Source organism: Caretta caretta, chromosome 15, assembly GCF_965140235.1.
Source record: "Caretta caretta isolate rCarCar2 chromosome 15, rCarCar1.hap1, whole genome shotgun sequence".
NCBI lineage: Eukaryota > Metazoa > Chordata > Testudines > Cheloniidae > Caretta > Caretta caretta.
In genome coordinates, this window is record NC_134220.1 from 10,012,501 (window position 1) to 10,237,426 (window position 224,926).

Here is a 224,926-nt window from a genome sequence, read left to right on the forward strand (position 1 = left end):
TGCCACCTGGCCCCACTAGGACATGTCTGCTAACCAGTAGCTCAGGAGCCGGGGGAGAACATAGAGGGTGTCATAAATATAAAGGGAAGGGTAACCACCTTTCTGTATACAGTGCTATAAAATCCCTCTTGGCCAGGGGCAAAACCCTTTCACCTGTAAAGGGTTAAGAAGCTCAGCTAACCTGGCTGGCACTTGACCCAAGGGACCAATAAAGAAACAAGATACTTTCAAATCTTGGCAGGGGGAAGGCTTTTGTTTGTGCTCTTTGTTTACATGGTTATTCTCTCTTGGGACTGAGAGAGGCCAGACAGAAATCCATCTTCCCCAACCCATCCTAATCCAAGTCTCCAATATTGCAACCAGTATAGGTAAGCCAGGGTCTGTGTTCACCTGTACAAATTGGTGAGGATTATTATCAAGCCTTCCCCAGGAAAGGGGGTGTAGGGCTTGGGGAGATATTTTGGGGGAAGACGTCTCCAAGTGGTCTCTTTCCTTGTTCTTTGTTTAAACGCTTGGTGGTGGCAACTTACAGTTCAAGGACAAGGCAAAGTTTGTACCTTGGGGAAGTTTTTAACCTAAGCTGGTAAGAATAAGCTTAGGGGGTCTTTCATGCGGGTCCCCAGATCTGTACCCTAGAGTTCAGAGTGGGGAAGGAACCCTGACAGAGGGTGAGGGAAGGAAGCGGTGGAATAATGGGCTGACGTGAAGCAGAAGAAAATAGAGGTGGGATGTCAGGCAAAGTGGCCGAGCGATGCCATCTGTTAGACGCTGACTAGCCTCTGGAATGGTCTCCACAGGGAAGCGGAGGGAGCCGCATTTAGAGGATATACAGCAGGTGAATCCCGCATTGGCAGGGGAGTGCACTGGGTAACCAAATAGGCCCTGTCTAGCCTCAGTTCCTCTGTAAGGAGCCCTCTGCCTTTTTTTAACTACAGGCTAATTCTGGTTGCGCTGGGCATTCCCCTGTACCCCATCCACTCCCGCTGGGAGACATGCAAGCTCTGGGGGAGTGCAGGGCAACATGAAAGCACTGGTGAAGTCAATCGTTATTAATATGAGCCAATGATCTCACCCGGCCCTGTACCAGCACGCAGACGTCCTCTGCCCCCTGCAGCCTGGCAGCCACGATCCCCGGGCCTCTAGAAGCCCCTCGCTTCATTTCTGAAAGGAAGGGCTTTGAAAGCCAGCGCTGGGTAACTGCATGGGGACGATGTGCCCTTCTGGATGCATGGAGGGGGATGCATGGCGCTACTGAAGTAAAATTCAGCTGCCAAACGGCAGGGAGGGGCAGGTGATTTCCCTGCCCCGGGTGATCACCCCCTCTGCAGCCTGTACGGAGCCACCCCCGCCAGAGAGGCCCGTGCTCAGGATTCTCCTGCACAGAGCCGTCAGACATGCCCACACCCCTGTGCTACTGACAGCCCCAGCTGGGAGCTCACTGGGGCTTTGGCAAGGTCTGTGAAGGTCAAATGCATCCCAGGCCAGTTTCAACAGACGTTAAAGCAGCGCGTTGTGGGCCCAGCCCCTGGAAGCCCTGGGGAGGCTTCCCATGCACTTCAAAGGGAGCTGGGGCTGGGGCAGACCCAGGAACAGAGATATATCTGGCCAGCCTTCAAAGGAGCGAGAAAGAGGAGGATCTAGCGATGCAAGCTGGTCACTGTTCCTGCACCCCATGGGGACGGAGACACAGCTCTGCTTGGCTCAGCCTGCTCCCTACTGTAATTATAGGCCGTCGTGGAGCACAAGCTCTGTAGCTCCACTGGGTGCGGCAGCCGTGGGAGGGCGGGCATGTGAGTGATGCCCAAAGTACCTCCCCGGGTCTGTTAACATTCTGCAGCTGGGGTGAGGCGAGCCCGAAACCTCCCTTGTCTGGCTGGGTGCAGGGCTCGAGAAGCTCCCAGCCCCCTGGTAGGCCTGAGGGAGCAGAGTCCCTGGCTGTCCCGTGCTGCCCTCGGACACACGGCGCGGGCCGGCAGCAGAGCCTGGGCCAGCCCTGAACTGGTACAAGCCTGAACAAAGGATTATCCAGTGCTCAGTTTATCCATGCCCTGCCAGCACCGCCCCAGAGCCCACCCCATGGCTCCCAGCACCCATACGCGGGGCCAGCTGCAGAGACAGCGTTCTGAAGTGGGGCTCAGTTCCCCCCGCCCCCAGCTGTGGGGGGACAAATGACGCTTCCTATGCCAGCAGGGCCTGCTGCAGCCCTGGGAGGAGGATTTGTGCCAAGGGAGAGGGGAGATGCTGTTTGCACCCCAGCTTCCTGCCTTGGGAGTGTCACTGGGAGAGGCCAGCCACCCCAGCCAGTGCTGCCCCATTGTGTGTGTGTGGGGGGGGGGCGCCCCAACACAGGCACCTGCTGGCTGCTGAGGGTACCGTGGGAGAAGCAGACCTAATCCAGGGCCCAATCTAGCTCACAACCACCATGAAGCATGTCCCAGGGGATTGCTCTCCTAACGCTGACTGTAGCGGGGACTGGGTGCCCATGCCAGGGCTGAGTCATCAGGCTGCTCTGGTACACAAGGACCCTCTTTAAAAGTCTGACCCCTTGCGCATAGCCCTAGATCGTCGCTAACCCTGCTACAGGCACCAAGCCCCAACTCGCGCTGAGTGGTACAGAGCCTGGCTCAGCCAGCCCCTGCTAACAGGTGTCCTTACAGTGCGAGGCGAGCGAGGGCTCTGATAAGCTCTTGGGCAAGTGGGTATTTTCAAATGGTGACGGGGGGCGGAGGGGGTGTGCAGTCAGCCCTGAAGCTATTCGCAGCATGTTGGCTGCTGCGGGCTAGGGAGGGAGCAAAGGCGGGGAAGGAGCAGGGCAGAAGGAGGGGCAAGTGAGGAAAGCTGCCTAAACTTGGCAGTCCCACGTAAGTATTCCCGGCCCAGTGGGAGAGGTCAGCTGTCACAGCACAGATTCTCCAAGGGTGTTTCATCCTCTCTAAAATACTCAGCTGACACGGCAAGGATTGCAAAGCACAACCCCCAGCACCGAACGCCATATAAATAGAAGGCTCCCAGCTGGGTGGAATGTTAGAGAAGTTTCTCGACCCTGAGCACAAACGTTTATTTAAGCTCCTGCCAGGGATCGGAAGGGAAAGGGGCAGGTTGACAGAGGAAAGAAGCGTCTTAAGTTTGGGAATTTCTCGCTCCCTCGAAGGGATTTTTCACCAACAAGGTATTTTTTTTCTTTCCTCTCCCACTTTCTCTGGTGTGGAATTTCAAACAAACGGGATACTTTTTCTCTCCTCTCGCTCCCTGCCTCCCGAATCTCTGCTCCCTGCATTTTAAAGTTTTGAATGATTCAGCCCTGTTTTTTTTTTTCTTTTTATCTTGTTGGTTCTGGGGAACGGGTATAAACTAATATAAACTGTCAGAATCCGAGCACAGCAGGTCCCCCCTCTCTGGTTTGGGGGAGTGGATGACTCAATCCAGGGAAACTTCGCACTAAGGAACACAAAAGCAAACACTGACATTTCTTGTGCTCTAGAGCCGGACAACGTTGGGAGTTTTGGCCTCACTCCGTGTTGTTTTTGACTGAGAAGAAAATCATGGCTGACAGCCAGCTGCCCTTTTCCTGCCATTACTCCCCCAGGCACCGAAATGTCCGAGACCGATTCAGAGAGCCTGGCTTGTCCTCTCGACTCCTGGACGATGACTTCGGAATGTGCCCCTTTTCCGGGGACCTGACTGCAGACTTGCTGGACTGGGCTCGCCCACGACTGACCAGTACCTGGCCCGGTCCACTGCGATCGGGAATGGCCCGAGCCTCTGGCATGCCCCCTCCTGGCTACGGCTCCAGGTTCAGCAGTTACCCTGAAGGTCGGAGTCCTGCTCCCTTCTCTGGGGAGCCCTGGAAGGTGTGTGTCAACGTGCAAAGCTTTAAACCCGAGGAGCTGACGGTGAAAACCAAGGACGGCTATGTGGAAGTGTCAGGTGAGTGAGAGACAGGGAGAAGAGGAAGGGAAGCACAGAAAAAAGGAACATAGAGAAATGGAAATAAATCTAGGTCCTGAAAAAAAATCTAAGGTTCAAGAACTATTTCCAGCAGTTTCTGCCACGCCTGTGTAAGCTTTATTTTAACAAAGAAACAGTCCCCTGCAGCATTTGCACCCCAAACACTGCAGCCCGAGGCAGGGAAAGTGAACTTGACAAACAAAAATGTGTGGGACGGGGCTACTCCCAGCATCCAGGCTGAGAGAACGAGAGGAGGTTAACAGGCTTGAGGGCCTGATTCTCCTTCTGCTGACTCCAGTTTCCCAGCAGAGGACGTTGATAGAGTTGTTCCTGATTTACACTAGTGTGAGAGGAGAATCAGGGCCTAGAGGTTTAAATGGTCTGCCAGTTTTGATGAGCGAGGTTGTTATTAGTAAGGACATTCATTTCATTAAACTGGACAGGGTGAAAGTCTAAGCAAAGGGCAAGGGGTGAGACTTTCAAAGCTGCCTAAGGATTGGAAATTGAGCGTCCAAAGCACATAAGTAACTTTGAAAATCTCAGCCCAAAAAAGCATAGAGTGTTCACATCCATAAAGGAAGAACTTGCTGCCTGATTACTGTGCTGGACACAGGATGAAATCCTACACAGCGGGTAGCTCTATCCAGGGCAGAGCCCAGTGAGCCCAGACTGAGACCTGGGCTCTGTTCCTCTTTTTACACTTTGGCAACACTTGTCATGCCAAACAAGTCTCACTGAGTTCAACTGAAGTGATTAGTCCCCATGAAGTCAATAGCACCAATCATGGCAGTAGTGAGCATTTGCAGGGTTGGGCCCCAAGACAATTCTGTTAATTATGGATCATTCCAGAGTTTATGGTATCAACGGGAAATTCCTTTAAAGGGACAGTGTCTCACTACAATGTCCTCAGGCATTCAGCAGCTACTGGCAGTCAGGAATGCTGCAGTAATCCCACTGTCCACCCCTCCCCCAAACAGTAACAAGTCCTAAAGAGGCAGGACAACCGGACAAAAAGAACAGTAGGAGGAAGGGGGCTGGAAACGAAGATGAACCAGAAAGAGTTAAGTGGAGGTTTTAAAATAAGGGAGGATTAACAAGTGGCGGGGGCGGGGGGGAGCACATACATTGTGCAATTGGGTTAGGGAAGGGTGATAGAAACAGAACATAAAGCTGGGAAACAAAGGGAGCGGTTAACAGAGCAGAAATAAAAAAAGAAATAACCTGGGAAGGAAAAAAACCCTGTCTTTATGTTGTGTCTAATCGTTAATTCATTTAGCATCCTCTGCAATAACATTGGGGATGGAGCCAATTCACTGACGCTCAATGAGGAGGCCATAAAAATTCTATTGTGATTCCCCAACAATTAATGTAGCATTAAAAATAATGTTGTACCAGGAAAACATAAAGTGGGCAGAAAAAAAACAAACCCTGATGAGATTCTCTCTGCACAGCCCTGCTAGCAAGCGCCAGGGGGAAGGAAAGGTCTGAACAGAAGAAAAGAAAAGTAAAAGAACCAGGGCTGGCTCTTCAGCTGTTGTAAATCAATTTCACCCCTTTGACTTGAAAAGAGCCCTGCTGCTCTGCTTCACAGAGCTGAGCTGTAAGTGCTCTGGTGAACTGCACCATCCCCTGGGGAAGGAAGTTGGAGGATTATGCTGGGGATAGGGGAGGGAAAGGACCAGGCCGCTCCTGGCATGGCAGGAGTCCAGAAAGATCTGCTTTCAGTCTGAAGTGTCAGGAGGGAGACTGGCCGTGCAGCAAAACAGTGTGAAAACATTGGAGTGCAATGACCCATCAAGCTACAGTGGGCAAAGTATTGGGAAAATCTATCCTGCCAGAGGGATGGACTATGGCAGCCTTCTGGATCTCGTCAGGCTTGGATTTCTATGACTCAAAGGTTTTGGGAAACCATAGCAAAAGTGACCATAACCAGGATTAAGGCTAGGGAGAGCAGGAGAGAGCTGTTGCTTGCTAACTCTTGCCAGAGGAGCAGGGTAACTAAGCGGAAAGGTTTTCCCCCTTCCAGAAGGGACTCCTGCACTAGAGCAGGGAGATTCTGGCTGATGAACTGTCTTTTTAAAGTGACAAATAAGCTTTGGACCAGATGAACCAAACAAAATACCGCCCGTTCTGATCAGCGCCTTGCTCTGGGAGCACCCTGGGGGAGAAGGCTCGTCCTTGTGTTTGGGAACTGATCATGTCTGAGCTGCCTGCTGGTAGTAGCCTCCCTGCAGAACATGGTCTGGTGCTTGATGCCTGCTCTTTGGGCCATGAAATATGATGCTGGTAACTCCTTCCAGCGGGTGAAGTCAATGGGAGTTGTATCCACTCCCGCTACGGTGGAATCTGCCTTGTGAAAGGGAACCGAGAAGCAGCAGCTAGAAACCAGTTTTCTTCCTGCTGGGTTTGACTTGGGGGAGGTTCCTTCTGGGGGGAAGCACGCCACGCCCCATACATAGAGTTAGTGGCTTATGGCAAGTTCGGCCACTGGGTCAGCAGATGCAGCTGGGGGCTGATTCAGGACTAGCTAGAGCTGTGCAGAGAACTGATTATTTTTGGCTCGCCGGCCAAACCGAAAAATTGGGGGTGGAGGGCGGGGGAATCGTTTTGGGCCAAACCAAATGTTTTTTTTTATTTTTGGATTTTTGTACATTTAAAACAATGATCAAAAAAATGTGAAAGAAAAAATCATTTCAAATTTAAAAAAGAATCCAGACATTTGCTGTAGATAATGGCTGAACCAAACATTTTGATTTTTTTCAGAATGGGGGGGAGGAGTGACTGAAACAGTGAATTCTACACAAATTCACAAAATGTTTAGGTCAACTTGAATCTGAATCTTTTAGTGAAGAGAGTTTTTTGTCTGTCTGAAGAATTTCATCCAGCTCCATTCTGGATGCTGGGTGTATGCCACCACCCTAACGTTACTCACGTCACTCCTGATTTATGCAGATGTGAGATCACAATCAGGTCTATCTGATTATTATTCCACATCTATACTGCAGTATATTAATCAGAGGCCTCTGATCTATACATCTGCCATGTAATGAAAACTCTCAGAGCATCCACTTGGATTTTAAACTTGCATTTAAACACAGAAGTAAGGCCCAGGGTTTTCTGCCATTCTGTTGCTTTGCAGACACACCCCAGGCTTAATTGGAGACATTGTCTCAGAACAAGCAGCAATCATGTTTCACCCTTAGCACTGGTCTCTAACACAGAATGTTCCAATTAAGCCATGTGCTACATTCCGGAATTTAACCCTGTAGTTGCTGAATTAGACTATTGAGCATTATGTAGCAGAGGGTGCTTATCTGTCCATTATTAATAGCTCAGGAGCACCGAAAGTGTGCCAGATACTTTCCAGACAAATAAGGGGGCAACAGTGTGGCCACCTCCTGAGATTTTATTGGGAGTTTTATGATACTTAGTGATTTTTCTTAAAGCCCCAGCTCCTGGAGGCATGGGATCAAGTGACACTCTCAGCTTTCATTATACAATAAAGGTAATTGTCTAGCCTTCCTGGCTGTGAAGTGTGAAAATGTGGCCCAAGTGTGACCCTAAAGACTCAGAAGGCATTTTTTTCATGATTGTTAAGCCAATGTCATGATTTGGGGGGACTCATGATTTTTAAACACACAGGCTTGGCAAAACCAGGATGACCAAGTGAGCAGGGAAGTTCAGCTCACCTTGTTAATTCCATGTTTCATTCAATTTTGATGTGAGTATAGCAAACCATGGCCACATACAGATAGATCTCCCATGGTCATTCCATGCCTTCAGCACCCAAAACACAGGTCTTCACCACTTGGTCTGAAAGGGGAGCTCCCCGAGCTAAGAGAGAGTCTGGTCAGGAGGAAGACCTGGAAGAGCATAGAAAGAAGCTGCCTGCTATAGGAGTGACTGAAGAGGCCAGTAGAGGGCGACATAATCACATGTATTGGCATGCACAACTTGCTGGGAGGTTAGGGGACTGGGGTCAAAGGCCTTTTGGGGGAGATTACCCCTCAGGAAGGAGTTGAAATAGAAGAAGGTGGAGGTGTGGACTGTCACAGTCCTCCACAAGCTGTAGCCTCACTTCCTCAGCTACCGCTACGCCTCTAAATCTCCCACACTGTATCACACTTGGATTCATGACCATTTTCCATAACACTGGGTAGGAGACTCTCTCGGGCTGATAATCTGATGGGCATAGGGGTGGTACAGGACATGCTTCAGCTGCTGTGGGATCTGCACCCACTCTTACATGCACTCAGAAGTTCAGGTGCTTCCCCAAAGATAGTCTTGAACTATCCCCATTGTCTGGGGCTCTGTGCTCATTACAGCAATACTAAGCAACCAGCAGTGTCAGCCAACCAGAACCCACCAAGGCCTCACCTGCCAGCGCTTCAAGTTATTTAAACTCTCTTGCCTATGAATTCTAAATAGATTTTTCAAGTTGTTTTATTGATCTGTCCCAACCTCCAGCTGTTCAGACAGTCTCATTCTGCTATGTGAACACCTTGCTACCCTAAGTATCTCATTCTAAGTATCTTCTTTAACACACGGTTTTTGTCACCGTCCACCACCTCCATTCCTTCTCACCACAAAACCTTCTAATGGCTCTGATCAGTTCTAGGACGCTGAGAACTTTGGAGCGGGGACATTTCAGGACTTGTTGAAGCCAATAGCAAAGCTCCCATTGGTTTTACTGGTGCAGGAACAGGGCCTTCGAGAGCACAGCCCAGTTAGCCTATTGCTATTTTGGATCTGTAGTACATAGAGGTGTATTTGACCCATCTAGAACCTGGATGTCCACATGCTTTTGGCTCCAATAAGATTAGGCTTCCAGCAAGGGTAGTCTCAGAGCAGTGCTCCTCAACCTCTTCCATGCCTACCCACCTCCCTGGAACCTCCCTTCCATCTGGCTAGGATCCCCTCCCATTTAGCATTATGAAAAGGGTAGGGCAGTCTTGACCCCATGACACCTGCTTACGACTCGACATTGAGAACCGGGGCCAGAGTATCTTCTCACATTGGTGTAAATCAGGAACTACTCCACTGAAGCCGACATTAGTGTAAGGGAGAGCAGAATTAGGCCCACTAACCTAGATGCAGAAGGCAGGGTTCCTTCTCCCACGGTGCCTGTTTGCTGTTAAATTTTGGGCTTAGTACTGCAGGTTCCTCCACCATCAGCTTCTCCCCATGTTGTTTTTCTTTTAGGCGGCTCTTGCAGAAGCAGGAGCTTTGCTTGGGTCAAAACTGTGAAGGGAGATTTGAACATGGAGTGGGTGTGGGGGGGGATACTGAGTAGAACTTTTTTTGCCTGTTTGTAAAACAGCCCTGTGAGACAATGTTGTTGTGTGTTCCCGTTCCCTCCAGGCAAACATGAAGAGCAACAGGAAGAAGGAGGAATAGTCTCCAAGAACTTCACCAAGAAAATCCAGTATGTATAATATACACCGTGGTTTCTCAGTTCTTTCTTATGGGGCTTGCCCACATGGGGCTCTCACTCCACAGAGGAGAGCAGGACTTAGGAATGATGACCAGTCTCTTATTTTTGAGAGCATGAAATGATTTTCTGAGCAAGCAATCAAGCTACTCTCCCTCAGCTCCCTGTGATCCACTGACGGCCAGGTTCTGCTCTCAGATGACCTGGGTCCCATTGATTGTAATGGGATTGGCCCGTGGGCAGACTGTGCCCCTAATGCACACCCATCCTCCTGACATCCAAATGAGGTTGATATGGATGCTAAAGTCTTGTTACTAGGTGTGTACTCCTGGGGAAACTGGTAACCTCACTAGCTTGAAAGGGTGGCCTGCAAGTGCAGATATTGGAGTCAGTTACTGAACCTGAGTGTAAATACTGAGACCAATGCTGAAATTATTCCCTAATATAGAGGTCAGCCCCGCAAGAAGCCATCAACTGCATCCCCTTCAGTAGGACGCCCCCAGCATTGACTCCATCAACAGATGGGCTGAGATTTTTGAGGCTGCCTAGGTGATTTGGAGTCAGCATTCCCACTGAAATTAATAGTTGTGTATCTAAAGCCCCTGGACAGCTTTGAAAACCTTAGCCATAAAGTCTGGTTTCTTGTGCAGCTAGATGGGAAACATAAACCAGTGAGATGTGTTTGAAGCGTGTGGAATTCCCTGCCCACAAACCACATTCTTTCCGGGTTTGTTATTACAAGCCCAAGTCTGTGTTGGCGCAAGAGATTGCGGGGGCCAAGCTCACCCTTGTGTAATCATATTGACTTCAGCGGAGTCACATCAGGAGTGAATTTGGACCAATGACTCCACAAAATATTTCTGAACTATTTATGAGTACATGAGTAATAATAACAAAAAAACAAAAACCACCTAAGTCCCTGTGGGAATGATTCACACTCCAGAACCCTCTCTGAAATTTAAAGCCACAAGACTGCACAGCTGATGGCGATGCTCTTGCCTCTCATCAGTTCAAATCCAGCCCAGCCTGATAGTGGCAGGGAAAAGTATTTCCACAGGGTGGAATGAGGGAGAGGAGTCGCCATGTCTCCAGCCAACTCCTGCGGAACAGGTGTCCATACAAAAACAGGCTCATTATCGGAAGTCTTAGAAAAGAAGCCAAAGACAACAAATTCCTCTCTTACCCCTGGAGGGATGGAGTCAGGAGTGAGGTGAAATGTGATTCCAAACAAAGCCCCAGGCCCAAACGCTCCTAAAATTCACTGCTGACTTTTAGAGAACAGGTCAAATCAAAACCCAGCTCCAAATTTCCCTCCGCTTCAGGGCAGTTCAAATCTGATTGCAAACTTGTGTCTATTTCAGGGAAATGCATGTTAATGGGGAAACTAAATTTGTGTTACTCTTGGGCGGCAGGAGACCTAGATTCTATTCCCTTCTCTGTCATTGACTTGCTGTGTCACTTAAAAAAAAAAAAACTCTCTGTGCCTCAGTTTCCCCATCTGCAAAACAGGAGTAATGCCTTACCCAGCTTTGAAAAGCACTTTAAGGTCTATAGGCAAAATGCTCTATAGCAGGGCCAAGTGTTGGAAATCAACAAACATCAGACAATTCCAAGTTCTAATTCTACTACCTTACAGTTTCTTTCCCACCACAAAGTCACGTATTGTGGGTGGGATGTCAGTGTTTTACCTTAATCCGTACATTTAACCTTAAGCGTCTGTAGAACATAGACAGGGATAGACCTGGATGTCACAAAATGTTTTGCAAATATCCTTTCCATTGCCAGGAAAGTCAAAGCTGGACAGGGCAGGTTGGAGAGGAACAAGGCTGGACAAATGGGAAGGGTTACAGAGGGTGGGCGTTCCCAGCTCACAGCAGGACTTGACAGATTTATTTCCTGTGATGTTCCTGGCTGTGGTGGTTCTGTAACGCAAGGCGAATGTCTCATTAGCTCATGCTGCTTATAAATATTGCATGACTAAGGCAAAACAGAAGATCTCTTCTTAACACTTACCCAGCCATAATCCTAACTATGATTATTGTGACTATATATTTGGAATTGGCTGGAATGTTCATATTAGGGGAAATAAAGAGAAAGGGGGGGGGGAAAGAAAGGAAACGTCACAACCTCCAAAAACTAGAAAGGGGGAGAAGTCAAAACTATCAGGGAAAAGATACTCAGACTCAAAAAAAAAAAAAAATTGGCATTAGATATTTTTTTTTTAACTCACAAAAATTTCTCACTCTTTACAAGACAATAAAAAGGGCCCAGAATGGAAACGAAGGTCCCAGGCCAGGAAAACACTTAAGAATGTTTATAATTTAAATAGTGGTCAGTGGAGCAGCTTGTGGTTAAAGTTATGCATGTGCTCAGGTGCTCCGCTGGACTGGGACCAAAGCCCTGGATGACTTGCCCTGCACTTTTCAATTGGGCCAGGGCGTTTGTTTAGCAACAAGTGAGAAGTAGCAGGTACATTGACTTTTCCTTTAAGAGGCCCCGCCTTATTGCCTGGGGAAACTATCTGCTAAGAACTGGTAAAGGGAAGGGCTTTTTTAGGATAATGCAAATGGGTCAGGCCGGTCAGTGTGGCCACCAGTGAAATGAGATCCTCTTGTGCTGGGATACTAGTTTCCCCCCTCCACCCCTAAAAACAAAAAAGGTTATTCCTGCCCTCAAATCTCAGAATCACCTTACCAGACCTCCTCCCTGTGTGTGTAGCTGTGATGGAACAGCACCCCCCCGACCCCCCCAACCCTCCTTGCCTGTCTTCTGCAGCATAATGCTAGAGGTGACACCTTGGGTTTGATTCTGCTGTCACTTGCACTGGTGTAAGTCAGGAGTAAAAGCACTGACGTCAGCAGAGTTACCTGCATGAGATCAAACTCAGGCCCCTTGCTTTGTTCGGACTTGCGCCCTGCCCAGCAGTTGGTGTGTTGGTGCATGCAGAGCCAAGTGCTGCCCAGCCAGTGCTAAGCCTGAGTAACCGGACTAGGAGCAAGGCAGCCGAGTGGGGCTCTGGAGGCGGGACTTCCCGCCTCGAATGCAGGAGTGTCGCAGGGAATGGCTGTGTTGCTGTCACTAGCAGTGTCCGTGGGCTGTCACAGCCTCTGGGGGACGTGTGTTCCCCGGTCAGAGCGGATTTAGGTTTGTGGCTCTGTGGCCATTCCCTTGCCAAGCCCCCAAAACTAGACACCCAGGGCCCAGTTACCATTGTCCTGCACCTTGCTACCTCATTTGAACCCAGTGCACAGTGAATGCCAGAGTTTACCCAGTCACAATGAACGCTTGACACCCTCTCTTTGCACTGGCGCAAATGGTGAGCCAAGCTGCAAAGCAAGGGAGGGTCCAATCCGCAAAATTTAGATTGATGGATTTCTTTGGAAATCAAAAGCGGACCGAGCTTTGCACGGAGGCTTCTCTGCCCAGATGCTAAATGCAAGCAGGCCTGCATGCCTGAGCACAAACTGGTTGGGTGAGATGGGAGACAACAGTATGAAAGCAGATTTACCCTGCCCAGCCCAGGCAAGCTACTTAGTAACCAGTCAGAGAGGCTCCTTATTTGGGCATGGGGTTTTTTTTGCCATGACGCAGGCTGTGACATAAAGATGATTTACTTGTGCTTTGCAGAAGCTCAAACTGCATAAGCTGTGAGTGGCATCCAGTCAAACATATCTGCAGATGAGATTAAACTGAGAGCCTTGTAGTGAAAAGAGAGGTCTTTAAACATGCACAGAACATGCACAGTTATAATACTTAATAATACAAGGCATTACCAAGTCTCCGTGCAGGTAAATGAGTTTCTGGATCTGCTTGAGGTTTATTAATGTGATTTAAATAATTCTTTGTACATCTCTATATGTTTTTTCCATGTAGGGTTCTCTTTACAAACATTAACCAATCTAGCCTCATAACAGCCCATGATGTATGTAAATAATATCTCTACCATTTCACATATGGGGAAACTGAGGCACAGAGCGATCTATTTAAAAGACTCAGTCAAGTCTGTGCCAGGGATGGGTAAGGATCCCAAGACTCTTGACTCCCAGTCCTGTGCACTAACCACAGGACCGTTCTTCCTAACCACCTTTCGTCCAATTTATTAGTGACCATATTCTCTGAAAGTGACACTGGCTAGACCCATTCCACGAATGTGGATTTCCACTGGTGTGTGCAATACAGTATAAGGATAGCTTGCCAAGAAAAATATACCGCTCAATAACTTAAATGTGCCCCACAATATTTAATTGCTGTTTATTAGCAAAAAGTGATCCTGCCACAATATTTGTTAACCCTGAGTAATGGAGACATTTTACTTGACTTGATGGTCCCTACAGCTGAACTATCTATCTATGCTTAAGAGTCAATTTATTGAGAGACTTGCATCTGCTTTTCTATGGAGCAGCTGTGTTCTCCAGCAGCCATTTTGGCTATTCCTAAGCAGTGTTTACCAGTGGAAAATACGAAGGATGGACAAGTCAGTAATGATGTAGGAGCATAGCATGCTGTGATGCGAAAATGGAATTGCCACAAAGCCCAGTTTGGAAAATACAACACAGGTAACAACCACAAGTGACAGGTTTCAGAGTAGCAGCCGTGTTAATCTGTATCTGCAAAAAGAACAGGAGTACTTGTGGCACCTTAGAGACTAACAAATTTATTTGAACATAAGCTTTCGTGGGCTACAGCCCACTTCATCGGATGCATAGAATGGAACATATAGTAAGAAGAGATATATATACACATACAGAGAACATGAAAAGGTGGAAGTAGCCATACCAACTGCAAGAGGCTAATTAATTAAGTTGAGCTATTATCAGCAGGAGAAAAAAAACTTTTGTCGTGATAATCAAGATGGCCCATTTAGGCAGTTGACAAGAAGGTGTGAGGATACTTAACAGGGGGAAATAGATGCAATATGTGTAATGACCCAGCCACTCCCAGTCTCTATTCAAACCGAAGTTAATGGTATCTAGTTTGCATATTAACTCAAGCTCAGCAGTTTCTCCTTGGAGTCTGTTTTTGAAGCTTTTCTGTTGCAAAATTGCCACCGTTAAGTCTGTTACTGAGTGGCCAGAGAGGTTCAAGTGTTCTCCTACCACAAGTGCTTGTCTGAAAACTACAGGGGAAAGCAGTGTAGTGGACACTGAAGAAAAGCGATTGGCAGCCCCATTAATTTTCCATTCCTCTTTTTAGACTCCCATATGAGGTGGATCCTGTCACAGTTTTTGCTTCCTTATCGCCAGAGGGTCTGCTGATTATTGAAGCACCACAGATACCACCCTACTGCCAGTACGGAGACAGCAGCTATGGCAACGAGATCCCAATGGACAGCCAAGAAGCAACCTGTGCTTGAAGTGTCTTCCCCGTTCCCTTTCTTCCTGCTCCCTCCCTGAAAAGATTTCTCTCCAATTCCAGATGTGATTGCATTAGCTGAATGGAAGTGTACATTGGATATTTTCTTAAAGGGCCCTGTTTCCTCACATTTTACACACATATATTCTTGTTCTAATCAGATTGATTTTGCGCTGGGAGAAGGTGGTTGACTGTAGGTATCCAGTATCATTACTAACGTTGTTCTTTGTAATACGGTTGCACCTAGATGGCCTAAGAGAGCTCAGAGCCCTGTTGTGCTAGGCACTCGACATACACACAGTAGTAGGCAGTCCCTGTCCCGATGAGCTTACAATCGAAATAGACGAGACAGATGAACGATGGGAGGTGAAACAGAGGCGAAGTGACTTGCCTGAGGTCGTTCTCAAAGTCATTGGCAGAGCCAAGAATAGAACCCAGGTCTCTTGACCTCTAGTTAAGTGCCTTAATTACGAGACCAAACTGCACTTCACTATTATGGGTCACTTATTTTTCTCCATTAGCTGACACTGACCAGCATGGGGCAGAGAATTTACCATAGCGAGGTCCAAGCAGTGGTTGAAATCCCCTTACAAACTACTCATGGGCTCTGATCCTAGCTAGTCTTACTGAAACTGGAGTAGATAACTCCATAGCTCCAACTTCTCTCTTCGATACTTCCCCCTCAGCAATAAGTATCCAATACAGCCCACAGTTTCACCAAGATTTTATAGAGGTCTTACGTGCTCCAATATTGTTTATCTGTATATCAGACAGAACAAAGTGGATGTCTTCTTTATTATTATTATTTTGCTACATGTTAGAGATGGAATATTTATGACCATATCAAAAATCTTTTCTCCTCTTCAATTCAAATGCAACTCTATAGTCATACCAACTGTGCATCTTTGTCCTTATTTGAACTACTGCTCTTTAAACAGCCTCTTGCCAGGATCTGCACTAGTGATGGACAGCTGTTGCTTCGTAGACAGACAAACTGACAGATCTGACATATTTCAAAATGTGTGCATGTTTGGAACCTTTTTCCCAAAGAGGATTTGTGCTTTTATTGGACAAACTTGATGAATAAAACTAGTTCACATTCTTAGCTGTTGTGTTTGTCTTTCCAGAAACCAACTAGGATTTGATTGGTTTGGGGGAATGGCAAAAAGCTAGTCTCCAAAGGGGGAGCAGCAGAGTTTCATGATGGGCGTTGTGGGTTGGGACAGGACGTGAGTTAAGTTGAGCTGGCTGAGAATTTTACAATGATACTCTTTTTTTTGACGGAAAATGCAGTTTTTGCAAAATCAAAATTTTCCATGGGGAACATAGCTGTGTTGCTGACATTTTTTTATACTCTGTCAGGAAAACAAACAAAACATTTCTTTTTGCGTTAGTCTGACATTAATCTGTGTCTGTCTGAGCTGCCACGGTGCCTTGTGGGAATTATAGACTCATGCTTCCCTTTGCTTCTGAACTATACCTCCAGTGACGCACCATAATCTCACCTCTGGTTGAACTGCTGCAGTGCATCATGGAAGTCACATGATCATACTGTATCATGGGAGATGCAGTCCAGCCAGGGAACCCGGCCCATAGAGGAGAAAGGTGGCAGGAGGTGTTCCAACAACTCCCATAGGGCACTGCAGCAGCTCAGAAGACACAGATTCATGTTGAATCGAGTAGAAACAAAACACTTCAGTTTGGTTCCACAAACCATAATGTTTTGACACCTCTGAATTGAAGTGTTTCAGAACTTCCCATTCCATTAAAAATGTTGATATTTTTACTTTTCATCCTGACTCTGGACAAAACCAAATTTCAAATGATCCGACTCTTCCACATGCTGGAAACTCTGATTTTCAACAAGCTCTACAGTTAGGGGGTTTTAATGGTCCCCGTGTCTCCCTCGTGCATCCTACAATGCTGCAAAATGGGAGTGTTACTGGCACAATAGTTTTTCCCATAACAACTATGCTGAATGTTCTTCAGTTCAGACATTCCCATCCGGCACACTTCTTATCAGTACGAGGCCCTGTTCCTACTGGAACTCGTAAACAAATTGCAACCAGTTAGTGGCATGGGTGATGTCCTCACACAATATGGTTAATACTTGCGTGGAAACCATGGCAGCTAACCATGGCAGCAGCCTAGGCTGACATGTGTCTCTCTTCCTGTAACCAGGTCTCACCATTGGGGTTTGCCCGTATGGACAGAACCCCCCACAACCACGTTCCTGAATCCTCTCTATTCTGTGTGCAGCAGGAAATCCCAGCATGCATTGCCCCAGGTGCTGCTGGGGTCTTTCTATGAGCAGGAATCTATCGCCTACTGAGACAGTGTGATGGGGTGTGCAGAGCCTATCCCTCGGCTGGTGAGGAAAGAGTTAACCCCCTTTTCCATAAGCAGGGCCACAGCTGTGCATCCTCAGTGTAAAGATGCTTAGGAGAAGGTAGAAGCAGCTCTGAGGAAGGGAAGGCTCAACTCCTCACACTCTGTATAAGGGACCAGGTGGGTGGGTTGGGTGAAGTGACCAAGAGGATTGTCAGCAGAACCAGAACCAGGCATCCACCTAGCAGGACAGATCCTGTTGTTTATCTTCTCCTGGAAACCAGGGTGAGCCAAGCATTTTCCAGCTTCTGAGGACTTACACACTCAGAAGCTGCCCTGTAAGGAGTGGATCTTTACTTCTCCTTGAGGAGCTGGTACATAAACTATGCTTTGTTTGGAACTAGAGGCTGGGCCTGTAGAGGGGGCAGACGTGGTTAGAACTCAGAGCTCAGATTTTTCCAAAGTGACTTGTTTTTAGGTGCCCAGCGTGAGGTACCTTAAAGGGGCCTGGATTTCAGACAGACCCATCACTCATTCTCTGAACATAAGGCCCTTGCAAGGTGATCAGCCAGAACTACTAGCTCCTTTGGAAAGTCTTGGCCCATAGATTGTGTTAGCCACCAATAAAGCTCATTTCCTGCTGAATCATGGCCAGCTGCCCTCCCTGCATGGGCTCTCATATCGCAGACAGTCGTGGATAGCTTCCTAGAGTTTCCCAGAATGCACTAATATAAACACAGCTCTGCAGATATACGGGGAGGTGCTGGGACAAAAGCTGCCGCATGGACACACCTCCATTGTGTGCTTTGCCCTGGGGTCAGCCAGGAGAGGCATGAGCTGGTTATGAGGCCACGGCTGTACTTGTACCTTAGGCAGGGTCTAACTCGAGGCTCGTTCAGTGATGTTTCTGCAGACCCTCTCCTGCATTCAGTTCCCTCTAGGAGCCATTGCTAGTTTTAATTGGAACTACTGAGCTGGGCAAGGGTGGGGAGCAACAGGACATCTTTCAAAGGGAGTAGCATCATCTCCCTAAGTCCCTTGGAACATGCACCTGCTCTCAGTTTAGGGAGAATCTCCCCTTTAGTTTCCTCGAGATAAAAGGACTTACTGCAACCAGCCACGTATATGTTCAGCGGGACGGTGATATACGGAGATTATTTGACATGACCCTGGAAGCAAAACACAAATGAATACAGCCTTGGATGAATCACGGGATCCAGTACGATTTACCTGGCGAGCTCCCGGTCTCTTCATGCCAGCACACTGAATCCAGTGACGGGGGCCCTTGCAGCCTGCTGCCTTGCTTAGCCAGGGAAGGCAAGCTCCCGCTGATCGAGAGCTAACTCAAAAGACTAGACTGCTGACCCGATGGGTTCCTTTAAAAAAAAAGAAAGAGAAAGAGAGAGAGAAAGAGAGAGCCTGAGTGATGGAACGTTCTGGGTGATATTTACAATGAGAGCTGGGTACAAGGTCATTCCGCAGCAAACAGCCAGCTTAGCTGAACGAAAATATTGATCTCGGCTTCTTTTTGCCTCTAACTCTGCTGGAAAGAATTTTTTTGAGAGGGGAGGGAAGGGGGAGAACAGATGGAAGCAAGGGAATCCTGCCAAGCTTCTCCAGGCCATGTTACTTTTTCCTGACCAAGGGCCGAAGGGAGCTCCCATGGCTGTCAATCACACTGTCATTGACTTTAAAGGGGCTGGGGTTGGCCCTTAGGGCAATGAAAGACAGCACGTTCCAGCAAGACTAGCTGATTAAGAGCTATTGCTGCGGCACCTCCTGTTTTGTGTAGATCATGCAGCTGGTATGAGAGTTAATCCTTTGTATGGCAGTACGGCCAAGAGACCTCAGGCAGGTTGGGGTCCTCACGTGCTAGGCGCTGTACAAATCTGGGAAAGGCCAGTCCCTGCCCAAAAGAGCAGCTTAAAAGACAAAACATGAGGCGGAAGAAGCAGACAGGGGCTGGGGGTGAAGCAGACTGAGGTAATAGAAATAATAGGGTGTTTTAATGCAGACGAGCACGGCCCACAATGCATAGCCAATGAGAAGCAGCAATCATAACTCACCATTGCTGAGCTGTTACCAGAGGGCAGTTTCTGACTGCATTACGGAAGAGGGGATTTTAAGGAAGGGAACAGGAAAAGGCTACGCTGGTGTTGTAATAAGTGGGGCTACATATTTACCCTCAGTGTGAGCTCAGCTGTGAAAAGTGAGGGCAAGTTCATAACATGTCACAAGAACCTACAACAAATATTGATGGGAAAAGGTGCAAAAGGGAGCGAGACTGAATTAGTTCAAACAAAAAGGCCTTCTGATATAATTCTAGGACTGTGATACTATGCAAGTGAGAGTCAATACCAGAGACAGAAGCTGCATTTTCTGTGTTTGCTCTTCTTTTCTCTCCCCTTTCGGGCATATTTGTCTTCCTTTGGCTTCTAGAAAACAGGATCAGACTTTAACAACCCCAACCATAACAACAGCTCCAGCCCATCTCAACTCATGTTTCTTCTCTTCCCCTTTCCCCCTCCCGGCAAAGACAGCAATTATCATCTTTAAGACCATCTGAGAGATTGTCAAACGGGAGGCTCCATCTAAAAACTCGCTACAGCAAAAGGGAAAGGAAACAAGGGATAGCATTAAAATGAAAGATTTATTTAATATTTTACATTGCAAAGGATTTAACTGTTTTTCCTTCTTTTGCTGTATCTTTAATAAAAGGGTGCTGAATGCTGTGTTTGCCATGGTACTTAGCAGGCTGAAGTCTCCGTATACCAACCCCCCAACTTTGGTTAAAACTGCTGGACAGGAACAGGGCCATGTTAACACCTTTGACTGTTTGGGCACATACATTCCATCAACATTCATACAACAGTGGTGGCTTTAAAGTTGGTAGTTTACTTCCCAGTGGCAAAAGTGTCCTTGTCACACACAGACAGAAAAACTTCACCATCTCGAAAGACCACCCTGGTTGGGAGTCTCAGCAGACATCTAGGATTGAATGAATAGTCCATACAAACTGAGCTCCAAGCTGCCAGCTAGAGGACAGTCAGTTTGGGCTGAGGAACGCTCGTGGGCTAGTGTGTCAAACTATTATGACTCAAGGTGACCTTTCCCCACCAAGCTGTAATTCAGGGCAGCAAAGCTATCCAATCCTCAGGCATCTCTTGAATCTGAAGCTCATTTTACAGCTGTCTGATAATGGCTCTCTCCAATCTGTTCCCTCAATCAAGCTGGTTCATCTTTACACCAGAAAAAGGCCTTTTCTGTTGTCCTGATAGCGATACGAAACATTCATAGATTCATAGATATTTAGGTCAGAAGGGACCATTATGATCATCTAGTCTGACCTCCTGCACAACGCAAGCCACAGAATCTCACCCACCCACTACTGTGAAAAACCTCTCACCTATGTCTGAGCTATTGAAGTCCTCAAATCGTGGTTTAAAGACTTCAAGGAGCAGAGAATCCTCCAGCAAGTGACCCAAGCCCCATGCTACAGAGGAAGGCGAAAAACCTTCAGGGCCTCTTCCAATCTGCCCTGGAGGAAAATTCCTTCCCGACCCCAAATATGGTGATCAGCTAAACCCTGAGCATATGGGCAAGATTCACCACCCAGATACTACAGAAAATTCTTTCCTGGGTAACTCAGTTCCCACTCCATCTAATATCCCATCTCAGGCCATTGGGCCTATTTACCATGAATATTTAATTACCATTGCATCCACCCTATCATGCAAAATCAGCCTCTGGATTGTGAGCAGCAGCAACTTGCTGTTACCAGCAGAACAGTCTTCCTCTTGCCAGTTCACAAAATCCTCTAGACTCCTAGCTCTTCTTGCCCTGCAAGTGCCTGACAGAGAGCTCCCGTGCATGAAGCAATTTCAGCTAATTATCTGGCTGTAGTATTGGCAAATGACTTATGCTGGACTCTTGAGAACCTTTATAATAAACTCTAAGGAGATTGAAGCACCATACAAGATTTGTTAATAAGACTTTATAAGGAACTGGCAACCGTCCACAGTGTTCCTTCCCTAGAGTATGCTGCTTCTGGTTGGGAGCCTGTGGATTTATTTTTAATTAAGCTGGAGACCACTGAGAGGAAGACAATTTGGTGAGTTACAAATAGAGGCGTGCTAGAATAGAACCCATTCCTCCCATCACAATAGAGATGGATTGGTTTCCTTGCCTTGAAATCTCTAGGCCGATCCATAGAGTTAGGTTTATTTTCTTACATATTTGATCATTGAAATAGTTTCGTTGAAACCAAACATACTTTTCAGCCACCAAACATTCTCGCCAGACTCGGCAAATGGCAAGTTGCTTCGTTACACATTGCTCCCCCGCCATGCATAGGGAATGGGAACATTTATCACCTGATATGCAGAGAGACTTTCCCCTCAGACACAGCTGAATCACAATGTACTGAGACATATCTTCAGCTGGTGCAAATCATCTTAGCTTCACAGCTGTCAGTGACACTAAGCTGGTGTCTACTGGCTGAGTATCTTCCACTGGCTTACAGAGATGGGTCCTCTTCCATACCTGCGCCAACCCTTGGGGAAAAAACAGATTTGGATGAAAATTTCTCATTGGGGGCCCATCTCTCTGGACCTGAATCAAGGCTCTGGATCTAAACTTTCTCCCTGTGATTCCCCCCCCCCACCTCACAAACGTTTGTATCTGAGCATTACCTCTGGCCGCCACCCCTTTGGTATAATGGGGTGGAACTGGAACTCCAGTTGGCTGGGCTGCCACCAAGGGCAGCAGCATAAGTGAAGGAGACGCCACCCTCAGAGAATCCGTTCCCCGATTTTGCGCTGGGTGCAGTGTGTGACGAGGCAGGGCCTGGGAGTTGAGTCAATGCTGTGTGATAGCCAGGCAGTGCAGATGCGATTAATAAAGCTGATACTTATTTACTTCGGTATCCAGGCTCGATGCTTCAGTTCAAGCTCCCAGCAAGCTGGGAGAAGCTAATCCCCTCCAGCACAGGATCTCTGCCAAGGACAGAGCCACCATGGCCCTCCAGTTACGAGCACTATCCTGACAAATAATGATGCAGTGGATCAGTGGCCCTTCTGAGGCACAGCCCAGTGGCAGCTAGTGCTGGCAAGGCTAGTGATACTGACATACTGAGAATCTGACCGTGTCTGGCCAGCTTCGTTTAGAACAAATGTGACTCTCCCTGCCACAGAATGAGAGAACCGCAGGTGGGGTGTGAATAATGTAGATAGCCCAGCTCACACATGGGCTATGAGACTATACAAAAGAGGGAGTATTGTTCAGTGGATAGAGAGTCAGGCGACCAAGGTTCTAATCCAAGCTCTGCCACTGACTTCCTGCTATGTGACTTGGGCAAGTCACTTTGCCACTCTGTTGCCCCTCCCACCCCATGTCTTGTCTGGTGCACAAGCTGTCTCTTACCACAGCCAGGTACTGTGTAGTGTATTGTAGTCTAGCTATGTGGGCACAGCTGTACCACAATACAAAGAATCAGTAGAAGGCCTCTCTGTGCCTGGCTGGCTTGGCTTGTTCCTGATTTGCTATTGCAACGGTAGCATTAAGCCACTGAATTTACAAGGTACTGTGGTTTGTTCCTCCCAGAGAGCCAGTGTATTTTAAATTGTGGTTAGTGGGGGTAACTTATCTCGTTTTCACCTTTTCAGAAGCTGTGCCAGACCCCCCCCCCCCCACCTCTCTGCTGCAGAAAACAAGGAGATACCCATGGAGCCCTGGCATTTCATTGAATGGCTTAACCTGGGTAGTCAGGATTCATGCTTCGGTTACTAATGCATTGTTTTAATCTCTCTTCCCATCCGTGTTCACGCTTGTCCCGTCATGCAGCATCACCCCCGGCGTCCGGAGAGTCTGGCTCCACTTGTGCCAAGAGGGTTATGTGGGTCACACAGCACAATGCCAGCATTAGGTTACGCTGGAGACGCAATGCCGGTCGCTTAGTGTGTGAGGCAACGCTGGAAACAGGCTCAGCGTTTGCTCCAAATTCATCTGCCTGGCTGTAAATTCTACGTTTGGCATCACCCTAGTACGCCCTTTGGTTGTGACATTGCAACTGGTTGTCAGGGAGATGAGTGTGATGTCCTAAACACAAGATTATGGCTTCAGCGCCTAAGCAACAGCACTCAGCTCCACCCCCTCCTACACCTGTTTCCACACCAGGTGGCTCACCTGAGTGTCTCTTGGGAGATCCCTTTGTCTCTTTCACCCCCCCAGACCTGCAGGCCTCCCACCTTATTGGCTTGGAGAGTGATTAGCAGATGCCTCCCGGGAAGCTGGGGCTCCATCTCTCCACTGCCAAAGAATTTAAGACCCACCTTGCTTCTCGTGGCATGTGAGGGATAAGGCCCACGCCCAACTCTAAGATGCAGTGTTGTATTTATTCTGTTGCGTCATTATGTAGTGTCTCCACCTGGGCCTTTACAGCATCATGTACTTGGAGCAGAGACGCTGATTCTTTCGCATAACAATAGTGTTGTGCAAATAATCAGATTTTCTTTCATTCATTAGGAAAACATGATACAAAAGCCACGTTATTAGCTGCTTCTAAATGCTTCAGAGATTGAAATTCTCCTGAGGCAAGAGTCCTCTCTGTTCAGCGTCTGATATCATTCTTTCCATCTCTTAATGAATGCCTTAGCTGTGCCATGGAGGCCACAAAGCTTGGGATTATCTTTGATCCACCATCTTCTTTTTCTTCAAGTTCCCTATTACCTTCTCTGGAATGCTGCCAGACTTTGCCCTTTCTGTGACGCTGCTGGCTGCCTTTGCTAGCTTCTTTATTCCAGGTCTTCATCTCTTTCTTACCTGTCTATTGCAGTGCCTTTTCTTTTTTTTATGATCCACGCGTAACAGCTCTGCTTTGACAAACCGCGGTGTCTTTTCTTTGCTGATTCAGAATTTTGATTGTATCTTATTCTGCCATGCATTGTTTGGGGGGAAGCTTTAGGCTCGATAAGTATTTTGATGATGTTCCAGAGGAAAGAGCCCAATGCCGTGAGCACATTCTCAGCCAGACTCTACCATGCTGCGGTGACCTTGAGCAACCCTCTTATATCGTTTCTGTGCCTCCATTTCACCCCACCTTGTACATTTGAAAGAGGCTGTGAGAATCAGGAGGTTAACGTTTAGAAAGCACTGTGCTTTAATGGTGTGTTGTAAGCGCTAAGTGATCAGCAATTGTACAGCAGTGTTGCTTAGTGGATAGAACACTTGGCTAGGCCTCCGGAGACCTTGTTTCTATGCCTGGCTCAGCAGCTGGGGCAAGTCAATTAACTTCTTTATGCCTCAGCTTCCCCATCTGTAAAATGAGCCTTTGTAAAGTGCTTTGAGATCTACTGATCAAAACAACCCTGTATAAGAGCAAGGCATTATTAATTATCATTTTTACCATTATTCATTTGTGATTTCATGTAGTTTGGACACCAAGCTAGGTAAAATGAAATTGTTTTGACTGAGTTTCCCTCTGAGACTTGGGGGGCAATTGAGTTTAGAAGGGTGCAATCCTCTTTTATAGCAATGGATTAAAATGCTCCTGGAATCCCCCTGAAGCGAAGCCGATGGGTTTAGCACTGCTTTAACAGTGAAAATTCACAAGGAGGCCACCACTCTGTGAGTGCAGCTGGTAGATTTTGATCATTTGGGGCTGCATTAAAGCTGTAATCATAGCAATTATTAATTAGGTATCATTGTTTACTCTAAGCGCCTGTTTAGCACCCAGCATTATAGCATCCAGGTGTCATTCAAACCTGAGCGATGCTTAGGGGTTGCATGGCCTAGAACTCAGCCGAAGACAATGGGAGTCTTTCCATTTACTTGGATTGGCTTTCAATCTGGCCCAGGGCATTTCATGTCATCAAGAACTCTGAGTTAAAAATACAGCCTCACATGTTCAGCTCCAATGTAGTTTATTATTGGTTACCAACAACAATAAAAATCACACCGTGTAAAGGTAAAGTCCTTAGCAATCAATCTGCAAACAGGCACTCGTTCTAATTCATTCGAGCCACCCCATTGCATTCACTGACAGGACTCTGGTGAGGAACAGCTTGTGGGATTAGACCCTTAATTTTTATTCAAGAGTTCATGCAGATTTTAATCTTCATATAAACTAGGTCCTCAGGGGGCACATACCTGTAGCCAGGCTAATGAGGTTTCATTTATTAAAATGTGGGGGTCTACAACTTTAAAATCAAGATTGGCTGTCTTTCTGAAAGTTCTGCTCTTGGAGTTATTTGGGGGACGTTCTCTCACCTGCATTATACAGGACGTCAGACTATTGATCACAATGGTCCCATCTGGCCTTGGGATCCAGGGACCTATGAGTGTGACATCATGCCTTGTGTTGTTACCAGATGTGACACTAGGGCCCATAAAGATAGATTGTGTCATGCGATGAAATTGCATCATACAGTGAAATATAATGTGAAACCTACTGTTTATCCAGGCCTCTCATTTACAGGTGCATTGTGTAACAATATAATCCACTGTCCTCCGCTGTAAGCTGTTTCTCCTAGCTGTAGGATGTATGACTGCCACATGCATAGTATTTTTGCATAAGAATAACTAGCCTTAATCTTGACATTTAATAACTACAAAAGAGCTGAAAGTGAAAAATAATGAGTAATAGAATGACAGCTCAAGCCGTGTTACCTTGGCATAGACCAGGTCACTGGTCTCCACAGATAGACGTATATCCACTACCAACAACTCGATTTGTTCATCTCTTTAAAATCAAAGAATTTGTTTGCTTCTTCCCCCACTTCCTCAAAATCATACTTTATTCTACAGCACCCTCTGGGATCTGGAGTTTGGGAAAACATAAGCTGATATTTCTGCTGCCTGACTTCTGGGTGTCCTATTCCACCCCAGCTCTCACGTGTGCATCCTCTCTCTGGTCCAACGAATTTAAGTGTTTATCCACAGTGGAACAGTCATTGGGCCAGAGAGAGAGGGAATGATAGTGTAGTCCAGTGCTTAGGGCATCCATCTGGGCTGTGGGAGACCCAGGGTCCAAGCCCCCTGCTCCAATCACTTTTTCATTAGTAAGCTTCGATGGAACAGCTTCAAGTGGTGAGACTGAGGAGCTCCCTGGCAGAATGTCCCATAGCTCAGTGGGTAGACCATCCACCTCAGAGGTAGGCGACCACCTGTTCAAATCTTTTGTCCCTCCCTAACTGAGGGGGGCATTGAACTGGATTTCCCCGCGTCCTAGGTGAGTGCTCTAAGCACTGGCCTAGAAAGTTACGGTGGGCATTCCTCCACTGGCTGGTTTTGTGTGGAGCAAGACAGGCACAGAACTCATTCCTGCAAGAAACAGCTTAGGCGTGGAAGCTGCCTGACTCCAGGAGACAAGTTCCCATTTAGGGATCACTAGGCAAAGATAGGTGCGTCCCTGCAGCCTGGATTTAGGCACCTATTTCCAAGAGAGTGGCAGGGGTGCTTAGCACACACCCCTCTCATTGGCATCTGCCATTGGCTAAATGAGGCAGCTCCCCACCTAACATGCTGGCTTTTCTGGATCACATTCCAAGGTCCCTATTTCCCCCCATTCACTGCACTGGGAGCCTAGGCCCAGAACTTGGGCTTTGTGGTTCACAGGGTTTCCCTGTGATTTTATAAAAAGAAAAGGAGTACTTGTGGCACCTTAGAGACTCACCAATTTATTTGAGCATAAGCTTTTGTGCATCATCGGGTGCACGAAAGCTTATGCTCAAATAAATTGGTTAGTCTCTATGGTGCCACAAGTACTCCTTTTCTTTTTGAGAATACAGACTAACACGGCTGCTATTCTGAAACCTGTGATTTTATAGTTGCCTACAAGTTAAGTTCCCTGGTGGATCTGGGCAAAGCCTTACTGAGGAATGTGAGGGGGGAAACCACCTGCCTGGGTTCTGGGACTATCAAGAAGGAGACCAAAAGCCTGGGGTAATCCAGGGATACAAAGCAAGAATCAGAACCAGCTGGAGCCCGTTAACCTCCCAGCCAGGGCACAGACAAGAAAAAGAAAGGGGCTGGCGGTGGGGAGTGGCTAGAGAATTGAGTACAGATGCTGAGGGAAAGTAACTGTTTGGAGAAGGGTGCTTTCTTTAACACCTGTGAGTTATCTGGAAGAGAAGGAGCTTGAGTTTTGTTTGCCTTGATCCTGAAGAAAGGGAGCTCTGAGACTGGATTTAGAGCAAATCCCGAGGAGACCTTTGATTTGCTGCCTCTTGGTATCCCTGAGGTCCCGCTGGCTGAAGGATTTCTCAAGGTAAGATCATTGTTTCCAATCAACCTTCCTTTGCTGCTGTTGCATGTTGATCATCCACTTTGCTCTGGATGACAAAGGGGCCCCCATCAAGCTAGTGACAGGTTTCAGAGTAGCAGCCGTGTTAGTCTGTATTCGCAAAAAGAAAAGGAGTACTTGTGGCACCTTAGGGACTAACCAATTTATTTGAGCATAAGCTTTCTTGAGCGACAGCTCACTTCATCGGATGCTTCTGCTCAAATAAATTTGTTAGTCTCTAAGGTGCCACAAGTACTCCTTTTCTTTCATCAAGCTAGTGTTTATAGTTGCTATGTTTGTAGTTCTTCTCTTCCTTTTGGGAATCCTTGGCTTCTCCCACCACTTCCTCCTTGCTCTTGATCTAATGGCACGTACATCAGCTTGGCTGGGTTCTGATAGCCCTAATCAATGATGCAGGCCGAGGCCTTACATCAGTAACCCATGCTCCTATAGCTGACTAAGAGTGGGTCAGATCCTGCAGACTTTGGGCGGTGCTAATGTCAGTGGGAACTGAAGGTTTTGGGAACCTCACAGGATTATGCCCTCTGGTGGAGCTATCATTGCAGTAGCAAAACAAACTTTACAATATTGTGAAATACTAGAACAGCTGCTGCTGTTTTGTTAAAATTTGCTGCAACAGAACTGATGAGTTTAGGTTATTTTTATTTTTAGAGAAAGATTTAGGATCAAATTCTGCTTTTGGCTATTCATAAGCAGCTCCCTTGGAAGGGTAACAAATGCTACCAGACAGAGCGTGACCTTTAAAATCCAGAAAACTTTCCTTACGAGACCACAGTTCCAAGGCTGGTGAGCTACTGAGCCTAAACTACTAGGCAATGGCTCTTTACATATTTATTTAATTAAAAAATAAATATATATTTTTTGTTTTTAATCAAAGCTTAATTTTGTATTTGGTCTTACTATCTGATGAATTCCTTGATAACTTCTAATAAAGCATCTTGTAAAATGCATTAGCAACAACTTCTTAACAGCCGAAGATAGCACCAGCAATTAGAAATAATGACCTATTATGTAAGTATTTTTGTATGTGGGCCTCCTTTAGTGTGTGATTTTGAGTTATTATATACCATGCCATGGACTGTTATGTATTTATTTAATTGAAGTCTTTAAACCACGATTTGAGGACTTCAATAGCTCAGACATAGGTGAGAGGTTTTTCACAGGAGTGGGTGGGTGAAATTCTGTGGCCTGCGTTGTGCAGGAGGTCAGACTAGATGATCATAGTGGTCCCTTCTGACCTAAATATCTATGAATCTATGAATAATATATTTATAAATGTAGCTTTGTTTTTAAGTGTTCTCTAATTACGGGACTGATGGAAGCTCTTTAAAATTCCCCTTGGCGTGGCAACAAATGGTAATGAAGGGGGGAAAATAAGTGTTTTGAACAATGTACCATTCCTGCATTCATTTTAACATTTGACATTATTGTCCACTGCCTCTAAACAGGAAGTGAGTCCACTAGGAGGCTGGGAGAGAGGGCTTCATGTTGAGTCATTTCGCCATTCTAATCTCTAGTAACAAAGAATGTGAATCATTTGTTTGTCCTCAACCGTAGTATAAGATAACGGTTTTCAAACCGTTAGAACCATAACACAGAGAGATAATGGTCGCTATGCCAATTACATTACATTTTATGGTTTTATAGCAATTACACTGCATTTTATGGTGTCATAACATATTACATTTTATGGCTTAATATCTGCTTTAATATGGAGACACGGATGCACAGAATTTTAATGAGGGGAGCTTTTCATATTTGGAGAGGAATGGGCTTTCTACATGATGGATCTGCCGAAGATAGCAGTCCAGTGGAACGCAATCGAGAGAGAGCTATTTCCAGTGGTTACACCTTCTTAAAGCCACAATACCCAGTTCAATTGAATTAATGTTCCAGCTGGAATATAGCAGAGGAAGGAAAGAATTGTACTTCACAGGCAGTTACTTTGCATATGGTATGTCAAATGAAGATATCTTCTCTTTCAACTGCTCTAAATTATGCTCCAAGAGGTAAAAATAAATACTAGACTGCCAAGCAACAATCTACACTGGAGTTGCATTGTATTTATCAATATTCATATCACTTGAAGCAAAATAATTTGTACTGCCAAAGGATGCTAAGAAATGATCCTAATTAGATCTTTCAGATCCTGTTGTGTAACAAAATGTTCCCAATAGTGCAAATGTCATATCCTCTGTCCCTGTTGATGCCTGGCTGCATAATTTCAGCCTTCAGATCGAAGACCAGATGTTTGAAAGATTATACACAAAAAAGTCAGCCCTGCTAAAACACCCAATCAAAGCTAGAGACTGACCTAATTATGTAATCGGATACCAGATGATTTGCATTGTGCTGTTTGTTGTTTCTGTTGGCAAATGTGGGCTTTGCTGCCGAGGCATCATCCGTTGTACTGGCTGAAGATCCTTTGCATAAAGAGAACTGCAGAGTCCTAAAAAAACACAGTGGGGAAACGATTCTTGCCACCTGTAAGATGTGAGCCTGCAAACTTGGTTCCGTATGGATCCAAAGCTCTTTTGGACAATTGTAAGGGAAACTTGGCTTCCCGGCGTCCCCCTTCCTCTCACCCTTATGTTTTTTGGAAATGTCAGTGGTTTTTTCCATATGCAGCATAGTTGTAGCTGTGTTGGTTCCAGGCTATTAGAGAGTGCAGGTGGAGGAGGTAATATCTTTATTGTTTTTCTGTTCGTTTCAGGGGGCAGTTCTGAAGATCGTAGGGTGTAGCATATTATCCCGTAGGAGGGGAATCTTGAGTATCTCTCTGTGAGGCACAGGAGCGTCTAAATATGGGTCCACTTTGCTGAGCAACCTCCATGCGCTATTTCTGTATAGGCTTGTCTGAACTCCAAAGCTGCCTAAGAATGTGGCTGGCGGGGAAGTGACCAGTGCTTAATTTGTAATGAAATTACAATATTAATGAATATTGTAATTTCATGAGGCTCAAGCAATTTTTTTTACTTTCATAACTGACATGGCAAGCCTAGAGGTGCCAAGGCTCAGCCCTGGCACAAATTAAGCCCTGGAGATGACATCCAGAAGGCTGCGCTGGGCCAAGGAGCTGCAGCTTGCTTTTAAAATGGATGCTACAGGCAACGTGAGTTGTACATCGCCTCAGATTGCCAGTACTACTGTATGGCTAAGTACAAAGGAGGAAACTTTGGCCTATCACTGGAGATGGAGCCTGTATAGAGTGACCGGCTTCGTGGCTGCTGAGGGGCAGAGAAGCCTACTTTGCACCCATTCAGTCCCATCTCTAGCCTAAAAGGTGGAGTCTGAGTGTTCTGTATATGGTGGTGGGTTGTGGGGAATGCTGTGGTGAGGGGACGGGACTTCCAGGAAGTCCTTCCATGGAGTGTAAGAAATGGGAAGGGTCTCTTGGACCCTCCAGTCCTTCAGTTTCCCTCCATTATCAGGGACTGGAGCCTGGCCTGGCCAACAGCAAGGAGGGCTTTTGGGCCTCAAGATCTGCAAGCAATAGAGGCTGGTAGAGGATCCCTGTGAGCCTCTCCCTCTGTTTTAGGGGATCTGCCATAGCCCCATGGAGCAGCTCAGGGGTTACTGCTGCCCAAGGTACCTGCACTGGGGTGCATTGGGATTGCCTGAGGCTGACAGGATGATTAAGGTCCAGCAGTGTCACAGTGGATCCCAGGGTTGCAGGGGATGATGGAGGGTGGCAACCATGATGGTGAAGCTCACTCCTTCCCCATTCTTCAGTCAGCAGTTGTTGCCCTCGTGCTTGGTTCTCCCCACTTCCCTCTTCCCTCCCAATCAGTTTTCTTTTAAGGACCCCAAAAGGGAGTGATGGGCAGAATGGCCCAGCCTCTCATTATTCTTTCCACTTATTAGGCCTAATTTCTGATGCAGCAATTATGGTCCATTGACGTCTAGTCCCACACTCATCTTACTTAGAGACAAACACAGTCATTGAGTGATACCAGTAGGCCGCCTTGTCTGGACTAATTGAATCTTTCAGTCTCCCTTTTGCACTTTTCCTCATCAACGTTTCATGGTATGATTGGAACATTCCATAAAGTTGTATCCACTTTCCCACAGTTGAGTTCACAATTAGGGTCAATTTGTAGGCCCCGTTATTACAACAGGGTCTCTTTCTCTTCATCTCCTTCAATTCAATACAGGACATCCAACTTGACTGCGTGAACTTCCAGGGCAGCATGGGCCCTGCCCCCGTTAGCCTGGGCTTCTCACAGGGCAGGTAGGGGCAGAGCAGCACACTCTGCAAAATGACGTAGATGCCCCTACGTGACGTGTGCTGCAGAGATGCCCCTGTAGAGCAGGAAGGGGCATCTCTGCAGCACACGTCACTATGGGGATTCTAGTCTGTAGCACAGCCCTGGAGAGGCTGCCACAACGTAGAATAACTCCTGGGGCTGCTCTGACTTACACCAGAGTCTGCGTTGGCCCTCAGCCGAATCTGAGTCCGAGCCGCGCACAGATGGCTTAAAGCCACCTGCCCCCTGCCTCCCCTCTCTGAGGTGCAGCATAAACCACACACTAGGTCTGTTGTTTCCCAGTTTTATGCTAGAACATGAATGCCAACTTTCCTCTCCAAGGGGGGAAAAGAGCTGCCTGATGTCAATGTTAAGCGGCTCTGTGCTTATCCGAGGACAGAACAGAGTCTGTCACCTTTAGTTTTTTGCCAATGTGAAATTGTTAAGCTACACCCCAAAAACACAACTTCTGGGGACTAGGCACTATCTCATGCCCAGCTCTCTTTGGTTGATGAGTGATGTATTTGCTGCTGTGGTTTGCATTGCAAACCTCCCCACTCCGCCAAAGAAGAAAATGCCCTCTAGAGCTAATCCACCCCAACCTCCAAAAAAGCCAGGTTTAGTCTTGATTTGCTTTTTTATTTTTTTTAACATTGCAAAGTGTTTAAAGGGGGTGAGGAGAGATCTTGGAAGTCTTTATTAAGAGCTCTCCTTGAAGCATTCCACAACAGCCAACGAGAACGATGGGTATGAAGTAAATAAAGCCTGCAGAAGAGCTCATTAAAACAATAAATTATGACTAATTGGAATAAATCAAGACTAAACCATTTCCAGCATGAAGGTAAAATGAGGTGCGAGTGAGTGTTTTTTAATAAGGAGGTAGCCTAGGATGGATGAGCTAGTGTGTCCCAAGTAATGGTAAATCGAAGATAATGGGAGTTTTTAATTGTTTCCAAATTTGGGCTGGGCGTCTTTAATTGAAGTGGATGTGAGGTTAGCATAGCAGCTGTACTTGATTAGCTGCTTTGGAAGGAATAGGTAGCAGACTGAGGTACGCTTTTTACTTTTTCTTTTTTTCTTCTTAAATTTGCAAAGCACAAAGTGGTGCTTTTAATCTGTCATATCACTTTATTACATGCGGCAGATGCAAAATTATTTCTGTGCTTAATTAGCAACAAAATAATTGCTGCTAGAATGGCTTTGAGGCTTTCTTGGCTGTCCAAAAGTCGTCTTAGAGTGAGTGAGATGGGGAGGGGGCAATCCAGTGTGGCTCCCACAGTGACTGTTACAGTTCCCTGCCTGTTCCTGAGTCTTCGAGGATATGAGCCTGCTACAGCCCCCACCAGAGAGCTTTGGCTCAAGCTGCTCATGCTGCAAATACCAGAAGGCTTGGGTTCAATCCAAGGTGTCTTGGCCAAGATGGCAGCTGTCGGGTTGAGAGCTAAGGCGTGTTTGCAGGGCTGGTGGTGGGTATATCCATGTCTGCTGCCCCCCCCAAGTGAACAGAATGGGTCCACTTCAATACTTGCTCCCCCTTTCCTATAGTCTCCCTGTCTGTGTTTTTTCCCTCTTGCATCCCAGTACAATTACACCATACACTTCCCCCCTCTCTAGGGGCATGATATGAAGGGTGAGCACCTCCAGTTAAGTGTTGAGTAGCTTCGACTCCTGTTGACTTCAGGTGGAATGGAAGGGGCTCAAGACTTCACGTGCTGCCATGGTTTGTTTTGTGCCCAAGCCAGTCTCCTCTGGCAGTCTGCACTCTGATTTCCCCGCTCCCCCTTCCGGCCCTTGTTCACAGCCCTCCTTGCAAGCCCGAGCATAGGGGGTGTAACCAGAGGTGGAGTTAACTTCGGGCAGGGAGTGTGGGCCTAGAGTATGCACCACGATGGGAATTCTGGGCCATTGCGACAGCCCGTAAGCAGCTTTTGGAAGGCGGCTGTAAATTGGAGCAATTCCTGAGACTGCTCTAACTTATGCTTGGGGGGCCCCCCACGGCTGGGCAGCCAACTCCCAAGGTGGGCTAGGCACAGATGGCATAAAGCGGCTACTTCCCTCTCTCCCTGCGCACCATCACTAAAAGGCACGTCGCAGAATGGGACCCTATATGCAGATAGGCGCGGGCAGTGCAGGATTCTTCTAGATGGATGCTGTCTTCCATTCAGAGGCTTTCTTCCCAGAGTCACAGCATCCATAGACTGTACTACTGTAGGCCTATTCACTCGCTATCTAATGTTCCTTCCTCCCCCGCCCCGGGCTCTTTATAACTCCTCTCCTCCGGAACAGAGTCTGACAACATTTATTTTACTTTTTCTCATGCCTCACAGAGAGGACAAGTCTGAGGCAGCCAGTTATTTATTTTATAGTAGTTGTTTGTCCCCAGAATGCCAAGATGGACATCCTGTGTATTATAGTGTGTGTGTGTTTGTTTGTTTTTTTTTTATAAAAGTCAAAACCTTCCAACTAAAAATGCTCTGGCACTCTGTACTCTGGGATTCATATTGCATTGAGAAGCTGAGCTGCCAATCAACCCTCCTGTGGTTATAACAAACAAGAAAACCCATTATATAGGACAGGAAGGCAGTAGTAGCATTGTATCCGTGCACAACAGGGTTTATAACTGACCGGTCATCCAGTGTAGATTTCTACCTTCCCCGTACTGTGTTAAACACCAAAAAATAATGACGCCCTTAATTCTAAAACTGCTTCAGCACTAGTTTCTCCTTGAACAGAGTGTACTGCTTCTGGATTGTTTCTTACCTATACCTCCATGGAAAGTACCTGGAGATGTATCCTGGAGAGTCTTTTCTTTCCTCTTGTGTTTCTAAAAGCACATTCAAGACAAACCTTTTACTGCTGCCTTTAAGACTCCAACTGCAAAGTGTGTTCATTGTATAGCAACAGAATTCACTGACTTGTTAATAGCAACATATGCGAACCGTGTTTGTGAGAGGCAGAGCTGACTCATGGTTAGAGCTCAGCACTGTCCTGATTTTTCTGGATGTCTTACAGTATCTTTCTGCGTTGGTGTCTGTGTTTCTTAGATGGGGAGCAGGTACATTCATTCACTCAGAGACTGCTGGATGAAGGGAGTTGTTACTGGAAATTAAAGCACTCTTCTTTATGTGGCAGTGACACGGGACTTTCTTCTAAGAGCAAGACCAGGATAAGGCACAAATGGCATGTTCCGATGTAATACGATGGCAGGTCATGTAGAAAATGAAAAGACCCCCAGCTTTCCTATAAGATTTTACTGTTTTACAAAAATGGTGCTATTAATACTAAAATGAGGCACACATTAAGAATTTGAGGCCCCAAATAAAGGACTTGACCAAGGTCACACAGTAAGTCTGTAGCAGAACTGGGCATAGATCCTAGGAACTTGAGTGGTGGTTAGAGCGGGCTGAGAGATACTACTGCTGTGAAAAGTGAAGGCTGAGATGTTCTCAGTCAGGGCTTCCTATGAAACTAGCATACCAACCAGCTAGTACATTACTATAGTTTCAGCCAGTAAAGCATATTTGTAACTGTCCCTGTGAAATGTATTAGTTTCATTAAGTAGAAATGATTATGCATTGATAACTATGCTTAATGGAGCTAATGTCATTCTCCTGTAAACAGCAATGTATATAATTAATAACCTCCTTTAAAACCTTCTTGCTTTGTTACTAATTACATTCAAGCTGCCTTATTCCTAAATCCTATTAGCTACATATTAACAGACTCTACGTCCATGAAAAATCCCTGTGGGGGGCTGGCTCAGATTTATAGATGGGAAAACACAGAAATGGTTGTGACAAAATCTAGTAAATGCCAAATGAAGGCTGCCCTCTGCCTTCCCAACCTCCATCTATTGCTAGGAAACATCCAAACAAAGTGGCCAAACTGGCTCTGTTAAGGATGGGGCACTATCTGGATCCCTAGCATAATGCCACTCGACAGGCATTCAACCATTTACAGAGAAATCCAAAGTAGGCAGCTGAACTATAACACTGAACAGGGTTTCTATTCTAGAGAAGCCATGGAAATTTCTTCCCTGGGTTAATTGCCAGAATTACCTCCTGCTTCACTTCTGTTGCTCCATTGGATTATTGGTTGCACTGGAGTGGGACTCGAGATCTTGGTTCAGTTCCTTCTGCCTCGGCCACAGACTCCAGGTATGAGTTTGGGCAAGTCATGGAAGGGCTGGATTTTTCAGAAGACCTCAGTTTCATTTTAGATACCAAAATTACTGGCTAGTTTTTCAAGAAGGAGAAAGCCTATCCCTTAACGAGGTGCCTGAATGAGAGCCAAATGGCTCTGGAAAATCTAGCTCCAATTGTGGGTGCTGAGCCCTTGAAAACCTAACCTTTGTTCTGCACTTCCATTCCCCACCTGCAAAATGGGGGTGATGATGCTAGTCTACGTAGATGACAAATTAAAAGGCAGTTTGGTTGCACGGCACAAGTACTAAGGCCCAGATCCCCAAAGGTATTTAGGCTCCTAACTTTGTTGATGTCCACGCACATTAGGAGCCTAAATGCTTTTGTAGGTGTGGGCCCAAGACCCTACTATGAGTGGGACAGTATAAACATACATTTTTACAACCCTGTGTCAAAATAACATGATCAAGATGGAACAACTTCCAAGGTCTGTCTTGTCCTGGTGTGGCTGAAACACCAGACACTGTAAAGTCTTAATCAGCCTCCAGAAAGGACTGAATCAACCTGTGTGGCGCGGGGGGCATTTATCTGCAGCTAAGGGTTGAGGGAGAGGAGGAAGGTTAAGCATCCTGCAGCTGCCCAAAGATGAGGAATCGAACTGATACAGTTGTATTATTGGCCTCATGGTTCAGTGCTCTCTGAAAAGGAAGGCCATATTTTCCTCTCTATTTAGTGTCTTTCACATGCACAGAGGCATCAGTGACAGCCCTGCCCCACAATGCTGTAGCTAGGATGCTAATTTCTAAGCATCTCGAGTCACTCGTCGGATTAAACTCAGTCCGATGCAGCAGCCCATTACAAGGCCTATGCACCCTATTTTGAGAGCTGAAATTGCACATATGCCTTGTGCTGGGCTCTGAGTGACGCCAATTCCTGCACTCATGGCTTCTCCCCCCTTCCGTAAATGTGCATCTCCATCAGCTGTTCTCAGTGACTAGCTTTCATTAGCCCGTGCCCCTGTCTGTTACCAAGCACCTACTGACCCCAGCCCCTCTTCCTGCAAATCTCTTTAAACCTCATGTTTCCACATTCCCGCTCCTGGACTATATGCTAGGATCCACCCTTGTTTCACTTATGGCCCAGAGGTGCCGAGTACCCTTAATTCCTTTTGACTTCATTGGCAATTCGGACTGCTCAGCACCTTCCTAGATCGGGCCTTACGCTTTTAAATTACTGAGGTGAGGCCTGATGCACTCTGATTATATTTGTATTTGTGTTTCTGGCTGTTCCTGTTCCAGCACTCATGGGGTCAATGGAAGAAACTGACAAAGTCAGTGTGTGGACGACTTTTTACCATTCTTTTCATCTGGGCCTGACATTTCCATGTGTGTTAAATATAGTTTAAGTGTAGGTGCAATCCTTTTTAGAACGTGGAACCTTAGCTTTTCAGAACTATAGCCGGGGGCCAACTGTTAATGGGCTGACTCCTTCCAGAGAGACCTCTGTCTCCTAAATGGGGGTATTACTGTATGTTTCAAGACCGCTATCATGTGGCCTCTTTCTCCTTGCTCCCCATTAACCTGGGGGAGGCGGAGGAAGAAATAAGATGAGCCCCAAGCTCCTCCTCAAGCTATTCTCCTTGGAAGAAATGACCAAACCAGTTGCTTTTCTCTTATTCCTCCCACGCATCCCGCCTTGCTCTTGCTCTTACTCCTACAATTTGATCAATCCGTGAGGATTAGCTTCCTTTTAACACCTTGTTTAGCAGCATTTTAAAACTGCATTTGTTCCCTCCCCCCCCGCCTTACATCAAAGCATAGGCAAAAAAGAGAGACCAATTGACAGTGACGCTGACTTCCTGCAATTTCTGAAAATCAGTACAAACTCTGGGAAAGCAGGCTTGGAATTTCCGTTCCACCTGGGCTTTCTTGCTCACGCAAGAGACCGCATTGGTGGGTGGAGGACAGGAAGGGAACACAACAGTGAAATATAGGCTATACAGTCACAGCCAGAGAATCCCTGATGCTGCAGTGGCTTAAAAACCACGTGGTAGCCCTCCTTGACTTTTGACTGTAAGGTCTTCTGGCCCAAAGGGGCTTGCATCCAGTCTAATTCCCCAGCTGTCTTCATCGAGCATCAGCTCTGCTATGCCACTACTCAGCTGCTTCTCAAGGGAGAGCTCTCCTGGGGACGGACCAAGAGGCCTGGCTGAGATGAGCAGACCCACTCACCCCCTTCATCCATTTCAGGTGTAGATCCCTGGAGAAATGAGGCAAAGATGTTTCATGTGGGAGTTTGGGTTGCATGCCCCGGATCCAAAGCAGCTCCATTCTCCATGCCCTCTGGGGGGCTGGCCTTGTGAACTGTCCACGCTCTGCCATGGCAATGAAAGAGTGAAGCATACAGTGAGCGAAGCCTCAGACAGCTGTACTGACAAACAGTGATTCTCTATTGATTTGAGGGTTGTTTTATTTAAACCATGAAGCAGTTGATGAAGGTTCATCTCATCCGATTAGTAAAGTATAGATTATTGCCTTGATACACTGGCTGTACCAGAGCTAGAGTCTGTTTATGCAATCATTAAATTTTAAGCCAATTAATACTTAACATTGACTGGGCAAGAGTAACTACTCAATTTATTCTGCAGTCAGCTCCTTGGGAAGTAAGTAAATGTATCTTTGTTCCAGGGGCTTGCAATACCAATTTATATAGCGTGCTCTGGCTGTTTAGGACTTCCTGGACATTAATGACTGCCTTGTGATGACAAAGCTAAAGAGGGAAGGAAATTGCTAGTAGGTTGGAAGACAGGCCGGCATTTCACGTTTCCAGTTGCTGGGATGTTTTCAGAGACTTGGTGCAGGGGTGTGTTTTTATTTTTTTTTATAGCAGGTAAGTACAGATCCTCAATGGCAGATGTAAGCCTGTCGGTCATTTCCAGCAATACTAGTCCCACTAGTTTCTTACAAAGTCTGTAGCTAGTTTTTGATCAGCACTCTCATACTCTTGCTCAAGAAATCCCGAGTAAGAAATAACAGTATGCACTTTACTGGCACCTTCTACCCAAATACTTTCCATGTGTCAAGGTTGCTTCCCCACTCTGAACTCTAGGGTACAGATGTGGGGACCTGCATGAAAACCTCCTAAGCTTACTTTTACCAGCTTAGGTTAAAACTTCCCCAAGGTACAAACTATTATACCCTTTGCCCTTGGACTTTCGCTGCGACCACCAAATGTCTAACATCGGTGGTATTATTATTAGGAAAAAGTTCGTTTGGAGACGTCTCCCCCCCTCCCCCAATCTTCCCAAATCTTACCCCCTTTTTTCTGGGGAAGGTTTGATTAAAAATCCTCACCAATTTGCATAGGTGACCACAGACCCAAACACTTAGATCTTAAGAACAATGAAAAAAGCATTCAGTTTCTTAAAAGAAGAATTTTAATAGAAGAAAAAGTAAAAAAGAATCACCTCTGTAAAATCCGGATGGTAAATACCTTACAGGGTAATTAGATTCAAAACATAGAGAATCCCTCTAGGCAAAACCTTAAGTTACAAAAAGCCACAAAAACAGGAATATCCATTCCATTCAGCACAGCTTATTTTACCAGGTTTCAGAGTAGCAGCCGTGTTAGTCTGTATTCACAAAAAGAAAAGGAATACTAGTGGCACCTTAGAGACTAACCAATTTATTTGAGCATAAGCTTTCATGAGCTACATGCATCCGATGAAGTGAGCTGTAGCTCATGAAAGCTTATGCTCAAATAAATTGGTTAGTCTCTAAGGTGCCACTAGTACTCATTTTCTTTTTGCTTATTTTCTCAGCCATTTAAACAAACAGAATCTAACGCCTATCTAGCTAGATTACTTACTAAGTTCTAAGACTCCATTCCTGTTCTGTCCCTGGCAAAAGCATCACACAGACAGACCCAGACCCTTTGTTTCTCCCCCCCTCCAGCTTTGAAAGTATCTTGTCTCCTCATTGATCATTGTGGTCAGGTGCCAGCGAGGTTATCCTAGCTTCTTAACCCTTTACAGGTGAAAGGGTTTTTCCTCTGGCCAGGAGGGATTTTAAAGGTGTTTACCCTTCCCTTTATATTTATGACACCATGCAATAATGATTACTGATTATTTTGTATTATGGAAGACTCTAGAGGCCCTAACCAAGATCAGGGCCCCATTGTGGTCGGCACTATCTAGAAACCGTGAAAGTGGCAACGTGATTTGCCCAGGGTCACAGAGCTGAACAGTAGCATGGCCAGGAATATGGAGCAAGGTTTTCTTTTGTCCCCCTGTCCAGTACCCAATCCACTAAACCACACTACCTCTTGCTAAGTGAGCCTCCCAATGCCCCTGTGATGTGGGCAAGTATAATTCACCCTGTTTTAGGTTTGGTGAAACTAAGGCACAGAGAAGTTAAATGATTTGCCTAAGGTCACATGGCAGATCAGTGGTGAAGGGAGGGACAGAACTAAATTTCTTGATGCAAACTCCTGCATGTTTTGGCCTCCATTTCCCTACAGGCTGATAGGGAAGCAATTCTAAAAATCCCACTAATAAAAAATTTATGCCCAGAGCTAATGGGACTTCCTCCTAACAACACTGATGTTGGATAACCAATGTAATGGGTAAAAGGGAAATAAATCTGGATTCTGTTCACCAAAACCCTTGAGCTGACCTAACTGGACAGCACCACCATCAATGATTCCTTCCACCTGTGGTGTGAACTAAAATGCAAGAGGGGAAGTCTCTTAAATCTGTGAGAATAAACTGTACAAACATCTCAAAGGCTGAGGTTGAAAAGCCTTCATGTGGGAAAAAAATTTAGGCGGAAAGTGTCTTACTCTTTCATAGCTATACAGGAAGTCTGTCTGAAATTGCCATGACATGAGAGAATGCCTTTTAAAGTGGTGGTGGAAGAGAAACATGCTATCTGAATTCTGTTCAGATAAATTGAAGCTAAAGGAAGTTTAAAAACATAGGGGTCTCCCCAACCAATCCCTGCTACTGAAATGACACCAGATGAGTCGTCAAACAGAACTAGCATGATCCTTGTGGCACTGCCTAAGAAGAGGCTTGGAAAATAGTCTTATCTGAATCCCAGTGTCTGATAGCAATTAACAATGACAATGTAGGGTTTGTATTTCATGGTGACTTCACGACAAAGGCATATGCATCTCTTGCAAGCAGAGGAAGTCTTCTCACAAGTTTCCTTTGGCACTCAGTACCAAGAGCCCTAATGGTGCTTCTCTGTCTGATGGAATAACTACTAGAGTAATACGAATCTTAATCTTCACACCACCTGGGATCAAGCAGGCTGTCTCGGTGCCTCCTGAAAGTTCTCCGAAAACTGGCTTACAGATCTGAGCAAACGAAGACGAGTAAACTCACCAAAAGTCCATCTGAATCTCCAAGAGCATATTGAGTGTGTACAGCCCCTCTGTGTTTGCTTTCAAGAACACTTGAAGGTTTGGGTTTTACTATTAATATTACATTCAAAAACATAAGAGTGGCTGTACTAGGTTAGACCAATGGTCCATCTAGCCCAGTATCTTGTCTTCTGACAGTAGCCAGTGCCAGATGCTTCAGAGGGAATGAACAGAACAGGGGATGAATCGCTCACTAATTGCCCTGTTGTCCAGTTCCAGCTTCTGGCAATCTAGAGATTTAGAGACACCCAGAACATGGGGTTGCATTCCTGACTATCTTGGCTATCTTCCACGAATTTATCTAGGGGGTTTTTTGTTTTGTTTTTGGTTTTGTTTTTTTTTAACCCAGTTATACTTTTGGCATGCACAAACATCCTCTGGGCAATTTACTGACTATATATGTGAAGAAGTGCTTCCTTCTCTTTGTTTTAAACCTGCTGTCTATTTCATTGGGTGACCCATGGTTCTTGTGTCTGTGAAGGAGTAAAGCACACTTCCTTATTCACTTTCTCTCCACCATTCATGATGTAATAGACTTCTCGCATGTCATCCCTCCTTCAAGCTGACAAGGAATCCTTTACTAATTGTATTACTTGCTTTCATACTTAATTTACTACAAATCCTCTTGGTTTTGATTTGGCTTTTTTTTTTTTTTTTAAATCTGCCTGAAGCTGTCAAAGCTTCTCACCGGAGCCCTACAGAAACAAGGCAGCCTTGCAACAGAACTTAGGGCAAGCTTGCTGCAAGGCACATGGCGCTGTCATCTTAGCAAATTCTTTGGCACACTGGCCCTCAGATCTGTTGTTTCATGTGGCCCATGACCTCATTGCAAGCATGTTGCCCCTTACCTACTTATAAACTGAAAGAGGACAGTGGAGAGGAGCCCTTACCAAACACTCAGACGTGGAATTAGACTGGGGCTTATAGCATGGACACTGTATCTGAACATTGATTCCAGACGGCTCGGACATTGGGGATGTTCTGGTTTTGCATCCAGAGATTGAACCCCCTGAATCTGGGGTTCTGCCTGTTACATTGTAGAGACTCGGAGCCAATGTTTGGCACTAAGATTTCAGCAGTAGTTGAAGACTGAAACGGGAGGTACAGCTGAGAGACAGCGGTGCTGCTTAGCAATCAACAGGCAGCCTCGTCTCATTGAGCAGAGAAGGGAGAGCTGGATTTTTTTCCTTACCTTCACCCTGGATTTTGGTTCAGGTCCATTTGCTCTTGGAGACAGAGGAATCTTAAGTTAATTAAAAATACCAAGAGTATGCTTTTCAGAAATGGATACTGGAACAACTTTCTCAGATCTTAGTGCCTTCTCCTCTGTCGTTTATCTGGAACTGGTTTTTTCCTTTCCAATACAGAATTAAGCATGAATGGTGCCCTGAACTTCTGCTTAATGCATTCCTTTCCCCCCCCCCCCCCCAAGAAAAGACCAGTGATGCTGGGCCAAATCCTCAGGTGGCACAAGTCATCCTTGCTCTGTGGAAGTCACTGGACCTGTGCTGATATTACACCAGTCCGGGATCTGGCCTGTTATCTTCAAGACCATTGTAAAGATTCTTCAAAGCCACTCTGTGGGTGTGCATGTTCCCTTTGCATTCTGTTCTTGGCATTTCCTCAGCTAAGCGTGTCAGTTTTGGTCTTGCAATGACTGCCAGCTTATTAAAATCCTGGCAAATTGCAAAAGCACAGAAATGATGACAAATGTCAATGGGTATAAGTCTGTCCCTATGCAAAGAAGAAATGTTTCTTTTAACAGCAAAATGAGTGCAGTTACAATAGAACTTCCTATACTGCCATCTCCCAACTGTAAGCCAATATTTATAGGCTGGTGTTTCTCAAATGCCAAGACTTGCTTCCTAGGGGGTGCACTGAGGTCTTCCAAAGGAGGCTCAGAGAAGCCCATGGAAAAACTATAAATGATATTCATTGTTGCATGACTTCCTCTAAGTGCCCAATAAAAGCCAGGCTCTCTAGGATACAATCCTCAGGGGAGAGACTTGTTTATGGGAGGTGCCCATTTGGGGTGTGGGTGTGTGTGGGGGTAGGTTTTTTCCTTTCTCGCCCTCTCTCTAGCCATGTTTGGGTTAGAGAGCGTAGGCCCTAAGCCAGCATTGCTGGCCTCCCCAGAGGGTGTGCGCTTGTCACCCAGAAGCACTCACTGCAGCAACTAGCTGGGGGAAGGGCAGATTTACTAGTGTCAGAAAAACCCCTTCCAGCACTGTAGCAAGTGTGCTACTGTAGCAGTTGTAGTGTCGATCTAGCCTTTGTGTCATTAAACACAAAGCATAAAAACGACCATATTAGGTCAGACCAGTGGGCGATCTAGCCCAGTATCCTGTCTTCTGACAGAGGCCAGTGCCAAATGCTTCTTGCAGTTGGAGGTTTAGGGACACCTGCAGCATGGGATTGCGTCCCTGACCATCTATGGCTATTAACCATAGATGAACCTATCCTCCATGAGCTTATCTAGTTCCTTTTTTGAACCCAGTTATACTTTCAGCCATCACAACATCCCCTGGCAATGTGTTCCACAGGTTGACTGTGCCTTGGGAGAAGAAATACTTCCTTATGCTTGTGTCAAAGCTGCTGCTTATTAACTTCATTGGGTGATCTCTGGTTCTTGTCTTATGTGAAGGAATAAATAACACTTCACTTTCTCCACACCAGTCATGATTTTATAGACCTCTGTCCTCTTACCCCCCGCTCCCCCTTCTCATCTCTTCTCTAGTCTGAACAGTCCATCTTTTTAATCTCTCTTTGTATGGAAGCTGTTCCATATCCCCAACCACTTTTGTTGCCCTTCTCTGCACTTTTTCCAATTCTAATATCTTTTTTGAGATGGGATGATCAGAACTGCACAAGTATTCAAGGGGTGGGGATCCCATGGATTTATATAGCAGTATTGATATTTTCTGTTTTGTCTATCCCTTTCCCAGTGATTACTAACATTGTTAGCTTTTTTTGACTGCTCCTGCATGCTAAGTTTTCAGTGAACTGTCCACAACGATACCACTGAAGAAAGATCTTGGAAACCGCTAATGTAGACCTCATCATTTTATATGTGTAGTTGCATTTATCAGCATTGAAGTTCATCTGCCATTTTATCGCCCAGTCACCTGATTTAACAAGATGCCTTTGTAATGCTCTGCAGTAAGCTTAGGCCTAAACTATCTTTAGTAATTTTTGTATCATACAAATTTTGCCACCTCACTGACTTCCCCCTCCCTCCCCTTCTCCAGATCCTCTGTGAATGTGCTGAATGGCACAGGTCCCAGTACAGATTCTTCCTGTCCCCATTGTGAAAACGGGCAGTTTATTCCAACCCTTTGTTTCCTGTCTTTTAACCACTGACTGATCCACGACAGGACCGTCCTGCTTATCCCATGACTGCTTAGTTTGCTTAAGAGCCTGTGCTGAAGGACCAAGTCAAAGGCTTTCTGAAAGTCCAAGTACACTAGATCCTCTGGATAACCCTTGTCCCTGTGCTTGTTGAACTCCCTCAGAGAATTCTAGTAGATTGGTGAGGCATGACTTCCCTTTACCAAAGCCATGTTGATGCTTCCTCAGGCCAGGAAACATTTGTCAGGGCAATTCCTCATTCTGTTCTCTTCCTGCAATTAGAAAATGATTCAGTTAAAACTGGTTGCAGTGAAATACATTGCCATTGATCATATGGATATTGCCTCAGATACGTGTGTGTGTACACATAAGAGAGAGGGCAAAAATGATTTTCTAGTTGAATTCAATACCACCTAATATTATCATAGCTTGAAATGTACAGTGAATAATTGGAATCTTTCTCTTGTGACTGTCAGGGCTTTTTAGTAATACTTATCTATTATATGCTTGAAAATAGGTGGTAATACCATGATCTGGGGGAGAATTGTTAATGCAATAAGACTGTAACAGAAGAACATTGTGAAAATAAAACCGTTGGTGAAGACCACACATCTCTATTATTGCTGAAGATCTGCAAGCTCTATAATGTGCCCCCTGCAATGCAGCCAGCCTCCCACGTTTTGCACTTCTCATTTATGCTTGTTTGGCTGGTGCAATCTGTGACAAGGTTTGCAGGGAAGGCAGCAGAGAATAACTACTTACTGACTTGAGTCACTACAACTGGTGAGCTACTGTTGTTCCATAATCCATGGTTGCATGGAAATCTTACTGCTCCACTCTCCAGCTATCTTGCATCCAAGAATCTTCTAGCTTCAGACAGAATTGCTCATGGTGATTATTTAGGATTTAGCACATAGTTGCCTTTTATATAATAGATTTTTCTTTATTGCTCTAACTAAGCAAATTAGCATGCTTATAACTGAACCCATAGGCCACTTGGGGCCAGATCCTACTCCCGCTGACTTTAATGGAGCCAGGATTTCACCTGTAGTGGGTGCATTCCCTCTGCAGGGGAAGTCTAATGGTCATAGGGATGACAGGTTTCAGAGGAACAGCCGTGTTAGTCTGTATTCGCAAAAAGAAAAGGAGTACTTGTGGCACCTTAGAGACTAACCAATTTATTTGAGCATGAGCTTTCGTGAGCCACAGCTCACTTCATCAGATGTTTACCGTGGAAACTGCAGCAGACTTTATATACACACAGAAATCATGAAACAATACCTCCTCCCACCCCACTGTCCTGCTGGTAATAGCTTATCTAAAGTGATCAACAGGTGGGCCATTTCCAGCACAAATCCAGGTTTTCTCACCCTCCACCCCCCCACACAAATTCACTCTCCTGCTGGTGCTAGCCCATCCAAAGTGACAACTCTTTACATAATCAAGTCGGGCTATTTCCTGCATAGATCAAGGTTTTCTCACATCCCCCCCACCCCCATACACACACAAACTCACTCTCCTGCTGGTAATAGCTCATCTAAACTGACCACTCTCCAGGTTTAAATCCAAGTTAAACCAGAACATCTGGGGGGGGGGGGGTAGGAAAAAACAAGAGGAAACAGGCTACCTTGCATAATGACTTAGCCACTCCCAGTCTCTATTTAAGCCTAAATTAATAGTATCCAATTTGCAAATGAATTCCAATTCAGCAGTTTCTCGCTGGAGTCTGGATTTGAAGTTTTTTTGTTTTAAGATAGCGACTTTCATGTCTGTGATTGCGTGACCAGAGAGATTGAAGTGTTCTCCGACTGGTTTATGAATGTTATAATTCTTGACATCTGATTTGTGTCCATTTATTCTTTTACGTAGAGACTGTCCAGTTTGCCCAATGTACATGGCAGAGGGGCATTGCTGGCACATGATGGCATATATCACATTGGTGGATGTGCAGGTGAACGAGCCTCTGATAGTGTGGCTGATGTTATTAGGCCCTGTGATGGTGTCCCCTGAATAGATATGTGGGCACAATTGGCAACGGGCTTTGTTGCAAGGATAAGTTCCTGGGTTAGTGGTTCTGTTGTGTGGTATGTGGTTGTTGGTGAGTATTTGCTTCAGGTTGCGGGGCTGTCTGTAGGCAAGGACTGGCCTGTCTCCCAAGACTTGTGAGAGTGTTGGGTCATCCTTTAGGATAGGTTGTAGATCCTTAATAATGCGTTGGAGGGGTTTTAGTTGGGGGCTGAAGGTGACCGCTAGTGGCGTTCTGTTATTTTCTTTGTTAGGCCTGTCCTGTAGTAGGTAACTTCTGGGAACTCTTCTGGCTCTATCAATCTGTTTCTTTACTTCTGCAGGTGGGTATTGTAGTTGTAAGAAAGCTTGACAGAGATCTTGTAGGTGTTTGTCTCTGTCTGAGGGGTTGGAGCAAATGCGGTTGTATCGCAGAGCTTGGCTGTAGACGATGGATCGTGTGGTGTGGTCAGGGTGAAAGCTGGAGGCATGCAGGTAGGAATAGCGGTCAGTAGGTTTCCGGTATAGGGTGGTGTTTATGTGGCCATTGTTTATTAGCACTGTAGTGTCCAGGAAGTGGATCTCTTGTGTGGACTGGACCAGGCTGAGGTTGGTGGTGGGATGGAAATTGTTTCTACCTGCATTCCTACCTGCATGCCTCCAGCTTTCACCCTGACCACACCACACGATCCATCGTCTACAGCCAAGCTCTGCGATACAACCGCATTTGCTCCAACCCCTCAGACAGAGACAAACACCTACAAGATCTCTGTCAAGCTTTCTTACAACTACAATACCCACCTGCAGAAGTAAAGAAACAGATTGATAGAGCCAGAAGAGTTCCCAGAAGTTACCTACTACAGGACAGGCCTAACAAAGAAAATAACAGAACGCCACTAGCCGTCACCTTCAGCCCCCAACTAAAACCCCTCCAACGCATTATTAAGGATCTACAACCTATCCTAAAGGATGACCCAACACTCTCACAAGTCTTGGGAGACAGGCCAGTCCTTGCCTACAGACAGCCCCGCAACCTGAAGCAAATACTCACCAACAACCACATACCACACAACAGAACCACTAACCCAGGAACTTATCCTTGCAACAAAGCCCGTTGCCAATTGTGCCCACATATCTATTCAGGGGACACCATCACAGGGCCTAATAACATCAGCCACACTATCAGAGGCTCATTCACCTGCACATCCACCAATGTGATATATGCCATCATGTGCCAGCAATGCCCCTCTGCCATGTACATTGGGCAAACTGGACAGTCTCTACGTAAAAGAATAAATGGACACAAATCAGATGTCAAGAATTATAACATTCATAAACCAGTCGGAGAACACTTCAATCTCTCTGGTCACGCAATCACAGACATGAAAGTCGCTATCTTAAAACAAAAAAACTTCAAATCCAGACTCCAGCGAGAAACTGCTGAATTGGAATTCATTTGCAAATTGGATACTATTAATTTAGGCTTAAATAGAGACTGGGAGTGGCTAAGTCATTATGCAAGGTAGCCTGTTTCCTCTTGTTTTTTCCTACCCCCCCCCCCCCCAGATGTTCTGGTTTAACTTGGATTTAAACCTGGAGAGTGGTCAGTTTAGATGAGCTATTACCAGCAGGAGAGTGAGTTTGTGTGTGTATGGGAGTGGGGGGGATGTGAGAAAACCTTGATCTATGCAGGAAATAGCCCGACTTGATTATGTAAAGAGTTGTCACTTTGGATGGGCTAGCACCAGCAGGAGAGTGAATTTGTGTGGGGGGGTGGAGGGTGAGAAAACCTGGATTTGTGCTGGAAATGGCCCACCTGTTGATCACTTTAGATAAGCTATTACCAGCAGGACAGTGGGGTGGGAGGAGGTATTGTTTCATGATTTCTGTGTGTATATAAAGTCTGCTGCAGTTTCCACGGTAAACATCTGATGAAGTGAGCTGTGGCTCACGAAAGCTCATGCTCAAATAAATTGGTTAGTCTCTAAGGTGCCACAAGTACTCCTTTTCTTTTTGGCCATAGGGATGTGCACTGAGATAAGTAGCTCATTATTGTACATAGTGCAGGATATGTGCAGAAGGGTGCCACTGGGTATACTCAGATGGGTGGTGCTGGTGAGTGTACACTCATAAGGACCTACGCACGTGCAGATATAGGAATGTACGCTTGTCCTGTAGAACTAATACACTATAGTTCCTCATTAGCCAGCAGGTGCTTGTTACGTGTACAACTGCTCAGTTTACAGGTGTTGTTCACCGACGAAAATTCAGTGTAAAAGTGCTATGATTGTGAAGACACATAATTGTTCACTGAAGAACTGGGAAACAGGAAAGCTATGGTTAGGGACCTTAACTATGTCTGCTTCTTTGCATGTCTTAAGTTTCTGATAAACAAACCTGACCTCAGTTGAGGTCAATGGAGTCGTTCAGACCTACTTTCGGCAGCAGTGAACCTGGAACTGGATTCTCCATTGCCTTGCACCTTGTGTAGTCACACGAGTGCAAAGCAAGTGACAAATGCTACCAAATCGGAGTGGAAGCATTTTACATTCACATTTCACCAGTATCCATGATGTCAGGCAATGGAGAGTCAGACCTATGATGCAGTAAGGTATTACTGTTTATTATTTGGCAAATACTATATGATCAAGCATTTGGCAATCCCAATCTTTAGAGGCACTTAAGGGAGCTGAGTGCCCAAAGTTGATTTAAGTTTCAGTGAGAGTTGGGCATTGACTTTGCTGGGCTGCTTTGAAATCGCCAGCATTCAAATCCATGGCCAAAAGAACATATGTTCATAACAGCTTGTAACCCTAGGCATGGGGGAAGCAAGACCTTTGCACACCTGAGTTCAGGTGTGTGCATGATTTTTGAAGATCTGGCTCTGTTGCATTCTGTAAGTGTAGAGAACAGAATTAAGGTTGTAAGTTCACATTTTCTGATCTTTGACCACATAACTGCTTAGCATAAATGTTAAATGGATACAGTGTTTGGTAATATGATCTATATCACATTAAATACTGGAGTGATCGTGATATAATCCTGTCTGAGTGCATTTTGTACAAATGATGTAATAAAGGTATCACAGGCTCTCCTTAGGAAATCCTTGTTCATTGTTTGGGCCATTGTTTTAATATTATTTCCCTACATAGTAAGCCATAAACATTCTCAATAGTGGAAAAAGAACATATTTAAAATAAGTAAATGATAAAGAAGCAGCCACTTTCCATGCTCCTCATCTCTGCAATGAAGGGGTTATCTTGTATTCAATACAACCTCAAAACCAGAGGTCATTTTACCTCTGTATTTGGCACTGGTGTGACCACTGCTGGAATACTGTGTCCAGTTCTGGTGTCCACAATTGAAGAAGGATGTTGATAAACTGTAGAGGGCTCAGAGAAGAGCCACGAGAAAGATTAAAGGGTTAGAAAACCTGCCTTATAGCGATGGATTGAGCTCCTTGAGTCTATTTAGCTTAACAAACAAGATTAAGGGGTGACTCAATTACCTTCAAGTACCTACATGAGGAACAATATTTAATAGTGCGCTCTTCAATCTAGCAGACAAAGGTAGAAGAAGATCCAATGGCTGTAAATTTAAGCTAGACAAATTCAGACCAGAAATAAAGCGTTAATTTTTGACATTGAGGGTCGATTCACCAATGGTCATGGTGGAGTCTCCATCACTGGCATTTTTATTTTAAATCAAGAGTGGATGATTTCCTAAGAGATCAGCTCTAGCTCAAATAGAAACTATTTTGGGAAATTTTCTATGGCCCTTCTTCTACAGGTTAGACTAGATCACAAGTCCCTTCTGGCCTTGGAATCTATGCTGCATGTTTTGGGTATGAGAGGGTTTGGGTTTTTTGCCTGCTAGTCACACTTCCATTTTTTTTTCTTCTGCGCTCACATCTGAGTTACCATATATGTTTTTAAAGAGCTTCAGAGTTGTTGTTTTGGGGGGCGGGGTGTTGGAGTGAAAAGTAGCGCTATTTAATGCAGCACTTCACAAGCAAAAGAACTTACTTTTTGAAATCAGCATCTTTATTTACAGATATACATGACTATAAGTGTAAACACACACCCTTTGTATAGATGGGTAGACATAGGTAGACTAAGTGTGAAATGTAATTTTTTTTTTCCTTCTCTTTGGAAAAGTTTCTGCAAGGTGTGGGGAGCAGCAGAAACTTGGTGATTAATGCAATCTGACTAAATCTCAGCTTCTCCGGGCCTGCAAGGAATGGTGTTTAATGAGAGAGATTGTTAATGAGTTTCCCTCTACATTTCAATTATTCTAGCAAGCTGATATTACAGTCGAGAATGCAGCTTCAATATTGCACTTCAGGAAGTTTTGACGAGTTCTGGAGGAATCTTTCAGAAGCGTGCGAGGAATTTATAATCGGGTGCTTTGAAAAGTCTTGCAGATGCTGAAAGTGGTGCCATGTAAATGTACAACTCTGGGATGATGGCACATTGCAGGTTGCTGTTTCCTAATATGGTGGTTGGTTGCTTTTCCTGAAGAAAGCTTTGGCTTTTTCCCACCTCCTTTGTGTGTTTGTTCTAACCTGCCTGGATCAGTTACGTGGAATCTACAGCTCTATTTGGATCTCAAATGAAGGCAGTGTTTGGCACTGAAAGATAATTGAGTAATATGCCTTAGCCCAATATAAATTCTGTACAGAATTTTTCAAGAAGTAAGAAAGCACCAAAGACCGATTTCTGAAACCCTTGAGCTTTGCAAGCTCGTATGTTGGGCTGAAAAAAGGAAGGGAAAAAAGGAATCTTCTTCAGGGACTGTAGAATGTGGGGTTTATCTATTCCAGTGTAGCTAGGACAGAGCTTTCCCTGGTCGGGCCCTGAATTCCACAGCTTAGGATAGTTTATTTTTGTTGCTTTCCTTCTTTTAAAAAGGCAGATTCTGCAACAATACTGCACTTGTGGCGCTGTCCAGTGCAGAGTGTACACAGGAAACAATGAGCTGTGTGGGGGCATACATATAACAATGAGACACTTTGCACGTGCTGGGCCCAATTCTGCAGCCCTTACTCACATTGAGTAGTACATACTTTGGGGGAGAGGAATAGCTCAGTGGTTTGAGCATTGGCCTGCTAAACCTAGGGTTGTGAGTTCAATCCTTGAGGGGGCCAAAATTGGGGATTGGTCCTGCTGTGAGCAGGGGGTTGGACTAGATGACCTCCTGAGGTCCCTTCCAACCCTGATATTCTATGGTTCTAATCTATGATACCTAAGTAGTCCCACTGGACTCAATATGATTAAAGGCTGCAGAACTGGGTACGTGTGAAGCTCCAAGACCAGTGCTATTTATTATTTATTTCTATTACCGTAGCACCCAGGAGCCCTGCACCAACATTGCATTTCTATTTTGGAAAGATAGTTGGTCTGGAAAGTAATCTTCCCAGGATACTTTACTGAATTTTCAATGATCTCTGAGGTAAACTGTGTTCAAAAGCTCCCCTCACTGGACTCTAACTAAAATTAAAACCCTTTGGGCTAGTAACATATTCCTCCAAGCATGGCTGATGTATCTACTTGCCTTAATGCCTCTCTAGGTCAGTGGGACCCCATCCTGCTGAGGCTCAGAAGCCATTCTATCAGTAAATGGTGTGAGAGCCTCAAGGCAAAGGTAGTGCCTTCCTTGCACTCGTTAATCTTCATTCTAACCACGTCTTGTGGGATCCTCAAGCCCAAAATGGGCGCCTGGGTCTTCCGTATAATGTACAGGGCGAGTTAGGCACCTAAAAGGGGGTTTTGAAGCCAGCAAGCTAAGCAGGGACCACCGAGCTAGCCAGGAGTCAAACACTAAGGAGGGGAGCGAGGAGAAGGCCTTCAGTGCCTGAGCAACTGACCTGGTACAGCTGGTGGATGGGCCAGAGATTGGCAGCGCCCTCCACTCAGGATCTTCAGCCATGGACCCTCTCCTGGAGATGGGCACCTAAACCCCGTCAGCCGCTTAAGTGGTCTCTGCTGCATTGACTAAGCATGTGTGTTTCCTGCTCATGCTTTACGCCTTTCTTACCTGTGCCCTGAGTCCCCTGCAGTCTTCTGTGCAGGTCTACCCTGCTGCCACCCCTCTTCCCCACCTCCCCCCGACCTCATCAGTTGCCTGCCTCCAGCCTTGGCCTGACAGGTATCAGGTGGCTCAGAGCATGCCTACGGCGTGGGGCCTGCTGGTGAGATCGGCTTTTCCCTACCTAGTTTGAGAATCCTGCTTTAGGGCTTCAGCTTGAGCTATGGCTCTGAGCAGCTTGTCAGCTACAGAGTAGTGTCAGGGCTTAGATGGCTTGGCAGATGGCAACCAGGAGAGACTTAACTGCCTGCAGAGTTAGGCAACAGCTGAGCAGTGGCTTCCAAAATGCCACTGGGGCTTGGATGTAGACTGAGGTCCCTAGATACCTTCGAGAATCTATTTGCCCAAGGTCACTGCAGAAGCTTATGGCAAAGCAAGGAATCTGAATCCAATCTCCTGAGTCTCAGCCCACGTCCTAGCCACTGGACCATCCTTCCTCTTCTAATAACTGTTCTCTCCTGCCTCCTTGGGCCCTGACTTCCTTAGTTTAGGAAGCGGGGAAGGGCCTCTGGCTGCTCCCGTTCATTTGCTTAACACCCACCAAGCTGCCTTGTGTTAGGTGGAGCGAGAGGAACTCCAGACAAATCTATGGACTCCTAGGAACAGCAGATACTGCACCCATGGCTCTGGAGCTATTGCCATGGGGGAGCCATGCAGAGGGGATAGGGCCTCACCCTCTCCAGCCTGCCAGTGTTACAGGCTCTCATCACTGTCAGGGAAGAGTTTGGCATTTAGACATCTAACCTCCTAGTTCCCCCTACATATTGGGTTTTTAGGCACAGAAATGAACCCAACTGTGCCTGCAGTTATTAGTACATAAAACTTGGCACAGAAATGGGAAAAACTGTCCTTTAACCTCCTGCTCCCCCACCCGGCTTCAGGAATTACTTGTGGGTATTTCCAGTACCATCACTGTGTGAGTAATTCACCCCCTACCAATAACGCGCTGTAAGCCACAATGCACAGAGTTTAAACCTCACACAGCCTATAAATCTCACTGCCGATCTTCCACGCCACTTTACAGTAAAGCTACATCACAGGTGTTAGATAATAAAAACCAAGTGACATCAGCTTTTTTTATGGTTACTACATTTTTTCAAAAAGGCTTAGGAATAGTTTTATTGATCCCAGTTATAATTCCCCCTCCCACCCCCCCCGGTCTCCTCTTGCTGGAGGAGAGAGAGGATAACTGCAATAGCGAGGTTTAGGAGGTGGCATGAAGCAGTTGGTTTCAGATTGAGTTAGGGGCCCCAGTTTAAAAAAAAAAGGGGGGGGGTACTATATACTCATAGTTACTAGAGTGCCAGGTGTGTGAGAATTTTGGTGATGCTTGTAATCGAAGTAATGGCTCTTTCGGGACAGTACGTTAACAGTCTGAAGAAAGAGAACACCCCTGCTCTGGGAAGGGCCTATTTTGGAAGCAATTGTTGACTTGTCCTGCTATGGTCTTTGACTGACATGATGTCCCAAAGAGAGGTTGCTTTATCTCTCAAAGTGAACATAATGCTCTCCCAACCGTCTCTTGGAAGGAAGAGTGACACAGCTTCTAAAACCAAGGGGTCTGTGACGCAAGCTGTTATGACTAGTCACCAATGAATAAAACATTGTGTCCCTTAAAATCGGGAGGCGGAGAAAGGAGAGGTTGTGAAGGGGGGGGGGGGAAGGAAGGAGAGACTAGACTCCACACGGAAATTATGAGAGATGGATGTTGGCAGGAGCTGCCCAATGTCATACTCAAAGGCTGAATGCTGAGCAGGGTTTTCAGAGAGTCTGAAGATACTTGTCAGTGCTCAGTTTGCTGGTTTCTGCATCGGGGATTGTTTGCTAGGTAATGCTTGGCAGCAGGCAGACCATACCACAGCCAATTCCAGCCTGTTTTCTAGCAACATCTAATTAGCCTCCATGGAGACATTCTTCCGAAAAAGCACAAATATAGCACTGTGTCAAACAAATTGCAATTCGCCTGACATTATAATGTCTCTTATTTTAACAGGGTTGCACTTTTCTGTATTTTGCGTGCATGTTTGCTCCTTCTGTTAAATTACATGGCTGCTCTCCAAGTGAGGCCAATTAAAAACTGCTTGTTACCTGATCACATCAGAATCATCTAAGTCACTCACATTTCAGCTTTATCATACTCTCCTCTCTAGTTCAAGCTGGTCTTCGGACTCCTATCCCATAGGACAAAGGAGTTGTAGGCAGTGCAGATTCAGGTCTTTTGGCTTTTTGCCCAAGTCCTTTTTCACAAGAATAGCTTTTCAAAAGGTACAGGGTGAAATCCTGACTTTATTGAAGCTAATGGGAGTTTTGCAATTGACGTCAGTGGGGCTAGTGTTTCATCTGCAGTGCTTCCTGCTCTCTGGTTAGTTTTGGCATCTTTTCCCGTATAGCACCGAGGCTGAACTTTTATGCTTCGCTGTGCATAACCGGAACATGCGGGGTGTCTGGTCTGATTCTCCCCTCACATCTGCTTTGTCTGTTTTGTGGCATTACTGCTGACTTGCATCAGTGCGAGCAAGAGGAGACTTGGGCACATAGTTACGAGCAGCAGAGAACTCCGAATTCCTGGTTTTCAAGTACAAACACTGCTGTTGTTGCGAAAGTAGTCGGTAATATTTTTGACTCGGGTCCCAATCATGACTAATCCCTTCGCTATGTACTGTTAAAGCATTAATCATGATGAGCTCATTTGTCATTAAGATGACTTCATAAGTACCATTGCAGGCAGAGAAGCAATGAAAAGAGTAAACTCTCTTCTGATTCGTTCATAAACTTCAGCGTTTGGAAGATCCCAGACACATCTCAGGAGTCCTAGTCCAGGTTGTGATGCCAGGGATGAGAGGATGTACTCATTAACCCAAGTTATGTGGCAAACATCCGACCCAGCCCTCCATGGGCCGTGATCTGGTTCTATTTGCTGCAGTGGAATCCAGTCCACAGGCACCTTTTCACACCCGTTCCTATAGAGCTGAAAGCATGCTAGTGATGCTGATCACTGCAGTTGTCAGTGATGTGTGACACTGTCTGTCTGTCTTTGGCCACAGCCGCAGGGTGCTGTCAGGCTGTCTGGAGTGGCTCACAAACATGAGTGCCAACCTCGGGGAAGAGAGTGTTACAAACCAGGGCACAAGCCCCAAACTGGTTTTGTGTTCTAGAATTCAATGTCACCAACCAAGTATCAAGTGAACTCCTAAAACCCTAGAACAGCCTTAACATGGAATGACAGACGGGGGTGCCCAAAGGGACTCTCTCGCCACCCAGGCAAGCCTGCCTTTGTGATAGCTCGTCCCATAGATCTACTTTGTTCTCCAGGAGATGGTTTAGAAAAGAGGCAACTTCAAGTGGAGTGGGCTCCACCTTCACCTTGACCTCGGAAGGATGGTCCTGTGGTGAAGGGCAATGGCCTGAGATTTAGGGGACCTGGAGTCAGCTCCTGGCACTGACACCGATTCCCAGAGACTGATTCTCTGTTGCTCTACACCTCATGCAGTCATCTGTACCAGTGCAAAGAATTTTACAAGCAAGTTGCGCAGATGCAAATGACCACCCAAGCTGAAGGGCAATGGAAAATTAGCCCTCCTGTGAGTGACTTTGGGCAATTTTGTGCCCATTTCTCTGTGCCTCAGTTTCCCAGCTGTTCCATGTGAAAAATAACACTTACAGCTGGTCAGAAAATGGCTTGTGTTTTCCATGAATAATTTAGATGTTTTGCGTGGGAGTGGGGGGAGGGGAAAAACAATTACAAGAAAACCAAGAATGTGTTTGCCAAAAAACTATCAAAACTCTAAATCAAGTGGCAAAAAACTACTAAAAAGTCATTGGTTTTTCAATTGAGGGGGAGAGATGGGCAGGTGTTTTTTCTGACCAGCTACGTGTTTTGTTCACACTTAACTGGAAGACTGGGTCTCGGAAATTAAATGCCAGGAAAACTGAATTTTTGAGGGAAAACAGTCATCTTTCCACAAAATTCTTTTACTTGCAAACCCACCATTCTGTCAGAAAATGTTTTTTGATGGAAAAGTTTCAAGAAGCCCTAACAATACTTGCATACCTCCTAGGGGCCCTATCTTGCCTACCTCCTGTGTAGATTGTTTCATTAAAGCATGGGAGGGGTTTGGACTATGGTGATGGGTGCCATAGAAATGCCTGCAAAATAAACACACTTGCTAAGTAACCAAGAACAGTATTGACAGCATTCAGAATGAAGCTTAAATCATTCTGTCCCCCCTCACCCTCTCCAGCTGGCAGATAACTGAGCTGGCATGCAGACTGCATCCAGGCAAGGGGAGACTTCACTTAGGGTCAGAAAGGTTTTAATGAAAACCAATTTGTGAAGTGAAGTCTACCTTGCTCAGACTGTCATTTGAAACAGCCCCGCATGCCATCCTGGTCTGAAGAAACCTGAGCTGGATTGGATAGTCAAGGATATGAAAAGCATTGACATGCGGCTTATTATTCCCACAAACCACAGCTCTTCACTGGGAAACTCTTAATTCCATTTTGGCTTTGACCTTGGCTTTCCCACCATGACCAGAGACTTGCTGCTCTCTGCTGGAAAACCTGTGGCTCAGGTTTTCAGGATGCTGCCCTTAATGTTCGTTCACTACTTCAGCTAAAAACTCAATCCTCTGGGCACAGATGAAAAGGAGTGCTTGCAAGTGTATTGTGTCGCAGGACCTAATGAGAGACTCTTCCAACAGGCAGCTTCTCTTCCCCCTGGCTTCATTATCCCTCTCGGTTTACCTCAAAAGAACTATTATTTGTGAAGTCTGTAGCATCTAGTGCTCTATCACTTGCCTGATGAAATTAAATAAACTGCAGGACCTGGCAGAACTAATTAGAACCTTTATAAAATAACCTCCATTTCCACAGATGGGAAGCTGGTTTTCCTTTTTATTGCTGCTTTAGTTAGCTCAGAGGTTGCATTTATATTATTGGCTTTGTGAAATATCCCTTTAACTACTTTTCATATACTTTTATGAAGTCGGCCACTGAAACGTGCAGATTTATTTTTATGGTGACAGGCTTAGAGGGTTGCTGGGAGCTGCTTGCCAGATGTTGGGATCATAAAATAATGTTTGGCTTGTCTGTTGCTTGGGAGGAAGACAGAAGGTGAACAAATGCAATAGGCGAGTTCCAAGCTATGGGGGCTGGGGGTTGAATTTTGACAGCTTCTTCAGAGACTTTTCAATCCGTTTCCTTCATGTGGTGTGAAAAGTACCTGTTCTTTCATCAGCTTCTTTCACAATTGACTTTGCTCCACGTTCCATGCAGTAGCCTACTCCTGGAATGCCAATCCCATGCTTAGTTTGTGCAACTGCTTCTCTCTCCTCCTTCAGATCTCGCAAGACCCACCTCTGTGGGATGACTATAAGAAATCAGCCAATTGAAGGGATCTAGGTTGATGGGCAGATAAGAGCTGGCCTTTACTTACCCATTGCCACTACTGCACATTTATAAAGGCCCAGAGAAATGAAATAACTTACATCTCGGGGGTTAGATTCTCCATTGCTCTGTGCCTTGCGGTATAATTTGCCCCCGTCACATACATATACATTTAAACTTTTTGCAAAGGTATAAATGTGGGATGTGTTTTGTTTTGGGGTTTTTTTATGCTTTAGGGGTTCACCCAGACTCCTAAAGGGTTGTCACCACCTCCTGGGTAACCCTGGGTGCTTCTGTGCTGTGCAGATTTGGCCACAGCCTCCTCACAGCACCCTGACTTTAGCCTTGTTCCCCCAGCCTGGATACCCCTCCTTGCAGGGTGACACCAACAATGCTGAGTCTCCCCAGCAAGGCTCAGCCCCCTTCACTGCAGCACTAACCAAACCTTCCCAAGTTCACTGCTCCTCTAAAGAGAGGTGTCAGGCTGCCTGGAGTGGCTCATGACTGTGAGTGCCAACCACAGGGCGGACTGCTAAGAAGCTGGGCACAAACCCCAAGCTGGTTGTGTGTTCTGTACTTAGATTGTCCCCAACCAAGTATCAGGTGTGAACTCTGCAAGCACTGTAACAGCCTTAACATGGAGCCAGAGACTGTCCCCTGGGGCACTCTGGCCCATCTTGCCACCCAGGCAAGCTTGTCTTTGTGATTAGATGGTGCCTTGCACTAAAAATCATAATAATACTCCATTTACTCAAGTCCCAAAGGACCAGTCACTTACCCCAGGTCAGCTGTACCTCAGATCTCACACCCAAGACACTTTTGTAGCCAATCCTATAAGTAGGGCCCTATCAAATTCACAGCCCTGAAATACGCGTCCCAGACTGTGAAATCTGGTCTTTTGTGCGCTTTTACCTTATACTATACAGATTTCACGGGGGAGACCAGCATTTCTCAGATTGGGGGTCTGGGCCAAAAGGGAGTTGCGGGGGGGGGGTGTCACAAGGTTATTTTAGGGGTGTTGCAGTATTGCCATCCTTACTTCTGCGCTTCCTTCGGAGCTGGGTGGCTGGAGAGCGGCGACTGTTGGCCGGGGGTCCAGCTCTGAAGGCGGTGCCCTGCCAGCAGCAGCGCAGAAGTTAGGGTGGCAACACCCTGCCAGGCCACCCTGTCTTCTGTGCGGCTGCCTTTGGAGCTGGGTGGCTGGAGAGCGGCGGCTGCTGACCGAGGGCCCAGCTGAGGGTTATAGTCTGCAACCCAGCCTACAAAAACCTGGGGACCCGCCTTCCCCGCCCCCCCCCCCCCCACAGGACCCCTACCGTTACAACACTGTGAAATTTCAGATTTAAATAGCTGAAATCATGAAATTTACTATTTTAAAAATCCTATGACTGTGAAATTGATCAAAATGGACTGTGAATTTCATAGGGCCCTACCTATAAGTGTCCCTTTTAAGGACACTAGCTTTTTGCTCCTGAGGACAGCCAATAGGCAGCGGTCTGGCAGAGGTATGGCTTTTACCTCCCCTGTCCCTCAAATCTGTAATAAACCCAGTCCACTCTATCCCAGAAAGTATTAATCTTGAGGCTGTTATTCCCATACCAAACCCTTCCTTATGACAGCATGAGATTCCACTCTTGCACTGCCTCGCCTTGAGACTCTGTTAACAAAGACATGAATATCAATAACAAACTATCATTATCATCACATGGTGATTTTTTGCAAAAAGTCAATGTTCCATCTGAATTCCAAATCATTAGAGGTAGGTTTTGTTTTTAAAAACAATTTTCTGGCATGTTTCTTCTGTGAACAAGAACATAAAACACATTAGGAATACGAAATAGCCATCTGGTCCAACACACTTGCTTAGGTCTGGTTTATTTCAATCCACATACCATCTTTTTCACAAGGCTCCTGAATCCCCTCTTTCTGAAACAAATCTAGATGTCTTGTTTATAAACTGTGCTTCAATTACACCAGCCAAGAGGTAGCTTCTTTCCATGCTTGTTTGCAGAATGTATTATGAAGTTTCCTATGGTAATGCATAGGGACCAACACAGAGCAAGGCTCCGTTGTGCTGGGTGCTGTATAAACACACAGTAATAAACAGTTCTGGCTCCAAAGAGCTTACAATCTAAATAAACAAGTCAGAGAAAGGGTAGGAGAAAGGGAAAGAATGTACAAGCAGAGTGATCAATGTGATGGTGGCAAATGTCATGTTAGTGCCACAATTTGGGGGGGGGGGTAGGGAGGGTTGGTTCGAGGTCTGCTAAAGCAAAGGCGAGGGAATGGAGAGTGGGAGAGAGCAGGTGTGGAGTGAGACTGAGGTGAGGGGACTGTCGGTATATTTACTCTACAATCAAAGAGGTGATGGCCGCACATGTGGGTGCACCCCAGCTAGCTCAAATAATAAATGCAATGAAGCTGGGATAGCATGGGTGGCAGCACAGGCTAGCTGCTCAAATACATACCTGGGTGGACTTGTGCAGCTCATGTGCCACAACGTCACGGCTATTGTTGATTGAGCTAGCTAGATCAGAGCGAGCTGGGATATGTCCACACGTGCTGCTGTCACCACTCTGATTGCAGTGTAGACATGCCCTTTGAGCTATGGAACAGGAAGGGGATGTACAGTACTCTACTGAAGTTCCCCATCCCCCCCCCGCCCCCGGCTTTAACCAGAGTGAACTGACCTGACAATTGGATATAGACCCTTCTGGCTCATCACTCCAAATAGAGGAGTCATCCTTACTTATTGTGGTCCCCCACTAATTTCAGATTTTCTTGCAGTGTTGGGCTTGGAGGGCCCCTTCAGACCCAGCTATGGCTCAGAACCTCTGTTGGAGACTCCCTCTCATTTTCCCATCTGATTATTCTGCAGACTCAGGGATGCAATCTGACCTGGAAGAGTTTGCTGCTCTTTTTCCATGAGATTGTCCCCCAGGTCCCTTCATTATGGAATGGTTCAAGAGGTAATTACTGACAATGCTTCAATGCAGTGAAGTCCACTTCTCGGGATAAATTCCAAATGGATGTCTTGTCCTTTTTTTTGTTTGTTTTTTTAGTGTTTCTGGTGTGCATGATACTTTCTAGACTAGTATGAGGAGAAAGGGGAATGTTTTCAAGTGTCTAAATCTCACTGAAAGTCAATGGGATTTAGGCTCATAAATCACTTCAGTGCTTTTGAAAATTTTACAAAAAGGGCCTAGTATTTCATTACCCTGTATCTTGTGCATTCACTTTGTATCTTGTGCATCACAATGCAAAGTGGTAATCTGGAAAAATGTTACCGGATCAGGATCCTAGTGATTTTCACCGACTGTGCCCTCGTTTGTTAATACCCAAGGTTCAGGCAACCGAGAGGCAGGCTGAAGGTCTCTAAGCCCCAAAGAATTTTCAATGGTGGTCATCAACTCTAAAATCACTCTTCTGCCTAAAGGTCTTGTCCACCCTAGCTGAGAGTGTCAAAGCTGCCTAAGTGGTGCGGGCACCCACGGGAGTTCCGAACAGCGTTAAAGATCACAGTAGCTGAAAGAAGTTAATGAAGAGAGGGAAATACTTCCTCTATTGTGTTTCCCATTTGTTTACTTTGTGCATTTGATAGCACATTGTGTATTCATTTGTGCTGCTTCCCCTGTACACAGGAGCAGATTTACCATGAAGCAACCCATGCGGTGGCACAGGGCCACCAATGACAGGGTCCCCCCCCCCCAAAAAATGCAGGACAAATATCTGACAACCTGCCCCCGAGTCCCAGCCGGCAGCACAGCAGGGCTCAGGCAGGCTTGCCTGAATGTCGTGGCTGGTGGCCCCACGCTGCTCCCAGAAGCAGCCGGCTGCTGGCACGTCTCTGTACGCCCCTGGCCGGGGGGGGGGGGGGGGGGAGGCAGCTCTGTGCACTGCCCCTGCCCCGGGCAGCGCAAGTAGACCTGCCCCCACTCCCCCAAGGGGCATGCAGAGATGTGCCAGCAGCAGGGCTAAGGTGGCTCCCTGCCCGCTCTGCCTCCCTCCCTCTGCGCCGCTTCATTCCTGGAAGTGGCTGGCATTTCTCTGCAGCCCCTGGGGGACAGGGGGGGTGTCCATGTGTTGCTCCTGCCCCAAGCACCGACTCTGCAGCTCCCATTGGCTGGGAACTATGGCCAATGGGAGCTGCAGGGGCAGTGCCTGCAGGCAGCTGGGTCCCAAGGAGGGGCCTCCAAAAATGAAGCTGCACACAGAGTCCCACTAACTTTAAATCCACCACTACCTGTATAGAAAGGCTGTGGTAGGGGGGTGGCGCTTACCTCGTGTGTCCCGCTTTGGGAGCCAAACCACCCATGCAGCTCCCGGCCAATGGGAGCTGCAGAGTCGGCACTCGGGGCAGGGGCAGTGCACAGAGACCCACCACGCACCCCCGGGAGCCACATGGACATGCTGGCCGCTTCCGGGAGCAAAGTAGCAGAGAGGGAGGCTGCCTGCCTGAGCCCTGCCGCACCACTGGCCAGGACTCGGGGGCAGGTTGTCAGATGTTTGTCCTGCATTTTGGCTGCCTCCCCCCCGCCCCGTCATTGTATGTATTTTAAATAAGTTTCTAGTCCTAATGGTTGGGGTGAAAAGCTGGAAGCGAGTGTATCCTAAAGCTTCAGCAACCAGAAGGTAACCTAGAAAGAACACCGCATTTTAACTTTTGCTTGAGATTTGCAAGACCACTGTGATTTTTGGGGGCTGCCTCATGATTTTTTTGAATGCTTGAGACTGGAAATACTGCTTATTTACTCGATAATGATGGGAAGAGTCATGGTCTATAGCTCATGTGCACATGGCGTGTTAATGTTCTTACATATTCAGAATTCAAGCTCGTCAAATTCAACACAGAGGGTGAAATCCTGGCCCCTCTGAAGCCGATGGGAAAACTCCAAGGGCTTCTTACTACTTATTTATGCTGCAACCACTTTACACCACTCTGGGCATGCCACTGTACTTAAAGTGGATATAAATAGAACTTATTCCCGCTTTAAGGGGCCTTTACGCTACCCCAGTGATATAAAGAGGCCTTTGTGTGAATGAGGTTCAGGCCCATAATTCGCAGTACATTCTTGTTGCCTGGTTAGGGATCTGATTCAGAGCTCATTGGAGTCAAAAGAAGGCTTTCCTTTGACATCACTATTCTTTGGATTGGGTCCTGGGGAGTGTAACGTAGCATTTGATTTCTTGTGTGAGTATGCACAATCGCAAGCGAGCATACTTTATTTTCTACAGTTTTATTCTTCAGCATGCATTGCACATGTCCTAGGTCTCTGACTATTCCTAAACTCTGAGGAAATTTAAATAGGGAAGGGGAATGAATGTAGTGGAACCAGACTGGTTTAAAAATTCCGATATTCACAGCGTGTTTTGTGTTCAACCAATTTTCATAGAAGTGTCAGGCTGGAGGGGACGTGGAGGTGTCAGTTAATCCATTCTCACTCCCTCCTCCCCAGTTTTGTGGGGTAGTATGCATTTGACTCAAATGCCTGAAGACTGAAACTTTGGAGAAATACTCCCTCTTTGCTGCTGCATTAGGCTTACTGATTGGACCAGCTTCCACCATCCCTGCACTGTGACTTGAAATGACACACACTGAAGATAATACTCCATTCAGACTGAGAAGGAGGCACATACCTCTGTGGATGCTATTGCTTCTACCCTTTGGGTAGGAAAATCGGCTCAATAATTAAAGTGAGGTTGGGGGAGGGGAGCTTTTGCTATTTCTTGACAGAATTCCTCCCATATTAAAATCAAACTTTTTTTTTTGAAAATACAGAACAGAGCACAATTGTCTTGGACAGGAGGGCAAGAGCGCAAATATGCAAATCTTTTTATTTTCTGCACCAGTGATTTTCTATTGGCCTTGTGCTCGCTGCCCGATAAAGGTATACACTGGAATGCAACTATTATATGTTCAAAATGTCACATTCAAAGACGTTTGTTTGAAAGACACAGGGTAATTTATTAAGAGGTGTCATTTAGGTGGAAGGAACTGAAGGAAGAGCGAGTTTCTACAAAACTGCCAAAAGAGGAGAAAATACTGGATCATCTGATCGTCAGGAACCGGCCTTGAAATTCCGAGACTGCCCTTGAGGAAAAAGAAAATAGAGGTGAAGGACCAAAAAAGGAGAAAAAAAATGAAGGTTTTTTTTTCCTTAAATATAGTGGCAATAAAACTGAAAAAATTGTGGTAAAAAGACATGACTTCTACTCTGACAACCAAGAAATAATGATGATGTAATTTGTAAGAGCTGTTAAATTGCCACCAAAATTGTATGTTGGATGGAGAAATTACAGACAGAAAACCTTCAAAAATATACATTCGTCTCTGTCTTTCTCAGAATAACCCTGGAAAATGTGACTAGACAATGAACAGAGCAGCAGAGAAATTTATCTGAGAGAACATAAAAATAGGTACTAAAAGAATCTGCTGCCTGTAGAACTGGTGCTGACCAAATTGGAAAGCTCTACTCATGATTCTTCACGTGTCACAGAATAAAAATGTTTGTGCATACTTCGTCTCCAAAAATGTAAACCTGCAAATCCATGTTTTTGTTTCTGAATAATATATACAGCACTACCGTCGAGAAAACACAGTGGCATTTCCATATAAATAGGCTAAACTGAGCCGCACTCAATGTTGGGCAAGGGGCTTGAGCATCTTGAAGCTGATTCAATTGTTGTTCATTGTCTGCCCGTCCAGAAGGAATTTTCCAGTCAACTTTCAAAGCAGAGGAAGTGTTGAGGGACAAACGCCGGCAAGAAGTGGTATATACAAGGTGGAGAACAACTACCTGATCCTTCCTAACATAGGGTCTGAAGCTGTAGACCCTTTTAATGTCGGGAATCTCCCACTGAAATCAATACCTTTTGCCTGGTAAGAAAGAGGCTGCTAATGCAGAAAGTCACATGTAAAACTTTAAAGGGCCAGGGGCCCTTCTTCACACCTGCGTCAGCCTGTAGCATGAGAGGGGAAGTGAAAAAAGTGATGACAAAGAAAAGAACAGGAGATTCTGTGGAGGTGAAAAGGAGGAGGCATGAGCGTGAGAGAGCTTGGGTTGTAAAGACGGGATGTAGCACTAACAGCAAAATGATAAAGGCTTCAACTTCACTGATAAAGATGTTTGTTGTTTGCTATTAACACAGAGCAAACAACCATGCACTAGCTATCTCACTAGAAGGTGCTTGTATGGCTTCCTGTGAATTGCCACCTCCTTTTCATGTACTAAGAGACTCACCTAGGGTGACCACCTATTCCGAATGGGCAGGACTGTTCCAAAATGCAGAGTTCAAGTCCCAGTCCTGGGCTGAACGACTCCAGTACAGAATTTGTCCCAAATTCCCTGTGGTACTGGTTCACACCTGCCAAGCAAGGCTTGGGGTGGCGCCAGCCTCTTCCCAGTGGCCCACCTCAGCCCCTCCTCACCACGAGGCCCTGTCCCTGCTCTTCCCCGCAAGGCCTTGCTTCCAGCCAGGCTGGAAGCCAAAGCTGGGCCATGATAAGAGCCGCTGTGGGGAGCCCTGGACCAACCACCTGTCCTAGATGGTGCGCGCCAGGATCATGGGCTGGGGACTGCCCTTAGGCACCCCAGCAAGCCACCCAGGGCTTGGCATAGGGCTCTTTGTACAGATTGTGGCTACCCACTGCTCCATGACACATCTAGCAAAGAGTGCATTATACCAGTGTTTGTCAATTAGTTTTTAGGTACAATTCAAGCCTGTAAGCACTTGCAGCATATCCAGAAAGTCATCTGTTCATCCAATCATTTGAGGAATGTGTGGCTGGAGCAAGGGAGCTAAGGGGATAATTTCTGTGCATACTGACTGGATCGCAGGGAAAAGAGGAGTTCATTAGTTCAGTGATAAGATTTGTACACTATACTATCAGACGTGTTCAAGAGCTTTGGATGGGTGGATTTTCTAATGAAATTGAAATGAAATAAATACTATGTTCAAGGTTGAGCTTGATAGATTATTGGAGGGGATGGTATGATCACTTACAATGGCACATGGTCCATCTGCAACTGCATGTAGCAAATATCTCCAGTGGCTGGAGATGGGACAGTAGAGGGCAAGGGCTCTGAGTTACTACAGTAAATTCTTTCCCTGGTATCTGGCTGGTGGGTCTTGCCCATATGCTCAGGGTCTTAACTGATGGCCATATTTGGTGTCGGGAAGGAATTTTCTCCCGGGTCAGATTGGCAGAGACCCTGGCAGAGGCCTTCCTCTGCAGCATGGAGTGTGGGTCACTTGTTGGTTTGAATTAGAGTAAATGGTGGATTTGTTATGACTGGAAATCTTTAAATCATGACTTGAGGACTTCAGTAACTCAGCCAGAGGTTAGGGGTCTATTACAGGAGTGGGTGGGGGTGAGGTTCGGTGGAGTGCGATATGCCGGAGGCCAGACTAGATCATGATGGTCCCTTCTGGCCTTAAATCTGAGTCTATATTAAGAATGTTAACAAAGACTGAAAATAGGTAAAAATAGATCTTGAAGCATTATTCATTGGAAATATATGCATGCGCGCACACACACAACATACACATGCTTCCCGGCCGCCAAAACAAACAGCCAGCAGGAGAGCCCGGAGATGAGCTCAGGAAGAGTTACTTGCTTTAGTCTTCAGATTATCAAATGAGATTTGTTCTAATGCAAACAAATCACTAAGACCCATCAAATCTCCATTTTTCAAGGACAGGGATCATTGTATTTATGTAAAATCAAATTTTTAGTCATTAAGGTTGCTCCAAAGAAAAAAAATTTTTGGCATGATAGTGGATCAGGCCTTTCTGTTCAAATCCCCAGAAAAAAGTCTAACACTAAATGAGATGTTCCAATCTGTATTAAGAAAATCATGGAATTATTTCCTAAAGGTTTTTAGTATGTATATACACCTGCTGTACAAAGTGTTGCAAGAAGCAGCAGCAAAATGAAATTAACAAGACTCTGCTGTTTGTCAGAACCCTTTAGCTTGCAACAAAGCTTTCAAGTACCACATCCGATTCCTACTGCTACTGGTGCCTAGCCCTGGTCTACACGAGGACTTTAGGTCGAATTTAGCAGCGTTAAATCAATGTAAACCTGCACCTGTCCACACGATGAAGCCCTTTTTTTCGACTTAAAGGGCTCTTAAAATCAATTTCCTTACTCCACCCCTGACAAGTGGATTAGCGCTTAAATCGGCCTTGCCAGGTCGAATTTGGGGTACTGTGGACACAATTCGATGGTATTGGCCTCCGGGAGCTATCCCAGAGTGCTCCATTGTGACTGCTCTGGACAGCACTCTCAACTCAGATGCACTGGCCAGGTAGAGAGGAAAAGACCCATGAACCAATGGAGATGGAGGCAACACGGAAGCAGGTTTTGGGGATGAAGAAGATGATGATAGCTCACAGCAAGCAAGTGGAGAAACCGGTTTTCCCGACAGCCAGGAACTGTTTCTCACCCTGGACCTGGAGCCAGTACCTCCTGAACCCACCCAAGGCTGCCTCCTGGACCCGGCAGGCGGAGAAGGGACCTCCGGTGAGTGTACCTTTTAAAATACTATATGTGGTTTAAAAGCAAGCATGTGAAAGGATTAATTTGCCCTGGCATTCGCGGCTCTCCTGGATGTACTCCCAAAGCCTTTGCAAAAGGTTTCTGGGGAGGGCAGCCTTATTGCGTCCTCCATGGTAGGACACTTTTACCACTCCAGGCCAATAACACGTACTCGGGAATCATTGTACAACAAAGCATTGCAGTGTATGTTTGCTGGCGTTCAGACAACATCCATTCTTTATCTCTCTCTGTGTTATCCTCAGGAGAGTGAGATATCATTCATGGTCACCTGGCTGAAATAGGGTACTTTTCTTCAGGGGACACTCAGAGGTGCCCGTTCCTGCTGGGCTGTTTGCCTGTGGCTGAACAGAAATGTTCCCCGCTGTTAGCCACGGGGAAGGGGAGGGTTGGGGGGTAGCCATGTGGTGGGGGGAGGCAAAATGCGACCTTGTAACGAAAGCACGTGCTATGTATGTAATGTAAACCTTGTTGTTAACTCTGAAAGAGTGTAGCCACTGTTTTATAAAATGTCTTTTTAAATACCGCTGTCCCTTTATTTTTTCCTCCACCAGCTGCATGTGTTTCAATGATCACAGGATCTTCTCCTTCCCAGAGGCTAGTGAAGATTAGAAAGAAAAACAAAAACGCACTCGTGATGAAATGGTCTCTGAGCTCATGCTGTCCTCCCACACTGACAGAGCATAGACTAATGCGTGGAGGCAAATAATGTCAGAGTGCAGGAAAGCACAAAATGACTGGGAGGAGAGGTGGCAGGCTGAAGAGAGTAAGTGGCGGGCTGAAGACAGGGCTGAAGCTCAAATGTGGCGGCAGCATGATGAGAGGAGGCAGGATTCAATGCTGAGGCTGCTGGAGGATCAAACCAGTATGCTCCAGTGTATGGTTAAGCTGCAGCAAAGGCAGCTGGAGCACAGACTGCCACTACAGCCCCTGTGTAACCAACCGCCCTCCTCCCCAACTTCCATAGCCTCCACACCCAGACGCCCAAGAACGCGGTGGGGGGGCCTCCGGCCAACCAGCCACTCCACCACAGAGGATTGCCCAAAAAACAGAAGGCTGGCATTCAATAAATTTTAAAGTTGTAAACTTTTAAAGTGCTGTGTGGCAAATTCCTTCCCTCCTCCACCACCTCTCCTGGGCTACCTTGGTAGTCATCCCCCTATTTGTGTGATGAATGAATAAAGAATGCATGAATGTGAAGCAACAATGACTTTATTGCCTCTGCAACCGATGATCGAAGGGAGGAGGGGAGGGTGGTTAGCTTACAGGGAAGTAGAGTGAACCAAGGGGCGGGGGGTTTCATCAAGGAGAAACAAACAGAACTTTCACACCATAGCCTGGCCAGTCATGAAACTGGTTTTCAAAGCTTCTCTGACGTGCACCACGCCCTCCTGTGCTCTTCTAACCGCCCTGGTGTCTGGCTGCGTGTAACCAGCAGCCAGGCGATTTGCCTCAACCTCCCACCCTGCCATAAATGTCTCCCCCTTACTCTTACAGATATTATGGAGCGCACAGCAAGCAGTAATAACAGTGGGAATACTGGTTTCACTGAGGTCTAAGTGAGTCAGTAAACTGCGCCAGCGCGCCTTTAAACGTCCAAATGCACATTCTACCACCCTTCTGTACTTGCTCAGCCTGTAGTTGAACAGCTCCTGACTACTGTCCAGGCTGCCTGTGTATGGCTTCATGAGCCATAGCATTAAGGGGTAGGCTGGGTCCCCAAGGATAACTATAGGCATTTCAACATCCCCAACGGTTATTTTCTGGTCTGGGAATAAAGACCCTTCCTGCAGCTTTTGAAACAAACCAGAGTTCTTGAAGATGCGAGCATCATGTACCTTTCCCGGTCATCCCACGTTGATGTTGGTGAAATGTCCCTTGTGATCCACCAGAGCTTGCAGCACTATTGAAAAGTACCCCTTGCGGTTTATGTACTCGCGGGCTTGGTGCTCCGGTGCCAAGATAGGGATATGGGTTCCGTCTATGGCCCCACCACGGTTAGGGAATCCCATTGCAGCAAAGCCATCCACTATGACCTGCTCATTTCCCAGGGTCACTACCCTTGATATCAGCAGACCTTGCATCACAGCAGCCCCCACAGTAGATTTGCCCACTCCAAATTGATTCCCAACTGACCGGTAGCTGTCTGGCGTTGCAAGCTTCCACAGGGCTATTGCCACTCGCTTCTCAACTGTGAGGGCTGCTCTCATCTCATTCATGCACTTCAGGGCAGGGGAAAGCAAGTCACGAAGTTCCATGAAAGTGCCCTTACGCATGCGAAAGTTTCGCAGCCACTGGGAATCGTCCCAGACCCACAACACTATACGGTCCCACCAGTCTGTGCTTGTTTCCCGAGCCCAGAATCGGCATTCCACAGCATGAACCTGCCCCATTAGCACCATGATGCATGCATTGGCAGGGCCCATGCTTTGAGAGAAATCTGTGTCCATGTCCTGATCACTCACTTGACCGTGCTGACGTCGCCTCCTCGCCCGGTATCGCTCTGCCAGGTTCTGGTGCTGCATATACTGCTGGATAATGCGTGTGGTGGTTAATGTGCTCCTAATTGCCAAAGTGAGCTGAGCGGCCTCCATGCTTGCCTTGGTATGGCGTCCGCACAGAAAAAAGGTGCGGAACGATTGTCTGCTGTTGCTCTGACAGAAGGAGGGGCGACTGACGACATGGCTTACAGGGTTGGCTTACAGGGAATTAAAATCAACAAAGGGGGTGGCTTTACATCAAGGAGTATTTCAGGCAGGACTTCACGGAGGGTTCCAATAAGAAATGGTGCACCTAAGTAATTGTTCTTATTGGAACAAGCAGGTTGGTCTGGCCTCTGATTGATACATGGCTAGATTTACTTCGCTGCACCTTCTCTGTGAGCGACTGCAGTGTGACCTAGAGGAATGAGTCCCCTAGACGGGGGAGGGGAGGGGGAGGAAGCAAATGAGTACAAAACAAATCTGGTCTATATCTTGTTTTGATCCACTCCATCTATCTTTTACATCTTTGGCTGGCAGCAGACGGTGCAGAAGGACTGCAAGCCATCCACATCTCATGGCTGCTTGGCAGAAAATGGCACAGTAGGACTGCTAGCCATCCTTATCTCTTGCCTGCCTGGCAGAAGATGGTACAGTAGGACTGCTAGCAATCAGTATCGGCAGCCTGCTCACCATAAGATGGTTCAATAGGACTGACTGCAGGACTAAAGAGAATGACCTGGTCAAGTCACTTCTGATGTAGTCCCTGCACCCATGTCTGCCCAGGCGCTCCTGGCCGACGTGGCCAGGAGCACCTCGGACATGACGATGACAGCTACCAGTCGTACTGCACCGTCTGCTGCCAGAAGGCAATGGGTTGCTGCTACTGTGTAGCAATGCCGTACCGCGTCTGCCAGCACCCAGGAGACATACGGTGATGGTTACCTGAGCAGGCTCCATGCTTGCCGTGGTATGGCGTCTGCACAGGTAACTCAAGAAAAAAGGCGCGAAACGATTGTCTGTCCTTGCTTTCACGGAGGGAGGGAGGGAACGGGGGCCTGACGATATGTACTCAGAACCACCTGTGACAATGTTTTCATAGAATCATAGAATATCAGGGTTGGAAGGGACCTCAGGAGGTCATCTAGTCCAACCCCCTGCTCAAAGCAGGACCAATCCCCAATTTTTGCCACAGATCCCTAAATGGCCCCCTCAAGGATTGAACTCACAACCCTGGGTTTAGCAGGCCAATGCTCAAACCACTGAGCTATCCCTCCCCCCATCATCCCATTTAGCCCCATCAGGCATTGGGATCTCAACCCAGAATTCCAATGGGCAGCGGAGACTGCGGGAACTGTGGGATAGTTACCCACAGGGCAACACTCCGGAAGTCGACTCTAGCCTCGGTACTGTGGAAGCACTCCGCCGAGTTAATGCACTTAGAGCATTTTCTGTGGGGACACACACACTCGAATATATAAAACCGATTTCTAAAAAACCAACTTCTATAAATTCGACCTAATTTCATAGTGTAGACATACCCAAAGTCTCAGCTCTGACTCACCATCTCAGAGTGCTGGTGGCGGTGGCATTTTAATTTATATTTGAGTGAGGACAAAACTAACTATATGAGCACATGAGAGTCGGACACATTAAAACCCAAGAAAATTAAAATGAGAAACCAGAAATGAGGTGCAATCATCCAGAACAGACCAAGCAGAATGCTAAGAAATGCCTTTAGATGCTTCCTACAGTAACAGTTTTCACTTTGACGTCCTTGAGAGACTGAGACCACAGCTGGAAAAGTGGAACAAACTTTTTTTTTTCTTTCCAGACCACCAGATCTGAAGTCTGAACTGCCTGTGGACAAATTATAATGGGGGGGGGGGCAGCAGAGGGAGGGCAGGAGATCCCTACCTTGCTCTGCACACAGATAGAAAAGGCCAGGTCTTGGAAATGGTGCATAAGGAGTAGTATGATTTGAACAAAGCCTGACTGGGGGAGAGAGAAGAGTTCATCTTTGGTATCTAGTTCTGGCTAGCAGGTTTAGTCCTCCAGCTCAGTGGCTCTCAGTCTTCCAGGAGTCTGATTTTCTCTTATGTAACCGAAGTTTCACCTCACTTTCAAAACTACTTGCTTACAAGATCAGACCTAAAAATACAGAAGTGTTACAGCACATTATTACTGCAAATTTGCTTGCTTTTTCATTTTTTACCATACAATTTTATAAAATAAATCAATTGAAAGATAATCCCATACTTACATTTCAGTGCATAGTATATAGAGCAGTATAAACAAGTCATTGTCTGTATGAATTTTAGTTTTGTACTGACTTTGCTAGTGCTTTTTATGTAGCCTTTTGTAAAACTAAGCAAATATCTGGATGAGTTGATGTACCCCCTGCAAACCCCTAGGAGTACACCTACCCCTGGCTGAGAACCACTGCTCCAGGTAGGAGGCTTGGGTAAATTATTTTACAGCATTGCCATGAAAGATGGCACTTTGGACTGTGAAAAATAGTTGTGTATCCTAGCTGCCCATTCTTATTTCCAGCAAAGTATTTAAAGTAAAAGAAAATAAATGGGATAGGAGTACTGTAGACTTTCCCCCTACATTTAAGCCTCTCTTCTTGGGGAAACAGAACATCTATTTGTAAATAATACCCTCAACGTTTTATAGAATTCAAAAGGTTGGGGGAGTTTTCAACAAAATACAAATATTCCTTCACAGGAAACTGTGTACTATAAATAATAGGGTGTTATATGTATTTTAGGCCAGAAAAGATATAGTATTAAACTCATCTTGAATTCTCATTTTTGAGCAGCCGGGACTTGATTGGCAAGATTGGCGTGCGGTTTGAAAAGTTGTGTGGAAGAGGCTCACCGGCAAAGCGAAGCAAGATGGTGGCCAGGGCTTGCAATGGGAGGCCGGAGTCCTGGCTCTGCCCCCGGCCGCGGCGGGAGGCTGCAGGGAAGGGCCGTTGGCACAGCCCGCTCTGCGGGCGGGTGACGGCACCAGCTCTGCCCCGCCCCCCGCGGAACAGGGACCGACGGGGAGGCGGCCGCGGCCCTTGAGTCACGTGTCGCGTTGTCAGGGCAACGGGGAACGCCGTCTAGGGCGGGTGGCCTGGGTAGAGGCGGGCTGCTTCTGGGACACGCTCCGGGCGACGGGCTCAGTGGGGGGGGCTCAGCACCTGGACTCCGAGGGGGGGTTCAGTGGGGGGCGGGGCTCAGCACCTGGACTCCGAGGGGGGGGTTCAGTGGGGGGCGGGGCTCAGCACCTGGACTCCGAGGGGGGCTCTGTGAGGGGCGGGGCGGGGCTCAGCACCTGGACTCCGAGGGGGGCTCTGTGAGGGGGGGGCGGGGCTCAGCACCTGGACTCCGAGGGGGGGGTTCAGTGGGGGGCGGGGCTCAGCACCTGGACTCCAAGGGGGGTGCTCAGTGAGGGGCGGGGCTCAGCACCTGGACTCCAAGGGAGAATGGGGGGGCTCAGTGAAAGGGGGGCATCAGCTCCTTAACCCTGGAGGGTGGCTCTCTGCTGCTGAGCTCGGGGTGGGGGTCTCCGTGCTGGGGGCGCATCGCCTGGTCTGAGGCCTACCTATTGTCTTCTTGTTAGAATTCAAATCACAAGGAGATAGTTTTTATTGTGTCTTTTGAAATGAATAAATAACACTGTTCAGAGGGATCCCAGAGAGCTCTCTGTTCAGCCCTGTTTGTTGTGGGGTCCCTGGCCTGTTGGTTTAGTGGGGCAGGTTGTGGGTTTGTTCATGAACGATTTAGCTCCACTGGCCAAGGATACTGCAGAGTGGATTGGTTTTATATCTCAGGTTATTTTGTGGCAGATACTTTTGATAAGTTACTTTGTAAATTAAAAGGAAGATCTGCTCTGAGGTCCATGCAGCAGATGACTGTTGGTCTTAAGGGCTGTGTTCTGTGGCAGGGGTTGCTTGGAGGTGAAAGGAGAGGGATCAAGATCACCAGCAGCAGCAATAGAAGCACCAGGGTCCCACCCAAGGACCAGTATAATTAGCCAGTAGAAGTTGATGAACAGCAAAGTCAGGATGCCTGGGAGCGCTAAGACTTTGGACCCTCGTTATTTTGTGCTCATAAGACCATTGCCCATCCCCACACAGAAAGGTGCAAAGGTCCAAGCTAGAAGTAGCACTATTTATAACTGCTGGGAATCCACAAGGGAGCAAGTATTTTGGGAGAACTACCACAGGAGGCACCAGCAACTCACTCAGCACGGATATTGGACACCCAGCTGGAAACCTTACCAGGAGCTTGGAGAAATTCTCTACCTGGAGCCAAAGAAACTCACCCTCCACTATTTGGGACAGATGCCCCAGGTAAGAACATAAGGTAGGCTTTCCTCGTCTGAATTATTAACTTTTTAATTGTTTTCATTCCTTTGGCTTTCATAGCAAAGCAGAGAGGATCATCTTGTAAATAAATTGTAGAGGCACATTCCACTGGAAAAGAATAGTAAATTTTTGCTTAAAGAGCAAAAAGGCAGTGTGAAACATTGTGCTGTGCCAGCCTATTAATCAATCATTCCAATATGATCAAATTAGCAATGATACCACAGAACATCAGTAAAAAAATTAAACCAGAGGAAAGTGCTTTGACCTTATATTTTGCAGTTTGAGAACAGAAGAGCCTTTTAAACTTGGTCTTTGGAGGCTGTAGTAAGAGCAGTTTCAGTAGAGTGGAGAAATTAGAAAGACAATTCAGGGGGCGGGATCCAAGAGAAAATCAGGGTAATGGGAATATACAGCATTTTTAAGGAGAGGTAACCAGATCTTGAAAACGGAAGGGAAGGAGCAAATAAAGAGAAAATGACTGAGGATGAGGGAAGGATGAGCTAGGAGTCAGGAAATGATGGGGTCTAGGGGATGGGACAACAGGTTAGAAGTTGAGCATAAGAGGGACACCTCAGAATTGGAGATGGGTGATGGAGCAAAGAAAAAGTCTGGGGGATGGGGGTTAGGATTGAGGAGAGTTGTTAGAGAGGTGATGTGAAAGCTCTTGTATCAAGTAGAGATACAGATGAACAGTTTTAGATGTTATAGCAGCATATTTTATGTTCTAAAATGTATATCTATTTGAGTTCATAGAAAGTCTAGTATGGTTAACTATCGTTATTTATATGCTACTTTGACTGCCAGTGTAATTATCACCTCCTACTGGTCTCCTTTGCTGTTACACAGGCATTCAGTAAGGGGGTCTTACTCTTCCATAGGTCCCTTTTACTGTCTGATTTAATGATTGAGTTACGAGGCCAAAAATATCATTTGCTTGGTTGCCAGCACTTGAGATTCAATTGCAAAGTCCCACCGTTTGCATTTGTTTTCTTCACTGTTGTTGGTTCATACAAGGAAATCTATAATTCACTGAGTTGTCGTTCATGCTCCTTCAAGTGAAGCAACAACATTTACTGTCTGAATATACCCAGAATGCAGTCATCTCTCTCTCTCTCTGATTTTGCAATTCTAAAGCAAGCCATAGTGACTTTGGCCCAGATCCACAAAGGGATTTAGGTGTTGCTTAATTTTCTGCACTGATTGTGTGTTGGAATACATATACAGCTTAAAGTTTTGGATGGAATGTTTTTAAAGCTCTAAACAGAGACTGACTCTCATGCACTATATTTGACTGATCATCTAACATCCTATCATATTGAAAGGGAAAAGGCTTTTGGTTCTATGGGTATGTAGGTGTACAGCAAGTTTTGCCAGTATTTTTGCCCATGACAGTATTTTTGCCTTTATAGCATGTAACCACTGAAATGTCCTTCCCTCAGACCCTAAAAGTACTTTTTACGTTTAGATATTCAGCAGCAACTGTTTAGACTCCTACATGAATCAAGTGCTCCTTTTCTTTTACACTAATCTTGAAACTCAGTGGTAATTCTGCACAGAAGATGAAGGTTCTGGAAAGAAATTTGAACTCTGCTGTTTACAATTTGAACTAAATGAGCAGGTTACAATATATAATTTCTATGAAGAGTAATTTGACCTAAACCAGGCAGGTGCACTGAAAATACTGTGTATGATGGTAGCAGCTTAAGTTAGAGGTTTTCAGAGCCACCAGGGGGATTTAGTCATTCAAGTCCCCTTCATTTATATAGGCATTGTATGCCTAAATCCCCTGCTCAGCTTTGAAAATCTCAACCTAATTATATAATAAAACATGATTTTACTCCCAAAAGACTGCAAATACTGATGAATGGCCATATACTTGATTATTTTGTAATTCAGTATGTACCTGATGACTGCAGACATGAGAACTATACTTTTTAACCACTGGGTGAGTGAGAGCAGTCGTCTTCCTAGAAATGAAATGCTTAATCTCTTCTATGAATATATTTGCTCCAAAAAATTAGCATTTGCTTTGATCACCAACATGGCCAGAGAATAATGATGGTGAATAACAGTCAAGTCTGTAAACAGCAAAACTAAAAAACTCTGTAACCTTCTGGATTTAATAGGACTTGAGTTGGTGCTCTCCTGTGAGCTATTTTCCATTGACAACCAATACTTCCTAAATTGAAAAGCTCCTAAAATGGGCTAAAAGTGATTTAGGACTTATTATGAAGTAATTACATAGGAAGATATGGGCATAAGGTGCAATGATCGTTAGCTAATTGCACATCTAGGGTATTATTTAAGTGATTGGTGGTGAGCAGTATGATTCTAGCCAACAAATATGTCCAAAAAAGCTGTATTTTTTCTGCTTGTTTCTGCATTATTGTTATTATTATTTATTTATTATTATTTTAAGTAAATCTATTATCCCTGGAATCTTACAGCTGGTTTTTGACTATTTTATCTTTAGCCCATCTGAAAAATCTACTCTTTCGTGCTTAAATAACTATTTGGAATGTGTTGTCTACCTTACAATGAAAACAGTAAGGCCATGTCTACACTCTAAAGTTGATGTATGTTATGTCGACGATCGCCCACTGCTGTAATTAAACCACTTTTGCATGTCCACACAACACTCCATATGATGGAAGAATGTGTCCACAGTTGGTGCTCTTGCATTGACAGAGAGGGCAGAGGATACCAATTCCACTGTGCAACTCACCACCATCTGCTGCTGGGTATTCTGGAAAGGGATCTCAGTGACTCATGGGAGCAGGCTCGCCATCCCATCATGCAGTTTTCTCTGTCCCATCATTCCATGAGCTTCTATGTCTCACGCCGCTTTTCAACAGCTCCCATAAACTGCATGCCCACCATTTCTGTCTCGCAGCATGGATCCTACTCTACTGTCCAATATTGTGATGAGCATTATGAACACAATGCAGCTGATCCTGCAGAATTTCATGAGCTCCAAGTCTGAAAATGACTGCATGGTGTCTGCCCTGCTGTGTGCCATGGAAAGAAACAATTCAAGATTGCTACTGGCATTCACGGAGCAGCTGCACACAGTGGACTGTCAGTTCTGGGCACAGGAAACAAGCACTGAGTGGTGGGATTGCATCGTTATGGGATAGGATGATGAGAAGTGGCTTCAGAACTTCCAGGTGTGCAAAGCTACTTTCTTGTGTGTGGAGCTTGCCCCTGCCCTCCAGCGCAAGGACACCAGAATGACAGTTGCCCTAACAGTGGAGAAGCGAGTGAGTATCCCTATGTGAAAGCTGGCAATTCCAGACTGCTACCAATCAGTTGCGAATCAGTTTGAAGTTCGGAAGTCCACCGTGAGGGTTGTAGTGATACAAGTGTGCAGGGCAATTAGTCACCTTCTGCTACAAAGGACTGTGACTCTGGGCAATGTATGGGGAAATAGTGAATGGCTTTGGAGCAATGGGATTCCTGAACTGCGGTGGGGCAATAGATGACATGCATATCCCCATTTTGGCCCCAGACCACCTTGTGACAGATTGTCAACAGAAAGGGCTACTTTTCTATGGTCTTGTAAGTTTTGGTGAATCACAGGGGTTGTTTCACTGACCTCAACGTGGGGTGGTCAGGGAAGGTGCATAATACACACATCTTCAGGAACACTGGCCTGCACAGAAAACTGCAAGCAGGGACTTTCTTTTCAGAACAGAAGATTCCAGTTGAGGATCTGGAGATGCCAATAGTGATCCTTGGAGACCCAGCCAACCCTTTTCTCCCATGGCTTATGAAGCCTTAGACTGGAAACCTTGACTGTAGCAAGGAGTACTTCAACAATAGGCTCAGTAGGTGCAGAATGACTGTTGAATGAGCCTTTGGCTGATTAGACGGTCAACCTCAATGAGGAAAATATTCCCATGGCCATAGGAACCTGCTGTGCTCTGCATAACACTTATGAAACTAAGGGAGAGAAGTTTCCACAGGGGTAGAGTGTTGAGGCAGATCGGCTGGCTGCTGATTTTGAGCAGCCAGATACCAGGGCTGTTAGAGGGGTTCTTTGGGGGCCCTGTTTGAATCAGGGAGGCTTTAAAGGAGCATTTTGACAATAAGCCCCAGTAATATGTCTGTGATGCATTTAGCCAGGGGTTGTTTTCTTGCACCGTAGTATGAACCTTGTCATGACTGTGGGATGTGTGTTAATTTTACAATGCTGATGCGCCAATTGCCACTGTTTATGAATTCAGCAGCAATCACCATTTGTAGGACACAAAGATTTCTTATCTTTCAATAAGTTCATTTTTATTCAACAGTGATAGGTTCTGCAAGGGACATGAAAATGAAAAGCACATTTTCAAATGAGGCTCTCGCAGTTGGGTGTATGTCCAGCTGTCATTGTGATACATGTCGCTTGGGATGGAGCGCATGAGGTACTGAGATGGGCCCAGGAACATGCGAGGAATGTGGGGGAGGGTATGGAAGGCAGTTCTGTATGGGCTGCAGGGAGAGGTGAGCATGGATGTGTTCTGTCTGCAGGTCAGTAAGGGACCTTAGCATGTCTGTTTGGTCCTGTAGCAGCTGTATCATCTACTCCTGCCCCTGCTTCCTCTCCTGGCTATATCTGTATGCAGTTTCTCATTGACAGCCTCTCTCCATGCTCTCTGTTTGCAACCAGAAGCATCAGAGGATTGCGGCACCTCCTGGAACATGTCTTTCTTACTCCTCCTTTTTCATCTCCTTATGTGATGGAGCTGCTCACCTGGTGTGCAGGAGGAGACCATCAAGGGCATATCTGTAAATGCTAAAGAAGAAATAGACAGAGGCAGTATTGTTAGTGCACTCACAGCCTTGATTAAAACAAGCTAGAAACATCACTTTCTCACTTTCCCCTTGGCAGGCACACAGCATAGTGGGAGCTGCAGACATAGTCAGTTTGGCCCGGGGAGGGGAAGGGACAGGTTGGGAGCAGGGGCAGGGTTTCCACAGGGGTATCACTACAAGCACCTTGGGCCACTATTCTGAGTACTGGCACCATTTTCCATAGACAGAGGTGATAGCAGCTGATATCTTGCTCATGAGGGTAACTGACAATGCAATTTGAAGCTCCAGCTTGTATATGGCTACAGACCGGGTCTGTATGCTGCTCGCCTATCTGCTGCTTTGTTGCCTGCAGAAGTAATTGCTGATTGGCACAGCAAACTTTCCTACAGTGGGGGAAGAAACAAGGCAACCCTCCCTTCTGCAGAGGATTGCGGAATACCTCTAGAAAAGTTTCCAAGAGATCTCTAGGGAGGATTCCTGGGACATCCCGGTGTGCATCAGCAAACTTTCCTGCAGGGCCCCCCCTGCCTAGCTGCATGGGGGAGTGAGAAGCAGATACAAACTCTGCCTGTGTTGGTTATTTGAATCTATCTTCCAACCTGATTTTGTGGGACACCTCCTGGAGGCCACTTAGAGTGACATAAGCAACCTAGTGTCTACACTGACACTGAGTCGCTCTAATTACGCTGCCATAAGGGATACGCCTCTCATTGAGGTGGTTTTATTATGTTGGTGTATCAGGAGAGTTAAATTGGTAGGAGGAGCATTGTAGTGTGTACACCTCCACAGTTAGGCGACGTACACTGCCTTATGTTGACTTAACTGTGTAGTGTAGACCAGGCATAAGACTAAAGAATTTCATTTGTCTGTAATCAGCTGGAACAAAATGAAACTTCCAAGCTACAGCCAATATTAGTTAGTTATAGATGGATCTTAAAAAGGTTTAGACCTTTTAAGGTTTATTTGGGTTTAGAATAGGGTTGCCAACTTTCTAATTGCACAAAACTGAACACCATAGCCCCACCCTTTCCCTGAGGCCCTGCCCCCACTCACTACATTCCCCCTCCCTTGGTGGCTCGCTCTCCCCTACCCTCACTCATTTTCACTGGGCTGGGGCAGGGGGTTAAGGTGTGGGATGGGGTAAGGGCTCTAACTGCGGGCTCTGGGATGGGGCCAGAAATGAGGGGTTCATTGTGCAGGAGGGGGCTTCATGCTGGGGCAGGGAATTGGGGTGTGGGATGGGGTGAGGGCTCCAGCTGGGGCTGCGGGCTCTAGCGCGGGGCTGGGGATGAGGGGTTTGGGTGCAGGAGGGAGCTCCAGGCTGGGGGGTGGGGCTGATGGATTTGGAATGTGGGAGGGGGCTGCAGGTTGAGGCAGGGTGTGACGTTATTGACATAATCTGGGACCGTATAGATCATTGTTGCAACCAAGGTCCTGTAGTGGCACCAAATCTTGTATAAAGGGGGTCAAATAAGGTGTCTAAGACAAGGTTATGGTTGGCTGGTTATGATTATGCTATCTATGTGCATGTATCATTTTTGTATTTAAAGTTATAAGTATTAGCTCTATACTGTCTGTATTTCAAACTTATGCTGTGCTTCTGGGTGACACCCCAGACAAGTTGGTGTCAGTTCTGCCTAGCCCCCATTAAGGACCATCAGCTATACAACTGACCCATTGAGAGAAGGCAGACACACCTTGTGACTCAGCAGGGCATGTGGGGACCTGCCTGTGGACAGAACTCTGAGGTTTTTTCATGCCATGTAATGGATAGCTTGTCTTTGGGACAAAGAAAGCAGAGACCACATGGCAAGTGACAAAAAAGGCTGCTGGAGCTCCTCCATCTTGCCTTCAATCCTGCTTCATACCTCTGGAAGAAATTTGCTACACGGAAGCTTTGAATAAAGGACTGATGACCCATCCCAGCTGTGGATGCACTCCAGAGACTTGATTTGAACCTGCAGTTTATTCCATCACCTCTACAAGCCAAAACCAAGAACTTTGCCATTACTGTATGTAATTGATTTCACTTAACCAATTCTAGCTCTGCTCTTATATCTTTTTCCTTTTATGAATAAACCTTTAGATTTTAGATTCTAAAGGATTGGCAACAGTGTGATTTGTGGATAAGATCTGATTTGTATATTGACCTGGGTCTGGGACTTGGTCCTTGTGATCGGGAGAACCTTTTTTCTTTTACTAGGGTATTGGTTTTCATAACCATCTGTCCCCATAACGAGTGGCACTGGTGGGGATACTGGGAAACTGGGGTGTCTAAGAGAATTGCTTGTGTGACTTGTGGTTAGCCAGTGGGGTAAAGCCAAAGCCTTCTCTGTCTGGCTGGTTTGATTTGCCTTGGTGTGCATAGAAACCCCAGCCTTGGGCCCTAACTGCTCTGCTTTAAGCAATTTGTCCTGAATTGGCACTCTCAGTTGGGTCCCACCAGAACCAGCATTGTTACAGGAGGTGTGGGAGGGGGTACGGGCTCTGGGCTGGGGATGAGGGGTTTGGGGTGCAGGAGGGTGCTCCAGGCTGGGGGGGGTGAGGGATTCAGAGTGCAGGAGGGGTTGAGGCAGGGGTGTGGGAGGTGGTGTGGGCTCTGGGCTAGAGATGCGGGCTCTGGGGTGGGGATTAGGAGTTTGGGGTGCAGGAGAGAGCTCCGGGTTTGGGGGGACTCAGGATTGGGACACATGCTTACCTCCGTCAGCTCCTGGTCAGCAGCACAGTGGGGCTAAGGCAAGCTCCCTGACCTGGAGCAGTTCTAGCTCCTCGGCAGGGGGGCCAGGAGGCTCCGCATGCTGCTCTCTAGCCCGCAGGCACCGCCTCCCCTCCTCTCCCCTCCCCCAGCTCCCATTGGCCATGGTTCCCAACCAATGGGAGTGCAGAGCTGGTGCTCAGGGCGGGGGCAGCATGCAGAGCCCTGTGGTCTCCCCCTAGGAGCCAGACCTGCTGGCCGCTTCCGGGACGTAGTGTGGTGCCAGGACAGGTAGGGACTAGCCTGCCTTAGCCCTGCAGCACCGCCAACCGGACTTTTAACGACCCGTTCGGCAGTGCTGACTGGAGCCGCCAGGATCCCTTTTCAACTGGGTGTTCTGGTCGAAAACCAGACACCTGGCAACCCTACTTTAGAAGACTTGGAGGGCCTGCTTTCCCCTAATCTACTAAGGTTTCGTTATCTGAGGGCAGTTGGGTGGCCCAATCCCACATTAGAGCCTCTGATGTCTGCAGGAGTTAAAATGCCCTGGCATTCCAATTACCCCCACAATGTCAGTGTTTTTTAGGTGTGGCCTAAACATGCCTATTTCATACCTCTGTCCCTAGTTTTTGTCCCAATCCACTCTATCAGTGTAATTATGCAACCAAATGGGCCACTCATCCCCTCCAGAGCTTCTCTCCTGGTTCCTAGCATTCTGCCTTTATACAATTGTTTGTGGGACTCCCCCAGAGGGAGTACCTTTCAGCATTCACCCAATTTAAATTCGTATCTAAATGGCACAATTGAACCCTTTTTTAAGCATCCATTACATATAAATTGAAGTAACTTGATTTGGTTTTAGGTGGTGTGTGTGTGTGTGTCTCTCTCTCTCTCTCTCTCTCTCTAAATGTCGGGCACACACTAAGCAGACAGGACTGATTCATTGAAAGTCAAGGAATGTCACTTTCCAGACAGCATTTTTGATTTCCTAAGTGTCCAGAGCAGTGTGTTAAAGGTCTTTTTGTGATTCCTTGATGTAACAGTGCGTGGTGATAGTAGTCACCTTTTATCATCTTCATATAGTTTCTTTTTCATTAATTGCTGTAACAAATCCATTTGCAAAACCTCTGGGGTGGCTTGTTGACTTTTTACATGAAAGAAAGGTGGCCTTTTTGACCAAGCCTAAAACAATCCAATTCCACAGAATTTGCAGTATCATTAATGTCCCAGCCTACTCTGTACTTGTTATAAAAGTATGTTCTGTAATTGTGTGCATTAGGTAAATAGGTCACTAGATAAGATTGATAACAGCGTCAGCAAAGAAATGTTTTCAGCTAGCACTGGAGAAGAAAACTGAGCAATTTCTTTGGATAGAAATTACACTGGTGTTATTCACATTGCTATAGTTAAAGATTTGTCAGGGTTTCCATTACAAATCCTTATTTTTCAGAGGACTTGCACTCCACTGCAAAAATTTTCTACTCCAGGCTGAAGCTTAGGGACAAATTATGGCCACTCCTTCCTGGGTGTGCTAGAGCAGGGAAATAATGCAAGGAGGCTTTTCCCTCTCCGTTCACCCTCTCAAGGGGCAGTCATAATTTAACCGGCACTCTGAGGAGAGCAGGAAAAGGAAGGTGGCCGTTATATTGCCAGGAGCACTAGCAGCTCCAGAGGGGGCAGGTTGGGCAGACAGACTGCACTGGCAGGGAGCGCCACCAATGACTCCTGAAACAAGTAGGATGGTGTTTGTGCCTCCCTACACCTCTCCCCAGCACCTACAAGGTATTATTTTGCCTTAAGCAGACTTAAAAGTTCCAAATGCAAGTAAATATTTAGGACATAGTTTTTAGAGGCACACAGGAAGCCTGAGAAAGTCCAGTGTATGTGCTGATCAGTTCGAGGCAGTATGGTTGCAACCATAATATCAGCAAATACGTGTTTAGTTTTAAAAAATCTGTACTTTAAAAGGTAGATTTAAAAGAGTAAATTGGATTTGTTAATAGTTTAATGCATTAAGGGAAAGTAAGTGATTTGGGTGTATATTCACAAATGCAGAACATGGCAGTCATTAAAGGGAATGAATCTACAAAGTACAGAGAAGTTCTACTTTACACTCAAGTATCGTTATATCCCATGTGACATTTTATAATATAAGCCCCCTTCTTGCAGTTTGCTGAGACCTCCTGTTTGGTGATGAGTGCTCACAACCCATTGAAATCTGTGGGAATTGATGGCATTTGTAGAATTAGGTAGAAGTTTTTGGAAAAATTCAGTCAATATGAAATAATTTTTCTTCTCATCCAGCCAGCTCTGCTAATAAGGTAGTGGGCTTTACTTATGAAAGGCTACATCTTTACAAATATTTTCTAATTTTTTTCACTTAAAGAGAAGTAATAATATCTATATCAGAAAGAGAAAAAGTTGACATTGGCATGGATTTGGGAAGCCATAAGTGGCAAAGCACTGAAAAGAGTTATTTAGATCATTCCAAATATCTGGCAGAGCATGTGAGCAGATTATTTGGCTGGTAAAACTGGGTCCCTTCAATGTCGAGCCAGTGTTTGTCAGCAGTGGGTAAGAGTCTTTGTGGGTTAGTACTTAAGTATTACTTAGAATTAAAGGACCTTTACAGTGTCATGGCATTAAAGTGAGAGCTTTAAAAGAGAAACATTTTTTCATTCAATATTTTTCTTAGAATTGACTTTTCCCTATCTCTTCCACATGTAATCCTTTTCCACATTCCTCACACTGTAGTGAGAGAACCACCAATTCAGGAATTACAATAGTCCTGTGACAGGTTTCAGAGTGGTAGCCGTGTTAGTCTGTATCAGCAAAAAGAACGAGGTGTACTTGTGGCACCTTAGAGACTAACACATTTATTTTGGCATAAGCTTTTGTGGGCTAAAACGCACTTCATCAGATGCATGCAATGGAAAATACAGTAGGAAGATAGATATACACAGAGAACATGAAAAAATGGGTGTTGCCATCACCAACTCTAACGAGACTAATCAATTAAGGTGGGCTATTATCAGCAGGAGAAAAAAAATGCTTGTAGTGGTAATCAGGATGGCCCATTTCAAACAGTTGACAAGAAGGTGTGAGTAACAGTAGGGGAAAAATTAGCATGGGGAAATAGCTTTTACTTTGTGTAATTACCCATCCACTCCCAGTCTTTATTCAAGCCTAATTTAATGTTGTCCAGTTCTGCAGTTTCTCGTTGGAGTCTGTTTTTGAAGTCTTTTTGTTGAAGAATTGTGACTTTTAGGTCTGTAATTGAGTGACCAGGGAGGTTGATTTGTGTCCATTTATTCTTTTGCGTAGAGACTGTCCGGTTTGGCCAATGTACATGGCAGAGGGGCATTGCTGGCACATGATGTCATATATCACATTGATAAATGTGCAGGTAAATGAGCCTCTGATAGCATGGCTGATGTGATTAGGTCCTATGATGGTGTCCCTTGAATAGATATATGGACAGAGTTGGCAATGGACTTTGTTGCAAGGATAGGTTCCTGGGTTAGTGTTTTTGGCGTCTGGTTGCTGGTGAGTATTTGCTTCAGGCTGGGGGCTGTCTGTAAGCGAGGACTGGCTTGTCTCCCAAGATCTGTGAGAGTGAGGGATTGGTTCTTCAGGATAGGTTGTAGATCCTTCATGATGCACTGGAGAGGTTTTAGTTGGGGGCTGAAGGTGATGGCTAGTTGCGTTCTGTTATTTTCTTTGTTGGGCCTGTCCTGTAGTAGGTAACTTCTGGGAACTCTTCTGGCTCTGTCAATCTGTTTCTTCACTTCCGCAGGTGGGTATTGTAGTTGTAAGAACGCTTGATAGAGATCTTGTAGGTGTTTGTCTCTGTCTGAGCAGTTGGAGCAAATGCGGTTGTATCGTAGAGCTTGGCTGTAGACAATGGATTGTGTGATGTGGTCTGGATGAAATCTGGAGGCATGTAGGTAAGTATAGCAGTCAGTAGCTTTCCAGTATAGGGTGGTGTTTATGTGACCATCGCTTATTAGCACCGTAGTGTCCAGGAAGTGGATCTCTTGTGTGGACTGGTCCAGACTGAGGTTGATGGTGGGATGGAAATTGTTGAAATCATGGTGGAATTCCTCAAGTACTGTGAGTAGCTGCTTCGATGCAAACTCAATGCACAGAGAGGGAATGGGGGGATGTGACTGTGAAGTCCACACTTTTAGCTACTCCCGTTACCCAAAGTTGCTGCCATTGGCTGTTGTGCATTTCAAATGTAAAAATTACTTGGGAATCAAGATGGTGTAATATATTCAGTTACACAAGAATTGTCTGCAGAGTTGCAGCTGCAATGTTCACATAAGGCACGCAAACTGGAGTCAAGCCACAAGGTCTTATACTCTAGAAAAACGGGTATTTCGTGTGTAGAGCTATCATTGCTAACCCTAATTGGCTGCAAAATATTGCGCCTTAAAACTGTCACTGGGCCAGAACTAAATTAAATTATCTGAGAACAACATAATTTTTAAGGCAAATTCCCCATTTTAAGGAAAGTAGTAAGCATTTCTCTGGTGGGTTCCTGTTGTGGTGCTTTGTTTCGCTTTTTAAAATGGCAGTTTGTGTGTACGTGCTCAGAAGTTTGGAACGTTAGAAGTAGTCCAAAGCAGGAGAAAGAGGTAGACAAAGTGCAGGTGAGACTGTCAGCGATTTGATACATGCAATTTATCAAATGACTTTGCAGTGTATCACCTGGGTATCACCAAAACATATGAGAGATATTAGTTACAGATAATGTAAAACAAAAGAGCAGTTGCAAGCATGATTACATTGTGATTACAATTTCAGAGTTCATAGTGTCGCATCATAAGAGATATTTCACTGCTTACCATGTAAATGAAAGGGTACAGCATCTTGTGCCCCTGAGAGACATGGGTGGCTATACATCAAGAAATGTTGAAAGACTTTAATAACCTTAGTGCACACTGCTTCCATTGCAGATCTTTTTGTATAATTAAAATGGGTATATGAGTATGCCCAATTTAGGTTTTCATGGAGAATTCCTGTGGTTAACATAGCGGGGTTTTACTGATATCTTGCCTCTGCTCATTTTCTTTTAATTTCAGTATGTAAAATTTTAAACTGTTCTAAATTTTTCTTTGATGTTAAGCAGAGAAATTTTTTTTTCTCTCCTTTTAAGATCATGCAAAAAAATAGTTGTTCTACTTAGTGACAGAAAAGTAACTTGTGGAAGTTAGGCCACTGACCTTCCTCACAAGCTTCATAACCTCCACTGGTGACATGTGTGTATAAATGCTTGACATGTTAATCATCAAGTAAGTTAACATCCATTCACGTTATTCATGTGAGGTGGCATCTTACCCTTACTTTTCTTCAAGAAAGCTGGTGTGACTCATTCGCACTTCCTACATTCCCCAAGGTCACACACAGCCACAAACAACTGAGAACTTGTAATGTACTAACTAGTGTTTATGTATGGCATTGATCTCCAGTAAGTGGAATCTGACTTGCTCAGTGTTTCCGATTATTTTGTCTTCTATTACCATAAATTATATTTGTAAACAAAATAACTTCATTTTTAAAAAAAGTTGCAATTGAAAATGTGTTTAAAGGGCTTCAAGTAGCACCCTAAACTAGTTACATTTTCTTAACAAAAATTTGACATTTTCTAAAATACCCCAAATGTTAGAATGTCTGGAACTAAACAGTAATGTGATCTAACCATTTGCCCAAAGCCATTGACAATTCTTTATCATTCACTATCACCCACCCAACTTACACTGCCTGCCCAACCATAAATTTGCTCCCTTGTTTGCATTGTATTGGTGATCTCTTGTTGGATGCATGGTGCTGGTTTTATATATTGTTTATTAAAAGTGCAATATTGTCTTAGGGTACATAGTCAAAGTGGTAAATAGGAAGATGGATAATTTGGCTGTATGGTTTGGGGAGAATACATTTTGGAAATGTAGTGAAAGATGTGACAGGATTTAGCAATTATGTGGATTTGACATCAAAGGAAAGAGTGGAGTCTAAGGTAAGGTCTGGGAGCTTAGGTGATTGAAAAGATAATGATATTGTCAAAAGTGACAGAAGATGGTTTGAGAGGAAAGATAAGTTCAGTTTTAGACAAGTTTGCCAAATTGAGAGCTGCCTCTAAGTTAGAGTAACATCTTTTATTCCCTGGCCCCCTCAATGTACTGTATGTATTCCATCAAATTGGACTCTCCAGACTTTTTAGACTACTAATTACGACCTGGATTTTTTAAGGCTCTGTCTACAATATAGGTGCTACAGCAGCATAGCTACAGCGCTGCAGCCGTGCCACTGTCATGCAAACATTTCCCACAGTGATGGAAGGAGTTTTTCCATTGCTGTACTTAATCCACCTCTCTGAGACACACTGGAAGAATTTCTCCATCAACATACTGGTGTCTATGCTGGGAGTTAGGTCAGCTTAACTAAGGCTATGTCTACACTGGACTGAATGACAAAACTTTTATCTTTCAGAGGTGTTAAAAAAACACTCCCTCAAGAGACACAATTTTTGCCAGCAACAAGCGCCGATGGGAACAGCTCATTTTCAGCAGGAGCGCTCTCCTGCCAACAACTCTAACACCGCTTGTTGGGGGTGGAAGTTTTTTGTCAGCAGGAGAGCCAACAAACAGCGGCTACGCTGCATGCCTTTTAGCGACACGGCTGTAGCAACACGGCCCTGTCGCTAAAAACTGCATAGTGTAGACATAGCCTATGACACTCAGGGGTGTAAAAAAACTCACACCCCGGAGTGACATTGTAATGTCGACCTAAATTTTAAATGTAGACCTGGCCTAATGTAGACTCCTTGCCCCTTAACAATGTTTAACTTATTACATAAAAACGTTGAGTTAAAGAAAAATTATTTAGGTCTGAAAGTCAAGCACTTAAACGTTAAGAACTGCCAGATTTCCAGTTTCCTATGCAACCTTAATTCTGCCCCTTATGCATCCATTTTGAGCACTGAATGAGCCTGAGGTCCTATGAAAAATAGTATGTGATCTGGAGGATCTGGAGAATGTATAACAAACTTTAGTTTAGCAAATTTTAGTTTTCCGGCCGGGAAAACCGAGAAGTCTGCTGCTTGCCAGGAGCTAAGATTCGCGATGTGACGGAGAGACTGCCGAGACTCATCAAGCCCTCGGATCGCTGCCCCTTCCTGTTTCTCCACGTGGGCACCAATGATACTGCCAAGATTGACCTTGAGCGGATCACTGCAGACTACGTGGCTCTGGGAAGAAGCATAAAGGAGTTTGAGGCGCAAGTGGTGTTCTCGTCCATCCTCCCCGTGGAAGGAAAAGGCCTGGGTAGAGACCGTCGAATCGTGGAAGTCAACGAATGGCTACGCAGGTGGTGTCGGAGAGAAGGCTTTGGATTCTTGACCATGGGATGGTGTTCCAAGAAGGAGGAGTGCTAGGCAGAGACAGGCTCTACTTAACAAAGAGAGGGAAGAGCATCTTCGCAAGCAGGCTGGCTAACCTAGTGAGGAGGGCTTTAAACTAGGTTCACTGGCGGAAGGAGACCAAAGCCCTGAGGTAAGTGGGGAAGTGGGACACCGGGAGGAAGCACGAGCAGGAGCGTGTGAGAGGGGAGGGCTCCTGCCTCATACTGAGAAAGAGGGGTGATCAGCGGGTTATTTCAAGTGCCTATACACAAATGCACGAAGCCTGGGAAACAAGCAGGGAGAACTGGAAGTCCTGGCAAAGTCAAGGAATTATGATGTGATTGGAATAACAGAGATTTGGTGGGATAACTCACATGACTGGAGTACTGTCATGGATGGATATAAGCTGTTCAGGAAGGACAGGCAGGGCAGAAAAGATGAGGGAGTTGCCCTATATGTAAGAGAGCAGTATGACTGCTCAGAGCTCCAGTATGAAACTGCAGAAAAACCTGAGCGTCTCTGGATTAAGTTTAGAAGTGTGAGCAACAACGGTGATGTCGTGGTGGGAGTCTGCTATAGACCACCAGACCAGGGGAATGAGGTGGACGAGGCTTTCTTCAGGCAACTCGCAGAAGTTACTAGATTGCACACCCTGGTTCTCATGGGAGACTTCAATCACCCTGATATCTGCTGGGAGAGCAATACAGCGGTGCACAGACAATCCAGGAAGTTTTTGAGAAAAGTAAGGGACAATTTCCTGGTGCAAGTGCTGGAGGAGCCAACTAGGGGCAGAGCTCTTCTTGACCTGCTGCTCACAAACCGGGAAGAATTAGTAGGGGAAGCAAAAGTGGATGGGAACCTGGGAGACAGTGACCATGAGATGGTCGAGTTCAGGATCCTGACACAAGGAAGAAAGGAAAGCAGCAGAATACGGACCCTGGACTTCAGAAAAGTAGACTTTGACTCCCTCAGGGAACTGATGGGCAAGATCCCCTGGGAGAATAACATGAGGGGGAAAGGAATCCAGGAGAGCTGGCTGTATTTTAAAGAATCCTTATTGAGGTTACAGGGACAAACCATCCCGATGTGTAGAGAGAATAGTAAATGTGGCAGGTGACCAGCTTGGCTTAACAGTGAAATCCTTGCTGATCTTAAATACAAAAAAGAAGCTTACAAGAAGTGGAAGATTGGACAAATGACCAGGGAGGAGTATAAAAATATTGCTCGGGCATGCAGGAGTGAAATCAGGAAGGCCAAATCACACCTGGAGTTGCAAGAGATGTTAAGAGTAACAAGAAGGGTTTCTTCAGGTATGTTAGCAACAAGAAGAAAGTCAAGGAAAGTGTGGGCCCCTTACTGAATGAGGGAGGCAACCTAGTGACAGAGGATGTGCAAAAAGCTAATGTACTCAATGCTCTGTCTTCACGAACAAGGTCAGCTCCCAGACTGCTGCACTGGGCAGCACAGCCTGGGGAGGAGGTGACCAGCCCTCTGTGGAGAAAGAAGTGGTTCGGGACTATTTAGAAAAGCTGGACTTGCACAAGTCCATGGGGCCGGATGCATTGCATCTGAGAGTGCTGAAGGAGTTGGCGGATGTGATTGCAGAGCCATTGGCCATTATCTTTGAAAACTCATGGCGATCCGGGGAAGTCCCAGACAACTGGAAAAAGGCTAATGTAGTGCCCATCTTTAAAAAAGGGAAGGAGGAGGATCCTGGGAACTACAGGCCAGTCAGCCTCACCTCAGTCCCTGGAAAAATCATGGAGCAGATCCTCAAGGAATCAATTCTGAAGCACTTAGAGGAGAGGAAAATGATCAGGAACAGTCAGCATGGATTCACCAAGGGCAAGTCATGCCTGACTAATCTAATTGCCATCTATGATGAGATAACTGGTTCTGTGGATGAAGGGAAAGCAGTGGACGTGTTGTTCCTTGACTTTAGCAAAGCTTTTGACACGGACTCCCACAGTATTCTTGCCAGCAAGTTAAAGAAGTATGGGCTGGATGAATGCACTATAAGGTGGGTAGAAAGTTGGCTAGATTGTCGGGCTCAACGGGTAGTGATCAATGGCTCCATGTCTAGTTGGCAGCCGGTGTCAAGTGGAGTGCCCCAGGGGTCGGTCCTGGGGCCGGTTTTGTTCAATATCTTCATAAATGATCTGGAGGATGGTGTGGATTGCACCCTCAGCAAGTTTGCAGATGACACTAAATTGGGAGGAGAGGTAGATACGCTGGAGGGTAGGGATAGGATACAGAGGGACCTAGACAAATTGGAGGATTGGGCCAAAAGAAATCTGATGAGGTTCAACAAGGACAAGTGCAGAGTCCTGCACTTAGGATGGAAGAATCCAATGCACCACTACAGACTAGGGACCGAATGTCTCGGCAGCAGTTCTGCAGAAAAGGACCTAGGGGTTACAGTGGACGAGAAGCTGAATATGAGTCAACAGTGTGCCCTTGTTGCCAAAAAGGCCAATGGCATTTTGGGATGTATAAGTAGAGGCATTGCCAGCAGATTGAGGGACGTGATCGTTCCCCTCTATTCGACACTGGTGAGGCCTCATCTGGAGTACTGTGTCCAGTTTTGGGCCCCACACTACAAGAAGGATGTGGAAAAATTGGAAAGAGTCCAGCGGAGGGCAACAAAAATGATTAGGGGACTGGAACACATGACTTATGAGGAGAGGCTGAGGGAACTGGGGATGTTTAGTCTATGGAAAAGAAGAATGAGGGGGGATTTGATAGCTGCTTTCAACCACCTGAAAGGGGGTTCCAAAGAGGATGGCTCTAGACTGTTCTCAGTGGTAGCTGATGACAGAACAAGGAGTAATGGTCTCAAGTTGCAGTGGGGGAGATTTAGGTTGGATATTAGGAAAAACTTTTTCACTAGGAGGGTGGTGAAGCACTGGAATGGGTTACCTAGGGAGGTGGTGGAATCTCCTTCCCTAGAAGTATTTAAGGTCAGGCTTGACAAAGCCCTGGCTGGGATGATTTAGTTGGGGATCGGTCCTGCTTTAAGCAGGGGGTTGGACTAGATGACCTCCTGAGGTCCCTTCCAACCCTGATATTCTATGATTCTATGAACTAATTAAATGATTACCAATTCCACCTTTCTTAGGGTTCTTTTAATTTTGATTGCTTAACTAAAGGAAAGCACGTGAGTTTAATTTAGTTTTATAGAGTTTTATTAACCATCTTTAACAATAGCAACTAATAATATAGGATATAAGAAGACAAAAATAGTATTGGACTGTGATTTGGCAAACATAAACTAGAAAATTTGTCACTGTAACCTTTCCAGTTTTGAGAATCAAATCACACAATCACAATAAATTATTAAAACTTATATTCAATTACTATCTTGGAAAGGTGACTTTGTTTAGATTTTTGACTGAGCCCCTCAAAATAGGGCCTCACTTGTGCCAACTGGTTGTCAGTTCCAATGTTGCTAGCACAATCAGAGGAAAAAGAATTCAAAACTTGCAAGAAAATTTGGTCCACTACTTACATGCCAATTCACCAAGATCTCCTTCCAATGGATCTATAGTAGTCAGCCCTTGCTACCTATTTCCCAGTGTCTCATATCCCCAGGATCTGACTAACACTCCTAAGTATCTAAACTAAAAGCCTACATTTATGCCAGACTGTACAAACTGAGTGCAGTTCAAAAAGCTGGAGCACTTGTCTCATGTCTGTATAAACCTAGAACTTGAAAGGCAGTATGAAACCATAACTATGGTAGACACTTGTAAAGTGGTCTACAATCTTAGGCCTGGTCTACACTATGAATTTAGGTCAAATTTAGCAGCATTATTTCAATTTAACCCTGCACCCGTCCACAAGACGAAGCCCTTTTTTTTTGACTTAAAGGGCTCTTAAAATCAATTTCTTTACTCCACCCCCGACAAGGGGATTAGCGCTGAAATCGGCCTTGCCGGGTCGAATTTGAGATACTGTGGACACAATTCGACAGTATTAGCCTCCAGGAGCTATCCCAGAGTGCTCAGTTGTGACCGCTCTGGACAGTGCTCTCAACTCAGATGCACTGGCCAGGTAGACAGGAAAAGGCCCGCAAACTTTTTAATTTAATTTCCTGTTTGGCCAGTGAGGCGAGCCCACCTGCACAGGTCACCATGCAGAGCTCGTCATCACAAGAGACCACGCAGTCCCAGAATCGCCAAAGAGCTCTAGCATGGACCAAACGGGAGGTACGGAATCTGATCACTGTATGGGGAGACGAATCCGTGCTGGCAGAACTCCGTTCGAAAAGACGAAATGCCAAAATATTTGAAAAAATCTCCAATGGCATGAAGGACAGAGGCTACAACAGGGACCCGCAGCAGTGCTGCGTGAAAATTAAGGAGCTCAGGCAAGCCTACCAAAAAACCAGAGAGGCAAACGGCTGGTCCGGCTCAGAACCCCAGACATGCCGCTTCTATGATGAGCTGCATGCCATTCTAGGGGGTGCAGCCACCACTACCCCAACCTTGTGCTTTGACTCCATCCAAGGAGTGGCACGCAACACAGAAGCGTGTTTTGGGGGCGAGGAAGATGAGGGGGAGGAGGAGGTTGTAGATAGTTCCTCCGCTTCCTTGCTGTGAGCTGGTTTCCCCAACAGCCAGGATCTGTTTCTCACCCTGGACCTGGAGCCAGTACCCCCCCGAACCCACCCAAGGCGGGCTCCTGGACCCTGAAGGCAGAGAAGGCGGAGGAGAGAACTCTGGTGAGTGTACCTTTGTAAATATTATACATGGTTTAAAAGCAAGCGTGTTTAATGATTAATTTGCCCTGGCATTCGTGGCCAGTACAGCTACTGGAAAAGTCTGTTAATGTATCTGGGGATAGAGCGGAAATCCTCCAGGGACATCTCCATAAAGCTCTCCTGGATGTACTCCCAAAGCCTTTACAGAAGGTTTCTGAGGAGGGCAGCCTTATTCTTTCCTCCATGGTAGGACACTTTACCACGCCAGGCCAGTACCACGTAGTCGGGAATCATTGTGGGACAAAGCATTGCAGCATATGGTCCCGGTGTTTGCTAGCATTCAAACAACATCCGTTCTTTGTCTCTCTGTGTTACTCTCAGGAGAGTGATATTTTTCATGGTCACCTGGTTGAAATAGGGTGGTTTTAGTAAGCGGACATTCAGAGGTGCCCGTTCCTACTGGGCTGTTTGCCTGTGGCTGCACAGAAATCTTCCCCCCATTAGCCACGGGGTGGGGGGAGGGGTGAAGCCATCATCCCAGAGAATTGTGTGTGGTGGGGGGAGGTTAGTTGGGTGTCTGCTTCACGTGAACCCGGAAACTGCAGCCCCTCCTTTTAAATTGCCAACCCATTTTTAATGGGCATCCCAATGGCTACTTCATATGGGAAATGAGTGCGCTGCTGTTTTGAAGCCATTCCCACATGTTATGAAGGTTAAAGAACCCAAAAGACTGTGGCTTACCATGGCTGTCTGCAAGCCAAATTCTGCTGCCCGGCCCTGTGTGAGTGATCTCTCAGACCAATCTGGCATACCTTCAATAAGAGTTAAAATGCAACCTTGTAATGAAAGCACATGTGCTATGTAATGTTAACAGCAAGGTTTACCATGATAGAGTGTACCCATTGTTCTATAAAATGTGTCTTTTTAATAACTATCACTCTCCTTTTTTTTTTTTTCCTCCACCAGCTGGATATGTTTCTCCTTCCCAGAGGCTAGCAAAGATTAGAAGGCGAAAAAAAGGCACTCGTGATGAAATGTTCTCTGACCTCATGCTGTCCTCCCACACTGACAGAGCACAGCAAAATACTTTGAGGCAGACAATCTCAGAGTGCAGGAAAACACAATATGACTGCGAGGAGAGGTGGCGGGCTGAAGATGGTAGGTGGCATCAGCTTGCTGAAAGAAGAAAGGAGTCAATGCTCAGGCTGCTGGAGGATCAAACTCATGTGCTCCAGTGTATGGTTGAGCTGCAGAAAAGGCAGCAGGAGAACAGACCACCGCTACAGCCCCTGTGTAACCAACCGCCCTCCTCCCCAAGTTCCATAGCCTCCTCACCCAGACGCCCAAGAACGCAGTGCGGGGGCCTCCAGCCACTCCACCCCAGAGGATTGCCCAAGCAACAGAAGGCTGGCATTCAATAAGTTTTAAAGTGCTGTGTGGCCTTGTCCTTCCCTCCTCCACCACCCCTCCCAGGCTACCTTGGCAGTTATCCCCCTATTTGTGTGATGAATAAATAAAGAATGCATGAATGTGAAGCAACAATGACTTTATTGCCTCTGCAAGCAGTGATCGAAGGGGGGAGGGGAGGGTGCTTAGCTTACAGGAAAGTAGAGTGAAACCGGGGGGCGGTTTCCATCAAGGAGAAACAAACAGAACTTTCACTCCGTAGCCTGGCCAGTCATGAAACTGGTTTTCAAAGATTCTCTGATGTGCACCACGCCCTCCTGTACTCTAACAGCCCTGGTGTCTGGCTGTGCGTAATCAGCAGCCAGGCGATTTGCTTCAACCTCCCACCCCGCCATAAACGTCTCCCCCTTACTCTCTCAGATATTGTGGAGCGCACAGCAAGCAGTAATAACAATGGGAATATTGGTTTTGCTGAGGTCTAACCGAGACAGTAAACTGCGCCAACACGCTTTTAAATGCCCAAATGCACATTCTACCACCATTCTGCACTTGCTCAGCCTATAGTTGAACAGCTCCTGACTACTGTCCAGGGTGCCTGTGTATGGCTTCATAAGCCATGGCATTAAGGGGTAGGCTAGGTCCCCAAGGATAACTATAGGTATTTCAACATCCCCAATGGTTATTTTCTGGTCTGGAAAGTAAGTCCCTTGCTGAAGCTGTTGAAACAGACCAGAGTTCACGAAGATGCGAGCATCATGTACCTTTCCTGACTATCCCACATTGATGTTGGTGAAACGTCCCTTGTGATCCACCAGTGCTTGACGCACCATTGAAAAGTACCCCTTGCGGTTTATGTACTCGCTACATTGGAGCTCCGGTGCCAAGATAGGGATATGGGTTCCATCTATCGCCCCACCACAGTTAGGGAATCCCATTGCAGCAAAGCCATCTGCTGTGATCTGCACATTTCCCAGAGTCACTACCCTTGATATCAGCAGCTCAGTGATTAATGTTGTCTACTTGCATCACAGCAGCCCCCACAGTAGATTTGCCCACTCCAAATTGATTCCCGACTGACCAATAGCTGTCTGGCATTGCAAGCTTCCACAGAGCTATTGCCACTCGCTTCTCAGCTGTGAGGGCTGCTCTTATCTTGGTATTCTTGCGCTTCAGGGCAGGGGAAAGCAAGTCACAAAGTTCCATGAAAGTGCCCTTATGCATGCAAAAGTTTCTCAGCCACTGGGAATCATCCCAGACCTGCAACACTATGCGGTCCCACCAGTCTGTGCTTGTTTCCCGAGCCCAGAATCGGCGTTCCACGCCATGAACCTGCCCAATTGACACCATGATGTGCACATTGCAGGGGCCCATACTTTGTGAGAAGTCTATGTACATGTCCTCATCACTCTCGTCACCACGCTGCAGTCGCCTCCTCCTCGCCTGGTTTCTCTTTTCTTGCAGGTTATAGTCCTGCATATCCTGCTGGATGACACATGCGGTGTTTACAGTGCTCATAATTGCCGTGGTGATCTGAGCGGGCTCCATGTTCCTAGTGCTATGGCGTCTGTGCTGAAAAAAGGCGCGAAACGATTGTCTGCCGTTGCTCTAATGGAGGGAGGGGTGACTGACAACATGGCTTACAGGGAATTAAAATCAACAAACGGTGTGGCTTTGCATCAAGGAGAAACAGAATGGCTCCCTCAAGAATAGAACTCAAAACCCTAGGTTTAGCAGGCCGTTGATTTCACGGAGGGAGGGAGGAGAAAATGAATACAAAACAAATCTGGTCTATTTCTTGTTTTGATCCACTTCATCTATCTTTATACATCTTGCTGGCAGCAGACTGTGCAGTATGACTGCTGGCAATCGTCGTCTCCTGGCTGCTCATTAAAAGACGATGCAGTAGGACTGCCGACAGGACTGAATTGCCATGAGACGAAACTTAAAAGGGTAATGACCTGGCTGAGTCACTCCCATATTTGCCCAGGTGCCCCTGACCTCACTGAGGTCAGTTAAAAGAGCACCCTGGAGTACGTCGACGATGGCTACCAGTCATACTGCACTGTCTGCTGCCAAAAGTGCACTGTCTGCTGCCAAAAGGCAATGAGCGGCTGCTGTGTAGCAATGCAGTACCGCGTCTGCCAACACCCAGGAGACATACCGTGACGGTGAGCTGAGCGGGCTCCATGCTTGCCGTGGTATGGCGTCTGCTCGGGTAACCCAGGAAAAAAGGTGCAAAACTATTGTCTGCCGTTGCTTTCACGGAGGGAGGGAAGGGGGGCCTGAAGATATGTACCCAGAACCACCCACGACAATGTTTTTGTCCCATCAGGCATTGGGATTTCTACCCAGAATTCAAATGGGTGGCGGAGACTGCGGGAACTGTAGGATAGCTACCCACAATGCAATGCTCTGGAAGTCGACGGTTACCTCAGTTCTGTGGACACACTCCACTGACTAAATGCCGGAAAAATGCACTAAGACCATGTGTGTGGGGACACACACAATCAACTGCATAAAAATGCTTTCTGCAAAACCGACTTCTATAAATTTGACCTAATTTCATAGTGTAGACATAGCCTTAGTTAACAACAGTAATTTGTTCAGTTTTAAAGCTACATTACAACAAACTTAATAGGAACATGTTACAAAACAAGGACATACGCTGTAACACTGACAATCTTTAAAACACATACACAGGCATGTACACATCCTTACTAATTTGGTACAGTTTCAGGAAGTGGTCAGTTGACTGATTTGGGAGGTCATCTAAGAGAAAGTCTGTGTTACTTATCACCGGATCCTTGTTCAGGTGTCAGTTTTCATCTCAGTTATCATTCACAGCTAGAGTTGATGCTGCAAACACAGGTGGTGTGAAGGACAGACATACCTATTGTCTTTTGCCGCTGCACAAGCGGGCAGCCCAAATTGCTGGAAAATAGAAAGACAGTTAAAGATGCTTATCGGAGGTGGATACTTAATGTCACCAAAAGGACTCCCAGGTGGCCAGCCCAGGACCTCAGTCTTCTCTCTTCCAGGTGTCTTCGCTTTCGAAAAGTAAAAGTGCTGAAGGACACAGGTCATTTTATCCTATTTCTCCTGGGTGGTTCAACTTGGTTCCTCTTCTTGGAGGAGCTGGTGGGTGACCCATACTTCTCCTAAAGATTCAAAATATCCAACTAAAATGAGACTTGTCCCTCTCACTATCCAATCAGGGAATGTGATGTCAACTTTTGAGTTCTTATAACTGGACTGACATTTTCCAGTCTCTTTTTATGCAACACATTTTCTCACACTCACCAGCTTGTATAAGACAAGTTAGGTCATAACTGTTGGTACAGCCATCTCGGGATGTACCTTAAACAGTGGCTGGTTTGCTCCAGTCAGCAATTTACCTCCACAAGTCACTTTCCATTGGGTCCTTTGCAGTGCATTCCTTAATCAAGTTTGTGGTTATGCTTGCTCAAGTAGTAGCTTCTCCATCAGCGCTCTGCTGGCTTCTGAAATGTTCAGTTTAAAGTTCATATAATTTATACAAAGTCCCTATGTATTTTCTGGATGCTCTTTAAACTTATTTTAACAGTCCGTTATACAAAGAAAAGTCACTTCAAGAACTGTTATTCACCAGCAGACTGGAACAACTGTATAAATCATCCATTTCTGTTTTTCTTGTTTTAACAAGAGACCTTGGTGGTATATATGGCTAAGCTGAGCCTATGCAATTTTAACCAAACAGTTACATCTCTGCTTATTCCATTTTGTGGTCAAGTGTCCTTATAAACACACTATTTTAGTTCCTTTTATTTACTGCCTCTATCAGCACAGGTGTGTTTCACTAACTTGATCGCGTAAACATGCTTGATTGCAAATATAACCTTACTTCTTCATTTTATTACTTAAATTAAAAGAAATCAATATGAATGCAACCCCTGTCATAATATTTTGCCCAAAGCTGTATCATTTATAGTTGACTTTAATATATTATATTCCATCAAATTCCCTATTTTACTACTATATTTGGCACATCATATAATACCTGAATGTTTGATATTAATCTAATTTTTAATTCATTCACTTATTCACAGACAGGGGAGAAGGGGAAGTCTCTTTAGCTGCACCAGCAGTATATTCTTGCAAAAGGCTGCAGCAACTCTGAGTTTGCTCAGATTATTGAAGAAAACTAGCCATGAAACTTTGGGCTTTTATTTTCTTAGCTCTCTCTTCTGTCTTTCTGCAAGGCCTTGATGCCTGGGCAATTCTTAAATAGTAATAAATCATAATTTGGGGGCATCCGTTACTACAGATAAGAACGGCTATACTGGGTCAGACCAAAGGTCCATCTAGCCCAGTATCCTGTCCTCTGACAGTGGCCAATGCCAGGTGCCCCAGAGGGAATGAACAGAACCAGTAATCATCAAGTGATTCATCCCCTGTCACCCATTCTCAGCTTCTGGCAGAGGCTAGGGACACCATCCCTGCCCATCCTGGCAAATAGCCATTGATGGACCTATCCTCCATGAATTTATCTAGTTCTTTTTTGAGCCCTGTTATAGATCATGTGATTAAAGACTGTATCATCTCTCTCTCTCTCTCTCTCTCTCTCACACACACACACACACACACACACACACGAGGATTAAGGTCACAGCCATAAATTTGGCATTTCCTACCATTTGAGGAACCTAAATAACTTTATTTAAATGTAGTTTATTCATATGTAACTTCCTACGTTGGTGGGGGGTTTTTAAAGGAAAAAGATAAAAATTTCTATTGTGTACAACTATAACAACCCCCTACAAAGATGATGATGATAATACTGATAACTAGCTCAGAGCTAAGATTGAACTAGCTCAGTTCAAGTGATAGAGGCCTACATTTTTTTAAGCAGAATTTCTGAGTTCTATTTCTCATGCTCCATATGTGTGATTTAACTGGCAGCTGTGGTGTGCATTGTTTCTGGTTATGTATACATTACATATTCTCAGCAGTTTGTAGCAACTGTAGAAGAGGAGTGTCAACCCCGAATGGTTACATAGCTGTTATGATTATTAGTCACAATACTCGGCACTTTTCATATTCATAGCTTTGTATAAGCATTAACTAATCCTCACAACCTTAAGATGGATAAGCAAATGTTATCCCCATTTTACCCATGAGGAAACTGATCAGAGAGCTGAAGTGTCTTTCCCAAAGCCAAGCCTGGAATTAGAATTCAGGATTTCCTGATTCCCAGCTCTTGCTTATTTGTCCAGACCATGTTGCTTTCTGCTTTAGAATGTAAAGCTTAGAGGTGGCAATAACATTTACAAAATGTAAACCACAATTGTAGAGATATAGAATAGAAATAAGTCTTGCTAAAAAATAATATTCTTAGAATAGGCCATTGTTCTCATTTGGTTAAAAATGGTTACTTTCCTTTTGAATACAAATATTACTTTAGCTGGTACTCCTGACTTGAGCCTAACTACTTGAGAATAGGAGATGCTCCATACAATAAAAAGTTTATGATCAGTAAATTAGTTTGACATCTCTCTGGAACAACAGCTATCCAGTTGAGTCCACACAATCTCCATGCTATTAATTTCAAAACAATCTAATCCATTTCAGAAGTTCAATTTCTATTCCTAAAGGCTGCTTCCATAATGAATTAAGGGAAGTATATCAAATGTAATAATACATTGTTATGAAGGTCTTAGTAAACTTGCCAAATGTCAAACTGCTGGAACTGTTATGGTGCATTATACTTCTGTGATTACAGTTTGAATTGTCAATATTGCGAATTGCATTGCTCACTTAGGTTTGGGAATTGATCTGGAATATCACGCCTGAGGCAGGAAAGAAGCACATTACAAAGGTGACGCTTTGCAATGAATTTTCAAAACATTAGATTTTTAATGGGTTTAGTGTCTGCTTCTCCTAAGCAGTGCATTAAAAATGCTCTCTAGGATACTTGGTAAAAGGAACAGACTGTTCCACCTATTGGCAGCACCTCCTGCTCTGCTGGCCACAGTTGGGAGCTAGAATGACATTTGCTACCAAAGCTGGGAAAATTTTGTCAAATGGTAACTTTTGGGAAAGAATGGGAACTGGGTTAGAACAGTTCTTTGATATTTTTAGTAAGTTTAATAATAACACTTTCTTATCCAAAATAAGTCTCGGAACTAAAATGGTTTAATAAAGCTTGCCTGGTTTGTTATAAATTTAAAGCTCTGAGCATGTTCATCAAAAAGTTCATGAAAGTTTCTGAACCTTTAGAGCAAATCTGAGCTAGTTCATGATTTTGCATCAAATCATTCATGGTTTCACATGGTTTTGCAATTAAATGAGATGAAACTCTAGTATTTCAGCTGACTTCCAGTGCAACTTGCAGGTTCAAGCTTGAGGCTTGTGTATGAAAACAAATGTGCAGAACTATCTCCTAAAGAATCATTCCACAAAATCTTTTGCATGTTTTCTGGTAAATCAGTGAGTTTCACACAGTCTTATTTACCACAACAAACCAGCAATTATGTCTTCTGAATTGTTTTAAGATTTTAATTGTTTGCTGTTCAAATGTTCACGTTGCTTCATTAAAAAATATCCATCCCAAATTCAATTAACAGGATTTGGATGGGATGCAGTGGGGCAGATAGGCCTCACTCTGACAATGAGAAGGTTAAGGAAAGCCTGTGGACCAAGTTGGTCCTGCCACATTCAGCTGCAGCAAAGATCAGGCATGGTGGAGACTGAGCCCTTTTCAGGGCTGACCCAGAAGAACAACAAAGCTCTGCTTCTCTTGATGGGAGAGAAGCCTGGTTACAGGTCTCAGACTCAGCTAGCTTGCTGGCCAGATAAGTCCCTGCTAGAAGGGACAGCCAGACTCTGAGGGATCAGTGGAAGCATGGACTGTTTGGAGACAAGCCTTGAATAGAAGGGTCCCACTGGAGGTTTTGAGTGGTGTTTTTGGTTCCTGACTTCCTTTGGACCGTAACGCTCCAGAAAGGGGTAGGATTGAAGTGAACCTTAGCCAGTGGACAAAAGATTGCTACCTCGGACCTCACAGACAATGGTGAAGACCCGTAACTCAGTGAGTCATGCTCTGATGGGCCACAAGACAGCACCACAGAGGCAACCTGATCACATGGGAGTTTGTGTTTGTGTTTGTGGGTAGGAAAAAACAAGGGGAAATAGGTTACCTTGCATAATGACTTAGCCACTCCCAGTCTCTATTCAAGCCTAAGTTAATTGTATCCAATTTGCAAATGAATTCCAATTCAACAGTTTCTCGCTGGAGTCTGGATTTGAAGTTTTTTTGTTGTAATATAGAAACTTTCATGTCTGTAATCGCGTGACCAGAGAGATTGAAGTGTTCTCCAACTGGTTTATGAATGTTATAATTCTTGACATCTGATTTGTGTCCATTTATTCTTTTACGTAGAGACTGTCCAGTTTGACCAAGGTACATGGCAGAGGGGCATTGCTGGCACATGATGGCAGATATCACATTGGTGGATGTGCAGGTGAACGAGCCTCTGATAGTGTGGCTGATGTTATTAGGCCCTGTGATGGTATCCCCTGAATAGATATGTGGGCACATTTGGCAACGGGCTTTGTTGCAAGGATAGGATCCTGGATTAGTGGTTCTGTTGTGTGGTATGTGGTTGTTGGTGAGTATTTGCTTCAGGTTGGGGGGCTGTCTGTAGGCAAGGACTGGCCTGTCTCCCAAGATTTGTGAGAGTGTTGGGTCATCCTTCAGGATAGGTTGTAGATCCTTAATAATGCGTTGGAAGGGTTTTAGTTGGGGGCTGAAGGTGACGGCTAGGGGCGTTCTGTTATTTTTTTTGTTAGGCCTGTCCTGTAGTAGGTGACTTCTGGGAACTCTTCTGGCTCTATCAATCTGTTTCTTCACTTCCGCTGGTGGGTATTGTAGTTGTAAGAATGCTTGATAGAGATCTTGTAGGTGTTTGTCTCTGTCTGAGGGGTTGGAGCAAATGTGGTTGTATCGCAGAGCTTGGCTGTAGACAATGGATCGTGTGGTGTGGTCAGGGTGAAAGCTGGAGGCATGTAGGTAGGAATAGCGGTCAGTAGGTTTCTGGTATAGGGTAGTGTTTATGTGACCATCGTTTATTAGCACTGTAGTGTCCAGGAAGTGGATCTCTTGTGTGGACTGGACCAGGCTGAGGTTGATGGTGGGACGGAAATTGTTGAAATCATGGTGGAATTCCTCAAGGGCTTCTTTTCCATGGGTCCAGATGATGAAGATGTCATCAATATAGCGCAAGTAGAGTAGGGGCATTAGGAGACGAGAGCTGAGGAAGCGTTGTTCTAAGTCAGCCATAAAAATGTTGGCATACTGTGGGGCCATGCGGGTACCCATAGCAGTGCTGCTGATCTGAAGGTATACATTGTCCCCAAATGTAAAATAGTTATGGGTAAGGACAAAGTCACAAAGTTCAGCCACCGGGTTAGCCGTGACATTATCGGGGACAGTGTTCTTCATGGCTTGTAGTCCATCTTTGTGTGGAATGTTGGTGTAGAGGGCTTCTACATCCATAGTGGCCAGGATGGTGTTATCAGGAAGATCACAGATGGATTGTAGTTTCTTCAGGAAGTCAGTGGTGTCTCGAAGGTAGCTGGGAGTGCTGGTAGTGTAGGGCCTGAGGAGGGAGTCTACATAGCCAGACAATCCTGCTGTCTGGGTGCCAATGCCTGAGATGATGGGGTGCCCAGGATTTCCAGGTTTATGGATCTTGGGTAGTAGATAGAATATCCCAGGTCGGGGTTCCATGGGTGTGTCTGTGCGGATTTGATCTTGTGCTTTTTCAGGGAGTTTCTTGAGCAAATGCTGTAGTTTCTTTTGGTAACTCTCAGTGGGATCAGAGGGTAATGGCTTGTAGAAAGTGGTGTTGGAGAGCTGCCGAGCAGCCTCTTGTTCATATTCCGACCTATTCATGATGACAACAGCACCTGCTTTGTCAGCATTTTTGATTATGATGTCAGAGTTGTTTCTGAGGCTGTGGATGGCATTGTGTTCCGCACGGCTGAGGTTATGGGGCAAGTGATGCTGCTTTTCCACAATTTCAGCCCGTGCACGACGGCGGAAGCACTCTATGTAGAAGTCCAGTCTGCTGTTTCAACCTTCAGAAGGAGTCCACCTAGAATCCTTCTTTTTGTAGTGTTGGTAGGGAGGTCTCTGTGGATTAGTATGTTGTTCAGAGATATGTTGGAAATATTCCTTGAGTCAGAGATGTCGAAAATAGGATTCTAGGTCACCACAGAACTGTATCATGTTTGTGGGGGTGGAGGGGCAGAAGGAGAGGCCCCGAGATAGGACAGCTGCTTCTGCTGGGCTGAGAGTATAGTTGGATAGGTTAACAATATTGCTGGGTGGGTTGAGGGAACCATTGCTGTGGCCCCTTGTGGCATACAGTAGTTTAGAAAGTTCAGTGTCCTTTTTCTTTTGTAGAGAAGCAAAGTGTGTGTTGTAAATGGCTTGTCTAGTTTTAGTAAAGTCCAGCCACGAGGAAGTTTGTGTGGAAGGTTGTTTTTTTATGAGAGTATCCATTTTTGAGAGCTCATTCTTTATCTTTCCCTGTTTGCTGTAGAGGATGTTGATCAGGTGGTTCCGCAGTTTCTTTGAGAGCGTGTGGCACAAGCTGTCAGCATAGTCTATGTGGTATGTAGATTGTAATGCATTTTTTACCTTCAGTCCTTTTGGTACAATGTCCATCTGTTTGCATTTGGAAAGGAAGGTGATGTCTGTCTATATCTGTACAAGTTTTTTCATGCAGTTGATAGATTTCCACTCCATACGGCTAAATGCAGTGCCTTGCATAATGACAGGTTTCAGAGTAACAGCCGTGTTAGTCTGTATTCGCAAAAAGAAAAGGAGTACTTGTGGCACCTTAGAGACTAACCAATTTATTTGAGCATAAGCTTTCGTGAGCTACAGCTCACTTCATCGGATGCATACTATGGAAAGTGTAGAAGATCTTTTTATATACACACAAAGCATGAAAAAATACCTCCTCCCACCCCACTCTCCTGCTGTTAATAGTACATTGGTCAAACTGGACAGTCTCTACATAAAAGAATAAATGGACACAAATCAGATGTCAAGAATTATAACATTCATAAACCAGTCGGAGAACACTTCAATCTCTCTGGTCACGCGATTACAGACATGAAAGTTGCAATTCTTCAACAAAAAAACTTCAAATCCAGACTCCAGCGAGAAACTGTTGAATTGGAATTCATTTGCAAATTGGATACAATTAACTTAGGCTTGAATAGAGACTGGGAGTGGCTAAGTCATTATGCAAGGTAACCTATTTCCCCTTGTTTTTTCCTATCCCTCTCCCCCTCCTCAGATGTTCTTGTTAAACCCTGGATTTGTGCTGGAAATGGCCCACCTTGATTATCATACACATTGTAAGGAGAGTGATCACTTTAGATAAGCTATTACCAGCAGGAGAGTGGGGTGGGAGGAGGTATTTTTCCATGCTTTGTGTGTATATAAAAAGATCTTCTACACTTTCCACAGTATGCATCCGATGAAGTGAGCTGTAGCTCATGAAAGCTTATGCTCAAATAAATTTGTTAGTCTCTAAGGTGCCACAAGTACTCCTTTTCTTTTTGTGTTTATTAGGTCTAATAATAGTGGCACTATCCAGATGATATGAGTAGGATAGGCAATATTTTAATGCTGGAATTCTAGATCATTTGTTAAAGACATGTTAAATGCTGTCATTTAGTATTTCTCACCATAACACTTTGGAAATTCCAACCCCCCAAAGTCACTTTGAGATACACAGATTAAAAGCACTATAAGAACTAAGAGATATTATTATTTATATTATAATATGCAGGACTGGAACTGAGCAGGATACCTGGACTTATTAACACTGCTTTTGGGCCGATGACATGGCACCTTTGCACCACTTTGTCCCTTTGCTAAAAGAGACTGTAAAGCTGACCTAACTGATCAGTTGAGGTTTCCATTGGTGTAGCATTTGATGGAGTTACATCAGAGATGAGTGTTGTGATGGGGCAAGGCCAGATGGCTATAGTAAAGTAGTGAGGAACAGATATGTTAGCCCCAGGCTAAACAAATCCCTGGTACCATGGTAATCAAATGGCAGTTGCTCCAGGTTAATCAAGATACCTGGGGCCAATTCAGATCCTTCTAGAAAACAGTGGTGATAACTAGGTTGATTGGGACACCTGAAGCCAATCAAGGGCTGGCTGGAACTAGTTAATAGCCTCCCAGTCAGTCAGGAGCTGTAGGAGGAAGCTGTGCTGTTGGAGGAACTAAGCAGTACAAATCCATATCAGGTGAAAGGAAGGAGGCACTGAGGTAATGGTGAAGGAGATATTGAGTGGGGGGATGCTGTGGGGAAGTGGCCCAGGGAATTGTACATGCCCTATTTCCAAAAAGTCAGCTACCATAGCTGCTACTATTCTGGTCTCTGGGCTGGAGCCCGGAGTAGAGGGCAGGCCCGGGCTCCCCCTTCCCTTCCCCAATTAATCACTAAGACTGGGAAACAACAGAGACTGTGCAAGGGAGGGTTGCTTCTCCTCACCTCCCTTGCTGTCTTATGATGAAAATGGCTCAGTAAGCTGTGACCCTTGACTCTAGAGAGAGAAGGGCTACGTGGAGGGTCACAGTGAGCCTCTGAGGTTAGCGAAATCTGCCAGGAAACGCGGGATGCACGGAGACAAGGACAGAGCTTTGTCACAGTGTACATATACTAATAATGTAAGAGAATAATAAGTTGAGATCTTTTGCAGATGTAAAAATGAGGTTCTCCCAACATTAGTCAGCATTTGCCCAGTTGCTGAAAGAGGGGAGATATTTAAATGCTCTGGAAGAACATAAATTCTGCTTTTTTATATGACTGAGACAAGCAAAACAGAAGTGGTACAAATTCACAACTACAGTATTCATGCAGAGGTCTGTTTGTATATGACATGGGTTGTGTTTGATTCTTTGGAATAAGAACATGTTTATATGTCACCTTTCACCCTAAAAGAGGCCCGAGTAGTTTACAAACTGCATATAGAGATCATGACAGCCACCTCTCATTAACAGTAGGCTGCAACATCCGTCAGAAGTTAGGTTAGAAACTGATGAGGAATAATGGATCCAGTTGAAACAGCAGAGGGTATTTAAGTGGGAAAAATTTAATTATCTAAGTTGAAATTTAGCCAGGACGCCACAGTAACATCCCTAAACACTTCATAGTGGAGAAAAACTGTTGGGGGTATCATCATCCTCATATTTACAAAAAATAACAGTTTTAAGATAAGTTGATTTGAATCCTGAAAGCTCGAAAGTGTCCTTTAAATTAGAACATTTCCTGATGCAGACTTACTGGATGAAGGTGTTTTAATAGTGTAAGAAATAATATTTGAAGCCTGAGTTTTGACATACAGAAAATATTTCTGTAAAATCAGACTCGTGCTATTTCACATTTTTTTGAAACGACAGAATGATGTGTGTTAAATTTCAAGCAGTGGAAGGCAGTGTTTTTCATGGCTGGTGTAGTTTCTCATTATTCATGAAATATATATAGAAAACATGTTGAATGCACAAATATAAAGAAGGGGGTTGGAAGCAGGGGAAAAGGGACATAATAGAATGTCAGTACATTCCTTGTTGTATAATGTGACCTTTCCATTAAATTAACGTTATGCTAGTCGCACAGAAGGAGAGCTAAGATAGAAGGTATTTTTAGCAGACAATAGTCAAGTTAATTAGGCAGCTATATATCTGTCACACTTTACATTAAGACCTCAAAAGCAAGATATGCAAAATAGAGGTAGTAGCTATAATATTATAATGTGATTTCTATTCATTTGGAGAAATAGTTTCCTAAGCTTTAACTTTTTGTTATAAATGATTACTGGTACATGACATTTTTAATGGTATTTTTACCTGGCTAGTTAATGCTTTCCAATCTATTAAACCAGTATTTTCACCTAGTTCCTCAATGATTCCAAGGAGTAAGGTGCTATTCACCATGAGATGGGGTGCGAACATCTAATTATTAGAGTTCATTCATGTGTGTGTGCACACGCGCGTGCGCGCACACACAATTTTGGTGCGGATCCAAACATGCTAAACAAGTTGTTCATGATCTGTCTCGGGGCGATCATTCTTTCATATACTATATCCATGTAAGTCTTAACTTTTTTTCCTTTCCAGAACAAGTTTCACTACACACAAATGATAGGTGTCTTTCTAATGTTACGTTGAGTTACAGCACCATAATACACCTGAAATAGACTCTAAAACGACAATCTTTTAAAAACTATTGCAACTAAAGTAGTTACTGGGCTAACTGCACCTCTAACCCCCTTCTTGTCTCTTCTGGTGCACCTCTTTCCAGGTCTCAGTCCCTGTGCCTTCACTTCTCTTGGCATGGGATCATGCAATTTTCCCACTCTCAGACCAGGCCGTGGGTTACAGTCTTCTGGTACTAACCATGATTATCAAAACAGATCCAACTTATGTTCAGCACCTACAGTTTACTTCCCTGCAAGAGTTATGGCCAGTGGTAGCCAATGACTGGACAGCTTTCTTAACACAAAGTATTATTTTGAACCAAAGCATTTCTGAGAAAAAAGATTTTATAACAGACTATACACATATCTCGTTTACTAGGAGAGGATCCTATAAAATTCCTATATAAGGTCTGAGTGGCAAATCTGTTGCCTTAATTCACAAGACAGTTCACGTTCTCGCTTCAGGGAGCATGTGTCCTTAAATCCTGCTCAGTCTTTTGATCACTCTACTTCACAGGGCCTAAGTCACTTTTTAACTGTTTATACAGCTTTGATCTGTTAGCTCTTAGCACTAGTAAAACAAAGCTTGCAATTTTGTTGGAGACAGAATGGAGGATCCTTGAAGCGAATAGCTTTCTCCGTTTCAAGTGTGTCCTGGGTTGTTCTTATCTGGGACTCCTTGTTTTCTTCCTGGCAACAATCTTTTGAACTAAAGCAATATAGGCATATCCTAAACATTCCACTAACCAAATATGAGTATGCAGTGTATCTCAATTAATAAGATCATATACAGTATTCACAGAAGTATTGCATAGCAGCTCCATGTCTGCCTGAGTTAGCTCAAACTCTTTTGAATTGTCAGAATGCAGAACATTTGAGCAAGCAGCTTAACTGCAAAAATCTATGTCTGTAAGAACAAAGGTTAAATTCTCCTCACATGCATCCATATTGCGACTGAACCTCTGACTGTGGTACCAGAAGCTCTACTGGTGTGGAGTATTGCAGAAGCATCTGAATTGCAGAAAACGTTGCAGATGGATGAGTTTATCTAGCCAGAAGGAATTCTGCTTTTGCTGCTGGATCATATAATGTTGAAATGAATTCCTGAATAATCACTTGGGGCAATCATACCTAGTAGCTGAGTGAACTCTGCCATGGGACTAGCTGCTTGCCTTGGCTCATATCCTCCCTTTCCACATAAAAGAAGAAAGACAAAGGAAGGTGTGGAAAGTATAGATCCACTGCTTACACAGCACCAACTTTCTAAAGTGCTGGGGGGTGCTCGACTCCCTCCCCCCGTTCGACCCCCACCCTGCCTCTTCCCACCCAGTTCCACCCCGTCCCCTGAGCATGCTGCGTCCTTGTTCCTCTCCCCTCCCCCCAGAGTCTCCTGAATGCCCTGAAACGGCTAATCACAATGGGCAGGAAGCATGGGGAGGGAGGAGGAGGTGCTGATCTGTGGAGCCTCCCAGTGGGGAGGGGGAGTGCTGATAGGTGGAGTCTGACTCCTGATAGGTGGAGGCTGATCCACAGAGTCGGCGCCTATGACTGCTTTTCAGGGAAGGAGAGCTAATATGGATGACATCAAGAATCCTTATTTTCCTTCAGTTATTCCTAAACAGGCTAATTGTGAGCAGATCCTTAACACAATTAAGATTAACACCAAGGGGGAAGGAACGCAAGCCAGAACATGGAAAGAACAGGTTAAAGAATATTTAGATAAATTAGATGTAATCATGTTAGCAGGGCCTGACACAACTCATCTGAGGATACTTAAGAAACTAGCTGAAGCAATCTTGGAACTGTTAATCATTATCTTCAAAAACAAGTGGGAAATGGGAGAGGTCCAAGAGGACTGGAAAATGGCCAACATAGTAAAATGGGGAAAAAAGAAGACCTGGGGAATTATAGACCACTCAGCCTATCTTCAATACCTGGAAAGATACTGGTACTAATTATTAAACAATCAGGTTGTAAGCACTCAGAGGATAATAGGGTAATAAGTAATAGCCAGCATGGATCTGTCAAGAACAAATCATGTCAAACCAACCTAATGTCCTTCTTTGAGAGGGTTTCTGGCCTAGTGGATGGGGGGGAGCAGTAGACATGATATATCTTAAATTTCACTTTTGACACAGTCCCACATGACATTCCCATAAGCAAACTGGGGAAAATTGGGTTTAAATGAAATTATTATAAGGTGGGTGCAACAACTGATTTTCAGACCGTACTCAAAGAGTAGTTATCAATGGCTTGCTATCAAACTGGGAGGATGTCTCCCACAGGGGTCTGTCCTGTGTCAAGTACTAGTCAACATTTTCATTAATGACATGCATAATGCAGTGGAGAGTATGATTATAAAATGTGAAGATGACACCAACTTGGATGGGGTTGCTAGCACTTTGGAGAACAGAACTGGAATTCTAAATGACTGTGATAAACTGGAGAATTGGTGTGAAATCAATAAGATTTTTTTTGTTACATAAGTGCACTCAAAAACAAAACAATGCAAAACTTTAGAGCCTACAATTCAACTCAGTCCTCCTACTTGTTCAGCCAATCATTAAGACAAACACATTTATTTACGTATACAGGGGATAATGCTGTCCTCTTCTTATTTACGTCACCAGAAAGTGAGAAAAGGACTTTTGTAGCTGGCATTGCAAGGTATTTACGTGCCAGATATGGTAAACATTTGTATGCCCCTTCATGCTTCGACCACCATTCCAGAGGACATGCTTCCATGCTGATGATGCTCATTTAAAAAAAAATGCATTAATTAAATTTGTGACTGAACTCTTTGGGGGAGAATTGCACGTCTCCGGCTCTGTTTTACCTGCATTCTGCCATATATTTCATGTTACAGCAGTCTCGGATGATGATTCAGCACATATTGTTCATTTTAAGAACAGATTTGACAAAACACAAGGTACCAATGTGAGATTTCTAAAGAAAGTTACTGCACTTTACCCAAGGTTTAAGAATCTGAAGTGCCTTCCAAAATCTGAGAGGGATGAGGTGTGGAACATGCTTTCAGAAGTCTTAAAAGAGCAACACTCCAATGCAGAAACTACAGAACCCAAACCACCAAAAAAGAAAATCAACCTTCTGCTGCTGGCATCTGACTCAGATGATGAAAATAAACATGCGTTGGTCCGCACTGCTTTGCGTTGTTATCAAGCTGAACCCAGAATCAGCATGGACACATGTCCTCTGGAATGGTGGTTGAAGTATGAAGGGACATATGAATCTTTAGCTCATCTGGCACGTAAATAGCTTGCAACACCAGCTACAACAGTGCCAATTGTTCTCACTCTCAGGTGACACTGTAAACAAGAAGCCTGCAGCATTATCTCCTGCAAATGTAAACAAACTTGTTTGTCTAAGCAATTGGCTGAACAAGAAATAGGACTGAGTGGACTTGTAGGCTCTAAAGTTTTACATTGTTTTATTTTTGAATGCAGGTTTTTTTGTACATAATTCTACATTTATAAGTTCAACTTTCATGATAAAGAGATTGCACTACAGTACTTGTATTAGGTGAATTGAAAAATACTATTTCTTGTGTTTTTTACAGTGAAAATATTTTTAATCAAAAATAAATATAAAGTGAGGACTGTAAACTTTGTATTCTGTGTTGTAACTGAAATCAATATATTTGAAAATATAAAAAAATCCAAAATATTTAAATTATCTTGTATTCTATTATTGTTTAACAGTGTGATTAATCGTGATTAATTTTTTTAATTGCTTGACAGCCCTAGATAAAAGGTTTAGAAAACCTGATCCATAAGGAAAGTTTAAAAAAAACTGAGCATGTTTAGTCTTGAAAAAAGAAGAAGACAGAGGAGGGACCACATAATAGTCTTCAAATATCTTATGGGCTGTTATAAAGAGGACAATGATCAGTTGTTCTCCATGTCCAGTGAGGGTTGGACAAGAAGTAATCAGCTTAATCTACAGCAAGAAAGATTTAGGTTAGATATTAGGAAAAACTTTCTAACTATAAGGGAGGTTGTGGAATCCTTATAATTGGAGGTTTTAAGAAAAGATAAGACAGGGATGGTCTAGGTATACTTGGTCCTGCCTCAGCACTGGGGTGTGGAGTAGATGACCTGCAATGTACAATATAGGATTGTATCTAACTTCTCAGGCCATACCCTTTTTTTCATATTGCAGACCTGCTGTTCATGTTTTGTTGACAGGCAGCACTAAAGTTTTGTGGTGGTCCCTACCCTCCTTGAAGGTTAGAGCAAAGCCAAATCCAGTTAATGGCAGAGAAATAGTTAAGACTTTGCCTGGCAGTGGTCTGAAAGCAGCTGAAATGGATGCATACTGTTCGTGACCTACCTGCAGAAGCGACAGTTTAATAGTGGAATAGAAATTAAATATTTACATCAAATTCATAAATAGATAATAGATGTGATACCCTTTGCTCTGTTTAACTCTTGAGCAGTTATGGCATGGTTGGAAATACTACTAATTCTTATACTGTGCCCTTTACTGCGTTGCATTGACAGAATAATTGAAAATCCATAACAGTTCTCTTATAATTTAATTTAAAATCATTGCGATTACATTCCTAGCCCAATAGTTTTCAAGTTCTTCTGGAAAAAAAATATGAAACTGAGACTAGGTCTAAAAATACTTCAGGTAAAGGCTCCCTGTCTTAAGGTGGAATAAGAAAATCTCTGCACAAGTGTACTAATAAGTAAGGACATTGGAATCTAAAGACTGGTGTATGCGTCCTCCCATAGATAGAATGCTTTTATGTTGTTTACCCTACTTCTGTGGTGGTGGGTTTTTTTTAAGAACTTATTTTTTAAATTCTCCCTCAAAACTGTACACATTTTAAATTGCAAATAGGAAAGGAAATAGTAAATACTAGTGGAGAAAGAAAAACAAATGATTTAAAAGGGGGATTAAAAATTGTGTTTTATGATGTAGGGTTACACATTTCCACTTTTAAGGAACTGAGACTCCCTGCCATCTAACAGAGGTTCATTTAACTTTTCAGCTAACAGAAGCAGCAGTTTGATAGGTTTCAATATCTATCTCCTACTTCTTCATTTTTTCCCCTTCTGTCTCCTGAAATGTAAGAAATTAATGTTTGGAGTCAGTGGCAGCTAAACTGACAGTGGATCAAGGCTGTGAGACAAATTGCTCATTACAGTTCAGGGAACTGCACAGACAGCTGTGTCATTGTTAAAGCTTTCTCAGGCACTTTCAACCACTAGTTCTGAGTGGGCAAATGTTGCCATTGTCTGCTGGTGAAGCTTATATGCCGATTTCTGGAAAATAAGCTCATTTTAAACTCCCATCAGAGACATTTCTGCTTTCTTTTTGTCATCTTGTATCATGCCTGTGTCACCAGGCAGCAGCCAAGGTTGTAAGCAATGATGACAATCCATGAAAAATGAGAAATTAAATCTTGGCAAGACCCTGACAATTCTTATCCAGGTTCATCAAATGAGAGTCTGGGATTGTTTGGGGGCTTTTTTTTGTTTTTTGGGGGGGCGGGGGTTTCTTGCCTTTTCAGAAAGCTCATCAATGTTGGATTCATCCAGCTCTGCTGCCTGACAGTCGGAAATCACTGTTATTGACAGTGCACCCACTTCATCTTTTAGCGAACAGCAGATAAAACCCATCCTTCTTCGAGCAGCTGTTATATTCAATTATATCTCATCAGAGAAGCTTCAGTTATGCCCTTTTATAAAAAGGAGTTTCCAGTAAAGTATTTTTGTCTGCAGTTCTTTTCTTTCAGCTGGCTCAGTATGCCTATTCTCCTAAATTAATGTTAGTTTGTATTACCTGCACAAGACATTTTAGATCTGAAATAGTGCAAAGCAGTAACTTACAAGTCAGAGTGATTTAGCCATTGGAGACATTGTTCTGCTGTAACAAAGATACATGTTTTTTTCAAGCATTATTGGGTATAATAGAAAATTGCAAAAAACAAGTCTTAGTAACTTTGTAATGTTTTCCTGTGGTGTTAGCTAAAAAGGACACTGTCAATTGAAAACAATGATTTAATGGATGTATGGCATAATGAAGCCTTAGGACTAACGGAATATAACCCTAGAAATCAAAACAGAGGCAACCAGGCTGCAATTATGATAGTCTATGCCTACAGTTGTCATTACGATCGCAAAATGTCACCGGTGATAGTTATCCTTTGGAAGGTCAAATATCAAAGGTGTAGGTGTATATAAAGACAATAAAGCTCACCAAATCATACTGTTTAGGGCTGAGTTTTTATTGAGGGTTTTAGCTGGTAATGTAACTTGTAAGTGTAAATTTTAAATGGTTTAAATATGTCAACGTAACTCACAGGTAAAATGTTAGAGGGCCAGTCCCTCAGCTGGTGTAGATTACTGGTGAGCCATCATTGCCCCTAATATGCACAGTTAAAATATATATTTTCTATATCTCAATAACTAATAAAAACCAGTCAATGTAAACTTTGCACTTTGCATTCTACAACACTTGTGGAATTTCTTTAATGTTTTGGTTGAATCTACAAGTTAGTATCTTTGCTTATAAAGTAGCTTAGAGGCATTTTAAAAAGTAAATCTAATTCATTCATAATATCTTGATATTGTCACTTAGACTATGACTTTTTAAAAAATACAAACAATTTTATACCATTCCGAATGATATGATAGTATAAAAATACATTTGGAAGAGCTTTTTTTCTTTAATTTTATAGTGTTAGTTAAAGCAAAATAATAATGTAATGATGTTATACTGAATATCCTCACTTCTCAAGTATCAGAAATCCTGTCCACATTGAAATTTATGGGAGTTTTTTCATTGATTTAAATTGGGTCAGGATTTCACCCTCTGCTTTCAGCCCTGTGTCCCATAATATACTGAAGGAGTCCAGGTACCTGCTGACCACATGCCTCACATATTATATAATTAATAAGATTCCAGTATTGTCATGCCATGTGTCACACTGAAGCCTAGAATGTCTGTTGAGTTGGTGAGAAACAATGGAAACCACTACAAACATATTTAAGAGCTCTTTTTGTTCAGAATATCACTATGTTCAGTTATCACTGGGATTAGTGGTCTGTTACCATCCAAGTTCTCACCTGTGTACAGATTGTGTACAGCTAAATAAGGCTTGAATCTATGTTGTACCAAGAGTGCTAGACCACTGTGCTATTATAAGTAACTCTGCTAGCCACCACCTTTATTCTACAGGTAATTTGCATTCAACATTTTCATTGGTTGTACGAGGGAGACGGCACAGGTGGTGGATTACTTGGCCCAACTGCTACACCACACCTATGGAACAGTACAGATTTTCAGCTACTAGGTGTTTATAAGCTCGATCACAGCCCCATTGAAGTTAATGGCAAAACTCCCATTGACTCCTATGGTGCAGGATCATGGCCTCTAAGATGGCCATACTAAGACAGTCCAATGAGCAAATGAGGAAGAGAAAAACTCATAAAAAATTCATTTGAATCTCCAAAAGTATGTTGATTATGCACAGACCCTGTGTTTTCAAGAGTTCACAAAAGCAGGTTTGTGTTTTACTATTAATATTACATTCAAAAACACCAGAGTGGCTGTACTAGGTTAGACCAATGGTCCATCTAGCCTGATCTCCTGTCTTCCAACAGCAGCTGGAGCCAGATGGTTCAGAGGGAATGAATAGAACAGGGCAATTACTGAGTGATTCATCCCTTGTCATCCAGTCCCAGTTTCCGGCAGTCAGAGGTTTAGGGATACCCAGAGCATGGGTTTGCATCCCTGGCCATCTTGGCTAATAGCCACTGAAGGACCTATCCTCCATGAACTTACCTAATTATTTTTTTAACGCAATTATGCTTTTGGCATGCACAATATCCCCTGGCAACGAGTTCCACAGGTTGACTGTACATTGTGTGAAGAAGTACTTATGTATGGTTTTTAAACCTGCTGCCTTTTAATTTCACTGGGTAATCTCTGGTTCTGGTCTTATGTGAAGGGGTAAATAACACTTCTCCATTCACTTTCTCCACACCATTCATGACTTTATGGACTTCTATCACATCTCCACTTAGTCATCTCTTTTCTAAGATGAACAGTCCCTGTCTTTTTAATTTCTCACTGTATGGAAACTGTTCCATGCCCCTCGTCATTTGTTGCATTTCTCTATAGTTTTTCCAATTCTAATATATCGTTTTTGAGATGGGATGACCAGAACTGTATGCAGTATTCAAGGTCTGTGTGTACCATGGATGTATACAGTAGCATTATGATGTTTTCTGTCTTAATTATCCCTTTCATAATAGTTTCTAACATACTGTTAGCATTTTTGACTGCTGCTGTATACTGAGCAGATGTTTTCAGAGAAAAATCTACGATGATTCCAAGATCTCTTTCATGAGCCATAATAGCTAATTTAAACCCCATCATTTTGTATGTATAGTTGGGATTATGTTTTCCAATGTGCATTACTTTGCATTTATCAACATTAAATTTCATTGTTATTTTGTTGCCCAGTCACCCAGTTTTGTAAGATCCCTTTGTAACTCTTCAGTGTCAGCTTTGGACTTAACTATCTTGAGTAATTTTGTATAGTCCGCAAACTTTGCCATATCTCTGTTTGCCTCTTTTTCCACCTGATTTATGAATATGTTCAACAGCACTGGTCCCAGTACACATCCTTGGGGGATCCTGCTCTTTACCTCTCTCCACTGTGAAAACTGACTATTGTTACCCTTTGTTTCTTTTAACTAGTGACTGATTCATGGGAGGACCTTCCCTCTTATCCCATAACTGCTTAGTTTGCTTAAGAGCCTTTGGTGAAGGACCTTATCAAAGACATTCTAAAAGTCTAACAACATTATATCCACTGGATATCTCTGGTCCACATGTTTGTTGATTTTCCCCCACCCCCCTCATAGAATTCTAATAAATTGGTGAGTCATGATTTCCCTTTACAAAAGCCATGTTGACTCTTCCCCAACGTATTGTGATCATCTGTGCATCTGGCAGCTCTGTTCTTTATTATAGTTTCAACCAGTTTGCCAGGTACTGAAGTTAGGCTTACTGGCCTGTAATTGCCAGGATCACCTTTGGAGTCTTTTTAAAAAATCAGCGTTACATTAGCTGCTATCCAGTCATCTGGTACAGAGATTAATTTTAAGTCATGGGTTACACACCACAGTTAGTAGTTCTACAATTAAATATTTGAGTTCCTTTGGAAATCTTGGGTGAATACCATCTGGTCCTGGTGTCTTATTACTGTTTAATTAATCAATTTGTTCCAAAACCTCCTCTATTGACACCTCAATCTGGGACAGTTCCTCAGATCTGTTGCCTAAAAAGAATGGGTCAAGTGTGGGAATCTCCCTCACATCCTGTACAGTGAAGTCCAATGCAAATAATTCATTTAGCTTCGCCGCAATGGCCTTATCTTCCTTGAGGTCTCCTTTAGTACCTTGATTGTCCAGTGGCTCCCACTGATTTTTATGGCAGGCTTCCTACTTCCAAGGTACTTTTAAAAAATTTGCGGTTAGTTTTTGTGCCTTTTGTTAGTTGCTCTTCAAATTCTTTTTTGGCCTGCCTAATTATACTTTTACATCTACTGCATTAAGCAATGAAATCACTTGTGATTAAGCAATTCAGCTTGCACCTCAGGCTCCTGCTTTAAAAAAAAAAGGCCTAAGAGGGGGACCATAGTCAAGAAGATTGCTGACCCAATTCTGGTTCTAAAACCCATGGAGAGGCTGTTCCATAGGATCTTCAGAATCAGAGTCAGAGAGGTGTATTTAAGGTAGAGCCTAAGGGTCAAAGGGCACCCCAACCTAGCAATGGCTTACATAAAATACACACACACACACACACACACACACCCCTCTTCATACTCTTGACAGGATTAATCTGTGAGAAGTTTACTGTGTAAGGGATAGCTGTCAACCAGAATATGGGCACACAATGCTACTTTTGCAATATGGACCAAACTCATCTTTGGTTTGACTCACTGAAGTCAGGACTTTTACTCCAAGGATGAATTTGGCCCTATGCCTAAGCCTATTTGAGTGCAATTGAAAAGTGGTCCAGAATTTGGCTTTATATTTATTTTTTGTTCATAAACATTATATTTCCAATACCTGGGGCATCTCAGTTATTGTACATCTATTTATATAGCAGCCACTGAATACTGTTGCCTAATACTCTTTCTTCATTGTATTTAAAATATTTTGCAAGACTATTAGAAAAAGCTGGACATATTTTTTATTAATCTAGGTATGCAACTACATCCACAAGTGTATGTTCTTTTTGTGGAATAAATAGTGATAGTTGTCTGAAAAAAATAGAAATTGAAAGTTGGATCCAATTTTGTGAGGTGCAGGTGGTGAAAATCTGACTCTTTTTGGATTGCCAGATGTACACTATTCATTTTACAGGTCATTAAAGCTCTAGTTACACCAACTCAATCATGTGAATTTGTTAAAATATTATTTGGAATGTTCTAAAAGATTAGACTGCACAAAATATATTAAAGTTTTAATTTGAAAGAAAAAATTGTTTATATTAAGCGTAGAGCAATTCCACAATGAAACTAATATTATTCTCACTGTATAGCTCCGGGGTAATTATTTTTTGTCAAGATCCAAATTTACAGAGATCATCCTATATTTTTTGCACTAAATGGTGATGCCTTGAAAGAAACCCAGGGTAGTTTGCACTATAATGGTTCCCACAGCCTTTTCCACAGTAGGAGCAACAAGTATAGTGGAGCCATTGGTCATCCTGAAGAGACCTTCAACAAAGCAAGGTTGATGTGAATGCAATGGGCCAGCAAAAGAAAATAGCTACTTCTGCATTTTATTCTTTTGCTACTAATGTACTGTACAAATGTTCTGGGAGTACTTTCCCGGGAAGCATTCAGTCACATGGATAGAGAAAAATGGAACTGTACTGGAGAAATGTAGTTGGAGGACGAAAGGAGAATGAAATACAGCATTGCAGAGTTCAGGGCACTGAGGGAAAATCTTCTTTTTCATTCAGATGTTTCCATTTGGAATAGGGGTTCTACATTCTAATGCGTCATCAATACATTTACTTCGTCTTCAGGAAAGCCAACTCCTTCAGAGTAACAAATTGCAAGGGTTCAACATAGAAACCTGATTCAAGGTTTAATACTGGAACACATAGTCCACGTGCAAATCTGTAGGGGACCAAGCACTAACCATTTGTTTCTTGAAGGCCACTGATTTACATCAATTTGGTGATCCAGATCCTAAATCAGAGAGTAGGTGAGTGACCATCATTTTTTGAAACACCTAACAAATTGTTCACCATGAGTTATGCTAAATTACAATGGATATAGGGAAAAAATATATCTAAATGAATGCTTCTGAATGTGAGCAAGCAGAGGACAGAGCAAGATTGCTTTATTCATTGTCCAATGAGACCTTAAATTTCCTTATTGCAATTTGCAAGGACTGAGAATGTAATCACAATCAGATAAGTCACTTGTGAATAGCAAGTTCTAGTTTAGGACGGTATAAATCAAATATTCTGCAAATGAATGAATCCAAGATGGATCTATTTTGCATAATCCTAAATAGGAAGATTTCAGTTTTCTGCATAAGAAAAGGTGTCATTATTAGTAGACCTTCCTCAGTTTTATTGCAGAAATGGTTCACTAATGTCCACAGTATTAAAAATCTTGATGCACAACCAAGCTTAGGATAAAGATTCTGATCAAATTACCCTATTAGTCTAAAGAAATTAGCAAGTCTTGCCCTGGTATTTCTGTTTCTCATGGCTTTCCTTTAGTGAGAAGGATTTGATATTTTCAAAGAAATATGGTAAGCTAGCTTGTCGGTATACAAGACATATGTTAGAAGGGCATTCAGAGTTCATTGACAGAAGATTATATGGACCTAAGATGCTGTGTCTATAAGCAATTTTAGCCTTTCATTTGCCCCACACAAGCTGCTTGATATTTTCTACAGTAATCTGAGGATGATCTGCTTTCTACAACATTAATAGCCAAATTTTGGACCAAGATGTACATGTGTGGTGTTCATTGAAACTTATTGACTTCAGTGGAAGCTACTCAGAAACAGAGAGCAGAATTTAGCTTTTAGGAATTCACATAACTCTAACCTAAAACCCAGTATCCTTCAGAACACTCAGCTCTCCTTATGCATTGATTGGTCCCTGCCAACCCCCTTTCAGCATTGTTTGCAGAATCACTTTGTCCTTGTATGCAAGCTGTGAACCACTTCTGATTCTGCCTTCCCTGAGGTCAGAGTTCAGTGTCTCTGTGTGGCACCTAGCCAATGATTGTCCCCACTAACAATCTCCAAGACCCCAGGCAGGTTGTCTTAGTATTATTATTGGCAAAGTACAGAAAAATAGAGAACAAGATAAAAATAATTAAAACTAAACTTGTTTCAGATATTACACCTGAGATGTCAGTAAATGCAAAATAAGCCAGACAAAACTGATGAAACCCCCTTGTGAGTCACATGACTCTTTTGTGCTCTCTTCCAGAAAAGGGCTGTTTAAAAAAACTATGAAGTAACTGTAATCTCAGAGCTTGTTACAAGTTCTAGTGACTGATCCATCCTATGCTGTGTTTATAAGGGAAAAAAAAATATATATACTTGCTTCCACAGCCACAATTTCTTCCAATGGTAGTGCCTGAGTTCCGCCATAATTGGTTGTTCACTCTTCCAATATTTCCCCCTGCCATTATGCCTTCTAAAGAGACTTTATTCTTTCTTAAGATCAAGGGACTTTTAGGATTTGGCTTATTTTATATAAAGTTCTTTAGAAAGAGCAGCCAACTTCCTTTCTTTTGTGACTGACATATTGGACCAGCTGTTGTGTGAGGAAATTGTGCCAAGAAGTCTGTGTCATGTTGCATTTTTCACTTTTTGTTTTGTTTTTTGTATGGCTTAAAATGAATTTTAGTTCTTAGAAGAGATGCCAGCTTGACAGCCGTTCAGACCGAAATACTCTGTTTATCCACATAACAAGCAGCAGTAGTGCAAGCTTGCCCCTACTATCTCCCTGAAAGCATATCTCAATTTGGATGACAGGAAGGGATGCCAATTATGATGATGGCTTTGATCATGAATATATTTATTCACTAGTAACAAGACCAAGACAACTTCACAATTGGTGAAAAGTTCTATAGCCATTTTCTACCACCATAGCCATAAAGTCCTCTGCATTTTTCATTGCTATCTTCTGGGCAGGTTGTCATTGAAGCTCTTTTCCATTACCAGCATGACAGTGACAGACAACATAGCCAGTCTTTCTGAGATTTTTGTTGGTACTTTTGGTAAATGTCAATGCCATTCTGTCCAGACAATACATTATCTTTTTGGCATGACTGCGCTTTAAATGGAGATGGTAAAAAATACAAATGTTCATTATAAAAATTGTTGAATTTTGGAAAAAGGTTGACCAATTTTGGAAATTCTAAAATTTGTGATCAGCTGAAACGTCAAGTGCTATTTACAAAGGGAGAGGGTCAAGTCTGTGTGTTTTATCTGCTACGCTGTTCCCACACCATTGTTTTGTGTTCTATCCCTGTTGTATAGAGCTTACATGTAATGGGAAAATTCTTAGTTATATGTGTGGGGCTGGAGTTGCATGCTGGAAGAATTTAGCACACTATTGCACACTTTTTTATTTTGGTTTGTTGTCTCTCCTTGGGAGCATGTACTTTTTCTCTCCTCCTTTCCCTGCCAAGTGACACCCTACACCAATCAGTACATAAGCGACACCTCCTCCCCTACCTGCCCAGAAATTGCCTAATGCCTGGGCCTTTAAAAATACCTCCTATTTGCAACTCTGCTTTCCACCATTTTTGCCCCTTCATACAGCACAAGATAGTGCCAGGTTGTTGAGCACACTTGCCAGACCATAGGAACTGGTGCACCCCTCAATGTAGCTCATCTTATCTCAGAACCCAGGGGGTTGAGCAGTCTTGCCGCTCTGTAGATTACTGCTGCTGCCAGTTAAGGTAATCTGCATTCCTCTCCAAGACAAGTCATAAAATCAAGAACGAAAAACAGAGGAAACACGAGCCAGTGCCTAGAAAGAAGACAGCAATACAACTGCATCCAATCTGGAGCAACCCACACAGCTACTTAACATAGCCCCAAATCAGACAAAAACCAGAACTTCATATTGATGGTCAATGCACATTCTGTGGTGAATAAACCCTTCACCATCCATGATCTCATTGCTGGTAATCTGCCAGATCTGCTCTGCATCACAGCAACCTGGCTAATTTGCACCACATGATCAGTGTTGGTTCACCTCAGAACATTCACCACATATCCAGAACCACGGAGAACAAATCTGGAGGTGGACTAGCCATTCTGTTCCCTTCCCACCTCAAATGTAAGAAAAGGTCATTCAAGAATCAAATGCCTTTCGGTGCATCCTCTCAACTGTCCATGGACAGGACTAACCAAATCAACTTATAGGAGAGGATTGATATTCCAGTGGTTAGGTTGCTAGCCTGTGACTTGGGAGACCTGGGGGGTCAGTGCCCTGTTCTAACATGGACTTTTTGTGAGACGTTTGGCAAGTCTCTCTGCCTCGGGGTTTTTTTTCTGTAAAATGGTGATAATAGTCCTCTGCTTTGCAGGGATGTTTTGAGGATAAATACATTAAAGATTGTGAGCTGCTAAATTACTGTGGTAATGGGGGCCATATAAGTACCTAAGCTAGATAGCCTTAGGTCCTAGTAGAAATCGTCATTGCTATCAGGTTCTCAAATAGCCAATGCATCAAACACATCCTTTTCCATCTGTGACTAGCCAGAAGATTATTCCCCATCATATGCACACAGCTGGCCACATTGATGTATACATTTTTGACCTCCAGGCTTCACTGTTGTTACTCATCTGGGGATGAAGCCGTGAGAGAGATGACATTTTGGCCTACCTTACTAAAATACATTTACAAGAATAAGTGCCATAGCGTATTAAATGTATCCAGTCAGCAAATCATTCCCTCCTCAGCAAATCATTCCCCCACAGTACTGGTATGGAAGAAACATCAAAGCTTAGCGGTAAACGATAAATCAGATTTTTTTGCTTCCCTCCCTCCTCCCGTCGCTGGTGAAATGGACAAACATATGATTTCTCTAACATATTAAAACAATAAAGTGTACATTCAACAATCTTTAGTGCTGAGCAGTGGTCAGAAATTACCATTCCCCTTTGCATGTGTTTGTTTATTTTACTGGTATCTTTCCATTGAGAGAGGAGTGCTTTGAAGTTCCCAGCATGTCTGGCCTTTTCTTTAGTTTCATGGTCATCTTCAACTTTGCTGTTCTTCATCCTCTGCCATGAGGCAGTCATGCTTCTGTATTCTGCAGGTTTTATTGATTTGGTCAGAAGTAATTAAAGAGATAATTCTTTCTCAATTACATTTCCTTGAATCTCCTGAGGCTATCCAGCTGTGCCTTTCCCAACCTCTTCTCAAATTAACTTTGGTCTCACTATGAAAGAAGACAGAGTAGCCTGTTCTTTTTCTGTTGTTTTTCTCTTGAATGGAGACTCTGCTGTAGAAGATACTGATCTGGTAATTTTATTAGCAACTCCTGTCTTGGTTCACAAACTCTCATATTTTAATATAGCATTCCAATAAGAGGAAGTCCTGCATCTGACTAAAAATTGTCAATTTTCAAAGCTGTTTATATGTCTCTAGCCCCTTCATTTCTGACTGGAACTCAGCTGTTTCCTAGTTCACTTGAAACTCTGTTTAAAGTTGACTAAATACCAGAATGACAGTCTGTAGCATTCTCACTCTGAAAGGCAGATATTTTTTTCCAAAAAAATTTCAGTTCAGCACAGATTACATCCATTTCTAATGGGATGGATTAATGCATATCCAAAACATCTTATTTTTAAATATAAAATGAGGGAAGATGTGGTGGAAGCATTTATAATTTTGACATCAGCAATGCGGTGATGTCTAGAAAACATTAACCAAGAGTGGAAATACTTTCATTGGTCAGACACTACAAAACACAGTGAATAGATGGGTGGGTAGTGTTGCATAAAACTAAACCCTTTGGCATGTTGCCTAACAACCACATCAATGAAACAAACAAAACACAAGAGCAAACAGAAAAGGAGTACTTGTGGCACCTTAGAGACTAACCAATTTATTTGAGCATAAGCTTTCGTGAGCTACAGCTCACTTCATCGGATGCATACTGTGGAAACTGCAGAAGACATTATATACACAGAGACCATGAAACAATACCTCCTCCCACCCCACTCTCCTGCTGGTAATAGCTTATCTAAAGTGATCACTCTCCTTACAATGTGTATGATAATCAGTAAACCTGCTGGAGAGTGAGTTTGTGGGGGGGGAGGGGCGGAGGGTGAGAAAACCTGGATTTGTGCTGGAAATGGCCCAACTTGATTATCATACACATTGTAAGGAGAGTGATCATTTTAGATAAGCTATTACCAGCAGGAAAGTGGGGTGGGAGGTGGTATTGTTTCATGGTCTCTGTGTATATAATGTCTTCTGCAGTTTCCACAGTATGCATCCGATGAAGTGAGCTGTAGCTCACGAAAGCTTATGCTCAAATAAATTGGTTAGTCTCTAAGGTGCCACAAGTACTCCTTTTCTTTTTGCGAATACAGACTAACACGGCTGTTACTCTGAAACCTGTCAAGAGCAAACAGGAATCTGAGATGCAAAAATAGAGATGTCATTTAAAAGTGTGAGAAAAATTTTCTAACAACTTGTGATGACCCATTTGAAATACTGTGTGTCTTTCAGGTCATCTTATCATGAAAAGATTTGATAAGGAAGAGGGCTACCAGAATAATAGTCACTCAGGGAGCCAACATGAACTCCTAGCAGAGTTATACCAGGGATTAATTTGTCCCAAGGATTTTAATTATTAAAAAAGTAACAAAATTAGGTCAGTGTTCCTTGGAGACAAGGATCTCCATGAGGTATAATAATAAGCTGAGGGAAACAGACTGGATAAACAAAACAAGGCTATTTAAGCTTTTTTTCAAGTACAGAAACAGCAGGGTTGTGGCTCCTTTCTACGTACCTTTATGATCCGCAGCATCTGAATTCTTCAGAAATGATAATTTATTTTGGAAAATCCCTGTGCAGTTTAAGTGTAACGGGACGTGTAGTTTATTCCAGTTTTACATATGGGGAGGAGAGGCACAGAGAGAGTCAGTATTTGATCCAGAACCCCTGGAAAAGCTCCCATTAACTTCAGTGGGCTTTGGATCAGGGATCTGCCTGGGGTCACACAGGAAGTCTGTGTCAGACCTGGGAATTAATCCCATGTATCCTGAGTTTGTCTTGTGCCTTGAGCAAAAAACATAACTTTCCTCTCTTTTTACATCCTTTGTGTACTATTTCCCTACTCCTTCTGCACTCACAACACGAAGATCATGGCATGGTAACTACTGCAACATTAGCCAACTATTCCCCTTAGCAAGGAGAATTCACAACTGGCCAATTTAGGGTGCTTTGCATCATCAGACTGGTGTAGTATACCCGTAATGGATCAGAGGATCTGGCCCTGTATCTAAGAATTTCTGTTGTTTCTGTTTTGTTTGTGTGTTTGTTTTTTTTTAAAAAAGACTAAAGCGCTTTTTTAATATTATTTTGAGCACAATCTTAATTCTATATTACTCATTCTTAATGAAGCTTTTTGCCTTGGAATCTGTGTTAAATTACGAATTCTCCTTCAGTCCTTATTCCTCTGTTTCACATTTCCTTGTTCTAATGGAGGAGAAAGGGGGAAAGGGCCAGTACAAAGTAGTTGCTGTTAAAAAGTAAAATAAAATAAAAGCTCTGAGTACCGCACTGGAACTCAGCTTGACTACTGCCTATAAAAAACAACATTCAGAATTCAGTCCAGTAGGCAGCCAAAACATGAGGCTTTGGCACCTCAGCATCAAGGGTTTCATGAGAGCTGATTAGATTTATTGATATGATTAAGAGTTATCTTTACTAGGTTGATGGTAGGCTGGCAACAAATGCAGTAAGTCAGTCATATGGCTAATAGGCACTCTGTGATGGAGGCAGCTCAGATTCATTTCAAACACATTAACATTTTGCAACTATGACTGTAAAGCAGTAATAAAACTCCCAACTCCTGCATTACTTTAGAAGGCAAAGGAATGCAAGCGGTGAGCCAATTCACATATCTTGGCAGTAACATGCAAGCCAATGGGGATAGCCAGAAGGCAATAATATCACAAATTGGCAAGGCAACAGCTGCATTCACCAGCTAAAACAAGATGATCATTGAAAAGCTACCACTCAAAACCAAACTATGAATCATCAACTCAAATGTTATTTCCACCTTAACATATAGATGTGAAAGCTGGAAATCCACCAAAGATGTAGACAGGTGACTAAATGCCTTCAAAAGCAAATACCTCAGGAAAATACTAGGTGTTCAATGGAAAGAATTTATAACAAATGCTGAGATTTGTCAGAGTGTTCAACAACTTTTTATCTCCAGAAATATCCAGAAAAGAAAATGAAAATATTTGGGATGTGTTTTAAAAATGAAGCCCTATGGCAGGGATGCATGCACCGGTTAGCTGCAGGAACACACAAAAGGAGGCGACTGATAGAATCCCTCTGTCAAACAGTACTTAGAGATGGGAAACTGATGGAACTTAACAACATAGAGGATGGGTGAAGGATGGCCAAGGATAGACGGGGAAGGTAGATCTTCATTTGTGCCCTAAGCAACATTTGATAGGCACGGGAAGGATTCAGATTCAATTTTGCAAGAACAGAGCTGGGTCCAATCAGGTGGCATCTGGCTCCACCTGCTGTAGCTTCTCTGCAGTTCATTTATCTCCACAACGTACATCCTGATCTCAACAAAAATTACTGACCTTAATCATCATCCTCAGAAATGTTTTTGGATGATTTCCCATGCAGCCTTACTTTGGGTCATGTTTCCATAGATAATTTATGGATGTTGATATTTATAAAAATACCAGTGCTTCATACATATGGAATTTGTGTGATATTATGTCATGGCAATCCAGTAATATTGAAAATGGGAAATGATCTCTGGAACTGTCCTTTAAATATTTAAAAAGGAGATGGGATTTTTCCTCATAGCGTATTTATTCAGAGAAATACAATAAAAAAAATAATCCTTTTTTGAATCCTGCACATACCATATCATATTTGTCTATGTGGCTCATTTCAATAATATTGTGTTGGGAGTTTAACAGATGAGACGTTTCCATATAGTTTTCTTCACTTTTTCCTATTTCAGACACTGCAAATAAAAAAGACAGAACTCTGTTATTATATGATGCTGTTGTAACTACACAGGTACTACTTCAAGGCTGGATTCTGCCCTGGGCTAACATTATCTTACAGGGGAGAAGGGTGTATAGACAACCCCCTCATTCATTCTGTTTTAGGGCTGCCTGAATCATATCTCCAGTGCTTAGGGGAGCGCAAGGGCTGTGTCCCACAAAGAGCGACCAGGCAGAGAGCAGGAGCGGATTTACCATGAAACAAACTGTGTGGCAGCACGGGGCCCCCACTGATGGGGGCCCCCCAAAATGAAGGACAAATATCTGACAACCTGCCCCCAAGTCCCGGTCAGCTGGGCTCAGGCAGGCAGGCTACCTGCGTGCCGTGGCCAATGGCCCCGTGCCACTCCTGGAAGCGGCTGGCTGCTGGCACGTCTGTGCGCATCCCTGATGGGTGAAGGGAGAGGCGCTCCGCGCACTGCTCCTGCCCCAGGCAGCGCATGGAGACCCACTGCCCCTCTCCCCACAAGAGGTGCATAGACACATGCTAGCAGAAGCGCTAAGGTGGTTCCCTGCCCGCTCTGCCTCCCTCCCTCTGCGCTGCTTCACTCCCAGAAGTGGCCGGCATGTCCCTGTGGCCCCTGGATGGGGTGTGTGTGTGTGTTTGTGTGTGCTGCCCCTACCCCAATCACCAACTCCGCAGCTCCCACTGGCCAGAAACTGCGGCCAACGGGAGCTGCAAGGGTGTTGCCTGTGGGCAGCAGCCTGCAGAGACCCCCTGCCACCTAAGAGCTGCTGCCGGTGGGGGGGGGGGTGATGGTCGCTTTGGGAGCCGCGCCACCCAAGGTAAGCGCCAACCCCCTGCCCTAGCCCAGAGCCCACACCCAGCACCCAAAATTCTTCCCAGAGCACGCCTCCCGCACCCCCTCCTGCACTCCAATCCCCTGCCCCAATCAAGGTACCTGACTTTATTTTAATATACTTCCCATTACTTATAGGAGGAGAGTGATGAAAAAAAGAATGAAAAACGGGGAGAAGATCAGAGAGAATGTTCTTTTTTTTGGCTGGGTCCCAAGGGTGAGGCCCCGAAAGTGCAGCTGCGCACAGGGCCCCACTAACTGTAAATCCGCCACTGGCAGAGAGTAGCTGGAGGCATGTCTCTGCCCTTCCTTTGCCTCTCAGTAGCCAATAGAGCTGCCGTACACAGGAGCAGAGGTATATTGTACCCCAGAAAGAATGGTCACAAATTTCTTCTCAACTAGTGCAAATGGGAATTCAAGGGAGGAGTTGAGTCTGACTGAGAACATTGCCGCCTGATGTACTTGCTGGGGTAGTGTAGCTTTGCACTGACCCTTACTACATGGTGAAGTGTCCTGTACTGCTGCTCATGAATATAAATAATTGATGCAATCTTCGGGCTAGATTCTGTCACCCTTACTCACATTTAGCTTTATGTTATTCCACAAGCTATCCCACTGATTTTAGTTGTATTACTTACAGAGTAAGGATACTACTCAGCATAATAAATGATGCAGAATCTGGCTCTTGGTGTCACTGGCTGGGAAAGACATACTGGCAGGAGTAGGGCAGGCAAATAACTCCACTGCTGCTGGAGATGCTGGGAAGAGAAGAGCACCTCAACGAAGGAGCAAGGGTGAAGAAAAACCAGAAAGAAAAATCAGGAGTGGAGGGAAAGCGGACTGAAGGATGCCTAAAACTGCTTGAATTTTCTTTGAATGTCAGTGCCTACTAGTGCTCCTTTCTGACAGTGGGACAGCTTGTGCAGTGAAGGGGCTTTCCGGGTCCACTGAGTCCGGCTTCTAGGTATAGAGCTACCTTTCACTACCTCAACATTTCATCTGCTATCTTATGTCTTTTCCTCAGAATATCCTATCTCAAGTGCTGGTGCTTTGACCCTAGTGCCTTACTTCCATTTTTATAAAATTGTTTTCATTTGGCCCCACTGGCAGTCAGTCATCAGTCAAAAAGAAAATGAGGACTTGTGGCACCTTAGAGACTAACAAATTTATTTGAGCATAAGCTTTCATGAGCTACAGCTCACTTCATCGGATGCATTCAGTGGAAAATACAGTGGGGAGATTTATATACACAGAGAACATGAAACAATGGGTGTTACCATACACACTATAATGAGAGTGATCAGGTAAGGTGAGCTATTACCAGCAGGAGAGTGGGGGGGTGGGTAGAAACCTTTTGTAGTGATAATCAAGGTGGGCCATTTCCAGCAGTTGACAAGAACATGTGAGGAACAGCAGGGGGGGGAATAAACATGAGGAAATAGTTTTACTTTGTGTAATGACCCATCCACTCCCAGTCTTTATTCAAGCCTAAATTAATTGTATCCAGTTTGCAAATTAATTCCAATTCAGCAGTCTCTTCTTGGAGTCTGTTTTTGAAGTTTTTTTGTTGAAGAATTGCCACTTTTAGGTCTGTAATCAAGTGACCAAAGAGATTGAAGTGTTCTCTGACTGGTTTTTGAATGTTATAATTCTTGACGTCTGATTTGTGTCCATTTACGTTCTTTTACGTAGAGACTGTCCAGTTTGGCCAATGTACATGGCAGAGGGGCATTGCTGGCACATGATGGCATATATCATATTGGTAGATGCACAGGTGAACGAGCCTCTGATAGTGTGGCTGATGTGATTAGGCCCTATGATGGTGTCCCCTGAATAGATATGTGGACACAGTTGGCAACGAGCTTTGTTGCAAGGATAGGTTCCTGGGTTAGTGGTTCTGTTGTGTGGTGTGTGGTTGCTGGTGAGTATTTGCTTCAGGTTGGGGGGCTGTCTGTAAGCAAGGACTGGCCTGTCTCCCGAGATCTGTGAGAGTGATGGGTCGTCCTTCAGGATAGGTTGTAGATCCTTGATGATGCGTTGGAGAGGTTTTAGTTGGGGGCTGAAGGTGATGGCTAGTGGCTTTCTGTTATTTTCTTTGTTGGGCCTGTTCTGTAGTAGGTAACTTGTGGTTATTCTTCTGGCTCTGTCAATCTGTTTCTTCACTTCAGCAGGTGGGTACTGTAGTTGTAAGAACGCTTGATAGAGAGCTTGTAGGTGTTTGTCTCTGTCTGAGGGGTTGGAGCAAATGCAGTTGTATTGTAGAGCTTGGCTGTAGACAATGGATCGTGTGGTGTGGTCTGGATGAAAGCTGGAGGCATAAAGGTAGGCACAGCGGTCAGTAGGTTTCCGGTATAGGGTGGTGTTTATGTGACCATTGCTTATTAGCACTGTAGTGTCCAGGAAGTGGATCTCTTGCGTGGACTGGTCCAGGCTGAGGTTGATGGTGGGATGGATCAGTCAACACAGTGGAACATCGATCCTGACAACTTTCCAGTGTCTGAGGACTTTGTTCTAGCTAAAGTTGTGTGTTGGTTGGGTTTTTTTTTTTTTACACCCTCCATTCCTTAACACGCTATCCTGGTGGTGCTCAACACTTACTGCTCATTGAGCACGTCACCCAAAGCACTGAGTCTGGTATGCATCAAGCAGACCTCTTCACCTTCAGTATACAGTCAGCTCTGCCCTGACCTTCTGGATGCAGCTAACCAAAGCTTCTGGCTAGCCTGCTTTGATTAAATTAGTCAATAAACCAGCTCTTTAGTCGAAGAATACTGCGGGAAAAATTAATCATTTTGCTGTCCTCTCAACCTGATCACCATGCATAGTTCAGAGTTGTGTAATCTTTTGTCTTTTATTAAGACATTTAAAATAGTTTTGTTTTTTGTACCTGTGGGAATATATTTTCCTCCTATTTGAAAGAAACTGGTGCTTGGAGGACCGAGGAAGTGCCTGTGTTCCACTTCAGGGGCTTGCATGTATCTGAGCCTTGGTTGTGTGCTGAATGGTGATCTGTGACAATGTATAACTTCAGAAAACAGCAAATACAGCTAATTAATTTCCTATTTATTCCAAGTTTTGGAAGTTGGATTTACCTTTTAGGTTAGACGCAGTGACCCATCTAAACAATTTTCCAAGAGAAATGTTGTTGTTTAAAGCACTTTAAGCACTCAAGCAACTTAATTTAAAATCTATGCATGCATTTTGCACAATGGTGTGTTTGTATATGCCTCAAATGCGAATGCATTTTTGTGCGCCAAAATTACACAGGTTTGTATGCCTTTCTTCATAGGAAAATTAGCTGTCATTTATGACTAAATATGCACAGGTAGATTAGCACAAGAAAATTGATTTGTGCAACTAATTTTGAAGATCTTGTTCTTATATTACACCAATACGTAGCAGTAGCAGTACAAAATAATAACGTTTGACTTATTTTTTAGGAACCAATAAAAGAGGAGGTATCTGCTGTTCAGGAAGAAGTACTAAAGAAAGCGGATGCAGTGACTATTGCAAAGATTTCCCTAAGACCAAAGGTGACTTTAAATTGCTCACTAAGGTCCTCATTCAGCAAAGTACTTAAGCACATGCATAATTATAGACAATAAGACTTACCCGCATGCTGAAAGTTACCTACGTAAGTACCTTGCTGAATCGAGACCTAAATCCTTACTGCACGTCATGATACTACATCATTACTTTCAAGTTTATTGAATCCTTTTCTCAAAAAGCAATAAGAAATCCTGCTTTTTCTCTCGCTGATAAACATTCTAAACTTTATGGGCCAATTCTCCTTACCCAGGTGAATCTACCATTGAAGTCAGCATAAAGTTTGCCTGGGGGAAGGACTGCAGGATCAGGTCCTAATTTAGATAGATAGATAGATACTAAGGTCAGAAGGGACCATTATGATCATCTAGTCTGACCTCCTGCACAACGCAGGCCACAGAATTTCACCCACCCACTCCTGCGAAAAACCTCTCACCTATGTCTGAGCTACTGAAGTCCTCAAATCGTGGTTTAAAAACTTCAAGGAGCAGAGAATCCTCCAGCAAGTGACCCGTGCCCCATGCTACAGAGAAGGCGAAAAACCTCCAGGGCCTCTTCCAATCTGCCCTGGAGGAAAATTCCTTCCCGACCCCAAATATGGTGATCAGCTAAACCCTGAGCATATGGGCAAGATTCACCTGTGAGATACTACAGAAAATTCTGTCCTGGGTAACTCGGATCCCACCCCATCTAACATCCCATCACAGGCCATTGGGCCTATTTACTATGAATATTTAATTACCAAAATCATGTTATCCCATCATACCATCTCCTCCATAAACTTATCGAGTTTAATTTAGTAACACTGTTGCTGTTAATGTCTATGCTTAATAATGCTAATCTCTTCCACTCTGTTCATTTGAATTTACATGTTTTAAAAGGCCTGGATTTTAACCTATATTTACACTTAATGTAGAAATGGTTAGCAGATTATTATAGTTTTCATTTCAAAAAGTTACTTATATTTTATTGATTTTTAGGGCATCTGCCAGCATAGCACACACTTAGATCTATAGGACCAGCTGGTATAGATTGGTGTTATTCCACTGAGGTCAGTAGAACCGTCCCAGCCTGCACTTGGAGTGACCTAACAGCATCATTTTTAAATATTGAATGGCTTGGAGATATTTTACTCAAATACCTCTTTCTGCTAAGCACAGAACAATTACTGTGGCAAGTCTGCTGCTGTAATTCATCCAAGATCACCCAGGCGTATGTTCCAGTTGATGTGTAATACAACAATGCAGAACTACATTACAGACTGTGGCTATCTACACTGAAGCAATTCCTACAGCATAAATTTAAAGAAAAAAATAGAAAGCTGGTTACCACATTGGCTATTCTAAAGTACATTTCCCTCTCACGTTTGTATTTAACCGTTTGCCTGGGTTGCCTTTGAAAGTCTAGCAGCAAGATTTTGATGGATGGATGGATTGATGGATTGCCGTGTGCTCTCACCTTCTGTTTACTGTAAACCTGCCAGATCTCCCTTCTGTTTAGCACAAACCTGAAGGTTGGAAGGTTGGTTGCTCCTGATTTTTTAAATAGATGTGTAAGCACGTTGGAGAGTAAACAAAAGGTAGAGTCCTGCATCTGAAAGTATCCGAAAGCTGTGACTACTGACAGCTAGTAACATTTTTAAAAGAACCTAGGAACTACTGTGCAACCTTCAGTTTAGCTGCATCCGCTTTCTCCACTTTAATGAACTATTTTCATTAACATCCAGTTTCTTTTCCTTACAATTATTTTCAGTCTACTACACAAGAACGTTTGAAGAAGCCTCCACCATTTAAACAAATAGAAAAGGATCTGAAGTCTCTGAATAAAGATCTTACCCACACAAGGTAAGAATCTAGAGTACACAGAAATTGACTTTTTAAGGCCATGGGTGGAAAAGAGAGATTCCTTGGGCTGCAATAGCCACACTCTGGTTATGGGCAAACTAGGCAATGATACCTACCAACAGTTCAGAAATGGAGTTTTACTCTATCTCTATCATTTATGCTTATTCAAAATGATGTCATCTCTGCATGAAGAAATGGTGATAGTTTGGGTGGGTCTATGTCACAGAGCTCTCACAAAGCACCATTACAGCATTATTATAGTATCGTTTATTAAGATGCTTGACACCCTCTCTTCAGTCTTTGTATAAATCAATAATGTGGTCAGATCAATAATCAAAGCAGTCAAAAAAGTGAACAAAATGTTAGGGTATATAAAGAATGGGATCAAAAATAATAGTGTAATATTGTAATGCTACTGTAGAAAGGGATGTATGTACTCACTTGGAATACTGTGCTTAATTCTGGTCTCAAAACAGACATGGAAGAAAGAGAAGTGTGTTTACAGCCCTGACTGAGTCCTCCCGAGGGGACAGTCACCAGGCTGTTATAACTGGCCCCAACTTCTGGATCCCATGTACTTTCAAGCCAGCTGGGTCTGGGCAGCAACCAGTCACTGGTTCTACCTCTGGGCCTGCAGGATGCGAACTCCCTCTCTGGCTCCTTCCGTGAGATGTGAGACACTGCAATCAGAGTCAGGGCTGAAGATCGACTCCTTTAATGTTTTGTAATGAGCACATCACACATTAGATAGGAGTGGGACTTTCAGTGAGCTTTATGCTCTGAAATACTCTAGGTGCTTTTGAAAATCTCCTCCTCCCCCCTCCCCTTAGTTTTAACATGCATTATAAGAGATTTAAAACTTGCTTTAAGTATAAAATTCAACATAACCTTAACTATTGAGCAGCAAAGGTTCTGGGTTACGGTTGCCAGGTCTCTGGTTTTCAACCAGAATGCTTGGTCGAAAAGGAACCCTGGCGGCTCCGATCAGCACTACTGACTGGGCCATTAAAAGCCCAGTCAGCAGCACAGTGGGGCTAAGGCAGGTTACTTACCTGCCATAGCTCTGTGCAGCTCCCGGAAGAAGCGGCATGTCCTCCCTCTGATTCCTAGGCATAGGAGCAGCCAGGGGTCTCCATGCACTGGCCCCGCCCCAAGCGCCAGCTCCGCTGCTCCCGTTGGCCAGGAACTGCAGCCAATAGGAGCTGTGGGGGTGGCGCCTGCAGATAGGACAGCGTCCAGAGCCGCCTAGCAGCGCCTCCGTGTAGGAGCTGGGGGTGGGGGGGACATGCCACTGCTTCCAGGAGCTGCTTGGGTAAGCGCCACCTAGAGCCTGCACCCCATCCCACACTCCAACCCCCTGCCCCAGCCCTGATCCCCCTCCCACCCATCAAACCCCTCCATCCCAGCTTGGAGCCCCCTCCTACACCCCAAATCCCTCATCCCCAGAGCCTGCACCCCCAGCTGGAGCCCTCACCCCCTCCCACATCCCAACCCACTGCTTCAGCCCAGAGCCCCCTCCCACACCCTGAACTCCTCTTTTCTGGCCCCACTCCAGAGGGGTCAGGGCAAGGGTGTTCAATTTTGTACGAGTAGAAAGTTGGCAGCCCTACTCTAGGTTAGTGTGACGGGGAACATTCACCTCTCATGAGTACCTCTCCTGTTGGTTGGGTACGAACCTGAACACGCTCTCACCACCCTTGGTTTCAGAGTAACAGCCGTATTAGTTTGTATTCGCAAAAAGAAAAGGAGTACTTGTGGCACCTTAGAGACTAACCAATTTATTTGAGCATAAGCTTTCGTGAGCTACAGCTCACTTCATCCGATGAAGCTCACGAAAGCTTATGCTCAAATAAATTGGTTACCCTTGGTGACTGTTAACGTTGTCAAATGGGTTTTCAGTGGCTCAGCCCTCTGGCCAAGTCACACACAGCCGATGTGTGAACGAACAAACCCCTTGCAGGGTAAAAGGTCAACAAGGCCTGTCCCTCCGCTCATGTTAAAATCTGTAGCTCTGTCTCTGGGCTCAGTCCTCAGCATCTTCTGGGCTTGCTTTAAGTCTGTCCCTGCCCTATTATAGAGTAGCACCACAGGTCTTTCTCCATGGAGACTCTTCGCTTTTAGCCGTTCTGTGGTGTCCCAGCTCTCCAGCCAGGTCACTTCTTAACTTCAGTCCCCTTCCGGGGCACCAGGGGAGAGTAACAAAGTTCAACAAATGGTTGACCCTCTTCAGGGTCTTCAGCCCCATCCCTGGGCCTGTTTAATGGCCCAGCCCATTTCTTGGGCTTCTAAAAAAACATGTGCCTTCTCAGAGCTTTGGTCACTTCCCCAGCAGCCGGTGGGTGGGATCCTGGCTCACCCACTACTCTGGGTCCCAACCCAGGGGCCCTACAAATAGCAATCATGTGCTATTTGAATAACCCATCTTCTGGTTCTTCCTTAAGCTCCAGAAGGCGCACCCTTCCTTACTCCTCTGTTCCCGGTCCTTATCCCATGCAGCTCCTTTTATCTGAGCTTGCTATGTTCTGATTGGCTGCTTCCCTGCAGCCTTTTTAGGTAGGCCTTCAATGACTCACCTTAACTGCTCCTTTTCTGGAGCAAGGTGTGGTAAGACCACAAGGCCTCCAGCAGAGGGACTCAAATGGACCACTAGATCATCTGACCTTGTCTGTGTCACAGATCACCAACGCCACGCTGCACCCGCCCACTAAACCCAGCAACCAAATTAGACCAAGGTATTGGAGCCTTAGTGTGAAAGAGCCTTCTTGTAAATGAATATCCAGCCCGCTGACTCTCCACTCTGCTTCACTCGTTTTACACTTGTGCCGCTCTATTGACTACAATGGCATTAAACTGGCACAATACGAGTGCAATGTAAATAAGAGAGTCAGGCCCAAAGTTTCTTTTAATTCCTTGTAACTGAGTGGCCTTATCCCTGTTTTCATGATCAATTTAGTGAAATGTTAAAAAGAATAACATCTAACTAAATCTTTCGTCTGCTGTTCTGCCAGATGTTCCTTTGCACTGAACTGCTTAGAGACCATTCACTAAATTTGCTCAGTAATAGCTTAACTAGATATTAAATTGCACTCATGTAGCTCTACAGTCTTCTGAAATATTTCCTTGGAACCTTCTAGCATTCTTTAATTTGAATGTCAAACTAAGAAAAAGTAAACATTTTTTACAATTAAAACGGCAAGCATTTGTACACAAAAATGTTTTTTAGTCCTGGCAAGGTTTAGCTACAGCCTGCTGCAAATAAATGCTGACAAATTACCACTGTCAACCCCAGTAGGATACCGATTACACAAGTATTTACAACAAGGGCTGTAGACTTTGAAAAGCATTCTCTAGACACAATAGCTGAATTAAAGCAAGCAGCAATAAAGAAGATGGACACTGGTACAAGAAGCAGATAATTTCTTTGGTTAAACCTAGGCAAATGTGTGTTCTCTGAACGGCTGAAACATTTTATCAGCATAAAATATGTTAAAAGCAAAAAATTACATTCTTGAAACATTATGCTGAAATTGTAATTGCACAAATGTCAAGGAATTCAGAGCTAAGTTTCCCACAGAAAGCTTTATTCTCCTGTTTGCACATACATACTGCAATATAATTAGAATGCTACATTTCACAAAAGCATGATGGTTTTACATAATCCTAAATTTTATCCCAGAATTCCTTACTAGTTATGGAAGATAATATCAAACTTCTTACATTCTCCCTCCCTTCTCTGAACTCCTTCCCTGATTATTTTGCTTATGCAAATCCTAGTGAAATTTTATCTCCTAAACTAGGTAAAATACATAATAAATACTTCATAAAACAAAACAAAATAAATACTATGTTATCTAGGCTGAATACACCACTTCAGAATAAGGCATAACTTACTTTTGCCAAAAATGCATTGTTAGCTACTATTCAAGAGAACCGCAGTAGATTGGTTGTCTGTATGCATTGTTCATTGCTAATCTTCAGTAGGATTGTCACTTTGAGGTCAAATTAAAGTTCTTTTGATGATAACCCACCTCCGTTCAGTATTGCTTCTTGAAGTTTGTGATGTAGCTACATGGAATTCACTTCATGTTGTCCTGTATTGCTTACCTTTGGACATGTCTGCAGCACAAAATCCACCATAACAATTTGCACAAAAGAAATCATTATTAATCTCTGCAGAGAGGCCTATGACTGATTTGGCATGGAGAGTGAAGTCCCCTCATTTCCTTAGAGGTGATACCTTTAGAATTGGGATGAGACATATTGTACGGACAGTGCTGGAAGTGCATAATCCCTTTCCTATATTGTTATCTATTTTATGGATAGGATTGGAGTTTCATTTACGAGGGCTGGCAATTTTACACTTTTCTCAAATCCTAAACTCACTAAAATGAATCTGTGTATGTTAGGGCTGAAGGAACAGTTCTCTGAACCATTCAGAGAAAATCTGAACCAATTACATTAAGAAGTATTATGGGGTTTATACACCCACACAGCCGAGAAGTAAGGACCAGGGGCTAATGCACATACAAAGCAGAACGAACTCCCTGAGCTGGATCTGATTACAGCAGTTATAATAGCTGTTTTCTTAACAGAGAGGGATGGCTGAGGGGAAAATGTTCTCTTGGGGAAGACTTGAAGAGGGAGTCTCTGACCCGAGTAACCGGATGACCCACCGCAGGCTTGAAGCAAGCTGGCCCAGTGATTGTATTGTTATTTAAGATTGTATGCAATTTTGTTGTAGCCATGTTGGTCCTAGGATATTAGAGAGACAAGGTGAGTAAAGGAATATCTCTTTTTTTGGACCAACTTTTGTTGGTAAGAGAGAGAAGCTTTCTGAGAAGAAGACTGCTGTGTAAGCTTGAAAACTTGTCTCTCACAAACAGAAGTTGGTCCAATAAAATAAATTACTTACTCACTTTGTTTATTAAAATTGGGCTGTCCTAAATCATTTATTACAAGTGTCATTTTTTTACTAGATTTAAGTAGACTGAAGAGAGCCTGACTTAGTCTATCAGCTGATACTTCCAACAGGAGTTTTAGAAACTGCACTGCACATGCCTAGAAATATTTAAGTTCAGAGAAGTTTTTCTTGTAGACGTACTGTTAACAAAGTTCAGAAGGTTCTCTCACATTTAATGGGTTTTGTAATAGCAATCTTGAGCATCCATAATTTTTGAGAGGTTTCAAGTGAACTTTGTACTTGTGAAAAGTACTAGAATGTCAGTCTGGAGAGGACTCTCTTTACCGTATTATATAGATCTGGTATAGCACAAGTAGTGGCTGGCAGATTTCCATCAACAGCCCTGTTATTGTGCTACAAACCTGACCTGGAGAAACTAACTCTGAGGTATTTCAGGAACAGTAAAAAACCCAAAAGCCAAACTTAAATGCTTGCTTTTTACATCCACCAAGCATCTCCAGATAAAAATGCAAATGTACATGATGTGCAGATGGATGTACTTAGCCCAGACTATACAGAGAAATCAAAAACATTTGTCTTTCCAGACATTTTGCTTCTGCTGCATTGCATGCTACAAGTATTATGACAACATTCACACATTAATAATGTTATATGATCGAATGGTGAGGGCAAAGGGATGTGAATCAAGAGGATGCTGATTCTAAGTATTGGCTGAGCCTCTCACTCTTTGTACGACATTGTGCAAATCACTTGACCTTTTTGCATCTGTCAAGAAAGTTGTAAACAGCTTGGGACTGGAAATAAGATGATGCATCTGAACTCAGCTCTCCTGTATAAATATATATTTTTTAAATTGGCATGGATGCACCACGTATAAGATATGTCTGTTGCGACTGAAGGCCTAGAAGATTTTTCTACTAGAATGGAGTTTCTCCTACCACTTTCATTTAAATTCTTAGGGTTATTTCACTTTAAATCTTTTACCATTAATGTTTTATAATAGGAACAATCTTTTAAAACCCTCTGTGGATGTATTTAATTAATACTTAGCATTTTTGTAATATTTGTATGTACACAAACATTAACTAGTTAATCCTCACAACACCCCTTTGAGGTAGCTAAGCAGGCAAGTATTTTTATCCCATTGGTGAATTGGGAAACCTTAATCAGGGAGGTGAAGTGAATTGCTAAGGCCATACAAAGAGTCATTGTTGGAGCCAAGATTGGAACTCATGTGCGTGGGATTCTAAAACCTTTGCTTGTTCTTCTAGACCACACTAGTATCTCTGTCTGATTAGGGTTTTTTTTAACTGTCTACTAAATCAAGCTCCTGGAAAAGACTTTTTAGATCATCTAATTCATCTCTGGAACACAGTGCAGGATTGTTTTCAACAGAAGATTGTGTTTTTGTAGTCTTCTTTTAACTGAAGACATTTCTCAGTTTCCTGCACTATATTATAATAAACAAAATTCTGATTACATCAAATGTTTAATTGTGGGCTTGTCTACAAACATTTGGTTTGCAGCAAGCTCTGGTGCAAACCTAGCTTGCACTAGCATGCCATGGTCTAACTGTTTGTGTGCACCTGCTTATGCACGTTATTAGTCTGCTAATATGCTTTGATCTAGTCTTGTTTCTTAAGTTTAATTCACAGTTCCATGCAAAAGTGGCTTTATTTTATACTGAAGTATTTGGAATTGCATAATTCAGTCCAACAAAATTTCATGAAAATTTAAATTAGGGCAGGACAATGGGGATAGATAAGGTTAAATCAGGCAAAATAAATAAGTGAATAATTTCACACACTAACCTTTTTTTTTTTTAAAGAGAAATTCAGTTTTACCCCAGTCTAGTGAAAACTGTTCAACACACTGTGAGAAGCCTGCATAGTCACTGTCATATATGGGGAACTTCACTTAAAATCCAAATTTTCTGGGACCCACAATAGTCTCAATGCATGCACAATCAGTGAGTTTTTTTCAATCAGTGTCATTCAGCACAGCACAACCTTTACTAGGTGCTTCCAGTGGAGATCCTGGAAAAACATCCTCACACCCAGCAGGTTCCAAAGGCAACAAAAATTTGGGAGCCCTCCTATTTCATAGTTTAGCAAATGAATTGTGATACATGAGATATAATGGCCACGGAGAAATTTGCCTGTTTGAGAAACAACTGACAAATGGAATTTTAAAAATGGATATACTTTATCTAATGCTTTCTAAAATCTACAGTAGACAAACAACCAATAACTACAACCATTTTCAGCTGTTATTGAGAATTTATATAACAAACATAACCTCTGATAATCAAGCAATGATGTTGTGTCTGTTAACTGAATGATTTTATGCTATGCTTTCTACTGTATATGTTGTAAGTGATGAAATAACTTGATCCCTGTTATTTGCATTTTTAATACAAAAATGTGCCAACCACTGTAAGGTCCTTCCCATTTGTCTTGATAATTTGCATGGTGTTATTTAATATAAATCCACTGTGTAAAGAAACAACGATGGCAAAAGAAGTAAAGAAAGAAAACTAATAGCCCTAATTAAATAAATATTTGAGATAGGAACCTGCAGAATGAGTTTAATGCCCACTTTAGATAACTGCATTGCTATTTGGAGCCAAAGTCATGTGTTGCAATACTTGTATATAGCAACTGCAGCATGACAGAAAGGAGCTAGATGAGAAAGGAATAAATAGGGAGGGAAATACAAGAAAGGTGGGGGGAAAGCTAGTGTGTAAGCCATTACACTAGCTACCTTGCAACTTCAATTAAAGCAGTGTGACAAGCAGAGTAGTATATGATTAAGTAATGTGGTGAGGAATACAAATGCTATTCAGTGATTTGTGTGTGCTGTCTTCCCTCCTCATGATAAAAGAGGAATATTTGGTAGTCGTCTTAATTAGGCATTAATTGATATACCTTGGCATATTTGCAGAGGATCGTGTCTGTAGTCTTACAGCTTGTTTGCTTTAAAGGGAATAAGAGAAGAAACCCAGAGTAAGTTATCATTAGTAGTGGTCATAGTGACATAGCACATTAGTATGAATTTTAAAACTCTCTCAGAAATGTTTGAAGAGCCATTACTGGATTGGATTTAACCACATTCACCAAAGCTTTAATATTCTAGTTAAGGCATCAAGACATAGTCAAAATAATGTCTAGCCCTGTAATTTTCACCTCACACATGCTCACTTACAAAAACACTCTCTCTCTCTCATGCACAGAAATATAGAATTTTCCTGTAAGTCACCATCCTGGCACAAAAGAGGACCACGATAGAGAAGAGAGAATGCTCATACTAGACTCCAGCAACAAGTGTCAGTCACTAATGCTTCCCCTCACACTATCACAGATGCACTTAAAGTACTATTAAGGCTCCCTGATGATTGCTGTAATTAGGATTTTCCAAATGATTGGTTATGCCAGGTCGTTTTAAAGGAAATTTGGTCAGTTCTAAAACATCATATTTCCAAAAGCCTCATGTCAAAATGCAGCAAGAAGCTTGCTTATCTTTATGAATGAAGAAACAGACAAACCAGCTGAGGAGTCTGTAGATGATGATCTGTTCTTTTTATTTTCAGAATCTCAACTTCTTTCTTTTCAATGTGAACTGAACCTGAGTCCCCACAAAGTAGCTCTGACCAACTTGACCAAATATTTCCCAGTGTACGATTCAGTGGACGGAGCACAGTATGGCAGTAGTGACAAAGTCATTGTCCTTGAGTGTTCAGATACATTTAGTATTTTGAGCAAAGAATTATGTTTTCATTCTGCAGTAGGAAATCTTCTACACTATTTTTACTAAGACTAAACAAACTCGAGCTCAGAGACTTTGAAATGACATTCATCTCTGTGTGAGAGAGATCCCTTCTTATTGCTTTGTTCCTATGACATCCATAAATGTGATCCAAAAATAATGTACAGTAATCCACAGTTGGGTGAGAATGTACTGTTTGAGAACCAAGGATGTTGAGGTCTTTATAACTAATCATAAATAATAGAAAGATACAAGAACACATACAAAAAAAAAGTATTCCAAGACTGTCCCTGTAAACCCATAAAGACATGTGGCTATAAATCACCCATGCTGCCCAACTCAACCAGAAAGAGTGTGCAAGTTCATTAGAAACACTGTCGCACATTTACACAATATACTTAGAAATGAGTGACTTTATTTAAATGAGCACCACGGAAAATATTTTCTTCGGACAACAGAAAGGGTGGGAGGGCAGCACGATTAGCAATGATAGAAGCTGGAAACAGAATCTGATTGATTGTATCATAAAGATATTTTGAGAACACATACAATAGCTGTTAAGGATGCAAAAAAAATATTTGTTTGCCTCCACTGTCAATGGAGTTGTTCTGATCAGTGGCCTGCCTTGCTAATGCTAGCTGTCTTCACTCAGTGCCTCACACAAGTCTTTCCTGTTGGGAGGCAATGTCATGTTAATTTGTGGAGAAAATGGAGTGGATTTGCACTGAACAGTCAGCTTTCATGAAAGTAGACCCATTTTTGGAGGGTACAAATGGTTAGTCTTCTCTGGTTGGGTTTAGGCCCATGAAGCTCACTGAGTTACTAGAGTTGTTGGGACTACTTTGCAGCAGAACAGAACCAGTAATTGGGGCCTATGCCTTATTTGTGTGGTGAAGACCTGTGGACCCTATGTCTGTGGTTGGTGAAGATGGTCAGTTCCTCCTTTAAAGTGGACAGACGGCTGGCTTCTCTAAAGGAAGCTCCTGTATGCCAAAAAAAATCCCTTTAAGTTGACAATCTGGTCAACAAGTCCAGTATCCAATCAGCCAGTTTTTGGTTAAGATTACTGAGAAGATTGTGAGACAACTCTGAGTATCTAAAGAGTTCATATCTCCTTGGCAGTCTGAGTAGAGACATTGCACTGATGACTTTGTTAGATAATGGAGCATACCAATTGGAGCTGCTGGGTGCTTTTCAATATAAAATGAGATAGGGACATACCCAGTGTTAGTGCATTTTAAATGAATTGCACTACCAGGCCAAATGATAGTGGTATAGGTCTGTCTCCAGCTGATAAGGCTTTTACGAGTTTTTTGTGATAAACTGGGTTGTTTCCCTTTCCATAGATGCTGTGTGATTAACTCATTCAGCCTTTCAAATAACAAAGCTGAGCTCTTCATCATTAGCAGACACATAAGTAATCCCAGGACACAAATCTGAAGAAGAGCTCTGTGTAGCTCAAATGCTTGTGTCTCTCACCAACAGAAGTTGGTCCAATAAAAGATATTACCTCACCCACCTTGTCCCTCTAATATCCTGAAACTGAAATGGCTACAACAACAGTGCATAAATTCATTTTGATATTTTCAGTTCTGGCCACTAAGGATAGAGGAAAGAAGCTGCCAGTTTTGAATGTCACGGAATATTTTATCACAAGCAAAGATTGTATGGATGACATTGGAAAAGATTTATGCATATGTTAATGATGAAGTATGTAATACATTTGTAGGTTTGATATGGGAGATGATGGAAATGTGAGGTATCTGAGCTTTGTGAAGAAAACCATTCTCCAAATGAATCTATTAATGTAAATTTTGAAGGGACTGAGGAACAGGGATTTGGAGGAAATTTTGGAAGGATTGATGGTGACAAAACCGTATCACCTGCATACAAACTAATATTGTGCTCATCTTTGTTTATTTGTGTACCTTCAGTGGCACACAATTTCTTATGTATCGCTAGGCATTCAAAAGATTAATAAAAGGGGAGAGGAAAGAGTGGACAACCCTGCCCATTCCTCTTTCCAACTGAAAGACCGAGAAAAGAATTCCATTTGTCAGTACAGATGCAAGAGACAATATTGTAAAAGTCTTCAACCCAATTAAGGAAAATGGAACTAAAATAAAATTTTCCTAATACTGTCATAAGAAATGGCCATTCTGTTCTATCAAATTCTTTATCTGGAGTTAGGGAAAAGACTTGTGAAGCAGTCCTTGGTAACTGGGTTTGGTAATATAGGTGAAGAATTTTTCTTGTGCTATCAGTAGCAAGTCTGCCTTTCACAAAATACAATTGATATCTGAACAGTTGAGAAAATCGTATTTTTAGGCAGGTTACTAGACTTTTGGTGATTTACTTTATATTCTATATTCAAAAGCATAATACTTAGGATGGAAATCTCAACAATTATCATAGTCTTTATTACTCTAATTTTGAAGATAAAGATGGTCCTCCTCTCATACAACATTAGCCCCTTTTGGAAAGTTTAATCAGTGACTTTAAGTAGAATAGGGAATATCTGGTCACATCTTTTATGAAAGTCTGTTGGATAGCCAGCTGATCCTGGTCCTTTGCCAGGGATTAGATTTTGTATAGCTTTTTCAATCTCATGTATCCAAATAGGGTTATCCATTAACCATTTTTCATATGCAGGACAGTGTTAAAGAAAAAGCCTTCACCAAAGAGGATTTAAACCAGTTATTTCAGCAATGAATTGAATGAGGGTGAAGGTGAAAATTACACTTCCATTTCACTTACATCCCTTGGATGCCTGTTTGCCTGTTTCTTTATACCACCCTTCTCATTGTAGGTGGCTCAAGCACCACCTACTTCTTTGTTTATATGTAGAGCTGGTCAGAAATGTCCATCAAAACAAAATTTAAAAAGAAAAACTAGAAAAAAATCTTGAGAACTTTCATGAATTTTCCCCTATTTTCTGACCAGTTGTAGTTAGAAGTGATCATCTGTTGATCCCTTTTAGAGGTAACTCTCAGTGGGTCCATCAGTTGGAGAGATGTTTCCCTAAATATGAAAAAAGACACTGCTCAGACATGGTGAAAAATCTGTGTCTCTGTATACCTTTGAAGAACCGAATGCAAGTAAGTATGTATATCCATAATCACAGATTGTGCATGTCTTCCGGGATATCCAGGTGTATGAGTAGGTTAGCATGGGCTTGTGGCATGTGGTATCAGAACTAAGTGGGAGAGAAAGGACCACACTGGTGTCAGTAAAATAAAGACAAGGGAGAATTGAGGGTGCTATATAGAGGATTCCAAGCAGATGAACCAGTGTAAAGCTGACAAGATGTCATCCCATATCAACAACAGCTAGAAATTGACAGCTTTAAGATACAAGCTGAAAAGGGAAGAATCTGTACCACTTTATGAACTATTCAAACTCTCTATTTGAAAAATGCAGATTTATTGTGTTTTCTAGTTTTGAAGAAAATGGTCCCCTGTGAATCTGTTTCACCATGCTGTATTAGTTCAATAAAACTAAGTGTCAGATTGTTGGCAGTTTAATCTTTAACGGTATTCCACTGTCTGTTTTTTATGCTTTAAATTAGAAGCTGGATATTTCTCCTTTAGAATCTTTAAAGACTCCTGAAGGGAGAACTGTAGAAGTCAATCTGCACTTAAAAAGCTCTGCCACTACTAATGCATATTTCATGTCTGAACTGACAGCTATGCTAACAGCGGCACTTCCTATTTCTTTTAGTCCTTGTGGACAAGGAGCAGTTGTTGGATATTTTTTTAATAGAAAACTGGTTATTTTTGTGATTGAAATGGTGATATGGGCAACTACTAGAAGATCTACTGGAATTTTGGAGGGGGGGGGGTTTAGAGCACTTTTTTGTTACGATCTTTCTTGAGTTTGTACTCTGTGAGTCTATCCCAAACCAACTGTAATGTGTATAGACAGCAAGGGCTTCAATATTCAGGGGTATTGATATGTTGGCATTCATTAGTGCAAATGTTTACTACAAGATTTAATAGAGTCGGGGGAGGGGGCGGGGAGATAGTCTCTCTTCTTTCCTTTCCTCACTTCTTAACTTCACTCTATCAGGCAATGCTAACTGTAAAGGTGGAATGTTTATCTGTCTGTATTAGTTTTCGCTGTAGTTAATACTTCATAATGTCAGTTGCTTGGAAACCAGTGTTCTGTGGCCTCTTGCTGCTTGGCAGAAATCACTCTAATTGGCATGCTTCTAGCACTGTCATTGCTGGCAGTTTTCAGAATTTTTTTTCCAGAAGAAAAAATTTCCTTTTACATGAATGATGGCTCGCATTAATTAGACAGCAGTCATGGGCAAAGACATCTATTTAAGTATATGGATGTATGAATCATTATCTCTATTATCAGTCACTGGAAAAACTGCTATTTTGAGTTCCCATCAATGTTTCTGCCTTTCCAGGTTGTTCACTTCTCAATTTACTCCCCCACCCCCAAGGCAGAATGCGTGTGTATGTGTATGCAATTTTATATGTTTGTTGCTTATTCGATTTTACTGTCTATCTAAACACGTCACAGTGTAATTCCATGCAACATGATAAGTGACATATGTTTCCTCACAGATTTGAGAAGCTTTTAGCACTTACAATAGATTTGCTGTTTTTAGGTAATAGAATGCTACTGTTCCATGTATACCTTCCTTTATGTAGAGAGGTAAGGGGGTATGAGGCTCATCTTCTAGTTTCACTTGAAAATCTTGGACCAGTGGCATATGCAGATGCAACTCCAACAGCCTTAATGGAATTTCCCCTGCTTAAACAAGCAGCAAATTTGACCCTTTATGTATAACATAAAATCACATTGTACCCTTCTGGAGGGCCCAGAAAACTTGAGGTTTATGTAGCAGAATTTTTGATTAATAGTTCCCTCAAAGAGGTTGGGAGAGGAGTTTGAGGTGTGACCTTGAAATCTCTCAGATTCACTCATGTCAGCCCCATTGATTTAGGAATCCTTATGCCCTGAACACTTCTCTGAATGCTGCTCTGGAGGGATCCCCTAACCTGGTAGCACAACTCTCTAAGGCTAGAATTTTCAGCCCCAACATGCCTGTATCCTACCACAAAAACATTAACGTCTGCAAAGAAAACTAGCAAAAATACCATCAGATAGGAAGCAGAGCATCCCACTGTTGAAGAGCGGCCTCCATATGCTTCCAGGAATGGTGGGGAAACAAGCCATGGTGATTTGGGGGCTTTCCTTTGCATTGTGCTTTTAATTGCTCCATGCCTCATAGCATGGGAAGAAAAGAGCCCCAAATAAAGATCAATCATTTCTATTTTGTGAGTTTGTATCTGTTTACCAAATCACATAGCTGTGAGTCTCAACATTGCAATGCCTTTTTCTGAGAGAGAGAGAGAGATTTTGCTTTATGCAGCAGTAGAAAAGAGCATTTCCTGTGTTTTAAAGTAATTGAAGTTTAATGAAAAACATTGTGAAACCTCTCTAAGTGCATAATAATAAATCAGTAACTGCACCCACTGATGTCTTATGATAGCTGTGTTGTATGGTCAGTTGAGGATCTTTATTTTTTTTCTACTGGTTCCTTATAGTCTTGCCCCAGTTACTGCCAGGAAACCTCCTAATACAATAAGAGAAACCACTGGGTGTATCAATTGTTTATTTTCTGACTGAGTCTCTCCTTGAGAATACACAGGGGATAATACATCTGTAATGCAGATCCTGATTTTAGTTTTGTTTTAACAAACGCATTTGGAGCACAAAATATTGTAGTCACAGAGAAGGATGGGCAAGAGAACAAAAAAAAAGAGAGTATAAATGGGAATCTGCATCTGAAATAATGACCTTGTTTCAGATTGCAAGTCCTTCTTGCTACACAGGATGTGTTGATTTGGCACAGTACCACTTAATTGCTTAATAAGTTAGTGTGGTGAATACAGTATACTCCTGATATCCAGGTAGCTTGCAGGACACAGATTTTATTGGATAGTCAGAAGTGCAATACTCGAGAGGGCACGAGTCATTCAGCAGCAGGGTGGCCTCCCCTGTGCACGGGGGCTCCTCCTCCTCGTAGTCCTGGGCTAGGGGTCTCTGCTCTACCCACCTTGGACCGCAGCCTCCCTCCCTCACCTTACACCTGCAGCTATCAGCTGTCACTGGCCCTGCGACAGCGCAGGGAGCTCTCCGCAGTTCTACTGTCACAGCCCCACTCATTCACACCCGTGACAGCAGGTCTGCCGTGGGCTTCCTGCACTGCCGCAGGAGCTATTCAGCAGCAGGGCGGTGTGGCCAGGGGCTCGTCCTCTTCCCAATCCTGGCCAGAGGTTTCTGTTCTATTATCTGAACCTCCTCATTATCCCAGTCCCTTCCTTGTCCCCCATCATGAAATACATGCTGCATAGGGGATGTCTCTCATGCTGGGGGACAAGGAAGGGATCTAGATAATGCTGAGGTTTTTTGGATAAATGGGAGTAAACTGTAATATGTAATGACAGTGTATTTACAGTTTCTGTGGCTTATTAACTACATTTAATAAATGTTAATTTAATTATCAGGTACCCTACACTGTACTTTAGATGATAAAAATAATTTATGTTTGGTCTTTAATTGCATGGTACTTGCTGTGTAATTACCTAGCCAGTACATGCGAATTACCATGTTTCTGATTCTCCACTGCCTTTCCCTTTTGTGTAGTCATTCACACCTGTGCATTATGGGTTTAAAATGCTACCAAATCAGAATTTTCCATTCACTTACATCAGTGATCACATTTTAGATGGACTTTGCTCTCAGGAAGCCTAATTCTCATTTACTGTAAGACCACTGTACACAGTTCTGGCAGTCAATTATCAGGGGGTAGCCGAGTTAGTCTGTATCCACAAAAACAATAAGGAGTCCGGTGGCGCCTTAAAGACTAACAGATTTATTTGGGCATAAGCTTTTGTGGGTAAAAGATCACTTCTTCAGATGCATGGAGTGAAAATTACAGATGCAGACATTATATAATGACGCATGAAGGACTGGCAGTGGAAAGGGGCTTTAAAATACACGTTAAAAGGCACCTTTCCGGTGCCAGAGGGTATAAAGCAGCCGATGTTAAATGAAAATTAGGCCCAGGTTCGACAGATGTAAATAATTATGCAAGATGCAAGGCAGTTAAGAATATAATTAAACAGTCTGCAGTTACTATAGTATCAGTCACAGGTATGGGACAGAGCCTCAGCTAGTATAAATCAGTGTACCTTCATTGACCTCAATAAGGCCAGGCTGATTTACAGTAAATGAGGATCTGGCCTATATATAATGTGTGCTCTGTAAATAAGAATAATACACTGTACTTGTGTAACAGCTTTTATCCCAGGGGTTCCAGCTGCTGTACAGACATTAACTACTTAATCCTCACAAACCCTGTCAAGTAGGTAAGGGACATACACAGCCCTGCTCTACACTACAGAGTTAGGTCGACATAAGGCAGCTTACATTGACCTAACTCAGTAAGTACCTACGCTAAAATATAGCTCCCACCAATGTAACTTGCCCACTACACTGACATAATAGCTCCACCTCCGCGAGAGGCATAGTGCTAGGTTGATATAGTTAGGGCGATGGAGTGTCAGTGTAGGCACTGTGTTGCTTACATCGACTCTTGCTGCCTTTCAGAAGCCATCCCATAATTCCCCACATTGACAGTTAAATCAATGCAAGCACACCTGGTGACGATGTGCACTGCCAACGCAAGGAGCATAGTGTGGACACACACAAGTGATTTAATTACTGTACTTTGATGTAACCGAGGTTGACTTGATTTTGTAGTGTAGACTTGCCCAGAGATCATTTCAAATATAGAAATGAAGCAACTTCTCAAGTGAAATGTGGCATCTGTATAATATCCATAGCAACACAATATAACAATTTAGGACAGGAAATTTAAAAAACCCCACTGTACCCAATTGAAACTGCATTGAGGAAACAAAAATTTAATTAACTGAACTGAAATTTGATGACACAGGGGTTATCACTTCTACAAAAATTGCCATGAAATCATTCATGACTACTGGTTGTCAGAATTTCAGTTTCATTAGCACTTTCAGCAGCACAGCACCTCTGAATCCATGCGAGAGCGCTGACTGCAAACTAAGTCAAAATGAAGAGGGCCAGCCACCTGCTGAATCACCATTTCCTGCACTTAGGTATTCCTTCAAATTCTCTACCCCAAATACTGATCTCCCTTGCCCCTCCTTAGTTTGAGAGATCTGATGGGATCACAGCCCAACATTGTATGGCTGCAGGTGATTCAAGTGTTCAGTCAATTTTGTCTTTAATCCCTGGATTTATAGTTTGCCATATTCAGAATGTTGTACTATATATTGTTTAGTTTTCATGTACTGTCTTTCCAAAGCTTCCATAGTCTGAGTTTTCTGTTAAAAAAAAAGAATGTGGCATTGTTCCATGAATTTTCCTGTTACAAAGAATCCTGGTCAAAAGGAAGCTAAGAGGCAACACAGGTCATGACACTTGCTTTTCACCTCAGACGACCTGGGTTTGTAGTCACTTTGCCATTAGTGCAATGAATTTGACAGTCCCTAGGAAACATTTACATCACAATACCTCCTGCACAATTTGGGAATTGGCAGAAGGCCCTTCACTGGATTAGTAGGGAGTTGCTGCAGATAAGGGTTGAGGTGCTTTAGTGGAATGTATGAAACTGCATTTAGAAAGCCTGTGCTGTGAACAGCTTTCAAATCAATGCCACCTATATTTTATTTGTTTATAAAATTGGCTATAAGCTGCTGCATGGAGCTAAATTCTTTCTTTATAGTGCCTAGGGACAGGGATGTACTCTACCATTAGCTCTAATCACATAGGAGCCTATATACCACTAAACCAAGAAAGCCTGTGTAAATGAGCCATCCTGTGGCGTGAAGGCTAACAACTCCCATGACCAAATAAATAACTTATATATACCTGGCTAGATTTGTTGGTAGCCAAAATAACACACATACAAACAAATACATGCATTTCTCTTGGCTCATAATCTGTAGTCATCAGGACTCTGAGGTAACATTAGACCTCGGGCGACAGAGCCTCAGCTGGTGTAAATAGGCCTAGTTCAGTGACAGTCAAGAGAGCCACCCATTTACACCAGCTGAGTGAGGGTCTCACCACTTCTGCACAGTTGGTGTCCCTTGTTTCTTGTCTAGATTACTTATAATGATTCCTGTTTACATACTGTAGATGTGAGGATGGTAGTGAATTTGGTAAAATTTTATATACAGGGTCAAATACATCCCTGGCGTAACACCACTCAAGTTACTTAAATTGGCCCAGTGTATTTAAATAAAATGTAAATATGGTTTGGTTCAATGTTGCTGAAGTTTTTAACATCATTGTGTTAGCTTCTTAATGTCATCCTAACGCTGGATTTATGATCAAGAGAAACAAATTAATGGATTCCTTCAGTTTTGTTTGAGCCATTCCTGTGCAAAGAAATGCATCAGGTATCTTTAATCCTGGAGGCAGAAGCTTGACTCAGCAATGCTTTTATGGTGCTGCGTTACAATTAACTGATGACCCAGAGACCATAAAGGATTTAAAGAGTAATTTAATAAGCGTGGAGTAGTACTAAGTACTGAAAATATGCTTGCAATCAATTTGCTGTATACACAGTATGCTACTAGGTCATTCTTTTGTGCATATGGTGGACCTTTATCTATAATAATTTATGCCTTTCAAGAAAAGTGAAGAATACTATTGCAAATCATTAGCACTCAAGAAACTCTTTTAATTTTCATGCTGACAAAGGTATTAACTTACCAAAAATAATATACATCCTTTTGTCTGAAAGACAGTTGAAAATCTGTGTTGTGACTACAGTTGACTGAAGCTCAATTACTGTAATAAATGTATTCCAAATTTCATCTCAATTGCAATTGCATTTTAATGAATGATTCTCACCTACTTATCAATTTGGCAGCCAGGCTAAATTTATTAAGTTGTATAAACAGAGCATTCTGATGCTAGCATTTAAATGCAGAGATATTTGCTGTGCCATTGCTGAAATATACTGTAAATCTGTATTATATGAATATATGTCAATTACCTGTATATTCCAAGTTAGGATGTATTTCATTTTTTCTCCACACCAAAAGTCCATAGACTTCTAAGATCTTTCTTGACCTTCTCTGGAATTGTGAATTTGTTGTTTAAATCTGGCACATTATAGCTTATACATACCTTTGCTGTGTTTTTTCACTAACCTGATTTATTTCTTTGTTACTACTTGGAAACTGGATAAAATTAATTAAGTGGAGTAGTTGTTTGTAGAGAACTCCATTTTGAAAGTCACATACAATTCTGAAGCACTTAGAGGAGAGGTAACTGATCAGGAACAGTCAGACTATTCACCAAGGGCAAGTCATGCCTGACTAATCTAATTGCCTTCTATGACGAGATAACTGGCTCTGTGGATGAGGGAAAAGCAGTGGACATGTTGTTCCTTGACTTTAGCAAAGCTTTTGACACGGTCTCCCACAGTATTCTTGCCAGTAAGTTAAAGAAGTATGGGCTGGATGAATGGACGATAAGGTGGATAGAAAGCTGGGTAGATTGTCAGGCTCAATGGGTAGTGATCAATGGCTCCATGTCTAATTGGCAGCTGGTATCAAGTGGAGTGCCCCAAGGGTCGGTCCTCAGGCCAGTTTTGTTCAATATCTTCATTAATGATCTGGAGGATGGTGTGGATTGCACCCTCAGCAAGTTTGCAGATGACACTAAATTGGGAGGAGAGGTAGATACGCTGGAGGGTAGGGATAGGATACAGAGGGACCTAGACAAATTGGAGGATTGGGCCAAAAGAAATCTGATGAGGTTCAACAAGGACAAGAGCAGAGTCCTGCACTTAGGACGGAAGAATCCCATGCACCGCTACAGACTAGGGACCGAGTGGCTTGGCAGCAGTTCTGCAGAAAAGGACCTAGGGGTGACAGTGGACAAGAAGCTGGATATGAGTCAACAGTGTGCCCTTGTTGCCAAAAAGGCCAATGGCATTTTGGGATGTATAAGTAGGGGCACTGCCAGCAGATGAAGGGACGTGATCGTTCCCCTCTATTCGACATTGGGAAGGCCTCATCTGGAGAACTGTGTCCAGTTTTGGGCCCCACACTACAAAAAGGATGTGGAAAAATTGGAAAGCGTCCAGCAAAAATGATGAGGGGACTGGAACACATGACTTATGAGGAGAGGCTGAGGGAACTGGGGATGTTTAGTCTGCGGAAGAGAAGAATGAGGGGGGATTTGATAGCTGCTTTCAACTACCTGAAAGGGGGTTCCAAAGAGGATGGATCTAGACTGTTCTCAATGGTAGCAGATGACAGAAAGAGGAGTAATGGTCTCAAGTTGCAGTGGGGGAGGTTTAGGTTGGATATTAGGAAAAACTTTTTCACTAGGAGGGTGGTGAAGCACTGGAATGCGTTACCTAGGGAGGTGGTGGAATCTCCTTCCTTAGAAGTTTTTAAGGTCAGGCTTGACAAAGCCCTGACTGGGATGATTTAGTTGGGGATCGGTTCTGCTCTGAGCAGGGGGTTGGACTAGATGACCTCCTGAGGTCCCTTCCAACCCTGATATTCTATGATTCTAAGTGTTTGTTCACTGTTGGTTGTAGCCACATGTTCCTGTAGGCTTGCCAAGTAGATGACTGATTTTAGCATACAAAATTTAAAAAGCCCTTTAAGTCAGTTAAATCTTACAAAATTGTACTTAACCCATACTACTTCTATATTTCTTTCCCCAATATTGCTGATTATTGAAGCAGTTTGTGTGTAAAAGACATTTTCTGTTTTATCATTTTCTTTTTTTTTCACTCATTAGCTTTGATTCATTTTACAATCTTACTCTTTAGTGTTTATGGCATCATAATCAATGCTTCTACAAGTTGAAGCTGCAGTATGAAAGAAGGAAAAACATCTTTTTTATCTTGATAATCAGTAATAATGACAGGAAAAATCAAATGAGAATGAAGCAAGAGTTTGCTATGTTGTTAAAAAAGAAATGAAATGTGTCAAGAGAGATCTCCTATGTGAAAACCTTGAAGAACAATTAGCTAGCCTGACTTTATTCCAGAATCCTTGTGAACTTATAAAGCACACAGCATCTCTCAATAAGGCCATGGCTTTCTGAAAGCAGTGCTTTTACTTTGTTCCTGAGCCAGTACAGAAAGGTCTAGCAGAGAGATTACCTTCTGTCAGAACAAGAGAGGTGGAGTGACTGGCGTTTGCAATTGCTGGGCTCAAAGAATGGCAAATGGTTACCCTCCACAAGTAATTTGTCATAAACGCAGGCAGACAGGCAGGGAGGGAGGGAGCTACTCACCTTGAGAACTAGTGAACTAAATACTTGCTGTTTGCTACCTATATAATCTTTGGGAACTTTAAGGCATCTCTAATAAAAAAAAGGGTTTGGTTCCTTCTCAGTAAAATGAACCAGGCCCAGCTTCAATATAGATCTGTGTTAAAAGATTAGGTACCGCCTGACAACACTTAGTCCAAAACTCAGAAACACATTAATTTAGATGGATATGTTCTGTGCCAGGGTATGAACCATCATGTCTGACTTGGATCAGCTGCTACGTTCTAAAGGCTGCAGAGTAACCTATTATGCTATGCCATATCCGTTTCACTGCCATGGTGCACTTTCTGTTTTCGGTACCTGCTATCATCCTACAGGGAATGCATTATGGATTCTTCTTTTTTCTCCTTACTGTAATGCCCTTCCCTGTTGTCTCCAAGTCACTGACAGACTTCACTGACAGCTTTCCTGTAGCTGACAATGAAGCTCAGTGGCAGCAAGTGGAATTTAGCAGCTAACAGGTGGCTTCAGGGCAATACCTGTCAGCTTGTGACAATCAAGCTAAGGTAGAAAGTGGCATGGTGGCCAAAAAGATACTATAAACTATAGTTAACCAAGAGGTTATTTAACCAGAGGAGAGAACAAAAACAGGATGAGCTCAACATATTTAACTAATGTTGTACAGACTGTGAGATACCAGGAATGACCTAATGGGACTGAAGAATCTTTCCATTCTTTATGCTTAGTGATATTTCTTCATCATCATGGTGCAGAAGAAAATATTTAAATTTGCTGATACTCAGTACATTTCGATTACCCTGTGTAATTAGAGTATATGGAATATGCAACCTTCTGTTGACACTTATGTCCTTGAACTATAGCTAAGCCAATCATCAGCATCAAACTGTAGCATCTCACCTGCATTCAAAGTATACTGACCAACACATCCAGTTTTGCGGAGAAGCTCCTGTTTTAGAACAGATCCCTATTTTGAGAGTTATTAGGTCCTCCACTATTTCTTAAACCAGATTGCCACTGTATGCACCTAAAGCATCTGATTGCCCACTCTCTTTATGCCAGTGTAATTCTATTGACTTCAAAGAAAATCACACTCAGTGGAAAATCAGGCTCAGAAAGTTCAGTGTAAGCTGGGACATCAAAGAAGAAGACTTCCAAACCAGCTGCCCTCTCCAGTTCATGTTACCGGTGTACTTGAGGAAAATGGATTATGCTGTTGGTGGGAGCTGAAAAAAACATATTAGTAGGCTGTGGAACTCATTGCCACAAGGTATCATTGAGGTCAAAAACTTAGCAAGATTCAGAGATTGGACATGTGTATGGATAACAAGAATATACAAAATAATAATAGTAAATAATAAAAAAAAAGTTTTGGAAAGGATATAAAACCTCATCCTTCAGAGCTTAAACCAGTCTCTATTGGGGAGGAGACTTCCCCAATGTGCAGGTTATCCTATAACTGTGTACTACAGGGTTCCTTGCAGTGAAGCACATAGGACTGGCCACTGTCAGAGCCCATATACGGGACTAGATTGACCATGTATCTGATCCAGTAAGACAATTCCTATGTTCCTATGAAATGAAGGAGAGAGAATTCTTCAACTCTCTGTTGTTTATATTACTAGAGCCTCTGGGTGCTGATGTTTGAAGAGGTCTCTGTCTATGTTGTACCATGTGATTCATGGCCTTTACTCTCTCCTACAGTGTGGGTATATTCTACATTGTATCCTGGCTAGCTCTGGGGCTCGACAACAACAACAAAAGGATATTTGCTATTTTCAGGTTGTGGTTTATAAACTCACATTTCTCACCTGGAAGTATAAAGTTAGATAGAGTCTCTAAAGCTTACTTTGTGAGTTTTGAGTAGCTGTTTCCAGGGAAGTTGTTGCAATAGGTCTGTCAAGCTAATTATTATTATCTTTCTTTCTACAGTTTCTGCAGTCTCTCTGAAATGTCCTTTACTTTCTAGTAGGGCTGTCAATTAATTGCAGTTAACTCACACGATTAACTAAAAAAAATGAATTGCGATTAAAAAAATGAATTGCGATTCATCACATTTTTAATAACACTGTTAAACTATAGAATACCAATTGAAATTTATTAAATATTTGTGGATGTTTTTCTACATTTCCAAATATATTGATTTCAATTACAACACAGAATACAAAGTGTACACTGCTCACTTTATATTATTTTTATTACAAATATTTGCACTGTAAACATGATAAACAAAAGAAACAGTATTTTTCAATTCGCCTCATACAAATACTGTAGTGCAACCTCTTCATTGTGAAACTTCAACTTACAAATGTAGGGTTTTTTGTTACATAACTGCACTCAAAACCAAAACAATGCAAAACTTTAGAGCCTACAAGTCCACTCAGGGTTGCTTCTCCTTCAGCCAATCCTTAAGACAAACAAGTTTGATTACATTTACAGAAGATAATGCTGCCCACTTCTTATTTAAAATGTCACCAGAAAGTGAGAACAGGCATTTGCATGGGACTTTTGTAGCCCGCGTTGCAAGGTATTTACATGCCAGATATGCTAAACATTTGTATGGCCCTTCATGCTTCGGCCACCATTCCAGACGATGTGCTTCCATGCTGATGACGCTCGTTAAAAAAATAATGTGTTAATTAAATTTGTGACTGAACTCCGAGGGGGAGAATTGTACCTCTCCGGCTCTATTTTACCTGCATTCTGCCATATATTTCATATTATAGCAGTCTCGGATGATGACTCAGCACATGTTGTTCATTTTAAGAACACTTTCGCTGCAGATTTGACAAAACATTAAGAAGGTACCAATGTGAAATTTCTAAAGATAGCTACAGCACTCAACCGAAGATTTAAGAATCTGAAGTGCCTTCCAAAATCTGAGCGGGATGAGGTGTGGAGCTTGCTTTCTGAAGTCTTAAAAGAACAATACTCCACTGCAGAAACTACAGAACCCAGACCACCAGAAAAAAAAATCAACCTTCTGCTGGTGGCATCTGACTCAGATGATGAAAATGAACATGCATTGGTCCGCACTGCTTTGAATTGTTATCAAGCAGAACCCGTCATCAGCATGGATGCATGTCGTCTGGAATGGTGGTTGAAGCATGAAGGGACATACGAATCTTTATGCATTTGGCACATAAATATCTTGCAACACTGGCTACAATAGTGCCATGAAAACACCTGTTCTCACTGTCAGGTGTCAGGTGGTCACCCACTCCTGCCTTAAAAGGCTTAAAACAGCCCAGGAAGAGGGCTGTGGCAGGGAAGGAAAAGCAGGACTGATTGGGGGGAAGCAGCCTCAGCTGGGAGCCATGCCCCAATCCGGCTACGGCTGGCTTAATGAGGGCCCAGATGGCCCTTATAAGAGGGCTGGGGCCAGAAGCCAGAGCGAGAGTCTCTTCTAGCTGTTGAGAGAGATGGGCCTGGCTGCTGGGGAGTGTACCAGGGTACCTGAGGTGAAGCGGAGCTGGGGAAGGTCAGAGGAGCTGGGAGGCTCCAGACTGGAAAAGCCCCAGGCTGCAGGCCTGGCATACTGCCTAAGACAGGGTACTGGGGTTGCAACAAGGCAGCCCACGGGTAGGCGGAGGCAGCAGGTCCAAACCCCCCTTGCCTATGATGACTGGCTTATACAGACTGCAGTCAGCCCCAGTGAAAGGGGGCAGGATGATGACTGGCAGTAGCCCATAGGCTGAGGCAAGGTGGGGATAGAGGATGGGGGTTCCTCGGGGAGGGGAGACCCAGACCTGTGGGGTATTGCCTGGAGGGGCGGCACCCCAGGTAAAAGGGCACCGGGGTCCGGGAGGGAGGTAAAAAGAGCTAATTCCCAGACAACCAGCAGGAGGCGCCGCTGGGTGAGTCTGCGCCCCATTACAGTGAACAAGAAATGGGCTGCATTATCTCCTGCAAATGTAAACAAACTTGTTTGTCTGAGCGATTGGCTGAACAAGAAATAGGACTGAGTGGGCTTCTAGACTCTAAAGTTTTACATTGTTTTATTTTTGAATGCGGGGGGGGGGGGGGGTTTGTACGTAATTCTACATTTGTAAATTCAATTTTCATGATAAAGAGATTACACTACAGGACTTGTATTAGGTGAATTGAAAAATGCTATTTCTTTTGTTTTTTACAGTGTAAATATTTGTAATCAAAAATAAATGTAAAGTGAGCACTGTAAACTTTGCATGCTGTGTTATAAATGAAATCAATATATTTGAAAATGTAGAAAACATCCAAAAATATTTAAATAAATGGTATTCTATTATGGTTTAACAGTGCGATTAATCATGATTAATTTATTTAATCGCTTGACAGACCTACTTCCTAGATTTTACATCTTCTTGTCCTGCTGACATACAGTAAGATCAGCTTGATTTTCCTCTTTGGCCTCCTTCCCCACCTTACGCACGCATGTTTGGCGATGCTTTCATTCGTGATCTTCTGAAAAAATGTTGCCTGGTTCCCTCGGGTTACCACTGAGATGCAAGATTTTAGGGAGTTGGAAAAGGCCATATTTGAACTTTCACTGCATTAAAAAAATATAATTCATTTCAACTGACATTTTGGGCCATCTCAGAGTTTGGTAAAAAAAATTTTAACAGTTCTCACAAAATTTGCTACTACTGAGATATGAGAGTATCTATGCGCCTCTCTGGTGTATTTATTTCTAATTTATGGGATCATTTTTCGAACCTTCCCATTTGACCAGTCAAATACACAAGTGTCTAGACCCTCCTCAATGCCAACATGTAACTCCTAACAATGATTAAAGGAAGGGAAATGCCCTTCAGAGAGAAGACCTAAAAACATCACTGGGTTTGCCTGGCTTCATCTATACAGTTTATGGGTTTTGATTTTCTTTTAAATTCTGCAATCCCGTGATTTATTGGCAGGCATTTGATCAGTTCAGTGAAGCAGGGTCGGGGGTATTTCCACACTCTTCAGAAAGAAACATTGGAGAGGAAGAATGCACTGAAATTAGCACGGCAAAAACAAAAGGAAAAATGGCGAACTGAATGGCAGCCACCCAGAGACTCATCAGATGAGGAAGACTCAGATGAAGAGCTAACTGAGTAAGTGGGTTTTTGGTATTTTGGGGACTTGAGAATCAAAGGTTTTGAAAGAGGCAGTTTCAGAATTAAACTCATTGTCACTGCCGTCAAAGCTGGACATTTGATTCACTGTTGGAAGATTAATCCCTCCTCATATAAGGCCTTTCTTGAGTCATATGCAGACCCCAAATTTTCAACTTACACACTTACATTAGGGCAACAAATTCTGCATTTGAACCCTCTGATTGGCACTGATGTGCCTTAAGTGAGTAATCAGCCACCTACATGCTAACTTCAACACCAAAATATGGAACTTGGAGCCTTAACACAGATGCCTGAGGTGGAATAGTCCCTCTCATATGAAACAGAAACTTGACGTGCTTTAAAATTCAGTTAATAGAGTGGAAACTTGATTCATGAATGTGGAGCAAAAATGCTTGAGAAACAGTACAAAAAGAGGAAGAGGCCTGGACGGGAGGAGGGCTGGTGGGTGGAGGGAAATCTTCAGAGCCAGCTGAGGGGAGCTGGCTGTGTGAGGAGAAGACATTGGTGCACAGGAGGTCTACAGTGCTTAGCTCTCTAAATTGACCCACCTAAGAGTTGTTCCTGCCATGCCACAAAAGAGGAACATGGGGCTTAGGGCCAGATTTGTACAGGTATTTAGACCTCTAAAGATGCATGTAGGTGCTTAGTGGAATTTTCAGTAGTACCTAGGTTGAAATCCATAGGAATGAGGTACCAGGCACTTGTGAAAATCCCACTGGGTTCCTATCTCCATCTTTGGGGGCTAAATATCTATAACACTCTGGCCCTAAAGCATTAAGAACACTTTGGGATGGCACACAAAACAGAGCGGCCTATTTGTGTTCATTTGGTACTGTCTTTCTCTCCTTCTCACACTCCCCACTCTGTTTAGTTTCAGGCAATCCCAAACTTCCCATTACATTGCTGCTGGTAGCTGAGATTGTCGTTAGTAATAATTATGCTTCCTCCACTGAGATTTGCTAACCACTGGACTATTCTTCCTCTCAGAATCTGTTTTGTTTATTCAGTAATTCTCTATTTGTTTTTAATAATCATTTCTAGCTATGCAGGAGTTGAACAAATGAAGTGTTGAATTTTAAGCCTGCATCCAATCAATTCGATTTTTACTTTTCTGCCATGCTCTCTTTTCCACCCACTCCCACTCTCTCTGTGTAGGTTCTGTTTGGTCTGGACTTCAATATTCTCTAACTAGATAGGCTACTCTGAAGTTTTGTGTTGTCAAATACTGTGTATATATTCCTGCTTCTCTTTGGGCCTAAGAATTACAAAATCTCAAAAGATGCTGGAGACCGCAGTCTCCAAGTGGAGATGGGTCATACAGGAAGGGTGAATGGAAGGGAGCTAGCTGGAAGCAGCAGCAAATCTCAGTGGGGCTTAGGACGTTGGAGACCTGGGTGAAAGTGCTTGCTTCACCGCAGACTCCCTGTGTGACCTTGGGCAAGTCATTTAGGGCCAGATTTGTTAACATCTTTTAAAAATATTTTTGTCAGTGTAGCTTATTTTGATCTCTGAACCAGTAAAAGCTATACTGGCAATAGCTCCTTTTTGCTGTTACCAACTGCATCTAGACGAGGGCTTTTGCCCTTATAGAACTGTTGCACACACAAAAATCACACCCCCCATGTAGATCTGGCCAAGGGAGTAAGGTTGGTATCAGTGACTACTTAGTTGCTCAGCGTTTTACTTATCGTTCCCTCCAACTGATTTTAAAAAGATCTTTTAAATTCTGGCATCTAATCTCTAAAAAAGCAAATCTTTAGACTTGGGTGGACCAAATGCAGAATTAGGGTTGAGGTCCCTGATTCTCCTAATTGGAAATTTGGTTACTGAACTGCCCTCTTCTAGTATGTGTGGGATGGGATAAGAATGCACACTGAAACTAATGAAAGAAATGCACTCTGTTGGCAGGCCTTTGTTTATATATGCAAACTGTCCAATGTAATTTATGCAGAGGCAGGATCCCTGCTAGCAGGTGTTAGTTTCATCCTTGTCATGTTATTCATGTTTGCTTGGATGCTGTGGCAGGCAGTTAAAAAGCTGTTTTCAGTCTATGTGGGGAAAATAGGGATTGTTATCTGTTATTTCACTCCTGGCTGTAGCAGTGCTGAATTTAAAAACTGGGAACTCAGGGGAGATAAGAAGGGTGTAAAGCAGTTTAAAGACTGCTTTGGAGGGGATCTCTTAGGTTCTTTTCAACAGATAAAATCTAGCGTCAGCCTTCTTCATAAGGATTTTTATATACAACTTAAAATACAGCATTTTACTATAGCTTCTACTGAGGATAATGAAAATCTCAGCTGAAGCTATTGAATGTTTTGCATTTTTTCATGACTTGATTATCTTGCACTTTGGAGAAACACACTATTGCTCAAGCAAACCTTAAAACAAAAGCTTTTAAGGTATAACAACAAAAAAGGTCTATAAAAAGCCATCATGAAGTTCCAAAATTTTTCTTATTTACTTTACCTCCTTGATTCTTTTCATTAACAAATCAAAAGATGATTTTGCTAGCTGTGGGCATGATGAACTCTGCCAGTGGTAGGAAAATCTAAGTTGTGTTCTTTCTGCCTCTGACCTAATCAGAAATGAATGTTCTGCAATCAGAATTTATTGGACAGTTTTATGACTGGTATGCGAAGAAGAGCAGTATCTAGCACTCTTGCATAGTTATCTTGATTTTATAGTTCAAAGAGGAGTAAATAAATCTTTTTCCCTCAAGTAAGACTCGAAGACAAACAGGGGCAGATATTTTAGGCCTAATTCTCTACTTCATTACCTCAGTTTTATGCCAGAGTATAAATGGAGATGCACCAGTATAAAAACAGTGTAAGAACTGTAGAATCACAGCCACTGAGTTAAGAAGGCACCTTTTCTATAGTCCCTCTTCTCACCATGGGACTGGGCGTGTTTGTATCGGCTTAAATGGGTTATAGATGAGCAGCCAAAACCATTCTTTCAGCATCTCTCTGACTGTTGACAATGGACTGATGCTTTTACATTTAATTTTGTGAGGCTTCTTACTATAATAAATACAATCCACTACAGTGGTTTATTTTACACAGATTGTGCGCCTTTGCCAGTAGAGGCTAATAAAGATGTTCTTTTCAAGTGTCTTAAATGGTGACAGACTCATCACTTTGTAGCAGTATTTATCTGAGTGTCCTGTGGTAACAAAGATCTGGAAAGCTGTAAGTAAGATTCAAATTAACCTGATTCCTACAGTACCTGTATATAGGGGGATCTGCATATAAGACAAATTAATGGTCACTATCCAATTTAGGAATGACCAGAGATATGTTAGTAAATAGGAAATAGTAGATATTTAATTGCTGGAATTCTCAGCTCCCAAGAAGTTCAGTCATAAAGTCACATCAGCAAGGATCTAATAGAGCACCTAATTTCCCTGTCAATGCAGGAATGTTTCATATATTTCTCCAGTGTAATGCTTAAGCTACCACTTGGGGGTAGTTTAGTTGAAATCATATATATGGTAAATATAGTTACATTATTGTGTGGTTTGAGAAATAGTTCAGATTTTTGGAACCCTAAAATATGTACTTGACATAAAAGCTTAGTTCTGATAAACTATTTGTTTATATATGTTGTGACAGGGTCGGGCCAGATGGCTACAGAAGAGTAATAGAAGGCAGATATATTAGTCCCAGGTTAAATAGGTCCCTTTTCCCTGGGTAAGGTAACATGAATAATTAGAAACCTGCCGCCAATGCCATCCCAGAAATCAGTAGAGAGAGGAGAAACACCCTTCCTCTTATTGGTTCGGCGTGCAGGACTTATGAGTAACTCCGAAATGTGGAAGGTTGTAACAGTTTCAATGCTGGCAGTCGGACTTTCTTTAGGGCTCATAGAGAAGAAGAAAGAAAGTCGGATTTGGGGAAGCATGAAAATGTGCTGTTTTGTACAATGGAACCTCTGAGTTACACAACCATGTTCACTTTGGGTCAGCGTAAATGTCTAATGTAGAATGTAACTTTGACTGCTTTGGGTGAAAAAGAGTCTGCTTCCAAAGACGTGATGTCAGACAGACTGTACCTATAAATGTGACTGCAAGACTCTTCAGTTGTGACAGTCCGAGGTAAATCCCATTAGACTGCAGCCTTGATCCCTTCTGTAGTATCAAACATATTAGGCAGAGCTGAATAGCCACACATTTCTTCATTTCTGAATTAGCTAAAGAACACTGAGATATCTGATAGTTCATTTAGTGTAACAGTGGGTGCCTAGGCAGTATATGAGTCACTTAACTCAATGTTGAGATGAATGTTGCCATGCTAATGTTGTATCTGCTATCACATTTGCTTTGCTTTAGAAAAATTGTAGCAGTGGAATGCCAGGAGCACATCTTTTTTCTTTTGATTCCGGCTACACACATCTTATAATTAGCAGCAGGGGGCTCACTCTAAAGTTCTGTTCCATATTCATAAAGAGAACCTTTTTCCAGAAGGGTATTCAGTCATCTAAGAGGACTCTGTTCTCCAAATTCTGCATATACTTTTAAGAATTCTGACTCTGACCTTACCTGCCAGCTATTCTGATGTGGGCAGTATCATTTCAGATTTACATCAATTTATCATATTACTGGTTACAGAATACACTGTTGTCTGTTCATTGTAAACCCACTATAAGTTTTTGCATAGCTGTGTCCTTGGAGTGTTCTGCTAAGTAGCACCCATGAAAAAGCAAACTGATATCACAGCCTTATGCACTTGATATTTTTCCCTCCTCCTGCTCTTCACTTTTTGTCCTGTTCCACTGTCACTCAGTTATTTAATGCAGTGATGAATGCCGGAAAACCTGCCTCATTTCATAGAATATCAGGGTTGGAAGGGACCTCAGGAGATCATCTAGTCCAACCCTCTGCTCAAAGCAGGACCAATCCCCAATTTTTGCCCCAGATCCCAAATGGCCCCCTCAAGGATTGAACTCACAACCCTGGGTTTAGCAGGCCAATGCTCAAACCACTGAGCTATCCCTCCCCCCGACATTTATTCATGTCTTCATAACTCTTCCTCTGCTGCACACACGCTTCTTCACACAGTCTTATTAACTGTCAGTTTTAAAAGCTTGCTTCACCTGCCCCCAGTCTAACAAGGCAGACAAGCTTTGACAATTCATGTGGGATACAGAGGTTTTTGTTTTATTTTTCATGGTGTATCATGGAACACTATACAAGACGTTGTGTCGTCTTGTCCCAGGATGATGATAATCTACCCAAGAAATTTCCATCCGGGGAACTACCTCTTATTTCAGCTAAGTCCATTGCCTCGCTATCTTTGGAAACCCCATTTTTGTGCTAGAAATTACACCAGGTATGCAGATATAGTCAAATCCACCAGCTCACAATTCAGAGCCAGCCAGCAGCGTCATGCACTGATACAGAAGCCCTACAGAGTAAATTGTGAAAATAAAATTTCTTATGGCAACTCCAACTTCCTAACAAGTGACAGTGCATAAACCAAAGGTTTCACTCAGCTTCACATACTGTGCTTATTACCTTATGTATGAGGCCTTCCAGTGACATACTAAGCTATGTGATTGACATTTGTCACCTAGGATTCCTTCTCCATTCCTCTCCACTTCCTGGGAAAAAACTTGTGTGTGGATTTTGTTGTTGGTATGAAGTGCTATGTGCTTTTATTTGTGAAGGTACAGCTGAAGAACTGCACTTGGATTGGAGAGTGGCATAATTTGAGGTGATTCTTACTGTTTGTCTACACAAACTGTTCATGGCAAGCTACTGTGTGACCCCCACCCACTACCCCGCACTAGCTTGCCATCGTCTAACTGTCTGTGTGGATCCTGGTGATGCACGTAACAGTTTGTTAATGTGCTTTGATCTAGTCTTCTTTGAAATGGGACTGGATCAAAGTATATTAACAAGTAGTTGGTGTGCATCAACAGGGTCTGTGTGGACAGTTAGTCCGCAGCAAGCTAGTGATGGGGAGATTGACACCCCAGCTTGCCACAAACTAAATGTTCATGTAGACATGCCCTTAATTCCTCTGGGAGTGAATTCTGCAATCTTGGACTGACCCTGGACAAAATTCTGTTTCCTGCATTAATGAACTTTATAATAGATAATTCTACTTTGCCATGGAAGCAGAGATGATGATAGCAGTCTTGATCCCAGAATGAGAAGCAATCTTTTAAGTATTCTGAGATCAGATCATTACGACCCCTGAAGATGAGGATTTGGAACTTGAATTTGTCATGCTGTTGTATGGGGAGTCAATGTAGTGAGTAGAGGAAGGTTTTGATGTGCTTGCAGAAACCCATATCACTGCAGTCATGCTTGCCACATTCTGTACTAATTAGTTTCTTTAGAAAAAAGAAAAGGAGGACTTGTGGCACCTTAGAGACTAACCAATGTATTTGAGCATAAGCTTTCGTGAGCTACAGCTCACTTCATCGGATGCATTCAGTGGAAAATACAGTGGGGAGATTTATATACACAGAGAACATGAAACAATGGGTGTTACCATACACACTGTAATGAGAGTGTTTCTTTAGGTCTCAAGCTTTCATACCCAGATTACGTTGTTACATTGTATACATTGTTATAGTCTAGCCAGAAGGCAATGAAGACCAAACTGGGCCATGGTTAACAAAGACATGACAAAGAATCCTATCCAACTAGAGATGGTAAAAGGAGTTTCTGGTGGATGCTGCTCTGTGCAAGTTCAGTCTCAGGGAGGAGTCCAGGAGGAATTTCAAACTTAACTTGTGTGGGTATGCATCTTCAGTCAGTGGAGACTGTACCATAACTGCAAACTCCTCAGTGTTTTTTTCTGCTAACCAACAAAACCTCCATTTTGCTAGGATTCAGATTCCAAAGACTTCTCTTTAGCTGTGAGCTGGTATTGCTCAAGCACTGGGTGAGATGGCTAACAGTAACTTTATATGTTGTAAGGGATAGATAGATATATGTACCATATGCATACTGTTGACATGTGAACCGAGCCTGCAACATCCACCAGTTTTACTGGGGCTGTTTCTCCACCATCTAGCTCCTTGTGTAGCTATTTATTTACACTTGTGCAAAATGGGTGTAAAATGCTATTATTCTGGTTTAGTAGTATTTTGTACCCACTTTGCACAATTATAAATGGATACCACTCACTTTTTTTGTTACATCCATCTACACAAGAGCCAAATTTTCAAATGAGTGCCAGTTTGATCGCTAGTGGTTTTAGCCACACAGTAAATTTGACATGAAAAATTGTGTGCAGAATTTATAAGCAACTTTTGAAACTTTAGCCCTTAGTTTCACTGAGAGAACCTTATCAGAAGCCAACATGCTAGTAAGGGGTCTGATTCTCTACTCCATTACGCTGCTTTTATATCTGTGCAAATTCCACTGAAGTCAATGGAGTTACACCTGCCTAAAACTAGCATACTGGAAGGTAGAATCAGTTTCACAAATTCTTTTCTCTACAATATGGTCAAGAAAATTCTTATAATCCCAGATGGCCCACAGAATATTAATTCACTGTAAATGCCTAATTCAGAATTCAGTAGTAGCAATCAAAGTTCTGGCAGATCAGAACAGACAATGCTACTTTAAAAAAAAGGGAAGAGGAAGGATGGGCATGGGTAATGTAAATAAGGCTAGGCAGTCACAATTGTTCCCTATACATCGTATCTTCCACTTCTAATGTTTATCCTTGTCCCCTCCCTTAGTTTCTTTTTAACAGAAGGTCCCCTGCTGAGGAAGAAAGCAAAGAAGAAAAAGAAGGCTATCATACAGCCTTTCATCCCTGTCTACAACAGTCTTTTGGTTCCACAGCCACCTGCATCACATGCGTATGTTCTAAGGCAAATCTAAGATGCACCCATCTTGCCAGTATATAAGAAGGATGCAAAGTAAAATGAGACCCAAAGTGCTAATGCCTCAAGCCACTGTCTGCCTGATGGTCCGTAAACCCTAGAATTTTGGAAATATGTGGCTCATAAAATAGACAAATTTTTTAACTACAACAGGGCCAAATTCTATCCGCAGATGAATTCATGAGACTCCCATTGACTTTTAATGAAAGTCCTGCATACACATCAAAAGCAGTATTTGTCTCACAGGCCCTGATCCCACAAACCCCTACTGTTTGGTGTGGTGAAGATTTCAAGATTAGGTTAATTTTTTAAAAACTCTTTTCGAATTCAAAAGTTTAGATTGCCTAACTAAAAATTGTTTCATGTAAGAGAGAGCATGGGTATGTACTAAGTGTGTATGTCTATGCTTCTTTGAATTCACAATCTGAGAAAGCATACTCACATGTTGTTGGGTGTTGAATGCCCACAACTGCCATTAAAATCAATAGAAACTGAAAACACTAAGCACTTCACAGGATCAGCCTCATACAAAGGTTTCATACCCAGAAACCATGGTGCGTTTAGGAATCAGGGTTGTACATCAATCTTTTACAGAAGTTCAGAGTAGTCTAGAATGCAAAGGAGACATTGAGAAATTTGATATGCCACAATTGTTTTGTACCCACACGTGAGGACCTTTTGCCTTCAGATACTGAAACTCACGTCCCATTGACTTCTATGGGAGCTGTGCATACATAGGAGATTTTTTTTTTCACTAGCTAGCAATCAGATTTTTGTAATACCTGTTAAATACCTCCAGGTTAATTGCTGTCCACCATACAGCTCTCATCAGAACAACATCCAATCCCTGACACTTTCTGCTGCCAAACCTTTTCCCATACCACCAACTCACTTATTATTAATCATGTTTATGATGATGGTGCCTAGCGGCCAGCCGAGAACAGGGCCCATTATACTGGGTGCTGTACAACAACCATACAAAAGACAGTCCCTGCCCCAAAGAGTTTACTTACTGAATAGACAAGACAGAGCACTGGGGAAAGGGATAGAACTAGAGGTGGCTGGAGAACAATACAGGTCTGCAACAACTTTCAAGGTTTTACGTTTGTTTTTGTTCCACACTGGAACAAAATCAAACCATATCAGATGTTGCATCCCGCTTCATGGGTATATGGAGGAAATTGTGATAGCGTGGGAGCATGGAGTAGGCACATAAGATTGAAGATTTCAATAAAGTTTGGGTACTATCCTGAACTTGTGCATGTATATGCCCAGAAAACCTTCAAACTCTATGAGATTTGACCACCACTAATAATAATGGCCATCATAGATCCACACTCACACTTACCTTCCTCCACTTTGTTAGCTGGGTTTCTCCTTTGGGGGCTCAGTCATAAGGAACTGACAGTTTGATGTTGTTAGAGAGACAAGGTGGGTGAGGTAATATCTTTTATTGGACAAACCTCTGATGGTGAGAGAGACAAGCTTCCGAGTTACACTGAGCTCTTCTTCAGGTCTGGGAAAGGTACTCTCAACATCACAGCTAAATGCAAGGTGGTCCAATAAAAGATATTACTCCACCCATCTTGTCTCTCTAATATCCTGGGACTGACACAGCTACAAGTACACCGCATAGTTTGTGGTAGTCAGTCACAATATTTACGTGCACTCTAGAATTACGCATTGCTCTCACTCAAGCAAGTGCAAACGGTGTCTGGAAACTCTTGAGTAAGGATTCCTGAGTGAGTGAATAGAAAGGCACAAAAACATAGGAATGTGGCTCTGTGTAAGATACTGCCTTCACAAAACACAACTGTATAATTTACCCTTTCCCACCAACAGATGTGGAAGAATCACCCAGGGTATACTGGCTAACTGACATGAAGTTGTTTACGGAAGGCATGATCCAAGATATGTTGTTAACCTATTCTGTGTTTATCCCCAAGATTATTGTTGTCAGTCATTTAGTTCCTGACTGTTTGCCAGGGTATCCCCTGCATGTAATGATCTAACTGTTCCTTCTGTCACCTTTGCAGTACAGCACTTGTTTTTTTTTTCTTCATTTTCACAGTGAACCCCTCTTTCGACAGCTTTGTGCTCTACACTGGCTCTTGGAGGCTTTGACTCTGGAACCCAACTGTTCCTTAAAACCTGTGTTAACCTGCTGGAATCCAAAGTACATGCACGCTGCATAATATTCTTTGATGGGATGAGGTTTTGTTTTTTTCTCTTGCAAACATTCGTTTTCCTCTCCCTTTGCTTTTAAGTAAAAATTATTTGAATAACATGTGATCACTAATTCTGGGCCTTATTGTGTTATCAAATTTTGCACAGAACTCCCCTTTGGAATCAGTAAGTTCTGTGGACAAATCAGCAGCATAGCATGGCCCTCTGTTAGGATATGCTGTAGCATTAGCAGAAAGGATCTTGAGCTTTTGAATCCAAATTTGGTTTAAAAAAAATTATGCAAGTTAAATGTATTTACTAAGATCCTGATTCTGCAGCCTGCCTTGCATGGCTGTCCCAGTGAAATCAACTGGAATTTTCTCTCCAGTGTGATTGCAGTTCAGAGCCTGTATCAAGTGATATTTGCTAGCTATTTTTATTTCATCACTTAGATATGGCTCTGGGCTGCTTTAAAAGATAAGTTACTTCAGAATATTTTGTATCTTTGCTGTTTCACTTGTGTAATTAGTAGTAAATACTGTTTTAAATTTTTCAACATTTTCAGCCAATAGATATAGTAATATTGAAAATAAAATATTTAAAGTATTCAGGAAGTTTTCTTAATTGTATATCCAGATATCAGATGGAACCATAAAGCAATGAATGAAATTATTTTCTCTGATCCTCAGGGCAGAGCTCTTCAAGGCTGTTCTGGTTTCTCTCCCTATATGCCCAGAAATCCAATTGACACAAATAGAAGCTTTGCCTATATACAACAGAGAGAGCAGAATAGTCTTAGAGAGAATTCACCAGGTGGACTGGAGATGAAAACTTAGTCCAGTGTGTATTGTGTGTGAAATGTTTGCCCCCCTCTACATATGTGCACCAGGCACTAGAGAGGGATGAGACACACACTGTGCCAGTGGGTTTCACAAATATTTTCTCATAGCAGAAAAATTTAGATTCAGGACTTCTGGGTTCAATTCCAGGCTCATCAGGGGAATGTGCTCTCGTGATTTTTGCAGTCTTCTCACCCCAGTCTCTCAACCCCACCTCAAGCCTCTCTCCTTCTGCTCCTATACACTCCTCAACTGCTCCTGCCCCAGTTCCCCTCTGCTCCTACCCTAGCCCTTCATCCCCATCCTCTGCCTCTTCCCTCTCCCCTCTGCAGTCAAGTCAGACGACTTCCTCTATCTCTTCCTTGCAGCCTGGGTGCCAGTACAGGGAGCATTGAGAGCACAGGAGAAACGGGCCCTGTGCTTTCCGTTCTGGTTCCCCATACCACAGAAGCCCCTAGCAGAGCAATTACAGGAAAAGTCCTGCTCAGCCATTACAGTCCCAGTCTCAGTGCAGACAGATTCTTCAGCATATTTAGCTGTCACTCTAATGAGTCTCTACTAATGACATGGGAACTGAGATCTTTTTCAAAGTCTTTTAACTTGACCAAATTTGGGAGAATTGTCATGCAGATAGCAAAAGGCACATCCCTGGCTCGAGGGCACCTCCCCCTGCCAAATTTCAATACCTTGCTCCAAAGAATGGAGATAAAACTTTTCAATTAAACAGCTGGAAGAATTTTTTAACATGGTCAAAACAATGCATTTTCCCTTATCTTGTTCTTGGAAATGGCTGAAGTATTTTAAATGAAACTTTAAAAACAAAATTCAGTCTGAGGCAGGCACTTGGCATGGCAAAGCTCAGGCCAAATGGATAGAACTTATAAGCAACTGAAAACAAGATCCTTATCATGAAAAGATCAGGCATTTTCAAGTATAATCAGCACTCCCAGCTCCATCTGTAATAGGCCAAATCTGCAGTTACATCCATGCAGCTACACGACCCAGACCAAATTCTTCAGTGCCTTACACTCTCTGGAAATGGGAATGCATAGAAATAACTGAGAGCAGAATTTGGCCTAATGCATGTATGGTATGTTTGTAATACATAATAGCTAAGCTTTCTGAACATTTCTCTTCACCTGTGACTATAATTCACTCGCCACTATAACACTAGTGATTTATCCCTCTCCTCCTTACAAGTGAAGATAAATGTCATAGCAGAGATTGGCCATCATTTATTCTCTATTTATTGCATTTCTAAAAAGAACTTGTAATAAAAGCAAGATTCTTGAAATGGAAAACTCATTAAATTGTTTTTCACTTAGGGACCCTGGTGGCAATAAAAGTACATTTAAAAAAATCAATAAGGACAAGGCAGCAAGGTATAGATGGGAGCACTTTATCATGGATACAAAGGTAACTTCATTGCTAATTTCTACTTTACGAGCTAGTCCAACTTTCCAAATATTTATTTTCTCTGTTTTGTTCCCTCATGTAACTCCCTGATTTGATCTTTGTGCTTGAAACCTGTGACTGCATGACACACGTTCCAAAATTCTCTGGATTTTGATAAAAAATAATGTTTGATGACGGATTACAGAAAGAGCAATAGTTAGCCAGGTATAGGAGTGTAGCTGTGGCTTTGGCTGAATAGTAACTAGTGATGTTGCTGGAGGGAAATGTACTACTAAAAATATGAGAGTCCCTGAAAATATTGGCATTTTGCCCCTTTGTTTGTTAATTAGAGACGCAATCCTACTTACCCATATTCAAATGAGTAGACCTTACTCACACAAGTAGGCTACTGTAAGCCATGTGAGTAAGAATTACGCAATTTAGCGAAAGAAAAGGAGGACTTGTGGCACCTTAGAGACTAACAAATTTATTTGAGCATGAGCTTTTGAGTGAGCTGTAGCTCACGAAAGCTTATGCTCAAATAAATTGGTTAGTCTCTAAGGTGCCACAAGTCCTCCTGTTCTTTTTGTGAATACAGACTAACACGGCTGCTACTCTGAAACCTGCAATTTAGCAGGATCCAGTTCCAGTTTGCTTGCTAGCTTGTAAGTGCCCCATCCTGACAAACTCCAACAGTTAGTTTGGGGTTTTTTTACTTAATTAAAAGGTAAAAATTTAAATCAGAAAACAAAGCCCAAGTGCTGAGGGCAGTACAAGAAACAGAAATCATGTATGGCATCTAGAGAAAAGGAAAGAGGAGGAGAAAATAAGGCCATTCAGATGAAAGGCTTTTTAAACTATTGAAAATTTAAATCTTTAACTGAGGAGAAGTGACATTATTGAAGGTGTACTACAGAAAACATTGTGGAGAACTTCGATGCTCTTCTGCAGAGAGAGTCCATGTTTCTGAAGAAGTGACAGGTGTTCTCTCCCCCTCTTTATTATTTCTTTACTATTACTACCCTACCTACTGCTACTAAAGGCATTTGCGGGAAAACAAAGGCAGCATAGTGCCCAGGGATTAGACCAGGAGATATAATAGGATTATGACTTTGCTTGAGGAATCAGTAGCAAGAGTTGCTGAACTCCTAAAAAGACAAAGATCATGTTTCATCATAAAAACAGCCATTCTGGGCCAGACCAATGGTCCTTCTAGCCCAGTATCCTATCTTCCAACGGTGGCCAATGCCAGATGCTTCACAGTGAATGAAAAGAACAGACAATCATCAAGTGATCCATCCCCTGTCGTCCACTCCCAGCTTCTGGCAATCATAGAGTAGGGGCACTCAAAGTGTGGGGTCCTCAATGAACTGATCTAGTGCTTTTATGAACCCTGCTATATTTTTGGGCTTCACAACATCCTCTGGCAAATATCCTTTGTAATAATAAAAAAGAGAGGAGAGAGGGGAATCAGCAAATCGTACAATATTCACAGAACTGTTTCTAAATAGGATGTTTTCCAGATTCCCATGTGGGATTAGGTTAGGGCCCAAATCAACAAGAATCAAGGAATCCAACGTGACTGCTGATGTTGACATTCCTTTCTGTCCTCATGTTGCTGTGGCTTTTTTTTTCTTGCAGCCTAAATTAGACAGAAGTTTCTCAGTTGTCATTTACGTTAATATTATTTAAATGTATGTTTTCATATTTGATATGAAATCTTTTATTGAGATATGGATTCCTCCAGGGTATTTGCAATGTAATACATTCCGTTTTGATTATCAAGCGTGCAGACTTCAGTCTGCTGAGGTTTCATATTTCTGACACAGGAAATTGATTTCCAGGGTGTGGGAGAGGTGGAGGCTTGAACATTTATCACTGCAGCTTTGACCTTTTTCTCCCTGGAGGTGAAAAAGTTGAGGATTTCTTTATTAGCAAACCTCTATGAAGCTGCAATGCAACTTGTTTGCAAAGTATACTGGTCCACTTGGCACTAACGCCAGAGCCAGAGAAAGATGTAGGGAAGAACCCAAAATGAAAGAGACTCCCAATTTAGCAGTTTGGCCAACCTGTTGAATTCACTGCAGAAAATCTGCGGAGCACAAAAAAGCCTAGAGGAATACAGTATTGGCATTAGATATGGAAATACAGTGCACCATCCCTGTTAAACGTTGTTATAAAAATTCCCCTCCTTTATTTTCCTTCTGGGTAAGAAATCCTGCCAGAAAGCACCACGTAGTCAACTTAGCAGGAAGACAAACAAGAAAACATCTATAAGTGGCTCTCGGTTTAGTGGTCTGTCATCTCCCTATAGTCGAACTCCTCTGGGCAGCATAAGTTCCCTAGTCCCCAGCTCGGAAGACAATACCAATGTGAATACAGCTCCCATTGATGTTACCAAGGAATATGAAGACTGTGAGTCAGTACAGAGCAGACAAACCAGAGAGGATGAAGAGCCTGTTTCCCACTGTAAGTTGCCTTTACTTAACTGCATAGTAACAAATGTATTTGCTCCCTGAGTTGCCAAGAAGATCTTTATCTTAAAGATACTTCTGGCTGTAGTAGGTTGTATGACTTTGAGCAGGTCACTTAACCTCTCCATTCTTCCTTTTCTCTATCTGCAAAATGGGGCCAATAAAGCACAATCACAGGCAAGTATTAAGAGGCTTATTTAATCAATGTTTGTAAAGTGTTTTGGCATCCTCAGACAGATGGCACTACAAAAGTGCATAGTATTATTATATCGACCAGCACATACTGCTTTTCCCATTACTAGGTTTCTTATTTTCAGTGAAAACTACAATCACTGGACATGAAGCAAATCCTCACATTTTATTTGGCTTGTGCAAAGGGCTTCACAAAGTGGAATGTCCTTTTCATCTTTCCTGTCTGCTTTAAAGACAGAGGTAATCTATTCTAAAAAACCTTTATGGTAAAGAACTGCATTAGCTTCATGTTCCAGCAGGTGGGTCAGTAAGGTGTCATTTCACTCAAGCAATGTTGCCTGATGGGCAGAGAGGACTGAGGCATCTTCCTTGAAAATCATCAAAACTACTTTGCAGTTTCATATGAGAATACACATTGTATTTGTCTGTATCAGTTCAGCCTTCAGCCACAGCATGCTGTGAGCTGCATTATACGGTAAGCCTAACTCCTGCTTACGTCCATTGATGTGCCGTATGCACTGTCTATCCAGGTGCTTTTTTGTGTGCTGATATACTATAGGAGAAAACTATTTACCAGTAATTCAGTTTGTTTTATTAATCTACATATTCCTCCTGCCGCTTCATTTTTGAAGATTGATATTATTGGAGGAATTGGGTTTGATTTGCTAGATCACCATGCCCAGTTCTCAGTTGAGGTCAACATTATGTACCAGTAGGTTTGGACATCCCATTACTAAGTTCTAATACATCAAGAAAACCTGATTCACAGCATCAAAAGTTGAATCCTCCCAGTTGTAAAAAGAAAAGGAGTACTTGTGGCACCTTAGAGACTAACCAATTTATTTGAGCATGAGCTTTCGTGAGCTACAGCTCCGATGAAGTGAGCTGTAGCTCACGAAAGCTCATGCTCAAATAAATTGGTTAGTCTCTAAGGTGCCACAAGTACTCCTTTTCTTTTTGCGAATACAGACTAACACGGCTGTTACTCTGAAACCTCCCAGTTGTGTTATAAGGAAAAAAGTACTTTGTCCAAAGTGATCAGGAGAGCAGAGTGTGGCTCAGAAGATCGTGGTACGATTTCTTTTCAGTAGCCCTTACTGTGATGAAACAATTTGAAACCATTATGAACAAATTGCTATGGATTTGTCATTGTTCAGCCAATCAAGTTATTAAGATGGCATACAATCCACAACTCTGCAGTTTTCAACAGAAGATGTCTCACAAAAGTAGAACAACTTCTGTAACAACCAGCTGACCCACTGTAATTCCATATGGGGCAGTGGAACTACATAGATATTTATTTAATTTGGGACTGTTTACTAATGTACATGTTATTCGTGTATTAATATTATTTATTTGTATTACTGTGGCATCTAGAGGCCCAAAACAAGACTGGGCCATTTTATGGTTGGTGCTGTACAAACCCATAATATGAGACAATCCATACCCCACAGGATAAGGCAGACAAAGGCTGGGTGGGGAAACACGGGCACTGAGAGATGAAGTGACTTTCCCAACAGATCAGTGGCAGAAATGAAAATAGAACCCAGGTATCCTGACTCCAAGGCCAGAACTCTGCCCACTGGACTACACTGCTTCTTAGAGGAAGCAAAATGAATTGAACACACTGTTTTGTGAATTATAGGCAACACCTGGTGTACTCTGGATCAAAATAATGCTAATCTCTGCAGCTCTCAGGTATTGTGTTCAGAGGCAAAAAGGAAATTCTGCATCTGCTTTAAGACATTTTTTAAATGAGTTTGTTTTTTACCAAATGAGCTCTGCAGATGAATAATGCAATCCTTACTGTTCTTGGTGTTAATGATTCTGACATTGCATTCAGTTTACTTTATGCTCCTGGGGGCAGGACATAGACTTTTTACCCAAGGAAGGTATGAGAGAGAGTGTTGGTTTTTCACACTCCGGACGCAATTGAGGCTTTTGACGATGAGGAAGAGCTGCATCTTCACTTTCCCTCTCTCTTATGACCAACAGTGGAAATGATAGGAAGATTCTGGGGACTTTAATCTCCTAGTTTAGTAACCCTCAACAGCACCCAGACACTCAAATGATCTCTGCTCCAATATCTACTGCTGAAAGTAGCTTCATTTTTCTGCTAAAATTATCACGCAAACTGATATTTACACTGTCGTCGTTAGGCTTCCGAGTTAACTTTCCACTGAGAAGAATGGGAATGGTTGACAGCCCCAAGTTATTGTTTCAGGTGGTCTGTTTGCAAGCTCAAAATGACAACTTTCGGGTCACTTCCAAAGTGTGAACCGAAGGTATTCTTCACATCTATAACAGCTAGAATTTTTTTTTTTAAATAAAAGCTCACTTTCTGAAGGACAACACTACAGCAGTGGATGGATTCTGAGGTAAATTCTGTAGCCACAGAATCATATTAAACACAAGGACGCCTCAGAGCCAGAACAGGAACTGGATTAGAACAGCTCGGCTGCCCCTGTAGCCTATTGCTCAAACAGCTCATGAAGCTCCCTATAATTCACACAGAAGTACCATTGAGATGACACATGTTTATTGGAAAACATGTGAGAAATATATTGCATTGGGCAACTAATCTGCAGATAAATTTGAACATGATTCTTACAGAGGGTTTTTATTTTGCTTCAGGATTGAGTCTGTAATTTAATATGGAGCCATTTACCTGGCTATAATTTAGTTTGTATTGTTTTGTGACTGCTACTGTATCGAACCTGCTTCCACAAGTTTGATTTCCAGCATCACCGACTGGGTGAGGAACTACACTTGTCCAAAGGTTCTGTAAGTCACATCATGTTGACAAGTCAGATGTGGAAGCTGTCATCCTCACAGCTGTGGTATAACAGGCAGGTCAGTTCTGAGGTTGTCTAATTTATCATTCAGTCTCCCTCTGATTTGTCAAAGGTTTTACAAAGTAGATTTCAGAGGAACAGCCGTGTCAGTCTGTATTCGCAAAAAAAAAGGAGTACTTGTGGCACCTTAGAGACTAACCAATAAATTGGTTAGTCTCTAAGGTGCCACAAGTACTCCTTTTTTTTTTACAAAGTAGATTAGCATTTCAAGCTTGCTTTCTTTGCCACATCTAAAAACTTCTTTTTATGTATACCAACTGTATCATCCCTATTTTGAATAACACAGCACTAAATGTAATCCTAATTTTTCATGGTTACTGCATAATGCATTATTTGTGCAAATCATTTCGAATGACAGACGTTTACTTCATATGGATGAAAAAAATATGTAGGACTGTATCTGAGAAATTAAATGCCAACAGGATTGCTTCTGCTTCTTTAACCAACAATTTAGTGGTGCAGTTCCCAGTCTTAGAAAGACATAAATTCCAAAGAAAAGTCATACCTATTTGCACAAGGGATCTTCATTATAAAGCTTGCACTTTAATGGCAGGCTTTCCTATGGTGTCCATCACTGTAGTAGCTGAGCCTCTCACATACATAGACGGATTTATCCTCATTAGGACCCTGTGAAGTACGTGAGTGTCGTTGACTCCATTTCACAGATGGGCAGTGGAGGCACAGCATTTCAGCAGCTTTTCCAGGCTCAGACACCGAGTCGGTGGCAGAGCGGGGGTCTCGACCCACATCTCCTGAGTCACAAGCCAGCATCCCAATCACAAGACCAGCCCTCTTCGCACCTGTCTCTTTTCTAGTTAATGCTTAGCTAATTCACAGCAGTGCTGTGAGCATTAATATTTATAAAGCGCTTTGAAGTTATACAAGCCACATACAGGTATTATTATCCCTATTCTTCAGATGGAGGAACTGAGGCAGAGGAACTGAGGGTCCAATCCCACAAAATGGTGAGCACGTCCTAGCAGATGTGCCTTGCCCTCCATTCCCATTGACTTGAATAGGCGTGACGGTGCTCAGCTCTCCAGGATCAGATCCAAGAGTATGTCTACGCTACAGTCAGAGGGCTGATTGCAGCACGTTTCCACATACCTGAGCTAGCTTCGATCTAGCTAGGCTCAGGTACCAATAGCAGTGAGGCCAGAGCGCAGGGGCTTCGGTGCAGGCCAGGAACACGAGTATGTACCCAGAGACCTGGTCAGGCTTGTACAGCTTGTACTGAAGTCCTTGTTGCCATGGCTTCACTGCTATTGATCCTCAGGCTAGGCTAGATTAAAGCTAGATTGGATGTGCTATTATCTCCCTCCCTCCCCTGGTAGCAGTGTGGAATACTGCAAATACTGCAGGCTCAGGCTGCAAATACTGCAGGCTCAGGCTGGAGCTCAGGCTCTGAAGCCAGAGAAGAGGTGGGTTTCACAACCTGAGCTCCATCTTGAGCCCAAATCCCTACACAGCTATTTTTAGAGTCGTAGTCTGTAGACCTGGGCTCTGAGACTTGCTGCCACAAAGCTTTTCGGGGTTTTGGGTTTTTTTGGTTTTGGTTTTGGTTTTTTTGCCATATACACGTACCTTAAGATTTGTGCAAGGTCATAGTGAGAGTCCATGTTTAGATGCTTAAATATGGACATAACACCCTAACTACAGGAACCAGTTTCTTAAAGTCTTGGTCAGTCAGGGTTTGTTTAACAACAGATTAAGTCTGTGTGTGTTCTGTAACCTCCTCTGCGATATTTGAATAGGTATTTATTATTTAGTAGCAGTTGTTGTTTATATCACCACCCTGCTTGTTTGTGCACAGTGCTTTACTGGGGTTTAAGAAAAGGTCCCTACCTTGAGGAACATACAGTTAATTGACTTTAACCTACAAGGAGCTAAACCCCTCATTTCCCAGTGGAGCTCACTTAGCACCTCCTAGGATATGTTTAGTACCTTGCAGGATCAGCTGAAAATTAGATCATACAACGACTAATAACAACAGACCATGGTGGATGGTGTCTAGAGAGAGGGAATAGGGCTCTGGGCAGAACACTGTATTGATTATTTTATTGTATTTCTTGTGATGGGTTTTTTGTTTTGTTTAGTAGTTGGGCACCAAAGCAGAAGTGGATTAGTGGTGGAAAGGTCCTCAAAAGAAGTGAGTTTTGAGGAGGAATTTGAAGAACAGTGAATTCATCTGGCACTCAGGGGGAAAAGGGCTATTCAAGGTATGGGAAAGCATGAGAGCACACAGTCACAATGGAGAGAAGGTGATAAAGGTGATAACACAGTGAAAGTAGAGATCGGCTGAAAGAAAGAAAAAAGATGGCGTGATAGTTGGACAGGCAGTTATGCCCAAGCAAGGGCTTGTTGAGGATAAACTATCAGCTTTAAATGCATCATGGTAAGGATATATCTCTCATCAGATGTTACATTCCATAGTTCATTTTAAAGAAGGACGGAGTAACGCAATAGATTAAGTTGTGATGTTTACAAATATGCCCTTAGAATGCTGATAGCATGAGCATTGGAATTTGAAGTTGATCTTGGGTACAGTTTGTGAAAAGTTGCCTACTTTTCTAATTCCTGCACAATAATTTTGGATAAACGTTAAAGAAGTTTGCTAACTTCTCATTTGTTATTTATTTCAGAGCCAAAGAACAGGGACCCACATTTCCAGCCGTGAATAGTGGTTTGGTATATTTCAATTTCTGAGTGCCCAGCTTGAGACATCTGAAAGGAAGTGCTGAACCCCCTTCCTCTGAAAGTCAGGTCCTTCTAAAGGTGTCTTAAGTTGGGCAACCAAAATCACGAATCAGAATCAAAACATGAGGCCAGTGTATGCACCATTCCCTTGTAAAGAGAAGGAGCAGCGCAAGGTCCAGTGGGCACATTTTTATAAAGGTGTTGTTTTTTTATCAGACCTACAGAAGTTACTCCAGACCATATACGAAGATGTGGCAAAGAATTTCAGTTCAGAAGATATTGTTAAGAAGACCAGACTGCACAGGTATGCTACATGATTGGATTCTGCAAACCTAAGACGGGCAGTTCACTGTAATAGCGCTTACACTGCGCTATTTTTTTTTCAGTTTAGTTGCTGATTAAATTCAATAGTCAGTGAATTTTAGAGGACATTGACATTTCTCTGTATAGGTGACAGAATGGCGCATTTGACTGTGCACAATACATGTTTATTTTCCAGGTGGACACTCAGTGAATCCTTCTCTTACAAGAAAACATTTCATGCAATGCCTGTATAAATCATCTACAGCAACTCTATAGAGAAAGGTTTCAGAGTAACAGCCGTGTTAGTCTGTATTCGCAAAAAGAAAAGGAGGACTTGTGGCACCTTAGAGACTAACCAATTTATTTGAGCATGAGCTTTCGTGAGGTACAGCTCACTTCATCGGATGCATGCTGTGGAAAATACAGAAGATGTTTGTTTTTATACACACAAATCATGAAAAAAATGGGTGTTTATCACTACAAAAGGTGTTCTCTCCCCCCACCCCACTCTCCTGCTGGTAATAGCTTATGTAAAGTGATCACTCTCCTTACAATGTGTATGATAATCAAGGTGGGCCATTTCCAGCACAAATCCAGGTTTTCTCCCCCCCAAACAAACCCACTCTCCTGTTGGTAATAGCTTATCTAAAGTGAGCTATTACCAACAGGAGAGTGGGTTTGTGTGTGTGTGGTGGCGGGGAGAGAGGGAGAAAACCTGGATTTGCGCTGGAAATGGCCCGCCTTGATTATCATACACATTGTAAGGAAAGTGATCACTTTAGATAAGCCATTACCAACAGGAGAGTGGGTTTGTTTGGGGGGCGGGGGGGGGGAGAAAACCTGGATTTGTGCTGGAAATGGCCCACCTTGATTATCATACACATTGTAAGGAGAGTGATCACTTTACATAAGCTATTACCAGCAGGAGAGTGGGGTGGGGGGAGAGAAAACCTTTTGTAGTGATAAACACCCATTTTTTCATGATTTTTGTGTATAAAAACAAACATCTTCTGTATTTTCCACAGTATGCATCCGATGAAGTGAGCTGTAGCTCACGAAAGCTTATGCTCAAATAAATTGGTTAGTCTCTAAGGTGCCACAAGTACTCCTTTTTTTTCTATAGAGAAAGAGGCCTTTTTCTTCTCGATGTCTGTAGAATTGTTTATGTTGCTATCATTGCATTTTCCACACACTGCCCATAAAATTGTCAATGGAACTTTTATCAAATGCACTCTGCAATTATCCCTGGGTTTTAGAAATTTTCACGAGAGTAAATAGTTAGTGCAGATCAATTTTATACATTCTCATCATGGTACTGAAGGCTTAGGGCCACTTCAAAGAACCTCAAACTGAACGTTTTCCAAAAAGTAGAGCCTAATATTCCTGTCACTTATAGGCATGCAATGTCACTGAAGTCACTGGCAGATCCTTGGTCTGCAAAAGACAAACAAGTAAAGAGAGAGGGACAACAATATAAACCACATTTAAACTCTGTCCTAATGCTACCAGTAATAGTTGTGAGACTCAATGAGAAGGACTTAGTCTTGACAAGGCTGTGTTACAGGTGCTGTGATTTCTGCAACTCAGAACTGGAATCTGTGAATTTCCTGGCTGTTGTGGGTGTATGGATTATGTCTCCTAATTAATTTTCAAGTATTTTTCTGTTTAGTGCTGTTTGTAAATACATATGGGCCAGATCCTCAGCTGGTGTAACTTGGGATAGCTCTATTGAAGTCAGCAGAGCTACATCAAATCAAACCATCTGAGGATCTGACCCATACATCTTTGGGTTATAAAACCCCTAAGCTCTGCAAGAAGCCATGTCTCTTCTCTCAAGGTTGACAATCATCTCCAGCACCAATGCTCAGGCGCTGGAGAAGGTATATTCTGACTGATGTTGTCTTGCCTTGCAGTTCCCCAGCAGTATATCAAAGGAATGAGAGAACGAGCCTAACAGCCTTGAAGGACCAGGAGAGCATACTGGGACAGAGACCTAAAAGGTAGGAACGTTAAAAAAGAATAAATGTGTGATGTAGTATGAGATATGCAATCACCTTCACAAGTGGAAAACAGCTCATAAAGTCACATGCATGAATTACACCCAGCTTGGTCTGCTGTAAGAGATGGGATTGGAGAAACTGTATTATGCATCCCCAATTACTAGAGTTGTGCATTTTCAATATTGGAATTTTGGAATTGCTTTGGAATTTTGCTTTATGGCTCACACTAACATTAAGAGGAGTCATGCAGCTGTGGCTAAAAATGTACCTTTGTGCATTTACATTCGCTGATAAACAAGACAAAGCATGGTTTAACCTCTCCACTTTCAGGCCAGCTAAACCTGTGTGGACTAAGACCCATTTATTGTCAGAGGATGTCTCCCACAATTTGCCAGTATTGGGAATGTGACATTGAGACCTTATGGAGAAAGAATGGTACATGGAACAGCACTGATCTGCTCTCAATTATTCTAGTATATAGAATTATTGAAGTGTAGGGACCTTCAGATGTCATCAAGTAAAACTAGACGATCCTGACAGGTGTTTGTCCAACCTGTTCTTTAAAACCTCCAACTACAGGTATTTCACAACCTCCCTTGGAATCCTATTTCAGAACTTAACTACCCCTGTAGTTAGAGAGGTTTTTTCTTAATATCTAACCTAAATCATCCTTCCTGCAGATTAAGCCCATTACTTTTTCTCCTACCATCCGTGGGCATGCAGAACAATTGATCACCATCCTCTTTCTAGTAGCCCTCAACATATTTGAAGACTGTTATCAGGTCCCCTCACTTGTCTTTTCTCAAACCTAAACCTGCCCAGTTTTTTTTAACCTTTCCTCCATAGATCAGGTTTTCTAAATCTTTAATCATTTTTGTTGCTCTTCTCTGGAGTATCTCCAATTTTTCCACATCTTTCCAAAAGTGCGGCACTCAGAATTGGAGAAAGTACTCCAGCTGAGGCCTCACCAGTACCAAGTAGATCAGGACATTTACCTCTCGTGTCTTATATATGACACTCCAGTTAATACAACCCAAAATGATGCTAGCCTTTTTCGCAACTGTATCACATTGTTGACTTGTATTCAATTTGTGATAACCCCCAGATCCTTTTCAGAAGTACTACAGCCTAGCCAGTTATTGCCCATTTTGTAGTTGTGCATCTGATTTTCTCTTCCTAAAGTGTAGTGCTTTTCTCTTATTAAATTTCATCTTGTCCAATTCTCCAACTTGTCAAGGTCCTTTTGAATTCTAACCTTGTCCTCCAAAGTGCTTGCAACCAGTGGTGAGCTAGAGCCGGTTCGCACCGGTTTGCTAGAACCGGTTGTTAAATTTAGAAGCCCTTTTAGAACCAGTTGCCTTAGGCGCTGACTTCATGGGTGCTCCAGGGCTGGAGCACCCCCGGGGAAATTTGATGGGTGCAGAGCACCCAATGGCAGCACCCCGCCCCGCGCCCGGCCCCAGCTCACCTCCGCTCCGCCTCCACCTCCTCCCCTGAACGCGCCGCCCCGCTCTGCTTCTCTGCCCCCCCGGCTTCCCATGAATCAGCTGTTCGCACAGGAAGCCGGGGGGCTGAGAAGCAAGTGGCGGCTTCGCACTCAAGCCCAGGGAGGCGGAGGCGGAGCAGAGGTGAGCTGGGGTGGGGGGACACGAAGAGGGCTGCCCACGCCGCAGCAGGTAACCCGGGGGGGGCACGCAGGGGAACCGCTCCCCACCCCAGCTCACCTCCGCCTTCCCTGAGCACGAAGCTGCAGCCTGCTTCTCAGCCCTCCCTGGCTTCCCGTGTGAACAGCTGATTCGTGGGAAGTCAGGGGAGGGGGCGGAGAAGCAGAGCGGGGCGGCGTGTTCAGGAGAGGAGGCGGAGTGGAGGTGAAGTGAGCTGGGACCGGGCACAGGACGGGGAGCTGCCGGTGGGTGCTCTGCACCCACCAAATTTTCCCCATGGGTGCTCCAGCCCCAGAGCACCCACAGAGTTGGCACCTAAGGCGCCACTTTCGATGTGACCAGTGGGGGGAGCGGCCGCTCCCCGTGCTCCCCCCCCCCAACTACTCTCCCCCCCCCTAGGAGCCAGAGAGCCGGATGCTTCCTGGGAGCTGCCCCAGGTAAGCACCGCCAGGAGTCCCCACCTCACCCCCTGGCAGGTCCCGCTGGCTCTTAGGGGCAGGGTGGGCACCCACTATGGTGGCCCACGAGACCCTCCTGCCCAGTTCTGGGGGCAGTCAGGGGACAGGGGAGGGGGGTGGATGGGGCAAGGGTCTGGGGTGGGGTCAAGGAACGTGGGGGGTTGGATGGGGCAGTTGGATGGGGGGTTGGATGGTCCCCGGGGGGCGGGGGTGGGCCACGACCCCTTCATGGGGTGAGGAGGGAACCGGTTGTTAAGATTTTGGCAGCTCATCACTGCTTGCAACCCCTCCCAGCTTGGTGTCATTTTAAGATTGTATAAGCATACTCTGCTCTCCATTATGCAAGTTATTAATGAAAATATTGACTATTACCAGAACCAGGACTGATCCCTGTGGGATCCCACTAGAAGTGCTCTCCCAGTCAGACAGTGAACTGCTAATAATTACTCCTTGAGTATGGTTTTTCAACAAGTTGTACATCCACCTGATAGTAATTTAATCTAGATCACATTGCTCCAGTTTTCTTATGAGAATGTCATGTGGGACTGTGTCAGAAGCTTTACTGAAATCAAGATATATCAGATCTACTGCTTCCCCTGCCCCAAACCACTAGGCCAGTGTGTGGTGGTATGAATTATTTCTCACACTTAACATCTGATAATTATTGTGTTGAATTTACCTCTGAAACTGGAAGGTGGTGGCCTGAACGAGAGGCAATTTGGGCCTATCCATTATTATTGCACTGGCAAAGTGCTCACTTAAGGGTCTCTTTTAAGACCAGAAATGGTGTGAAATTGTCTGACGGTAAAAAGGGGAGGAATTTCCTACTGCAGAGGGTGTTTCAGTAGCTGTCTGCCAGCCCTGTTCGACTGCTTATGTCACTACGCTGTGTCTCATATAAGAAATAGATGGGGGCTTCTATTGGAGACTTATTCAAACCCAAGCTAAACTATTGGCTTAATTAGCTATTAATTCACTTGCTCTTATTAGGCCATAATTCTGTTACAGACAGGACGTGTATATCTATGCAGCGTCTCCAAGCTCATTTTTGAGTTAGGTTCCGATAGAATCTGTGACGTGTAATGTGAATTTGTCAGTGATAGGAGGAACAAGATGCCATAAGTCTCCCAAGTCTCTCCCTTTGGATTGACTAACAGGGAAGAAAGGAGATCAAGCTGCCATGTTCTTCCCCTCCTCACCTTTCAGGAGCCACTGTCGCTGCCAAAGCAAGAGGTATCATACCACCACTGAGCCTCTGGCTAGATCTACTGCTGCCATTAACCAGGAAAGATGAAGGCCTGTGATGTCCCAGCCCTCCACTGAATCTAATTCCATGACTCGGTTTGCCCCAGTTTCTGTAGCCAGCCCCCAGTTCTGTGGTGGGTTCCACACTACAGACTCAAAGAACACAAGACACATGTTATAATCTGACATTTACTGCAATATTCTTTTCCCTTGGGCTGAGTTAAAGGAGAGAGAAACATCAAGTATAAATCTTATCTCTGGATGGTTCTGAATAAGTCTGTCATATTGGGAGTAATTCATCAGTGCCAGCAGGATGTTTCATATGCTGGAGAAGGCATACTTGTACATTTTTAAGGACCTTGTCTTGTCTTGTAGTTCACTACCGGTGACTCTGAAGGATGACAGAGTAAACCCAACATCCTTTAAGTACCAAGAGAGCTTAATATCACTGGACCAGAGGCCTAAAAGGTAGGCGTAATTACAGAATCTAAGCATGTTGCATGTAGTATGCTCCATGCTACAGCTTCACATGTGGAAAGCATATGGCATGCACATGACAGATAGCATCTTATTGTTCTAAGAGTATGGTGAGTTGATGAAATCCTGCTTTCCGACAGTTACTGATTTGCTGTTTTCTATCTTCTGTTTTCAATACAGTGCATGGGGATTTGCCTTGGATTTCCTACTAACATCACTGAGAGTTGTGCACCTAAATTTCAATGTTGACCTTAAAAATGAATTTTCCATTTTCAAGCCAGATAAATCTGGTTGACATCACAGCTGTTTATCATCTCAGAAACTGTCTACCCCAGTGACAGTGTCTGGGTTTGTAAGGCATACTGTACTATCTCAAGGGATTTGTTTTTTCTTGCAGTTCACTATCTGTGACTGTGAGAGAGGACAAAACAACCACAGCAACCTTTAAGGAGGAGGAGAGCACAAAGCACATAAAGAGGCCTAAAAGGTAGGTAGCATGTTGCATGCAATGCTTATGAGGGGCATTCATGTGGAAAGCAAAACTGTAAGCAAAACTCTGCTAGAGTATGTGTACTATCTGACACACAGACCGCTCAGTTTCCATGCAGTACCATGTGGATTTTGTCATATGATTCCCACGTACATTAATGTGAGTTGTGAAGCCAATTCTATAGATTTTGCCTTAACTACTTACCTGTCTGTGTTTAATTCAACTACTGGGCAAAAAAGCCTAGTTAAACCTTACAAGATGCAGATTAGATGAAAGAGTGTGAGATCATAACCACTTATTAGCAAAGAGGCTGCCTGTCCTCTTCACGGTGTCTGGTATTATTTGCAATTTGCAGACTGTTCTTTATTTATATTTCATATAGTTTTGTTTCTGTTCCCTGTTTTGGACGATTTCTGTAACTAACCAGCACAGTGCAAATTATGAATTTTTCAAATGAATCTGCAACTAGAAATTTGCTGTCCACGAATATTTCAGAATTCAAGCTAGCAATTTGTGGTTTGTGAATATCCCTGCTAGTTAATCTCAAGCACTCCATTTGTCACCGCCAGAACTAGGAGGTTGTGGATGTGATGAAAAGATTTGGTTTTGAATTCCGGTGAATATTTGCAGACCATTCTTTCTAGTACTTGTTCAGTTCTAAACCCAGCTCTGTACTCCTTCATTTGCATGTTTATGGCCAGGAATGTCTGAACTGTTAATCATCTGAGAGCTGAGGCTTTCATTTCACATCACTTTACAAAGCTCTGTGTTCGGAGCTGCCCAGCACTGTTTCACAGAAATGAGTAACCCGTGGTGTTTGCGTGCTCTCACCTGCAGCTCCCATGCCAGCTATTTCATTCAAAGTAAATATAATTTGTGTGCTGAGATGAGGCAGAAGTTCTCTGCGGTAGCTGAAGAAGCAGCTTTTTGTTTGCATGACAACCTGGAGATCCTTGAACGGTAAGTACTTGAACGCTTGCTGTACGCTGTCAAAGCACTGCATGCCGCACCTCTGTAACTCTCAACCCTTTTAGAGAGGGGTCTGCTGACTACAGTGGAGTGGCACCAGACTAATGGCGTGTGGAGTATAGGCCCAGCTGATTTTCTGAGTACCCATGCAAGGATGTACACTCTGAGCCGAATATTCAAGCCATTGTGCAGAGATTTGTCTGCATGATTCCTAAGGACATTGCACAGAATATATACCTTTACATGTGTAATTTACAGGCACTGGGAAAAAGTTCCCCCAAACTTCAGAGTCCATTGTCTTCTTTACATTCTAGCCAGTTGATTCAGTGGACCCAGTGACGTTCAACGGTATATCTTTAATTAACGTTTTCCAGGCTGACGGCAGCCTTCCTAGTTTGTCACACAACCCTCTTAAACTGCTGCTAAGGTTTCAAATTCCCTAACCCTTGGTCCAAGAATCCCATTCCCTTTAGCACAGCACATTTGGAGTGCGGCTCTGTTAAACTATGTTGGATTTACTTACTTTTGAAGCTAATCCTTATTCTCCCAAAGAGCAGCTATTCAGGCACCCCAAATTACAGCCAATCCACACATGATCTTTGGGTCATCCACCATCGCTATGTAGATCACTGTCCTTTCATATTACTGAACAATTCTAGTGGCTACAGTTGCAGCCTTCTGTCTCATGCGGAGGACAAGTGAGCAGCCTTCTCCCAGGCCAGCTTCAATTCTGGTCCATTGATCAGCCAGCATCGGTCATCCTTTCCTCTAGAAAGACTGAAATGTTTCACCTATGACTCATCTGAGCTCTATAGGCGTAGAAAATAAGAGACCTGAGATCTCTCTTCACATAGTTATTTTAAAGGGCAGTATCCCCAGTTTCTCCTTCCACCGCCCCACTCTTACATTCACGCCTCTACTGGTATGTTAAGTCCTCTCCAGAATCCCAAAGAGTTTTCTCTGTCATCTCTCATAAGCACCCATTGTGACTGTGTGAAGAATTGACTGATTCCTGGATCTTTCAGGATAAAAGAATAAATCAGACTCTATCTAATTACTTGAAACCATTCCACCTTTGCTATAAACTCATAAAATCTCACAAGAGTAGCAGGGTAGATTAGTATTTGGATGAGAGGACTCTGAGGACCACCTAGATGTGACAGGAACTAGTGATCGTAATTTGTAGGTGGCACTCTATTGGCTGAGTTCACCCTGAACCAATGTCCCATTGTGATGGTGTTGGGGACTTTGCTGCTGGAGAAGCTGCTATTGGATGGGAAGAGAAGTAGGGATCCTGACTACTTGTGGTCATTATAACTGGATGGGGCTTTCTGTAGGATATGGCATATTAGTGTGGTATCCTGGACAAAATACCAACTCAGGTAATTAAATTCTGCCTATTCTCCATAGGGTTTCAGATATTTAAAATAGTATTCTTCCTTCTTGCCCTGAGTTATGTAGTATTGCAGTATGCTCTTAAACAACAGATACTTTACAACTCAGAGGTGACTGCATTTCAGTGTCAGATGATTTGATCCTTAAGTATATACTTTACCTAGCTTACTAAATTGATGGAGGCTTTAATTAATTGTTAGTAAATCATTCTGAGAGACTTAATTTATAAAGTGCTATCAAAGTGCAAAATATTACTAGTCTCTGTGGCCTGAACATGCTCTATTCTTCTCATCTCATTGCCTTCCACCATCCTAAGTATCTTCCCAGTTAACGGTCAATCAGAATGTTCATTTTTAAAATATACGGTTTTAATTTTTGGAAGTTTATTTGTAGGAGGCGGGAGGAGAAGAGTTCTCAGAAATACCAATCTTTAAAAAACATCACGTATTTTGAGAGGGACCTAGAAAGAATGAGACAGTGTGGCCTGAGAACAGAAAGAGAACATGATGAAGATGAATGCAACTGGTAAGGAAGGAAAAGCTGAACACACCCCCAGAACATTTCCTCTAGAACCAAAAGCTCTTCTTTATTTTCAGATCTTTTTTTTCTTCTGTAAAACCAAAAGAAAGTCTTCTTAGAAGCCAGTAAACCCTCTTAAATACCATCGCTCAGGGCTTGATTTTAGCACCCTTATAAACACTGTCTAAGTGAAGATGCAAAAATGATATCCAGGACCAGATTTCAACTTGTGTTGTAAATCTGCTTGGTGAAGATGGGAGGAGAGAGGGTGTAAGTAGCCTGTTTCCATTTTAAAAAGGTCTGGTGCCTCCAGGCAACTCTGCATCTCCAGCGTATGGCCTTATAGGAGGCATAAGTTTGCAAAACGTTTTGGGATCCTTAGAATGACAGGCACTCGATAAGCGTTTGTTGATCCATACATAATGTGGTGTTGGAAATGAAAACTTGTGTTCCTATTAGCAAATGTTGATGATGGAGAAGATGTTGCCTCCAGCTGTCTATCCGTCAGGCACGTTTGAAGAACGTTTCACCGCTGGTGTTTATAAACTGCTGCCAGATATCGACTTCATCCTTCCCCGGGGCAAAAGGCATCATCACCATGAGATAAGCAGGCACCTCTCAATAAAGCACTCCTGCAGAGCTCCAGCCTTTGATGATGGGAATTAGATTAGCTATATCGCACAGCACAGGAAATAGGGCTGCAGTGTCAGTCTTCCCTTAGTAAATCAAGTGAAGTAAAATGGCGGCATATTTTGTGTTGAGAGTCTACGTTCCAGATGCTTTTTCTCAACTGACCTTAACTGAGAATGCAAATGTTGAGAATGTAGAAGCAAATGTTGGTCTATTTAGAAAAGCTGCATTTTGAATTGTAGCTCATACTTGCCCCCACCTGCCTCCCAAATCGAAAGCCTGGTCAAAGTTTGGAAGCTGCACCATTATAATTGTCAAGTAGGGGTGTGATTTTATTTTATTGCTTTAATTGTATCTGTGCAAGCTTAGGGTGGATGTACTTATACAAGTACAAAGGAGCCTTCTAACAGTATCATTATTCCCATACAAGAATATCCGTCCTGGTGTAAAGCACCTTTTTACTAATATAACTGCATCCACACCAGGCCCAGGTTTACACTGAAAAGTTTTACTAGAATACCTACGGTTAGGGAGGGGGTGATTTATTACTGTTTAAGCAACACAGCTATGCCAGTAAAAGCTTCAGTGCAGGTGCAGTTATACCTCTAAAAAGCCTGATCTACACTACAAAGTTTTGCTGGCAGAGCTATGACAGGTAGGAGTATGAAAAAATCACACTGTCAGCCAGCGTAGCTCTGGCGGGACAATCCCTGGTGTAGGCACAGCTAAGCTGAGAGAAGGGTGCTCCTGCCAGCTTAGCCAATGTCATTCAGAGAGGTGGTGTCACTATGCAGGCAGAACTCCTTCTGCTGGCTTATGTTGCATCTCGTCTGTGGGGCTCCGCTGGTCTAGCTACACATGCCCAGGCTCGGTAGGGTAGATTAGCCCTAATTTTGCTAGCATAAGCTGTACTAATTATAAGCACTTCTATACAAACATAACTGTGTCCACGCTCAAGGGTTTTTGCCAATTTCACTTTACTGCTATAACTATACTGACAAAACCCTCCTAGTGTAGACAAGGCCTAGGGAAGTTGTACTACTTTAATTATACCAACATGGTTAAAATGGGATAACTTTCTAGTGCAGCGTTTCTCAAACTGGGGAAGTGGAGAAGAGGAGGTGCAGGGGTGGAGCGGGGCGGGAAGAGGTGGAGCGGGGTGGGGCCTTGGGGGAAGGATTGGAGTGGGGGCGGGGCCTGGCGCTGAGCAAGGGATTTGGGGGATTCTGAAAATTTTTAAATTAAAATGGGGGTCCTCGGGTTGCTAAAGTTTGAGAACCACTGAATAGACAAGGCCTAAACTGTCTCCCCTTACTGGTTCTGAGAAGAACCTCCTCTTGCTGCTGAAATACTGATACGTATCTTCAGCCAGAGGGAGACAGCACTTGCTGCTAAAGACTAGTTTATGTGCTGGCAAATTCAAGACCTGCCAGGAACAAGGGAAAAGCCACCACACTTCCACAGACACATCCAGCGATTGGAGACATCAGTCTCCAGGGCTGTCAAAGCAGCACTAAAAAAATGTACACAGGACATTTTTAAAAAATGCATCTGTTCACAAGAGCTTTATTGTTATTGTAATGTGTAATTCTCCTCTTGAGTCTTCATATGCCGAGTGAAATGGCAAAGATTGAATGTTACAAGCACATTCTCACATCAGGAAGATTTATCTCAGCACATACTGGGGGGAAAATATGGTGACAGCAAGGGGAAAAGGGACAGTAAAGAAAATCAGAAAATATGTCAGATCAGGGTGTGATTGCTTCAGAAAATCTATAGAGGCTAAAGAAGAGAGAGAAGAGATGAACAGGGCAAATCAGAAGTAAAATGGAAACATTTGTCAGTATTTTATTGTTTGCTTTCACACCAAAGGTTTGTCACCCAGAATGTAAATGACTAATCAGGGGGTCTCTTTTTAATGCCGCACAAAGGAAGTTGGGTGCACGGTCCTGTTAACAATAGAAATAAAGCTTCTTTGCATCATTCCCTGGTATTTAATATTCAGTGAAGCTTCCCACAAAGACATTTTTTCTCACATTCTGTGAGGGGGGAAAGGAGAGGCAAATAAATCAGGTAAGTCTGAGGTGCCCAGCAGTGTAAACATCAGTTTCAAGGGCCTTTATTTCAGCTCTGCTCTGCTATTACAGGTTTTCCAGTTTGCTGTCCAGAATCCCGGACGCTGTGAAGAATGACAATCACACACAGAGAATCTTAAAGAAACTGGAAAAGTTTGGCAGGAACCCAGACGTGAGAATCCGTCCCACCACCTTTCTGAAGGTGCTGAGTGAGCTACGTGTATGGGAGTTGTGTTCTCCAGACATCTGTGCAGCCGTGGAGGTGACGAGAGTCCATCTGTTAGTGTTCTAATCCAGGGCGGGTGGGCAGGGTAGGCATCTTGCAGTGTGATTTACCCAATGGAAGGTCACAAAGATATATGATTTGGGACAATGGGGCCACGTCCCTGCAAAACGGGGATTGTAATTTACACCTTTGTAAAGCCCTTTAAACTCTTTGGGTGAAAGGTGCAACGTAACTGAGAAGTATTATTAATGATTATTGTTTTGTTGGTATTTCATCCCTGATTTTATTTGCTACCAGAGTGAAAGTGACAGCAGGTTAGTATAAGTAGTTGGAATACATAGAGAGGGACATTCCATTGTTGCTGTGCCCAGAAAAGGCTTGTCTTTCATAGATGTGATGTGTGCCAAGCACTAGAGAATAAGAAGCACACTAGTGAACTGTGAAATCTACAGATTTATTTGAAGAGGCTTCAGCAACATGTGAATAAAAGCTGCTCCGGTTATGTGTAAAGAACTACTCAAGTGGCTCAAGTAAAGGGCTCTAGAAATAATTTGCACAAGGGAAAGAAGAAAGAGGGAGAGAAGGAAAGATGGAAGGGAAAAAGGAGAGGTTATGTTAAATATAGATTGTGGAGGCTAAATAAGTAACTTACTGTAAACAAGGCAATGATGCCACCTTGTGGTTTCAGTTGTTATCACAGCCCTTTCCTCTCCTGGTTACAGTGTCAGCTGAAAACCCTCAGCAGAAACATGTTAAATAATAACACACACAAGCTGCTCAGCTACATCAGATAAACTATACACATTAGGTTGTGTCATGCGATTAAAAGGCCAAGTTCTTCCAACACCCAGAAAGCTTGGGGATAGTTTAACTGCACTTCTTGGTGACTTACAAAAAGGTAACCATTGTCCCCGGAGCCCTGCCTCGTGTAATCACACCAGGAACTCCCGGAGTGGAGCATTCGTTAGCCAGAGAGGCTCCCCATTGCCATTATGCACAGTGCATGAAGCCTAGAATTCTCTGTTGCCTGCCAGTTATTCTGTATCTCTTTATCTTTGACTGTGGCTTCCACTCTGCGCCCTTTGCATGCTCTTCCTTCACACTAGTGTTAGGAATGGCACCTAAAACGACAAGGTACTGATGCTGCTGAGTTCCGTTTCCAGCCTCTTCTACCTTCTCCATGAGCATCCACAGAGGAGGGCTCTGGTGCTCCTTCTGGCGCATCTGATAACGGCAGTGGGAGTATTTCAGGAACAGGAAAAACCCCATTCACTGTCAGCTGCCTGGCGCTGCTCCAGACTAACACTTTGATTCATCTTTAAGCCAATTTAACGTAACACAACGCTGGGTAAAAGCAAAGCTTTACACTTTATACAAGCTTAGCTCTGCAGGTTTTACGGTTTAAATAATACTGAAGATCATAGGGGCTTCCATTTTTAAATTCATTTTAATTAACATGCACTATTATAGAAACTTACATTAAAAGACTTACTTCCCTTTTCATTTTTATCACACCAATCTAAAGGAGGTTAACATGCTAACAGTTTGCAGGCTCTATGGTGGTTGTCCCACAGTCAGATGGTATCAGCATCTCTTATATATAATATAAAGTGCTAAGGAAAATGCCCCTTTATTTTTCAGTTTGTGCGTGAAAATATCGTTCAGATGCCAGAAGAGGATTACAAAGCGTGGCTTCAGACTCGAGTCAGAATCCCCATAAGAGCTCATAGTGCTCCACCCTTGTGCTGAAAGGTCAGAGGAACTGGTTTCCTGGCCACAAGAGGGAAGTCTTGATGCTTCAAACAGAGATCTAGTTCCTGGTGAGATCTGCCTGAATGAGGGCTGGGGAAATAAACTTTGGAAACCACTCCGATTGTGTATGCTTGGTAGCTATTCAAATGTGTAATTCCACAATGCTCATCTTAACACCAGCCCATATTTACCCAGTGACCACCAAAAAAGAGAAACCAAATACTGCTGTTCCTTTCCAGGTGGCCTTATGGGCCTGCAGCAAGAGCTCACTCTCAGGTTTTCATTTAGAATGAAGACAAGTTGTAAATCACAATATCATACAAGTGTTTCAGAAACACTCCTCAAATAGCAATGGAGAACTGAGAATCACCAACACCTTTTCATTGCTCACCCTTTTCCATTATAGAACCTTCTGCTTTAGATTTTTAGATAGAGAAAACTGATCTTAGTTGTTACAGTCTGTTCTGCACTCCAGTTTTGCTATCTTGCCCTTTGCTTTAAAAAAAAAAAAAAAAGTATCCCCAGCACTGGAATATTTTAAGCTTTAAGCCAAATCCTCTCTGTGTTATTTTTTGTATCTTAGTTAAAATGTTTGAGTTTGTTCTGTACAATTATTTTAGGAATACCCATGTTGCATTGGTTTTACTTTATTAAAATCACTATTCAAGTGTTCTGTATTCTGGGGTACTTTTCTGTAATTGCTCATTTTCCAGTTGTGGTTTCCAAAAGCAAACAGATGTCTTTTCACCTGCTCTTCTGAGCGATCAGTTATCATCAGTCTGCTGTTCTCTAAGAGGGTAGAATGACTCCTCCTCAGCAGGAGTGGGGACTAAAGAGAATATTACTGAATTACCCCTCCAGGGAAATGTATCATTTCACCCCCCACCCCCACCTCCAGTTTGACTCATCAGTGCCATCCCTGGGAGCAGAAGTGCAATGACAGCACAAGTAATTCCTAGACACTACAGTTCTTCCCATTAATAGTAAATCTGGCGTTTTGGTGATGAAGCCTGAAATAAGAAAAAAGCCACTGGGCTTGGGATTTCCAGGCCTTGTCAAGGCTTCCGCAGAACATCTGGTTATGCAGAACCCTGGAGTTCAGTTCATCTTCCAGCCACAAAAGAAAGGAAAACAAGACTGAAATCAGGATCCAGGTCAGTACAATGATCATTGAAATGTCAGTAGTGCTTTGTTAGTGAACATGTGATAGAATGGCCTTGCTATTTTACTCTCCTTAGAATCTGTAACTATTGCTTGTGTTACACTGTGGTATCACTTCCGTTTGTATGCAAGTCATACGTCATTACTTGGCTTGTTGTGACATCGTGTGGTGATTGGAGATATTACATTCAACCTCAACCAAACGTAGGACTGGAGGGGAACTTCTGGGTTATCAAGTCTAGGCCTCTGCTGTTGCAGGCAACCCTGTGACTTCCAAAGACCTCCAGGACTTCAGCCCTGGTGGCTGGGAGCTGCAGGGTCCCTCCTGACACCTCCCGCAGCACCAGGGAGCTGTGAGGTACCCCCACCGCCTGAGGCAGCGGGCCCCAAGCTCCCCGCTGCCATGGGCAGTGGGGGTACCCCACAGCTCCCAGTTGCCACAGACGGGGGTACCCTGCAGCTCCCAGCCTCTCTGAGGGACTGGGGGATCCCTGCAGTTCCCCACCAGCCACGGTGGCAGGGGGACCCTGGCTGCCACCCCCATGGGGGAGGGGGACCCCAGCTGCTCCCCGCCATGGGGCAGGGGGACATTGGAGCTCTGTGTCCCCAATGGTCATGGGGCCCCAGAGCTCCCAGCCACCCAACAGCTGCCCAGTTCCTTCCCATTTTATCGCGGATATTTTTAGCAAAAGTCACAGACAGGTCATGGGCAATAAAGAAAAATTCACAGAAGTCCGTGACCTGTCCCTGACTTTTACTAAAAATATCCCTGACAAAATCATAGCCTTTCTCATAATCCCAGTCATAAATGGATCAAGCTCCATCTGAAAACTACTTGTGTTGCTTGCCTCCCCCTACTACTCCTATTGGAAGGCTATCATAATTCATCATTTAAGTCCTAATTTAACCGCCAGCGATCTCCTAGCTAAGCTGTTCCACTGGCCAGCACCTACTGTTGTGTCAGCCTTTATTCTTAGCTGTTGAATACAGTTCAGAAGTGGAGATGTCACCGTGAGCAAAGTACGAGGTTCTGGCTCTTCCCTGACAAATGAGCAATGGAAACTCAAAGGGCCAGATGCAAATCGGTGACTCTCCATGGAAATCAATGGAAACACACAGAGTTACACCTGCGGAGAAGCTGACCTACAGAATCTACTGTGATAGACCCAGGCCAGTCAGGTACAGCAGAGTAGTAGAAGGCAGATCTACTGGCCACTGGTAAACAGGTTTCTGTTCCCTGGGTGACCAGAGCAGGGGCTGCTCCAGGCTAGGGTGGACACGTGACTCCAATTAGCCTGCAAAGAGTCAGTTGAAGCCTTAGGCATATGAGAACACCTGACTCCAATTAACCTGCAAAGAGTCAGGTGAGACTGTTAAGCTAATATGAACACTGGTAGAATCTCCTTCCTTAGAGGTTTTTAAGGTCAGGCTTGACAAAGCCCTGGCTGGGATGATTTAACTGGGAATTGGTCCTGCTTTGAGCAGGGGGTTGGACTAGATGACCTTCTGGGGTCCCTTCCAACCCTGATATTCTATGATTCTAACTAAGGCCCCTCTGATAGTATAAAAGGGCTCACTCCAGGCAGGCTGAAGGGGAGCTAGGGAGAGGAAGTGTGGCTGAAGGGCTGGGTAATGCGGACACCCTCAAGCTGCTGGAAAGGGAGCCCTAAGGTAAGGGTAGGGTAAAGAAGGCATTAAGAGAGAGAAGCAGGGGAAGTGGCCCAGTGAAAGGTTGGCTGCCAACAGCTGCTGCCATAAGGGGCCCTGGGTCAGAACTTGGAGTAGAGGGTGGGCCTGGGTTCCCCCCCAACCTGCCACTACAGAAACACCTCCTGGGAGGGGAAGACAGGCCCCTGTCAAGACAGGAGGCTAAACTGTTCTGGAATAAGCTTGTATGGACAACCGAGACTGTGGGAGTTCTCTCACCAACCTCCTTGCTGACTTATGACTGTAATCCAGGCCTTACAGAGAGAAGGGCTACATGGAAGGCTGCAGTGAGCCTCTGAGGCTACCATAAACCACCTGGAAGTGCAGGACACATGGGGACAAGGTTGGAGCTCTGCCATGCTACCCACATGTCAGATGAGTTACTTCTACCTGGTGTGATTTGATGATGTCTCTACAGTGCTTTGAATGTATAATTATGGTTCTTAAATGCAATTTTTGGGGAGGAAACGGGGGCCTTTTTTAAGCACAGTTCTGCTTGGCAATGGCTCCTCCATCTCTCCGTCCCTCCTTCTGTCAAGGACTGCCCCAGCGAGAACTGGAGCTCCCCTGCCTTCCTTCTGACCTGGGGATGGTGCCCACAAGTAGGATCTGCAACTTCTCTCCCTCTCATCCAGAGAACTTCCATGGGTAGGTATAGCAGCTTTTCTCTTCCTCACTGCTGACAGCCAGGGCCGGTGCAACCACTAGGTGAACTAGGAGGTCGCCTAGGGCACCAAGTGGTTGGGGGCGGCCAAAAGCACGCTCTGGGGAGGTGGGGCGGGGGGCATGGGGAGGGCTGCCTGCGGCAAGTAACGGGGGGGGGCACACAAGAGAACTGCTCCCTGCCCCAGTTCACTTCTGCTCTGCCTCTCAGCGCACGGCCCCGCTCTGCGTCTCTCCCTCCCAGGCTTGCGCCCCGAACAGCTGATTGGCGCCACAAGCTGAGGCAGGAGAAGCGGTGGCGTGCTCAGGGAGGAGGCGGAGCAGAGGTGAGCTGGGGCGGGGAGTTACCGCACGTGGCTCCCCGGGCCGACGGGAGGGAGAGGGGGCAGGGGGGAGGGTGCAGAGCTGCCACGGGGGGGTGCCTCGGGGGGGGGGGCGTGGAGCTGCCGCAGGGGGAGCACCTCAGGGTGGGGGGGGGGGAACATGCACAAGGTAGAAGTTTCACCTAGGGCGCAAAACATCCTTGCACTGGCCCTGTTAACACCTTCCCCCTCTATTAATTGAAGGTTTCAGAGTAACAGCCGTGTTAGTCTGTATTCGCAAAAAGAAAAGGAGGACTTGTAGCTCACGAAAGCTCATGCTCAAATAAATTGGTTAGTCTCTAAGGTGCCACAAGTACTCCTTTTCTTTTTATTAATTGAAGGAAATTCTCACCCCTTCTCCAGCCCTTTTATGTCAGGTAAAAGGCTTGGGATGACATGAAGGGAGACCCTAAAAGCTTTGGATCCAGCTGGGGGACAATTCCTCTGGTGCAGGAACTGAGGAAGACAGCCATAAGACTGTCTACTAAGGACCCCCTCGCAACCACTGGCATAGGGAGCACGGGGCAGAGCCAGGGGCAGGATGGGTGTGTTGGGGTGGGCAACAACATGCATTACTGTGGAGATTCTGGACAGTGCTCTAGCCCCCAGGGCAGAGCAGGGAAACCTGTGTAACAACATTGAGTGAATTACTATGATCGGGAGGGTGGTAAAGATGGCTTTTTTTTCCACCCTTCTTCTGGGCCATGAGTTCTGTGCTGCACAGCTGAGAGGCACAGCACAGAATCTCACCTGGTGTCTCTGTGCATGACTGGTTTGTTAGTGCACATGCATGCACACGCTGCTAGATTTAGGGATGAATTATGTCAAATATCTGCCTATCATAGATTTTATTAAGTGCCCATCACCAGGGTGCCTAACCACGTTCATGCAGATGAGCAGCTGAGAGCAGTCCCTCCATGCAGACCTAGCTAGCAGGGTCAACACCTGTGGTGCCCTCTTCACAACTGTGGTGTGTTCCGACATTTTAATGTTGGGACATAACTCCATTTTAACATTGTAATCGAAGAGAGCAGCTCTTGATCCCTGAGGGTATGTCTACACTACGGAATAAGGTCGAATTTATAGAAGTCGGTTTTTTAGAAATCGGTTTTATAAATTCGAGTGTGTGTGTCCCCACAGTAAATGCTCTAAGTGCATTAAGTGCATTAACTCGGCGGAGCGCTTCCACAGTACCGAGGCAAGCGTCGACTTCCGGAGCGTTGCACTGTGGGTAGCTATCCCACAGTTCCCGCAGTCTCCGCTGCCCATTGGAATTCTGGGTTGAGATCCCAATGCCTGATGGGGCTAAAACATTGTCGCGGGTGGTTCTGGGTACATATCGTCAGCCTCCCGTTCCCTCCCTCCCCCCGTGAAAGCAAGGGCAGACAATCATTTCGCGCCTTTTTTCCTGAGTTACCTGTGCAGACGCCATACCATGGCAAGCATGGAGCCCGCTCAGGTAACCGTCACCCTATGTCTCCTGGGTGCTGGCAGACGCGGTACGGCATTGCTACACAGTAGCAGCAACCCCTTGCCTTGTGGCAGCAGACGGTACAGTACGACTGGTAGCCGTCATCGTCATGTCTGAGGTGCTCCTGGTCGCCTCTGTGAGGTCGATCAGGAGCGCCTGGGCAGACATGGGCACAGGGACTAAATTTGGAGTGACTTGACCAGGTCATTCTCTTTAGTCCTGCAGTCAGTCCTATTGAACCGTCTTATGGTGAGCGGGCAGGCGATACGGACTGCTAGCAGTCGTGCTGTACCATCTTCTGCCGAGCAGTCATGAGATGTGGATGGCATGCAGTCCGTCTGCTGCCAGCCAAAGATGTAAAAGATAGATGGAGTGGGTCAAAACAAGAAATAGACCAGATTTGTTTTGTACTCATTTGCTTCCCCCCCCTCCCCTGTCTAGGGGACTCATTCTTCTAGATCACACTGCAGTCAAGGTGCAGCGAGGTAAATCTAGCCATGTATCAATCAGAGGCCAGGCTAACCTTCTTGCTCCAATAAGGACAATAACTTAGGTGCACCATTTCTTATTGGAACCCTCTGTGAAGTCCTGCCTGAAATACTCCTTGATGTAAAGCCACCCCCTTTGTTGATTTTAGCTCCCTGAAGCCAACCCTGTAAGCGCCCCTCCCAGCGTCAGAGCAATGGCAAACAATCGGGCATCTGAGAGTGCTGTCCAGAGCAGTCACAATGGAGCGCTCTGATGGGGCTAAAACATTGTCGCGGGTGGTTCTGGGTACGTGTCGTCAGGCCCCCGTTCCCTCCCTCCCTCCGTGAAAGCAAGGGCAGACAATCATTTCGCGCCTTTTTTCCTGAGTTACCTGTGCAGACGCCATACCACAGCAAGCATGGAGCCCGCTCAGGTAACCGTCACCCTATGTCTCCTGGGTGCTGGCAGACGCGGTACGGCTTTGCTGCACAGTAGCAGCAACCCCTTGCCTTCTGGCAGCAGACGGTGCAATACGACTGGTAGTCGTCCTCATCGTGTCCGAGGTGCTCCTGGCCGCGTCGGCTGGGAGCGCCTGGGCAGACATGGGCGCAGGGACTAAATTTGGAGTGACTTGACCAGGTCATTCTCTTTAGTCCTGCAGTCAGTCCTATTGAACCATCTTATGGTGAGCAGGCAGGCGATACGGACTGCTAGCAGTCGTACTGTACCATCTTCTGCCAGGCAGGCAAGAGATGAGGATTGCTAGCAGTCGTATTGCACCATCTTCTGCCAGGCAGGCAAGAGATGGGGATGGCTAGCAGGCGTACTGTACCATCTTCTGCCAAGCAGCCATGAGATGTGGATGGCATGCAGTCCTTCTGCACCGTCTGCTGCCAGCCAAAGATGTAAAAGATAGATGGAGTGGGTCAAAACAAGAAATAGACCAGATTTGTTTTGTACTCATTTGCCTCCTCCCCTGTCTAGGGGACTCATTCCTCTAGGTCACACTGCAGTCACTCACAGAGAAGGTGCAGCGAGGTAAATCTAGCCATGTATCAATCAGAGGCCAGGCTAACCTCCTTGTTCCAATAACAACGATAACTTAGGTGCACCATTTCTTATTGGAACCCTCCGTGCAGTCCTGCCTGAAATACTCCTTGATGTACAGGCACCCCCTTTGTTGATTTTAGCTCCCTGAAGCCAACCCTGTAAGCCGTGTCGTCAGTCGCCCCTCCCTCCGTCAGAGCAACGGCAGACAATCGTTCCGCGCCTTTTTTCTGTGCGGACGCCATACCACGGCAAGCATGGAGCCCGCTCAGCTCACTTTGGCAATTAGGAGCACATTAACCACCACACGCATTATTCAGCAGTATATGCAGCACCAGAACCTGGCAACGCGATACCGGGCGAGGAGGCGACGTCAGCGCGGTCCCGTGAGTGATCAGGACATGGACACAGATTTCTCTGAAAGCATGGGCCCTGCCAATGCATGCATCATGGTGCTAATGGGGCAGGTTCATGCTGTGGAACGCCGATTCTGGGCTCGGGAAACAAGCACAGACTGGTGGGACCGCATAGTGTTGCAGGTCTGGGACGATTCCCAGTGGCTACGAAACTTTCGCATGCGTAAGGGCACTTTCATGGAACTTTGTGACTTGCTTTCCCCTGTCCTGAAGCGCATGAATACCAAGATGAGAGCAGCCCTCACAGTTGAGAAGCGAGTGGCGATAGCCCTGTGGAAGCTTGCAACGCCAGACAGCTACCGGTCAGTTGGGAATCAATTTGGAGTGGGCAAATCTACTGTGGGGGCTGCTGTGATGCAAGTAGCCCACGCAATCAAAGATCTGCTGATATCAAGGGTAGTGACCCTGGGAAATGTGCAGGTCATAGTGGATGGCTTTGCTGCAATGGGATTCCCTAACTGTGGTGGGGCTATAGATGGAACCCATATCCCTATCTTGGCACCGGAGCACCAAGCCGCCGAGTACATAAACCGCAAGGGGTACTTTTCAATAGTGCTGCAAGCTCTGGTGGATCACAAGGGACGTTTCACCAACATCAACGTGGGATGGCCGGGAAAGGTGCATGATGCTCGCATCTTCAGGAACTCTGGTCTGTTTCAAAAGCTGCAGGAAGGGACTTTATTCCCAGACCAGAAAATAACTGTTGGGGATGTTGAAATGCCTATATGTATCCTTGGGGACCCAGCCTACCCCTTAATGCCATGGCTCATGAAGCCGTACACAGGCAGCCTGGACAGTGGTCAGGAGCTGTTCAACTACAGGCTGAGCAAGTGCAGAATGGTGGTAGAATGTGCATTTGGACGTTTAAAGGCGCGCTGGCGCAGTTTATTGACTCGCTTAGACCTCAGCGAAACCAATATTCCCACTGTTATTACTGCTTGCTGTGTGCTCCACAATATCTGTGAGAGTAAGGGGGAGACGTTTATGGCGGGGTGGGAGGTTGAGGCAAATCGCCTGGCTGCTGGTTACGCGCAGCCAGACACCAGGGCGGTTAGAAGAGCACAGGAGGGCGCGGTACGCATCAGAGAAGCTTTGAAAAACAGTTTCATGACTGGCCAGGCTACGGTGTAAAAGTTCTGTTTGTTTCTCCTTGATGAACCCCCCCGCCCCTTGGTTCACTCTACTTCCCTGTAAGCTAACCACCCTCCCCTCCTCCCTTTAATCATTGCTTGCAGAGCCAATAAAGTCATTGCTGCTTCACAGTCATGCATTCGTTATTCATTCATCACACAAACAGGGGGATGACTACCAAGGTATCCCAGGAGGGGTGGTGGAGGAGGGAAGGAAAATGCCACACAGCACTTTAAGCACAGCACTTTAAAAGTTTACAACTTTAAAATTTATTGAATGACAGCCTTCTTTTTTTTGGGCAATCCTCTGTGGGGGAGTGGCTGGTTGGCCGGAGGCCTCCCCACCGTGTTCTTGGGCGTCTGGGTGTGGAGGCTATGGAACTTGGGGAGGAGGGCGGTTGGTTACAGAGGGGCTGCAGTGGCAGTCTGTGCTCCAGCTGCCTTTGCTGCAGCTCAACCATACACTGGAGCATACTGGTTTGGTCCTGCAGCAGCCTCAGCATTGAATCCTGCCTCCTCTCATCACGCTGCCGCCACCTTTGAGCTTCAGCCCTGTCTTCAGCCCGCCACTTACTCTCTTCAGCCCGCCACTTACTCTCTTCAGCCCTCCACCTCTCCTCCCGGTCATTTTGTGCTTTCCTGCACTCTGACATTATTTGCCTCCACGCATTCGTCTGTGCTCTGTCAGTGTGGGAGGACAGCATGAGCTCGGAGAACATTTCATCGCGAGTGCGTTTTTTTTTCTTTCTAAGCTTCACTAGCCTCTGGGAAGGAGAAGATCCTGTGATCATTGAAACACATGCAGCTGGTGGAGAAAAAAAAAGGGACAGCGGTATTTAAAAAGACACATTTTATAAAACAGTGGCTACACTCTTTCAGGGTAAACCTTGAAAGTTAACATTACATACATAGCACATGTGCTTTCGTTACAAGGTCGCATTTTGCCTCCTCCCACCGCGTGAACGGATTTTGGTTGAATGCCAGCAAACATACACTGCAATGCTTTGTTCTACAGTGATTCCCCAGTACGTGTTGCTGGCCTGGAGTGGTAAAGTGTCCTACCATGAAGGACGAAATAAGGCTGCCCTCCCCAGAAACCTTTTGCAAAGGCAGAACCGCAAATGCCAGGGCAAAGTAATCCTTTCACATGCTTGCTTTTAAACCATGTATAGCATTTTAAAAGGTACACTCACCAGAGGTCCCTTCTCCGCCTGCTGAGTCCAGGAGGCAGCCTTGGGTGGGTTCGGGGGGTACTGGCTCCAGGTCTAGGGTGAGAAACAGTTCCTGGCTGTCGGGAAAACCGGTTTCTCCGCTTGCTTGCTGTGAGCTATCTACAACCTCCTCCTCATCATCTTCTTCGTCCCCAAAACCTACTTCTGTATTGCCTCCATCTCCATTGAAGGAGTCAAACAACACGGCTGGGGTAGTGGTGGCTGAACCCCCTAAAATGGCATGCAGCTCATCATAGAAGCGGCATGTTTGGGGCTCTGACCCAGAGCGGCCGTTCGCCTCTCTGGTTTTCTGGTAGGCTTGCCTCAGCTCCTTCAGTTTCACGCGGCACTGCTTCGGGTCCCTGTTATGGCCTCTGTCCTTCATGCCCTGGGAGATTTTCAGAAAGGTTTTGGCATTTCGAAAACTGGAACGGAGTTCTGATAGCACGGATTCCTCTCCCCAAACAGCGATCAGATCCCGTACCTCCCGTTCAGTCCATGCTGGAGCTCTTTTGCGATTCTGGGACTCCATCATGGTCACCTCTGCTGATGAGCTCTGCATGGTCACCTGCAGCTTGCCACGCTGGCCAAACAGGAAATGAGATTCAAAAGTTCGCGGTTCTTTTCCTGTCTACCTGGCCAGTGCATCTGAGTTGAGAGCGCTGTCCAGAGCGGTCAGAATGGAGCACTCTGGGATAGCTCCCGGAGGCCAATACCATCGAATTGTGTCCACAGTACCCCAAATTCGAGCCGGCAAGGTCGATTTAAGCGCTAATCCACTTGTCAGGGGTGGAGTAAGGAAATCGATTTTAAGAGCCCTTTAAGTCGAAATAAAGGGCTTCATTGTGTGGACGGGTGCAGGTTTAAATCGATTTAACGCTGCTAAATTCGATCTAAAGTCCTAGTGTAGACCAGGGCTGAGTCATAAATATGCAGCCTTTTAGCCTGTCAGTAACATGGTTTATGCCTTTTCATGTATGGTTAAAGGGGGGTAGTCAAAAAAAAAAATACCCTGTGCATACTGGGACATGGAAACTGTTACAGCCATGCCAGCAACAACCGTGTCTGCAAACTGTCGGAACCGTGTGATGACTGCTTTTAAATTCATTTGTTGCTGGCATAGTTCCAGCTGCCGGGTGGCAGAATAAATCCGTGCTAGCTTGATCCATTCCAGCGTTACCTAGTCATTGTGGCTGTGTCTAAGCTACCAAACTTTATAGCTGTAATATACTGTGTCTGGTAGTAATAGTGGGAGCTTGGATATAGACAGAGCCTTTAAGTACCATTCAAACACCTGAACTCGTCTGCATTAAGTAAATGTTATTTATCATGAAATAGTCAGTGCTTTTCGTTTAATGTAATTATACTCGGGAAACAGTTTTTGTTTGTTCCTTAGTGGCTTTATAAAGATTATTGCCTTTCATGGGGAAAAGCTTCTGTGTAATCCTGATGTGTCAAAAAAGCCACAAGCTATACTAGCTCCTGTTTAAATAAGCCTCAAATACCTGTTGTAACCAAGAGTCTTGGGGGCTGTGATTTACCCCAGGACTTGGTTCTTTACTTTGAAAAGATAAACAATATTTCCAGCAGGTTGCAGTGACTTTGGGGGATGGTTAAGCACACTTGATCCAGATCTGGATGATAAGAGATGAGGTTGGGATGACACTTGTGGGATAGGCATTGCTAAGTTGTGGTGAAGCTGTCAAAATGTTTTGAGGAAAATGAATGAGTGACAATAATGCCCTCTGATGCTTTATGAGAATATTTTTTTAAAATTTTTGCAGTTTGTGCAACGTTTCCAAATATTGGAGCAGTTTTAGTCTGGCTGATACGTTTTCTTAAGATGAGGACTTTGCTGCAAGAAAAAATAAAATCAGCTAGAAGTATCTGTTTTTCAACATTCAGTTCTTAGTCGTATTGATTATCTATTTATGGTATTTTTATGCCCCTCATTACCATAGTGTCTGAACACCTCTCAGTCTTTAAGGCATTTATCCTCACAGCACCCCAGTGGGGTAGGATGGTATTGCCCCCATTTTATAGCTGGGGAATTGAGGCACAGAGAGACTAAGTAACTTGTTCAAGGTCACACAAGAAGTCTGTGGCGGAGCAGGGACCTTCCAGCTCTCCCAAATCCTAGGCTAGTGCTCTAAGCACTGAATGTCCTTACTCTCTGTTTGGGGATTATGTTTTGGGATTAATGAGCACTTTACAATCTCAGCTAGTGGGGCAGTTGCTTTTAAATTCAACTAATACCACTTTGTCAGCTAAAAGGAAGAATGCAAACTCTGTGTGACTGCCTGTTGCATATAGAGGAAAGATAATCTTGTAAGACATTGGACTAGCGAACAGGAAAATGGGGTTCTACTCCTGGTTGTGTTACGGACTTCCAGTGTGACCTGAATCGCTGTGCCTCAGTTTCCGCATCTGTAAAACTGAGAATAACATTTTACCAGAGAAAATCTAATAAATTGATCTCCCAGCCTCCCCGTCTGCTTGTTAGCAATTTTGAAATAAACCATCTCCATTCTATTCTTGTAGGAAGTATTTGACTATACCAGAAAGGATGCGAACCATTCTATTGCATCAATGACAATACTCCTCCTGTTTCTTTTTAGACATAAAGAACAGCAGGTTAATAAATACAGATTGTAAAATAAACACCTCTATCCTTCTTGAATATATGCTACTTTATGGTAAATAAATGTCACTGTTATTCTTAGGTGCTCTGAAATAGGGGTATATCTTTTTAATTGGAATTTCAGCTATATGCATCACCAGTGTATTCTGCTGTATTGTCAAATAATGGTACTGTTCTGGCATCTTAAAGAGACGTTGCTATATTTGGCTTTAGACATAAATAACAGCAATTCTTTTCTGCTAACACTTGTTAATAACTATCACAGATCTAGCATTCCAGAAGATAAAACCATAGGGCAACAAATTCCGGGGCATTTGGGACCTGATCCAACTCCTGTTAAAGTTACTGGAAAGACACCCCCCCCTCCCCCCGGCAGTAACTCTGATGCATGTTGGATCAGGCCTCAGTCATTGTGAGATCAAAAGAGGTGTAAAAAGGCCAAGCTGGTCTTCTCTCCAGCAAATCAACTCTAATCTTAGATTCAGTGTAACAGAGGAATCGATAAAGCCATGCTCATAGCTAGGTAACAAGCCTACACAAAGCAAGCTGAAAATAAATTTGCCCAGCAGTTAATTTAGCCAACTGACAAAAGAAACTGAACAACACAGAGAAAAGAAAAGAAAAGGCAGAGAAGAGACTGAATTAATAAGGATGCAGCTTGTCAAAGTTCTCAGCTGCCAAGTCTTACCTCATTAGAGACAGGAAGCTATCTTCTCATGGCCCTAAAAGCAACCTTTTGGTTGAGTGATTAGGGTTGTAGTTACACTGTGTGGTTTTTGGGTCATCTTAGTCTAGTTACAGCAGTATTCTCTTTGAGGTGTTTGATGGCAAAATCTGATGTCATTTTAGCTGAGTTACTTATTTAGGGTGGGAGGAATGAAAATAGACTCCTTTTGCATTTTGTGCTTGTGAAAGCATGGAAGGTCCCTCAGTTAGTGATTTCTCTGTATTTCTGAGTAACTACTTCTCCCTTATTTGATTGAGTTTGCCAGAGGGTCTTCCTTCTCCTTCAAGTGACTGAACTGTCCCTCACTGGTTCATGTGGTTTAGCTCCACCTATTCAGCCATCTGACCGCCACTCACTGAGGCAAATGGCAAGACAGAGAGGCTCCAGGTTGGCAGAGGAAGGTTTCTGTAGCAGCTAGAACACTGAAACAATCTTCTGATCAAAGGATTGAGGGCTGGGTTATGGTTGTTGGAGCTAGAGCTGGGTGAAGAGAGGAGGCACAGTGCCTATATAATGTGGATGCCTCCAAGTTTGTGCTTCTCTGCAGCAGGGTGGCTGTCTAGTCAGAGAGCAAGAGGAGGCTGTAACCAGTGGTGCCAGTAGAAATCATTTCTTGCTGGTAGGCTGCACTCATGAGAGGGACACAAGCGGGGGGTGACCTCCCCATGATCCACATTGTCCCATGTTACCTGGCAGAGGGGCTCTGTCCTCCTTCCGCTGCGCCAGAGACTTCTGCTGTACAGCCCCCAGGCAGGACTCAGGAGAGGCAGCTGTGTGGAAGGGCTGGGGGTGGGCTCCTCCTTGTCTTTCCGGTATGATGTACTGGCTATAAATATCTCAGTGGTACAGCATACCAGACTGTACCGCTGTACTTGCCCCACTGGCTGTAACCACCCCCTCTGTGGAGCACAGCACTGCCTGCAAAGCTAACGGAGTCATTTTACTGGATGGCTGATACAATGGGGATTGAACCAGGGTCCTCTAGAGCTACGTACAGGAGCTGCTGCATCGTGAGTGAAAGAACCAAGCCTCCCCAGTAACAGACTCCTGCCCTGTGTGGATCAGCACAGAGTGGGGGACCTGTGCCACGCCCCCCAGCAGGTTACACTTGCACTCCGACTGCCATGTCGGATATCCTTTCCTTCTAGCCACAAGGCAGCCTCTGGGGTATCTACACTTTGGCTCGAACTTAGACTACGCTGGGGCCTAGTCTTGCTGCCATAAAGGTCAATGATAAAACTCCCATTGACTTTAGTGGGAGGCTCATTAGCGTTGCCACCTGTCTAGGTATTTCCCCTGATCCTCCCCCTTCTGAGGCAGCTGTCCTGGGAAATCTATAAGTAGGCTTGCCACCTGCCCAGGTGTGACCCCTCCTGGGGTACCCAAGGCTGAGAGGCACCTCACTAGCACCTGCCTTTAGTGTGAGGAAGCCATGGCTCAACCCAATTCCACCAGCCATGGGCAACACAAGCACTGCCCTCTAGGCCTTGCAGGCCCCACTGTTACTCTACAGGTTACCACTAGGCACACTCCCAACCCAAGCACCTCCTGGAGTGCCCAGCCCCTGTCACTGGACACTCAGTGATCACATATTCAGTGCTCCCAAAGAAACAGCACACCCCTCCGCTTAACCCACAGCACTTCGATTTGTTCATAGTGACACCAAGTATAAGTTTATTAACAAAGCAAAGAGTCAAGTAATAGCAGTTAGAAGTATAGGAAACAAATGGTCACATATCAAATAAAACCATAACACACATTCTAATGCAGTCTTGGGATGCATCAGGCGGGATATTTCCAGTAGAGATAAGGAGGTGTTAATACTGTTATACAAGGCACTGGTGAGACCTCACCTGGAATATTGTGTGCAGTTCTGGTCTCCCATCTTTAAGAAAGATGAATTCAAACTGGAACAGGTACAGAGAAGGGCTACTAAGATGATCCGAGGAATGGAAAACCTGATTTATGAAAGGAGACTCAAGGAGCTTGGCTTGTTTAGCCTAACCAACAGAAGGCTGAGGGGAGACATGATTGCTCTCTATAAATATATCAGAGGGATAAATACCACGGAGGGAGAAGAATTATTTAAGCTCTGTACTAATGTGGACACAAGAACAAATGGAAACTGGCCATCAGGAAGTTTAGACTTGAAATTTAGATGAAGGTTTCTAACCATCAGAGGAGTGAAGTTCTAGAACAGCCTTCCAAGGGAAGCAGTGGGGGCAAAAGACACATCTGGCTTCAAGACTAAGTTTATGGAAGGGATGATAGGATGGGATAGGCTAATTTTGGCAATTAATTGATCTTTAACTATTAGCAGTAGATATGCCCAATGATCTGTGAGGGGATGTTAGATGGGGTGGGATCTGAGTTACTAGAGAGAATTCTTTCCTGGGTGTCTGGCTGGTGAGTCTTGCCCACATGCTTAGGGTCTAGCTGATCACCATATTTGGAGTCGGGAAGGAATTTTCTTCCAGGGCAGATTGGCAGAGGCCCTGGGGGTTTTTTGCCTACCTCAAAGTCTCTTTAAACAATTATTTGAGGACTTCAATAGCTCAGACATAGGTTAGGGGTTTGTTACAGGAGTGGGTGGGTGAGATTCTGTGGCCTGCGTTGTGCAGGAGGTCCGACTAGATGATCGTAATGGTCCCTTCTGACCTTAAAGTCTATGATTCTAGAGCCTAGACTTAGTTAACAAGATATTCTTATGTCTAATAAATGACTGCTCATCCAACACCCCTGCAGTGCTTCACAGCCAGCCTGGCTGTGACCCTCCTTTCATGAGATAAGCATGCTGTCAGTTTGCCTCCTAGGTGAAGTATTCAGTGTCTCTCTTTGTACTCCAAGGTACACTGGACCAATACTTTATTTTATTCATAAACAGGACGTGCCCCTGCTGTTTGTCTCTTCCTTTGTGAAATTTATGAGAGAGAAAATCCAATCTCGAAATGTGCACCTGGCTCAGTATAGGAACAGGCATACAATACACAAATGGCCAGACAGGAAGCTAGGTGTCAGCTACCTCCCACCTGAAAGGAACATCTCCAAGATACGTCACCTCCTGGTGACCTGCCTTAATGCCAAGACCTAAAGAGCATAATTTTTAGATTAGATACCTAACTCCTTAAATATATGATGACCAATGGGAACTGCCTTTTGGTAGAGAACTCCCATGCCACCCTTGGGTGAACTATTAGGTAGCTATTTTTCAGGAACTGCCTAAAAACTGGAGAAAACTTAACTTTTCAATTGCTGAGTACATTTTGAAATCTTTCAGATATACTAAAGCACTTCTTACCCTAATTCCTACACCCAGATGAGAAAACATACTAAATTATTTATAGGTATCCAAACCTCCCCACCCACACCACCATGTAGCATGGTGAAACTTGGCTCTTCGGTTTGATAATTTCAGAAGGGGTGTGCAATTAGGATAATGTCCTACCCACCAGGTTATGGTTTCATTTGGAGTTTCACACAAATTATCACAACAGTGTCCTGACCCCCAACTTTTTGTGCAAGCCCAAAATCTTCCCCTACCATGAAGACCCTAGTCTGAAAAGTCCGTAGATGCTGTTCCAGAATAGGGGTTAGTGAATAAAGACGACCCACCTCTCAAGCAGGTGAACACACTGGCTGAGTACACACTGGCTGAGTATGCACTGCAGGGAGTGGTCTGGTAGCACGTGCGTGCACATACACAGAGAGTAGTCAAAAATCAACTGAAACAGAGAGAAAAAAGGGGGGGAAAAAATCTCCTCTGAGCTCTGGATTGCTTACTGTGAGGATGGGAACACCTTTGTCCAGGGTTATGCACAGCTCACACAAGTCTTTGCCTCAGGACTGACCAGAAAAGCCTCTGTAGAACCAGCTGAAGTTAGCCAGCAGGACTCGCTGGACTCAGGAACTTCCCCAGGCTGTGGCTCCCAGCATGGCTGGGAGCAGGACTGGGCCTAAATCCTGTCCTGACAACTTGAGTTACCTGAGGGCTAAGTAGGTTTAAAAAAAAAAAGATTGTTTATCTTTTCTTCCTGTTCCTGCCGTGAAGTTTTTTGGTTTTGTTTTTTATGTGATTTATACGGTGCTTTAGTTTAGCACAGTCTATTGTAAATTAGATCCAACTATAGATGATAGATTTCGTTATGGTGTTATAAATTGTAGTGGATTTTTAAATTTTTTTAAAAGAACACATAATGGCTGCCAGCTGGGGTATTTAATTTATTTCCCATGCCAGACCTTTGTAACAGTCATCAAAACATCATCTGCATATATCATTTATTAGGGACCTTCCTGGAATATTCTAACCTGGCTCTTTAAGAGATTTGTTTTCTGTCTGTACTTTCTCCAGACCCATCACTGCAGACTGGGGTGGGTCAGAATTGGTGGCAGGCAGACAATGTAGTTCTAAAAAAAAAAAATAGAGTGTTTGAGGGGAAGAATCTGATGCTTCTCTGTTCTCATTCCCTTACTAGAGAAAAGGGACAGAACACAATCCTTATGACCCAAATAATCTAAGCAACTGAGATAAGCAATCCAGAAAGCAGCCGGGTGCTTCAGAATAGACTTTATTACAGCAGACTTGCTAGGATGTGTTGATGTGTCCTGATTAAAAGAATCCTAGTTCTAGGCAAGAAAGAACTTTTGATAGCTTTTCTTAAAAGCCCTCTCTAAGCTCCACGGGAGAATCGCCAAATGTTTTATACATGAACCTTAATAAGAAAACATTTATCAAACAAAGCAGTCAGATAATTTAAAACTGGTGCACAGATGAGACTCGGGTTATGGCTACACTACAGTAAAAGACTGGGGGCTGGGCCAGGTCAGCTGACTTGTGCTCAGGGGCCTGCAGTTGCAGAGCTCTAAACCTGCAGTGCCGACATTGAGACCCCTTGTGTGTCATCCCATGGGAACTGCATCTCCCACACACGCTTTTTCACCCATTAAAGGATCTCCCAATGTAGTCCTAGTCATCCTATAAGGAGAATTCTGGGCCTGGTTCCCCAGTGTGTTACTCCAATTTTAGCCTAGTGTCATTCCATTGAAGTGAAACTGGTGTAATGCAGTGGTGTATCAAACCCGAATTTGATAACTGTTCTCATTACTGCAGGTGGAAAACCTTTAACGAGCAAAGTGGTGGGTGTGTGAGAGATGTAGTACTTGCGGGATGATTCGCAATAGAAAAGTTTTGTTAAGGTTATTAATTATTTACAAAATTAGGGTTGGGCCTAACCCACAATGCTCAGCTCAGAATCCAGATCAGATTTTCCCCAATGCCTGGAATGCTAGGATTCTGTTTTTTGGTTCAGGCCCTTCTCCATGTGTAACTAACACAACTGATCCAAACATACAAAGGCCCGCCATGGAAAAATAGATACAGAACCAAAAACAACAATTAGATTCACTGGAACAAACTCTGCTCTCAGTTGCACCAGAAGAAATTTGGAGTTGATCCAATGAAGCCAGTGGAGATCTTCCAGATTTACACTGGGGTAAATGAGAGCAAAATAGTCCATTGTCTATTTGAAAACTTTGATATATAGAATGATACTATTTAAAGAATCCTCAATAAGCCCAGAATAGCAAACCTTCCAATAAAGACCTACACAAATGGCTCCAAACAAACTTTTCAAAGATACTAGGACAATTTAACTCCCTGGTGGAAAATAGAAAGCAAATAAGCATGCTGACTTTTCCTTTTCCTATTCCAAAACAATAGAGATGCTTTCTAGGTTGTAGAGTAGCAGCTGTGTTAGTCTGTATCTGCAAAAAGAACAGGAGGACTTGTGGCACCTCAGAGACTAACAAATTTATTAGAGCATAAGCTTTCATGGGCTACAGCCCACTTCATCGGATGCATAGAATGGAACATATAGTAAGAAGAGAGAGATCCAACTTATCTGTACGTATATCTCTCTCTTCTTACTATATGTTCCATTCTATGCATCCGATGAAGTGGGCTGTAGCCCATGAAAGCTTATGCTCTAATAAATTTGTTAGTCTCTGAGGTGCCACAAGTCCTCCTGTTCTTTTTGTTGTTGTTGTGTTATGTGTGTGACAGTAACATCTAGGAACCCTGGTCATTGACCAGGACCTTATTGTGCAAGGTGCTGTACAAATACAAAACGAAAAGCTGGTCCCTGGCCCAAGGAACTTATAGTCTAAGTATCAGATGAGACAACAGCTGGATATAGACAGCCAGGGGGAATACAAATAAACAATGGGACAATATTGGGAACCATAGTAGGCTGTGGTCTCCACACACCAGCAGTCTAACCGTTCTCTAATTGTTTGTGGGCATCATAAATTGATGATTTAGTTAGGGATTGGTCCTGCTTTGAGTGGGGGGGTTGGACTAGATGACCTCCTTCCAACCCTGATATTTTATGATATTCTATCATGGCAAAGGAGAGGTTCGAGGAGGTATTTGAATTAGGCTAAAGAGTTGGCTTAGCAGCTGTTTCTTGGAAGCTCCTCCAAAGCGCAAGGGGTGGCACTGGAGAAAGCAGAAAGGGGCTTGTTTGCAAATGTAACAAGTGGGCAGTGGAGGCTGGCCTGACGGACAATCAAAGATGAGCATCGACAGCTCAATGATGAATGGGAGATGAGAGGTGGAGTGGAGTTTGACTGTGAGGGGCCCTGAAAGTGAATACGGGCAGCTTGTGTCTGATGCAATCGAAAGGGAGAAGCAAGCAGAGGAATGCGAAAGAAGGTGATGTGGTCAAAACAGCAGGCTTGGAAAATCATCTTTGCAGCAGCATTCGGAATGGAGGTGAGATGTTAGCTAGGGCTGGGCAAGGTCCCACTGAAGTCAAAGGCATTATTTATGTTAGAACTATTTGTGTAGTAAGGAGGAGAGGATCAGGCCTTTGGTCAGCAGTTTGTTTACCTGTCTCTTTACTCCCCAGCCCCCCTACAACCTGCATGTGGCCTTAGCCAGAATGGGAAATTCCAACTACTCAGAAACATTCCAAAATTAGGAGGTGGCTACTGGATCCAAGGCATTGGTTCTGCCCATTGTAAAATAGGGGCCTTTTGCAAAACTGAAATCCAAATATTTGGATGTAGTGCAGCCATGAAGTTTGAGTATTACTGTATGCAGGGGTCTGGCCGGAGTTCAGTATGATCCAAATCGCAGTCTCTGACCCAAGCTGAAGAAACATAGAGTGATTTTTTTGACCCTAAAATGCCCAAAGCCTTGAGAAGAAGGGACCGATCAAGCAGAAAGTCTGAAGAGAGAGAAACTTGAGTCCCCCAAAGGCAGGACCTCAAATTTGCCAGTGACCAAGAACAAAGAGAGAGAGCCATATTCCCCCAACAGCTGACTGAGGGATACAGATTGTGATATCCAAAATAACAAGCTATCATCTGCCAACAGCACAATTTTAATACATACATATGTTAAAGCTTGTCTAGTCCTATGATAATGGGGGCTATATAAGGATTCTTAGTATCGGAGACTGGTATCTGCATTTAAGGTGTTACAAAAAAGTTTAATTGAAAAAAATTATCCAAAATTTAATTTCTCGAGCAAACAAATAAAAAAATTGCCCAAAACTTTTCTCCCATCAAATACAAGGCAAAAGCCTCCAGGCACTAAACTCTTGGCAACGCTGACTGGTTATCTAATGCTACTGTTTACTGATTTTCCTAAAACAAAGCCTGTGAATAATCCACAATAGAACAGGAATTAAGTAGCATGCAAATATTTTAACTCTAATCTTGTTATCTAAGCTTACTAATGAAATTGGATTACATGATTTGCAGTTTCGAGGTCTGTCTTTTTGGGGTTTTTTTCTCCAATGGTGGGAATGTCTCCAGTTGTCCCATAAAGAATCCCTAAGGACAAACTCTAAATGAACATTGGAAGAGGTCTGAGGGAGTGTGTATCTTTCAGAGACTTATAGAACCCAACCCAACTCCATCATCCATGGCATGAGTCTGACCAGACCGACTGATCACCTGTGCGAGACCTCCTCCACTCATGACCCTTCTTCTACCCTAGGTGGTTCCAGGGAAGGTCAGGGTATTCAGAAAGGCTCACTTCATGCACCTGAAGAAGTGGGTTTTTTACCCACAAAAGCTTATGCCCAAATAAATCTGTTAGTCTTTAAGGTGCCACCAGACTCCTTGTTTTTGTGGCTACAGACTAACACGGCTACCCCCTGATACTCAGAAAGTTTTGTGTCTTTGTCTTTGATCTGTCCACAAAATAAAAATCTTTGACACCAGAAAAATGTTATATGAGACATAGGAATATTTGTTCTTTTCCCTTCTTTCTAGTGTGGCAGGGCCAGTGGTGATCTTGAAAGGAAGCAGAAGGAAGGGAGCTATAGCTGCAGGAGATGATCCAGAAATTACAGTTACTCTGTAAATTACAGTTACAATTACAGTTACTAATGGGACCGTTAAGATGTCTCCATTTGTGATACTGTCAATCTAATATACCTTCTGCCATGTGCCCAGTCTCAAAAAAACTTTTGGCCATTCTCCTTTTTTCTGGATCCAGGCATACTTTCCCTATTGAGGGCATAGCAAGCAATCTTACCTGGACTATAGTCACCGGGTCAGCTTCTGCTGAGTAAGGTGTGGTATGGGGTCACACTGCCCCAGGGAGAGCTCTGACAGGCATTGTCTCAAGAGGCACCATCGGTCCTTCCCCAGTTCACCTGGCCGGCTCCATGAGCCAAGGCAGGGTGGGGAAGCGTTGGCCCTGCCTCTTCCTTGGCCCCTTTGGGGTGATTTATGTTCCTGAATGCACTAGAAGAGCACAGTCCCCATGCTCCGGGATTGATTGATTTTTGCCATTATATCTGGCCCTATGTGGAGTGAGAAAGGGAGGGGTGGGGAAAGTGCCTTGCATCTTCTCCCCGCTCTTCTCCTGCATCCACACTAGCCCTAGACATCATCGGACCAAGAGCAGACATACCATTACACCCAAATGGGCCAAATTCATAGAATCATAGAATCTCAAATTCTGCACACACACACACACACACACACAGCTCCCCTTGAAGTCACTGGGAGCCACACATGGGTCACTGAAGGCAGAATTTGTACCAATATGGGTCATAACATAGTAAGTGGCATTAGAGAGACCTGAGTTTCATAGTTAATCCTGCCCTCAGGCTGTGATTGGAATGCCCATTGAAATCAATGGGCATGTTGCACACGGACTGACCTGCCAGTTGCCCTACGAAACACTGAAGGAGGGCATTTCTTAAAGGCTGAACCATGGCATTCACTGCCTGTTTCACCCGGGTGCAGCTGGTCCAATGTAGCCTGTGTTATCAGGGAAATTGCTGCTTCTTCCAGAAGTGGTCGGACATCAAACACCCTGTCTAAGTTCTTTTGCAGGAACTTAGTAATGATGGTGAGATTGGCTGTACTTAAACATATGGTTACTCTGACCTATGTTCTTGGATAGCCTAGCTGGGTTTAGGGATACAATTGCTGGTGAACTCTGCCATCCATGCGAGCAGTTCCTGAAATTCTTACAAATGTTTTGTCCAGACTTCCCATTCCAATAGGCGTCCAGAGCAGGAGATTTCCCAGAGTGTCAGGAGTAAACTGCCTGCATCCCCTGAATCTAAGGGATTAATTGTATTTCTCTCTCGCTCTTGCGCTCTGTCTGCCTTGGTAAGTGGAGACAATTTACTGGTATTTAAAAATTAATCAATTTCCTCCTTAACAGGCTGCCCTGCTTGCTTTTTAAAGTGCCTTGCGGTGGGAGAGGGGGAACCATGCTAAATTCAGATACAGTTGCTGCTATTTGATAGAACTTTTGTTTCACAAAACTCTGAGTGATCTCGCTCATGATTACAAGTGGAGACATTGCCCCAGATAATCTGAAATTTCTTCAGTATCTCCATACAGCTGCCACACTGCCTGCCTTTCCAGCCCATTAATATCCTCTAACAAACTCCTGTGCTCCACAAGACTTTAATACTTTTTAGAAGCAAAAGAGAGGCATCCAAGCTCCTCTTTCAGGGCTATATTTCTGAAAACCCAGTCTCTAACTGTACCTGTTCACAACCCACCCCACTCCTCCACCTGCCTCCGTGCACGTAATCTTGGTGCGTGCTTTTTTGTAGATACACTTTTTTTGTGTATACGCTGAGGTGTTGGGGTTCAAACTGTATTTGTGTGACCTAATTGGGTAGGTAGGCGGCTAGATACCTCACTTGCATGTGCGAAAATAAGGCCCAATCCTGTAAGGTGATCAGGCTCTGATTCAGCAACATACGTAAGTATGTGTCTCCCTAGGGTTACCAGATAGCGACTGTGGGGAAAAAATGGGACAGTGGGTAATAAGCGTCTATATAAGAAAAAGTCCCAAAAAACGGGACTGTCCCTTTAAAAACAGGACATCTGGTCACCCTATGTCTCACTCTCAAGTGTGTTTTACTCTTTTGCTTAAAGGCAGGTGCATGACTCGATACCTTGTTGAACTGGGGTCTAAGTGTCTCCAGTGAACATTCCAACCCCCCAGTAGACATCCCACCCCATACAAAACTTGTTTGTTCTTTCCTCCTTCAGATGGGACTTTAAAAACCAAGGTACTTCCTGCTTTGCCTGGACGTTAAAGATCCCATGAGGCTTGTGCAAGAAGGGCGTTTGCCCTCGTGTCCTCCTCAGCTGGAGTTTCCCCTGCTCCAGCTACGGTGGACTGTAGTCGCTGCGACCCTCTCACATCGGAAATGTTTAAGAAGGGGAGGGGAAGTTACTTCCGGCCCGATCCTTCAAACCGGACTCAGCCAAAATTCCTAACGAAAGCTTTGCCTGAGTTAAGAGTGCAGGATCAGGCCCTTCATCACAGAAAGCCCCAGGAAGTGTGCTCAAAGATTAAAGGCCTAATGGATCTTGGAAGGTGCTTCCAGAGATGCTGAGTGCCCTTAACTCCCATTGAAGTCAATGGTGAGCCGTGCTTTAAAAATCAATGTGACCCACTGTGTTTTCAGAGAGTGTTAGGCTATTGCAGAACTATGGCATCCATGTGGTTGTGTTTAGTTCTGAGGGGAAACTATGTCAATATGATTTGAGACCATCAGCATTAAGTACCTAACTATTGACAACTAGAATACAGTTGTATTTTATTTTAATTCACATTTAGCAGTTACATGCTGACTGCGTAGCACTGTATCTGAAAAAGGAAAGTCTGGCTAACCATTCCCGCAGTTCTACTTTCTGATTTATTTTTTTTTCTTCTGCCCGTTTGGAGTGAACTAACCAGATTGCATTCAGTTCAGAAGGTAAATGGTGTACTGATAATATTATCCAAAAAGCTATTGTTCTTCATTAGCAATCCCTTGAGGCCAGATCAGTCATTTTGCAGCTACAGAAAGCCGGTGCTTGAATACTAATGGAAAAATTGGCACGTAAATGAACTGGAGTAATTCTTACTATTTCCTAATGATCTGGAATTGTTCGTTCTGACATTTTGATAGATCAGCAGGTTTTCCTTCTACATGTGTTTTATTCCAGGATCCTAGGATAGAACTTGAAAGATGCTTATTCTCTATATAGGTAAATATTGCATGTATATTACTCTGATATCCACACATATATCTTCCCTTACACGGAAATCGTGAACTCCTGGCCCCATTCAAGTCAAGTGCAAAAATCCTATTGACTTGAATGGGGCTAGGATGTCACACAAAGTATTTTGAACCTCATTTAAACATACAAGAATGACTTTTGGAAATGAGAAACCGAATGCTGCGTGGTTTTAGATTCTGTACTTCAAAATGGAACTGGGGGGGGGGGTGGTAATAGATTTCACCCACTACGCCCAAAAATATGAAAGTGGTCATTCTTTTTTTTTTTTAAACTTTCTGAAATTCTAGCTGTATCTTTATTATCCCTTAGAAGAGCAAGGTCCTTAATCACAGATTCTGGAGGAGGCCTGGAGAATTCTAGGACTTTCCTCCCTTTCTTCTGCAACTCGGAGGTCAGTATTACAGCACTTTCCCTTCCGCTGTGCGGGCTTGAGATGTGCAGCTGTGTCTTGTCAAGCCAGTATCGCTCCGCTAAGCATCCAGCAGGAGGTGCTCAAGAGCAGCATGCTCACCCATTCTCTTGGGAGACCAAGCATACTGGGTAAATTCCCCACAATGCACAAGGCCTTGTTAAGGTCTTCAGTGGGGCGCAGGAAGTTGTGCGGGCTCTCTGCCCTGGCATACATGTCACGCCCCTCATGCATTAGATGAGCCAACAAGGGCAGCTGATATTTTCATCAAGTGCTGGTAGCAACCTGGGTCTTGCCATGGGAGATGAAACTATTTTAAGGATAATTCTGCTGTCCAGTCAAATGCTGGGGTGAGTGACCCAGAAAGGGAGTATTAAGGGGTTAAAACAGCACCAGGGGCCAATCCTGTAATCTTTATTTACCTCAGTAACTCCTTACTTACCCAAGTAGGCCTATTGAAGTCAATACGACCAGTCCCATAAATCAGAGTTGTATGGTCAGGCTTTTATAGTTTCAATGCACCGTGAGTTAAGTGTCAAATATGCCCCTTTCATCCTTGCTGCACCTGGACCAGCAGGCCATCACTTGGAGTATGTTGTGCCAATATTGTAAAAGAGTCAATGAGATGACCGAGGTAATCGTAGGCCTGTCCGGTTGACACAGATCCTGGGCAGGATAATGGAGCACCTGATATGGGACTTGATTAATGAAGAATTACAGGAGGGTAATATTACAAATTTAGTTGATAAAGGTTATAGTGCTGATGTAATATACTTAGACTTTTGTAAGGCATTTGATTTGCTACCGCATGACATTTTGATTAAAAAAATAGAGAGATCTAAAATTAACATGGCACACACTAAATGGATTAAAGACTGGCTAACTGACAGGTCTCAAAATGAATTGTAAATGGGGAATTATCAAACTGGGATGTTTCTAGTGGGATCCTGCTATTTAACATTTTTATCCATTGCCTGGAAGAAAACATACAATCATCATTCATCAAGTTTGCAGATGACACAAACTGATGAAGTGGTAAATAATGAAGAGGACAGGTCACTGATACAGAGTGATCTGAATCGCTTGGTAAGCTAGGTTCAAGCAAATGATATGTGGTTTAATATGGCTATATGGAAACATTTTCATCTAGGACCAAAGATCATAGGCTATACTTACACAATGGGGAACTTGATCCGGGGAAGCAGTACCTCTGAAAAACATTTGGGGAGGAGGCGGGGGGCATGGTGGATAGTTAGCTGAACATGAGCTCCCAGTGCAATGCTGTGGACAAAAGGACTAATGAAATCTTTGGATGCATAAACAGAGAAATCTTAAGTAGGAGCAGAGAGGTTATTTTACCTCTGTATTTGGCACTGGGGAGACTGCTGCTGGAACACTGTGTTCAATTCTTGACTCCACAATTGAAAAAGGATGATGATAAATTGGAGAGGGTTCAGAGAAGAGCCCTGAGAATGATTAAAGGATTGGAAAACCTGCCTTGTAGTGACAGACTCAAGAAGCTCCATCTATTTATCTTGTCAAAGAGAAGGTTAACTGGTGACTTGATTTCAGATTGTCCACCCTACTTAGGGAACAAATATTTAATAATGGGCTCTAGCAGAGAAAGGTATGACAATGCAATGGCTGGGAGTTGAAGCTCGACAAATTCAGACTGGAAATAAGGTGTACATTTTTAACAGAGAGTCATTAATCACTGGAACAACTTACCAGGGTCACGGTGGATTCTCCATCACTGACCATTTTGAAATTATTTGGTTGTTTTTCTAAAAGTTTATTCTCTAGGAATTATTTTGGGGAAGTTCTATCGCCGGTGTTAGGCGGTCAGACTAGGTGATCACAATGGTCCCTTCTGGCCTGTGAATCTATGAATGCACTAACTGCAACAGGAATTTTAGGTGCACAAACAAATGCCGGGGGAGGCCTTTCTTACAACCCTTTTTCTAAATGGGCTATTGTAGCAGACCTGGCCTGTGGTAATAAAGTTTGCATGGCTTCTCATCTCCAAATCAACCCAAGTTTCTCAACTAGGAAAATTATTTGTCAGACTTTCTTTCCTCAGGTCACATGGGGGACACTGGAGGTTGAGCAGAGGGCTGAAAGTTAGGGTTGTTGGTTCTGTTCATGATGCTCTGACACTGGCTCGCTGAAGGACCTTGTGATGGGGTATGTGCCTCACACTAAAGGGTTAACAGGAGCCTGTGGGCCTAATTAGCCCACTGGGTTATCTCTGGTGGGGGGGGGGGGTGTCAGGCCCAAATTACTGTAAGGCCCAACTGAGAAAAGGCAGGGGTGGGGGCAGGCCTTCCACAAAAACAGGCTTGAGGCAAAGCAGGGGAAGACTCTGGAATCAGGAGGCTGCCGGAGAACCTTGAGGAAGTGCCTCAGTGGCAGACGGAAAAGAAGCTGCCCCAGGAGACAGAACGCCCAGGGTGGGAGTGGTAGAATCTGCAGCCCTATGAGAGACCCTGGCAAACAGGGAAAGGTAGGAGCAGCCCCCAGATGCCATGGCAGATTGTGTAGCCCATAGGGCTAGCCCGCTTGCTTGTGTATTACACCCTTTCTTATGGGTTTGTTTGTTTTATTATAATAGATTTATGGATTTGTACTAGAGTATTTTGGCAGTAACACAGGGAACCTACAGGCCACATCCTGTAAGATGAACTAAAGCAAGTTAGCCTACTTCTATTTGTGACCTTTAGCATAGATAAGTGGCCAACTGATTGCCCTCCATAAACTTAAGAGGTACACCACAAAGAACATGACAATAACCACCACCAAACCAGTTCAGGCTAGGAATAACAGATGTGAGGATGAGCTAATTGCCATTAATACTTATGAACATGCCAGCCTATAAAATAAGTGTACCCTGATATTATGGGGGTGAGGACATTAAGTTTGGATATGGAGGGTGGGCATAGAGTGCTCAGGCTCTCTAAGAGGAGCAAACCCCCATGTTTAGTTTTTTTAATCAGGTTTTTAATTAGTTTCTCTTGGGTCTTTCTATAGCTTTCTAGCTCCCTCGCTAGTCCTAAATTCTTCATCTCCCACTCAAGTGTTGATGAACCTGGACCATCAGACTCTTTGCCATGCCAGAGGTGAGGCTGGTCCTTTGTCTCTCCACCACCAGGTTACCAAGGAAGGGTGGGAGTATGTTCATCTTGGAAGCTTTATAGTAAACAATACCACATGTACCTCTAACAGTATTATTTCCTTTGTCCTTCTAATTGGTTACTTTTTCCATTTGATTACTAGTCCATTTATCTCAATAACAGTCTTAAAGGCTGTATTTTGACTCTCAGCATGAGTGGCCTGGTCACACAACCCAAGGGTCCTTGCAGAACTCTGTGTAGCCTGATTCTGGGACAAGAAACTTATCTTCTGATCAGATTAATTGGGAGCCTATTGTATAAACAATCAGATTCATGCCCCTAAAATCAGGCAACAAGTGTAAGGGGCAATCCTTAATGCCTAACACAGGGTCCCCATCCCTTCCCCCAGCAAGAGGAGTAACAAAATCCCCAAGATAAAATAGGCAAAGACTGATGAAGGCTGAGCATAAAGGCCATTAAACTTCGGGGGGTTCGTCTGTTTGGACTTTTGTTTCCCCAAAAGGGGACTGAACTTGAAAGCTGACCTGGCTGGAGGGCAGGGCCACATAAGCTGTGGTCTGCTGTAGACCCAGAACAGTAGGGGGCATTACACTGAAAGAACCCCTGCAACATTGTATCCTAGCAAGCGGGGGTGGTCTGCCATTGAGCTGCCCCTGTTACAACCTGGTTTTCAGAGGTGTTGAACCCAAACCCCAACTGAAGTAAATGGGAGCGGGAGCTGCAGATGCTCAAATCTGGCCCAAAGGACAGATTTTTAAAGATATTTAGGTGGCTAAAGATCCAGACAGACACCTAGTGAGTGCATAGGTACGCAGTGGGATTTTCAAAAGTGCCTATCTGTACCTGTAGGCTCTTAAATAATTTTAAAAATCTGGCCCGAAGTGTCTGAGGTTGTGTATGCAAAAACCACAGCACCCGAAATCACCCAGTTGAAAACTTTGGCTTTTTGTCTCTCTGTGCCTCAGTTTCCCAGTCATTTTAAATGGAGATCGTAACCAACTTTAAACTGCTTTGAGGTCTACTAAAGAAAAGGTGAAAACCATTATTACCATAAATGTTTTGAGAAGCTTCAGAGGGAAATCAAATTTCCTTATCTTCCTGGACCAAGGGTAGCTAACTCTGATGGATGATGGCTACCCTCCCTTTCCTCATTCTCTGGTCCAAGGGATTGTAATTTCTGACAGGTGAGACCTGTTGGAACTCTGGATCCTACAAATTGTTCTGCATGGACTCAGGGGGTCCAATCAGATGGAACAACTTGCAGGATCAGGGCCTAAGATAACCCAGTGTTGTGTACTGTAGAAAATCCAAAGACGGATCGATAGAATCAGGTTTCATTTGGTACATTTCTTATATGTTTTCCATCTGAGAACTCTCCAGCTGTCTATAGAGCCTCCTATGTAGTTGAGGCCCTGATTATCCAGCACCAGCTGAGGTGGAGCGGGCATAGTGTGCCCATGCCTGATATACGCTTACCAAAACAACTGCGGCATGCCCAACTCACCAAAGGAGAAAGGAAATGGGGAGGCCAAAAGAAACGCTTTAAAGACACCCTCAAGATAAACATCAGGAGATGTGGAATTGACACCAGACACTGGGAGACAGCTGCCCAGGACAGGGATAACTGGCGAAGACTTTTGAGGAAAATCGTCTTGTCCTGGTCGCAGAAAAACACCAGAAAAGAAAGGACCGACAACTGTCTTACAGCAATCGTGGCCCAACCCTGTCTTCCAACACCTCCTGCAACATCTGCCAACGAGCTTGTGGCTCAAGGATTGGACTCCTCGGTGACCAAAGGACCCATGAAAAATAAAACCTGTGAAAGAAATCGTCCTCGACCTCGAGGGATCACTGATG

The 224,926-nt window shown here is 43.9% G+C and overlaps 2 protein-coding genes across 4 annotated transcripts; both read left to right on the forward strand.

Annotated features, from left to right (window-relative positions):
- The first annotated feature begins 2,914 nt into the window (after positions 1–2,914).
- On the forward strand, positions 2,915–15,836 carry HSPB8 (heat shock protein family B (small) member 8). The gene is made up of 3 exons (XM_048821880.2): positions 2,915–3,927; positions 9,310–9,373; positions 14,573–15,836. Exons 1-3 carry the CDS (start codon positions 3,543–3,545, stop codon positions 14,730–14,732), a joined length of 609 nt encoding a protein of 202 aa, XP_048677837.1. The 5' UTR covers positions 2,915–3,542; the 3' UTR covers positions 14,733–15,836.
- A 57,741-nt stretch (positions 15,837–73,577) lies between these two features.
- CCDC60 (coiled-coil domain containing 60) lies at positions 73,578–195,599 on the forward strand. Of its 3 annotated transcripts, XM_048821845.2 has the most exons (16): positions 73,579–74,383; positions 132,236–132,328; positions 134,094–134,185; positions 160,100–160,279; positions 168,002–168,124; positions 170,220–170,324; positions 172,479–172,569; positions 174,762–175,017; positions 180,983–181,070; positions 182,983–183,069; positions 186,812–186,904; positions 187,311–187,400; positions 188,241–188,363; positions 190,161–190,292; positions 193,064–193,253; positions 194,859–195,599. In XM_048821845.2, exons 1-16 carry the CDS (start codon positions 74,078–74,080, stop codon positions 194,964–194,966), a joined length of 2,157 nt encoding a protein of 718 aa, XP_048677802.1. In that variant the 5' UTR covers positions 73,579–74,077; the 3' UTR covers positions 194,967–195,599. The 3 variants fall into 3 exon arrangements, with proteins under 3 accessions (XP_048677803.1, XP_048677802.1, XP_074976312.1); XM_048821846.2 differs by lacking the exon at positions 190,161–190,292 and having other exon boundaries at positions 73,578–74,383; XM_075120211.1 differs by lacking the exon at positions 132,236–132,328.
- The last annotated feature ends 29,327 nt before the right edge of the window (positions 195,600–224,926 follow it).

Excerpts from the sequence above, each read along its gene's own strand:
- HSPB8 (XM_048821880.2), top strand. The coding sequence starts at position 3,543 with ATGGCTGACAGCCAGCTGCCCTTTTCCTGCCATTACTCCCCCAGGCAC. Across the intron at positions 3,928-9,309 it reads CGGCTATGTGGAAGTGTCAG|GCAAACATGAAGAGCAACAG; the intron begins GTGAGTGAGAGA and ends CGTTCCCTCCAG. Across the intron at positions 9,374-14,572 it reads AACTTCACCAAGAAAATCCA|ACTCCCATATGAGGTGGATC; the intron begins GTATGTATAATA and ends TCCTCTTTTTAG.
- CCDC60 (XM_048821845.2), top strand. The coding sequence starts at position 74,078 with ATGAACAGCAAAGTCAGGATGCCTGGGAGCGCTAAGACTTTGGACCCT. Across the intron at positions 160,280-168,001 it reads TCAGATGAAGAGCTAACTGA|TTTCTTTTTAACAGAAGGTC; the intron begins GTAAGTGGGTTT and ends CCCCTCCCTTAG. Across the intron at positions 193,254-194,858 it reads ACATCTGTGCAGCCGTGGAG|TTTGTGCGTGAAAATATCGT; the intron begins GTGACGAGAGTC and ends TTTATTTTTCAG.